At 44.2% G+C, this 209803-nt stretch overlaps 3 protein-coding genes and 1 long non-coding RNA gene across 8 annotated transcripts; 2 read left to right on the top strand and 2 right to left on the bottom strand.

Moving 5' to 3' along the window:
- The first annotated feature begins 465 nt into the window (after positions 1–465).
- On the top strand, positions 466–80509 carry CHSY1 (chondroitin sulfate synthase 1). Its single transcript, XM_074917202.1, has 3 exons — positions 466–775; positions 9639–10134; positions 75675–80509. Exons 1-3 carry the CDS (start codon positions 510–512, stop codon positions 77265–77267), a joined length of 2355 nt encoding a protein of 784 aa, XP_074773303.1. The 5' UTR covers positions 466–509; the 3' UTR covers positions 77268–80509.
- A 7402-nt stretch (positions 80510–87911) lies between these two features.
- Positions 87912–169387, bottom strand: LRRK1 (leucine rich repeat kinase 1). Of its 3 annotated transcripts, XM_074917384.1 has the most exons (34): positions 169303–169387; positions 165745–165960; positions 146750–146913; positions 145698–145869; positions 143251–143430; positions 142483–142631; positions 134107–134333; positions 133454–133581; positions 133057–133220; positions 132216–132353; positions 128369–128481; positions 127195–127271; positions 123732–123861; positions 123085–123197; positions 122007–122221; positions 119824–119988; positions 117582–117754; positions 115505–115625; positions 115094–115253; positions 114170–114446; positions 110980–111151; positions 109375–109538; positions 107995–108134; positions 106206–106455; positions 104595–104761; positions 103314–103511; positions 102363–102640; positions 101996–102190; positions 101024–101175; positions 99313–99430; positions 97851–97967; positions 91944–92782; positions 91252–91353; positions 87912–89393 (listed from the first exon to the last, which is right to left on the bottom strand). In XM_074917384.1, the coding sequence occupies exons 2-34, from the start codon at positions 165809–165811 to the stop codon at positions 89216–89218; spliced, it is 6003 nt and encodes a 2000-aa protein (XP_074773485.1). In that variant the 5' UTR covers positions 165812–165960; positions 169303–169387; the 3' UTR covers positions 87912–89215. The 3 variants fall into 3 exon arrangements, with proteins under 3 accessions (XP_074773485.1, XP_074773488.1, XP_074773486.1); XM_074917387.1 differs by lacking the exons at positions 165745–165960; positions 169303–169387 and adding an exon at positions 151833–151970; XM_074917385.1 differs by lacking the exons at positions 165745–165960; positions 169303–169387 and adding an exon at positions 148842–148937.
- On the top strand, positions 103799–108271 carry LOC141965595 (uncharacterized). The gene is made up of 2 exons (XR_012634483.1): positions 103799–103968; positions 108114–108271. It is a non-coding gene; the product is annotated as an uncharacterized LOC141965595 (long non-coding RNA).
- Positions 169388–172002: 2615 nt separating the features above from the next.
- ALDH1A3 (aldehyde dehydrogenase 1 family member A3) lies at positions 172003–209575 on the bottom strand. Of its 3 annotated transcripts, XM_074916973.1 has the most exons (13): positions 209454–209575; positions 205785–205889; positions 199741–199881; positions 197371–197500; positions 195647–195708; positions 192854–192982; positions 190320–190433; positions 187162–187264; positions 185326–185510; positions 179745–179909; positions 177435–177592; positions 176185–176259; positions 172003–174742 (listed from the first exon to the last, which is right to left on the bottom strand). In XM_074916973.1, exons 1-13 carry the CDS (start codon positions 209553–209555, stop codon positions 174670–174672), a joined length of 1542 nt encoding a protein of 513 aa, XP_074773074.1. In that variant the 5' UTR covers positions 209556–209575; the 3' UTR covers positions 172003–174669. The 3 variants fall into 3 exon arrangements, with proteins under 3 accessions (XP_074773074.1, XP_074773076.1, XP_074773077.1); XM_074916975.1 differs by lacking the exon at positions 190320–190433; XM_074916976.1 differs by lacking the exons at positions 192854–192982; positions 195647–195708; positions 197371–197500.
- Positions 209576–209803: the final 228 nt, after the last annotated feature.

Here is a 209803-nt window from a genome sequence, read left to right as displayed (position 1 = left end):
GCACCCCGCTCCCTTGGGCTCCTGTCCCCGATCTGGGCTCCCGCCCCAGCCTCTTGCCCTGGGCAGCCGGGCCGAGGTCCTGGGGTCCCCGGGCGGGATGCTGCTGCCGCTCCCTGCCCCTGGCGGCCCTGCTCTGGGGTGCTCGCTCACGGAGCCGGTCCCTGGCCCGTGCTCCCGCCCCAGGGTGCTGCTCTGGGAGCCCGTCCCGGGGCCGCGGCCCGGCTCTCGGGCCCCCTCCTCACCCCCGGGGCGGGGCGGCGGTCCCGTCACCCCCGTTACAGCCGGGCGGGGCCCTCGGCGGCGGGGCCGCACACGGCGCCTGTGCCGAGGGGCCGGGCCGGGGAGGCGGTCGCCCCCTTCCCCTCCCTCCCCTCCGCTTCCCGGCCCTGCCCCTTCCCCCATGGCGGCGCTGGGCGACGCGGCGCGGCTGGCGGCGGCGGCGCAGCGCGGGGCGGCGGCGGCGCTGTGAGGAGCCGCGCGGGGCCTGCGCGGCCCGGCGCCGGGCGGGCATGGCGGGCCGCGGCCGCCGCGCCTGGCTCAGCGTCCTGCTGGGGCTGGTGCTGGGCTTCGTGCTCGCCTCCCGCCTCGTCCTGCCCCGCGCCTCCGAGCTGGCGGCGGCGGCGCGGCCCCGCCGAGCCCGCCCGCAGGGCTGCCGCCCGCCGCCCGCCGCCGCCGCCCCGCCGCGCCGCCCCGGCCCGCCGGCCCAGAGCTTCCTCTTCGTGGGGGTCATGACGGCGCAGAAGTACCTGCGGAGCCGCGCCGTGGCCGCCCACCGGTGAGCGGGCGCGGGGGGGCGGCTCGGCTCGGGCGGACTCGGCTCCGTTAGGCTGGGCTCGGGGGGTTCGGCCATGTTCGGGTGGGCTCGGCTCGGTTAGGCTGCGCTCGGCTCTCGGCACCGCCGTTTCCCCTGAGGAGCGGCTGAGGTACGAGCCCCCGGGCGGGAGAGTCTCCCCGATGCCCCCCCCCGTCATTCGCCGCTGGCCCGGGGACCGCTCGCCCTTCCCCGGGGCAGGTGTGAACGAGCCGAAGGCGGCCCCTCACCCGGCTCTGCCCGCACCAGCCCGGGCTCCGCTTGGGCTCTCTCCGGGCGGCCGGGCCGGGCTGTGGGGTGAGGGGACAGAGGTGCCCCGAGCTCTCCCCCGCTGCCCGGACAGCTCGGTGGAGACGTGCGGGGTCGAGGTGAGTCGCGTTGACGCTCTCGCACGGTCCGGTTCAGCCGGTACCTGGCAAATGGACAGGGGTGGGGGAGTCTTGCCTGAGGGTCAGGCAGCTCCTCCATAGCGAGGGGGCACCTGCCGCCGCTCACGGGGGGAGATGCGGTCGTCAAAGTGCTTCCCTCAGCCTTCCACCTTGGGCATGGCCGTGTCACGCTGGTGCAGCCCTTGGCCGCTGCTTCTGAGGAGAGCCGGCAGCCTGATAATCATCATAATAATCATAAAGTTTGGAGACCGCTGTAACCCTCTGGATAGGGAAGAAAAAGGCCACTGCGCCAAGCCGAGAGCATGTGCTTAGGAATGAGACTCAAAATATGCCTCTGGGAACAAAGAATAAAATCAACCTCCGCTTGCCACAGCTTGAATGGGGAAAGTCACTTTGGACAAATCGGTCCGAGCTTCGGGCTGGCGAAGCGAGTTCAGGAGCCAGAGTCCCAGAGCCGTGTGTTCCTTACCTGAGCACACCTATTTTTGGAGCAGGGGCAATCTGTGTGCTTTGCACCGCGTGCCGCTCGCCGTAGCCTGCGGCGTGGTTTCCAGCTGTAGCTGGGTATTGCTGCGAGCGCCGCGTGCTAACGGGACTTCTGTCCAAAGCCTTGGCAGCATCCGAATAATCATCTCTTCTGTGAGAGACGTGTCTGTGGCTTTGGAGAAACTCTCTGCTCTGCTGAAATATGCTTATTGCTCTGGCGTTTGCACTGGCAGGCAGTGCTGGGAGGCTGTGCGAGAAGCCTGCTTGGGAAATCTGAAAGAGTTAAGAGCTAAAATGTCAGCTCGGGTATACCCCGGCTCCGATTGAGCGCTGCACAGCCAGTGCCGTCAGAGGAGCAGCCAGGAGCTCTGGGGCGGATCTTTCTCTAACAAAACATCCCCTTTAGTCTTGTACTAGAACAAACCCTTGCCCATCTCCTGCCTGCTCAGGCTGAAAAGTACTTGGCCCTATTGGCCAGTAAGTACAGGATGGCAAAACGTGTATGATGGAGCATCTCCTCCTCCCCATGCTCAGCTCTGGTTTCAGGAAAGAGTACCTCTCTTTGTATCAGCATCAAATGCAGTAAAATTGCTTAATTTGGGCAATCTGAAGCATATTGTCCACCAGCAATGGTTTTAATGGAAACTTAATTCCTTCTTTCAGCAATAGATCTGTAATTAAGTTGCAGGGAGTGTGTGATTGATGCTTTGAAATGGGTGAAAGAATCTGTTTCTCCAGGGTTACATATTCTTCTTCACCGTGTGGGATGGAGCATTTTGGATTGCAAATCTCATGAGCCGTGTAATTTACATTTACATACAGAAAGGCTGGAGTCATGTTGGGACATCACGTAACAGGTTTTATGGCAGAATAGTTTGTCTAGCATCCATCGGATTTTGTGTCAGGAGTTCAAGAAAGGGAAATTTATCACAGTATTGTCCAGAGGTGGGTGTTAGTTGTGGAGCATTTCACTTTGCTGGTGTGGGAAGGATTCTTGTCCCTGGCTTTGCCCGTGCTTGCTGAACAGTCCCGTGCTGTGGGAGAGCTGGGTTTACAGAACCAGATCTGCAACATCTGCTCACACAAAAAAATGCCTAAAGATGCAACTTCACAAATCCAGCTAATGGAATCGGGCTCCTTCAGCCCTCAGGAGATCTGAGTATTCCTTTTTACCATACCGCTATTTTGGTTTAACCTCTAGAGATGATGTCTGCTCTGGGAGGGGACAAATAAAGCAGCCTCTTAACGTTGTGGTAGGGCTAAATGCATTTTTCTCACCTCTGTTGGTGAGCTGGTGACCGGAAGACATCTTTAGGGAGGGGAGAAGAGGAAGACAAACCTGAAATCTTAAATGGCTTTTGATTGCCATGAAGTACTCATGCAGACAATTGCTGGGATTACTACATTGACAAAGCATCCTGGTGAGCTGAATCGCTGGCACAGCCAGTGAAATGGGAAGCTGCTAGCAAGGCATTCCCTGGGTGGCAGCGTGTGCAGAGCCTTGATACCAAGCTAGCCAGAGAGCTGAAAGGAATTAGGGATTCAGAGGCTGAATACCTCCAAATTGCTGTGGCTCAAAGGCTATTTACAGACACAGCTAAAAGGGACCAGAGCGGAAAGCATTTGCTGATCCTTGCTGCTGTGAATCCAGATAGGGTCTAACAAGAGGGGAAGCAATCCACTTCCTGAACATCAATCATGAGCAAAATGACCACTGCAAGGCAAAACGGGCCTGCTGGATTTTCAGGAGACGGCGGCTCTTTGAAACAGTCATGCTTTTGTAGTCTGCGAGGCAGAGAATAAGCTTTAGATCCACAGGTTTTCGGAGGGTGGATTTGTAGCTTCAGCAGTTACTGCATCTGACAGCCAGGTTAGCAGAGCTTCCTTTCCAGGAGGCCAGTGAAATGCAGCAGCAGAAACTGCGGTGTCACATCAAAGGACGAGAAGTAGTCAGGAAAAGAGCCGTGCAGGAAGGAGTTAAGGTATGGCAGGGGTTCAGGGAAAGTGCAACAATATGTGCTAATGGTTTTGCAGTTGAGGGGAGTTGTCCTAGAAGAGCTTCAGGAAGGACAGGATGGGAATAAGCACTCTAAGCAGTCTCCCAGAAGATTTAAGTCTGCTGTCGCAGGAACAGAAATATCAGGCAGTTGAGCTTTTTTTTTTTTGCATAGCAACTACATTTCCTGGGAAACGTGGCAAGAGACTAGAGTGAATGCAGTTAATGGCAAGATGTCAGAGGTTGGCCTTCGGCAGTATCTCTGAGGGAATACAGCCACAGTTCTTCTCAGTTTTGGGACAGTTCCCACGGCACCTTGAAGTGCCACGAGGCCACACGCACGAGGACCCTGCAAGGTGCTGTTTTGCATTCCTAGGCTCATGCTAAGCCGTCCTGCTCCCGCAGCTGAAGGGTGCCCTTCGGCAGGCTGTTTCAAACGTGCTGCCACAACTGTTTGTGGTTGCTTATAGGAAACAGACTGCACTGGAATCTAAATACCTGAGTGCTTGGAAAACCTTAAGTGAAAGGCAGCCAGAAGGATTTGGGGTCTAAAGGAGTTTGTATTATCTGTCTAAGCCTGCACTAGCTGCTGCATAAGTGTAATACAAAACACATTTTTGTGCTTCTTTAAATTCAGAGCCTAGGTTGAGGCTGTTGGGTGGTATTTGGGTTTGGTCCTTTCTGGTTGCTAGTGAGGGAATACAATGGACTGTGGAGTATGCACTCTTGCTTCTTAGGAGGAGGTTGTGCGAAGTGACTTTGAGCATCATGGCAGCTGATACACGCTTTTCTTAACGTATTGATCATACCTCAGTATTGCAATAGTGAGAACTTGGTGTGTCCTGGTCTTGTGTCCTCTAGCAGGAGTATGATGTACTTGGGCTTTCCGAGCAGTAAGCTGTTACCTAAAATTTGCAAGGATGATTATGGAACACTATAAAACAAATACAGTGAGAGCAAGTGACTTTGCATGGGGGATAAGGAGAAGTGAAATCACCTACATACCCCAAAATAACCACATGTCCCAAACCTCTGGGGCAATTGGCCCTTCATCTTAGTCTGACCCCCTGAGTATTTGTGCCTATGGATCCATTTCTGTCCCTCTTTCCACAAGGAATGTGGATGGATATCCATGGACAGAAAACTGTCATCACTTTAAATTGGAGGAGTTTAATTCAAAGGACTGTAAGGAGCTGGGGAAGCTGCTTGGCTTCTCCGTTAAAGCTAGATACCAAGCTGTCCTACAAAAATTTGAAAGGAGTTCTCCCCCAAAATCTGATTTCTATAATGCACATCTTAACTGACAAGTTCTTTTAAACCTATCTGGAAATTTTTAAAAAAAGCTAGTTTTTCTGTCCTTCCGAGATGGTCGTCTGCAGTACCATGGCAGGAGCAGTGTGCTGCTTTCCGTGCTCAGTTCTCCTGGTTAAGCTGTGGTTCGTTGCTTCCCCTGTATCAAGCACTGCTGGAAAAATGGGACCTTGAAGAACAGTTATGCAAAACTAGCCCTAATTCAACATGAAATTTAGCTGAACGATGTATTCAGGAAATCAGTCTTCTAGGCCCATTGCAGAGTTCTTTGCAAATTATGATTTTCTTCAGCATAATTATATGAGATGACTATTTCTGAAAACTTTAAATGGTTTCTCTGATCTCCTCTAAGGGAGTTTCCCAAGCTGCAGACAAAAACCAAATACGTTTTTTGTAATCGTCTCCAGTTTGGGTCTCTACAAAAGGAGCCCTGTCTGCGTAACCCCACTGACTATGCTTCTGCTGAGTCTGCAGAGCTGATAACAAAGCAAGGTAATACAAATAAATAATAAACACTGAAAACTGGAGAGAAAACATTCTAGATCTGTGCTTCTGCTCCAAGCTATGCTTTTTTACACTTCTTTTTAAAGGAAGAAATGACTTTATGACAACAGTAGGTGACTATAGCAGTGGTCACATTTTAGAAGATACTGGGGTTTTTTAATGCTTGCTTTGTGCACACAATTTTCTATATTGCATGAATACTTGCATCAGCTGTGACAAAATCTTTGCACCCAGTTTGCTTGTGACTTGCTCAGAGTATGCTACACCTAAGATATCCAGTGTGCAAAACCTTTTAAGGGATGCAAAAATTGACTTGGTAGCCACCAAATACTAGAGCAGTCCTAATGTCCTCTACAAAGAGGCTTCTACTAAGAAAGCATTACCGAATTTTTCTATGTTTGTGTTTGTTTAAATTGCACTTTGATTACCTTGTCAATGCCAGCTTCGAGTTTGTTGGAGTTATGTGCCCTATGAATTGAGAGAAACCAGGTCACACACCGTTGTGCATGTTTTCAGTGCTGCTCCTTGGGGAAGGTAATAGAGAGCCTTGCTGTCCTGATTCATGCACATCCTCCTGTTTAACCGAGCAGATTCAGATTACATGGAGGAGATAAGGCTGGGATCTGTCAGAGCAGTTCAGTTACTGGGTTTTTAAATGACCAGTTCAGTACACGTATCAGTTGCACTCAGAACCCGATATTTCTCTCTGGACAGAGTGGAAGTGGCCTGAAGCTGGCTGAGGCCGCCAGTGATCACTGCAGTGGAGGTGGGCTCTGCAGGTGTCGATACAGGAGTCTGGTGGCAGAAATGTGACCGCATTTCCTTTAAACAGTTGAGGGTGACGAGGAGCCCTTGTGGGGGCAAGGAGGGCATCGTTTCACTAAAAATATTTTCACTTGTTTTTATTATCAAACATACAGTTCATTTTCAGATGCACTCTTGACCAGGGAAGCAATGTCAGCCAGTGGGAGTGGGTGCTGGTGATGCCACAGAACTAGGAAGGTGTTGAGACAAGAGCTCTATGCCTAAGGAGCAGAAGGGATCAGGTGTCTGCTCTCAGGTTATGGGCAGCAATGGTAAACTGGACCGGAGGTGGGAGGACGGCTGAGAAACATAGCTGTTAACGCACTAATCTGCAGAATCGCTTGTGACTGAGCCAGGTCTGATTCTTTTCAATGTCAGATAAAAAGTTAAAAGTAGCTTTGATCGGAATTCATCCCTGCATTTACCAGTCCTTAGTTCTGCTGATAGCTGGGGTCAGAAAAATGTACTTACAGTTCATCTTACAATCTGTCGTTTGGCGTTTTTGGCTGAGTGCAACGATGTGTTTCCTGAGCAAACTTTTCTTTCTGTATTCTCTCCCCAAAGAAGGGCTGCAGCGATCTGTGGCTTAGACATAAGGAGCAGCCCATGGTGACTCCCATTGTTTCAGCCACTGCCGAGCAGCGCTTGCGTTGATACAGACACTCAGGCAATTTTTCGATGTGGGAGCATATTTTGTCTGTCTGAGTTCGCAAAGCCACAGGCACAAATAACATGGCGAGTTGTCTCATCCTAGAAAATGTGTTGCTGCAGGAAATGAACAAAGGCTTAGTCAAGCTGTGCTGGGGCATGGTTGATGTGAGATCCCAAGGCTGAAGTAACATTGTGGTGTCGACCAGAGTCGCACACAGATCTTTGGGGTGTGGTTAGTGTTAGGGCATGGTCCTTCTGTCTGTGTTGTGCGCCCCATGTATGCAGGAATCTGTCTCTGATTTAAGTTTCATACAAAAACAGAGGTAAATATGGCACATCCATGTAAAGATGGTGTCAAACTGGCTTTGAATAAAGGGGTTTAATGCAGTACGAGAACTGGGAACCAAAGTGCCAGAGTTTATGGATGTACATGCATTGTTTCCTCTCCATTGAATGGGAATTCTTCTCTTGACAATATTTAGGAGGGTCCTGAGGTGAATGCACCTGGTTGGAGAACAAGGAGTAAATTTAAACCAGAAGGGGTGGTGGTGTAAAGCAGAAATTGCCGTAAGACCTTAGCTTATAACTTCACCTGGTGATTGTCTGTAAAGTGTCCTGCTGCACCTGAAGCTGCATTGGGAACTGGTCACAGTGGATGAGATGAGCTGCATTTCTCAGTAGCTTCTTCTGCCTTTTCTTTCTATGAGATTAAAATTTGAATGCATCAAGTACCTTTCATGAAGAAGTCTTTTAAACTTAGGTTGGGAGTTGATAGGGGAAGAGCAATGGACAGTTGTAGTCTTTTCATTCAAGACCAGATGATTTGATTGTGGACCATGTGTGTCAGAAAGTAAACATTGGAACTTCCTTAATAGTTAGTGGAAGTTCAAGATATGAGCACATCTTACTTAAAAAACAGGCAGTTTTCAATGCTTTAACAGGATGTGACTTTCTAACCGGTAGTACTGTGCATTATTAATTGCATCACTGATGATTAAAGGGCTCATCACCTCTGTTGTGAAGTCAACAGGAACATTTCCATTGGCTTTACTCTGTGCTCTTCTAGGAAGCTGGGATCTAAACTTCTTCTATGAAACACTACCCATGGTAGTGAGAAATCCAGAAGACAGAGCTTTTAAAGTAATTGGGCGATATTCATTACACAAAGCTGAATTAGTGTGTAACTGTTAAGGTGTTGATGTTTAGTACTAATTAAATACTTTTGCATTTCCCAGTGGAACTTAAGGAATCGTTTTTCTGAGATATTTTTACATTTCAGACTTTGTATGGTAGCTAATTCTGGAGATTTCAAGTTTTAGATGGTCTGTACTGCCCCAAATCTGCTCTGCTTTTGGCAAGAAACCAGTGTTGAGAGGCATTGTGAGTGTGGCATTGAGGGAACACTGTGTCCTTAACTTTGAGTGTGTTTTCACATTCAACTTTGAATATAGGTTATATTTTGAGCATAGTCACCAAATATAATAAGGAAATATTCTCCCCCTATATAAAAAGCGGCAAAACCTGTTGGTTTATCAATGAAAATAGTTTTCTGTGAGTCTGTGAAGGATACATGAACTCTGCTTTTTCCCAAGTAGAATTTGAGAAAATGGTACTGTAACCTTAAAATTCATAATTTTTAAGGCAAGGCTGTAACAGCTACATGATTGAAAATTCTCCATGGAGGAGGCTAAGTGTTCTGCAGTCTGCCTTGAGGAATCATCCTGCATATCATCCTGCAATGTAAGTGACCCAGTTTGCCCACACAGATAGGTTGGATTTGGCAGAGAGATAGGAGCATGGAAGGTGTGGAGCAGATGCCTGCTGCTTTGCATGGAAAAGGCTCCTCTTTTGTGATGTTCCTCTCTTACTAAAATCTGGTCTGAGGTGTGCAGAAAGCTGCTGGAGGTGTGGGTGTTGGTTGCCCCAGGTCGACTGTTGGCATTACGTTTTGCTGGCATCTTTTAGGACTATTTTTCACTAGTCTTTTGCTGGTATGGGCAGAGCCGCTTGAGGTTACTGTTGCTACCATACTCTGTGCTTCTTCGGCTGTCGCAAACAGGCAGAAGCATTTTTCTTCTGTCAAACCCCTACATGCTTCTTCTCTACATAGCATCTGGAGGAGTTGCTGTTTGGTTGGTTTCCCACAGGACACTGATTCCTCACAAGTTCATGTGAAATTTGCACCCGTTTACTCTCTGGAAGTCAGTACTTCTGAACGAACATTTGAGCTTTTGAGGGGCTTAAAGGGAATGGAAGGTGAATATGGTGCTGAATAACTTGCAGGGAAGCTTTGGAGACATTAAATCCAGTAGTACGTGAATTGTTTGTCCATCTTGGCTCTGTCTGTCTTCACACTCTATCTTGTGACCAATAGCTGTTAGACCAATATTGAGTGTGCTTAAGAAATCCTGCCTGCCACTAGTGAACTAATATTATTGAATTATTTTTCTATCAGAGAGATAAAATACTATTCAGATGCTTATCAGAATTTTTTGTGTGTTGTACCAGTTGCTCAGTGTGCCATGTGAATATCCTAATTTGTGTGGAAAAAAAGTAATGCTTTGAGGCATTTAAAGAGAAAATTTGTAAAGCAGATGAGGTGTAGTCCCTTTGAGTGGTGTCTGGTAGTGTTCTGCCTGCCTTGGCTTGCATACTTAATTGGTCTTTATTGTCTCTTTCAATCTAGAACTTGGTCCAAAACCATTCCTGGCAAGGTTGAATTCTTCTCCAGCGAGGGTTCGGACACCTCTATTCCCATCCCCATTGTGCCGCTTCCAGGTGTAGATGACTCTTATCCACCCCAGAAGAAATCTTTCATGATGCTCAAATACATGCATGACCACTACTTGGACAAATACGAATGGTTTATGAGAGCTGATGATGACGTTTACATCAAAGGGGACAAACTGGAGAACTTCCTCAGGAGTTTGAACAGCAGCGAGCCCCTCTTTCTTGGGCAGACTGGCCTCGGCACCACGGAGGAGATGGGGAAGCTGGCGCTGGAACCGGGCGAGAACTTCTGCATGGGGGGACCAGGAGTGATCATGAGCCGGGAAGTCCTGCGGAGAATGGTGCCCCACATTGGCGAGTGCCTGCGAGAGATGTACACCACCCACGAGGATGTGGAAGTGGGAAGATGTGTACGGAGGTTTGCGGGAGTGCAGTGTGTGTGGTCCTACGAGGTAAGGACGAGGGTGTGGAGAATGAGGTGTGTGATTTGGGGGAGGTAGAGGAGAGGGTGGGAGAGGCTAGCAGCAGGGGATTGCTGTTGTACGGCCATGCAGCCGTTCCTCCAGAGCTTTCTTCCCTTTGCAACTTGACCATCCAGCTGTAGTGACCACATTCTTTGCTTCCTACAAGTGTCACCCTGGGAAAGACTTCTGCAAGTATGGAAAAGCAACAGTAAGGAGGGAAGTGGAGCCTGACGTTAGGCACATTGGTGTGGGGGGAGGAACGTTCATCATTCATAACAGATATATTTAAACAGAAGGGGAATGAGCTTAAATTAAAATGGCCATGGGTCTCTGCAGTCTTGACTGCCCAAACCTCTTTTATCTTCTTCAGCTGGTATGTCATGGTGTTGGTGTGGAAGATAGATGATACAATTACCATGTTTCTTACTGCAGTTGAAACGTGCAAGGTTGATACATATTTGCCCTGACAGTGACAGTTTTTTGCCAAACTACAGCCATGGCAGAGATGTCTCATGGTGGCTGGCACTGTTACCCTGGGTGCTGAGCTGCCTCCCAGCCTGCCCGCAGCCCAAGTCTGCTGCTGCTCAGGGGATTTGCTGGCAGCCCCATCCTGCAGACAGCGCCTGCTCAGCAGCTCCTTGACGTCAGCAGACACAAGCCACCACTCTTACACCGAAACTCAGGGTCTGCCCACAGTGATGTGGCTGTGAATGTGGGGGAAAAAAAACGAGTGAGTCCCCAGCCTGCTTGTGGCGGAGTTTCCTGCTGCTGTTCCTGCTGGATGCTGGGGGCTGGTGGCTCCTCCCAGGGGTGAGGGGGGCTTCTCCACCCCGGGCTGCTGGGCTCTTTGAAGTGAGTCCTGGGTGTTTACAGACTGTCTGATTGAAAACACCTGCTGGGCTTGAGCTGCAGTTTCTCCTCTCTAGTACCAGGGAAAATGCTGGTGGGTCTGTCTTAGAAATGAGGGAGAAGTTGAGGAAGAAGAGAGGGTGAAGAGTTTATCTTTTACGCAAACATTTATGACTTGTATGCAACTGTTGTTTTGTCCTTTTATGAGATGTGGTAAAGAGAAGGGGGGTTCTGCCCGAGTGACGGAGTAGCTGTGGTCACAGATACTGCAGCTGACCTGCTCTTTCACTGGCAAAGATTTGTGTTAAACTTTTGACACTGAGTGTCTGCCCCGAAAAGCTGTTGTTTCATTTCATTTCACAGTTCAGTGACAGGAAAGCCTATGAGGAAGGGGAAGGAGTTTCCAGCTGCAGTAATTCATTCATACCTTGTATGCATAAAAACTGTCTGGACTAACAGTGGCTCTCCATGTTCCCTGCTTACAGACCTGGAACTAGTTTATGTATTGTCAGCATCATGGTTAGCTGTTCATAAGGAGTCAGTAACTTTCCACAGCTTTTAGCAGCATAAAATTTTTACTCTAGACATTGAGTTGAAATAACTTCTGGTGTGAATGTCTGTACCGTGTGCATTTGATAGCTTACTGAAGGTCAGTGTTTTGGTCCTACTGAAACTGGCAGAGACCTCCTAAATTCAGTATGATCAAATTTTGGCTTGAAATAACTAACAATAACACACAGCTGCATTAGAAATGCTATCTGACATAATTAGATGGGGCTTTTCTCAAAATTAGTTTTATTTGATCAGCTTCTGTCAAATTATCTGTAGTGCTGGATTCTCCAAAGTGCCATGAATTACTTAAAATTCGTTTGTGTGAAGTGTATAAACTGTAAGATGTTCAGAAGTAACCTGTGAGTGTGAGATGTTAAGGCTCAGCTGTTTTAGAGAGAGGGAAGAGTTTCAGTGACATAGGCATGCTCCTTCTGCAAGGAACAGGTCTGCTCTCATTTACTTGAGACTTTGCAGTTTAAAAACCTGTAATCTTTTCCTTATTTTGATCTGGTCCTCTCATTGCCCAGACAACTAGATTAAGTGTGCCTGGTATTTTATTTAAGATAAAGCAATAGCTGTGTGAAATAACACAGCTGTCATAACAGCTGTGGTAGGAAAGTTTGGTGTAAAACTGACATTTTCCATGTCTTGTATGTTCATGAACATCAAGTAACAGGCCACTGTAAGTGGATTGCAAAGCATTGTATTTCAGTGAGCTTCTGATGAAGCAAAAAGCTTATCTGTGCCTGCTCTGCTGGGACACAGCTACCACATTCTTCACAATTCCCGTTAAGAGGGAAACAGCAATAGCACGAGGCTCAGCAAACAAAACGACGTTTGGATCTCAGAGAACCCAAACCTCAAACTTCTTCACTTCCTGCACTTCCTATTCTCAGGAGTCTCAAGTAGCAACACAAACGAAAAGCTCAGGCCTTTGCAGTCACCCTCCAGCTCTTTGGTTTTCCTTCTTAGCATCTCAGACATGGAATGCCCTGCCGGACCTCAGCGCGGGTGGTTTTTTTTCTCTGCACTGTTCTCACGGTGGGCTCTATGCCCAGAGTCGTTTTACTCATCTCCATGACTGTCACTGACCCCTTTCTCTGATTTTTAGGATCCCACAATGTCTTTACTGTGCTGCTCATCTTTCTTGTCTTTGGCTCTGGTGGTGTGCCCAAATGTGTCTCCAGGCCCAGCTCTGTGGGTGTTTTTCTGCTCGCGGCAGTCTGTTTCAAAACCCTTTTTTTTCCCCCCTTCCTGTGTTTCTGTCACTTTGTTGCTCTCTGTGGTGCCTCTTAGACCACTTCATTAGTGGCTCGGGTTATTGCCCGTTTCAAGACTTGTAAAGATTTGTTCGCGCTTTTCCTGCCGTCAGGAGCTTTTCAGCAAATACAGTAAAAGAATTGACACCATGATTCTTTGGACTTCCTGTTTCGTCTTATCCCAAAAAAGAGGCAGTAACAGTATGTGCGAGCTTGAGGAGAACTGAAGCTCAGTGGGCTCTGGGGAGCTTCGTCTGACACACCCAGGCTGCTGCTTCAGGAGAAGTTTGTAGCCCGTGATGGATTTTAGGCTCCTGTGACCGGGCTTGTAGCTGTTGCCTTACTTGACACGGGTCGAGTGAGTCACAAATGAGACATGCCTCCTAAAATGTAAGGTTTAAGGCAAGGATTATCATCATTGTAAAAACAAAAGCAAGACGGTTACTGCTATTTGACAAATAGGTGAAGCAGCCAAAGCAGTAAACTAGAAGAAAAAAATAATGAAAAGAATGGAGCAGTGAAATCTCTGAAGATTACAGATAGGAGCTTGACAGTTTATAGAGCGCAGTCCTTCCTCTTGAAGAGGACAGAAGTCTTGTTCTGATCTTGCTAGGAAGTGATTCTGCATTTCTAGTGAACGTTGGTATTTTGGACTTCTGGCACACTTCTGGGTGTTTTTCTCAGAAAAAGCTTACATATTTAAGTCTCCTTCCTTCTCTCATTTTTTTCCCACCTGTAGTTGTTCTAGTTCGCTTTGTGTGGGTCACAGAGACATGCTAGTTTTGTTTTCTCGTGCACTGCCGTGTGGTGCCATGCATGGTCTTGGCTGTTCAGCCTGAGAACAGGTTTCAGTTTTGATGACAAGCCATCTCATTTGTGATTTAAACAATCCCAGTGTATTGTTGATGTCAGTTTTCATTTTGAGTCTAATGTTTCCTTTAAATGCATCTGAATTACGAAGCCACTGCTCTGCAGCTTAGTGTTGTTTCAGCCTTGATTTGTAGCTGCAGCTGAGTATTGTTCTAATTTGTGTTTAATATCCTCACCTTAAGAGTGCTGGTAACTTTATTAAAGCTCTTTGTAACTGCTAGAAATTAAGGCAATGCTGATTTATATCTCTTTAATTTCTTCAGTAATAAAACCCTTTTGACCCACACTGCTTTCAGGTGATACTAACTGCTTTGTTTCCTACAATGCAATAGAAACAGCTGGATCCAACAGAACAGATTATGCTACTTAACTACTGGTGCAAATGCCCAGATGTTTTGTCAGTTTTTTGTTTGTGCATTCTGTCTGTCTGTTCTAATTGAGGTTGTGGGAGAAACTAGCTAAGAAGCATCAAGTGTGTCTGAGGAGGGGGCACTGCTTTCCTCCAAATTAGCAACAAGTATTCTTAAATGTCCTGAAGTGAGACAAGAGTTTTTGTTAATATACATGGAAAAGAAGCTATGACAAAGGGAGCAATCACATCAGGAAACATGTGCATCAAGGAAGACTATGTCCAACCTTTTGGGCATCAGTGAGGGAAAAGTAGGGCAGTGGTGACTAGGGATAGTGGGGGGTTTCTGGGAGAAGGGAGATTTGAATTAACGTTTTGTGTGGTCTTTCATCTGCAGTAATTGAAGATAATTGCTACTCTGAAATTTGCTGAAGTTAGGAAAGTCCTTAAAGTGCACATTATATTTGCCAAGTACATTGGCAGTGCCAGAACATACCATTTCTGGAATGGACTCTCTCATGGACAAAACTGAAGTTTATGGTTTTCTGTAAGATAGACAGAAGTCAAAAAAAGATAAAAGTCCTGCAGCAGTTGCTAAGAACTGGGGACAGATGCAACTGTTAACTGCTAACCTTCAGTTCCCTTGCTTGATCCTCTGAGAAAGAACTTTCCTTCCTCAATGAAAAAGGAGATCCATCCTGTTTGTAGTTGGCTAACGTATTGTGCGCAGTGACTTCAGCATCAGGAGCTGTACATCTCGGAGCAGGGCAGGATGGGGTCTGGAAGGGGCTGCTTTGGGCAGGGTGTTCTGAAGCACTCGGTTCACTGTGGTCTGTGCAGGGCAGTGAGGCTGGACTGTGATGTTTGGATACATGTATGTTGTCCTGGCTTCAGAGCTTGTACTTTTTTTGACATCAGAGTGTAGGAACATGGACAACAACAGAAACCTTACCTCACTGTGTGTGTAGCCCCTTGCTACTCTTCATTCAAGAAATGTACAATACAAATTGTGTGTGTGTGTGCGTGAGAGAGGATACAAGCATGTCCAGTGTTTTAGGGTGGATGTTTATAAATGAACTTTTCTTAAGCAGTAGATTTTATCTTTGAAACACTTCAGAAATGTTTTTTGGCTTCAGAGTAAGTTGGTAGTCATCCGTTCTGGGGACAGATGGGATCAGGCATCATGAAGGTAATGAAAAATTTTTTCAGAAGACAGACAGGTAAGACTAGAGAAGAGCATTAACTGGGCAGGGAAGGTGATGTGTGGGGCTCAGTGTGAGACTAAAATACATGTCTGATGTGAGAGGGAGTCTGAGACAACAGTGAGGGAGGCAGTGTGGTATGACCACCGTGGTCTAATTTTAGTAGCAATGTTTGCTGAGGAGGAGGGCAGAGAGGTCAAAGGAGAGAGTAAAGGCTGCAGTTTGGGTTTGTGAAACCAAGGTCCGACCATTAACCTAACACTGACAGTGTAGGTGGGAACTGTCAGTGTTAGGTTAATGGTTGGACTGAATGATCTTCAGGGTCTTTTCCAGCCTAGACAATTCTGTGAAGATGTGGGTTAGGAGGGTTTGGAATAGGAGACAGATCTCAGATCTGCACCCAAGTCTTGACCTAGGTCTTTCACTTCAGAAAATAATTAAATATTTCAAGAGGGAAAACTGGACATCACTAAGTCATTTCTTAGTGACTTCTGAACTCAGGTTGGTAACGGTTTCTTGTTTGTTGTAAAAGTCAACAACTACTTTGTATATAGCATTGTGTTATACCAAAGTTACTTGAGTTTGGATCTTACTGACTTTCTGCTGGCCATCATTTAAAAGAGGAAGGCTGTGTGATTTGTGCTAACACAGGCATGCCTTTCAAGACCATAGAGACTGTTTGAAACTGACCTAGTTTTTGTGAGCATACGGTTAATCTGTCCTTAGTTAGCTGGATGATTTGATCTAATGCCTAAGCTGAGGGTTGCTGAAATGGGGACTTTGATGGCATTGTGCAGACTCTAAGGAAGCTTCAGCCGTGAATCCAGCAAACAGAAGTATTGCTTTTTTCCCCATTATTGTCGTCTTGAAGTGCGGTGGTTCAGTTAGAAATTAGGATCTGTGCAGCCTGTTGAGTTTAGGGAGCCATCAGGATTAGTTGTTATCTTGGGGACAAGTCAGGAAAGGCTAATCCTTCATTGCATGACAGGACAAAGAACTCTAATAAAATAGCTCATCATCCCAGTTTCTTAGTTAAGGCACACAGAAGATACTTGATTTGAGTTTGTTCTCTTGAGCAGCAGTGGGGATAGGCAGAGGGAGGTAAGTCTGAGACCAGAAGCTTTCTAATGTGTTTTTCTCTTCTGAACTGATGGGAAAGCCATCTCTTTCTTGCAGAGTAGATTCCTGCTTTACGGCTTGCTGGAACTCAGTACTTGGAGGAAATTTTTTTGTTGTTGTTGCTGTGATTAGATCTTCATGCTACGCTGCCTCTTGGAAGTGAATCCCACCTGACTGGAGCCCTTGGAAGGACACAGTTAAATTGCAAACCTAATCAATATAAAATGCAGTAATACCTGTGTAGTCAGTTATCTCCTGTGGGTCAGTTATGTCTGACCAAACTTTTGAGTTGCCAAGTTTCCTTTTCTATTTTATTTAGTGCTTATCTCTGTATATTAAAGATGAGGGTGGAAGAATAAACCACTTGATGGCTACCTCTGTATAAACAGAATCTCTGCAAAATGTTCCATGTGACTAGACAGTAAAAAAACCACCCCTTAAAAATTGTCCTCAGCTGAAGTGGACATGAAGTGTCTTCAGCTGGGGCTCTCATTATGAAAGCTTTTAGCTGATCTATATGTAGAGGGTAACTGTGACCTGGATGTTTGGAGCGGGGAGTTAATTGTGTAAATTTGGAGAGAATATTTGCTGTGCTCCCTTCAGTCCATTAGAGCCAAGTTCTGTGCACAGCTTAAAGCAACAACAACATGGAGGTGTCAAAGCCTGTAAGCACAGGAGAGAAAAGCCAAACTTGTTTGGTGATGGGAAATAGAAATGAAGTGCTGATGTGGGGAAGGGGCTTAATATAAACTAGCTGAGGTCACTGAAGGGGTGGTAGAAACACTTCAGCTCAAATGCTTTCAGTGCTAGCTGTATTATACTTGGAGTATGTTTTGAGAAATACTTGGATTTTTTAAAAATCAATTGAGTTATTACAAAGAAACAAAACGTGACTCTTAGATGGATATGATGGGGTTTGATGCAATATCTATATTACTTTTATAAAAGTAGTTTAGTATAAAACATTCTTTTCTTTGAGCTTTGAGTGCATGAGCACAGATAATTATCCAGACTTGCTCTAGACAGTGGTTATAGCCAGCCACATAAGCGTGTAGCACTAAGCTGCTATGAAGGCTTTTCTTAATGCTTTTGGAGAAAATACTATGTAACAGGCTAACTCTGCTTTGACGCAGCACTGAGCGGCTGCTCTGTGAGCATTGCCTCAACTCTCTGGGCTGACGCTGCACGGGGCGGGCCAGGAGGATGCATTTGTGATGTATACAGTTGTTATTCTGCCAGTTCATCATGTTTGCAGTCACTGGTCTGCTGCTGGTGCTTGGGAGATTTATTGAAAAAAAAGCTGTTAACACCAGGTGACTCCTCACCTCAGTGCAGGAACTACCAATTCCTCTTTTGCTTCCCAGTTGCCTACTCCTAAAGTCAGCTGTCCTCAGTGGACTTTGTGGTCCCCCAGTGCTGACAAGACGAAAGATGGCGTTCAGTGTGCTGCCGTGTTTCTTTTTTTGTAGCTAGCAGCTGCAATTGCTAATGAAAACGGTGTATCTTGAGCCTTCCCCTGCATTATATCCAAGTGGACGTAACACATGTCAGTAAGGAGCTTGGCTTTTTGGGCTGTGGTGGGAGAACCATTGATTCATGGATGAACAGGCAAAATGCTAGATGACAACCTGCAATGCCCAGTCCTCGCAGCAGGCACGCAGGTAGCAGTTTAACTCGGTGCTCTGTGCTGTCATCTTATGGCTCTGCGGGTGGCATGAGTGTGTAATCTGACTGCACAGAGGATTAATTGTCAGGGATTTGTCTAACCTCATTTCCTGTAGACACCTCCAGGCTGAAGAGCTGCTGCTGCTGTTTTGTGTTCTAAAACCATCTGATTTGGAGCAGAGAACTTAATTCTACTTTACTGGACTGTTGCACCATCTTTAATTGATCCTTAAAATGCTCAAAACATTTTAACACTAATTTCCTGTGTTAAAAGCTTATCTGGATTCCTGGTGATGTGAATTTCCATGGTTATCAGCTGGAGACCTCTTAAAATCTTGCCAGAAATCCTGATTGCCTGAAGGGTGGGGATTATCTTCCCACATGCCTAAACCAAAATGACCTTTATGTGTCACAAAGAAGTTGGGAACATAATTGGAAGTGTTTGGGGAACTAACTGTTTTTGTTTTCTTTAATACTGAAGTTTCAGGTGAAAGTGTATTTGGGGGTCCTCGAAGAACTGAAAATTGAGTTCTGGTTATTTCTGGTTAGTTTCTTACATAAAAGTGAATTCCTGCTGGTGTCCGCAGTGAAAGCAAGTTCAGTGGTTCTTTCAGATGTATTTTGAGCAAGTTAAAAGTACTGCTACAACAATGAAGCAAAAGTAAAAGTTGTGACTGATTTTTATTAGGGGGATTCTTGAGAATAATTTGAACTTCATACCAGTTACTTGCAGCTTGGGTGTTAATGGTGACTTCAGTAAAAGAGTCAAAGCCTGCATGTAATTTAAATTGCTATTAGGGACCCAAAGTGTTTTTGAAGACCCTTTGAATAGGAAACGTCCTTTTATTCCTTTGTACCTTGTCCACACTGCAGCGTTATACCCTGATATGAAGTATTGCTGCTGAGAGGAAAGCAGCTCCAGCGAGCTCTCTTTTCCAAGTGAGCACCCCAGCAGTTTTTCTGCTTCCTGGTGACCTTTGCAGTCCACATAATGCGGTTTTACCTGTGCTGCTGGCAGGGACTTGCTCCCCGGGCTACGGTTTGGATGAAGCTCCAGTGATCAGCTTCTGTGCATGGTGGTCTGATCATAGAATCATAGAATACCAGGTTGGAAGGGACCTCAAGGATCATCTGGTTCAATCTTTCTGGCAAAATCACGGTCTAGACAAAGTGGCCGAACACCCTGTCCAGCTGAATCTTAAAAGTGTCCAATGTTGGGGAATCAAGCACTCCTGGGGAGATTATTCCGGTGGGTGATTGTTCTCACTGTGAAAAATTTTTCTTCTTGTGTCCAGTCGGAATCTCCCCAGGATTAACTTGTACGCACTACCCCTCGTCTTTTCCATGTGACTCCTTGTAAAAAGGGAATCTCAGTCTGCTTTGTAGCCACCCTTTAAATACAGAAACATGGTGATAAGGTCTCCTCTAAGCTTTCTCAAGGCTGAACAAACCCAGTTCACTGAGACTTTCCTCACATGGCAGGCTTTGCAGTCCCTTGATCACCTTTGTGGCCCTTCTCTGGACTCTCTCCAGCCTGGCACATCTTTTTTTTGTATAGCTGGGACCAAAACTGAATGCAGTGTTCCAGGTGTGGCCTGACAAGCACGGTGTGGAGTGGGATAATGACTTCTTTCTCTCTGCTGGCGATGCCCTTGTTGATGCAGCCCAGCATCCCATTGGCTTTCTTTGCTGCTGCAACACACTTATCACTTGTACTGAGCCTGTTATCCACCAGAAACCCCAGGTCCCTTTCCACAGAGCTGTTCTCCAACCAGTAGATCCCAGTCTGTTCTGCACTGCTGGATATTTCCCCAGTAGCAAGACCTTCCACTTGTCCTTGTTGAACTTGATAGTTCTTGATAGCCCACTTTTCCAGCCTGTCTCAGTGTCTTCCTGTCCACTTCTCTGATGTCCTGGGAACATTGCTAGGGTAGAGCAAACTGCTTCATCTAGCATCTGTTCTGGTTTGTAGCCGAGAGCACAAGTTGGTACAAGATAGAAGCCCTAAAGGTTTATGCAGAGCTGTGAGGTGAGGCTCCTACAGCCAGTGCTTTAGAGTCATTAGCTTAGAAAGAGGTTTAAGAAGAGGCACAACAAGCTCTTGTGTAATGAAGAGAGCACAGGTAGGGTTATGCCCACTGGGTCTAAGCTCCATCCAAGTCTCTGGTTTTAATCCTTCTTACTGAATGGCTTTAGGGAGCTCCAGCTGAGTGCTGTAATTTTGTTTTTGGAAGCAGTCTTCAGAAGCATCCGGTAGTGTTTGTGGATTAAGCACAGGTTCTTAGACAGAGGCTCAGATTAACAATGAAATAAATGGGAACCCATATTTTGGACTCAGCCAGCAGTTCATTAGAAAGCAGAAAAAGGTAGTAGAAAGCTGCTTGCAGTTCCAGAAGTGCTCCGGTCACCTTCTTCCTGCTGCAATAGAGAAGCACCTTATCAGAAAATCACCTACCTTTGGCTTGCCCCAGCCTCTCTGAGTATACAGCTGGTGTTGGGTTGCTGCTTCCTTGTTCACTGTCTTCTTGGCCATGCTCAGACCTTGTATCAGTGTGCTTTCTGAAAGGCAAGCACAGGTTTGTTCATGAAAACTTGTTGCCTGCTCTTGTTCATGGTTGCCACTTCAGATTGGTGCAGCTGGTTAGAAAAGTGCTCTGAGAATAGCAGCAGAGTATTAAAGAAGGTTCCTCTGCTCATAGGCCTTCAATGGGTGTAATTACTTGGCAGTAACTTCTTTAAACCTTATTTGAATTAAAGCTACATGTTTTGGCTGGTTATGTCACCACTGTATTAGTGAGGAATGCAGGAGAGAGTGCTAGTTTTCATTAACTGAGCTGCCTTAATCCTCTGTAACCATACTTTTTAATATGTCTTACTTGTCTTACAGAGAGAAAACATTTGCCCAAGGGACAGCAGAGTTCACTCCTCAGCATCTCTGTAGAAGGGCAATATTCTTTGTCCTCAATATAAGGACTTAGAAAATTCTTAGTAAATGGGTGTTGAGAAGTAATATCATGTGTAATTCTCCATAAATACTTGGTGGGGAACTGTCTGTATCTTAGGTTTGAGCTTTTTATAAATTTTTTCCCTACAGTTCCCCTCAATGTATGGGTGCAGAGTGGGTTAAATGCCTGATCCAAATTTTCAATGGTTTCATACAGCCTTCAGACCAGATGCTTCACTAAAAACAGTTGTCTGACTAGAGTGACTCCAGAACATACACCTCTTGTGTTCGTTGTCCAGGTCAGCAAAAATATTGTTGCCTTGCATGTGTATTTTTAAAGTCCTGACAAAAGAGAAGTTTGCTTAACCTTATCACAGATGATTTGTCAAGAAACCTTACCCTTACCTTGTCTTACCTTGTTTGTTTAACCATATTACAGATTACTTAACTGACGTACTTGGTTTTATATCCTTCTCCTACTGAAGACACTTCCTAACATCTTTCGCCAAGGGGAACTTTATTTAAAAAACCAAAACAACCAACCAACAACTGAAAGACAGTAGCAGATTTAATCTTCATAAAGCACCAGGGCTTTTGCTTCCCTGGGAATGTTTGTGAATTGTGGCTTTTCCAGGTTTTGGACAGAGCAATTTTTCTTTGACTTTTTCAAATAATCTTTTCTCCCCTGTCCAACTCCTTACAATTGGAGTGTGCTCTGTAGTTACTGCAAGAGCCTTTTGCAGTTGCACTTTCTCTTCCTGCATTCTACTGGCCCTGACTAGAAGCCACCTCTGATCCTATGGAATAATGTGTTTGGCAGAATCCTGAAGTTTGCCAGTTGGTAATCATCACTGCTGTGTGGACTTGTGCTGGGGAGAAACCATTCATGTAGTTTCTTATCTTTTGTAGGCCAAAAATAACACCACAGCGCCTGCAATGTTAGAGAATTTGCCTAATTTCAGAACTGGAAAATCAGGTGAAGATGGAAAGGATATTTCAAAATATATAATAGGAGCTGAGTGCCTAAGTATTCGGATGAAAAGCCTTTGTCTGGAGCTCTGGATGGTGAATCAGAAGTATTTGTCACGATCTTTTGCATGGATTGTACTGCAGGAGCAAGTCTCTGCTGTGTTGCAGGTCTGCTCGACTTTAAATCAAGTGGTGCAGCTCTGATACAGGAACTGCAAGCAAGGAAGATGGAAGGTGAGGGCAGTGTCATCTTTCTTCAGGTTGTAATTTGGCTGCTCCACATCCCTGGCGTGGCTCAGAAGAAGCAAATGGGTCATTTCTTCAGCCCACGGCGTCTGCTTTGTGCCATCTGCCCTCGCGGTTCCTGGTGCAGAGGAAGTGTGAAATGTGTAACCCCGTTTATTCTGCTAGGTGGTCAAGGCCCTCTCCCTTACAGAAAATGCCTTGTTTCTGTTCAGCCAGCACAAAGGCTCTTTTATAGCTGCTTGGCTATACATCTGTTGAGGTGCCTCAGACTGTTAGCACTGGTTACTGTTTGAGGTATGCAGGCTCTGAGGCTGTGATGTACAGTGATACGTTGTTTATATGTTGCCTCCCTTTCCTTTTGAGGATAGGGAGCTGTGCTGTGTCCTGCCCTGAACAAAGCTGGTGTTAGTTCTGTGATGGAGCGGTAGCCTGGAGATTTTCCCTTTAAAAGCAGGACTGGAATCCTTCTGTTTCACACTTTGAATTAAATGTCTGAATTTGGCAATGTGACTGCAGGACAATAGGACTTTCTCTGGGGAGAAGTGTGTAGAATTTCTGCTCCAGAGACACACCTGACTTGAAAGCCAGTGTGTGCACCAGCGTGAAGGGACCCCCATCTTTCACAGGGCACTTAACTGGAAAAAAACCCTGACTTCCTAGAGTTTTTGAACTTTATTGCAGCCTCTGGTTTAATTTCTTCATCTTCTTCCCTCCCTGCCCCCACCAATATTTTTTTTTTCTCCTGCACATGTCCTCTTGCGCATTTCATGAAGAGACTTTGCTGAAACCAGTCCTGCCCAGAAATGCACACTCATCTCTTCAAATGTAGGGGAGGGAGTGAGAGGAGGCTCTGTAAGCGGGCAAAGTCCTGGTGAGTTCTGAATCTCAAATGTTTGTCTCCTTCAGCTTTCAGACATCTTAAGGTTTGCCATCTCTTGGCTCCTGTGTTTGGTTTTCTATATTGGGTTTTTTTAACCTCACCAAGCTATCTGACAGCTCTTCAGTTCCGTTCCCAAATAGCATTCTGATGCTGTCACTGCTGGATTCTTGACTCAAAGTAGAGCCTTGGGTGGAAAAATTCATAAAATTACCATGAGATAGGTCTCACGGGATAAAGGAAGAACACAAGAGGGATGTGCTCTGTTCATGTTAAGCTCTTTTGCTTTGACATTGATGTTCTCTTCTGCTCCATTAGCATGGATAAATATTGAAATCTGGTAGCTGATGGTGGCAAAAGGTGACTTGGGGCAAGTCCATGGTATGTTCCACCACCAAGTTCCTGTCCCTTGAGAGCAGCAGCTCTCTCTGCTCTGCCCAGGCCCTGGCGTCAGCACCCGACTCGGTCTTGTGAACATGTGCCTGTACTTGCTCTCCTCTCTGGGGAGTATTTCTTGTTGAAGATCTGTTTAGGCTTTGCAAATGCATTTAGGCTTTTTGTGGCCTCTTTCACAAGAGGGTGAGAAGTTACTTTTCAACTTAATTTTAGACTGGCTGTCATTCTTGAGCAAGCTTGAAGAAGTGTAGTTTTGACCTTGCTTGTGGGGAAACTTGAAGGAACCTGATTTCCCAGTACATTGAGGGAACTGTTGCCTCAGGTCTAGAATTTTGTGCTTCAGCATCAAAGTGCTTTGCAAACCTCTCCCATGCTCCTTCCACCCTATCTATAGAAGGACAGCTCTCCCTGCATGGCACAGGGTTATCCCCAGGGCACAGGAGGAGGTATCATCAGGGCAAGGTGTAGAGTGTAAGAGGTCCTGACTGTTTCCTGCAGCCAAGCCACACCTTTCCTCCCCTCTTTCACCAGTCACTTCAATTAAAATTCCACCGTTAGGGCTGAAATGAGGTGAGGCAGGAGCAGACTTGTTTTCAGGAGGGAAAACTGAATTTTCTGCTGGAATGGGCCTTTTCCCAGGGTGGGTTCAGGAAATGTCCCCTCCTCACCAGTTAGGTGGAGAAAAGTCACAGGTAGAAATTGCAAAAATAATTGTCATTGTCTGCTTCAGTTCCCAGAGGGCATCACAGAGTGAGCACATTGAGCTGGAAACAGCCCTGCAGAGGCAAACCTGTGGTTCTCCATCAGCCTTTCTGAACGATGGCCTAGAGCACTCATTGAAGATGGTTTCTTAATAAAGCTGGGGGGAGCTGAGGTAACAGGGGTGCAGATGAGAGTCTTTGCTGGCACTGGTGAGCAAAGTGGAGGAATAGGCAAGAACCTCCTGAAGGTGAAAGGTGACAAGAGGAAGAGAGCCAGAGTGAAACCCGGGGGGGTCTTATTACTGTGGTGGAGTCCAAGTAATTTCAAATATTTTAAACAGAGGTCCCATGAGTAGAGATACAAGGGAACCAAATTCCTTTGGCATTTGCAATATCAGGCTGGCTAAAATAACTGCTCTTGTGCAATGCTCTGCTGAGCAGTTATGGAGCAGATGTTGCTCCTTTTGTAACTGCTGCTCAAAGTGAACCAGTTTCTCTCCACGAGGGAGAGTCCGGCTGGCTGTGTAAATCAGGGAGCTGTTTTACAGGTGCTCGCCTTTGCAGAGGGTCAACAGAGTGATAAAAGTTGAGGCCAGAAGTGCTTAGAGTGGAGGAGATGCAGTCACTTGGAGTTGCTGAAGAAACTGTCCCTGAGGAGTGTGAGGACAATGTGAACCTTAAACATGCTTAACCTTAGTTGCCCGCAGTTTATCTAATGAGAGTATGGGAGCTGGGTGTGTGGTGGGGGTAGGCAGAGAAGGACTGAGATACGCTTCGGAAAGGAAATCGGTCTAAAATAAGCACAAGTAAACAGTAAAATCTTACAAGGTGCAACCTAAGGAACAACCTGCCGTTCTTGCTGTGACACAGCTCTAATCCTTAAAGCCGGAAATCATATCTGATGGGCTACAATGATCTTATTTTTTCTAGACGTAGAACTCCCCTATGTCTGTCTCCCCTAGGCAAGGAGGAATAGCTGCCAAGAAAGCAGTGCACTCTGAGACTCAGCTGCTTTGGCGTGCCAGCAAAACCATCCTGTGCTAAAGTGACAAGTGTGATGCTGATGGGACGTGTTCTGGCGTGGTGTCCAAGTTAAATCTAAGTGGGAGCCTCATGCACCTGACTGATGGCCAACATAGAAAAAACACTGAGCACCCTGCATTGTAGCTGGTATAATTTCATGCCTAGTTACCATGCAAAATAGTCAACTCTATCCAAAACTGAGGTTTGAAAGTGACTTCTTAGTGTATGTTCTCTTTCTGTCCAAGCAGAGAGTGTGCAATGAAGAACAGTGGCTTGGATTTTGTTTTCTTTGGTAGCCAATATAACGTCACTGGTTGTCTTTGTGTCTGCCTGTCTTTGTGTGGTGGGACAAAAACGCTGTGTCCAGTTTGGAGTTGGTGCCAGTTTTATCAATATGATGATTATATGCAGAAGAAAGGAGCTGCAGTGGTTCTCGTGGTGCCTCGATGGTAAATAATAGTAAAATATGGCTATCTCTTAATATTCTGGTTAGACTCCCCTGATTGCCACGCACTGGAAAGCAGCCCTTTTCATGTAACTGTGCATGAACATGCACTCTGTGGTTAGCTAAATGTTCACATCCTAGTGTGTGCTGGAATATAATCACTAAAATACTGCAGACTCTGTTCCCGAGCATTGTTACTTGGATGATGCTATCACAGGTTAGGTTTTATTTTAATTTTTAAATCCTCAGGTGTTTTGCAGAGTTGCTTCAGTCCTTCCTACATCAGCCTTTGGGACTAAAACCATAGCTATAACTTTGAAACTTGGAAATATCTGTACAGACTCAGTCCTGCATCTCACACCAGACAATGAGCACTGAAAGCTAAACTGAGCCCATTGATATGTTGATGATCAGTACTTTTTTCCTTCTGATTAACATTCAACCTGTGTCTTCTATAACGTTTCAAACAAACCATGGGATTGTCCATTCTTCTTAGATCCAGTTGCCCAGTGGATTTGAGCCTGTCCTGCCAGAGAAGTTGCTGGTGCTGTATCCTGTTAGGGCAGCATCCACATTGGCCCGTGGTGCTCTGGTTATATGTATGATCCAATTTGGGTTGGTTTTCATTCCCTGAGAGCGGTCCTGGGCTGAAGGTGACAGATTGACAACATGGAGAGTGTTACTTCTGTGTTTGATCTGCTGTGACATGGAGTCTGTAATCCCGTAAGGGTTGCTGCTTCCCTGCTGGGAGTCTGCATGTTGTACGGAGGGCTGCATGCTGCAGGCTTTGCCTTGGAAAGCTCATGTGCCAAGAGATTTAAGAGGGGTGCAGTAAATGGCAGGACACCACACAGCACCATGGGGAGAATTAAGTAAGCAAGAATAGATGCAGATATTTTTAATGATGTTATAAGTTAAACTGAATTCAGTTTAGACAAACAACTTGGTAAAGAGAGAACTTCTTTTCTGTGCTTCAGGAGAGCTTCCTGGCAGGCCTCTTGGTCAAGCTGGCTGCTTTGGGCCCCCCTTAGCTCTCACCTGCCCCATTTGCCTCGCTGCCTTCCACGTGTGCTGCTCTGGAGTGGCCACCTTGGTTCTCCCATGGGATCAAGAGTGGGTTCTCTGCAGGAGTTCAGCTGGGGGTGAGCCCAGGCTCACTGGAAAGCCCAGCCACAAAAGGAGGGAGGCCAGTGGGCCATCAGGCTCACAGAGGTTGGGGATAAGCTATCCTGTGGGTCTTGGACAGAAGAAGGTGTTTGATGGTTGGACTAGATGTTCTTTAAGGTCTTTTCCAACCTACACAATTCTGTGATTCTGTGAACAAGGCATGTAGCATTGGGAGGGCTGGCACCTTCTGTCCCATGCTTTTGCTGTAAGTTGCCAGCTTTTATCAATTATCATTTAGTCTTTGAGTGTGGGGACTCAAATGTACTGGTTAACCAGGCTGTGATTGCAAACATTCCGTTGTAAATGTCACACTGGTCTCCCAAAAGGGCGAGAGGAAGGATCTGATTTGGGTGGCCAAACACCCCTTCTGCCCCCTGGCACTTCAGTTAAAGGTCAAGGCTGGTAGGTATGCTTTTCATGCCAGGATAGCCTGGGAAACTCATTGCCATGTCATGTCAGCGGAAGTAGGAAATTCATAAGATCTGAATGGGGATTAAAATGTAAAAGGGCATACAGAGAGTGCCGGGGCATGCTGTGGATTGTACATTTCAAAACAGAGCTGCCACTGCACAGGGCTTAATCTGGCAAGTAAATCCCTGCTTGACCAAACCACAGCAAATTTGACAAAATAGTTTGGAGAGATGATAGATCACTCTATTTGTTTCTCTGTCTTCCATTTGTGGAGAGATGCTGGAACAATTAGGGATTTGCGCATGTGCGTATGTGATACAGGGATGGATGGATGGACCCACCCCTGCTTCCTGAAGGGGGAAGCTGCACTGCAGTCAGTGATGGGGAGATGATCTCCAAGCAGTTCTACGTTTTCTTTCTGGGAGCTCTCGGGAACTGGAGCTGTTGGGAGGAGCAGGGAAGTGAGGAGGGCAAGGGGCAAAATAGCATGTAAAACTCATCCAGGCTTTGTTTCTTACTCTGAAATAACGATGACCTTGCTGCCTTGATTGATTTAGGTTTACTGCAAAACTCATCCACTCAGCAAACTGCTGGAGGAAACTGCTGGCAGTGTGTCCAGGTAACAGTAATAAAACCCCAACTGATTATATTATGTAATTTATAACTGAATGAAGTACAGAGGGGATGGCTGCAGCAGAGCATTTCTGTGAAAGGGCATGCAGGCAGCTCTCTGCTTTGTGGGGAAGAGTGAAGCAAAGGAGACCGGGGAGTGGCTCAGGCTTCCCAGTGCACTCCATAGATACAGCTCAGGATGTGAGCTTTTTTCTTTAAAAAAAAAAAATAAATTTCTAGGAAATGCAAGATGAAGTGGTCTTTGTTTTAATTTGGCTGCACAATCCCCTCACGAGCACTTTATCATGCCAGTTAGGCTGAGATGGGTGATGTATTACAGTAGCAGGCTTGTTACTCAGTGTAACTGCTGCTGCCTTTATAGCCAGAGAAAACCAGGTGGTGAGCTTGCTTGAAGCAGTTTAGTGCTAAATTTGCTGTTAAAACCCTTTCAGGGGAAAGCCTTGTGGCAGAAGGGCTTCACATTTATTAATTGTTCTAATTTCTCTATCTAGTGAAAGATGTCTTGTATCATTCCAAAAGTAAAGAATCAGGTCCAGGTTAATTTATATTTAATGAGATAACGTTATAAGAAAAGAGAAGGCTGTAGCTATACAGAGGTGTTTTAGAAATGCATTTTTCAGTCGTCAAATGGAGTGAAGATTTTTTCTTTAATTTTTCATTCCTCCCCCCTCCCCCCCCATCTGGGTGGTGAATGTCCTTTTGTTGAGATGAACACACAATCTCGGAGGTAAAACTTGCACTGTAAGGTGTTTGCACTCGGAGCTCTTTTATACCTGACATTTCCTGCATTATAGCAACTAGCTTTAAAAACAATTGTTTAAGGAAGACATAACTTCACATAAGCAAGTCTTTACTTTACTTAGCTTGAGCTTCCTTTTTAAAATGTCAGTGTCACTTAACAAAGCCCTTAACTCCTTCCTCATTGTATCTGTGAGCTCGGTGGGTGCAACACGCAATTCTTGCTGTTGAATCTGGAGACTGCCTATCCTGCCTGTTGATGAAGGTGTATCTGTATGTGCTCCCCAAGCTGTGCATTGAACCCCTCTGCTACAAAAAAGGCCTCCAGTTTGTAACTCATTGAAGAAGACTCTCAGTTGAGAACTTCATCTGAGTAGAAACTCAAGACAACACTTTTCTCAGCACATCTTCCCAGGAGGAGCCTATGCGTATTGGTTTTAAAAAATAATTCCTTTTATCCATTCAGGAGTATCACCCTTAGGACTTTACCTGCAATGCATGGACTAGACAGAGCACAGTGGTGCTCCCTTTGCTTAGTGTGAGCAGCTGTGTGTCCACTTACTGGCTCAAGTCATTCCTCTCTATTCATGTAGGGGTTTTTTTCTCCTTTTTTCCTCTCTTTTTTTTTTTTCTTTTACAGATAGATTTTCGCTACTGCTTTTAAAATTGTTTAAATTTCCATCTTAACTAGATGAGGCTAACCACTGAAGCTGTCTTGCTTTTAATGCTCTTCAGGATGTGTCTTTTTTTTTTAATCTTTTTTTTTTCTTTCCTTCTTCAGCCAAGTCTACAAAGAATACTCTGTTTTATGTGCTTTATATGTATGATTTCTTCTTAAAGGACGACTCATTTCCTCTACTTTAGAGGTATTTTCTTAAATCTGTCACTTCCTGTCTCTCTCTTGGCTGGATGTCTGATTTGCCAGTTTTTACATTTTTTGTAACTGTTCTGCTCATTAACTTCCCAAATCATTTGGGAATTTCATTTTGCCCAGGCGAGGTGAAACTGTTTTTATTCTCTGGCAAGAAATATTTGACGATTAATTTAATTGCTAAATTGGCTTCTAAAGCAGAAGCAGGCTTGGAAAACTGAAGGGGAATTAATCATGCCCGCCTAACAGAAGGGACTTGAAAACGTGGAGGCTGCGCTAAAGACGTCAGTGAAAACCGAGATGCACAGTAGCTAACAAGCTTTTAGTATTTTATCATACTCTTTTTGATTTCTTGCTGGCTTTCAATGCTTTTTGCCTGCTTGAAGAACAGACTGTTCCTTCCCAAGAAGAGAGCAAAGTCTTCTCATCTCTGGAGAGCACTCTCTGTCTCTAAGAGTGAGGCCTCTGGGCTTTTGAGTGAACACCTTGAAAATTCACGTACCAGCACAAAATAAAAACATGGGGACATCTGTGGACAGAGGCATGCGGGTCCTTGTGGTGCATTTCAGAAACTAAAAATACGGTCCACAACCTCTCTATAGGTTTGGAGAGTTAAGACTTATTCCATGAGCTGGTACATGAACAAGCAGGAGGAAAAGTTCTGATCCATTTCTTGTAGCCTTGGTGCTCATGGGCTGTACGGAGGCCTTTGTCCTTCACTTGTCCTGCAGCAAAAGGTCTGATTTTGCATTCTGGTTCCTTGTGCAAAAACAGCTTCATACTTACAAATATTTCTCTTGAACTTTCTACAGACATCCATTTGGATTGAAGTGTCTTTAATGTGTATACACAATGGAAAATGAATTCTGGTATAATAAAGAGCTCTGTTCAAAACAGCAAGCGCTGTATCAGATAAGATTTAACAATTTTTTAAAAAAATTATTTATACTGAAAGTGAAATACAGATGAGTTACAAGAGCTACTTATAAATAAGACCTGGTGTAAGGTTGAATTTTCCTCTGATGTAAATGAGTGTAACTTGATCAGGTAGTAAGGTTATGCTCATTTACATCAGCTAAAGATTAGGCTTAGAAATCTTGTATGTGACAACATACAAGTACTACAAGAAAGTAGCAAGGTCTGAAGGATGGTTTTGTTCAGTTTTTTATTAAAACAAATTGAATCATTTTTCAAAGCTTCTGCCTACAAGACGACATGTCTTAGAGTGAGCTCAACTTCATGGGACTCCAAAGGCATTATTATAACTTCTGTAATTACCCAAAATAGCTGTTCTATACATAAGATTGGCATGACATTAAAGCTCAGTGTTGTCCTCAGCTTTTGAAGGACTGGGCTGCAGTAATGACCCTTCCCATTATCTAGCTGGGAATCTCCCTTTGAAATGCATAAAGCTCTTTATAAAGAAGGGAGGTGGGCTATCAAGCTGTGAAATGTCTGACTTTTATTAACCATGTAAGATCTGCTGTTAGGAGTTGTCAATAAGGTCTTGCATGTACTGGGACTTGGGTACTTAGGGAGCAAATTTGGTGTTTGGAGAGGTAGAAGAAGCAATTTTATCACGGGTTGTTACCTGTTTTGCCTACTGTCTCCATTGGTAGCGAGAGAGATTAGCACTGTCATGGCAGAATTGGGATATTGGATTTGATGTTTAGAGGCTAAATTAAGTGGAGGAAAGAAATGAGAAATTATGGATGTGAAAAATGTTCTTACATAGGTAAAACCTCTGAAGTTATTTTATACATTAATAAATGTCATTTCTTATAAAATACACATTAACATTAAAGCCTCCAAGATGACTGTAACTTGAAGAAAATACTTTCCTGTAACCCCTAGATAAAGACATTGAGTCTTTCTGCATCACTTGCCATGTGTTAATTCAGACATGCAAATAATGATTGAAGAACCTTATTTCCGTAGTGCAGGAAGTATTTTTCTGAAGAACAAGCAATGCTTGTTCATTGTATTGAACATGGACCTATCCTTTGCAAATCCTTTTTTCAAGGATTTGAAAAATCCTCGTTAAACTGGGTCCAACTTCAAATCTTCTAGTTCTACTAAATTTTAATCATTTTTGCATTTATTTCTCAGTAAATGTTAATAGTCTGAGAACTTGATCATTTTTCCATTATTTATATAGCAATTGAGAAAAGCCAATATAAATCTTAATTAGTTTTGAGCGTTATCGGTTTTTAAGTGTATGGGATGCTATAAAGCAGGTGTAAATGAAAACACAGCTGTGGTTTATGTGGTGGTTCTATACAACTGACTGGTTTGGTACTTTATCAACTGAAGAAATTAACAGTTATTTCGTGCACTTTGTCATGTAAATTGACATCAAAACCGACCAAGTTGCAAGTACACATTAATCCTATGCACAAATTTCTGTGATACCACCCTGCTGAAGTGTTGGTAAAGCATTGGGTGTCTGGTGTACGCTCTGACTTAGAGATAGGAAAAGTAACAGGAAAAAATAATTATGCGGTAAAATTGACATTTCCTAAATGAATGGGCCAGGGTGTTTTTGTAATAGAAAAGAGTAATGGGACTTGAGATGTCTGTAAACTTTACTCTTCCTTGAAATCTCAAGGAGAATCCAACATTTACTCTTTGCTAGTCCTGTAAGTGTCATGTTCTAGACATTTCTGTGCATCTCAACCACTTTTTCAGTGACTTTTTCATTAATCACTTGGGAGATCTGTTTTTTTCCTTTAAGTTATAACCAAATAGTATCTTGTCTTAGGATCAGAAAATAATACCTTATTTACACTGTTAACATGTCGTTTCACATCTAGATTATTGCTTTACAAATATTTGTAAAGATGTTAGTAGATCGTACCTTGGCTCCTTTCAAACTAATGACGTTACTATTGTTCATCTGTCCGCTGTCTACATTGGGTTTTCCCTAACTCTTTCAGTTTTGCAGCCAGCTTTCTGGCAGGAACATCTTCAGAAGGTGCAGTATTGGAGCAAATGTGTGATTTTAGCTCCCCAGCCCTGAACGTGGGAATACTATTAATATAACCCAAAGCAATAGCCTTTTTGCTACCGTGGTAATTAAATTGCATCACACTGTACGATAAAAACACTATGGCTCTCTTTTTTTGGTAAGGTCTGTCAGGGGCTATTAAACATAATGAACCAAATGCAGTCTCCGGCTCAGGAAGCTCTTCAACTGCTGTCTGCTGCAAGCCGGAAGGCAGTACAAGGGCAAGGACCGTCCTGTATCTGCGCTGTCGCTTGGATGCTTCCCGGAGGAATTCACAACTGCCCACTGTCAGACAAGATGTTAGCCAGGTGGGCCTTTAATCCGGCGCAGCGTGGCTGCTATATGTTTAGATTCTTAAGTTCCTTCTGGTGCTGCCTCTGTCTTACTGAGTTGTCCAAATTGTTCGCCAGCTGGCTTGTAAATTCTGGATGCGTGTCATCTGGTTTCACTGCGTCAACGGGATGAAACGAGATGAAATACATTAACTGTTCCTCTGACCCTTTTTTTCCAGCACTCTGAGCTTCTCTGTTTCATGAGAAATGTGAGTGAAGTCTTTCACTGGCTCGGTGTCACGTTTTGGTTTCTTCCTTTGTGTTTAAGCGATGGGCCCCTCTCTAGAGCTTTCCCTCCCCTGGATGGGTTTGTGTCACTGCTGCCGTTTAAACTGTATGTGATGTACTGCTGCTCTGCATCCTGGGGTTATCTTCTCCCGTGTACCCATATCTCTACAGGTTTTAATTTCTGGTGTTTTTCAATCTCTTCCTGCAACCAAATGACTTGTGTAAAATTTTCTTTTCTTGGTTGTAGTGGATTTGCACTGCTTCACCTCTGTGCTTTGCAGTGAGAAGTGGCATTCAGATTACTTCAACCCATTTTCTTCCTCTTATTGGCACCTGGAGGATCTTGTGAGCTCATTTAAGAACTTTCAACCTCTACTCTCTACCTGTTAATATTTTTCTTCGGATTCCTACCATCCTCTGGAGCATTGCCTCTTACTGATTGAGAGCTAATGCTAAGTAGGGCAAACATTGTAAAGGGCAGGTTTTCCATGAAGAGCCTCTTTAATTGCTGGTGGGAGAGGGTTATATCTGTAGTGTTTCCTTTCCCTTTGGTTAATGCAGCTTCAAGTATTGCCCTTCCTGCTGGCAGGTGAAAGCACTTTAGTAAAGGTTAGTGCTTTGTATTTGAAGGTAGTGGTTAATGAAGCTTCGTGGTACAGGATTATTTTTGGTTTTAGGAAAAGAAATGGGCTCCTGAATGTGTGTATTCCAGCAATATCAGTCTTAAGCTTATGCAAGCAATTCTGAGATGTTGGCAATTATGTCTTTCATTTGCTTTGAGAGAAAAGATTACTTGGAGACAATAGACCAAAGGGACCGTCCTATACTAGGAAATACTAAGAAATACTGAGTCAGTGGCTTCAATTCTTACCTGCTCACTGGACTTTGGCAGATTTTGCAAACAGTATTCTGCATGATTGCCAAAACCTGGTACCAAGTTGTTTGAGTGGGTGCTATCTCCTGATTTTCACCAACAGATCTTACGCTTTCCTCCTCCTCCTCGTCCTCTTCTCTGTTCTGGGAATGTGAAGTGTTCAGTGGAAAACTTCCTTGACCAGACTGCGGTGCTATATCTTGTCAAATTTCAATTTATAGATGGGGCTGGGTTGGTTTTAATTAGAATGCCTTGTCTTGTTTCTCTTCTCTTCCCTCTCTGAATCTGCCCTGTCCTTCACAGCACACTAAAGGGCACTGCGACAGAAAGGGAACACCTGAACAGTGCAGTGTGAAGCCAAGAGCTTTTTTAATTTGAGTTAATATCCTTTCTTAAAGAAATTTTGCCTGGGGCTAGATGTGTGCAGGTGGGGAAGATGGAAAGACACGTCTGCTTTTTCTACTGATGTCTAATGGTTTAAGAACAGTGCCTACGTTGTTCGTTTTTCTGGTGATCAATAGTAGTGATGAATTGGGGTTTCTGGCTCTTCTTGTCAAATTTGTGTTTCTTCTCCCTCCTGTAGAAAACCTTTCCATGTTCTGAGGAGTCATGCAGCTGGTTAAACTACCTAACCTGCTGTGCTGGTTTTTGACCTTTGCATTTAGTCGGAAAACCCCAGCTGGTGTCAGCACAGGCAAGGTGGGTGCAGGAGGACAGCACTTCCCACTTGCTGCCCTGGCCCTGCCAGGGGAAGAGCCACCTTCTTCTTCCCATCACACCTTGGAAACTCTCTTGCATACAAACTGGCCTCCCTTTTGTGTAAGGGTGATGTTAGGCAGCAGATTAAGGCACTTCTGAAATATCAGACACATGCAAGGAGTGCAACTTGAAATGGTGGCTGATTAAAAACTAGATGCCCCTTAAGTGCTGGAGTGACCAGGAAAGTAGGGCACTTTCACCCTGGCTCCCTGAACATTTCATTTGGTTATAAAGTGGTTTCTTTGGTATGAGTTTTATCCGTATTTAGTTTTAAACCAACAGTTTAAATTTAATTAGGTGTTTGACAGAGACAAAGGCTTTTGTGATCTGAGCACTCCTGTAGTAGTTAATTAATTTTCCAAGAATTTTGTAGACACTTGGATGTCACATTTCAGGAGGTAAGGTATATGTCTTTGTGGAATCCTTTCTAGCTGTGATATCATTCAAATCATCTTATCTTGGCTTTAAAGCTATAGTAATCTCTGAGGAAGTTAGACTGGTGTTTGTTTCAATTGTGCACTGCTTGTTCTGTTTGTGTTGTGGGTTTTTTCTGTTTCTCATGTGGAATAAAGGGAGGATTTAGTAATCCAGTCGTATCTGTTAAACTGGTGTCATGGGAGTGAGTATTTAAATTGAAACCTTTTTTGGGTGAAAAACAGTTTTGAAAAGTGAACAGTTTAGGAGATGTCCTAAAAATTTGTTGTAAGTAACAATTTATGTAGTTGGAACATTAGATTTTTATAATATTGACTTGATAATGTCACTTTCCTTTGCCTGCAACCTTTAAAATAAAGAGTATTATATTACTTTGCCTTATGAAAAGGTAAATAGCAAAAAAAATCCCCAAATTTTGCTAATATGTTCAATCCCATAGACTTTTCAAAATGCTGGAGTTTTAAGAACAGAATGAAGTTATTCCTTATTCTTAATCCTTTTTTCTATTTGGGATTACATCTCCTACAACAGAATCAGACATGAAAAAGGGATTTTTGCAGCAGTGCTTTGCCTTTTCTGTATTTTAAACACAAAGATAAGCATGTTTATGCTTGAACATGACGACACTGTGGAAAGTAATTGTTGATCTGATTAGCTCTATAGAGATGGAGTTTGCCTTCCTGTGCTTTATGGGTGTTCATCTGCCTGGGGCAGCGAAGGCTGGGCTACTAAAGCTTCTGCCTCATTTCTATTCAGCAGCTTCGCAGAGGATCGAACAAGTTTGGACAGCAGACAAAAGGCAGGCCTGCAATAGTCCCTTCTGCATGTCAGACTTTGACAAGTTTGTGTGTTTGAGGAAGCTGGAAGTAATAAAGGCTGAGCAGAAGAGACTCCTCAATATCTTTAGGAAGACCCGTGTGCTTTTTTAAATGTTGCTTGATTATTTTGTTGTTGTCTTGGCTGATCTTTTTTTTCATGAAAAAATGGGTTTTTATTTTCACCTCTTTTTCTTTTAATCCAGGCATTCAGGAAACCTGAAATTGAAATTGGCTTGTATTGATGGCTAGATAGAGCTGAGAAGCAGACAACTGGAATTTCTCTCTCAGAAAGCAAGTATTCAGTTAAATCAGTAAATCCCCCTATGACAGTTTAATCCTAAACTGGAGCACAAAGTCTTATGCAATGAAACAAATGTCCACAATGTTAGGGAGGACTCTCAGAAGCCTCATTTAACTGCTGGAAATAAAGACATGCTAACATGCTGCTCATTCCATAAATATTTCCCAGTTGTAAGCCATAATGGGCAAATACATTACCTCTCACCACAGTTGTGATTAAAAATGGTAGGATTGCTAAACCGGCAGCATACAAAACTCTCTAGGAATGTGCACCCACGTGAGGTGGTGCCTTTCCTCTGTCCTTAATTTTTGCCACAGCTGAAACACAAAGCTTGGGGCAGTAATGTGTAATAATCTGTCTCTGTTAGGGTCCAAGTTTAGGAAAAATCACTTACTTGTTACCTGGATTCCGTGTTTGTGAATAGGGTGTGTGCTTAACGTATTCAGTCTGCAAGACTACCACATTAAAGGATAAAGTATGATGTGAGGATCTGTATTTCCTTGATTAGATTTAATCTGTTTATTATCAGTCTGTAGCCCCACTTACTCTGTTAGTCCTTTCCAGATGTATGTGTGTGGTTTATTGACACCACTGCCCTGTGATGCTGAGGTATTACCTCACCTTTTGCCTTGTGCTCTCCACTCTGCCTGTACTTGCTTGTTGTGTGCCACCTTACTTTTGCTTTGTTGAGTTTGGAGGTCAGAGAGAGGTTGGTGTTTTTGTTGCGGGGGTTTTTTTTTGTGTGTGTGTGTTTGTGTTTTCTTGGGGGTTTTTTATTTTCATGTTGTTACCAAGCCCGATGGGTTCTCCTCTGGGCTAAGAGAGAGCCAGTGGCCATTCTAAGACTATAAACAGAATTGTTTTTAATTTGCAGATTTTGAGCAAATCTTTCTTGGAGTAGCACTGGAGGTGGTGATTAGAGCTGAGGTTGGTTGTCTGATGAGTTGTGAAGTTCTTGCAGCTGTCTGGCAGAGCTGTCTGCTTCCTGCAAATCCTTGTTGTACAGTTGGCTCAGAATGCATGGTAATAAAGTATCTTTTGACAAGTTCTTTTTCTTTTTTTGTTTCCTTTTAAATTTTTTTTTGTTTCACCCTTCTCTGACTCCAGCACATGATCTCAGATCCTGCCTACATGACAGTAAAACAGGCCCTTTTCTTTCTGACAGTGGGCATTTGACTGCTCCCCAAATCTCCTTTCCCACAGGCAGGGAGAGCATGCCTTAGAGATGGCTCTGCCCAATCTGTAATACCATTTAGACAGTCTTTCATCTGGTTTATTAGATGCATAAGAGAGCAGTTTATTATACTTGTCCAATTTCCATTATATCTAACGGACATTTCCCAAAAGTCATACAGGAATTTTACAGCAAAACCTTGCCTAGACAATGGACCCTACCTTTTAGTTTTCTTCTTGGTAAGGAATTGTGCATAAAATGCTGGAGATGCTCATTTAAATTCATCCTAGAAGTTTTGCATGCTGCAGAAATTTCAGATTATTCCAGACAGTTATCAGGAAAAAACTTGGGAAATAGAAATGTGCGTAATTGGATACATGCACAGAGATCCCTGCAGGGTGTGTGTTTCAAAGACTCTTGTCTCTGCTCTTAATAACAGCCCAGAAGACCTCAGGCGTCTATTTAAGGCTTTTTTACTAAGGGGTGCAGCAAAAAAAAAAATCATTTCATACAATATTAAAGCACTAGTCAGATGCAAAATTGACCTCTCTTATTTAAGGTACTACATTAGTCTCTATGTTGTCATATTTGGTCTTGGGTTTGGTTCATATTTAAGGGAGGAGTAGGGGAAGCTCATGTTTAAAATGCCTCAATTTCTTTTATTCATGGTTGTCTTCCAGGCATTTAACAGTGGTAAGTCTTACTGCAGATTGTCTTTACCTAGCACAGATTTCCAGCGTTGCTAGCTCTCACTCTTCAGGCCCTTGTGAAGGGTGTGTGTGAATATGCTGGTAAGGACCCTCAGAGGTGGTTCTTAGAGTTACGTCTGCTGCAGCCTTGTCTTTTTGCAAGGACAGGAGTGCTGTGGTCCTCCTTGCTGGCTTTGTGTGGCACACAGTCAGGCTGAGTGCCTAACTGGCCGCGTAACGCTGGGCAGCCTCTCTGTGTCCAGGCTTGGAAGCAGAAGCGGCTGCTTGGCAGGGAGATCAAACGCTCTTCTGAGAACTGCATGGGTGTGAGACCAGACACAAGGATGGACACAGTTCTGGGTTTCCTTCTCTATCCCTCAGACGTAGCTTGGTGTGGTCTCTGCTTCTTCATCTGAGGAACTGCAGAAGCCAGTTGTCACAGTGCTGATGTTGTTTTCTCTTCTTCTTGCTTCTTGAGCTATCCAACCACGCCTAACTGTGGGAGAGGATTGCCCGATGATACCATAATTTGCTTTCCTTGGGTAAAGTGACCAAATTCTAGGAGTAATTGGCTAGGAGGATGTATCTGTATTCCTGTCAGTAGAGCATGTAGGTGATGGTGGTGATGGCTGTAATGTGAAACCCTCCCAGAACATATCAAACCATTAAAAGTGATCTTTGATGAAGATCCTGGTGAGCTTCTCGTATCTAGCAATATCCTTAGTGCAGCCCATGAAACAGCCACTAGCTGTCTTTGGTGGTGATTAGATCACAGCAATTCAAATTACTCCAGCAACTAGACAACTATCTCCTTTAAGAGGCTGTGCAACGTGTACAGAATGGCTCCTTCAGAAAGCCATGTGGCCAGCTGCTGCTTTGAACACGCCTCATGGTCCTGCAGCATTTGCAACACGAAGGGCACATGGCTGGTGTCTGCTCCTGCACGCTGCAGTCTCCAGGTGCAGCAAAGAAATTCCAGGCTCGGAGTATGTTACACTGAGGTGTTTCTCCCAACGCAACTCCAAAATGACTTTTTGTGCATTCCCTCTTTGATCTTCTTCAGGGATAGAGGCATGTCCCAGTATGTCATGCATGTGGTGACAAGCTTTGAGCACTGCTTCCCCCCAACCCAACCTAGCTACAAGGCAACAAAAAAAGGGCTCTTTCTCTGAAGTTTTCAAAGAGCAAATCTGGAGGAATGTGCATGTTCTTGGTGTTCAGTGGCTACTTAACTGAGCAGTGGATGGCAGTCCTGTACATTAACAGCTTAAGGCTTGGAATACATCTAGTCGAGTATGTGCTGGTGAAGGACATTAGGGCATCTGATACAATGTGGGACAGGGAAACAAAGCTTGGTGAGAGATGACATTGTACACTTTCCATACGTGGATTTAAGTTTTCTCATTGTATAAAGAAAGGATTTGCAAACCTTTTGTTGTATTCAAATACAGTGTCCAAAGGTGTATTCATCATCTAGCAAAGTAATGTTAAAGCCTTGACAGTTTAAGGATACAAATAAAGTGAGGTTTAGAGGAGGAGCCAAGTTTTCTAATTTTTTTTTTTTTTTTAAACATTATTTAGTCTGAGCAGAAAGGTTTTCAGGCCAACGGCCCTTTTTCAGACTGGAAAAGAAGACTTAGATGCCGAAAGCTTGTCAGTCTCTTTGACCTCCCAGCCCCCGGCCTCCTTGTTTGTATCTGTTGGTCTAATAAAAGGTATTACATCTCCTGAAAAATGTTTCCTCACTAAACATTTGAACACACTGGTTTGGATTTGTCAAAACTGTCTAGGCGAATTAGGCAGGTTTCCATAACACTCCTGAACAGCCTTTAAATCATGAAGATGGATTTGGAAATGCTATCCAACTTTTTTTAAGTGGGTGGTAAAGTAGTATGGACAATACAGGGGCCTTTAATGTTTTAGTTACTGAAAACTTCTCTCATTTTGGAGTCTAGGTATTGTCTAAACACTAGTCCTGCAGGAGATGCTTGCTTTGCTTTTGTCCCCTTTAATGCAGCTGGGCTTTTCAGTTACTGGGGCTTTTGCTGCATCATCATCTAGTGTTACCTGCAACTCTTGTTATGCATTTCTGCAGAAATCTTTGCTTTGTTTAGTGATATTATCCTCCAAACTCCCCAAAGTCTTTATTTCTCACTTGATAGCTGCACGTTCCTGTCTTTTGGAAGCTCTGAATCATAGACTTAGCCAGCAGCTCCTAATGTAATGTAGCACCAGTTACTTGCCTGCTTTATGAGGTGTTGTGCCCTGATTAGCATTTGCTGCCAGCAGACTTGATAATCCCTCCATAACAGACACATCAATAAAATAGCTCCCAAAATACTGTGGACATGTTGCAAGGGATGTGAGTCCAGCCTGCGCTGAGCCTGCGGCTGCTCTGGCTCTTCCACTGGTGGGGAGCCGGGCTGTGCCGAGGTGTTGTGCTGGGGAGGGGGTCCCCTCCTTCCAAACACACTGATACTGTGAAATGTTCAGGTTCTTGGCTATTGGGTTTTTAGGATTAGCTGAGAAATCATATTCTTGACCACTGTTTCTCAAATACTTTCTGCAGGTGATCCTAGAAGTGCTACTTTAAGGATTGTAAAGCCGTTAACATTCTCATGACAAATTCTGACCTTTAAAACAACAGGTATTCGATCATATTTATAAAGTGCAGAGATGGAAGAATGTGGAAAGGTTGGAGCATCTCTGGATTTCTTCCCTTCCATAAACGTGCTGCAGGAGAATTAGACATCCTACAAGGAGCTGGTTTTTGCTTTTGCTGCTCTGTTTTTTTAACAAGCAATTAGAAAGCGGCAGTGTTCTAGAGACTGTGGTCTATGAGACAGCTCAACTGATCTTTTTTTTTTAAATTACCTTTTTTTAATCTGCTGAGTGAAGGCATGTATTAGCTGAATCTGTCTACCTGGTATTTGTAAAGATCTCTCTTTCAAGGATGCAGTGGTCTGCTTTTCAGTAGCATTACTGTCTTTGAAAATTATGTTGATATCTTGGCAGCCCATTGACAGATCTGATTTCACACACATACACCACCCCCCCCAAATGTGGGTAGTTACAGGCTCACAGATAATGGCTCCTGTGGGTGCATCTGTAGTGCAGGCTGTAGGCTGGTGTAAAAATAGGGGCCTGAGTAGGAAGGTACAAGAAACAAATGGGCTGTGGCCATTGCATGCATTTGCAGTAAGCTTTCTTCCCTGAGCTAAGGCATTTCAAGTCATTCTGGGTGTTGCTGTGCTAGGCTGTAAATAGCCTTACTTGTTCTGCGTGGCTTAAGCTTGTATCCCACCATCAGGGAAAAACACAACACCACTGCAGCAAGTTGGAATATAAAAGGACTTGTATTTGCAGAAGCTGGAGGCATCTGATTTTTCTCATGCTGCTTGTACAGGCCTCTTTTGAGTGCTGCTGTTTTCCAGCAGTAGGTTTGGCCTCGGAAAGGCATTTGCTAGAATTGGGTTTAATTGTACTTCTCCTGTACTTAGTTGTTTTGTTCAGTCTCCAAACCCTGAAGAAGCACACTTAAAACTATCACAAGCACTTCTGTTGGTTGGCTTCTGTGTGCCATTGACTTCAAGTTCCACACAAGCTTGCACGTTAAATATAAAGGGTTTTGTAAACCTTATCCAATGTCTCTGAGAAAAATGGAAATCTAATAGATGGAATTTAGTGTTGCTGAATATCTGTTTGAAGATATAAAATAACAGATTTCCAAGAAGGTGCTCCTTCCTCTTAGGCATCCAGACAGAGTAGGGAGATTTTTTTCATGCGAATTTGAGAGCAGGGTCCTTTGAACTGTGAGGTCTTTCCTGTGAAATCATCTTGTATTTTTTTTGGTGAGGACAGAGGGCTTAGTATTCAGTTTGTGAACCTCTTGACCCATAGGAATTTGTCCTCTTCCACTGCCTGCAGTGGCCAGTCATGATTCCCATCAGTCTTGGAAGACTCCACAGGAGATGGGTAAGACCATCACTGCTTGTTCCTCTGCTGCAGAGGCAGTTTCTCTTTCTCCTAGGATGGCTTTTTTTTATTTTTTGAGTCCCTGAACTTCTCAGGAAGAAGTGTCTGTAGGAGTTCAGTGGAAATGGCAAATTTAATAGTTTCTAAAACAAGCAAGCAGGCATCTTATTTCTTCACATCCTACCCTCTGTGGAGGTTTCCTGCTGGTACTGTTGATGACATTTATAGCTGTTGCTAACAGGGAAAGGGCAAAAAAAGAGACTTGTTATTTTTGCTGTCATAGCAGTACTCAGGATATCAGCTTTAGGAAATTAGAAGTGGAGAGCTCTCTTATTAGCTATTAGTCTTCCTGTCCTTTCTATGCATGCTCCCCCAAAATTCTTCGCAGTATTCTGTAATACAAGGTTTTGAAGCATTTGATTATTCACATTAACTACAGTAACTGATTTAAATGCACGTACCTCCGTAAGAGCTAAAAATCTTACTTTTTTCCTTAAGCAAGCTGCTTTTGCATCTCAAAGCCACCATACAAACTCCAGTATTCAGATTCTTTCAAAGATGCCAGGGAAAACAAAACATTCACCTTCTCTTGTGAGTTGGAGGGAATAAGGTGTTCTGCTCCCTGGCCTGTTCTTTAATATCCAAATGGCTGCTTAAAGGTTATTTCCACTTCTGAGCTGCCTGTGAAAGGATCAGGAGCTCTGTCCTCTTCCCTCACATGGGAGGTATTCCAAATGCTTAAAATGGTTTGAGAATGAATCTACTAAAAGCCTTATAACAGACTGGTAGAGCAGGGAATAAATGTGCAATGTTTAGAAATGCAGCATTTGGTGTACGGTTTTCTTCTAAAAAAAACAGCACAAAAGACTGAGGAAAATTGGCAGGGAAAAGGAGAGTGAAGATCACAGTTCCTGCATGGAGTGGTGTTGAAATCTGCAAGCTCTCTTGAAATAATGGGCTTTAAAGGGAGACTCACTCTAGACCCCCACCTTTCTGACGGTTGTGCATCTTGCATGACCCGTGTTTTTAGTACATTTGCCATGTCACTGCACTTATGTAGGATTTTGTTCTACTGAAAGCAGTCAGGTTCACATAACATCGCTACTAGCAAAATCTCTTGCTTGCTTTTGCCTGCCTCTTGGTTTAAAAAAGAGCTAAGAAATAGAGAGCTGACTAAAACTATGTGCACACAGCCTTCTGCAGAAGTGGTACAGCTCTTTCTGCACGCACGCTTGGCTGTGTTTCGTCATCCTTGCTGCAGAAGGAACAGTGTCCCTTTAAGGTCTGGCTTCTGTGGCTGTTTGAGGTTTACCCAACTTCATTTTTGAAGGGGCTGTTCAGACTTGCTATGAAGCAATGATCTGAAGGGTATGTCTGATATTTCTAATCTTTTTAAGATACAGTTTAAAATTTGGTCTGACATGACAATTCCTGCTTTTTTAGGACTTGATACAGTGCCAAACTTTGTTTTTATTCAGAACAACCCTGTAGAATTTGGAAGGGAACTCTTTTCTTCACATCTCATTGCCTCATAATTTATATGGTTTGCTTAAGAGTGCTCTGTGTTGTTGGCATGTATTTCCAAAAAGCTGTATAGAAGGGAGTATAGTTCTGGAGACTTGTTAAAAATCTAGGTAGGCTTTGCTACTCACTTAAGATGATGTCTAGGGGAAGAAAGTGGTTCTGGTTTTGAGCTCACCCGGTCATCCAGACAACACAATTTCCTTAGGGAAATTTCCTTAGTCTCAATCTTTTTTTTTTTCTCTTTCCTTTTCAAAGTTACAGTTAGTACACTGCTAGCACTTTTTCCCCCATCGTTTCTTCCAGAGTCCTTGCTTTGTTCATGCTTTAAATATTAATATAAGGATTAATTCCTATGGTAACATCATGAAAATCTTTCTTGGTAATCATTAAAGGTACCACTTCTAGTTTTCTCACTGTGCTGCTCCTGAACCTCTCCCTAATTTCCTTTGAAACTGAAAGTTGCTACCGAGACCCTATCAGGATGAAAAGGTGCGGGGAATAAGTGACCCAGCTTTAAAATTTGGTTCTTGCCGGTTTTCAGCCCAAATCCTTCCAGCACAACAAAGGAAGAACAATCTCTTTTGCTATGTGGTCACAGAAGAATAAAATTATGTATTTGAACTTTAGATGGATTTGATGACATGCACTTATAAGATGTTAAGGCTTTGACAGAGGGAGCTTTTATTGAAAAGGAGAGATGTGGTAGGTGGTTTGCCTTCCCTTCCAATTAGGTTTTGGTAAAATTAACCTGATTGCCCCCCTCCCCTTTTAATTTTGTTACACCTGCAGCTAGAAATCAAATAATGGGCACATGCAATTCCATTTCACCTCTGGGAGAGCTGCTAGATTTCATATATTGGTCAGTGTGGTGCTCTGCACTCTGGTTGAAGGAGCAGAGCATCCATAATTTGTAGCAGCTTATAACTTTAACTCTTTTGTGTCCAGAAGCTGAGATATCTCAGGGAAGAAATGCTGCTGTGCTGTTCTCTGGATCTCCCGCACCTTTGTAGCAGGGGCCAGCACAGTTATACCACATGGGTCCTAGTTACTGGTGCAACGGAAGGACCTGAATTTTTAATCACAATAATATAATTTGTCTTGCTTGCAAAGATCAGAAGGTTGTAATCATCTTCTCAGGGAGAGAGAATGCAAATTTGAAGTGAGACAATTTTAAGGTTGTTTGAAGGGTTTTTTTTTTAATGTACTGTCTCAAGCTTTGATTTGACTGGTCCGCTCTTTGTTACCTTGCTGTTTCCTTTTAAGTCTGAAAACAGTAATTGCTGTGCTAACACTGTCATTACATGTTGTTTTACAGTGTTACTTCCTCATGTGCTTTTCTTTCAATGGTTCAAAGCCCATTTAATTACACTGATTACAACATTAGGCTGATTTTCTGATCTGTATCTGATCTGAGCTTTGTACTTTCCTCATACCAAGAAAAGGACCTTTCAGGTGTCTGTGTGGTGGTCTTTTCTAACAACTCAATGCAATGAGTGAGGCTCTGGGCGGACTTGGGGTTTTGCCACATGTGTTTGAGTCAACTGTTTATTTGGATTTTCTGGCTATGCGAGCACAAATAAGGACTGGCTGGGGGGACTGATCTGAAAGAAGTCTAGTTACTTACAGAGTTTATACAGGTAATAGTTTGGGGATTGACTGGCTGACAAGCAGCGTTACAGACAAGAGACATGGGCTTCCAGTGGGCAATGAGTTGCATGTGAGACATCAGTATGTTCTTGCAGCAAAGATGGCCAACAGCATCCTGGGTTGGGCAGAGCATTGCCAGCAGATCTGAGGGAGGTGGTCCTTCCCCTCTGCTCTGCCCTGGTGAGGCACATCTGAGTGCTGACTCCAGGTCTAGACTCCCCAGTACAAGTGAGACATAGACATACTGGAGTGAGTCCAGTGACAGGCCTCAAGGACTGGAGCATCTGGTGTATGGGGAGAGGCAGAGAGAGCTGGGGCTGTTCAGCCTGGAGAAAGGAGGCTCAGGGGGCATCTCATCAACATGTATGAATACCTGCTGGGGTGTTAAGAAAGATGGAGCCAGCTGCTTCTCAGTGGTGCTCCGTGACTGGCAGTGGGTCCAAACCAACAACATTTAAACACAAGATAAAACTTTGTTGCTGTGAGAGTGGTCAGACACAGGAACTGGGTGCCCAGAGAGGCTGTGGAGTCTCCATCCTTTGAGACAATCAACACCCAGCTGGGCAGGGTCCTGAGCAACCTGCTTAAGCTGCCTTCCTTGGAGCAGAACGGTGGGACTAGGCAATTTCCATTGGTCCCTCCCTGCCTCACTTTGTTACAGTTACTGAAGCTTCTTAAATGGTCTTTGGAATGGAGTTTGCCATTTGGTAAATCACCAGAAAATGCAGTCCCTTTGCAGTTGGCAGTTGCCTGTTGGATATGTGAATGCAACTCCAATTGAAATTGTTTACATGTATCTAAGAGAAGGAGTCCAAGTTGTTTGCTCATAAAACATTTGAGACTTGGGGCTGTCGGCTGCAAATTGGGCAATGCATTCAAATTTGGGTTGCATGCGGTAAACCTCTATCTGTGTAATACAAGGGCAGGGAACCTTTTCATTGCTAATGGCCCAGTAAATGTTTTCAACACATTTGACGGGTCACATCTTGACACACACTTGTTACTGTGCGTATTGTGCTATGCATAATAAACTAAAACAAATAATATGGCTGTGAGCCATATGTTCCCTGTCATTGGCTTACTGTGGCAGAGATTTTCAGAAGAGATTGAAACCTTCAGCTTCCTTGTACGTGTTGTCTTGCTCAGTCATCCCTGTTTGTGCCAAGTAAAATTGCACTTGTTCTTGGGACTTGTGGTCTTGAGATAGAGGCTGAGGCGTTAAAAGTTACAGGTCTGTCACACTTTTAGCACCATTACACACACAATTTTTCTCCAAGCTGGGTATCTGCACGTTCTGCACCGACAAGTGTCATCTGAGTCTGTTAAAACTGATTGTCAGCATATGGACATTGAATGTTTGCAGGGGAGACCCAAAACCCAGCTTCATTAATTTTAAATGTTGCCTCAAAAGCATTCATAAGCAACTAGAGCAGTACCCAAGGAGTTTGTCCTGCCATCCAGGCAAAATTACAGCCTGCAGTAAATAGGACTGATTGTGGGAACTGACTTTTCTGTAAAGACACATCAGGATAACAAGCAGCTTGATGGGTGACTTTCCTTCTTGGTCTCCTGCAGTGCTTTGAAAGCCTGGGTGGTCACTTGCAGTGTCAGCATCTTCCTTTTTTTTTTTTTTTTTTTTTAAAAAAAAAAAGAAAAGGGGGAGGGGGGAAGAACTTTTAAACAGCTGTCAGTCCAAGAGGCCATAAACGAGAACAAAGCACTCGCAGTGAGACGTGGCAGTTAGTGCCTGAACCCAGTGTATGGGAGCCCTCAGAGGTGACGTCATGAGGGCACTGGGGTGAGCTTTGAGTCAAAACACGTCCCTCTGGAGCGTGTGTCCAGCACCACGTGTACTGTACTGCTCGGGGAGGTGCATCTGTGCTGGGGTGGGTACTGCAGAGTTGACAAGGGGATTTTGCCTTCTGTGGCTTGAGCCTCCCCAGCCCGATGTCCCCTCCCTGGAAGGCAAGATGTGTGCTGGGGCAACAGGGCTACAGAACTCAGGGGCCTGCAGCTCCCAGCCTGCAGCTCCCGGCCCAGTCTGTACGACTCAGAAATGAGCCTGCTTTGAAGAGAGTGGGAGAAGCTGCAGAGAAAAACATACAGACATATCTGCACAGTGGAGGAGGGAAAAAGATGTGTTCTCCCCACCTCCATCCCTTCTTTAATCTTTCCTCTTCAACTGCGGGCTCTCCTGGTTTTGGGGGACCTGATCATCACGTATATACCTGGGTTCTGCTCCTCTCCTTGATAGCCCTTTGTAGGACATCAACTGCAGGATGTGGCATATGGTTACAGCTGTGTGGTGTGGTGCAGAGGCAGCTCACAACCCTCCCTGTTGTAGTTTTGGGGGTTTACCCCTCCTTTCTCAGCAGATGAAGTAACCCATGAGAGCAAAGGGACCGAGGTGTTACCTGTGTCCTGGCTGTGCCCCCCAGCAACTCTACAAAAGAGGGGGTGATGTGGAACAGTGGCTCTTTACATCCCCCTTAAGGTGAACAACTGTTCTCAAAACAAGTCCAGTGCTTCTTTCTTTCTTTCTTTTCCTTAAAGTAATGAAGAATGTAAGGAAGACCAGGGCTTTGCTTGCCAAATCTGATAATTTAAATGTTTTTCCAGGATGCCGTGTTTTGTCTTCTGTTGATTAAAGCCTATTTACAGGGGAGAAAAACATGGGTTAAACTGCCCTGTTTTTTCTCTGATTACATAAAGGCTGATTTGTATATAGTCTAAAAGTAAAAATGTTCTAAATTGAGCTGTTTATAACCCTTATGCCAAAACCAGCACAATGCTTTAAATATATTTAATACCTTTACGGTCTTAAGCAGGAAACAACACCGACTCAGGGGAAGGCACACATGTTAGTATTATGTTACTTTTGCATCTTTAATGGCTGCCTACCAATAATTTTAATATTACCCACACCTTCAAGGCAGGGAAGTGCTGTGTTACCCAGATTTTTATGCATATATCAGTCTGTGAGTATTTATCTCTTTTTAAATGAGGAAAATGAATGACACAAGAGAAACGTGTCAATCTGGTGTCATATGATATTGCTGGGGGATTTAGTGTGTGTGGAGCGATCCTTCCAGGCCAAGGACGGGTAGAGGAGGGATCATACAAAGAGCATATTTTGAAGCAAACTCTTCTCATTTTCTTTAGAGGGTGTGTAGGGACTTCAGTCAGCTCGAGGCTGGGCTGACAGAAATGTTGTGGGGTTTAGCAGGAAAAAATGTAGAGTTCTGCACATGAAGTGGAATGATGCCTGTGATGATGATTCAGTACTGACTGAAAAGGATTTAGGGGATCGTGGTGAGCACTAGGTTGAGTACAAGCCCAGAGTGCAATTATCACAAGTAAAGCAAAATCTTTATTATCTACATTAGAAGCCTGGCAATTAGGATGAGGGAAGTTCTTACCCCCTCTCGTGAGTGTTTGGTGACACTGGTGAGATAAATCTAAAATATACCCTCACCTCAAAGGGTCATGGAGAAACTGCAGAGGATTTAGCAGACACCACCAAGTATGGCCAGAGACCCATGAGTCACAGGTGTCCTCCAAGGAGGAGCTGAGGGAGCTGGACTTGTTTCCTCTGGTGAAGAAGCTAAGCAGGCATCTAACAGCCACCTACAACTATTTGAAGAGCAGATGTGAAGATGATGGAAACAAACTCTTTGATAGTGCCAGGAGTACTTTGTACTTTGGTAGTACAAGGAGCAGTGGCCATATAATGAAGCTCATGGGGTTCAAAGCTGTGCCAGTAGCCTGCTTCGGGCAGGAGGTTGGACTACAGTCCTTCAGCAGTCCTTCATAATCAAAGCTTCTGTAATCTTGTGAAGAGCTCACTCTGACTTTAGGGTAAAATGTGCAACAGCTGTCTACCACTGTGGTCTTGAAGCAAACAAAACCTGATCTGGCGAGCCTGAATGTGTCTTTGTTCTGATGTCTTCTGAGTGACTAATGCCATGAGGAGGTGGGAGGGGGGCACGGACAGGGAACATCTGGGTTGTCACTGCATGGCCAGATTGCCTACAACTCCAAACGTTCTGTCTGGCTGCTTGCATCTATTTAATGAGACTCTGGTTGTGATGGGTTTAATGTTGCATTTCATTAAAATCTAAATTGTGGAGAGTCTTCTGGAGGTAGCTGGGAGGATTTTTTTAAATCCTGTTCTGAAAGACTGTCAGCCAGGAATGGATGCGTGAGGGATTGAAGCTAGACGTGTTCTCTGGGCTTGCCTGCAATGGAGGCAGCTTTAGGATGTTGTTATCTGGGTTGAATTTTTAGGCAGGAGGTGACGAGGAAGTGAAACAGATCTTGTTTTCACATGTGACATAGATACTCCATTGCAGTCCTGGAAAAAATTCCTTCCTCATGAGTGATACTTAATTTGACCCTCTGTACTACTACTAGACAGAAGCTCATGTGTGTCAGGTTAACACCTAGCAGGTTTTTAGGGTAAGACTCATGCATGTTTCTCAGCATGCCAGCAATGCATGTCATAAAGAAAATGTCTGCTGAACATGTGTTTTTGCCTTGTCAGAATATTGCTTGGGGCAAAACAGTTTAATTTAGGGGTTTACCAGCTGATGTTGGGATATATGGGGTCTGGCTTCTTTCCTGGGTCAGCTGCACCTTGTCAGGGCAGACTGACAGCTACATCGCCCCATTTGGCTTGTGGGGTAAATTCTTCCCTCACAGGATATGACAAATTTTCATTGACTTAAGCGTGAGTTTGTCATACCCCATGGGAAGAAGCGGGCCCAGAATAGATACTGCTTCTCTTGAGATTTTCCAGCAAGCATGTGTAAATCTATTTTGTAGCATTTCCACTGTTTGCTGTGGCCTTAGCCATGATGTTGCATGGCTGAAAAGCCTGATTCACTTATCTAGGAAGTCTGAGCTCAGCTGCATCTTGGACTCTTGGCTGTGTCTTGAGTTTTCAATATGAAACCGATAAGCTGACCTTCAGGCTGAGTATTTTTGTGGAGGGAAGAGGATGCAGAAATTATTGTGCAGCTGGTACATCTTGCATTAATTAAAGGTGAAGCTGTGCTTGAAAATACACTATTAAAAGGCACTAAGGAGAAAATGGCTGTGGGAAGGCAAAGCTTGGAGGTTCGCCTTGCTGCTTCACAGAGCGATGTTGGTGAATGTCCACATGCTGTCTGGTTTGGTACTGATGGCTTAATTTAAGACTATAAATGCTTGTTAGACCTTCCTGAATGTGAAATGACACAGTGGAGCAACGTTGGCAGTGCTCTTTTGCTTTGGCTTTATTTTTGACTGGTTGGCTTAAAGTGTTCTATCTACTGTCGTGGCTTTTTGTGATTCATTTTTAGAAAGTGCAAACATGAAAAGCTGTCTGTCTGGCTTACTTTACAGATTATGTCCAAGATTTTCAGTAGCCTAGATATGACCATGGTCTTACTTCCTTCTGTCTGAAGGATGGCCGCCAGATTGAGAAGTAGCATGCATCATACCACTGACGCACATCGAGGGAAATCCGGGAGCTGTCTGCTGGAACAGCTGCTTGCCCTTTTTTTTGAAGGAAACCAGAAAAAAAACAAAACCAGGACAAAATTGAGCAACAGTGTGTGATACTTGAGCCACCAGTGCATAGACTGATTGTCTCCACCACCTTCTTAACCAGACATTTGATAAGCAAGTTAGAGCAGCACTTGGGAATTTTGAATATAGCTGAGGTGTCCTAGTTTGTGAGGAGTTTGAGGGCTGTGCCTGTGGGCGAATTATTCAGAATAATGATTATTCAGAATCTGAAACTCCCAAATCAGGGAGGAAGGAAAGGAAATGTACTCAGGAGCTGAATTTTTAAATTACTTTTAAGTGGAAAAATTCCAGTCAGCATACTTTTAATTGCAAGTGATGCATTTTAATATGTTTCCTTCAGCTCGTGTTGCTAAAGAGAATTATGTCCGATACAGGTAATCCTCGTTATCTCATTGCTTTGTCCAGAAGAAAGGGTGAGTGGCTGATCTAGTTTATGTTAAAAATCCCTTCACTCTCTTTCTGGGAAGCAAGCAGAAGGCACAAAACGATGAGAGAGCAGCAGCAAGATTCCTTGCAGTGCCGAGGCGAGGGATGCTCAGTGCTGCAGGAAAGCGAGTACGTGAAATGAGTAATGAAGTCCAGCCGCTGTCAGCCCCTCTGACAGCCTGTCCAGCACTGTGTTGTAGTACAAGTCATTTATGTCGAGGCAGCAAAACAGAGTGTCCCTGTTGCACTGTGAGTCGACATAAGGAGAGGTGTTGAAGCAGATCCTCTTACGTAGTACAGGCTAAACCAAGCTAATGAAATGTGCCCTCAGCATTGCTTCTCGGCATTAAAGCCAAGGGAGACAACAAAGAATGATTTCTGCGGCATTTCTTCTCCCCTGCCACATGTTTTTGCTAGGCAGTCATGACAATATCAGCTCATGAGTGTGAATGCTGGCACAGGACTTGTTTGAAATGACAAAAAAAAAAATTAGTCTTTTCTGAGTAGCATCTTACTTCTGTCTTCTGCATCATCGCTGCCTAATTATTGCTAATGATTATTAGGGAGGTTAAAGGAGAAGCATTCATAGAGCCTGTAATGAAATCTGCAGTTGGACAAGAGAGGAATAAAATCTCTAATTATCCAGGTTGTAAATTTAGCTGCGATAGTATGGCTATGTATTCAGCAGTCATTAGATGCAAGATTACATGTCCTTCTGGACAGATCTTCAGTGTAACTGACTCTGTGGGAGGCATCTGGGATCAAGCTAGAATCCCATAGTATGTTGTAATTCACGCTAGGAATTGCACATGCAACTTCCAACTATTTTAAAGGGGCGTTTTCTAAAGCATTTTCTGGATGGCAGTGTTTGAATTGATGGTCAGCAAAGAAATAGCATAACAGGGAATTTCACTAGGTTTGATGCTACAGACACACTTATATAAAATATTGTAAGTGCATAAAATATAGATTGTATGTATATTCTAGCATGTGTGCTTTGAAAAGCTTATGGTCCTGGAAGCTGCATCTCAGATTCTTGAGAGTATAAATTTTCAGCACTGCTTCTTCCAGTAAAAAAATCAGGTGAGTAGTCTAGACAGAGGTGACGGAGGATTTCCCTCCGAACCGGAACCCAGTAGAAGCTAGAAACTGGAGTGACTCTAATAGGAGAGGACAGGGCTTGGGCCTCTTCTTTTCTTATTTCTTTCTTTGTTTTTATACTGTAGTTAGCTGGCAGTCCATCCAAAAACAGTTGGCTGTATTAATTCTTCCTAAGTGAAAGCTTTACATGGGTGTAACTCTTTCTTTTCTTTGGCAGCCAAAACATTTTTATTTCCAAAGGCAGAAAAGTCTGTTTTTTTTTTTTCTTTTGGTGCCATTTCTAGGTAATGGAGCTTCAGCTAACCTAGCACTTAGAAACATTTTAAATGAAATTTTAAAAAAGAAAAAATGGGGGAAAAGGGACACAAATGCAAACTGGGAAAGTGGGACAAGGGCAGCAGCTGCAGCTGGCTGCTTGGCTAGACAGCACAAAAAGGGCACGATGGGAGGTGTCATCATAATGTTTGAGAAGAAACATGTTTTAAAACTTCCGAGGGAATGCTTTTTATGTAGCACCCATTAACCCCTGAATCTTGTTGCGGCAACATGCTGATCTGCCAGAGTCCTCCATGGGGTTAGGAAGGATTATGGCCAGATATCAATATTAGCCTTGGCAGCCATGCTACAACAGAAAAAATGTGCATCCGTAGTGAGCTTTCCTGTGCCAGAGAATAAGTTAATGAGTAAGTGGGCTTAAGAGTTACTCTTTCAGCAGAGGGATGATGCTGAATGGAAGTGGCCATTCTTGGGAAACACAGATCCAAGGAGATCTGGACCTGACTGCTGCTCAATGCTCCAGGTGGGACTTGAGGAGGCGCAAGCAAAGGAAATGCTGCTGATCCGGTGTCTGTCGAGAGCTGGAAAACACATTAAGTACGTGAGGGAATAAGGGGCATCATAGGAGTTGCTGGTTCACTGAGAACTCAAGATCAACACAGAAACCCCACAGAAAGAAGCTCTGTTCCCCACCCAGCTCAGCCATGTAATGAGCAGGTACACGTGTCCCGTCACTGCCTGCATGGCAGCAGCGCACTATGGAAATCATTCGCATGGGCTCCTCCTGTCTCTTCTCCCCCCATGATTTTTCTCCAAGAGCTCTCCTGAGGCAGAAGAGGCTTTGTTATTAAGTCATCTCTTCAAATCTTGGTTTTTTTCCTTGCCAAGGTGGCTGGCAAGGGATTTTGTCTTCTTTTGGTCATGCTGCTAAGGCTCCTGCACGGAATCTTTCCTGGCACCTTCCTCACAGTGTAGCTGGGGACATTGCTCAGGTTTATGGATCTCACTCAGATTTCCAGAAACTGTCAGTCTCCTTCTCAGCTGTGAGATACAAAAGCCTGGAGTCCCAAGGCAGTGCCCAAACAGCAGGTCTCTTCTTAAAAGCCTTCTGTGTCCCAGGGGGGACAGGTTGGTTTGGTGTGTTAAAAATAAGGTTGTGCCAACTCTCTGGGGAGTGAAATGTCTGGGTGTGCAAGCTCTCACATGGAACAGCTCATATAAAATGTGCTTTTTAAGCTGTACTGTCGTGTGTTTCTCCTCTGTCGCCCAATCTAAAAATATCCTATGGGCTCAGCAGGATGCTTCCTTGTAAAAGAGGACTGAGCATTTGAATAAGGCTTCACAGTTACGAGGAGAGAAGTGCTGTGGATTTTGTGTGTTCAGTGTGGAAATCCTGTGATTTTTTTTTTTTTTCTTAAAAAGTACCTAGAGATTTTCTTAATGTAGGTACCATTTTCCCCTCCTTGACGTCCTCATGAGCTGTGGTGCTTTTCTGCAAGGGCCCAGCCTATCCACTGGCTCTGCAGGGTTTCGGTGCTCTTTCTGCAAGGGTTATTGTGTGGTTGGCACATCTGAGATGTGAGAGCTGAAGGAAGTAAAATGTGTTTGCGAGTTGAAATACTTGAGGAGAAATAATTGACCATAATCTGACAGCAGATCTAGCTATGCAGAGGACAGCTCATCACCAACGGAAATGGAGCTGATGGATGTTTTCTAATTACTCCCTTGTGTGGCAAATGTTAGAGAGCCAGCTTGAAATGTCTGCCCAGAATTCAGAGCCTTAATTTGTTTGACCTTTCCACTGCTGCAGACACAAGGCTGTATGAATTGCAGTCATCTTCGTTAATTTCTCTATTGTTCTGAGGATGTAAATGAGCATGGTGTTCTGCAAATATTGTATAGAAGATGGTATGATACAGTTCGGTGTTAAGCAATACTTCACAGTATGTTTAAGGGGGATGCTGAGCCATGGCTTAGTGCAGGGTCACCTTCCAGGCAGGTTGAGGGACATCCTGGTTGACGAGCTGGAGTGTTGCTTAAATACACTAATACTGGAGGGGTTTCTCTCCCTTTCCATGCCTTTCTTAGGAATAACCAGATATTCTGGCAGATATATTTCTCATAGAAGTGCCTTGATTTTTGCCTTTGGACAGATCCATTTTGACAAAGAATGGTGCATTTCAGATAACATATCTCAAGGGTGTATAATGTATCATCCTTTTGCCTTGAAAATATTATTCCAACTAATCAGCCTAAATCCCCTTTGAAAGTGCATGTGTGTTTTCCACTAGTTTATCAGGAAGACTTTTTAGGCTGGCTTGCTTTCATGTTTTAATGAAGGAAAGATATAGCTGCCAGGCATCTGCTAGTTCAGATGGATGTCCCGGTACCAAACATGTGTGCATGTGTGTTGCTCTCAGTCTGTGAATCGCCAGTGGGTGCAGCAGTAATTTTTGGTAACTAGGAGGCAGACGAAATTGCTGGTTATGATTTGATGTCTTGCCCACAGCAGAGCAAGCAAAAGGGATGAATTAGAGACAGGAATAGTAGCACAGCCTTTTTTTCTTTTTATGTGCAGGAAACCTCAAAGCATATAATAAACTATTGCCATTTCGATTACCAAAAAAAAAAAAAAAACCCAACCAAAAACCCACCCCAAAAAACTGAATGCAAAGATAAAATAAGAAAACCTCAAGCTTAATGGTTTTGCCAGTAATAAAAATACATCACAGAACAAAAGGCTGCAGAGGTTGTTTTTTTTATATCTTGTATTCAATACGCTGGATTGAAAAGAAATTGGCAAAAGTATATTTTTAAAGTCCCCACCTCGTTTGTAGCTTCTTATTTTTGCTCGGGAGGAGTGCCTTCATGGTTGCACAAGTCAGCAGCCAGCAAGAATGGTGGTGAGTACGGGAAAAGACATAATTAGGATAGCATTAATTGTTCTTATCAGAAGATGTACTTTAAAACAGCCTTTTAATTCAAGCTGCCCCACCACAGTATAGTGCACTCTCCAGTGATGTCTGGTTTAGTCCTGGAAGCTGCACAGGGCCTGGCTGGGGACTCGCTGAAGCCCACCGCTGCTTTTTGACTTCAGTGAACAAAGAGCCATTAAATTACACGAACACAAAGCTCCTTTGGGCTGTTCTGCACCGGTGGGACTTGTTTGCATCCTTATAAATACATTGAACTGACGTTGGCACTTTAAGTAAAGCCTTTCATCTCCTTTCTATATAATGAGTATATCCTTGGCCGCAGCCAGTAATCTGCTTCCTTCTCCCATCCCTTCCCTTCCCCCCTGTTCTGAACCTGCTGCTTCTCATTTATTGAGGCTCGTCCCGCTGTCTGCCGAGCTTCCCCACATTGCAGTGCAGCTGAGGCATCATGCGCTGCTGGCAGGTCTTGTGAGAGGGGAAAAAAATTGTAGAGAATGCTGTTTTTCTCTGGACTCAAATCAGACTGCATTTTAATGACAGTTTGCTGAGTTTTGGTGCATTACACTGATAGATTCTCACAAAGTGTCTTATTGGAAGAGCCCAAATAATTATTTGTTCCTTATCCTCTTGCTTTGGCTGTGGGAACACAGCACGTTTCTAGCACTACTGGGATGTGGTGGGGCATGGGAGGGAAAAGCTAAAATCCTGAGTCAGCATTCCCTATCCACTGCTCTTTTAAAATCAAACCAGGATTTTTTTTCGTCTCCAGCACTGACAAAACTCAGAGGATACAGCTGTACAGCTCAGCAAAGTGCCTTTCAGGGATATCTGGACCAGCTGCTGTGCTCCACCCAGGGTAGTAGTCTAAGCAAAGCAAAATGCTACTTAATCCCAAGTCACTTTTTGTGCCCACAGCTTAACTTGGAGTTCCTGCTCTCAAATACTTATCCTTCGGGGCTGAGTCTTGGATTGCTTCACACCAGTGTCATTACCAAAGCGGCATAAAATGTACAACTGGATTTGCCGGTGTCTGGAGGAATATTGTGTCCTTGCAGGTTCCTGGGAGTTGCCCGTCCACGTTGATGGGGAGACTGCAACTGCTTTCAGCTGATTCTTGGCAGCGTTTAGCTAACTGGCTTTGCACAGTGTTTGACAATGGTTTTTCCACGAGTTGCGGCATACGGCAGTGCCCAGAGCTGGCTGCTGTTGTGCCGTTACTCGTTATGAAATTGGATGCTTGCGGTTGGCACCGCCGTGCCGTGCTCCCCGCGGTGGGGAGGGAGGCAGAGCAATGCTGCGGCTGGTACAGATCCACCACGCTGCAGCCTTGGAGCCACAGCTCTAAATCCGCTTTTTCTGCACGGACCATAAGCAATTGTAAAAGCAGGCAGTGCTTGCACTTAGAGTCATAGCTTGTAGCACTCAGTCATGTCCCCTCCTGGACTTTGCTCATTTGATCTTGCATGCATCACAGGCTAAGTTTCACCCAAGTATCTCTATTAACTCAAGAATTTCAGCCTAATCCAATTTTGCTGGGGAGAGACAAAAGAGAAGTTAATTCCTGATGTCCACAGGCAAATGATTGATTAGGTGAGCAGTACTTAAGTGGCCGTAAGACAGAGGCATATCCCACCTTGCAGTAGGAGAGCACTCTGGGGGAAGGATTTATTCTCCCATCTGTCCTGGGATAGGAGTTATTCCTGACACCAGCTCTGTGACCAGTGGTGACCTTCAGCATGGTTAACTAGCCACCCCTCTTAGGAAGAAAAAAAAAAAAAAGAACTGTATCTTACATCAGACTTGATCTGGTATGAGATTCTCAGCAACTTTTCAGAGCAAAGCACCCGTGCTCCTCTGAACTCTTTCACTGATATCTTTTGCAACCACAAATACATTTAACAACAACAAATCTTCCCTGGTTCTGGCAGACCGCTGCTTCAGCTCCAGAATACCAGATCTAGTAATAAAAGTTTATTGACACAGGGCTGTGAGTGTTAGGAACAAGCTGAGCAAGTTAAAGGTAATTGCATAAAGTAAATGAGCTATACGGAGAATTTGTGTGTTCTGGTTCAGATGAGATGGTCACATCTAAGCAGCTGGGATGCTCTATGCACAGAGGCTGTGCAACAGCTCTCAGAAACTTTATTTGAAGTATATATTTTTTTAAAAAAAATTTTTAATCTAATTTTGAAGTCTGAGTAGTTGGGCAGTAGTGGTTTTTCTTGCCTACTTTATCCATTTTGGTGAAGCAGTACAAAAGTTTAACCACTATCACAGTGTGGTGCCTCTGTTTTCAGCTCTTGGATCTGGTTACACCTTTAAATCAATAATGAACCCCGATTTCCATATTGTCAGAGTAACTACCCACATCTAGTGTTCAAATTGTGGCTTGGCCTTTGTAAATGCCTTTTCTTCTTAACCTAATGCTCATTCAATTAAAGAAAATGAAGCAGATCCCAGCAGTCTTGATTGCAACTCTCTCTCTCTTGTTCCTGTGCTTTTTAAGAACATCCTGCCCCATTACTCCTGCTTCATCATAAACCACCCTACAATGGGCAGGACACATGGTGACAATTCTTTTGTGTGCCAGGCGCTGAAGTAACCTTGGTCTGTCAAAACATGCCTTTTGATTTTGCTGTGCACAGGAGAAGTAGGTGTCAACAGCTTCTATTTCAATTTCTCCTTGTTAAGAATTTTGTATTGACTAGTTTGTCTTCTCCTGTCCTGGTCCCGTGGGTAGTGGAGGCTAATTCTGCCCTCCAGGCCTGTTTTGAGGTGGAAAAAGTGGCATGTTCCTAATGCTGATTCAACAAAACAGTGACACACAGCAGCACTACTCTACTTTATTGTCCAAAGAGCATCTGAAACAGAATAAATCTCGCAATCCTGGTAAAACCATGCCAAAACACTTTTCAGACTGGGTAAATATTAATAGCAGGCTGACATAACTTTTTTGCAGGCTGTCATCCACCTTGGGCAGGAGGACCTGTGGGGGTATATGGCCAAAATCTGAGGCTCTTTCTCTCCTTAGGGGAAAAAGGAACTGAAGGTAACATCTCCAAGATTATGTTTAATATGGTCCCTGTTTAAGCCACTGATCCAGGAGTGAAAGGTCTGTGTTCCCAGATCTTTTAGAAGAGTCACTCTTACAGGATGAGGTTGCCAACTCTTCGAAGACTTTAATTATCATGCTGTAATTCCATCTGCGGCCTTAATAAAGATGATGTCTAGAGGGGTGATCTGCTTTCGTTCTCCTTTTGCATACTGTGGGCTGATGCACAAATGTTTGCATTTTTGGCATTCTTGATTTTTAGGTTTTTCTCTTAAAACGAGAAGAGAGACTGTATGAAAGTCAAAGGCAGCACAGTCAATCGTCAATGCATTCAGGGTAAAATTTGTACAGCTGCCAAAATGAGGTTCAGATATTTTATTGGGTGATACAAAATAAATGTTTAATTCATAGTGCATAACACTTTAAATAAATATCACTTGGCCACCCTCTAATGAGGATACGCTTGACCATTGACACCTCGTATTCTGGATGTAGTTTCTCTGGCTAGTTTTTCTGGCAGACTGTACATTTTTAGAAAAGTAACATTCAAAATACAATTCATTCAATCTTGTCTAAAATGAGACTTCAGTTTGTAATATCACATTTGAAACCCTGCGTTTAAATTGCTGCTTGAAGCCAGCCTTCAGGATTAAAACTTGCTTTTACAGAGCAATAAACTGCAATGTCACATACTAGATGGTAGCAACATATAGTTACTGTGTACTTTTAACTAAAGACCTTGATGTTTCTCCTCCATTTTCCTTTCTTGAGAAATGTTTGCTTATTTTCTGCATCCCATCCATGCTGGATCCACCTGCATGCTGGTTCCCTAAAGGTTTACCCTGTGCTTAAGGAAGAGAGCAGTTATTTAATTTTTGAGCCTGACTGCACAAAGGAAACATAAGTTTGTTTAGTGATTATTCTTTCCCTTCACAAACAGAGACTAATACCTATCTCCCTGCTTTTTGTCTGATAACTGGATCCATTTCTTGGACTAACCAGCCAGAGAGCGAAGAGGAAGGGAAAGTAGCTGTGAATAATGGAGTGGCTGCAGGAAGGCTCCTGCCGCTTCTTGTAAGGTGGGAGGGCAAAGAGAGCAGAAGGAAAATGTAACCTCAGCCATTGCAAATACAAATTTCCTAGGTAAACAGAGATCTGTGCAGTGCAAATCTCATGCACTGAAGTGTATTATTTGTTTCAGGTGTAGGGAGTCCCTTCTGTTATATCCACAGCTGCTGTTTCTGGTTGTGCTTTTTACCTTTTCCTAAGAGTTACACCTCTTTAATCTTGTGCAACCTGAGGCTTGCCTTCATATTTAAGCATGGTGACTTACTAAGACATTATCACATACTGTGCCCTCTCTTTCTGGGAAGAGAAGGGAAGAAATTAGAATTAAAGGAAGGAAGATAAGGGGGGAGGCAGTTCTTGACCATCAGCATGTGTGCTCAGTGGGGCTGTTGGCTCCTGCAGTGCATCTGACAGCTTTTCGTATTGGCTCCCCCCAGTTTTGTGTCTGCAGCAGGACCTACACGATGCCGATAACTGGCTATTTCAGTTTTCCTAAAGAGGGCTTGGCAAGTGATCACACACCTCTCCCAGCCATCTTCCTGGACTTCATTTACAAAGGGGCTGTAGCTCTTCCACGTAGTTCTTGGATGGAAAGTGTTGCCCATTCTGCCGAGGAAACCTCTCCAGAAGCTCGCTAGCACCACTCCCCCATCTTCAGGCACAGTTGTTTCTTCTGCTTGTGTCAATGCCAGGACTTAAACATCAGGGAAACCAGAATGTTTGCACTGTGAGCTAATCTACTCTTTAAAGATGTTAGATAATGTAATAAAATAGCTCAGCGGTGCATTGCAATTACCTTTCACATTTCGTCATGCTTCTAAAATTTTTGTCTTCTGAAACTAGAACTATATTTTTAGTACAGTGCAATCAAAAATGTCTGGCCAAGAACCTGATATAGTACCTAGGAAAATTAAAATATTCCTTTAAATGTCTTCCAGAGCTGTGGTTTCCTCTGAGTATTAAACTCCATTTGTTATGCCCTGATTACATACTTTGGTCTGGGTTATATATGGCTTAGATTTATAATTCCATATAATATGGACAGTTTGATCTCCTCCTTGTATTTTTAATAACATACAGCACAGCCTAGACTTTTATTTTAGCATGATGTAAGCATAATTATTTAGTGGGCAAGAGGATGAAGATTACATTCTTTTGTTTGCCACTGAGGCTTACAGATTTTATTTATTTTTTATTTCTTCATGGTTATGACCAAAAGATTCATGCTATTTAAACCCTAACTATTATGTCAGGGTAATGGTTTCCGTAACTTGCAAGTGAAGAAAGAAACCTAATATAGAGTCAGCTAATGCACCAGGGGAGCAGATTTGACATCATTCAGCAATCACTCAGAATTGGTGCATCACTTACAAACCTGCATCTTGGTGAGTTCACATAGTTCACTCTTTCTGGCATTTTGCAGCACTCAGGGCACAAATTATTAGCAGTAGTCCCAACTACTCTCATAAACTATAACCCCTTACTATCTTCTGTCTTTTCAAGTCTTCAGTATGTCTCTCTTCCTGTAAAGGAAATTTCCAGGCTGGCATTTATCACGCATCTTCCTGTCTAACATGGTATGTGTGTAGAACTGCTGTATGATCCCCCACAGCTCATAAAGCTCCAACTGTCACCTTGAGCAGGTCATCGGCTGTTGGTACCCATGCCTGCCTAGTTGCTCTCCAAAGGAATAAAAAGCAAAACCAGAGCAGAGCAGCTCAGGTAAATGTCCTTTCAAGAGAGCTTCCAGTCTCAGCACCGAGTGGGAGTTCTCTGGAGGATGAGGATGAGAAGGGTGTTTTGGACAGGGTTGGGTTTTGATGTGTGCTTTTTGATGTTGTGGGCTTGTTTTACTTTCCCAACACATTTTAGCCCTTTGACAAAATGGAGAAGCTGACAGTTAATGAGTTGTAGGTGGTTTCTTTCCCATTCAAAATGGCAGGAGGGCTACACCAAGAAAAAAAACAACCTATGAGTTGCCCAGGAAGCTGGGCTTTCAGTGCCAGGAAGACTTGCTTTGACCTGCTTCTTGACTCACTGCAAATAACATGTTACATCTGCTAAGATGATGCTGTTACTCTGCTAGTGGGTCACAAAACCTGAACACTTATCCTTGCTGCCAAAGAGGACAGTGTTTTGCTTAATGGGAAGGCAGCAACAGGCAGGCACCAAGTGTGATAGGTCTTAAGGGTTTGGGCCACATCAGTTCCAGCTGTAAAACCTTTTTGTTAAAAATCCCCCAAGTGTGAAATCCCAGACCTCAAGAACAGGCAGTACTTTTGTTGAAAATCAATGTAAAGCAATGAGCAGTACATGTTGTGTAATTCACATGTGTCTGTCTCCTCACCCATCGTGAGTAAGGCAGCAAAGAAGTATCCTTTCTGAGTTGATGGATTTAGTGGAGTTTGTATGTGATTTCTTTTAACGTGCTTCAAATTAGTCATGGTGCTTTATTTTGTAGGCTTCATTAAGCTTGTGGTCTGACCATATTGTGATAGTCACTCCTAGCAGTTTACTGAATACTAGTTTTAATATCCGGATGTAGATTTCTTCAATATCCTGCAATGCATTTTTCAGTGCTTTTCTGGATAATGCTAATACTAAACAGTCTGTGATGCACCAGGCCCCCAAGCTACATTTTAAGGTTAGCATAATGATTTCCATCTTTCATCTTTGCGCAACACAGACTGCTATGTTTTGGGGTTTTTTTAGGACATAAAGTACCCAAAAGGAACATCTTGCTTAAAAAGTACTATAAGATGACATAGTGGTGCTGCAAGCTTGCCTCCTCTGGTCTGCTGTTGTGTCTTCTTCTTTCTACTCTCTTCCTCTCTCTTTGCCCATCCTTTGCTCCTCTCTTTCTTTAATCTGTGGGAAATATCATAACAGTGCACTGTTTCCATGGAGAACAAAACGCTCAGGAGATCATCTCTGTATTATGCTGGCTTAAAGACCTGTAGAAACAAATGTCATTCCAGAGGGGAAAATAGAAGTTCTCTTTTGACAGTTTGCTGAATAAAAAGATAGAACACAATAGATTGGGCTCAATTTGTCACCTGTGTTCCTGTGGCACTACTGAATTAGTTGTTAAAATTTCCGTGAAGGTAGAAAACAACTGTTTTGCAAGTCAAGAGGTCAAACTTCCCTCAGAGACAGAGGGTTGTTATTCACTGATGTGTATTGAAGCAGTTCTGGACCAGGTGTAGATTTGCCTTCTCCAAACAGAAAAAAGCCTTTGAACATATTACCGTTGCCTTTAAAATAAAAAAGAAAAACTATCTCCTCGGGCATTTGACAGGAGGCCAGACCTCAGAGGACAGCTGAAGCGAGACAGACAGGTTTCTAACATCTGTTTCGGGTGGGTGGATTGTATTTGACTTTGGCGTTCACATCAAGGCAAGGCAAAGGCAGCAGAGGCACAGCTTGATAAAAATCACGGTCTGGCACCCTGCATGCTGCCCCACTGGCTTTTGATTTCAAAAAACCCAAATAGTGATGGGCAAAACAGCCATGAAATGAGGGGTTAGAATCCTGGGGTACACACATAGATCTTTCTGCAAGCTTTAGAGAAAAATGCTGGTAATGCTGGATTTGGCATCCCAGATCCGGTCGTTGCTATAGAGTATGTCCTTGACAGATGCCCTTGAGCGAAGTGAGTGCCTTCCTCCCACCCTGAGCTCTCTGGGTGCCTTCAGGCCCTGCCAGATGAGCTGTGTTGAACAGTACTGCTATTTTAAGATACAAATAGTGTGTCAGTGCCCACCTTGCTTTCTGACACAAAGTGCTGCCCCCAGGGCTGAGTCAGCAATGCTGCCAGCTGAGCCTGTTTGCAAAAACTTGCTCTCAGTAGCGGTTTTAAAGCTGGTTGTCGGCTGTGAGTTGGGAGTGCACCTATTTGCTCATTGGGTTCATGTCAGAGCCCTTATTAGCTCCAGCCTAAAACCGCACTGAACTTGGGAACAACCTGCAGTTCAGATGATACAAGTATATCTCAGAAGAGTACTAAGGAAAATGCAGCAGAAAGTAGTCCTGTGTGTCCCTCTGAAAGCCCCATTGAAGGGCTCTGGCTCCCTCGTGGATGTGCCTTGGTGGGACAGCAGAAGAACACAGTGCCCATCCATGCACCCTGCCCTCCTGGGCCGGTGGCCGCCTGCGTCTGAACCGCGGCAATTTATAACGCCCCAAGGAAACGAGTACCCATTTCAATGCAGCTTTAAGCTGTCAGGCTGTAAATTGTCTTGGTTCAGGAGCTACTTCAAAGCAGCCCTGCCTTCCTGCAGCAAGGAGAGGGCTTTTTGGCAAACCCAGCATAAGTCATTTGCTATTCATGAGTCGAATCCCTGAAATGTCCTCGATCAACAACTAAAAATGGGTCATAAGAAGACAAGGCATCGCTGTCCGGTGAACGAAGCTGCTAACTCCACCAGCCTTCTCCATCTGTTGGCTAAAGCTGCTTCTGCTTTCTCAGCAGTGCCTTTTCCTCCCTCCCTGCCCTTCTAAGTTGTGCGCAGCAGCGTCGAGCACCCACAAGGTTTCCTGAAGCAATGGGACTTTGATCCAGAAGATCTCCATGTTTCCCTGCTCCATTCCCATTGCTTCTCTCTCCCAGATGAGTGAAAAGGGTTGATGGGGTAAGGGAAAGTCACTAATGAAAATGTTAACATTCCTCCAAGCTACCTAGTCTCCAAATCTAGAAGGACTGCAGTGTTCAAGGAAGAGGGAAACACCAGTTGGGTTCAGCAGAGACTTTCTGGCTGCCAGGAGGACGGCGGGACCACGCCGTGCAGGGAACAGGCACAAATTTTGGAGCCGGGTCTGCTCTCCCACAACTGCACCTGGGGCAGTTTGGTTGCAACCAGCAGAACAAAGTGTCCTCCAGGTTGGAAGCAGAGTAACAAAGAAAACCCTGCAAAGGGACCAAAACACTCTTCAAGTATGTGGGGCTAATGTTCAAAAGAGAGTTCTGTGTTTTGTGAATAGCAAATCCTTCACCAAGACTGGGAATATTTGTGGTAGTGCCAAATCTATTTTTTGCCTTTACATTTTTGACGGTGGCTGTTGCATTTACATTCAGCATAACTGCATTTATTGGTATCCACAGTTCCTGCTTTAATTTAGGGCATTACAAAAGCAGCAGTTGAATATTCTTCTTGTCAAAGCCAAATGATGGATCGTGTACATCAGCGAAGCTTAAACACACCCGCTCAGAGTTGAGCCCCTTGGTTTGACAGACCATGTGTAATGCAAGAGGCACTTGGTTTCTGAGTGCTGCAGAGTAACACTGCTTGTTACTTTTCCAAACTGTGCCAGACAGCAAACTTCCAGAAAACCTCAGACCATATACAGTTAGCCAGCAACACTATGTGAAATCTTTAACCATATTTGAACGAACGGGCTAACTTGGACACCGCAAGGAGGGAAATGCCAGTCTGCCTGACAGCTCGTTTTAATAATGAGAAAGTTGTTCCACTGACAGAAGGACAATAAAAGCTGTGGCTGCGTAGAAAGATGTTGCCTTTCTTCTAGTTCAGAGCATACATGAAACAGCAGGAGAATGGGCTGATCCCAAACCTGTGCATGTGCAGCTGTGCTTTTCCCTTCTTTCACTGCTTTTCCCTTCTTTCACTGCTTTTCCCTTCTTTCGCCGCTTTTTTCTTCTTTCACCACTTTTCTTTCCGGGGTGTTGAATCTACACCCACCTTGCAAAACCCTCTCCAAATGAGGCTCCATTTTGCATTAGTAAATAGCTACTTTAGCTACACTAAAAAGTGCCGTATTTTAAATATGTTACCCTTGTGCTTTAGCAAAGCAAGTAATGAAAATAGGTGACCTTTGTAGTTAGAGCTATTAGTGCACAATACAGGGCATAAAAGTCAAATTCTTGAGAGTTCATCAGCCAATGAATGGGCAGACTTCCTCTGTTGATCCCCCTGTTAATCAAGGAGCTGTATCTTTTATAACCAAACTACTGTGGATTGCATATGTTTTAGATGGCAGAACTCTCTGAGGCAGAGACCTTGTCGTATGGTTTTGGCAGTGCCACGTCTGTGCTGGACGGTGTACGTATGGTTTCCAGCGGTGAGACAAAGGGCAGTTTTTGCTTTTAAACTCAACACAGAATAGTGGGCAGACATTAAGTCCTGCGTGGTAATGATATGAGTGCAAGAAAACCACTTTCGCAATCATGGCATCTTGCTGTGGAAATTCTGTGTGCAGCAGCAGCATTACAGCACGATGCTCTTTACCATCGCAGCCTTCTAAAGCTGCGTTATCCCAGGGCTGGGGCTCAGCTGTAGGATCCTCATGGGCTGACTGAAACATGTGGCTTCTCCACATAAAACAAGGGTTTGTGGCTTTATTTCCCTCCCCTCCTCTGAGCAATTATTAAACAATTCTTTTGGCAAAAAAAGAATGTGCACGCGTTTAAAACGCACACTTCAGAACAATACTGTGCAGCTTTAGTGAACCCTGGAAGCTGTCATCCTGCGCTGCTCCCCGTGTGAAACCAGCTGGTGATTGAGCCCAGGCCCTTGTAGATGGTCTTGAAACCAGCTCCAGAAATGGTGGCTCTGGCTGAAAAAACAGATTGAAGATGAAGAACTGATCTGAGCTCACAGGCTGGTGAAAGAGGAGCAGTGAAACCATCCGTCTGTGTCACAAATGTTACATTGCCTGTATTGGGCACCAGTTCTGTGGGAGTTTGTAAGGAACTCCATAGCTTGTTCTTATTTTCCACCAACAGGAATAAAAGGAGATGATCTTTTAAATCCATCTTAATTTTAGGAGAAGCAGCCAGATGGTCGTGGACTGAGTTCCCACTCTGTTGCTGAATGCCTTGGAGGGGCATCCTGCTGACACCGGTCCCGGGCAGGAAAGCCAGCACTGCCTCGTGCTGCCGGCTCCCCTCCCGTTTGGAGCAGGCCAGCCTTCAGCAGCTGCCAACAAAGGCAGGCAGCCTTGCTGCAGAAACAGAGGGAGATCATGCTCCTCACTGAGAGGCTTTCTGCTTTTAATCGCAGGTCCTGGTGCCTGGTGCTTAGCCACAGTGGTTCTTCCTAAGCTTGATGAGGTGAAGGGGTAGTGGGGACACCTGGGATGGACAGTAGCCTTCAAACTGTGCTGAACTATTAACAGGGCTGGCTGGCAGACTGGGGGGACTTCTCATCTGAAAGAAGTCAGCTGAATTCCCATGAAGGCCCTCATCACCTGCAAGCTCAGAGCTGCTGCATGCCCTTTTTGCTAAAGGGCTGTGGGTATTAAATCACTTTATGTATTGGGTATCCTCATTGTGACCCTGCAAAAAGCAGTTAGTGGGCACCATGTTGGAGCACTCATTAAAATCCAAGCCTGGAGGAGAGATGGCTGTGCCATCTGGTTAACACAACAGCGATTCAGCCATCACCTCTGTGCTGTTGCAAACCAAGGCAACACTGGTGAGACGGGAGCAGAGCCGAGCATCGTGCAGCATGTCCACATGGATGCTGCAAGGCCACATGGATGGAATGGTCCCACTCTGGGACATCCATTAAATGTTGGTTTGCTCTGTGTTTCAGACATCCCTGCCAGCATAAGTTGGTGTGCAGCTGCCATCTCCTAGGGACAGGTCACCACCAGTTTGGAAAGGGCTAAGGTTTCAATAGTGTGTCCTGAACAATGTCCCTTGTTCCAGCTGCTTGCCTGGCAGAGGTGCAGCGCAGCAACACCCAGGAGAAACGGCTGTTGTGGCAGCTGGGGGGAGGGCTCGCTAGCAGATCAGAAATCTAATATATTCCCAGCTTTCTGTCAATTTTCATTAGCCAATACGGATGCTGCTGGCAGAGAAGTGGTTTTACCATCGGTTATTAGGAAAGCATAAAGCAAACGGGTTTCTAAATACAGTTATGAAAGATGCTCTGTCACGTTGAGGCTGTTACTGGCACTGCAGGTTCGAAGGGCTGCAGCTCTGACACAAGCAGTTCAGCAGTTGGCCTTGTCTTGGGGATTTTATTCAACATTTCCAGCTCCCCTCTCACCCCTTTCTAAAAGATCTATTCCTGCCATGAGGGATCAGAAACAGCAAGCGTGGCCTGTTGCCATAAAGAAGGGAGCTATGTCCCTCCTCATCTGAAACAGTGCTCCTGAAGTTGGAAGTGCCAGAAGTCTTGAAAATGAATCTGTTTTTTAAAATAGACCCCCACCTTTTTACACCCAGGGAAGAACTGCAGCAGTAGCTATTGTGAGGCCAAATCTTTGCCTAATTAAATTCACAGTAATCTCCTGTGAAGGCTCAGAGAGATTTAGAGCTTTGTGCTGATGTGACTGCTTCAGTACTGTCCTTCAGCCCAGAGCTGTGTCTGTGACATTGTCTCCATATAGAGCACCGACTACCTACTTAGGGGTGGGGTTTCCTGAAACACCTTGCATCAAAAGAAAGCTGTGCTGGTGATGTGGGCAAGGCTGATGAGGCTGGAGATCCACTGGGGCCCATCCTTCCCCCAGGGTTCATGCAGAATCCCGTGTTGGCAGAGAGCTGGTCTGGTGTGTGTTAGAAGATTGCTGCTGTCCCCAGCCAGTCTGGCAGAGAGGCTGCACTACTTCATCTTTATTTCTGGTGTTGGACTGATGTTGAGATGATTCGTGGATGCCTAGGCTGCAGCTAAAGTTTCTCCAAGCAGAGGGTTTCTTGTCCACCCCCCTGTAAGCAGCAGCTTGTGGTGGTAGCTTTGCCAAGTGTTTTGGGACCAAAAAGACCAAAACCATCCATCATGGCTCACAGCTCCTACAAAGCCACTGGATATGGAAAGTAGCTCCCCAGTAGGAATCTTTGAATTCCATGGACAGAAGTATTTCTAAATGATTACATTACTGCCTCTTGAAAACACATGGTGGAAAATCATGCAGCAGCCCAGAAGAGGTCTTGTCTTCTGTAGTCTCTGCTCAGAGGAGACTGCATCCCTCTAACTCCGTTTTCAGCATCCAGAAAACTTTTTTCCAGGGTGTCAGAAACTTTCTGCTCATCATCTCTAAGAAACTACCCTCCAAGGGTCATGTGCTGCTTCTCCGAAATCTTAACACTTTGCATGAGAAAGAGCAGACACAGACTTCCAAGGCTGTAGCTCTTTTTTTCATGGGCCTGTTGAAATTTGTAATGAAAACCAAGTTTTTTTTGTACTCTGCCTGTACTGCAGAGTCTAAAAGTGTGGAGTTGACAACAAGGAAAAGAAATCCCAAGACGCAGTATGTTCGGTGGGCAAGTAATTTGGCATCATCCCTGTGTCTGGCCTTTAAATGAGCAAATCAGCAGCGAGTTACTGTATTCCTGGGTTTGTTTGGATCTATGACAGCAGCAGTCCCTCTCTGCTGGAGAGGGAGAGCTGAATCATTTGCTCCATGGGTCAGAGCCTTAGCTTGAGCAAGGGAGAGCCATGTGCAGAACAGCACTTCGCACTAAAACTCGTAATTTGGAAATTTTGCTAGATACAAATTTTGAGCACACATTCTCAAGCAATAGCAAAAATAATTAGTCATTAGCACCTATGATGTTCTGCTTCTTTAATAGCCATAGTGTAGAACATTTGTTAATATTTAGTGGTGTTTTATTTGGTTTTGTTTCTGTTAGATCAGAACCTTTGGAAGAAACCCCTGCAATTGCATCCAGCTCTCCTAAGGTTTGCACAGTTAAATTGAAATATCCTAAAATGGCACATTCTGTTTTATCTGGTTACTCCTAAGGTACAAAATGCTTTCAGGTTATATTCTGGTTTATGCTTTAAAAATATAAATCTGTGTCTCTAGAGAAGCAGTTTCAGGCTTTATGGAGTGCACAGGGGCACCTGTGTAGTTTATGTGTCAGATATACCCAAGGGTGAAGGATGTTTTACTAAATGGGCAATTATCTTCCTTTGAGAGTGTTATGTGACTGCACTAGTTTTTCTTTTTTTTTACACACCAGATCTGATTCAACTTGTCCCCCTTATCCAAAATAGGGGAGACCTGAAGAAGGAATCCTTGCTTCATGACTAAGAGGAGCCCAGGATCCTGTATCCTCATTTAGACCAGGAGGGTAAAGCTCCATTTAATGCAGGGCCAGGAGGGGGGATGTTCTCCTCTGCTTCGTAGCTAGAAGATCTCCATTCCCAAGTGATGTGGATTGCTCCCACATGCAGGTTTTGGGTAATGAGATAGTCAAGCTCAAGGTCAGAGGTGAAGTACAACCATGCCAGTTTTGAAGAGACATTCATTTTTGTGGGTTTTCTTCTTCCTATTGCCAAGCTGGGAATACTTTAAAGGCTACTTGGTTTGAGAAACTGTAAATGAATAAGTAATTTTTAAGCTCTTCTACTTGCTTAAACAAGAAAGGATTGGGGAGAAGGACAGTTATTTAATTAAACAGCTACTTGGTATTGTTAATAAAAGATTGAACTCCAACAGTAACTCTCCTAATTCAGATTCCTTGGGAATTCAGTGACCTTGAGTTTGCTGTGCTTGAAACTTGCCTTAGATACTTGGCTTGCTTTCTCGAATACTTTGGAGAGGAGAGCGGTGCAGAAGACGCTGCGAGGCTCTTGAGTGAGACAGACGCTGTTTCGCTTAGTATCATATAAGAAGAGGCAATTGTGTTGTACAAAATAAACATCTTGCTCCAGAGCATGCCTGGAGTTATTGCACTCAGAGGTCGCAGTGTATCACAGCTGGATCTGCCTCTGCTTCTCTAGCAATCTACTATGGAAATTTTGAGTACTGAGTTGAGAATGTCCAGCTGATTTTCTTGCCCCTCTTTAATTTTTGAAACAAAGCAAATGCGAATCAGTGGTACATGATGAAATTTGTGTGAGAAGTAACTCGTCTGAGGAATCACATCATTTAATCATGCCCCAGAGCTCAGGGTTTCACTTGCCAGCTGAGAGGGAAGTCTGATCTCCCAGTGCCGAGTGGTGTTTCCTGCATCCTTTCCTGTAGTGGCAGCTGGGGAGGTTACAGGGATGAACAAGTGGCCAAGTTCACTGGAAATGAGTGTTTATGCATGACTTCCCAGTGTTTGTCTCTACCATAATAACTCTGCCCAGGAGTGACTTCAGTCATGTCAGTGGTTAGCTGTGGGATCTCACATAAAGCATCGGGATTTAAAACAGAAAGATCATCGTTAATAAGAACCCTGAACACACGGAGTTGTATCCAGGGAGGTCACTGCAGTCTCTCTTTCCACCATAGGCCAGTCAGCAGTAAACGAAGACCCACTGCTCCTTTCCATTGGGTCTACGTGCAAAATATTTTATCAATTTAGCTATATTGGCTATTTTAAAAACCAGAAAACTAGTGATCTGTTTTGGTTAATCAATCCAAAGTGGCAAAGCTGTGTTAGTGCAGCTACAATTATTTCATGCAGTTACTTGGGATATGGGTGCAAAACATCTTTGATTTCACTTCAGCCAACCAAGAGGAACTTGCCCCTTGCACCACTGCGGCTGCACCTCTGGAAGGAGGAGCAAGGGGGAGATGGGGACGAGCATCCTGTGTAGTTTTGGCAGCAGAGCTGTGGAGCAGGGCAAGGGCTGTCCCGGCACCCGCGTTACTCCTGAAGGAGAACAGCTCTGTACCAGCTGCGGAGAGACCTGCATGCTCATCTCCCCCCAGCTGAGGTGCTCATATGCTAGGTGACATTAGCCATCTTTAGAGCTTTTAATTAGTTTGGCTTTGTATTTAAAGCACATCTTGGGCATTCTGAGACCTGCCACACAACATGTCCTGTCCATGCTTGCATTTCATGAGACTTGTGGGGCTGCGCTTTCTCGGCTATGGTAGTACAATCTGGAGCTGTGAGAGAAAGCCCTTAGGGGCTAATCTGTGGCTGCGGGCCAGTTTCTGCATAAACTGGTCTTATTTTTAAAGTCCATTTTCTCCAGTACACTTTTTTTGGCCTGCAAAAGACTTCTTCATTTAAAATGAAGAACATAACACTCTCTCCTTTCAGTTGGTCTTTTGGACATGAGCCAGTAGTGCCCACAACAGCTGTACCACAGTTTAAACATTCAGTCTCTAATGGTTTGGGGAACATTAGGGTTTTTAAGGCTTCAACAGGTCTAGAGTAAATAGTGGTCAATAAAGAGTAGCTCTTCTTTGTATCCCTACGCTCTCAGTGCTCTGCACTAGAATAAAGCATGCTTAGAATATAATCAGTGCAGAATTAATATCCATGAAAGGTTCTTTTTTTGAAAAGAATCATAGAGAAACCTGTTTCACTAAAAGAAGAGTTTGCAAGAGTTCAACTCACAACAGTCTGGTAACAAGCCTGGGGAAGTTTGCACGTAATGTCTGTTAGAGACGTGCACGTTCTAGGCTTGTGTCACTCCCCACGCGTGTGTTTAATGGCTGCTACATGAGAGGAACAAATAAATTATGGGCATTACTTTCTGTGTCGTCTTCTCCCACCCACCTATTAATGGTGTACACAAGAGGTAATTACGATTTTTTGTCTTCCTTATGGCTTTCCGGTATTGCGTGGAGTCAAAAACCTGTGTGTGCTAATAGGTAATATTGAGCATAATGTTTTGGACTCTGGTGAGGTAGAAACTACGTTAGCAGTGATGGGCGAGTCAGGCATTGGCCTTGTTTGAGATTGAACCCAGTGCAGAGGACTAGCACTGCCTTAATGATTTAAGCAAATTAATGTTGGTGGAGCTGTCAAACTGTTTGGAGGGAACTGCTCATCTCTTTCAAATTTCGTAGATGGGGATGAGAAAATGCAATCCACATGGGGCTCCTTATTGTGAAGGGAAGCCCACGAGCATCACAGCACTTCTGCAGCATTGGGTCAGTGTCTGCAGGTGCCTTGGCCCAGGAAGGGTTAAATTGCTCTTTTGGCTGCTGGCCACTTGGACTTTATTTGCAGCACTTCATGCCATTGTGCAAAAACAGTTTGTAAGTCAATATACTCTCTGTAAGGAATTGTTTAACACCTTCCCGTACCCTTGGGTGTGTTTCTTACCGGTGTGGGTGTACCTAGGTCCAGGCTGGGGTTCGGGGCTGCAGGATGCTGACACATCCCATGCCTGCTGCCTCTTGCTGAGTGCGAGGAGACAAGAGGGACGCTGGAGTAGGAGAGGGGGAGACTTTATAGGAAAAACAATGACAGTGCCAGCCTTGCAAGGCATTCTTCTGAAAAAATAGGGTTATATAAAAGCCTGGCTACTGTGGTGCTTCTCATTAGTTGCACTGCAGGGTTGGCTGGAGTGCAGGGTTTGTTACAGTTGTCACCTTTTTGGCTGGAGCAAGGTGGCCATTAATACATGTTTCAGTTGTAAATTGCTTTGCTTTGAAGCACCAGTAAAGTCTTGCTGAGGTATGTTTTATTTTCAGTTTAGTTTTTGAAGATAGCTAGTTTGTGGAAGAGGCAAACAGTAGTACTAAAAGTTCAGTAGCTAACCAGCCTAGCTAAGAGGTTACCCTGGCATGGCAAGCCAGAGCTTTAAAATACACTTGTTAATTTTATTTGGGGCCATTAGCTAGGAGTTCATATCTTTACTTCCACTGGGAAGTTTCATAACATTTTCCTACCCATCGGTATTCTATTAAAACTTTGTTGTGTAATCTAAAAGCTTTTCTGCTTCTCATGGTTTCCTCCTGCAGCTAATTCAGAATGCCCTAGATGGCAATTTTGGAATAAATGCATTCAGGCTGTATGGTCTTGATTTTGTTTTCTTACAAATTCAAAATGAGATTTGAAGTTAAATCCTATTGTCAATTTTCCTTTAAATAATAGTTGCTGAATGACATGATTTAAGAATTTTTACCTAATGTCACAATACTCCTGGGAAAGCCTGTGCCTATAGTTGTACTGTAGCTAAAATGCCGGTGAACTCTGCTACCATACACATTTAATACTTCTTATCCTAGAGAGAGAGAGAGAGTTGGAGAGGATAAACCAGTGGAGTCAGTAAAAATATATGTGTGGGTCCTGCAGTGTTGAGCTGGTCTTGTTCTTGCTGTGTGAGCTCTCAACTGTAATAAATTGTGCTTACAGGACTGACCATAAGTGCGTAGGATTTGAGGTCTCCTGGAGCCCTTAACAGAAGCATCGAGGTTCAAAGTGGACAAAAAATAAAGTGTTATTAGTAGAGGAAACAAAATAGGGGTACAAATGAAGAACAGGCTTCGGGTGAGTGGAAAAACATGCTTCTCAGGCAAACATGAAATTCATTCAGTCTGGATAACTCTGAGCTGAACATAGGATTAGACCAACTAACCTCTGCCTGTAGCACTCTTTTAAATCTTGCATGACTTCTAAAGGGATATACATCTTGACAGGCAGTTCGTCTGTGGCTTGCCAAGAGGCCATCGCCAAGATGTTCTCCTTTGGCTGCGTTGCTGTACGGGATCTATCTAATAAGAGGCAGGCTCTGGCCTGAATTGCTCACAGACGGCATGAAAGCAGCAGGAGTCACTTGGGGGGGAGTGGGCAAGAAAGTGAACTTGAGCAGGAAAGGAGAAGGGGTGGCGGATTGAAAAAACCCCATTGAACCCATGAAAAAAATTGCCTTTCTTTCTCAGTCCAGCTGAAATTCCTCCCTCTCTCCTTTGAAATGAATTACGTTTGTTCAGATTAAAATCCATATGAGCCGCTTCAGATAAACGCAGCTTGCTCCTGTGCTGACCACAGTGACACGCTGAATTTCAGGTTTCAGTGTGTGCACATCTGGTTTGTTAAGATAGCGGCAATTAAATCCAGGTGTAAGTTTATCCCTTAGATTCAGTGTCTGTCCACAGTAATGGGAAAAATGCAACTGCAGGCCTAATAAAACAAGACTTCGGCTGGGTCTGAGCAGCTGGTAGAAGCATCACTTGCACTGTCTGTTAAAGGGAGGCTTTCTGTGCCTGTGGTTTTCCTTTTAGTGCTCTGTATAATTGCCATCATATTTGAGTCATTCTCAGTTCTGTTCATCTTTTGGATTTTAGCTCTGTGCTAATCTTTATGGCCCTTTTTACGTGTGCTTTATTGACTGTATTACCTATAGCAAATTCTGCTGCCAATAACATAGATTGGATCCTGTTTGGAATGAAGCTGTCGTGTCAGCTCCTCTGGCAGGTTGATGACATCTGTGTTGTGACACAGAAAGAGCCCGTGATCTTTTTAGGTGTCCGTTGTCTAGGCTGGTATATAACTTTAGCCTTGAGGGGTTTTTTTTTCTCTCGGGTTAGTTTTTTTTCAGTTTATTTTCCATGTATCATCCTGGTTTGCACATGCCTTGCATTATATCAGCTCCTGTCTGAGCTACTGGAAACTGTAAAGCTGGTTTGTCTGCTTTTCTTAGGCTGTGGCTTTCCATCAGGCTCGTGAATCTAATCTCAGCTCGCTATCTTCTTGTTTTGAAATGCCATTTTCACTTTAAGGATGCTTTTATTCTAGTGTACATATGCATCCTGCATTACCTGCTTTCTGCAACCACTGCTAGGAATCTCAGGCGCATTTTACTTTCTTTTGACATTTTAAAAGGACGGGGGAACCGTAGCTTTGCATTGCAGCACTTGAATAATGTATTTGGCAACTTGACTAAAACATTCAGCAAGCTGGATTTTTAATGCCTAAACAGCATTTGGGTGTAACGGAAAAGGTGTCGTCACACTTGCTTACTATGTACATGGCATCCTTTTTTATTGTTCTTTTATTATTCTTGTTAAAGCCCCTGGGAAGCAGATGAATAGTAAGAGTTTTGTAGTGAACATTTCATTATTTTTTTTTTTTTTTTCCTGGTGATGCTATGTTGTTGTGAAAAAATGAGCTTACAGTCTACTTACTGCTCAGTTGTTTGGCCGACGGTGATATCTAAAATGGGTTGTAGTAATCCCAAATCCACGGTCGATGTTTCTTTCACCAGTTTACAATGAATAATCCTCTTAATTTCCTTGAATAGCAGCTGGTATTGCTACAACCTGTGCCTAAAACCAAGAACAGTTTATTCGGAAAGCTGCCTGGCCCTGCGAGCGAGGAGTTTTCTCCCTGCGGGAGGTTGCGTGGGCTAACTTTCACAAGGACAGCACTGCCAAGACGCTAACTTCTCCTTTCTCTCTTCTAGATGCAGCAGCTGTTTTATGAAAATTATGAACAGAACAAAAAGGGTTATATCCGAGACCTGAGGAACAGCAAAATACACAGAGCCATAACACTGCACCCCAATAAGAACCCCCCGTACCAGTACAGACTTCACAGCTACATGTTGAGCCGCAAGATAGCAGAGCTGCGCCACCGGACTGTACAGCTGCACCGGGAAATCGTCCTGATGAGCAAATACAGCAATACAGAAATCCACAAAGATGACCTGCAGCTGGGGATGCCACCCTCCTTCATGCGATTCCAGCCCCGCCACCGGGAGGAAATCTTGGAGTGGGAGTTTCTTACAGGAAAGTATTTGTATTCGGGTGCTGACGGGCAGCCCCCTCGGAGAGGAATGGACTCTTCTCAGCGTGAAGCGTTGGATGACATTGTTATGCAGGTCATGGAAATGATCAACGCCAACGCTAAGACCCGGGGGAGGATCATTGATTTCAAGGAAATACAGTACGGCTATCGCAGAGTAAATCCCATGTACGGAGCAGAGTATGTTCTTGACTTGTTGCTTCTCTACAAAAAGCATAAGGGGAAGAAGATGACCGTCCCCGTCAGGAGGCACGCGTACTTGCAGCAGACGTTCAGCAAGATCCAGTTCATGGAGCACGAAGAGATGGACGCCAAAGAGCTGGCCAGCAAAATCAATCAGGATTCTGGATCCTTGTCTTTCCTCTCCAACTCGCTGAAGATGTTTGTTCCCTTCCAGCTCAGCCGATCAAAAGTTGAGAGGAAAGAACTCAAAGACAAGAAGATCAACATCCTGATTCCTCTCTCTGGACGTTTTGACATGTTTGCAAGGTTCATGGGGAATTTTGAAAAGACATGCCTCATTCCAAACCAGAACGTCAAGCTGGTTGTCCTGCTTTTCAATTCCAACTCCAACCCTGACAAAGCGAAGCAGATTGAGTTGATGAGAGATTACCGCTCCAAATACCCCAAGGCTGACATGCAGGTTTTACCAGTGTCGGGGGAGTTCTCGAGGGCACTGGCTCTGGAAGTCGGATCTTCTCAGTTCCAGAACGAGTCTTTACTTTTCTTCTGTGATGTTGACTTAGTGTTTACCACAGAATTCCTCCAGCGGTGTAGAGCCAATACAGTTTTGGGTCAACAAGTATACTTTCCCATCATTTTTAGCCAGTATGATCCAAAGATTGTTTACAGTGGAAAAGTTCCTAGTGACAATCATTTTGCCTTCACCCAGAAAACAGGTTTCTGGAGGAACTATGGCTTTGGTATTACCTGTATTTACAAAGGTGATCTTCTTCGTGCAGGTGGCTTTGATGTCTCCATCCAAGGTTGGGGCCTAGAAGACGTAGACCTGTTTAACAAAGTCATTCAAGCTGGCTTAAAAACTTTCCGAAGCCAAGAAATTGGAGTAGTTCATGTGCATCACCCTGTTTTTTGTGACCCTAATCTTGATCCAAAACAATATAAAATGTGCTTGGGGTCCAAAGCATCAACTTATGGGTCCACGCAACAGCTGGCTGAAATATGGTTTGAAAAAAATGACCCAAATTTTGGGAAAAGCAGCAATACTAATGGCTCAGTGAGGACAGCCTAATGTCCAGCTATGCTGGAAAAGACTTTTTTTTTAATTATCTAATTTATTTTTGGGAAAATGTTTTTTGATAATTCACTTTTAAAAGACCACACAGGATATATTTTAGAAATCATCGTTGTTTTCTTACAAAGCACTCGTTTTGAGAAGAACAAGGCCGTTGGTTTTTTTTTGTTGTTGTGTTTTTGGTTTTGAACAAAACTGTGATCAATATTTGCCTTCAAACAAAAAAATTGTTTAAGAGTTATCTGACCGATCAGCGGAAATCTGACTTGAATTAGAATTTCCTTATGAACAAAAGATTGTTTTCTACCTTTTCCGTTGCTGTCTTCGTTGCTGGGATTCTGTAAATTGGGACCTGAGCGTGCAAGCCAAGTGACAAAACGGTGTATCTAAATGTTTTGTTGTGACGGCTACAGTGCAAAGATTCCGCTTCTTTTGTTAAGGATAGCCATTATTTTTTAAATTGCGTTAGAACAAAACAAATCAGTGTGACGATGATAAGGGTATTAATCACAGATTTTTTTTTCCAAATGGCTGATTATTTCAGTTTAAAAATACACTTCCACTTATTATGGCCAGACGACTTCAAGGGAGGGAAGAAAGTAAGCACAACCTGCTATCCCATTAGTCCTTGTAGAAATTTTTGTCTTATATATTTGGTCCATATATGGACGTAATGTTTTAAGAATCCGTGGTGGGTTCTGTGTATTATCCTCAACCGCTGTCCTGTCTAGAGCTGAGACGATGTGATCAAGAAATGCTGAAGCATGAGGGAGGGGAAGAGGATGGGAATGCGAATCTCTTGCAGCAAAGCGACAGTACATAGCGAACAATTAGAGATCCCTAACGAGAACTTTTAAAAATCTTCTATACTGAGTGTACTGCACCTGATTGCATTGATATTGTTCAGTCGGTTATGTGATGTTAATGGGAACAATTATTACATTTGATTACTAGTTTTGTTTTGGGATTATTTTTTTCTGTATCTGATAGACTGTTAATTTATTTAATATCCATTGTTTTAGGTTCTTGACCTTTCCTTGAATATCTGTTAGTCATTTTAATATTTTATATATATATATATGTGTGTGTAAATATATATATATATATTAGGAATGTATTGCATCTTCTCACTGATAAGGTAGTGTACATCATACTTGCAGTAAATGATCTCCAAAGATTACTTTCTAAAATATTTTTTCATGAATCTTTTTTCCCAAATTTCTTTTGACGTTTTTGGAATGACATCAGTAAGCTTAGGAATTTTTTTGGTATTGTAAGAGGAACTGGGGATGGGGAGGCCGAATACAAGGAAAGTGTGATCCCTGTGAATTAACACCTAGCAAGGTAAGAGAAAAATACACAAAATAAAGTGCCTTAAAGCCAGAAAGGGAGCCCTTTACACTGAGACTTAGACAGTGAATGGACATTGTCATTGGAGCAGATGATCTATTGGGACCTACCTACCTGTAAATATCTTGCTCAGCAGAAACAAAAAATAAAAACCAGCGAACAATATATTTTTCTATTGTATCCTCCAGCACCATTTCTTCTCATTGCTCTCAGTTCCACTTTGCCTACTCTTTGGGAGGTGGAGACTAGTGAAGGAACAGAAAAAATTGATGCATAGGTTGTTGCCATGTTTGAAGGGATCTTATGGAGTAATTGCTATTCCAGTAGAAGAAATAACCATTGTTTACATGTGTATGGAATATGAACTGCAACTAGTGTAGAGTCGATGTCTTATAATGTTCATCGTTTTTTGGTGACAGTCCCAAGGATGTAGGTACTTGGATGGATTCAGTGCATGGAAAATCTTTTTTTTTTTTTTTTTTTTTTTTTTTTTAAGACTTGCTTCTAAGATGCAATAAAGATTTTTTATTTGCAATCGGATCTTCTCATGTCGTCTGCCTCAGTCCGTATCTTTTCAAACAGCGTAAGCACAGCCGCGAAGGTAAAGCGGTTTTGGGAAGTCCAGGTGAAAGGATCTCCCTCTTACAAAGGGTTTTGACCTCTATTTTGTGTTTTGGCCTGGAATAAACTTAATGCCACATACCTTGGCTCCAGGGAAAGGGAAAACAAACCCGTTCATCAGACTCTGGTGCACTCTCCTGCCGCTGCCCGCACTGATGAGCTGTGTGATTCCCTGGGGCAGCTGGTTGTCTCTAACAGGTTTTTAAGTTTTTCCTCGTGAAAAGATTAAAAGTGGTTTTGCTGTCTGAAAGCATCCATAACTATACATTTTAAATGCATATGATGACAAGGCTGAATAATTTCGTAATGTTTTGTGTATTCAAAACCACAGTAAAAATAATTCTTGTGTTGAGCGCTTATTTTTAATAGCTCTGCCAGTCTTATCACGGTCGATTAATATTGGTGTGAGGCTTTTTTATGTAAAAATTAAGTCTCAAAGAATCTTAGGGATTACTGAATTATTTCTTCACACAAGGAAAAGAAAAAAAGTAACAGCAACTAGTATTTGTGGCTGCAGAAAAGAGCTTGAAGAATATGAACCCTAGAGAACTGTACCAAAAGACAGGGGGAAAAAGCCCTGTACTTATACTGTATTATTAACATTTATGATTATGTAGGACTTTTTTTAGCCCATAACAGCCGGTAAAAGCAGAATGCATGTAAATGGAAAAATCCGTTTAATGAAAAGCACCCATCTGGTATTGGGTTTTTTTGTCTCTGTTGCCGCAGTTCTGATTCAGTTACCAAATCTGTCCAACAGCATTAAAAGAAGGTTTTACACCAGGCTTGCAGGCAACTCCTGAGGCCCCACATCTTAATTGACCACATATTTTATGGACTCACAGCTTAAAAGTAATCCATTTTAAAGTTAAATTTCAAAATATAACTGTCTATGATAAATTCTAACCTTATAAAACCCATTTTATACTAAAATAAGTGGTATGTGCTGCCCAGGTTGTAAGGAGCTTGACCAGGTGGAAGTCATTGGCTGACAAGTGCTAGCGCAGCCTCTGACAAAAATCCCTTTTGGGGCTGGAACGTTTCATTTGCAGTTTACTCTGGTTGTTTGGTTCGAAGAGAAGTTTGCTTCATGCCGAGAAGCCAGTTGGTGTTGGAGAACCCAGGAGGGTTTTCCTCCAGTCCATTAAGAAGAAACAAGGTATGAGAAAACGAGATGGTGTCAACCTGAAATTGAAGAACATGGTGACCAAGAGGCATTTGCTGAGGTTTGCTTTATATTGAGATGCTTCTCTTCTGCATTAAAACAATTTAAAATGTGAGACATTTCTTTTCCCTCATTCTTCCAGTGTATGCAGTCTGTGTCAGATGCCGTGCTGTGGGCACGCTCACAGCAATGCAACTCCCACCCAAGCAGAGCTTTGCAGCCCTTCAACACCTTTTCTGGACACCCATGGGTGCCATTTCCATCTTCCTGGGGCTCACGGTAAAAGACGTGGGGTTCTCGCCCACGTTGGCTGCACTCGCCCTGGCCTGTGGCTCGCAGTTGGCAGGTTGGTGGCTCTGGAGGGCTTTGGGGGCCCGTTGTGGCAGCTGAGCTGCGGCAGGGGCCATGTCCCACTAGTGGCTGCTGAGGGACCATGTTCTGAAGCACAGATGGGGTGACCCATCGCCATCCTCACTCACCCTTCAGGTATCATTGCTCCCTGGCTCTGCGTTGCTTGTCGGGGGCTTGGTGTCCCCACACCAGAGCTCCCTGGGGTCTGACAGCAGCTCAGCTTTGGGTGGGTGATCACCCGCAGATGGTGGAGCTGGTGGCCAGGAAGGGCTGAGGTGAACATCATGGGGGACCTGCAAAGGCGCCTAAAGCCAACCTTGGGCCTTCCTCCTGGTAGGGACGTTTGTGGGGTGGATTGGAGAGCCTGGCTGTCCCGTGGGCTGTCGGAGAAACAGTCAGAATTCACTGTGAGCCTCAAGCTGGGGTGTCGAGACCACGCTTGGCTCTTCGTTCATGAACATTCATCAGTTGCTGGAGTTAAACGGCATGTGAAACTTCAGGGGGGGGCACCGAGGGGCAGCGGGATTTATTACCACTGTTTTCTAAAAGCACTTCCCTCCCAGCAGCTCATTTCTTTGCTCAAGGGTCAGTGATGGCAAAAAGAAGCAACAGAGACAGAAAGCGCGGGTCCAGGAAAGGCAGCGCTGTACTTTCAGTGACAGTTGTGCTTGATGCGGCTATTTACAGGTTAAATATTTATATGTAACTTTGCAGAGTCACAGTCCATGGAAGGATTTCAAGTTTTGGTCCTTTAGGCACAGTGGGGTTTTATTGCCCTGAAAAATCAGTGACCAGCTCCAGCCTCCGCGCAGCTTCCCTGGACCTGGCTGTACGGTTCCTTTCAGCAAAATCAGCAAGAAAGTCCCGCTGACCCCAAATCTGCTTAGTCTGAGTTTTTGTTGAAGCTCTAACTTTACATTGCAAATTATTAGCCTAAGTTGTTTCGCATGAATACTTGCTAAAAATACTCTGCTTCCACTGCCAGCCTCACTCAAGAGCTTTTTGGAAAGAAAATCTTTCAGAGGAATTAAAAATGGAGCAGGTTAGCGCCTTGCCTGGGGCAGATGCTTCCAGGTTCCCCCGGGTTGTTCCTCCTCTGCTCTGAGATGTGGTGATGTCTGGGCTGGTGGGACGCTGCCCACCTTAGGACCTATTTTAAACAAATGCTTTTGTACCCAGGTCTGCATGCTCTCAGTGTGAGTTACTGCGCTGACTGGAGCAGATTCAGGGTTTTTTTGGTCCCAGTTGGAGCTCTATGGGGCATGGGCAGCCTTGGAGACATCCTAGACTCCCCAGCCAAGGCCTGTTGAGCTGCAGTGCAGCCGCATCCCAGGAGGTTTCCTTCCCCCACTCTTTTACTGGATTTCACCTGGCTGCGGTTGCCAGAAGCGCTTTTATTCCTCACGTCCAAACTGCTGCTGACGCTTTCCCAGGTGCAAGAAACCCGTCTGCATCCTTTCCAAGCTCCAAAACCCATCTCCCGGCTCTCCTCCAGCCCAGGAATCTCTACCACCTTTTAAATCACATTTATGAGCAAGGTGAAAAAAATTGAATTAACATCAAAAAAATAACAGACTGAATACTGGGCTGGCTGTATTTACTTTCACACTTTAATTCAATAAAAACCTCAACTTTAATTGACCTGAATCAGCTCCAACATTTCCAGTGTGCTGGGCTTGAGTGTCTTAGAAATTGGGGGTCCCCACTGTGCAGCTGAGGGTGTTGGGAGGACTTTGTCATGGTCCTGCTACACCCCTCGCCCGCTGTTTTAGAAAAAAAAAAAGACAAAAAAACCCAAACAATACCTTTGTGCTCTATTGACTTTTTAATAAAGGGATCATACTAAGGGCACAGTTTAAAGTAATTCCACGATAAAACAAACTTCCAGAGCAAACACGCTGCGATATGGGGCAGATAAAGGCTGTTTGCTTCCCTGGTGTTGGCTCTGCGGCCAGCGGTTCAGGCTGTTCAGAAATGAAAGATGATGGAGCCGGGGTGGCTCGGGGTAGAACTTTGATGGCGCTGGGGAAAGCCGAATTGCCAAATTGCCACAGACGTGCAGCCTCGAGGGGCGGGTGTGTGTCCTGGCTGGCTGCCCACTGCCAAAACCCACTCTTTTGTGGTTCCCCTGATGCTGAGCACCTGCCGCAGGTGATCTCATCCCCATCCCCAACCCCATCCCTGGCATCATCCTCATCTTCATCCCAATCCCCACCCTTATCCCCACCCTCCCCAGATCTCATCCAGGCTGCATCCTCCCCCCCCTCCCCACGCAGCAAAGGTAATTAATGTCCAAATGCAGATGGTGGTTGGAACTGTGAGTCTCAGTGGGAATGACTTTTTTTTTTAAAAAAAATTCAATATTTTTTAATTGCTTTTTCTCCGAGCAGCTGTGAGCTGTGTCAGGCGCCTGTGCAGGAGCTGCCTCAGCCCTTGGTGCAGTGGGACCTTTGGGGTTAGGGGGTTCTCCCTGCGTTTGTTTTGGGAGGCAGGAGGGTAGCAGGGGTGGATACGTGCTGCCCTTGGACGTGGCAGCAGCAGTGCTTGAGCACCTCCCAGGACTGGCCCTGCTGCCTGCCACAGCTCCCCTGGGGAATTTCTCTGCTCCTGGGTTCATGTGAAGCTCTCAGAGCAGTTTCTGGGCAAAGCTGAGCTGCTTTTCACACCGCTATTGTTTTCCACCGCCTTGTGGGCTGTGGCAGAGCTGACTAATGTCTGCTGCTGCCTCCTCCATCAGAAACCAAGTAGAAAAGAGGAGCTGGGCCGTATTTACATAAGAAGACCAGGCAGGTTTATGTATTTGGGAAAATTTGGCACAATTTTAAAAGTCCTGTTCTCGCATGGGGCCCTGCTTGCTACAGCCATAAGGGGCAGGCCATCAGTGTGGTGGCAATCAAAGGGAAACCCCCTTTCCCAGAGGTCAGCCCAACAAGTCCCCAGAGGAAGGTTTATTTGGTCTGGAAGACCACGCTGAAGTGTTTAATAGGGCGGAAACCAGCCCAAATTGCTGTTGATGCAATAACCAGACTCTGGGGTGACGGTGTGCAGGGTTGGGACACCCATCCTGCACGTGGCGTGGGGGCTCAGCCCCAGCATCACAGCCCCACAGACAGCACCCGCAGCCAGACCCCGCAGCACCCACCGGCAGCTGGTGGGGGGCTTTGTGCCCAGCCAAACGCCTTCCTCGGCTGTGATGTGTAGAAGACCCTATTGTCAAAAGACAGGGGAAAAAATAAAAAAAACAAACCAGGATGAAATCGTATAGAGGAGCTTCCAATGGCTAATATTTTTCACAGGGAGTGTGGCCCCATGGCAGGATGCAGCTGCCTTAATGCTCCTTTCAGTCAGCACATCCCCATAAAGTGCCGGTGTAGGGCCCTGGGGCTGACCAGGGACCCGCAGCCGCACGGGGAGGGCCGGGGACAGCAGGTCTGGCTGGGAATGGTGGCAGTGCTGGGGTCCCCCATCGGTCTTCTGTCCCCTCAAACCTCCAAGCCCCCATCCCTCCATCCAGCGCCGAGCGCTCACAGGGTGGAGGAAGACTCGCCCAGTTCACGTGGGCACCGCAAGCGCCTAAGGGAGGCTCAGCCCCAGGGCCAGGCCGTTGTTAGCGGAGCTGCTCTGGGCAGGGAGCAGCGGAGGGGCAGCGCCTCGGTCACGGCACGCTGCCGGGCTCTGGGTCACCCGGACGGTGGCACCGAGCGAGCTGGTGCTGTGCCAGGGCTCCGCCCGTACTGGCAGGGGAAGGAACAGGAGGGTCACAGCTTGGCATGAAGGAGCAATTAGCAGAACCTGACGGTCAGAGGAACTTGAGGTGCTGCCGTAAACACAAAAGCACAAAAAGATGAGAAATAAAAAAAGAGGGACGAGCTCAGCAGAGAAGCATTCTGCCAGGGATGGGGGGGGAGGGACCCAGCTGTGCAAACCTGGCTGGAAATCCTCTCCTCCGGGAATGGGTCTTTCCTAGGGGATTTGCTGTTTGTTTGTTGGTTTTTTTTGTTTTAATTTTGGTGTCATTTTGTTAGGTGTTGGTGATGAAAAGTAGCCACCTGCCCTGGCAGCGCAGCAGCTTTCTCCTGGTAAGACAAAGCCAGGGCCAGGGTGCTGGTTAAGCCACCGAAGCCTGACGGTGCTGCCCATCCCACCGCCATGGTCCTGGGGTAAGCTGAGGACAGGCCGGCAGCCCAAAATAGTCACAATATTTCCTGTCCTTTAAAGTTTGCTTAAAGAAAACTAATTTCCTCTGTCCTTTCAGTCGCAGAATACAAAGCAGCAAGCATGGCCCCTTTCCCCACAGCCCTTAAAAAAAAAAAAAAAGTATCACCTTATTTTTTCCTTAGGCTGAAGCCAAGAGCCCTCGGTGCAGTGTGGGACAGGAGGGAGCATCCAGCTGGTGTGTAAAGGTCCACCTGCCCCCATGCTTGTCACCAGGGAACGAGAAGGGGGTTTTGCTCTAATATATTACTTTTTTTTTTTTCCCCCTGCATGTTGAAGGTAACAGAGAAAGGAAAAAAAAAAAACCACAACAAAAAACCCCCAAAACCTAAAACCAAACACTTGCATCATCCAGTGCTCAGAAAAATGTAACTGAAAATGGAGTTTTTAAGGCTGAAAAGCACAGAGCTGCCCGCGCCATTGGGCAGGGGCGATCACAGGGTGTTTTCATGCTTGTGCTGGTTTTTGGCAGCAGCACGAAAGGGACTGGGGCAGCACTGTGCAGGGCACCTATTTTATGTCAAGGTTATTTCACCCGGCCAGGACTGGAGAAACTTTTAATACTATTAAATCGCCCTTTCTGTGGCTTTCTTCACAGGAACACCTGGATTAACTGCAGGGATGTGCCGATGACACCACAAGGTGTAATCCCATCAGCTGGGTCCTCGAGGACTGGGGTGCTGGGCTGCTCTGGGAGCTGTCACAGGTGTTTGGGCCCAATCCTGCACCCCACTGCCCAGGGCAGTGTGAGCAATGGGGCAAAGAACCGGCCCTTCTTTCATTTTTCTAGCAGAATTAGCTTTAATGTTGTCCCATTTTCCTGCACACAGAGGAGTCGGTTGGTTTCAGGCAGCCTCAGGCTGGTGGGGTTGGTGCACCCGCAGCGCTGGGGGATTGTGTTGAGTCCCTAAAATGCACCAAGATGTGGGCCTTGGAGATGGCGCCACATCACGCTGCACCCCCCCAAAATGTCCAGGCTGTGCCCTGAGCCCCACCAGGACCTGGGTATGGAGCATGACAGCCGTTCTCCATCGCAGAGCCTGACCCTGCATCCCGCTCACCGCCCCGATAACAGCCAAGAGACAGCCAGAACCGCTGTCCAGACATAGCAATTATTTTTTTTTTAAAGCAGGTAAAGGAACCTGAGCACGTCAGGGAAGAACCCCGGGGCGCAGCGTGTGGCTCCCTGCTCGCGGGAGGCAGCTGGGCGCGGGGTCGAAGCCGGGGGCTTTGGGCAGCCGTGGCTGAGCGGGGGCTCCGGCGCTGACGGCTCAATCCCGGTGGTGGCGGGTGTCTCTGCTTCCTCGGCGAGTTATTAACAGCCGCGGCACCCGCCGTCCTCCTGCTGCCGGTGCGGGGGGTTAATCTCATCTGAGAGCATCCGTTTCCCTCCCAGTGCCGAGCCCTTTCCGTGTGCTCCCGCTGCTCCCAGAGGAGCTGGGGGGGACCTGATATTGACAAAATAGAACTCAGCTGGTTTCTCGTCTCTCCTGCAGCAGCTGAAGGAATAACCCTCCCTCCAGGCCCCTGCTCGGGCTTATTGTTAGAAGCTGAAATAAAATACAGGACTGTGCTCTAGGCAGCGAGGGACGAGTAACAGGGACTTACCACCAGTGACAGGGGTGAGGCAGCCCCTTGGTCCTGGGTTTTCGGGGCTTTTCCTGCCTTTGGCCTTGACCCCGTCCCTCTCCCCAGGGATGGAGGCTGCCCCTCACCCAGCCCTGCCGTCAGCACAGCTGGAACGAGCATTGAAATCTCACTTAAAGGGTTTGAGCTGGTGGTTTTGTTTTGTTTTGAATTTTAATTCTTGTTTATTTTTACCTCTGGGGATTTGTTCCCGCAGCATGTGCGTTGCTCACTTAATGGAGCCTTGTGCTAACGAGGTTTCAGGTTTGCTGAAAGCAGGGGGGGGATTTTGTCCTGATTCCAGGGTAGCAGCATTCAGGCTCTCCGTCTCTTTCAGGAACCGACCCGCCGTGTCCCCAGGGGGTTTCGGAACACCCTCGCTCCCATCCCTGTGGCAGGGACCTCCCATGCCTCCCATGCAGCTTCTCTCCCACCATCCCGACCCGGCTGGGGAAGGTGGCCGCAGGTTTTCGGCGCAGGGAGGTTTCGGTGTGCCGGGGGAGGAGGGTGTGCGCGACGGCTGCGTGCGTGCGAGAACAGCCCCGGAGCGCGCGGCGGCGAGCAGAACAAAGCCCCTTTTGTGGCAGGGCCTCAGCCGGTGCCCACCGGGTTTGGGAGAGGCTCCAGCCGGCCCCGTGGGTGCTGGGCAGCCCGTGGGGGGCACGGCCCCACGCCGGCGTTGGAGGCACTTTGGGGCTGCTGGCAAGGGAGGGTAAGTGTGTGCGGCGGCTCTCACAGATACCGTTTTCTCACAGAAGACCTGCGAGGCTGAAGGAAAGTACAAAGCGTTTTATAGCCCGTTGGGGCTTCAAGCATCACGGAGCCGTACGTGCGTGTTTACACGTGGGTCTGGCACCTGGAAAACGTGACCGTGAGGTGGTTAAAGCCCAGCTCAGGTGAGGGGTGTGCGTAGCTGGCACAGGCCTGGGAGGTCAGTGACACAGTTTCAGGGAAAACGCAGTTAATTAGTCCTGACCCAGCCACAGCTAAACTGGGGTCAGGATGAGCTCTCAGGCAGCTCTGACAATACCTGTCAAAGCGCAGTGGCAGCGACGGGCTGAGCCATCTCCTCCCCATCTGCGAGACAGCAGGTGGGAGAGCTTGTCCTGGCGAGGGAGAGCAAAGCTGCTGCCACAGGAGGACAGAGACAGGTAAGGGGCAGGAGACAGACTGTACTTGTACACCAGACTCAGGCTGTGCTCATCAGGACACACCTTTCAGACAGGCGCTGCAAACCCCGAACACGCCGCAGCTGACGCAGGCATGGGCTGCCAATAAAAAGTGCCACCAACGCAGCGTCGTTGTGGGAAGAAATCGGTTTATTTTAAGACACGCTCTGTTTCTGAAGAAGGATGTTTTAGCAGCCTGCAACAGAAATGTGAACCAGAGGGTTAACCTGCCCATTCGGCCTTGGCCAGCCTTGCCGATGCTCACACAAGTTTCTTGGGATAGAAAAAAAAAAAAAAAAAAAAAAAAAAGGTCCAAAATTCAAACTGTACACGTTTTTACAGGGTGCTTAGCTGGGCTCACTTTTTACACTGCTGTACATGCTTGGGATAACTAAGTGCAAATGTATTCAGAGCCAGTACATCATCCCAGGCCACTAATGAAGATAAAATAAATGCTGTGGTGAGTGGAAGCTGCACAGATACACAGGCAAATTAAGCTTATTGTGTTCCCGATACTCCAGAGTGCATTTACCAAGAGAAAGAGGAGTGGAGAAAAGACAGTTTATAAACCTTCCCAGTCACAGGGCTCCCTTCTTACACCAGGAAGTATCTGTCAAACCGAATGGCTTTTCTTTGTATCATCAGCTCTACTTACAATTGACTTTGCAACGGTGCAATTAAATAGCTCGCTCGCTTACCAAGATTGTGCAGTGTTCTTGGCAGATTATTTTAGCTCTCTCACAGTAACACTGTACCACAATAGCTTTTAGGAACCAGAAACGCAGTGGCCAGCCAAAGCTTATCACTGGTTCTTACACCCGGATGTCGCTCCAACAGGAGCTACACCTGAAGTAGCCTCTAACAGCCCTGCAGGGATGTGGGTGACAGCCCCAGGGCTTTGGGCAGATGCGTTTCCCCGGAGCAGGGTGCAGGAGCCCGCAGGCAGCCGCACCGCCGGCCAGCAGGCAGCGGGGACTGGAATGTGCTGAGGCTCCCAGGACAGAGCCCGCCGAGGGTAACGGAGCTCTCCTGGCTGACAAAACACACTATAAAAGCAGCAGCAGCAGCCAGGGCATGCTGAAGATGAGGAAGGAATTCAAAATATGGAAGAATAAACTGGAAATAAGAGGCATGAGAACTGCAGCCACCTCCACCTTCTGCTCTCGACTAGTGCAGGGAGCGTGTGACGCAGCGGGAGTGCGGGGAGATGGCCCCGGCCCGCGGGCTCGTCCCTGCCCTGCTCACACCGGGCTCTTCAATCCCCGAAAGCCCTGCGGGGGCTCCAGCCACGGGAACCCCGCAGCGCTCCTTAGCAGCAAACCAGACGCACGCTCCCCCCACGCACCCCCCGTCCCCTCCCTCTCCGGGGCCGTGTCTCGGAGCCCAGGCGCGCTCGGAGCAGGATGCTTCTGTCTCTCGCCGAGCCTCGGGTTCCAGCACCACAAGCACTACCTTCTTTTTCGCATGCAGGTTTCAAGCCTTCCCAGCTCTTCGTAGGCCTGGTAGAAAACGTCAAAGTCTCTGGCGCTCCAGCCCCTCCAGACAGCCAGGCACCACTCCATGTTTTCGTTCTCAAAGCAGCACACAACCGTGTCCTTTGCTATGAGAGCAGCGTCCACCAGCACCCTGGGAAAGGCAGGACAGAGCAGAGAAGGGCGTTAGAGCGGAGCAGCCCTGCTAGCGCCGCGCACCGCCGTGCAGCTGGGAGGCACTGACTCACAAGCTTTCCTTTCCAGCTACCGAATCTCTTTTTATAAGCTGCAAATCCTTGAGAAAGGAGAATGTAACAAAGAGAGGGATCAGAAACGATGTCACGGCAAAAGTAAGTGGCTCAAATGGGAAAAGATTTTTAAAGGGATTCAGGGGCCTAAACATGAAGGTGGGTGTTTAAGTCTGCCGCAACATTTTGAAGTTGCTGTTAATCTCCCAATTTGCTAAAGCACAGACTCTTTTGCCTGCTGCCAGCCGAGCATTTTCAAAACAACTCCATCGTGCCACTGCTAACAGGCTGCCGAGAGCTTCCACCGCCTGAAGTACGGTGTGGAAGTGGGATGGAGCCCAGCTCTGCCAGCTCAGGGCACGAGCCCCTCGTCCAGAGCAGCAGGCAGGGCTATGGCAACAGCCCAGGTTCCTGCAGGAGCCATCCTGTGTGACAGCATCTCGGTGCCTGTGCTTCCCTTTGGGGTCTCCAAGCATGTTATCTGATCAAAGAACAGTGGCTGAAGCCAGCCCTGCAGATATGGCAGAGGGAGGTGGCCAGGCAGAAGGTGACACTTTTGTCCTTGCAGGGTTCAAGGGAGAGAGTCCACTCTGATAGCAGATGGGGGAAGGCTGGCCCCAAACCACTTCCCCAGAAAGGCCCTGAGACAGGGAGCACAGGCAGCAAGTGCTGTCCTTGGCAGCTGTTTTTTATCACAAACTGCCCCTAAGAAGCCACTTCCCTCCTCTGCTCTGCACTTGGAGGAGTCAGGCACTATCAGTTGGTTTTTATCCTGCTGGTAAAACAGGGCGAGTCAACACCCACTGTGCCTGAGGCGGCCAAGGCTGACAGACAGCAAAGCCGGACAAGTCAGGGATGGATCTGTCACCTCACCTTAACTCCACAAGTAATCTGGGTAAAGACAAATCAGCCTAAGAGTACCTATGAACAATGAAGAGAATACTCCACCCCCAACTAACTGATAAAGACACTTAGTTAGCAAGTGGAGGGAATGGCAAGAGCACTTTGATCTCTTGTTGTGTTTGCTCAGTGGTAATAAATGATCATTTATAATCCTTAGCACTCCTTAACCTCCATTTCTTTGGACATAAATAGTACAATCCCAGACTGGTATTTAAGTGATCAGCAGGAACACCCCCATCTCTCTAGCAGCTCTTTATTTACTTGGACTCTCGTTTGCTGTATGAAACGTTTTAAATTAATGTATATAACTGCTCTCCCCTGTGCTCCAGGAGCCTTGCCCCGGCCCGTCACTGCCGACAGCACAAAGGTGCTCATTTAGAGCCAGAACGTCAACCTGACCCACGTGAATGCAGCCACAGACAAGCACTGCGCTCTGCATAAATACACCTCTTGTTCTTAACGCAGGGCCTGAGTCTGCCAAGCTCCAGCGAGCTTCTGCCAGGTGCCCCCAGAGCACCGGGAGTCAGCACCAGGCAGAATCAGACCAACGTTTATCGCATTGTGCGAGACGGTGCTGCCTGTCTCATTATGGGGGTAGTTGGTCTCTGTGGCTTCTGGAGACTGTGGTGGCGGTGCCTTCCCCTCCCTGTCTGTCATGCTCTAAGACCACGCACATGCTGTGATGGGCAACCAGCAGCCACATCTCCTCCAGCTGGGACTTTCTCAGTCGCTCCTGGAAGCCAAGAGGAAGCTTCTGGAACCCAAGAGGAAGATCCCCAAAGCCCCCGCAGCCTGCAGAACCACCCAGTCCCCTTCTACCCGCAGAAACTGGTGTGATGGTCACTGCCCAGTCAGCCTCACCCGTAGGGAGCCAGTTCCCCAGCCTTCAGCACAGCAATCACTCTGCCCCGCTGGGTGCCAGATTCCTTCTCCAGTCCAATAACGATGATGTCCCCTCCTCTCCTAGAAGAGTAACAAGGGAGATGTCACATGTACTCAGCAATGGGGACTGCTGACAGCTGAGGAGGATCCATGCTGGATATCCGTCCCTTTTGTTGCAATCCCTCCTGCAGTTACACCACCCTTTGCAGGGAATGGGGCACTGCGATGCCACCGAGTGGCATCTTGAAGCCACCACAGTGAGAGCCCCCGTGGCAGGCAAAATCAGATTCCTGGTGGTTTCCACCAGCTCAACAGGAGGCAACAGGACTTGCTAGGGTTGCGTCTGAGCAAGGAAGCTGCCTGCTGTTCTTTGTTTCCTCAGTAGCTGGGGAAACAGGGCTTCGAGTCTTACCACCCACCTTCTCTTTCTGGTGAAATCAGTCTGGCAAGATCTTAGATGTAGCCATTCTGCTCAACACCAGATATCTTTAAAAAGGGGTAGAACATTGATGTACCATTGTACTGGGAGCAAAATTTCTTAATGGTAATTTGACTTTCTGGCTAGGTCAATCATAATGGGAATGCAAAAGCTCCTCAATTAGCCTGAGCTAATCTCATGTTCAGCCTAGGAGGGATTCTAATGAAGTTGCTTTGATAAATGACCCACTTACCTGGGGATCCATATGAGGTCTTTTACTGGAAGAATCTTGACAGCTTGGAGATGATGCGTGTTGTCACCCACAGGCACAGCATCATGATCCAGGGAAGGCTTCAGCTCATTAAATTTGTCAGACTCCTCAAAATCTGCAGAGAGTGGTGCACTAGAAGAGCTCATGGGCGAGCTGGGTAGGCTGGAGGGGCACCGGGTTACCCTGTTAGGAGGTGAGGAGGAGTAGGAAGACACAGAGCAATAATCTGTGAGCGAGTCCTGGTGGTTTAGTATCTGGGTGCCAACCTCTGGGCTGTAGATAATGCTCATGTCCGCCAGTGGGTTACTCTCCATCACCGCTTTGTGGTTTAGAGGTGCTGTAGCTGGGATGGCTGCTGAAGGCTGCTGGATTGTAAACATGTCTCTGAGGGGGCTGCAGTCTCCGCAGAAGTAGCGCGCGCAGAGCTGGTAGGTGGTAACGTGATACATCACCAGGAAGTTGCTTTTATCGTCCAGACACCACACCACCTCCTCCCCGTGACACTCGGAGTTGCAGGCGATGGATGTGATCACCGATGGCGGGCTGAAGGGCTCCAGCCTCCTGCTGATCTCCATCGTGGTGCAGTCTATGATGAGGATGCCGGGGCCGTTGCTGTACCAGACCTCTGCTCCACTGTTGGTGATCTCCATGGCCTTCACGGGGTACGGGTTCTGCCGGGGGTCGTCATCAGAAATGTTGAATTTGGACCTGTTTGCTGTGTGGGAGCACAGGTAGGAGCAGCTGTCTCCTGGGATACCCTGGGACACTGAAAACACTGCTACAAGTCCATCCGACAAGCCGGCCAGCACCACATATGAGTTCTGCAAGAAAGACAGCAGATTTGCTATCCAGGTTCTTTACTTCTCTGCAATACAAAAGATTTCAATCCCAGAGGCTCTGGCTGCCTTTTACGATCCTGCGAGTACACTAGTAACTTACCCCAAATCACTCAGCGATAACAGCAACATAAAAATAAGTCATTACATAGAAGCTGCTGCAGAGGCATACTCCTCTCACCCAGTATTACCTCTCTCTTTATTGGCAAGGGAGGACAGACAGACCTGGCAGCCTGCCCCAAAGGTTAACAAATTCAATCTGGAGTATGTTCAGAGACAGCCATCATGATCCTAGGAATCCAGCTGTAGAAACCCGGCTCATTTCCAAAAAGGAGTAAAGCTATTGCTATCAGTATAGGTAGGAGAGGAATGGAAGAAATTAAGTAAAAACGGAAAGAGGGAGACAATCTTCTCACCAGCAAGAGCATACAGTGATCATTCTGCATCTGATGTCTGCTCCTTTGACAGAACCGCTCCTCACAATGACGTGCTCTGGGTCTGCGATCCCTGGCAGCTCACAGACATCCCAGTGAAGGGCACAGAAGCAGCAGCAGTTCAGCAAAGTGGCTGCCAAGTGCCATGAAGAGTTCTGCAGGTAGTTAAAAATCTGCCCCTAAATGTATAGATGTGTTGTCGGCTGCGGGAGCCGCAGCCAGCGTTGAGCTCTGCGGCACTGCTGCGATGGATACTGTCACGGCCCGTGGACAGGAGCTGGTGTGAAAGCCATGGCTCGCCAGGTCTCTGACCCCTTCAGCTCATCACAGAGGTACAAAATGCTGTTAAACAGACTGGGGAATGGATCTCTCGGGAATAAAACTCCCCATGACCTTGGGTCTGTACCAGAAACTCCCCCATCTGTGAAGCAGATAAAACAATACCTACCTCAAAGGCCTATTTCCTCCCTGTGGAGCAATAAATTCTAAAATAAGACCCTTTGCCCAGGGCTTTCTTGCTGTTGTTACAATCTGGCCGAACTAAGCAAAGCAAAACGAACAGAACCAGACAGAGCACCGCCAGCTGAACTGACACAACCTCATCTCTCCGCAGCCCGGGTGCGGCGGAAAGCCCTGCCTCCCGGCCTGCCCGGGACGCCAGCAACGCTGCCCGCCTCCGTGAGATGGGATGGGGATGCAGGGTCACCCCTTGCTGCTCATAAATTAAGGGAAAGCCTGTGCTCTTCCAGGGATCTTGTCTGTGCCAGGCCTGGAAGACAGCTCCCAGGCTGCTTAAGTCCGTAGAGGCCCAAGTCAGTATCTTGAATAGCTCTGAGATATGAAGGGGCGGATAGCGTAGGGGTAAGCATTAGTTTAATCGATAGCACTGTTTGCAAGGCTCATTAAAAGTCTTGGACAAAAAGACACTATCTGCATACAAAGTATGAGTAAAACCCATGAGTGTGCTGAGCCCATATGACTAATCCAAATCACGGCAGAATTTTACTGTAATGGGAAAAACTAGGGAAGCAAGTGGAAAGTTGTGAAATGGGACTTGGACTTTAACTCAGTCCAGGCCCAATTCTCTAACCACTAATTAAAGAAACCCAAATGGTCTGAACTGTTCAGTGCCATGTCCCTGCTTCCATGTGGATCTGGTGCAAAGGCTCCTGGATACGGGTTTGCCAGGGAGTTGCATCAGTAGGTTAGAAGATGGCACAATGCTTTGCACAAGCTGGGTTTTGGGTTACTCCTTCCTCGGAAAGGAGTTCAATTATTTAAAACAGAACAAAACAAAGCAGAACAGCCCACATTGCTCTGGTGAAAATGGTCCAATTTCTTCAGTCCAAAGGACTCTGCACAATAGGTATTTCTTACTAAAAATGGAAAATCTGAAACTAACTGTAATGTGGGTATGTCAACCTGAACTGCTCCTAGTGTGACACAGGACACTACTAAAGTCTTCAGAGATCTCTATAATTTTGTCTCATTTGATTTGAAAATGCTGAATTATCCAAGCACACAAAAGAAATTTCATAAAAAAATACTTCGATTTCTTTGATTAGTGTAATTTACTGCAGAACAGAATCCAGATTCCCTTTTGGGTTCCATAGGCCAAATTTCCCCAGCACTGAGCAATCGGCACCATAACCAGGCAGCGCTGCGTCAGTGATCCCCACCCAGCTTTACTGGTAATACTGACTCTGCCAAACTCTAGCCTGTCTGGAGTAGCACAATGGTGGAAGCAAATCTGGAAGATATTTTATGCTTTGGGGCACTTATTACTCACTACCTTGGCTATTGGGACCTGTTTCTATCCAGCCAGTTGTTACCTGTTTAAGAAATAAGGAGTAGGAACTTACATGCTGAGAAATGCCCTCAACCTGCCATTCTTCGCCTGACCGAGATGAGGGAGTGACCCATTTCACAGAAGAGCACAGCAAAGGCCACCCACCCACGGGTGCCACCGACTCACCAGACTTTATTAGGTGTGGTGCAGCCAGGCAAAACTCTCCAAATCAGGGTATTACAACAGTGACCAAAGGCAGGCAGGGCAGCAGCCTCCAGAAACCTTAAGTAACTTTCTCAGAATTCATTTTCAACATTTGGGCTCCACAAAGAGCCAACAAAAACACACAGCAACAAAACTGCATTTGAAGTCTCCGTCCTGCCAAAAGTCCTGCTGTGCCAGGGAGGAAGGCCTCTGAGCTGGGCTGTGACGGTATGTGATGTGCAGGAGATGAGCTGGCTCCAGACGTCCTGTCCTCGCAGCTAAGGACAGCGCGAGGCTCGGAGCCGCCAGGATGGCTGCTGTGAGCAGGTTAAAAAAAAATAAAAATAAAAAAAAAATACAGCCCCCGACACCACAGCCTCGGTCACCTCCTCCTCTCTTCCCCGCAGGGTCTGGCACTGCTGGCACCGAACGCCACGGCAGGCTGCAGCCTTTAAATGCAGCTTTTGTTTTCGTGTGTTCCAGGTTTTTGCAAGAGGCCAGAGGCTTGCACCCACTCAGATTTCTCTCTCTCTCAACATCTCTTTGTAAGAATGCTGCAAACCAATTCAGAAAGCATCTTGTTTTGATCTTTTTAACCTGTTTGTTTGCTTATTTGGGTTTTTTTCTGAAGGAAAATTTACTGAAAATTGTATTGTTTGCCAAAAACAATGATACTGGTGACAGAAAGCATGCAACAAAAAAGCTTAAATTGTACAAGACTTTTCCTTGGCGGGTGAGTTTTGGATTCTGGGCCCCTCTCTGCTGCTTTTAAATTTCCATGATGCTTCCTTTGGATGAGAAACCAAGTTTTGGAAACTATTTCTTTTGGATCAGTCTTCCCAAGGCAGTCGTAAAGAATTCCCCTTCCCAGCAACATCCCTCGGCAATTTGCTGACTGCAAGTTACCTCACATCTCATCAGTTAAAGGCTTTCTTCCCAGGGAAATGCGAGCAATTCTCTTCTCCACTGGACAATAATGACTGTGTGATAACTCTGATACAGCTCCCTGTGCCGTACAGGGAGTCTGACAAGTGCAAGCTTTCCATTTAGCTCTGTTGGAAGAATTGGCTGTTTCAAAAAATAGTTTAGCTTCTTGCCAGCTTGGTCTGCACATCCCTATGGCTGCTGCTCTGGCTATTTCACTGCCAAACTCATTCATAGAAAGGAGAGAGGAAAAAGTAAGTCCAATAAACTAAGAAGGAGTGCGCCGAAGGGATGTGGATTTCTGGAAGGTTGGGTAGGGTCGGGGGAGGAAGGGAGGTGTCTAGACTCAATATTACTATTGTAGGGCCTGGCATTATTTATGACATTTTCTAGGCAAGCCACAAACTGAAAATAGAAACCAGGAGACATAAAGCCACTCGTAACCCCTGAGGAATGGCTTTGCAAGCTGTATGACAGTGGAAAAGCTGAAAGTGAAAGACTCGTTCGACTGTCCTGGACAAAACCTCAAGCAGCATGAAAAAGAAATTTGCCCTACACATCAGAAATGAAACTCCAGGAGAAACGCTGCAGGTCTGGGAGCCAAAGCAAGCCGACAGATGCAGCCTCCCGGCGGGTGAATTTTACTCCTGTGCCAACTTTAGCTCTATGCCCTACTTCAGTCCTACTTACACCATGTTTAGAAGTGCAGCAGTACACCTTACACTAACCATCTGCTTCGGATTCAGTTTGCAGCGATGCAACAGTCTGAGCAAACGAGCCAGAAATGGACAATAACGCAGAACGGGCACGTGGTATAAAACAGCTCCACTGTCGCTCAGAGAGCTGCTCCATATTGAGCTTTTAGACACATACCAGTCTGCTGGCATTTGCAAAAACTACACAGCTACCCATAATGTTGGAACATAATTACATGTTTTTACTTGAGGTGGCTGTATGCAAACCGGAGGTAATTTAGCCCCAAACCAGTTTTTATACATCTCCCAAGACTTGCCCGCAATAGGCATTCATGGTCAGATTTCTCTTGCCAGTAACTGGATGATAGCAATTCCAGAACTAGACAGATAGTATATAACTTTTGTTATTACCCGTAAGAGTAATTAACCATATGACCCATAAGAGTGTTACCCATAAGAGCTGTATCACCTCTAAGAGCTGTATTATCTAAGTGTTCTCATTCAACACGAAAAAAGAAGTGTGGCTGAGCCTAGATAATATTAAAGATGATTGTGCACAAATGCCAGCATGCACACACACCAGGAAAAGGGTGGGTGCAAGAGCTAGGATATACCCAAGCCCCACATTAGCAGTTAACAAATCTCTATTCTAGTTATTGTTTCATGTCCTCTTTCTTTTGCTTCATCAGCCTAAACCTTGTCTTCCAGTGATGTGGAAACACAGCTGCAAAACTTCCTTGCAGAGGAATTTGATCTATTTTGACTATTTTCCCAGCAGGCCTGGAAGTGCCAGCTTTGGCCCCCTGACTCAGGTTCTTACCCAAACCTCTGTCTTCTGACACAGGCACAAAGACTTGGAAACCTTCTCCTCACACTGCCAAAATGTTCCTGGGCATTGCAAAGTCCTTCAACACTAGGTAGTGACAAGCCACACAAATTGGCAGCTTGGCCTGGCAGCAGATGGCTTGGTCTCACTAAAGCCCCTTTTCCTTTAGGTTCCTCCTTACCTTTTTGACAACAGGGATTACTAGAAAGCAGCTCACTGTAGCAGGAGTGTCTAAACCCTTCTGTGGAGTCTTTAGAGGACACATGCCCTGCAACCCGTACACAGAAATCTTCTGGTCCTGTGAAAGAGCACATCAAATTCTATAAATTTCAATCATCTTCCATGCTTTTCCTATTTTGACACCTGAAGAAGATCAAATTGGTTCCAAAACCAATTTTTACTTGTATTTTTCAATATCCAAAGCCTAGATTTCTCTTTGTTTTCCCAGAAGAGCATTTGCCCTGTCTCCCTGTAGGGGTACAGCCTTCTCCAGAATGAGCTGTGAGCAACATATGCACTATCCAAAAGCTACCAAAATCACCACTATAGGTGTTTTAATCATTACTGCAGGTGTTTTATCACCATATATAAAAGTAGCATTGGACAACCTTGACTGCACAAATCCCAAATGTGCCAGGACAACTGAAACATGTTTTATGTTATTTTGCATGAATCTGTCAATTCAAGGAAAGCTAGTATTACATTGTATGTGGAGTTATCCCTGCTTTACACCTCATAAATCTACTAACCTGACATAGAGCACCCAGTTCCAGGAATAGCAATACATTTCATTTCAATCAAAAATGCTTTCAGGTTTTTTAATTTTAATTTTTCTATACTCCTTGTTATGAAAAAAATGCGAGCATTTGAACTTTACCTCTATTCTGGAACAGAAAAAGTCAAATATCTACTTTTCTTATGGGGAGAAAAAGAACTATATTCTCACTCAGTTACAGTGTCCATACTAGGGTGGGCTGAATTAACCAACACAAATTATTTATTTAGCAAGTGGAGCCTTTTTTCCTCACTCTGAAACACTGAAATTCAGGAACATTTCAATTTGTTTCAGCCGCTTTTTGTTTGTTTTGTGTCTAATGATTGCCTCAGAACTGGCTGCCAGTTAACACAGCCCTTTCTGATGGGAGGACAGGGGCTCTGAGGGAGAAATCAACCATGCTCTCTCACTCTTATTTTTTTAGCTACAGTTTTCCACAGCGAACACAAATCTTGGGTACCCATTTCCCACCAACTTTCAAATCCCTTGGGTCTCTTTCAAAACCCCACCCTTAAACGCATGGTTTCTTTCACTGCTTCCCTTTATCGCTTACAGATAAGGATACTTCCCAGATGAAACTCTGGGTACAGATAGGCTACAGCCTGGAAAGTTTTGACTCGGAAAGCCGAGGTTCCCACGATCGCTTTGAACACCAGGAGGCATGATTTTGATCTAGGTATCAGCTAAGTAACAGGCAGAAACAATACACCCAGAGACAGCAGATGCAAAGTCACGCTGCTCATCTGACACGTCCATTGTCTCAAACACTCTTAGCTTTACTAATTTAATAGGCTCTTTCTCTTCATTTGTGTCTCTTCTAACGAGGCCCCCCCTTGAGCAGGGTGCTGAAAGTGCAGGCAACGCTCACCTCTGTGGCAGCCCAGAGGGCATTCTGAAATTTTAGTTGGCAGCATAGCTTCATCCCTGGGCAGCTCATCCTCTCCACTTCTATGACTCCTTTCTCTGGATTCACCACCGTGTAGTTTCTGAAAGGAGCAAATAAAATTTTTCTCTAGCTAACATTCAGCCTGCACACTGCTACAGGATGGCACTCAGCACTTTTGGCCAAGCCATAACGCAACTGTCCAGATGTGGACGATGCTGCGAGGCTCTCCACCCCTCCAAATGGTCTTCATAAAGGAAGAGAAATGCAGATGTGCCACAGTTCTTCCTCAGAGGGCATATACACAATTGCTTCTGTGAAGATTTAAACTCAGCTATCTGACTTTGTGTGGAAACGGATCAGGAGAATTTACATGGTCTGTTACTATAATTCAGCTGTGAGACAAATAGCTCCAGCTGAATAGCAGTAATTAATAGCTGGGAGGTCTTAGCCCATCCTGCCCATCAGGTTCTCAAGAGAATATGTGCTCATTCTCCAAGTTCACTGTCTCAGTATTATCTGGCTTCATTACTTATTCTAGTACATAAACAGAAGAGCATGACTCTTCCAAATAAAAGCAAAGATCTGTAACCTGATAAAATAATTTATAAATATGACTAATTAATATTTCTGTAACTAAAAGGATTTTGTTTGTTTGGGGTTTGAAAAGTTGATTGGGTTTGCATGTTTGAACAACAACTGGATATTCACAACCACATCTGCGAGCCCCAGATGTTTTACCAACTGTGGCACAAGCAATTACACATCCTGAAATCTGTCACATATAAGTAATTTGTTACTCAGCAGTCCAGCAAGTGGATTGTCCAGTCAGGAAGCAGATTCACTGAGACATATTGCTGTGAATATTTGGACAACGTCCATGTATTCAAAATACATCTGCGAGTCCCATGTGTTTCACCAGTTTTAGCAGGAACAGCTATACTGTCTGCACTGAACGACTGACCAGGCACCACAAATAGCAAAGCAAACTGCTCATGAACAAATTACATATCTTTCCCATTAGGTTAATGGTTACAAATAATGAACACATTAATATAAAATTCATATCACTTTGTGGATGTTTCCAAATAAGACTAGGGCTATAAAAGTCAATAACATACATAAAAATAAACCTAACTACCCATGGGTCACATGTGGCTGAGCAAAATACCATCATCTCAGTCACAATTTAATAACATTTAAAGCACATGCCTATTCAGTATAGCACACATTTTACTGGCAGTATACACTTGGATGCACACACAGCTTCAGGCATGTGGTTAACTCTCAGTGATTTCAATAGGATTTAAGCATGTGCTTAATTGCTTTGCAGAACCGAGATGGAACTGCAGTCTCAATTAGGAAAGGTTTAGTGTTAAATGGCCTCATTAGGAAAGGCAGAACACGTCTGTTCTCATGTGCAAATGCTTCATCCTGTGTGTATGAATCATTACACTGCCCTAATCTTCTCCTCATATTAACTGAAGCAGAGTTAAGCTCATTAAATATCCTTTATAAAGCAACCACTGTTCCCAATTAAAAGAGTTTGGGAAAACAGAGTTCACCATATCCTTGGCATCCACCCAAATTCACTTTCACCTTCTCTACCTCCCTCCCAGAGGCATAAGTGAAGACACTGAAGGATTTTTATGTAAAAAGAAAAAAATAAAGAAATTACTAATATGAGCCATCTCACCTGGTGTCTTCCTTCCCATCCCAGAACACCACAGTGTACTCCTGTCCTTGGGAGCAGAAGAAGGAAGACTGCTTCCCACAGGACAGCAGGTACATAAATGTTGCAAAGGTAGGATCCTTCATCTGTCCTACCACAGAAATGGCCAGTGGACGCTGTGGGGAAAGAAAAAGAGAAAGACATATGTCACATAAGACAGCTGGATGTCAAGATGAAATAAAAGAATCATAATAATCATTTATTAAAGCTAGAGAGCCAAGAATTAAGCCTTCTTTAATAAATGCTTCCGCTGCTTTCTCAAATCTTCACCAAATTCTCCTTATAAATCCCACCTTGTTGGCTCTTAACATCCTCTGTATCGAAGACACTGAAGCCAAACCTCTTCTGTACTTCCATGGTTTGGTCTGTGATTTTCATATACATTTTTTTGATTAATTTCTTCAGGTTTATGAATTTTGAAGCTGACCCACTGTCATGACAGTGTCTAGCTGTTAGTGAGTCAAGCTGACCTTTGTTTGAAGGATTGAAGCTCTGAAACACCAACTTGTAATTGATGAAAAACTTAACGCAGCATAATCCTTTTCTTATTCTTTGAACACTTTTCTTCCTCTGCCTTCTATAATCTCAGAGTTTTTGAAGTCTTTGTAGTTACACTCTCAGCATGCTACTGTAGCTGTTTCTAGAAATTATGGGTAACGTCTTGCCCTGGTGAAATCAATAGCTTAACTGCCATTGACGTCAAGTGACCTTCATGTCACTGCAGATGTCTAAGGCCAGCAATCTGCCATCATTTCATTCATAAAACTCTCGTTTAAGTCAACAGAAGTTCTGGGCAATCGCAGCGGGAGGGGTAAACGGGCAACTGAGCTGTTCTGCTGTACTGAGAGCAAGCTCAGCTCTCCAGCATGAAGAGGGCTGCCAGATCCCCTGTAGCTACAAGGTCAGAAAACATTAGTCACGAGGGTTGTCTTGTACCTTTTCTGGCTTAGTGTCCCAACACTCCATCATGAGTGCCTGCATCCTATATAGCTGCACCTCTTCTGGCTGCCCAAGAACAGGACGGATCCCTTTAGACAGCTTCTTCGCAATCTGGAGCTGGTGTTGTCCTAGCACAGGCCGCTGACCAGACAGCAGCTCATACAGGACCATCCCATATGAGAACATGTCGACCTAGAGCCAGAAACAGAAAAAAACAGGGCAAACCTCCCTTGGTGGGTGGAGAAAAGAGCAAGGAAGGCCACAGCGGGAAAGCTAGTGCTGCACACCGTGCATGCGTAAGGGAATTCAGCCCCATGCATGAAGCCAGCCACCCACTCCTGTCACACAGGGATACACCAGTTACCTTCTCATCGTAGACTATTCGAGGCCTGATCTCTGGAGCCTGGTAGCCCGGCGTGCCTTCCACGCCGAGTGCGCCTTCGTGGAACGACTGCCGGGAGATTCCATAGTCAGAGAGTTTGATATTGATGTGCTCTTTGACGTCCAGGGACCACACCAAAATATTGTCTGACTTCAGGTCGCAGAAGATGATGTTCTTCTTATGCAGGTAGGCAAGGCCTGTTACAATCTGATACGCTATTTTGTGTGTCAGCATGTGTCCCAGTGGCACAAAGGAAGACCCTGGCACAAAGGAACAGCCTGTCTTCAGTTCTTCTAATTCCAGTAACAACTTTTTTTGGGTCCCTTTCTCTTTCTCTTTTAAACTCCAGAGCAATAACTAACAACCTTTTAAAACATCACCCAATACCACAATTTGAAATGACGCTGTTTGTGTTACTACACATGTCTGACAGTTCTATTAATATTCTTTTTTTAAACCCTTTCACTTCTAGACCCCTAAATCTTCTGGTGAAAATTAGTGTTTGACTGAAAGTTGACACAAAGCCAAGGTGCCAAGAGGGTCAGATGGCCTCAACCTATCTAGGAATTAGTGTCATTCATTTGACAGTGACAGAAATACAGATAATTATGAGATAATTTAGAGTGCCAGACACCCTTCTACAGGGGGAAGAACACAGCGTTACCCATGCAGCACTGAAGAGAGATGCACTGCTTATTAATTTGCAGAGAAATTGAAAATCCAGGCCTCCAAAGTAGTTTTTAAAATCCTGAGCATCAATTTTTACTAGGCTCCCAAAGGCACAGTTTAAGAGCAATTCCATCGTTCCCACCATCCCTAGTCTGGAAAAAAATCTCCTTCAATAAATGAAGCAGTGATTTAAATGTTGTTGACCATTTGTCACTACCATGACTCGGAGTATGAGTTCTCCCAGGAGGGTGACTCTGTTTTTACCTTTGGAGTTTTCAGACAATACAGTGGTGAGGCTGCCCAGAGGGGCCAGCTCTAGGGCAAAGCAGAGAGGATGGATGCTGATGCCAATGAGGGAGACGATGCAGGGGTGTTGCAGTGAGTGGAGCATGCTGGCCTCCTGGCGAAACTCGGAGAAGTTCTTCATGGCATCCATGGCTCTCAGGTGTTTCAGCATGGTATCTGGCAAGACACACAAACCCCTTCTCACTCCCCAGCTGAGAAACCAAGGCAGAAACTCTTTGGAAGGTGCTAATCACCGAGCAAATGCTGCAGGAGGAAGGCAAGTTGTGGGGTTATGTCAACATCAAGGCTTTAAGTTGCATCCTCATATTAATGCATGACCCACTAACAGACACTGGCTTTAAGTGGGATATATATGGCTGCCTCAGGAAGAAAAGTGCTCCCTCAGTCCTTCAATACCAACCCTGAGTGTGTCTGGCACACACTGTTCTCATATATCACTTGGATGACTTTGGAAAATTCATGCTGTGCTTTTTAAAGCAGGGACTCTCTGGGCATGGATCTCACATTGCAGACCCTTTGGTGGAAGGAGTCTTCCCTACTCTTTCCTGGCTGCCCTGCCAGAAGAAAGACCCTTCACAAGACTTTCTGCCACTGGACACCACAGGCTGCTCAGGTAGGTCTGGTCTTTCCAGAGGTTATTTGTCATTGGGACAGCAGCTAGTCTCCTCCACAGCTCTGCATCCTTCCCTGACAAAAATGAGGAAAGTGAGGCACTTCCCCCCTTTCCTTTGCCTATGGACTGAGGCTCTGCTGGAAACCTGGGCTTGACAGACAACATGGGCAGTAGGAGAACCTGTCCCTGCTTGGAGGAGCTGGCAGGCTGAGAATAATTTCCAGTTTGCTTTCTGTAGCTGCTGGCACAGATGGAGTAAAAGACTTATTCGAAGGTGGAGACCCCCAAGTCCTTAGTGCAAACCCATGCAAATCCACACTTCTCATTGCTAAATAGCCTGGGAACTGGAGATGAAATCTTGCCTCCCACCTCAATGAGTCCACCCGCTGACCTGCAGAAGAGAAGCTTCCTGCAGTGCCAATGATCTTCACTGCTATAAGCGCTTTCATGAAGGACACTTTAAGATGTATCCTCCTTCTCCACAGAAACACATCAATTTTGCTATATATTTCAAAGCTGTATTTAAACAGGTGCTGCCAGCACTTCGGAGAGCGAAGGTTCTTTGGTCTTAGCTTGGGATCACAGACTGCAAGAGCCGATTCCTACACCGATGCTGTGTACTGTACCTGCAGCTGAAGTGGGAGAACCTTTGCATTTTTTAATCTGAAATCTCTTCACAGCCACTGGTTTTCCTTGGTATCGTGCCCGATATATAACGGTCCCACTTCCACCCTGGCCAAGAACGTTGTTTTCATTTTCACTGCATTCCAGTTTGCTATTTTCCAGGAATAGTCTGCCAAAAAGAAATTGGGGCTTTCTAATTAAAAGTTTCAAAGAACGGTAAATTCACATTTTTAATGTGATTTACATTTTCACAAATCACTAGTAGGTTCTTGTCTTATCTATTGAGAGGACAGGATCACTTAAACTACCTTGGTCATCTCAATGTACTCTGTGCTGGCTCGTGTTGTACAACGGATTTCTCCCAGGAAAAAGTAACTTGGGCAAATAAGCAAAAAGGGCTTTTTACTGCAGCAATTTATCCTGCAAGAATCAAATAGATCTGGAAATCACATAAGCTCCTTTTCCAAATAGATGACATAGATACAGATATTTGTACCATTTATCTATATTAATGATTTTGTTGCTTCATTTACCTCCTGTTCCACTTCTCTCCACTGAGGCAGGACAGGATGTTTATGAACAGCCCCACACTCTGAAACCTGATTATTCAAATCAGCTTACTGTTCCCAGGCTGCAATTCATCATTTCCCCCCTCTTCCAGAGACTACTTTTACAGCTGTTCACACTTCAAACATCTCCACTCGCCTCACACCCGTCAAATAAATCTCTAGGAGATAGCACTGCGAGGAGGGCTGTCACGATGTGCCAATGGGGTGTTTGCCCAGTAAAATGACCCCAAGAAAGGAACGGGGGCCAGTGGGAGCACAGAAAGCTCCAACAGCAGCCAGCAGGACACGGCTTGGTGTAGAGGTCTCACAGCTCTGCATCGGGCACAGAAAGGTCTGAGAGAGTGTGAACCAAAAGAGACATTGGTCTCCTGTCCTGCCTGCTGTCAGGAGGCCTCTTGCTCTGCACAGTAAGTAATAAGGGGTGTAGGACTGAACCCATCTGGGAAATCAGTTAAGCAGCTTAAAGGTTTGGGAGTGCTGCTATGGGTAGGGAAGAGCTGTTTCAGCTGTTCGGGACTGCCACACTACTCCAACACATCCAACAGCACTCAGCCAAGCAGGAGCCTCAACAAAATGTGAATTCTCTAGTGGTGTCTATATAAATTCACTTACCTACAGGGTCTTCAAAACTAAAGGTGATTTCAGTGCCAATCCTGTGACGCAGCAGCACTTCCTTTTGGTTTTGCCATATTAAAATCTCTTTTCTGGGATCCCAGAAAGACTCTAACTATAGAAAGTTCTGGCCAGAGTACTGGGCAATGCAGGACAGCTGCAGCTTTAAAAAGGGACTTTCACACTGCACCACAGTGATCTCAAAGGACCCCCGAAGTGATGACTTGGGTCAGCACACAGCAGTTGTCTAAGCAAGTGTGGCTGATCACCAAGAGTGCAGTTTAGGATGAACTGCCAGAGCAGGGATTGAGAGCAGATGAAATTGTTTCCTGTGGTCAGTATGTTCCTCTAGCAGAGATGACTTAGGGAAAAAATCCAACTGAATTACATAGGTACACTGAAACTTAACCAAAGACTATCAAATAACATTACCTGGCAGGGAAATCAGTCATGAAAAGCTCTGGGACCAGCTCTTGGAGAGAAACAGGGATGTCAGGGTGGTTAGGACATGTGATGTAGTCCAGCTCAATGGCAGTCAGGACACAGTCCTCCATGTTAAAGTACTGCGCGTCCTCTGCCTTCTCGCTACACTCATTGTCCTCTGGTTTGGAAGCTGCACAGATGTGGCAGGGCACATACTGCTCCATCAGCAACGTGCCATCACTCTCAGTGGCTGTGAGTGCTTCAAAGCAAGCACACAAAGAGAGAACACACAAACTGAGAAGGAACAACAGCTCCTAGTGCATTCAAATGTCTACAGTCACTACCTGCCTCCACTGGCTGAAAATAGTTACACTCATGAGAGCAGCAGTTTATTGCAGCGTATTAACTGGAACAAGAAAATAGCTTTTTCTAAAGTATACCTAGCTAGCAGGGACAGTACTGAGGAGGCAGGACTGTTGACATAACAGCTACTCTGCTTTGGTCACAGGTTAACGCACAGGCTTGAGAAGAAAATATATTCAGGACCAGTAGAAATTAGAGGTGTGTGAATAAAGCATCAGAGAGAACCTCCAACTTGCTGGGTGTCTCTGTGTGAACTGCGTACAGGGATCACTGCGTATCCTGAAGAGCATGACTGTGCAGCAGAAGGATGGCAGCTGTGAGGCTCCCCAGGAACCCCAGCCACGTCTGCTTTGCACACTGCGAGCTGCCAGGTGGCTTCAGGCAGAGAGCAGGCATGGGAATGGGAGCGGACTGAGAGGCACGGCACGCTGCGTGCTTCATGTGCAGGCCAGGAGTAAGCACTCTCTTGCAGCACCCAAGATAGAATCTCTATCTTGGGTCACTGTGCTCCCTCACAGACAAGGTTTTCAGCCTCTCTGGGGGAAATGTGGATTCTACCAAGCCTAAACCTTTGGGAGGTTCACACTTCTGCTGCTGACTACAGAGGGATTTTGTGGTGACAGGCTCCATTAAATGCCTACAATCAGGCAGAGTGAAATACAGGCTTAGCCTTTGAAGTTATGACTCTTCTCAAGCTTCAGTTATTAACGTTATCATTATTTTAATCCAAAGGCAAATAAAATCTTCTTTTATATTCATAACATGCAGAACATGAATATGTGAGAGTGCACAACTGTTTCCTCCAGAGAGCCTCCAATTAAGAGATTTTGGCACTGCTTTCTAGACCAGTGTGGGATGACAACACTTCAGATTTTGTTTTGGTTTTAAACAAAGTGTACTGGGGTTGCAAACAGCCCGCTGGGTAACAGCAGGATCTGTGCTGATCAGAGGAAAAACAACTGCTGGAATCAAGGAAGTTACCTTGGCACAGAGTCCTTGGTATCATATTCACTCATGCCTCTCACATCACAATTTTATAAATTATAGGGTGTTAGAAATGGTGGGCAAATGCTGATCCCAGCTGATGTCAAAACAAGTTCTGCCATCAAGGGACAGTGCCAAGTAGTTCGGGCCAAATCCTGTCCCTTCTATGAGCACTGGAAGACTCTCCTGAACGCCTACAGAAGCAGGTCCTGTTCGAACTGTAATGTTTCACCTGTGCCTGCTGTGCCTGACAGACTGAAACACACGCCGTCTGGACCAAGGTGTGCTGTCAAATAGTCTTGATCTGTCTGCAGGTTATCAGCTTTTCTCAAGATTGTCAGAGGCTGAGGGGTCTTCAATTAACACACAATATTGCCTGGAGAGCTCTGTCAAAGAACCTTCTGTTAAAAAGACATTAATACTGCACAGAAAATGACAGTAGCTCTCTTACCAGGAAACCACTGGTCTATCAAAGAGTTGACGTGATCTGTGATGAATGCCATTGCTGAAAAGTCTCTCACTTCTGACTGGCAAATGATTTTAATTCCACCACTTTTTTTCTTTTTCCAGTTCACATCAGAAGACTCAACACTGTAAGAAAGTCAAAAGACAGCCACATGAAACTTTTGTGAAGTATCAGTGTCAACAACTCCTTTCTTGCAGGAAAGCTGAATTACATAATAACAGTAGTTCATAACTAATCAAAATAAAAAGCAATCTAGCTTTGAGGATGATTTTCAATTGTCTGTTCTGCAAATGTCTTTCAGGAGAGAATTTCTGCACAGAAATGCTGGTTGCTCACTATGGGTAAATGCTACAGAAAGTCAGGCCCAGAGAAAACTCTGGTCTATCTGAACTGAGTATGATAGAGAGTTTTGACAGAAATGCCCCACACAGTGTGATGGAGGGCTCGGAGTTTTAAAAATTGGTAAAAAAAAATCCAGTGGCCTATTTTAAAAAGCTGTGGAAAAGTTTAAGGACGTAGTAATTTTTGTGCAATTCCTACAAAAAAAAAAAAAAAAGTTTAATACAAAGAGTTAAGTTTTGTAACTCCCTGAAGTACATGGGGAGATAAGAGTATGACCACCACCAAGGTCCGGAATTAAAGATTCCAGCCTGTGATTTGCAATTTCTGACTCCAAGACTCTACTCAGCCGCAGACTGCCTAGGTGAACTCAGGACAGTCACTGTCTCCAACCATGCAGCAGCACCAGTGGTTCCTCCCTATCTTGCCAGGGACTGGAACAGCAAATGCATCTGCAGATACTATGAAGATGAAAGTATTTGAGGCTTTGAGAGCTATCTGCTCTCTGCATTTCTGAAAGAATAACAGACAGCAGGTTTTCTCCACACTTGTAGCGAGCAGACACTCTGCCTTGGCCAGCTTAAACCAGTTGTCTCTAGACCTTGTTGCACACAGTCTGATAGTGCAGAAGCACCTCCACTGATCTGGATTACTGCCACACAGCGGTGAAGTTTTAGGATTCAGTGAAACTCGCTGACCTAAAGAAATCTTTGCATGGGACAATGCATGATTTTATGCTGGCAAAGAGTTTTGCTCTGAATATTGCTTTCTGTTTTCAGGCCTCTTTAAATTTGTGGCTGCAATAACACAGAAGGGTGGTATATTCAAAACTGCCAAACAATCAGTTGTTCATCATTTTTGTGACCAGTTGTTACCAGATGAATTATGTCTATTAGAAGAGCCTCCTCTTCTACTGATGAGCGAGCATATAGCATGAGTCAGGCCCATTCATCTCCATTCAGATGATGCCTTTCATACACTCTATTAGTCCCCTGTCACGCATGCTGCATTATGAACACAAATTACCTAAGATAGCCTCCATCAAAGGTAACGAACAGACCTTCCTGCCAGTAAACAGTGTGAGTCCTTTTGACTCGGAACGTGCTGCAGCGGTTCCTTTGGGTGCCTGTGAAGCTGTAGATGGTCACCTTTTTGTTTCTCGTCTTGGTGTTTTTCTTGTTTTCAAAAAGCTGAAACAAGCAGAAGAGCACGAAAATCATTAAATTATGGAAATTTCTCATAAGGCTGTTATTTTAATCGAGCAGTAAGGTGACTTCTTTTTTTGGCTTTCACAGGTGCTGTCATACCTTTTCCATTAAAGAGTGACTTGTGCTCATAAAAAAAAATTGCGATGGAATGAAAATACAGGGGTAAAAGTTGAGTTTGCAGCAATGGAAATATTTTTCATGCCACTCAAAAAGGAACAATTTCACATCAATGAACAAAGTTAATTCTATAACTGTGACATTTGTTATAGGAATTCTGCATTTGAAAAAGTTTTATAAACCTGAAGAAAAGCTTAAAGTTCTAGTGAATGATTAAGTTTGCCCTCAATGTAGAGAGTTAACTTTTCCACCTGTTTCAGTGGGAGGAAGATGGCTTTTCTCCAAGACACTTCAAACCAGCACTTACAGCAAAATGTATTTCTGTTTTAAAACCAGAGACTTAATCTGAAGAACTCCACTATACTCATTGCTCAAGCGCTTGTATGTCTGCAGTCGCGTCTGACACCTGGGATCCTTTCCACTCACTTCAGTGAGGATTGGATGAGGTCCCTTGCAAAGGTGCTCTAGGGTTATGTAGTGCCCATGAGAATGTAAGCAAGGGGTTGCCAAGACAGCCCGTTACAACAGGTAGAGTTATTACACAATTTGAGAAGCCTGGAACACAGAGGACCTTCCAAAACAGGTATCATATTTTCCATGTTCTGTACATCAGTGACAGAACAGAGTTTAAATGCATGGCTGTTAAGAAGATACCACAATAGTACTAAAAATATTTTGCAGGCATTTATTACGGTTTACAGCAGGGCTATGTTTTCAGATATAAGCTGCTGCAAAAATATGTCTGTAACAACATCAAAATTCACTTAGCTTTCAGAACCTTACAAACACTACTTTAATGATTTGCATACCACTTGCACTAATAGGGTGCCTGCTTGCACTCATTATCCCATTAAGGCAACAGTCCTGTGATTTTCTTCTCATTTAAACCCATATAGATTCAGATAGCTGACTTTGGTGGAGCTGTTCCAAATCTCCACTGGCAAATGACGTGAGCAGAGTCTGGCCCAGTGGAATGGTCATGGACAAGAGCCGCAGGCAGAACTCCAATTACTTGTAATTGGAAGACGCTGGAGGTACTGAGACCTTCCAGGGGATCGTGTTATAAAGAGGCTGTGGAGAACGCAGGCTTTCTTCCCAAGTGCCAATTAGTTGTTCTAAATGACACCTACTGTGAAAACAGAATCAGATTTTGATTGCAGAGTCTCATCTCTCCCTATTTACTCGAATAATGTTATTGAAGTCTGTGACTGGAGCAAGCTGGATATGAAGAGACACCCACTTACACTTACATTGAACAACAACTTTAGCTGTCTTCTTTTGCTTGCAGAGAGATCCAGTAACCTACCTGGAGGTCCATCTCTGCCAGGCTGATTAACATTCGGGCTATGAATCTTTGCCAAAAGCCAACTGGGACAAAACTCATCTTGAAGACCCTTTGGACTGTGTTTGTGGTCTGGTGGCAGAGCCCGTGGATATCTAGTGCTGGCTTGGTAGGAAGCAGATGAGGGAGGAGGTAGCTGAAACACATCAAATTCAACAGCTCAAATTTTAGCTACAGCTTGTAACAGTGAGTACATTGTTGCTGGATAATAAGGCAATTCAGTCTCCAAAGAGATTTTTAATGGCACAGCCTACTGCGTATAAAAAAGCTTTTAGACTAAAGGCACTGCACCAATACATGGAGAAATTAATTTACACTATGGAAGCAAGCAGAGGCAAAATAGACATTACATAATTCAGCCAGGGCTATTGCACAGGGCTAAAATTGATGTAATGAGCAGGACATTTGTATAATCACAAATTAAACGCATTAAAATATAAGAGTCGTTAGAACAGCTGTGATGTTGGGACTAATTCTTTGGTATCTTTACTACTCTGCCCTGGTAGTAAGCAGAGAATTACAGCTGTGCTTCTATGTGGAACAGGAGATAAATGCAGAAACAATCTACAGCAGCTCAGCTTCGGTAAGCCCAGAGGTGGGAAGAGAAGGTTTCATGGGAGGTGACAATGAGGCAGTTACAGGCTGCAGGGACTGAACTGCGCTGGATCTTAACCCAGTCCCAGAATGAGAACATCCTATGGTCAACATGGCAGGGCTTCCTGCTGCACCATACTGCATCTGATGGACCCCTCCCACATCCCTGACAAACTCCCAGGGCAAGAGCTCACTTTGCCAGACTGATGCCAGCAGAGATATCACTCATCTTGCTCCGACTCCTCCTGCAATCAGGTTTTTTTTATTAGGTTTTTGCCCAAGTGTGGAGGAGACTCACAGTGCTACCTGAGTCTGACCAGTCAGAACTACCAGAGCTACACTGGTGTAGAGGACCACAAAGTTTTCAAATTATTTTCAGATCTCCCAGTAAGCACAGAATATTCATTTGTCCTGATCTTTAGTATTTGGGAATTTAAAGCCTTTTGGAAGACTAGAACTGTTTTGAAAACTATGAGTTTAGGGCTTTCAATACCTGCCCATAAATCTCTTGACAGTGATACTTTTCTGTACCAAATACATTCCCAGATGCCTATACAATCAAAAATCTCATTTGCTTATAAGCAGAAACACTGCTGTTTTATCAGCACTGAGCCTGAGAAAATGTGTCAGCATCTGGGGCTCATCATTGACAGGCATAATGACAGCAAGGAGGCAAATGGCCAAGGGACTTGACCAAAATAACAGTGGCAGGGACTAGACACACAACTAGAACTAATGTTGAGTCCAAATCCAATGCTTTAAGCCTGTCACGTTTTCTCTCTAGCAGCTGCAGTATTCTGTAAAACTTGACATATCAGCTCAGAAAAAACAGCCATCACTAGACAACAGGTCTCTCCATGTGTCACAGTCCATAACATCCGATGACATTTTACATGATCAAATTATCCATTCCATGAAACCTCTTTGGAATGTAAAACTGATAAAAATTTCTCTTCACTTATAAATTACAGAATAATGGTCATACTTTCAACCCTATTTTAACATGCAGAACAAAGCTAAATTACATGCACCTTTGGCAGAAAAGTGGAGTGCATTAAACTAGAAGTTCTTGCTCTATAAAGGTACTGGATTCATCGTATGACAGCCACTAAATTTTCCTCAGCACATCCAAGAAAGGGTCTAGGAGTATAAGGCGGCCAGTGAGGCCCTTCTGTACCACAACTATATAGTGGATTATAATACAGATGGTGATTCAATGCTCTTGAACAACTGCCAATGCAAATTTTGAAAATATGTGAAACATGCCCCCATCCACCCTTTCAGAACAGAAACTGGCAGCTGCTTTCTCTACTGACTGCACAGAAACTCTATCTGGCAATCTAGACAATAATTGCAGAAGCGCAGTAACAAATAACTGCTCTGTGTCTGGCTAGTACATTAAATTAATCCAACCTGCTATAGCTACAGTCCATCAGTGGGAAGAATATTCTGCTAATGTGGCTTGGATTGCTCTAAAAAAGATTGGGCAGGCCATGAAAAAGCAGTTTCCTTGTTCCCGAGGCACAGACAATGTAATTGCCTTGGAGAAAAATGGCAGATAGTGACAAGGAGTCCAAAAGGCATTTTGGACTAAGCAGAAACATTGCTGCTTTATCTGTGTTAAGCCTGAGAAAATTTGTTGGCATCCGGGACTGGATAAGTGACAGGCATAATGACAGCACAGAGAATGCTGCACTTGTGCTGGCATTCAGAGCTCCCGAGAGGCTCAGGGCGACGCAGCCATGCTGTCCTGGAAGAGCAAGGAAGTGAAATGCAAATGCCACATAAAAAGTGCAATACAACTATGGTTTCACCGTTAACGCAACAACAGGCTGTCGCCAAGCAGATGGCAGAGAGAAAAATAGCAGGGAACTCTGCCTAGAGGAAAAGAGATCGGGGGGCAGAGGGGAGGAGGACTCATTAACATTTAAAGAGAATGAGGTTTCCTAGACCGTTTCTAGGAAAACTATTGATCAACACCTATTGAGGCTAAAAAGTAAGAAAATCACATTGCTACTGACACTACACTTCCCCGATTTCACTAGAAATAAACCACTACTACTTTCAGGACTGATGTAATTATTGATTACCCAAAGTTTTCTGCCATACTCTGGAGCGAGGATCTCTCACTGGAAACAGATGATTCCAGCCCATCTATATTTCAGGCCCGGCAGCCACGAGCCTCACATCCTCTCTCAGCTGCAGCTGCGCTGGCTGAGCGCTTACAGCTTCCACCTGCTCAGCACCACATCCCTGGCGGTGTCACTGCCCCTCCGTGCTGGTGGCTGAGCCTGTCACCAGCCTTAATGCACCAAGTGGACAAAGACCTGCTTTGGAAAGTTTTCAGACTCAGCTTGTTTGGACCAAAGGATGCTCATGCCAGGAAATACAGCGCAAATGGATGGGTGCCTTCCATTACGCTGTTTAACGCACTCAACTATTTTCTTACAGCAAGATCCTTGTCAAGACAACTGTTTATACTGAAAAAGCCTCTTAATATCCACTGATTAAATGGCCATTTTTCTCCAGCCTGGCTAAGCCTCTCCAATTATCAACATACCTGTTATTGGCCACAGGTAGTGCAATTTCAAACTTGGCCAAGAACTGGAAGTACTGCTCTTCGGTTTGTTCAGTGAAGCCTGTACCAACCAGCAGCATCCTGAGATCCTCTGCTCTGATAACCCCATTCTTAGCTACAGACTTGGAGCTCTTGATGTTGAAAATCCTCTGTAGACACTCTGAGAGCCAGACTGGGTCAAGGAAGTAGAGGTTTCTCAGGCCATGGCTAGTGTCTGGGAAGTGGAGTAGTGTACCTGTTTCTATGAGAAAATTAATCGCTGCAAAAAATAAAGAATCGTAGATTAGCAATAGACCAACATTAGGAAACCACAGTGCAGATAAACAAGATTATGAGGCAGTCTGTGCAGTATTATACATACCAGATATAGCCAGGACGTAGCCAAGCCAAGAGAATAACATTTATCTGAGGAGTGCTGCTATCTGCACTCCACTTGTAAAACCCACATCTCACTGCTTTACATTAGTATTTCTGTCCCCATCACACCTCCCCTTTACCCTCCTCCTGCCAGCCTCACAGGGAAGGGCTCACCCTGGCTCCTGCAGAGCAAGGCCTCTGTGGAGATCATAGGACTGAGGCCCTACAGAGAAGACAGCCTTGAAACTATGGCAACCCTCGCTCTTCACAGAGCAGAAATAAAATCAGACAAAGCTTGTTTAAAAAAAAAAAAAAAAGCCTCCGACCATCCTAGAAACTTCCAAGCCTTCTCCCCAAAGCCCCGTTATTAATTTTACATCTTACCCATTTCCAAAGTGACCTCTACACAGGTGTAGAACACTCTGTAACTGGGGTTTTTTTTGCACAGCAATTATCTGGTGGGATTCCCCCCCCCCCCCCCCCCCCATTTTTTTATTCATGAATATTTCAACTGGTCACACAAGAAGCTACTGGTCTGCTCTGACCTACCAGTCTGCAAGTCTTCATAGTCTTTGATATCATTTCCAGGCGTTTGCTCAATGATCAATTCTATCTGTCTGTCTGTTAAATATTGTACATCATCATTCTGACTTCTTCTATGCTGTTCTGCAAGGACAGCTTCTTGAAGACTAAGGTAACTTCTTGGTATCTGCAAGTCACATGAGAAAAATAGCACGATCAATATCAGACAGCAATGACTCTGCTGGAGATGAACTGCTAAGTCATCTCCCCTTTACAGGGATCTTTTAGTGCTGTCTTTTCCCAAAGCCAGATAGTCATCTTACATGCTTCACATGCCTTCTACATCAACAGTAACTCCTAAAGTTTACCTCCCAGTCCAAACCCAAGCCCCAAAAAATCCCCCCTTTGGTAAGGATCACTAGGAAGTGCAGTTCTCACCAATCTCCCTGCAAGTTTCTGTGAGCAAATTGAGCTGCCGACATCCTTCATGTTGCAAGTGACATGAAAAATCAGCTGTCGGAGTCCATCGAGGCCTTCCAGAGTCTTACAAGAGAGCTCACTGCAAAAGTCAGGCAAGGATGAAGATTATCAAACCTTATCAGCACACTGGCTTCCTTTCCAGACTCACTTTCTCTAATCAGTGACTTTAAATTTCCTGTGTCAGATGAATGGGAAGAAGGCTGTCAGTGAGCATTTTCAGCTTTGGAGAAAAATACGAAGAAGTCTGGAAAAGATATATTAGGCTAAGTTCTGCTCTGCCTGCTTCATTCACTGTGTGCCGCTCTTCTGTCCTCTCTGCACTGTGATCTCTGGGGACTTCCTTGGCACATTGACCAAAATTAGCACCCTTTTTCCCTCCAGTGCTGCACACATCCTGGAAGGGACTGAAGGAAGGAGGAAAACGCTGCACTCTGGCAGTCACTGGGGATGAGTCCAGTTCTTCTCGGTTCAGATCAAAGAGGCACGATGATGACTACCAGACACCTTTTCCCACCCTCATTCTGGCCCTTGCTCAGCCAGATCCTGTGATCTGGGAATTGATTCTTAGATCCTAAAAGCTGGCCTTCATCATCTCTTTAACAGCTAAAAACCTGCTCTCTCCAGCTCCTACTATTTTTGGCCTTTTTGTGGGCTGAATAAAACTGGTTCTCTTCCACTTTCCCCAACAAAGGGTCTTTCTAACTGATCCTATACATGTTCCTGTGGCAGACAGAAAATCCTTTTCTAAAGCAATATGCTTTATCTTAAACCTCAGCCATCAGTGGCACCAGGAAGCATGCACACACTGGGATGGAGGACCAGCAAGATAAAAGCACTCTCCCACACGAGCTTTTCACAACATACACTCCTCACACTCCTCCAGCTGTCCGGAGCACTGCTCAGAGGAGCCCCATCCAGGAGGATGATGGGGTGTGAAGGAGAAGCACAGGAGAGAGGAAGTACAAAATCAGGCACAACTCCAACTGGGAGGAAATGTAGGGGAAAAGGAAGGTGAAGAAAGGGGAACATGCAGGATGTGTGGCAGAGTGAAAGAAGTCCCCTTGAGAAAGAATGATTGCAGTAATGTTAGGATGCTGTGTCGTGATGGGGAAAGAGGTTTGAGACTGAACCACAAGGCTTTCTCTTTCTGTGAGTCTCTGTGCCTCGCACTGGCTCCCTGATACTCCTCCTAACAGGGAAGAGCCAGCTGAGATCCTGACACAGCACTTGTGTCTGAAGAACAGAGTGTGGGGGGGTGTCCTGATGACTCTACCAGGCAGCAGATGCAAAGCGCTAGGGGCACTGCAGCACCCTTCTTTAGTTGCCAGCTGCCACCTGCTCTTGCCCCAGGCACTGGCAATTTCACAGTCTGGTGCCAGCCTGCTGCATCCACACTCCCCACCATGCTGTGCACTCCCTCGGCTGACAGACCTGCTTCTTTCCCAGGCAGAGAAGCCTCCTCTTTCCCAAGGGCATCCATGGCCTGACACTGATCTTCCGGACAGCACCACCCCTCCGTTATCACACCCGGAGAACTCCGATGGCAGAGGTTGGGACTGCCAGGGGCTCAGGGGGCTGACCCACTCCTCGCCCTGCCAACACCGCCATGTGAGCTGCGTCCTCATGTCAGGTAGCAAGAGGTTCCCACACAGCCTCCCCTTTACAAACCCCGCAGCACCCACTCTCTAACAGTCATGCTCTCAAGCTTTGCAGCATTAATTACCCAATATATACCTGCTCTCATCGTGACTAATAAACTGTATCACCGTTTAATGGTGAGACACCTGAGTGGAGCACTGAAACAGGCTGGCCAAGGTCATGATTTTGGAGCTGCCAGCTCTCAGACCCATGATCAGACCCCTGAGCAACAGTGAACTTCTCTCTGATTATACTACATTATCTCAGTCAAAAATAGATTAAATGCAACACTGACAAGTCTTTAAAACAGTTCTGTTGCCAAGGAGATCAAGTATTACAAAATGGCTTAAAGTGACATAAAATAGTGACAGAGCTTCATAAAGGCACAAGTACTTACTGCAGGTGCTTGAATGTGATATCTGGGAAGCCAGTTGCTCTGGATCCAGAAGGAGACCGACAGAGAGCCAAGACGTACGCCCTCAGAGTTGCTATCCTCTCAACGCGGAATTTAGTTTCAATTAAATCAAGGTGTGTTCCTACCACTAACACCACTGAATTTGGAGCTTTGGCCTGTAAGAGAAAACACTGACAATGATCTCACCCAGATTATGTTGTGGTAAATTCAGTGAGGGCATGTGTAAAGTAAAATATTTAAGAGGCGGTAGTAAATACATTAATAAAATGGAATATATATATAAAATGGATGCAACCTGTCATGGCAGCTTGACAACAGCAATAAGTGATGTGGATATTACAGAAGTACTCCTGCAGAATAGGGCTTAATCATATGCTACTACTGCAGAGCAAGAAACTGTCAGTTTGGGTTTATTACATCAGGGCTTAACATAAAGAGAGTTGCCATGTGGTATTAAGTTGCTACAGGACAGCTAAATGATGGGAACTATTTCTGCCAAGACAAAAGAAGAGAAATTAGCTTAACCTGTTAGCCAGATCTAACTCTGACATCCTGAAAAAGGCTAGAATCTGGAATGGATACCTTGAGAAGTTTTACAAATATTTTCACTGGAGGTACATGGAGAGGTGACATAAACTGCTAGAAAAGTCTAAATCTACTTAATCCTGAATCAGTGCAAAGGAATGGTTTAGATGATCTCGTGGTTTCTTCCAACCCCTCCATGATTGTATTACAGCACTGGAAAGTATCCAGACTTCGGAGAACTTGCTGCCAAATACAATGGGATTGCACAGGCTTAAGCAGGGATCAGCCTGCCAATCCAAATGACTTTGACCACAGAAGAATATTCAGATGCAGAAATATATGCTTATTTGCACTCAATCGTTTCTCTCTTATGATGCCCACTGAAATCTCCTAACCTGAATGACACCAAACTTGAACCCTGTGCAGACACAGGAGTGATGGACGTACCAAGTCAGACCCAAGGTTCCACCTGGCCCAATGTCCTGCCTGGAGGCTAATGAAGAGTATAGGCACAGCATAAGCATGTAGAGATTTTCCCTGGTGTGCTCTCCCAGCATTCAGAAGCCTGCAGCTCACCAGCTTCCTGAGTATGAGACAGTACCTCTGAATTCCTAGCACTTGATGGCTTTTTTTTCCATCAGTCAGTTTTTTCAACTTCTGACACTCAGAGCACATTGTAGTTCAAATAAATTCCACAGGTTAGCTATCTGTCATGTTTAGGATACCTCCTACTGTTTGTTTCAAAGCTACTGTCTCATTATTTCATTTGATCCCTCTAATTCTTCTATTGTAAAAGACCATGAACAAAGACTCCCTTCTGGTTTTGTCCTTACCCCAGTAAGCCTACGTGCAGCCCTCCTCACTTGCCTCTTTTCCAAGTTGAAAAGGCCTAATCTATTTAATCACTGTGCACCCAGAAACTTTTCCATTCTTTTAACCATCATTGTTCATCTTTGTCTGTATCTCTTCTGATGCTACTGTGCGCTTGCTGGGGTGTATTAAGGACACAGGCACATCATACATTTTTGAAATATCATAATTATGCTTTTGGTTTTGTTACCTAGTTCGGGGTTTTGATTGCTGCTGACCATTAAGTTAGTATTTTTGTAATGTCAAGATGTTTCTTTTTTGAAAGACACTAGCTTAGAGTCCATTTTTGTGTATGTAATGTTAGGACAGATATCCAATAATAAACATTTACAAAAAATTATGAACACGGTATTATAAAAATCAGTCAACAGCAACGAATTCACTGCAGCTCTGAGTCTCATCTGAGAGTTGTCTGGGAGATACTCTCTAGCTTACCTGAATCTAAAGTGCTAAAAATATAAGCTCAAGACTAATGTGTGTCTAACCCACACAAGAAAGAAAAAACTTCAAACCCTCCTCAGAGCACAGTGTGGTCAAACACTAATTACAAAATAAGTATGTTCAGCCTTACTTAGCAAGGGCTTATAAATCAGCTTTTGTCTCATTCTCTGATGTGTGTGAGGCAGAACAAAGCAAATTATAAATTTAAACCGTTAAATATAGCGATTCGCCTACAGCCTAATGGAAAATTAATTCTGAAAGCTATGCAAAATTCATAGCTTGCGGAGTTTTTAAAAGCAGACCAAAAAGAATCTGTAATATCACATATCTGTGTGCTGAGCTACTACTTGATAAATAGATACCCCAGAGTCCACCAGTGACTTCTTACCTCAATGTTCAGCAACCAGAACTGTAAGTTTGCCACAGCTTCTTCCCCCAGTGCCAAGTTCCATACCACTATGTACAATGCTTTGTCTGTGAAGAAACACTGATTGACTGTAGACATGCTTGCTGGGCCTCCAATATCCCAGACATTGAACTCCACTGAATCAACCTACTTAGACAAAGAGAAGTGTTCAAATCAAACGGTTGCAGTAAATCACAGGGAGATAATAGCTGAAGTATAAACCTACGCCTGCATAATGTATGACACAAGAAGGGTTTCAATGTCCTAATTGTGCCTCCAGGAAAGAAAAATCAACAAGCAATTGTTAAGCATGGCTACCACTTCCCCACAGGAAATCAAGACTAATTACTTGCTGCTAAAACGATAGAGGTGCCCTTGATGCTGGTAAATCTCCAGTTAATGCTGTGGATTCTCCAGTACAAACAAGGGTCTCATTCTGAGCCCTGTATTTCACTGCATCTGGAATAGAAACTGTTTCATCCTTGACAGTGCCACGCTCGACGGGATGGTTGAAGCTACTTATCTGCCACTGCTATGGGGAACAGGAAACCCCCTGCTGAAATCACTTCCACTGAGCTCAGTCCTAACTGAGCCAAACAGAATATAGATGTTCAGGAGATGGGAAACTTCTCAAGCCTTTCATGAATACCTCCTGCACGTTGCTCAGAGGCTTTTGATGTGTGTGTCGCACCAGAGATGGGCCAGAATTACAGCTACTGTAGATGAGACTCACTGATTTTTGGGGGAACGTGAAAACTGAGGCCTCACTAGCTCTGGCTCTCTTCCAAGTATCTCAGCATCTTCTTCCATGCAGCCTTGCAACAGCGCTAAGAGGGAGCACAGCTCTCTGCTTAAACTGTATTCAGGCTCCCAGCCGCAGCAGGAAGCACCTACATACCTTGGAAACTCTGTCCCTAAATCACTTGGCCCTGGGGAGGCAAGAAGCCTGTGACTGAGCAGAAAACCAAACCCTGCTCCAACCACCATCCTCAGAACATGATGTAACACCAAGTGGGCTCCTTTTACTGGTCCAGGTCCAAGTACGGACTGATCCCACATGACAAGTTACCCTATGAGATTTCAGAAAGCAGCTAAGTATCTCAGTAGGGCTCTGATTTCCTAGCATAGTCCCAGCTTGAAATGTTCCAGAAACAGCTGGAAGAACTTCCATATTGTTAAGCCCTAACTAGCACCAGGACTGCTTTGTTCATCCAAAAGACCTTCAGCTCTGGGTACTTGTATGGAGAGACCGAGAGGTCAGCATCGTGATTCCACTTCAGGTCTCTGATGCTGTCTAGGTTTTTATTTTATTCAATTGCTCTTCAACACAAAATGCACAAATCCCTTCTCCCACCAAAGTCTTCTCTTTATAGAGCCAGGCTGTGCTTGCTCTTTTTCCTTCTGTCTCTGGCCTGGCACTCTTCGCTGTAGAATAGCTGAACTCAGCAGGCTCCTCCAGCCCTTCCAAAACAGTCTGGTGGTCACAGCTCTCATCCGGGAAGGGAGAGCCATGCATTTGCACACCCTCAGCTCTGACAAGACCTCAGGACCAATTCTGCATGCTCTAATCCCTGTGTTACTATGCAGGTGGTGGACCAGGCCACCTACAAATGTTTGAATGAATTCAGTGTTGTTCAAATGAGTTCAGTATGGGTTGACACACTCCCTGAATGAGCCACCTGAGATTTGGGTGTTTAAGGTGTGCCTTAGACATCCCTGGATCACACCAGAGGTTGAGCATCCTACCTTCCACCCACCTTCCCCACCTAGGACAGTTCTGATGTCAAGGGAGTTCAGCTTTAGGTACTGATGTCCCATTTTCTGGCCCCAAATGAAAGGAGAATCTGCTTTATAGAAGTTGATTTAAAACATTCTGTCAGAATCAGTGTCCAAAAACAACCCGAGCTGGAAGAGCCAGTATTCAGGCAGTCTATACATGGCTCTCTGTCTTTAGGATACAAAGTTGAATGCTTAAGAAAACACAACTGTCCTCTACTATCAACTGGAAATGAAACAGAGGAATTGTGATGGGTCTGAAAACATGTCACCTGGCTCACAGGTAATGGAAACTGTTCTTTATAAAAGGGAAAATAATTTCAGCCCAAAAGGGACACTGCGGGGCTCAAACATCCCACTGGGGCTAAGGATCTTCGATTGGTTTTCACCTTTGCCTTGTGTCCCACCGGCTTGGGGAGCTCCCATTTTGTTGTACGTATAGTGGCATCACTGTGCATCATCTGAGGGACTTTTCCTGTCTGTAGGATCTCAATCAGCGTTGACTTTCCCTGTCGTGGAGGACCAATGATGATCATCTTCATTAGCTTACACTTTTCTGCTTTGCGCAGCTGTGCTCGTAAATACGCCAGCACTGTTTTAGGGCCTATAGGGGAAATTGAACAGGCTTTATCTGTGGTTAGCAGTTACAAATGTACATATGTACAGCAGGACTGCACAAAACCTACTGCTGCAGACGCATCAGTTGAATTAATATTTTCCCTGCAGTTTCACTGTGGGCTGAGACAATCCGGAGAATAAACAAAGAAACCTCTAGTGGACAAACCTGAGACAGAGACCCCAGACAAAAGGTCACTGCTCTGAGACTCTACAATGGAGCACTGTAAGAAGAAACAAATGCTGTGGCTCGTATGCTTCAGAAGCTCAAAGGAAACATAAAATACTAATTTAGTATTGGAAAATACTCATTTTTTCCTTCTACTTTTATGTTTCCAGTTAAAATTAGATTTAGGCTTCAACAGCATGCTGGAGAAGGAATAATTCCTAATAACTTTGTTCCCACAGGATTTTCTTATTAAAACACACAAAAAAGAAGACAGTATTGTAATAGATCCAAAAACCTAACAGTTTACAATAAAGTCACTTCAATGTGACTGACTGCTGATCCTAAACACTTCAGCCTTTAAAAAGACTGCCTAAATACCCGAAAACATACATATTCAGGAAGCAAGCCATGGAATTTATCTGCCATGCATTCTGCAAATGAAATATTGCATTTATAAGTAATTGTTTTAACATGTGATCTATCTTAAATTGATCATATAGCCAGAGCTTAGCACCGATTATCAAATTTGCAAATATGCATAGGAGGCTTCCCTATGCAATTCCAGTTAACCACAACACGGGTTTGGGCACACACTGTCTGTTCCTGTTCAGGACCATTAAAAGGAAGTGATTTTCGTTATAAGTTCAGTCAATTTATTAAAGAACACACAGGATCAGCCTTACCCTCTTTTCTGATCTCTGCAGGAACGTTACTGATATTTAGTTCCTCGATATCCAGCTGCCAGAGATTAGCCAGCTGTCCAAGTTCTGGAGGAAGCTCTCGGATACCAGGGTTACTGTACAAAAACAAATAAATCTACCAACAACCAGGCTTTGTGTGTAAGTAGCTGCTCTCACGGACTCTCAGATTACACTATTCTCTCCTTGCAGAAATCTTCCATTAACATTTTAATAAGACTACTCAGCACTTTAATAGTAATTTCCATCCTAAAAATGATGTATAACCTCAATTTATCCTCTGAGGCAGACAAATGTAATCATCTTTACTGGATAGTTGAGGAAATAAAGGCAAAAATGATGAGTTATTGACTCTAATGCTATAGAAGCTGACAGCAAGAAGCCAGAATGAACTAGAGGCACATTAGATTCCCAGGCTTGTGTTCAAAGCATTAGATCATCTTCCCTAATTCAAAAGGCCAGCCTTCTGCTTATCTAAAGCAAATGATGGACACAGTTCTAGTAAGGGGCTGACTAGTTCAAGTTTTTTGACTTCAAAAGCACTGGATATCTGGGGTGGGGCTCCACGAAAGACTGGTCACTAAAACAACATGGAAATAATACTGCATAGCTTTTCCAGGACATGGACTTACTTTCCTAAATAAAGTTCTGTTAAACCTTTCAGAAGGCAAACGGACTGTGGGACAGAGTCCAGCTGATTGTCATTCAGATAAAGGACTTCCAGAGAATCACTCAGAAATGATGGAAACTCCAAAAAAGGACCTGGAACAAGACAGGAAATAAATTGCACCTTTAAAACATAACAGACACCAAGGCTCTCAACCAAGAACCTTCACCTTAACTTTGCAGGCAGGACATGAGGTCATGTTCCTTGGCAGGAAACACCATGAAGCAACAGCAGAAAAGCAAATGGCCTGCAATGGTGATCAAACATCAATGTTCACATCTCAATTTTTTAAAATCGTGATGATGCATGTGTTTGAGGACAACATTATCCACGACTTCTGGGGTGCTGAAGGAGGAACTCTAGGTCTTCCAAGACAACTACACATCAGAGGATGAGTGGCATTTTATTTCTTGTTGTTGAATAGCTGGTAATACCTTGCAAACTGCCCCTATTCCAGCCTAACAAGCTGGCAGTGAAAGGGCATACTAAGGGTGGTTCTCAACATGTTTTTTCCATGTTGCCTGAGAAAAGCCAGAAGTTGGGCAGAACTTACATTCAGGCCCCCATGTTGTATCCTGGAGCAACTTATGGTGGATCAAAGTCAGTAACAACAGAGAAGAAAACCCAAATTGCAGCTGACAGACTGCAAATCAATGCTGCCTCTAAAACACCGCTTGCATTTGCCCCTCTGTTCTGTTTTAGACTGCAAGGTCTCAGAGCACTTCAGACTTCCTACATGTCTGAGCAGCAACTAGCGTATGTGGGGAACAACCCAATCAATAATAGCAACAACTGCATGGCTGAGTTGCTGCTGCTGGAGAGGTTCAAACAAAGGGAAATTCAGCTGGTTCCAAAGAGCATCATTTTGCTCCACAAATTACTCCAGGGATAGCGGCATGAAAAGCTGCCATGAATTGTGCTGCTGTCTTAAGAGTGTCACATGTATCTACCAAGAAGCATCCTGAAGTCAAGGAAAACTAGGCCACACAGGGACAAGAAGATTCTGAGTCTCTGATTATGAAAGTACAACCAGCACCATCTGCTGCCTCCACAGTCAATAAAAGCAACTCCCTGAGATGCGAGACACACCCTTCCTCAAGGATAGGACAGTTGCACTTCCACCAAGATCTGCTTCCTTTACAGAGAAGCCTTGAGGAATTGTAACTAGACTTAGCTGAAAAAGAGGAAAAAAAAAGAAAATGGAAGAGGTCTTCTCAGGAGAAAATTCCCCAGTCCTAATATTAATAGCATTTCTAGCCGAGCTGTGATCAGAAAAAGAGTAAGATAGAGTCCTACTGTCTGCAGGGGTGTTTTATATACGTGACAGGACTGTCTGGTGTGGGCAGGCTGTCACAGTCCACCTTTGAGTTTTCAAATAAAAAAAATCATCGTTAGGATTATTTTAGGAGAACAGCAGGCTTATTCATGGACTCAATTCACTTCCTTTCTGGCTCATCGCTGAACTTACTTTTCATTGTTCCTCTTCAGCATGTACCTAGGCACAGACAGATTTAGTCCCTCTTGGACACGTAGAAGCAAACAGCTAAAATAGCAGTAATACTCTGAATTCACCAAAGAGTCCCAGGTGGAAAGGAGTGTACTATATTGGAAGCAAGCTCGAGGTGTTTATGAATTGTAATTATTTATTCATGAGTTATTTATGATTTCTCTGGCTTGAGCTCAAATTTTCTTTTAAAGAACTGTAGAAAACTTAAAACAAATCCCATCTTGAAAATATATTTTTGGATGAGTAAATGCTACCAGCACCACATATGTGTGCAAGAAGTTATTCTGAGATTTATTAATCAAGTATATGAGCATCCATAAATTATTCTCTTTATATAATCTAGACTTAAGTAAATAGCTTTGTTGGTAAAATTATATGAAAACCTGCCCCCCACCTCGTGAGGAGACTTCTGTGAGCAGCTGATGTACTCCAGCTTCTGTTTTCTCTCAATGTTCTTTAAATTCTTGGCCACATCCTCTAGTCTCACCAAGCTATACTTGGCAGAGGAACAGAGAGAAAAAGATGAGCTGGCTTTGCTCTGTCTCTGTGGCTATTCAACTGTGGCACCAGCCAGGTAGGCTACTCCATGCCCTCCTGCAACCTGAGGCAACCTCAGGCAGTTTAAAGTGGCACCAGGGTTTTATGTGCCAAGGCTTTTCAAATGGTACTAATGCAGAGTCCACTCCCTCCTTTATGTAGGGGGGTTATGCTGGGTTTACAGCATGTAGAAATTTCCATTAGGACAGCAATTCCCTTTTATAGCTGGTTTTAGCTGCTTTTGCCCGCTGCTCCTGCCCTTCTCTCCCCATTGGGAAATGCGGCTGTAGCACTTCACAGAGTAGTTCTGAGGATATGTCAAGACTCCACAGATTCACAAGATTTAGACTCCTTTTCCAATTCTTCCGTGCTCAGGATTTCACCAGTGTCAGAGCACTTCTATTTCCATTTCCCATTTGCAAAACAATGCAGACAGATCCTTTCTCCTCTTTAGGGTGCACGTATAGGACTTGCTAGAAAGCAGCCTCTACTTCCACAGACAGAAAAATGAGGTAGGATTAGCCTTCCCTGGAGGTCCAGGTAGAGCCTCTGCCCCCCAGATGAGCAGACTGGAGCAGACTACAGCTATGGCTGTATTGGGTGCATTTAACAATTTTACCTATTCATACTGACCTGAGATCATGCACCATTTCCAGGGGAACTGAGGAAAGCATTTGCTGCAGGAGGGCCTCCCCCTCTTGCGAGCAGCTGAGGGCTGCTTGGATGTGCGTCATGAAGACGCCAGCTCTATTCCAGTCTGCGATTTGCAAAGAATGCTTTAGAGCAAGCTATTCTTCAGGCAGCCGAGAACAAGAAAGCTCTCCAAGGGCTTTAAAATAAAACAAACAAACAAAAAGAAATGCTGATGAATCCCACAGAGAGCAGGAAGCAGGGCAAATATCTTCACATATTCCTTTGTTCTCTCTGGGATTTCACGTGCACTAATCCACAACGTCTCCTCTGCTCTGCCCCAAACTGTGGGTGCAAATCACAAAGACGAGGGAAAACACGCAATTTTCAAATTCAGCAACAGAAACAATCCTAGGAGTAATAAGACTAATTATGGTTAATTTCCCTTCAACATACCAGTTAGTATTCTGTCCAAATAGAATAACCTTCATGAAAAGAATAAAAGCTCAGTGAAAGAAACAGGTTTCATTCATTCTTCATCTTTCTATATTGATGGTACCAACCAGCTACACCATTTCTTTAGAAACATTTTATCTAAACATATTTCCTGTTAATTTAATGCTGTTGCACTTTAAATTGCGGATGAATTTACACTGATTTCCCTCCAGCCAAACCCCACAGATTCCTGCTGCTTCACAGCTCACCTGGCATCTCAGCACTCGCTTCCCCATGTTTGTGCTGCTGTGTATCTTACCTGCCTCTGGGCCACAGCGCACCCTGCTCTTCGTGGTGAAAAAGGGAATCCGCTTTGTTTTAAATCCCTCGTCACTCCTGTGAGCCAAACAAAATGGTGACATGTGGAGAAAAAAAGATCTCGGATGCAGCAGTTGAGAACTGTGGTGCAGAGTCTGGCCCCACTCTAGGCTGTGGGATTCACAGCACAGCTTTTATGGGTTCCTGTCTGCTTTTGAGAGATGGGATTGAAATCTGCTGTGCAATCACAGAGTTAGACTCCACCAACACTCGTCCAGGCCCAATGGTTTTCTTCTGGCAAATTAACAGAGCTCTGCAATGCAATGCTTTCAGCTCCCAGGGTGAGAGCACTTGACCCCCGGCTTTACGGGTGTCAAGGTTAAGTAGGCTGTCAAACAGCAAATTGAACAACCTTCATGAGAAGCGGTGGAGAACCAACCTGCTGCCATTCTCTGCTCTTACCACAGAGTCTCTGACAACATGACCCAATAACATGACTCTGGAAATGCAGAGACATTCAAAAAACCAGTAATTTTTCTTTTGCAACTGACACAGCAACTCATAAGGACCATCCAGAAGATTTGCTGGAGAGGCACCCAAATGAGAAGATATGACACATTCAGTGCAGTTCTGGAGAAGATAAGGGACCTTTAACTCTCTATTGTAAACACCTCTATTGTAATTTCTAAATAGAAGAACATCACTCTTTTATGGGATGACCTTATTAACGTCAGTCTTCTCTATGAACTTGCAGCTGGTTACACTTCCATTGAAAAATCAAAGATTTTTCATTTTTTCCAAAACAATACTCCCACGCTAACTACAAACTGCAGTCCAGCCAGATGGTTTATGGTTAAGATATGCTCCCCACAAACTAGTATTTGTAGTGATGAACCACACACTGGGTTAAAGAAATTTCTACTTGCTCTGAAATTAAACTGCCATTATCAGTAATCCATCCACTTAATAAATGATATAGCGTGCTAATCAGTAAAGGATAATTCATCACTGTCACAGACACACAATATACTTAGAGACATGGTATGTGGATATCAATGCCTTCTATGCAGGTAATTAATTCACTACTGACACCCTTTGTATTACAGGAGGGATTGGGTTTGCTGTTATTTCTTCAGCTTTTGTTTTGTCAGACAAAATTTGAAAGAAACACTTACTTTCCAAGTTGGTTTTTTGAAAGATCCAGTGATTTAAGTTGTTTGCAGTTCCACTTATCTTGTGAAGGCAATGTAACTAACTGATTTCCCAGCAGCTTCAGGGACACCAAAGCCTAAAAGAGGAATAGCCTAGAGTTAAAAGACAGAGTTCATCAAGCACACTGAAAGAAGTTTTTTAGCATGGCTATTAAATAACAGAAACATGAAGAAAGTACATCTTATTCATCAGAACATCCTGTCCGTGCTGCCTAGCATGCAAACATTTCCTTCTTGTCTCCAGCAAGTATATTTTCTGCACGAAGCACCACCACTATTAGTTCTGGGAGATTATTAGTCTACTTGCTGACAGATGCAATTGGAAACAACCCATACAAGAGGACATTTTACTTTCAGTGAGGAAACCTTTCCAAATGGAAAAGAACAGTATGATTTACTTACACAGTATGCCACATATGGATGAGAAGTCTTATATGTGTGTGAAAACTAGTGTCAGAGTGGGCTTACACCTGTTGTGCATGCATAAAATCAATGTGCAAAATGTGAACTATTTCACATGAGGAAAGTTTTTAATTGCTTTGTTATTATATGTCTATTAAAATGGACAAGATTTATATTAACTTTTGGAGATTTATACAAGTTATCTATCTACTTTTTTTTCCCTCACACCAGAGCCAGAAATTTTAAAAACAAGAAGTGAAGCTGATTAACACCATGCAGTTAACACCATACAGATAGGACTCAGCTGTGAATACCATGAATAAGGTTAAACATGAGCTCTCCTTTAAATTTAACTGAAATATAAAAGAAACAATGCAGTTCCCATTCAGATTTGTAAGGTTTATGCTCTTCCATCTGCTCTTAAAAATAACGTCAAGGCTCAAATGATCATTTTAATTTGTTTGAAAATTCAGTTTTCCACTGAAAAACAGTCTTCTGTGTAGTTTCCAACCAGGTTTATTCTGCAAGTCCCCCCATGAAAACTGAGATAAGGAGAATTCCAGCTGAATTATCTCATCCCACAAGTGCAGCAGTATTAATGAATTATACCTCATGGAAATCATGTTTTACCAGCAGAGACTTCAGCTTCAAGTGCGTTAAATATTTTATGTGCTCCACATAATGTAAAAGGTTTATGCCCCTTTTCATCAATCAAGATTAACAATGTCTCACAAAGCCAGGCTGTTGGCCTTCCTCCCCTTTTCTCAGATTGGAAAAATATGAGGTATCCATGTGACATAAACGATGCACAACCAGCAGTTGTTGGAATGGCAATTATCACGCAAAACGCTCCCTCTAGTGATAAAAGAGGGGCAGCACTGGGCCTCGGTGAGACTTGGGGAAGGTGAAGTAAATATACAACTGCAGATACGTGGAGTGAACCACTGGAGGAAAGGGTTGAAAACCCATGCAAACTATAAAATCCTCCCCGCCATAGCTTGACAGCCAATGCTTTTATCATCATTAGCCTTCCACTGGCTCGAACCTCCTGTTGGAAGGAAGACCCAGTCCTCCCTTGGCGCTTGGTGTCGAGCTCTCTCCAAGGATCAGCATGGGGGCTGTTCAATGACAATGCTTCAGACTTCTCCCCCGAAATATCCCTGGGCAGCAGGCAGGAGGAAAGGGAAGCTACACGTTCCAGAATTAGCACAAACTTTGTTCTGTGTGGTCTAGCTGGGGTGCTTAATTTTCAGTCAACTGTATCCACGTTACATATCCCCCACAAATGCTGACAAAGGCCACTCTCCAGGAGATCTGAAAGCCTGGTGAGATTATATGCAATGCTTATGTGCCTGCTCCACAGGGGGAAAATTAGTGACTTTCAACTGGCTGTGGATCTTCATGACTCTAATTCTGGAGATCACTAGTCCTTGTTTTGCAACTGTCTCTTCTCTCTCATCTCTAACTTCTCCATTTCTGCTCCCTTTCAGGAAGAGAATGGGTGCCTCCAGAAGTGAGACAATGGCAGCAGCAGCCATTTTCCTTCAAACCTACTGCCAAAAGCATGCAAAAAGGGCTCTGGTGTGGTAGATTATCCAGAAGGAAGTAACTGCAGTATCCAGATTAGGCTGCCTCGGTCAGCTCATGATGTGGAAAAACTGACCATAGTCTTACCTAAATACTACCACCCAGAGAGGGTCAGAGCTCTCCAAGAGTCCAGAGACTAGTCTAGAGAACTAAGACATTGCTTAGAGAATGTACGGTTGGTTCTTTTAGAAGGCAACAGACAGGAAAGCTGAGAAGATCTCTGCTTCTCTTAACACCACATTTCTAGTATATACATCATATTAGTGACTGTGAGCTGGTCCTAGTCTTAAAACCCCCCCACAAACCAAGCAAAGGCCAGTGATAATCTAGATGTCCTACCAGCCTAGGTCAGAGACATGCTTTCAAGTCACAGACCTCCTCTGCTTTCAGCTTTTCCCAGGGAGAAGACAGTTCACTGTTGTTCCTACATAACAATGTAGAACATACACTGTATGTTATATGTAGCAACACGTTACTGCCCATTTCTTCCCCTTCCCACATCTACTTCAGGACAGGTAGAAGTGTGAGTGCAGCCCTATTCACTGACACAAACTCTACAACCAAGAAGAAGCTCAAGCCAGGGCTGATCTAGTCATGGCCTTTCACATTCTATTTGCTCACCACACTCTAGTCCTTGGGCGACTGAAAATACCTGCTGTTAATTTCTTTTATGAAGGTAAGGCTGAAGTGATATGGATAAGAACTGGCACTATTTAAGGCAGTCAAAGCTTGCTAACTTTGAAGACAGACTATCAGCAGCGATTGCACTGAAGTCTTCTCTGATGCCCTGTACTGGTGCTTTCACATCCCTCTGCAGCCTCTGAGCAGCGGCGTCCAAAGAAATATGCCCTAGAAGCACCATCTAGTGTTTAATATCTGTCATGGTAACTCCCACCCACTGGGCTTATTTTTAATGCATTCAGAATAAACGAGTTTTAGAGACAATAGTCCATAGGATTCGTTCTAATTCAGGAGAAACGCCAATTGAAAACAAATGGTTACCAGAAAGCAAAGCCAAATCTGCAGAGATCATTGAAAACAACTGAGGGAGCAAACAACCCTCAGAATTCTTCTTCCAGGAAGGTGCAAGAGGCACCTTTGCAGCAGACTTCTGAGATCCACTGGACATGGATATGAACCATCACTTCTGCATCCTTCCTGTAGAGGCCAGCAGTGAAAATCATGAAACATCTGCACAAAGATTTACCTCTGTTTCCATGGCCCTGAGTTTCACAATCTGGAAGGGAAGCTTGGAAGAAACCCCCAAGTTCTGCTTGGTTTTATGTCGAAACCATGTGAAGCCACAAATTCTGAAGAATTTCGAAGTAAAACTATGGATCTCTGATGTCCACTGGCAAGAATTATTTAATCTACAAGCTTAAAGATGAGAGAGGCTGACTAGCATTATTTAGGGCATGCTATTTTCAGCACAGAAAGACTAATCCTTAATTACACAACACTGGTGTGCCAGACTCAGAAAAAACACAACTATTTGTGAGCACATTTGAGTACATCTATATTTCAATGGTTGGATCTTGCAGTTACAATGCAGTGGTTGTCTTCCAAACTGCACTCCCAAAATCGAAAACCACAGACATCCAAACAGTTCTCAGAAGACTTGTGTCAAAAGCCAGATACCATATCACAGTGGACGAGAGCCTGAATGTCTATCAGGGGGTTACAGGCTGCTCAGAGGCTCTGAGCAATTGCTGTGTTCATCAGCTCAAAACAGCAAGTAGTCTTCTATCTTAACTTGGCAGCCACTGCTGTGACTTCGAGGTAATAAGAGAAGTAATGTGAAGTAGGAAAAAAAGACACTTACTTCAAGCTGGAAGAGTCCTGGTGGAACTTCTTTTAGTGAGTTCTCAGAAAAGTCCACTTCTCTGAGGTGATTTTTCCAGAAAATAGTCAACGCGTCAGGTAGGAATTCCAGTGAGTTTCTAGATGCTTTACAACATTTCTGGAACACATAAAAGCAAAACCACCCATAGAGTAGTAATCATCTCTTTAAATAATGAGGTAGGTCAGCTGTCACACGTTTAAGGCATTAATAAATTGATTCTAGGTGATGACTAGATAATTTGATCTAGATAAACTATTGTGCATTCAGGCACATAGGATTTGCTGAGGAGATGCACTCACTTAACTGACGGGCAAATTCTTTGGTGGGCAAGAAGTATTTTGAAAGTTCTTTTGAAAATTATCCCCATTTGCTTTTCAACCATAACCAAACACTTCACAAAAGTATACAGTTCCGCTATCCCTGTAATAACGAGGAATTAAATCACAGTGATGGGTAGGTATAGATGCCCTATATAGCCATGGGTTTGGGCAAAGTTAACTTTGAATGAAGGATGAGTGTTCTGTAAAATGATCCTAACAATACTTCTGCTCATATGAACTACAGAGAAAACAAATACATCCATATAAGACATGTTTCTAGAAGTCTTCCACCAATGCCATCAACACGGTGAGAACAGGGTAAAACCTCAGAAAGACTTGATCTGAGACCCATAAACTGAATCAGGCAGGGGCACTTCTACAGAAACAGAACAGCCTTTTAGCCTAAGATGTCTGACAGCTTTTTAAGCATCACAATATAATTTTTGCATTGTTTCAACAGCTTTTTCAGCCTCTGACTCTGTCAGAGCAGTTTGACTTACCAAGGGGCAGGCCCAGGGATCTGGAAACACTTTCAGCTGATTTCTGGAAACATTCAGTATGTTTAGGGACTTGAAGCAGTATAGAAAAACCGTTGGAAGTTCCACCAACCTGTTGTCAGAGACGTCAAACTCCTGCAGCTTCCTTAAACCAATCCAATTAGTTGCTAGAAAACACGAAACATTGTGGACTTGGTGTAAACATACTTGCTAGATAAGAGTCAAAGGACTTCTTGAGTGCTAAAAACCAACCAGGGCTTTTCAAGTAGTTTAGACAAAGGATTGAGAGACATAAAGCATCTCTAGCTAATCTTGTCTTGAAGTCATTATTGTAACAGTTTGGGGTTCTCCCTTACAGATCAGGCCTTGAAATGTAAACATAACACTGGACTGTACGTACTGTTTTCCTCGTCAAATAATTTCTCCATATAGTTTTTGGAAGCGATGAGTTTCTTAAGGTTTTTAAGATGTAGGAATCCAGAAGGGAGAGTAGAAAGCCTGTTGCTGGATACATCAACCTCAAGTAACCTGTGAGTAGAGAAGATAGTCAGGCATCAATAAAATGCTAGCAAAGACCTCTGTTGCCACAGATTTTTATTTTACCAGGACAGCTTTAGATGTGAATGAAAGCAGCTCTCACAAGGAAAAGCAAAAACCCCATTTAGAAAATTAACCCTTCCAGGGAGCAACAAGTGGTCTGGATAGACAGCAGATCAGATAATTGATACCAGTCAGCAAATGTCAATCTTGAGTGAGCTCAGACTTAGACTTAGAGGAGTGGGGCTCAACAGAACTGGGGAAAAGCAGAAGCAACATGACACAGGACAGGAATAAAAGTCCCTACAATTGTCCTGACAACTGACTTGGAAACACTGAGAATGCAAAAGGTCAAAAGTTAAACCCTGCAGCAGACAGAAAATAACCAAGAAGCTCTTGCATATGATCTTCACTTATGCATCTTCACACAAGCACAACGGACTCATTCGCACCTGCTCTCTGTACAGGGTCAGTTTGCTGTAGGCATCTAGCACACCTGTACACATAGGTACACACCTTGTACATATAATTTCATCGGATGACTGTATGCTGGGTAACTCTGTCAGCTGATTGTCAGCCAGGCTGAGCTTCCTGAGGTTTATCAGGCCCCATGGGATCACGGATGGAAGGGAGACCAGGCAGTTGGCAGAGAGATCAAGCTCAGTTATCTGACAGGAGATATCAATCAGCCAGTCCAGATCCACCCAGGGCAGTTTGAGGTTTGACCAGTTCACACATAAAGCCTGTATATGCCAAAGAAAGAAGAGACAAACACATTAGTAAAATCCCAATTGCTCTCAGCCTGTGTTATACCACTGGGAATCTGGCAGATCAGAGCACAGATCATCAACATTTTGCTCACTTTCCAGTCTGCTTCTAGGAATTAAACTGACTCAGAGATGAAATCATGCCTGGATATCAGCGACCTTCACCATATAACTGCTCCATGATCTCACTCCAAAGACCATGAGCAAGCGCAAGCAGGGGACCTGGACTTCTTCACCAATTCATAGACCAGCTCCAGTGTGTCCCACGAAGGGTGAGCACCCTCATCTGAGAGCTGGGCAGACTCTAATGGTTTGTTCATCCAGCAACGTGCAGTGAGTTTCCACGGGGCTGGGCTCCCCGCCCCACAAGATGCATTCACACCCTACATTAGCAACATGATATGGACAGATCATGGAAACCATCTTAAATCCAGACTCCACAGCCCGAACCCTACTCTGCATCTTGGACATGGTCTGCATTGCTGCTTAGATCTCCAGGGCACTCTGAACACCAACAGAGGCCAGGCAGGTCCAGAGGAACCCCTGGGGAGGAAGCAGCCCCTGAAACACTTATGGGTCATTGCTTGTGCACCTGCAGAGAGGACAAGGGACAGATCACCTGACTGTGGTAATGACTTCTCAGGCGGAGGACAGTTGCTGGAATAATTACTATATGCCCAGGTACTGCTCTTCCATCTTAAACCTTCCAAGAGTAAGCAGCCAAACTGTTTGAAGAAGGTTTAGGTTTTGCAAAGGAATATCTGGGAAAGGCAAGGAAAGGCAAACACCCTCTTGTAAACCATTTCTACACACTAGAAATTTGCTCAACATCATTTAGGAAGGCATTTTAGTTTCTGAGAGTTGTAATTTTGACAGTTGCCTCCTTTCTAGATAATATTCTACTGTTTTTGACAGTAAGACAAGAAGTTTTTATCCTCTTTTGGGAAAAAAACCCAAGTTGTTAAAGTAGTAACTACTTATTTCAGGCTCCAGCTTGGACAGAAGAAAGCATGAACACATATGGACATCAATACAAGTAAACAAGCCAAGGCTTCATTTTCAAGATCACCTCATTGCTTTCCAATGAGATCTATGTTCCAAAATACACCTGTTAAAAATGTTAGTCCTGAACCATTTTCGTAAGCTCAGTTTTTGATGTAACTCATCCCAAAGACAGCCTCAATAAAGTGATCATTAATTCTCCACCAGGAGGCAGCAAGGACCTGACAGCAAATTTAATTTGCTTTCCAATTCCCAGTATTTAGCACTTAAGATTTTTAACCTCAAATTTAGTATTAAAAGAAATAAATTTCGGGAAGGCAGAGAAAGAAAAGAGAAACAAAGGTCTAGTTCAAATGCTTGTTTGAGACTCAGAACTCCAAGTAATGAAGATCACACAGTTCAAATGTTTAGGAGAATGGAATAAAGGGTAAGCACAAACAGTCGCACTTTCTAGAAGCTGACAGTAGTAGTACTTAGTGTAGACATAGTTCTTTTCAAATGGTCACTAGTGAAGCCTCAGGACAGCCCTGCAAATAAGAATGGAAATATTATGCTCACTGCATCACTGAGGAAACCAAGGCAGAGAGCCCAAGCTGTCTGTCTAAAGCTACATTCACCGCCATGCCACAAGACATCCATATAAAACACAGCAAACCAGTAGCAACAAGAAATCAAATTTAGCAGAGTACTCACTGCTACTGAAAAATATCCAGTACCTAATGGGAGTTACACTGCAAAGCTTTCACACTGGCACTAAACATATTCTGCTTTACTGTTAGATTTTCCAAATCTGTATATTTAACAGCTTCCTGCTAACAAACTTACATTTTAAATTCTGTATGTAGCTCCCTGTAATTTTCTTTTCACCTGTAACAGCCCAAGACTGAGCTTGTTTACATCACGGGGCAGCACTCAGTTGTGATTTACAGTAACAGAGCGTATAAACACACAAGTGAGATTCCTTTTTCCATCCCTAGCCACCCCACACTTCAGGAGAGATGTAGGGATGTGGTACTGATGCTAGGGGACTGGAAGATCTTCCCAGCAAGAGGAAACCTCACTGGGGAAGAGCACGTATGTGTTGAGACACTTGACTATTTTTTTCTGGTTCGTTGAATTGTCCCAAGAGCTCATAACAGGAGCCAGATCCCTAAATCCAGGTAACGCACAAAACCAGCTCTACACTAGAAACAAAATCCTCAAGTAGTATTGATATCTGTCTGGCTACTTACACACACATTCAGGGCACTACCCTGGCTTATAATATTATTACTCTTTACTTTAGAGAGAGAATTTTCAGCTGGTTTAGCTTCCAGACAAGGTCACCAAAAACTGACTCACAATGGTACTGATGCAAGAGGAGGGAGGAGTGCACGGCTGAGGACAGGAGGAGGGCAGCATCACTGTAGCTCCATCCTAGATCTGCTAAATTTGTCTCTGATAGAAATACAGATTAATCAGCAGCGAAATTCTCTTGCTGATGTTGTTTGTACCACATTGTGGATTATAGTGATGGCAACAAAACCTTTTTATGCCAGGACAATTAAATATACACCAAGACTTCTGCTCATATAGAAAAAAACCCCATCACTCTCCTACTTAGTCGTGCTGAAAAAATCACATGCTCCGCATTAGCAAAATCACATACCACAAACCCCCTGGTTTAGGAAAGAGTTAAGAAAAGGCTCAATTCCCAAATAGCCATCCTTCATGTAGATTTTTAATAGGAATGGCCTCTTCAGGCTAGAAGAGAAAGGTATAATGAAGATCCAGCTGCTGAAAGTAGAATACAAGCCATCTGCCTAGGTATGTGAGAAATGTTTTAACAGGGAATTAGCCATTTTAACATCTAACCTTGGCCGGCAATGGATACTCCATCCTTCTCCCTTCTTTCCAGGAATGACCAATTTTTTCAAAAGCTATGCTGAGACTCAGCCAAAATGGGGTCAGAAGGGTTAAACCAGTACAAATAGGGGAAAATACAAGCTTTTAGACAGCAGTTCTAGTATCTATGGTCTTAAAAATTAACTGCTAGTAAGGAAGGGTATTCCTGTTTATATCATCGTCAAGACATGGGGTACGGAATTGCTAACACAGCACTGAGAGTTACAGAAAGGTGGATTCATCTGGATTCATCAGGACTGTCTATTAGACACATCAGTTATCTCCTGTACCCATCACAAAGACCTTGCTCAGAGGGAGTCTAAACCTCAAAAATGAACCCACGGAGATTAGCCATGCTCTTTCCTCTATTTCCCTTTACAGCTTGCTACCTATCAACAGAGGGGAACAGCAACACCCTTCACAGAGATCTCAGGCAGTGGCTGAAGCTGCCTTTTACTGACCCCACCCTGCTGGAGCAAGGTGGTAGCTCAATCTGTGATGAAGATCTGGCTGTGAGACTAAAGCTACTTTTCACTCTGCAACAAGGAAAACAGTGAAATTACATTCAAAGGTGGGCTCAGCACTGATACTGCAAGCTGTTAACTGTTATCCCCGTGTACATTATCATCACCAAAGACTGAAAGACTAGCACTGCGTTGGGCAGGACACATAACAAAGATGCTGTCCAGAGGAGATTTACCCTGGAAGTTCAAGACAACTTTCAACAGTACACTGAGATGGAAGTGGTGGCTCCTGGCACTTCCTCCTTTGGCAACGGTATTGCCACATTGGCTGTGGATGCATAGGATCCACACCATGGCCCAAAAAGAAAACAGGGAAGGAAAATTTTCCTGTTTTTTTCTAAACTTCTTTTAGCATCTAATCTAAAGTAGGATGCACTGTAGCACCTTTCCTAAGCTAAGCATCCATGACCAGAGTATCTAAACCCTTGATCTATTCACATGTTTTACCTAAACAAAGAGAAGCAAGAAACTTGAGAATTACAACCAAAAATCTGGGCAAATATTCCATGCAAAAGGTCCTTCAGGCAACGAGAGGATGCATATAACCAAAGAGGGCTTTGCAATTCTGGCAGTGATGGGAACAAAGGCCTGGAGAGCTGGCTTGTTCGTTCGGTTTTCTCCCTACAGAAGAAAGCAGGCTCTTGTGGTCGAGGTTCCGAATTCAGATTCCAGAGCTTCAGATTTCTTGTGTCACCAGCCACCATCTCAGGCTAATCAGACTCTATTTGCCAGTCCATATAATGGGACAATAACATTTCCTCTTCTCTCAGGGGATCCAGAACTAAAAATGCACTACAGACTCCAACTCCCTCTTTTTTCTTCCTGCTTAATTAAACTGCCCCCAACAAAACTGCAACTAAAAAAAAAAAAAATCAGAGAAAAGAACTGATGGTGCTTATCCCCTCTTTCAGTTCTTGCTGTGCTTCAAGATGATGCTCTTTAGAGTGGGCTCAGGCTCTTATTCCTGTACAAAAAAGTACTTGTCCTTGAGTACACTGACCAATGCAGTAAGATCTACAGGCTGCTTTTAGTGGGTGCAAACAGAACCATGCATTTCTGCTGCTTCTCATTTCAGACTGATACTCATCTCTAGTTTGCATTTAGATTGCTGTGTATCATTTACCTCAAAAATGCAGAGCCATGGCCTCAGGGTATTTAATATGATAGAAAGATTCCTGCAGAATTCAGAGACTTGTAAAACCACAGACCAGATTGTGAAATCCAAAACCTGCTATGAATGCTGTGGAGTAGGTGTCCCCATCTGCTAGGCAGCTTTTTGAATCTCCTCGCACTCAGTCCTCCTCATCCAGAGCCTGGGACTGACAGTGTCTTTTCTACCTAAGTGCTGCAAAGCGGAGGATCAGCCAAGCCCCTTCACCTGCCTTAGGGACAGTGGATCAAATTCATCTTGGTGCTAGTAACCTGATGTCAGTGGAGTTACCTTAGGGATTTACTTGGATCAGCAGTCTGCGGTGAAAATGTAATTAAGTGAAAGAAAGCCCAACAGCAATACCACGAAGAGAGGGAATTTCCTCCCCATCTCATACTTAATAATCTCCACTATCTTCCCAGAAAGGCCCATTTCTTTGATGCCAAAGGTCTATGATGCTGAACTTGCAGAGCCAGTGATCAGTTCAGATCTTCTCAATTTGGCCTTTCTCAATTTGGTGAGCTCTGTGCTCAAATGGGAGGGATGCTGTTCTGAGGTTGTTAGCTCCTGGGCACAGCCTGACTCTGGGCAGCTTACTGCTTTTCAGAAGGGCAAGGAAAACCTCTGTAGATTCCCCTCTCCTGCCAAGGAAAGAATTTCTTAATATGAGTCCTGAAAACTAAATGGAAATCTCCTACTGCAGTGATGTCAGGGCATGCACTGAGGAAGGCAAGGGACTGGAAATTGTGCAGAAACAAGAAACCCCACTGCTCTTGGGCAAATGATGATCTATAAATACAAAAAATATTCACTTAGATTTGGGACCATTTGGTAAAGTGCTTAAAAAACCTGTTGTTCATTTCTCCTAAATGACGTGACATGCCCCAGCAGAACCTTGCTTTTGCCGTAGACAGGATATTCTGAGGACGGTGATCTAATTCCTCCATCAATAATGCTGCTGTGAATCTTGAGTGGAACTGCTACAGATTTCTTTACCGGTGGTGATGTAACTGAGATTAGCCAGGCAGTGGATAAAGACATTGGAGGAGGATCACGCACATACACGTACATTTGCATGCTTGTGCATAAAATACTTGGCAAAATATTTCCAAGGGAAAACACAGACATTTAAGCTCTTTTCTGGTCTGTAATGGGAAAAATAAATCTATCTCACACTGCACATACTGGAAAGTTACATGTATCTCCATGATGACTACACCTACCGAAGTCTGGAATCTGCCCCAGTTACTGCAGGGGGCCTTTTGGCATTTGTTACCTGTTCCTGTAAAAATGGAGCACTTCCTCTCTTTAGCAAGACAGTGGTTTGCTGCGGGGATAAATTTATGCCGGAAAAAAAAAATAAAGGAGAAACAGATATTAGAAACATGAGATGTAACTCCTCTTGTCTCAGAAAGGGCAGCACTGCACAGTGCAACGGCTGCCTGGAAGGTGTGGCAGCTAAATCGAGCTCTCCAACCACATTTTATGCATAGCTGGTAGCATTCTCCACTGTGAAATCAATTGGAGATCAACTGTGCTGTGTTTTTACTCAGAGACAGCACAGACAGAACAAACCCTTTGGAAGTTCTTGGGCTCATTCTGAAATGATGGGTTCTCAATCTGCCCTGTCCAAGAGGAGAGACTTTTTGACATACAGCTGGCTGCCATACACATTGCAGTCTCCACAGAATCCTTTTTTTTTTTTGCTTCCTCCCAGTGCAAAATGCATCACAGCACTTACACAAGAAGATTTACATTCAAGAACCTTAGGAGAGATGAAGAAAGCACTGAGGCAGCTTGTTTGCAGATGCCATGAAACTGTGTTTTAAAAAATGATCAGGGTGTGTGACTATCACTTCCCAGAGACCTGAGCTCTGCAGACAAACTAGGAAAAATCTTCTGAATTTGGCTCAGTCTGCCAAAATTAATTCAAAGAGAAAGCATTAAATAAGCGAACATATTAAAAATAAACAGCTACTAGAAGATCAACGTCAAGTTTCTGGGTCTGCTTTTTTTTCTTTTCTTTTTTTTTCTTTTTTTTAAATCAGGCCCTTCTGGCAACTAGCTGATGTTTTAAGACTGCTCTCTTCTTTGCTCAGGGTGTGACAACAGCAAAGCTGAGTCATTTTTACAGCAGCTAAGTTGAATATTGCCAGCAAGTTCACATGGAAAACAGACCTCTTCCCTGTGATTCAAACATTTATTCCAAGTTTATTCAAGCTGAATTATCCAGTTAGTTGGACTTTTTTCTTCCAAAAGGCATGTAGTTTTACCAACTCTTATCCAGAAGTATCTAGGATTTATTTTCCTTTTGTCTACCTGTCAATGAAACTAAGAATCCCACAAGGAGGGCTCTAAATCCACTAATTGAACCTAATGAAGTCAAGCTCATGTATGTGGACTGTAGTCCCTAACATTCAAAGTATCATTGGGATAATGGAAAATCCTACATGCTTCCCTACAAAGCAGTAACAGTGTGTGCTGTGAGACTTTTTCAGCTCTGAATAAAAGAGACTTGGATAATAGAGATTAAGAGAATGAAGAATATAGCATAGTTATACAAAGATACGTGATAATCATGAAATGTAATATGCTATATGAAAACAATGCCACTCATCTGTAGATCTCAAAGCATCATCATCGTGTATTCAGCCTCCCAACAGCTGTGATATGTGAAGTTTAAATCTCCCCATTTTACAGTGAAAGAAACAGACGTGCAAATGAATTGCCAAAATTGTCAAAAGTTTGCAAGTGGCTAAGTAGCAAACAAAGGTCTTGCCAACCTAAAAAGGCTTCAACTTCTTTTTATTGGCCTCTGTGTCCCATCAAAAACCATTTCTGTGGGACAAGTGCAACTCGACTAATATGATCTGATCACACATGACACTCTCCATGCTGGTCCAGAAAGCTAGACCCGTCCTGAACAAGTGACAGTAAAGGCTACCAGCCATCCCTCACTAATGAGGATCTAAAGCAGGGATGGTATTTTGAGCAGATGTGAGCTTGCTCTACTCCATGTTAACAAAAAGACACATGAGCCTATTTGTATGTACTGCATCTGGGAGATCAGACTCAGGGAAAGAGAAGGGTTTGCATGCTCAGCTCTGCACCATGCTGACATCCCAGGACAGCATGGCACTTGTGGCACCACCTTGCAACCAGAATGCACAATAGAAGCCTAAAGGAAGTGATTATCCTGGGGTCACAGGGGAAGCCTGTAGCAGCTTATTTCTCTGGAAGACTTTGAGCCCAAAGTCAATGTTTCCTTTCCACAGCATATGCCTGGTTCACACGCTGATCATAGAATTGCCACGTGGAAGTTGCTGCACACAGCGTCTTGCACAGTGATGCCATTTAAAGGCCTAATGTTTTACACCTTGCAATTCAGCACTGGCATGAAAGTGTCATGTCAACTGTCACAGCTCGTTCTCTAAATGGGTAGCAAACCAAAAGGCTCTTAGCTGAGAAGAATCACCAGCCACATGGTACACAAAGACAAATATCAGTTATTAACATGGTGCTCCTTTAAGAGAACATCTCTTCAGACAGACAAATGGCTACTTACTGTTTTTGCTGGAGCACTACCTGGTAGTGGGCTCGTCTCAATGAAATACTTCCGCAGAAGGTGTTTGCTGGATTCAGGACTGTCCATCAGGATGTAGGAACAAAAGAAAGCTCCATTCCGTAATAAAAACACAGCTACATCTTCATTCCCTTTAGAGAAAAGCAGATTGTCTGTTCTCTGCTTCTCATGTAAATGAACCAACAAGGAGCTGAACAGAAATCCTGGGAAATAACCACTTCTGAAAAAAACCATGGGGGTGTGCAAAAAGAAAACTGAACTGTGTAAAGACCGTTTCCTCCAGTGGTAGGATTTAGTTTAGTCAAACTGAGACAACAAAGACACTATGTAAAAGCACTGGCCCAGGCTCTTTTTTCTCCCTTTTCCCTGTTGTATTAAACTACACACACAGCTGTGTTTTGAAGTGTAAATTATTCAGCCTAAATCAAGTATGCATGCCAGAGTGTCCATAACAATAATGCTTCTACTTGCAAGGTTTCTATTTTTGAAGGGTCTTTTCCCTAGGAGTTTATAGAGGAAAGTTCAGCCTCTCAGTATTTACAGTAATCTAACTTAAGAAGGCTCTGACTTAAATTTGGCTAAGTCAAAAGATTCAGAGCCAATCTTTTATTAATTTATCCCACCAGAAATCCAGGACAATTCCAGGCAAACCAGTCCACACTGATACCTTCCTCAATGCGAACAACTCTGCCCATTCTTTACAAGATATTGCAGAACAGGGGTAACATTGTGAAGCATGCAAATACATACCTGCCTTTATAGCAGCATACAGGGGCAACCGTATAAGAACTGGAAACTCATTCCTCCTGACTGCACAGCTCTCTGGGTCAGCACTGTAGGCACGAATTAGGAGTTTTACTATGTCCAAATGTCCCTGCTGGCAGGCTATGGCCAGCATCCAGTTCAGGAGTTGCTGGCAAGTACTAGGACCTACCAAAAAGATACAGCATTTGACTTAGTTGATGCCACCGGGCTGTGATGTGCAAGAGTCATCCACAAATAATGGCTGTGCAAAGGGATAGGGCAAAGCTCCTGAGCACAAAGGAGCAGACTGCAGTGCAAGAGTGTGTTACAGAAGAGCCCTAAACTGGTCAGGCACAAAGTTTTCAGCTTTGCTTAACTGTTCTTCATTACCTACCTAGCTAATGGGCAAACTTTTTTGACTCTCCCTGATCTAAGCATGCATAAGCTAGCAACAGCGAAAGGTTCTGAGGATGCCTGCTAGGCTACCAGCAGAAAAATGAAACATCTAACCCCAAACAGGTAGCAAGGGATGACCAGGAGTCTTTGCATCCAGAGACAACAAGCCTGATGCAACAGCCATTAGATTCAAACGTCCAAGATAGGCCACTTCTTCCAAGTTTATGAGAGAGGATACAAAGAATAGGGAAAAACAGAAGACTTTTCATGCTACTGGATGAATAAAGAAAAAAAAATTGTTTCAGGCAACATGAAATAATTGGTTTAGTTTGCTTTCACTGCAACCCAAAGTCTCCCACAAAAAAAAAAAAAAAAAAAAAATTAGTTTCACCTTGAAATACTCCATTTCGGGTGAACTCTTTACTATCAATTCATAGCAAAATTAGACAAATGACATTTAAGGCTCAAAACTAAAATAACATGTTCTGATTTCTGCATTAATTTGCTAATGTTTTAGTCATCCCAAAACTGCTTTTTTTGTGGGATTAATGTTTTGTCTGTAGAATGCTGCTATCCTTTAGGTGTGCATAATTCTGTGTATGTACCCAAATGCCATGCCCATGACAGGATTATTTCTGCTAACACTAAGAGTTCTCAAATATTCCCCAATTCACAGTATCACCTCCATTTACTTTACAAATTCACATCCCCTTTGAAATACTTACAGAAATGTCCACAAGCTCAAGTTTACATGCCAACTTCTTCCTGCAGTTTCTCCATGTGGAAATTACACCACTCTTTGCATTCTTAACGACTTGACTAAATCACTCACCCTCATGCTGCAAAAAATGGGCTCCACTTCAGCTCTAAGCCCCAAGAAGTTCACACTGAGCCAGAGAGAATCACTGCATTGCATAAGCCAAACTGCAAATTCATGCAATTTATTCCTAAGCCCAGTGATTGGTTTCTGTGTAACTTCCCAGGGAAATAAATGGAAAATCCTGCATAAAAACTTCTGAAAGCTGCTGATTATATGAAGCACCATCCCTGACTGCACTGAAGCAAGGGTTTAAGGGAATTTGGTCGATTCTAAACTGAGCTAAGTTTCCAGAAACTACTTGTCACTTTTCATTACTGCATTATATTAAAGTTATTTAATTTTTGCTACTAGCTTACAAAACCAGCATTGTCAGCCTCCTTTCTGTCTGAACGAAATATTATGTTTAATTGCATCCCCCAAAGTGGCACGTTTCTTTGGCTTATTAGTGCTCTAACAGTTTAAGAATATCAAATAAGCAGGTTTCCCAACAGGTTATTCCCGTTCTCATTAAGGTCACTGGCAAGTATACAGCTCCAGTGAGAAGCCAGAGCTGTATTCAGGGTCCTGGTGTGAAGCAGCTGCCGTGCCCACAGTACACTGAGAGAGCAACAGGGGACCCAGACACAGTTCCTGGCCCTGTCTCAGAGTAATGCTCTTCCCCTCGCCCCCACAGCTGTCTTAAGAATTGTGTCTAGGTCTAAAAGTATCTCTGTTCTGCTATAAAATATTTTTTAAAATAAAACATAACTAAAATATAATGATGATTCTAATGAAGGAATTCCCCTGAAAATGAAAACAAGAGAGCATAGAGCATGTTGCCAGCTGTGCACCCAAACTACGGCTCGACAGACAGTCAGGCTGCACTCTCACTCCCAGCACCACTGTGTCTGCTGGATCAGCAGAGTGGGATGATGCTGTTTCCTGAAAATTCCCTAATTTCTCTGTAGGGTCTGGGACAGTACCCAGCTGTGAGGGCTGATGGGAATGAATTATCTAAATGGCATCTTCCTCCACTTCCAATTCGCAAACATGGAATATTTTTATGCATGTGTTTTTCCCCCCATGGGGGAAGTTTTCTTCAAACACAGCAGAGATTAGATCCCTCCACACACTTTCCCATGACTAAGTCCCTCCCCTTTCAAGGAATGTGAAAAAAATAAATAAATGCCTGCTTGAAGCTATAGCACACAGATACCAAAAATCTTGAGGAAAGGAAGAGGCAACCCAATAGTCTTACCATGCAAGGAATCCAGCAGCTCTTTCACAATGTCCTTATGTCCAAAATATGCAGCCACCACAGCTGCATTGTCATCATTAGGTTCTGTTGGTAATGTCACTAATGCTTCCTTCAGTAAATACCTTACTGCCTGCAGATCTCCATATGCTGCTGCAATACCTAAAAGCTGACACTGGTGAAGAGAATACAGCAAAATAAACTCTCTGTGAAGGGGGAGAAGGCAGGGAACGAGAGCATTTCTAGAGCTATGTGTTAATTTGTGCCCATGCAAATGCATACCCACTGTCACTGTGGTGAACTGAGAATGTCATAAAGTCTAGTAGCCATTATAGTCATCAGTGATGATATATTAATTATTTTAATTTGTTGGGGTTTTGCTTTAGTTTTTTGTATGGCTTTACCACAAAATTGCCCAAGGCACAGAATGTTGAGTGTAAATCCATTTTTCATGGACCATGAGAAAAAGCTTTTGCACTGCTCTGCTACGAGGTGTAGGATTTCCTGTTTTCCAGATGGCCAATATGCCTGGACCTGACATGCAGGTACTCTCCCCAAACACTAAGATAAACTCTATGCAAAGAGCAAGCTCAAAATGAGGGCTATGAATGCAGAGCAGTACAGAAGCTGGTACAGAGGATATAGTTCCAAACACAAGCAGCAGAATCTTCCCAGGGGGCCATTAACCATCTTTGTACTGATGGGGGAACATTTTTTGCTAAGTCTATAAACTGCTTCCTTTTTATGGGGAAAAATGTATTTCCCTCTTTTAGTGACCACAGCACCAGCACCCCTCCTCGTACAGCCTCCTGTTCCTACATATGTTGCTCTCTGTGGTCTGTCTCATCTTTCTGATCAGAGCTTTCAAGGGCAAATACTGTCCCTGAGCGTATGTTTCTGCAGTGCCCCACACAATCAGCCATGTCTAGGACCCTGCAGCACCAGCATAACATATATAACTGAACAGATTTTCTGCATGAGAAACGACAGAAGACAGCAGCTTGGTATTTCAGTTTCCCAATAAAACCTGAGAAAGCGTAATAACCTAAACCTACCTTTTCCACTTGCAGTGCAGTCTCCTCACATGACAACTTAATCAACTCTTGGGCCTTACTGGTGTCTCCAGCTTTGTAAGCATCCTGAATGCTTTCTGTCACAGGTGTCTGAATTATGGAGACCTCGCCGACTGTGGACTGTTTGCCACCCATGTCCACAGTTCCTACAGTAGAAATAGAAAAAGGGGTCAGGAAAAAGTACCTGTTCATTACTCATGCACAGCTGCAACATCGGTGCATCCGGGCAACAAAAAAAGGGGACGATTTTCAATGGAATATTTACTGCACGCAATTAAAAAAAAGGGGGGGAAACCTCAAGACTCAGTTGCCTAATAAAAGAAAATGATAATACGTTAAAGTACTTTCCAACAGGGACATGAAACTAAAAGTGAGTTCCCCAATTGGTCCCAGAGGTGGTTTCCAAAGGCCGGTGTGAAAGCTCACAGGCACAGACACGTATGCTCTGCAGCAGCCTGCCACACTCGACCTCCTGTTGCAGGAATCAGTGGAGAGAAGAGTTTAGATGAGACTGGCACCTGCCATACTTCTGATGAAGCAAGCAGTCTGCATGACCTGCAAAACAATTCTGGTATTATTAGCCTTGCCTCCGTCACACTTCATTCAGTTGCTGACAACAGCCTAATAAAACCCCACTCTACTTCTCCAGCATTTTCAACCAGAGCTTAATACATCTTAATCAGCGTTAAAGAAATTGGGAATATTTTTACTGGGGGAAAAACAGAGTAAAAGGAGATTATGCAAGATGCCCAGTGTCACCCTGATCAATTCTGAAGAACCTCATAGGCTAGTCTTTTTCTTTTTTTAAATGTCATTAGGAGCCAGAAGAGCTTATACATGTCAAAGATTAAAAGCTGCAGGCCTTTAGGGAAGATGTTTGCGGTGGGTGGCCAACAAAGAGGCAGCCATGAAGTCTCACACTCACCTACCCCCCCACTACCAGGTCAGGGAAATCTGCAGGAAAGTCACTGGATTACAAGTAAGATGTTCAGGTCCACTCATGAACAACGTGCAAGACAGAGAAAAGCAGCACTTTTCACTTGAAAAGAGACTGTTTCATAGTCACTTTTTCCTGCTAAAACATTACTAATTATTATTGCTTATTTGCAACTGGTTAAGCTCTTAAACCCACAGATTTTCACATACATCAACAAAGATTTTTTTAAAAAATAGACACATATGTCATGCAGGGCCTAGTTTAATGCAGCCTAGAAAAAGAAGTAAATTTGGAACAATCTATAACTGTCAGTAAATATCTTTGAATAATGCAGTCTGAATCACCAATAGATTCTGACTAACACTTCTCATCAATTATTTAAATGAAGCTCAAATCACTCAGACATCGGAGATGGCTCCAGAGATTCGTGCCATTAAAAATTTGCCCACATCAATAACCTTTCTCAGATGATGCAGAACGTGTGAAGGACAAGCAGCAAAAATCAGGGCAGATGAATGCGGTGTTAAATTACAGCATAATAAACAGCATCTCAGAGTTCATGTTAATAGGTGCAGTGCCTTCATAATTCTGTAGTTCTAGGGGGTACATGGGAAAAGAAATTAATTCAGCATTTGGTCCAGTTTTTTAGAGCAGACCACACAACCATAAGGGATCTCTAAGAATATTGCATATGATCTAATTCTTGTTTTAATGGACACCAAAGGTAGGAAATGCAAATGATTCTTAGGCAAGTAAATGTTTAAAGGGTGATAGAAGAGAGAACTTTAAAGCAAAACAGTTCTCTAGTCTAAACAACTCAGGACTGGACTAAGTAAAACCAAGAAGTACAGATCCAAGCAAACACTGCAGTTACTAGAACATGCAGCCTCCCTGTGCTCAGTGCCCTGTGATGAAATCCTGAACCTAGAGAGGAGCACTGGAATTCCCCTTGAAGGAAAAAATGCCTCATATTGCAGATACAAAACAGCTGGAAAGCTGAGCAGGAAGCCCTGTAAATCAGGGCTGGCAGAGCACAGCAACTTTAATCTGGTTCCTAAAAAAATACTAAAAGGAGGGACAAATTTTACTTCCTTCCAGCCTCATTCCTGATTTTGGAGACTATCACTCAAGACCCACCTCTGCAGCCATTCCACATGTAAAGGCACATCCTTTCTGCCAAAGAGTTGAGCAGGGCCATCTTTCTTTTTAAATCATGGCCAGGGAAGGTGAAGGTATGAGTATCTCATGGTCAGAGATTCATTCACGATCTGGGAGATGCCAGTGTCACTTCCACAACTATTAGAGAGGTCTCCAGTCAAACTCTCACACATCCTGCACACAAAGCTCTTACAGGAGCATTTTCCACCTCTCTTATTGGAACTGCCCCACTGTGCAGGAAGGACTACCAAATCAGCTGGCCAGGGAGCACAAGAAGGACCACAATCTCATAACAGAGGGAAGGAGGAACTCCGCAAGCTAGACCCTAATCCCAAGACCACTTCTGTGTTTTACCAAATGACTACTTCACAAAACTACTTGGCTAATGTGTCATGCTTCCTCTTACATTTTTGTCCCCCTCAAAACTTCCTAAGCCCTTTGTAGTGCAATGGCTTAGTTACAACCATTGCTGCCATCATGGCTGTTGGGAGAACATGGGCTGGCCATCAACCATCGTAGTCTGCTCATGTGCATGAGGTGTAGACTTCTGGGCTCTCCAGGAACACGGAGGTCTCAAACAGCTGGCTTCAAGAGTTTACATGCTCCCAGAGTTAGCTGGCAGTTTAGTCAGAGTCTTTGGGATATTAATTTTAGTCCTTAAATTCAATTTTTGTCTTGTCTTAGGGAAATTTTTATTGATCTAACCAAAAGTGTCCAGTTTTGAACATCTGAACATCCATCAAGTAGAAGTCAATAAAAGCTTCATTGCATGTAAGAAATCTGGGCAATTCTACTGTTTGAAACCAATATATTTATATTTAAATATTCTTGGCAGAAAGATAATACTACTCATTATTCAAGTTTCTTATGAAACTGCCATAAAAACTTCTGTAACTGCATTCTGCAGAGTAAATTGATCTCCTGCCTAAGACCTGAGGAAAAAAGCTGCCAAAGGACTTCAGCAAAAAAAAGACCTTGTAATTCAACTATTTACAAGCCTGAAAAGAGCAAAACTGGTGAGATACAGTGTCATAAAAAAGCTTGTCCTCAACCAACTGCTGTACTCCATGATTCTGTAAGAATTAACTTGAGCTTTCAAGTGTTAAATGAGAGAAGGTGGGCCATCCATTCCTAAGTTCCCAAAAACCACAGAAGCCATCCATTGCAAAGCTAAGCATCTCACCAACCAAATTCCCCAATTAATAGAAGACTTCCTGGTGACTTAAGAAATAATATATTGACTTCTGACATACAAACAGAAAACAAGAAGCAGCATGTTTTATAAGCTTAATTTATACTCACCAGTAGAGAAAAAAAGGAAAATTACATTCTACCGACTAAAGACTGTTTTATTTCTACAAGATGCATGACTGAATTATCATCAGTACTGGCATTCATGTAGGCTCAGAATAAAGTTTTGCCAATATATGCATCAGCCATTTTTAGCAGAAATCTGGGATGAAATCCAAAGAAATTCTGCCTATGGTTTTAACCCTACAAATCTCATGCTCTTTACTCGAGCTCTTTGTGGCTTTCAAAATAGGGTCACCTCCCTTGCATATAGCCTTGAACAACATAGGAGAGCAATACTAAAGCTGAATAATATTGAACCTATAATTTTGGACTTGATCGTGCAACATGCTGAGCATTTAAGCCTGAATGTAACAAAGTGCTTTCAGTTCTTAGATTGCATGGATTTAGGAACTGGCTTCTGCACTTTGCACAATAAGGTCTACATTAATGTTTCACAATGCATATGGCTATATGCAGTACAGTGCAGCAACTTATGACATTCTATCAGTATTTCTTGGGATATTCTTGTAATAAAAGGCTACTAGAAACTCCAGAAGCTCTTACATGCCCATTATAATTTCCTTTAGTTTTTGCTTTATTGCACACAGATCTGGGACAGAGTTCTTGAAAAGCACTGTCCCAGATCAGCAGCCCTCTTCTGAGCTTGCAGCAGGAAACAAGACAGATGAAGCCTATTTGAACCGAGGTGGTATCATGTGGGTTCATTCCTCCAACATGTTTGAATGTCAGTGAAAATAAAGCCATGGGGTTTACTTGCTATCATTCAGTCCCCTATCTCTGCATCATATTTGTTTAACTTCATAGATCCATGTCTTCTTTTCTTTGCTTGATTTCTAGTGACTGTAAGTAAACCAAGCACTGCTTGTAAGGGTAAAACAGGAGGCATTTGCCGACGTTAAAAACGCATCCTTCATCTATTCCTCACACACCCTAACAGCCTATATCAAAGCAACTAACTGGAACTATTTCCAACTCTTGATTTCAATGTTTTATACTTTGCAAGTAGCCTTTAAGCTTGGCTTTGCAGTAACAGCCTTTTACAAAAGCTAAGGGTAAGACTAATTTTCTTTCCAAAAAAATCCCAATGGAAACAGCGGTTATCAATTAAAAACCAGGGTTATTTTATTGCCATTCAAAGGTTACTAAAGTATAAATTTTAAAGTGCAAGAGACTGTTGTCCCAGTTCAGAGAAACAGAACAAAAATAAGTCTCATTAATAATAAAGGCTACCATAAGAATTTCAGAGATATATGTTGCTACACCCTGTCTCAGGCCTTGTTATTAGAGCAGGTGAAAAAAAAATATCTAAAACTTCTAAATTGACAGTATGATATTATTAGCAAAAAGCTGAGGGTTTGCAGATCAATGCTGTGAATCAGCAAATGGCTGCATAACAAAAGAGCACAATGTATAGATGATTATTACTTTTATGTTCCAAATCACTGCATTCCTGTCTCTGACACATACCTCAAAGTTTGTATGTGCTACATTAGTCCCTTTGATAAGGCAGGAGTTCTTTGGCAACTAACTAGGATATTTTTATTTAGCAGAGAAAGATATAAATGAGATGCTTAACACAGGATAAAATAGGGCAGAAAGCTAACTTATTCCAAAACAAAATTACAATAATAATAAAACGTTAAAACTGCTACTGACCTTGTCATAATGTGTGCAGGTATTTCCAGAGATGGGAACAAATCAAGATGATGACTTTAACACAGCATCCCGTTCAGCGATGCTCAATTAAGCTATTAATTCCTAGGACCATTAGCCACCCACCTCTGCTTCAGCACATGCAGCTCTTACAGCAGCCACTGGATGTAATAATGTCTTTTGGCTTGCTGGCTGCTTCTTTGCCTGAATTAACTACTACATTTTAGCCTTGACAGTTATTTTCATCTCCATGTCCCATTACAGCGAAATCCAAGCCTCTGGTTCAGAGAGGATCTGGGGATGGGGGTGGGCAGGAAGGCCGCCTCTCCAGGCTGAGCTCAGACATAAATTCCTCAACAGCACCAGATGGCTACAGCTAACCTTTACCAGCTCAATATTTTGCCATTTTGACTTCTGAGTGCTGCCACAGAGCAAACAAAAAATGGGACAGAGAAGAGGTTTAAAATATGCTAAATATTTAAAGGCAATCAATCCCCCCCCAACTGCTCACAAGCATTGCTGAACATTTTTCAATACTACTCTATGGAAGCTTTGGCAGGCTAGTTTGCAAAGTTAACAGAAAGCCATGTTATTTCTGAGTCTCTGTATCAGACTCATGGATCTTCTGTTGCTTTGAAAAACTTCAGATTAATAAATCGAACAACAGCCAACAGGAAGCCTCTAGTGATTTCAAAGGATGATGGATCTGTCCTACATTGTGCTTTCCACTTGAATGGGTAAGAAAAAATTTTCAATCCTACAGAAATCTTTGAGATACTGAAAAATAATTCCCATCTCAAATCAGGAAGAAAAAAACCAACCCTGGGTTCTTTAATTTAAAAAAAATATCAATTTTTTGATCAGCCCAAGTCAGTCAAAATGCTTCATGAAACAAAGATACCTTTTGTGTTCCTTCTCTAATAACCTGAGACTTCAAAACAAGATTTAATTTGTTCTTTAAAAAAGGTTAAAAGATTTTGTTCATTCATTTAATTCCTTCATTTGTTAAAAGATACAGTCATGGACCAAGGTCTGTTCCCAGGAGGGAAGTTGTTCCCCCTGCCTGCCCACATGTCCTCAGTCCACTGGGACCCATAGCCAGGACCTGGCCCAGAACTGTTCAAATGATGGTCCTGCAGCAAGAAGCCAATGATCTATTTCACCCTGTTCTCACATTTAGACAAAATACATATGGCTCAACCAATTCTGCTATAAAATATCCCCAGCAGGGTTCAAAAATGGTCAGAACCACCTATAAACCCCTCTGTGAGAAGACAAGGAGAGAAGGGTATGGGTAAATCCAACCGAGAGATAACAGGATGGTTTATCTGGGAAATTCTGCATCCCCCACTGGAGAGCCCACACCAGAATTGGGCCGTGTCCCCCTGGCCCTGATTAATACCTCTCTTCACAACGAGAGAGACGTGCCAGCTTCTCAGACAGTGGGAACCCTTCACACGCTTTTTCTGCCTAGTCTTTGTGGTTCCATTTCACCCAAACACCCATTATTTCAGCTTATTAAAGGAGTGGCTCTACACTAAGATTTGCCTGCCAAGGCAGTGGAAAAGATGATGTATTAAGTACAAAAGACACTGACACCAACATAGCTTATAATCAATGCTCACTGTCCCAAAAGGAAACTTATAACCTTACAAAAGACCAGATCTGAAACACAGAAGAATGCTTCAAAAAGAAAAATCCAGTACTGAAGGGATCTTTTTCACTATTATTGCATAATCTGGAATTATTTTTAAATTGTTTACATGCCAGTACCATGCACACAAAGCACTGATCTGCATTAAACATTTTCCAGCAAGCATCCAGGATCTTGTAAAGGGCATGCTGACAACTTTAGGTACAGCCACGCAAAGTGACCAATTATCACCAGAGCCATTGGAAATTTTCTATTTAGAAACACTCTTAACCTGCAAGGAAAAAAAACATTTGCTAATGCAAACCTGAAAGGAAAATATTAAGTCCCGAGTGGAAAACTGCTCTGGATTCTTGCCTTTTTAAGGGGCTCCAGAACTAAATTACAAAAAACAGACGCCTCAGAAGGCTTTAGCTCTGCACTTACACAATTGTTTCTCCATCATTCAGGATAATGGGGGAAGAGGGGACAGAAAAGCCTCAAGTACTAGTAACACTGAAACTCAGCAGTCTTTAGCAGGCAGGTTCACAGGTGCCTGAATGGCTGTGTGAAGCTGTCTGTCTGTCTGTCACAGCCAGCACTGAGCCAGGGCTGAAAAGCTCTACCAGATCTGAGCAAGCTCCTGCATTTGTGCATGTGCCTCCCAGATCCCTGTGACTCTGGAAATATTTTGCATTGTCCAAGAAGTGAAACCGAGCTGGTTATTCCTATTTTGCTGAAGTACAAAAGAGGCTACACAAAGGCATTACAAGACAATGAGGTTAGAGAGAGCATAAAGAAATACACACTGGAATAAGACTGTCAGAGCAACCCCATCATGTCAGCATGGAAATCACACTGGAAAGCACAAGACAGCTGATAGCTTTGGGGTCACTAATGAATGATACCTGCAGCTATGCAGGGAAAAGGAACAAGGGCTACTACATGTGATGGCCTGGAACATGACTCTTGTGCTCTGCAAGAGCACAGCTCTACCTTAGACATAATGCTCCCCACTGGTTGGTTTTTAAGTGTACACACCATGTCCACTGCCTTGAGCTACACCTGATGGAAGAGGGGCAGCAAGACTGTGATCCTCACCGCAGGGTCAGAGCAGAGTCACCTCATCAGCATGGTGACTAGGCACCCCCCTTCCTCCCATCCAGGCTCTGGGGGCTGCACCAAGCCTCTTATGTACTGATAAACTCCACACAAACCCCCATCTGGCCATTCATACCAGCACAGAAGGCTCCCATTGCTCCACACCCCACCTTTAGTTTCAACCCCTCTGCTTATAAAGCTGCCTTAGCTGCAGTAGGCAACACCAAGACAACCTCCACATCCCAAACAAATGGCAGCAGCTGACAGCAAACACAGGGCTGCCGCCTCCTCCTCCCTCTTCTCCTTCTGACTTTCCACCAAGCAGCTGGGTACCAAACACAAGTAGGCAGCCCTTCTCTAACCTTGCCATCCCCAGCTTACCAGCACGACAAACTGGGCCACTGTTGATCACAATGATGGGTTTACTCTCTCCCCTAGTACAGGTGTCAGGCCTAAGCAGCTTCACGTGCACATGTTCATCCCTTTCGATCTGTAGAAGCACTCAGATGCCACAACACATTTCTTAGGGGTCAGACTGTCTCATGAAGGCACCATCATCCCTGGTAGACACACTCCTAGACTTTGGGCAGGGAAGGAACAGGACAGGGAAGACCTCCAGCCAGCACAGGGCAGAGGCTGGCTCTGGCAGTGAAGTGGGATGCCCTGCATCCCTCCCGTTCAGCGTTCTTTGGGGTATAAAGGTTCAGCAAAGACCACAGAGGACACGGATGGTGCTAATTTCCACCCCCAAGGGAAAGAGACTGAGGGAACTAAGAAAGCTCCAAATGGCCAGAGAGCCAACTGCTGTATTGAAAATATAAATGACTCAGCTCTAAGTGAAAGTCTCTATTTTTGTCTTTTGGCCTCAGTGATTTGGTTCTAATCCTACAGCTTGAATCATTCAGAAGTATGCTTTTGCATGCAAGGCCAGCTATGCCACTCTTGCTTTCCAAATTTTAAATTGGAAGATATACATTAAGCTTGCAGAAGTATGACTACGCTTTTGGATTTTCTTCATGTTCGTTTCCAGGCATGGCTGGAAAGAGAGGATTATTAAATGATGAAAAGTGTCTCTAGTGAGACCAGTTCTGTCCAACTGAATCACATATTATAGCCATGAAACCAAATCAAGACTGGATTTCACTTGCAACTTTGTAAAAGAAAATTTTATGGCTGACCTTGATTTCTTTTGAAACTTTTCCTTTTACCTAATGTTCAAGCTTTCATAAGAAGGGAGAAAATGTATTAATGTTTTCTCTCTTTCAAAGAAATAATTTGCTCAACACCCTTCTAAAAAAAAAAAAAAGTCATTAATTATTCACATTGGGGAAGCACCAAGTCATGGCCAGGCCCCTTCTGCTATGTCCTCCTTAGACATATATTTAAAGACAGCTTTAGAAAGAAGCAAATGCTTTTAGACCCAGCTGTGAGAGGCTACATCTGAAAGAGTTCAGGGAGGGACTCCCTGTGTGCGTGTGAGGGGAGGACAGGCCCAAGATCTCTGCTCAGGTCTCTTCTGAATCCAAGTCCTCTTCTGGCTCCACCAAAGACACAGTCAGCAATTCCACAGCTTGTCTGAGTTCAGAAAAGCAGCTCCTAAGCCTATGTTTCACTATAATAACACATGTAAATGTAAACACTCTCCTAAATGGAAAAGCCATTTATGACACCCCAATGCAACTGCTGGTCAAAAATAATAGCACAGAAGCAGCCAGCATCTCTCTTTTCAGCCCCAAGAAACTCCACAGATGCTACCGGGAAAGACAAGCCCCACTGGGGCTTTCAGAGAAAGCTGATGGAAGTGGTAGGATGAAGCTCATAGCTGCTCCATCAGGTCCCCTTGGGCCACAGCAGCAAGTCCAGTTCTCTATCCCTCTATCACATGGCAGGGGTGCTGGATATCTGCTGTCACATGCACAGCCACCAGTGTCCCTTCTCCCTTCCCCCGAGGAGCACAGCAGGGCTCTTACAGAACCTGGACATAGGAAGATTTTGGAAAGGCTGGCTGGAGAGGAAGAAAAAGGGAAAGCAACATTAAAAAGTAAAAATACCTTGCACGACTCCAGTTTATCATGTTCAGGGAAGATTAAGACAACCTGGAAGAGGTGAAGATGCTGAAGAAATGGACAGTCTAATTATAAGACTACACATGAAAAGAGCTTGGATTGTTGAGCCTGGGAAAATGAAGGCTGAAAGCAGATAGAAATACTGTCTATAAATACATCCAAAGGGAGACACCAGGGAAGGAGAGCTATTTATGTAGAGGGTATGAATACATTCTGGCTGCCAATTAGAAGAAAGTTTAAAATGCTGGAGAAATGAGGCTTTGGAACAGTCTTCTAGAAAAAGCAGAGGCAACGGATTAGTTAAGTCACTTAAAACAGGCCTTGCATAAGGTTTAGGAGTGTGGCACCAGGACACTGACCCATATACTCTTCCCAGTCCTACAGGCTGTGTTCCCACATTACACACATGCAGAACCCAGCTACCAAGCACTAAGAGTTGTAACACAAGACAGCAACAGCTTCACAGGCTACTTTGAGGGAATTTTATAGAAAGAGAGGATATCCTTTATTAAACAAATTGATAGATTGATAGACACAGCTCAATGTGCTTCTTTAACCATGTCTGCTAGCCTAATAAAATACCTTACTCTTTGCTGTCTTCACTTCTCATTTCTCATCAAGACAACAACTCTAGATTAGTTTAGGTGAAAGTGTTGCATGCAGAGGAAAAGAAAATGCAGTCAAGATAGTGATTATGGTTGACATCAACAGAGTTGAATGGGCAGTTTGGCAACAGCAGAGCTAAGGGAAGTGCAGATCTGAGAAAAGCATCAGAGGAAAGAGATGAATATGGTAGTCTGGAAAAGAAAAAAAAAACAAACAACAAAACAGCGGAGAAAGCAAGGCTCCACTCCAGCTCCTACTGAACTCAATGTGAGCACTTCCACCAGCTTCCATGCGAATAGGAGCGGATCCTCCGAGATGCCGGTTTCCGGGACAGAATATCTCAGATGGAAGATTACCTTAACAGCTGTGTCTGAGCAGAAGAAGAAAGCCTGATGAAAAGACCTCTGCTGTTGGCCAAGACATTGGTCCTGAATCAGGCTGCATAGCAATATGTTGCCAAAGCTTTAATGGGGGCTACCAAAAAAATTAAAACTTCCCCTCACTTGTGACAAAACCTACAAGTGGCAGAAGTGTGGGCATTTGCAGAGAGGGGGAATGGGGAGATATTTCCCTTTTGTCTTCTTGATGTCTAGGCATACCAGCATTCATTTCAGTGGAGGGAGGACAAGGGAAGGATGACTGGGAGGATGCTATGTTTGAACACAGGTACATGCTGTGAATGCACTGCAGGCCACAGCATTTTTAAATGGGCACTCCAAGGTAAAGATGACAAAATTAGGCAAAGCATGTTTCAGCATGGGTTGGTGGGAAGGGGATGAACTTTGATCCACTGTGTCTGAGAACCTGGTCCAAACCAAATGACTTTGATTTGACAGTTTTTATGCCCCCCTGCCCCCCACCCCCTCCCCAATCATGAAAAAGGTCCAAGGTGCAAAACATCTGAGAGTTGCGACCATGATTACAAGCCCACTTAAGGAGCTAGACTTTTTTGGTTTTCAAGCTACATTTGAGATCTGAAAAGGGATCTTGTCCATTAGTGTTACAAAAAAAAAAAAAAAAGTTCCTGCTTGATGCAAAAATAAAAGCATTTTCAAAGGCTCTTTGATGTGCAAGACGGAAAGACATGCAGGCAGATTCTGGAGGAGGTCTTGTCTTCAGCAATTACCAGCACTCTTTCTGAATTTTACTCCCTAGATAGACTTTTTATGTGAAGTAGATAATCACACTGCTGAGTATATCAGTTCTAAACCTTGTGGCTTTTCAATTAAGCAGCAATAACCTCTAGTCAAAATACTCCTTAACCAAGATGGGAATAAAACAAACAACCCCAAAACTAACTAACTGCAGGTGAAGCAATTCCAAAGACATTTACGCAGTTAAAAGATTTCATTTTGAGCTCTTTTCGGGTAGCCATGCCAGTTTTCCAAGCGATATTCTGATCATTAAAACAAGCAGTGATGTAATTTCCACAGCGACCACAAACATACCAAGAATATTTGAGCTAAATTTATCCAGACTTCTTGTTTGAGTCACTGCTTTGGTTCATTATTTTTCCATGACTTTCAACGATGCACAGAAAAGGAGTTGTGGACAGCCTGGGACTGAGCTTTCCCCAGCAGTATCCAAAATGTCAACCTTTATGCTTGGGAGCCACATATTAGAAAAGATCAAAAAAGAAATGAAGTTGCTCCTCCAGCTCCCAACTCTAGGTTGCTGCTGCTTTCACCCTTTGCCTTCCTCCCGCCCTTCCTGTAGCAGACTGACCATTTCCCTCACCCTTGGGTGACACAACATGGGGCTTGTCTTTGCGGCTGAGAAGTTCCTGAAGCTCACCACAGATCTGCTACCTTCCCCAGTCCGAGAGGGTGAGTTAAAAAAGAGGGGACTTGCATCAGATTTCCCACTGCTCTGTGCTGCTCTGTGGCAGACCCCAAGTCCTGCCTGCCTGTCCAGAGCAACATGTCCCACCACCACAGGTACCCCTGCCAGGAGAGCTCAGGCTAGGGAAGGCTGTCTTGGCACCTTCACCAGCAGGTACGCATGACCTTGCAAAAAATACATAAAAATCTACGAAGATATCACTGGGTTTCATGCTCTCTTCCAACACGCATAGTGTGGCTAATTATCATACTGGGAGGGATTGTGTATTTGCAAAAACTGCAGCATAACCCCCAAGATTTTACTCCATCAACTTAGCTGCTATTCAACAGCAATCTTTTTCTTCTGCATTATTTTAACATGGTCTGAACGTGTCCTTGCTGACTCCATTTCAGATCCATGATCAGACTCACCGAGTTTGCCTGCATGTAGCTGTACCTGTTTTAAAAAAAAAACAGAAACTGCTGAGCCCCAGAGCCCAGTCTGACTGCAGGGGGGCTTTTTGAAGGCTGAGGTCCTTCCCTAATACTTAAAGACTTCTTTTATAAGTTCTTTCTCCAAGGCACAAATTCAAAGCATGGACACACTTCTGTTGTGAAACTATCAGTAGTTTACATAAAAGGGCTGCTGCTGTGGTGATACGTAATCATGTAAATAAGCAATTGCTGACCCACTAATGAGCACACAGACTTGGATTAAGGAAAATAATTAAGTATCAGCCTCACTTAATGTAAAGTCTGAAACAGAACCAATTAAGAGAGATACTTTACCTATACAGCAGACTGGAAGGGAAATGGTATAAAATCCATCCCCCGCACCCTCATCTGCAATGCAAACATTTCCTCCCAGCTAGCTGCCTTCTGCCAAGCAGAGCCCTGGCAGCCCCTTTATCGATCAGAGAAATGAAAAACAAGCAAACCGCAGACTTAATGCTGTAAGGATCCTTGAAGATCTGATCCCAAGCCTGTTATGTCAGTGCAAAGACTTTAATGGGTTTTGGATAAGGCCCCCATAGGCTTTGGAGATGATAAAAAAAAAATTCCTAGCACTTTCTTTAATGCAAGTATAAAAACACTACAACATTACTGACAAAACAATAAATCAATTATAGGCCTGGTAAAGACTGAGCTGGTGTGAACACTGTCAATTGCTTTTTTTCACTGAAATGGAGAACAGTGGTCCTACCACCACAGTGTCAACCCTCACCTGAGAGCTACCTTATAATCACACATTAGTAACGTCGATACAGAGTCCCTGTGTACAGGTTCTAAGGGCAAAGGATGTTCTTTACTACCTTATCACCTTATCTTTGTTTTTTTCTAGGCTTCTTTGATAGAGTTGTCACAAGTTACATTTTAATGTAATACACCACATCTTAACTGAAAGGTGGAAAAATAAAGCTGTATAACAGCAGATAATGACAGATACAGTTCAGATAAAGATCCATTTTTTACTATTGTTTGTAAATCAAACTTGCTCTCAGGTTGGATTCTCCGCTCATTTAGTTTCCCAAGATCTGCACTGCACCACTGCCACTCCCAGCAGCCCTGCCCTCCTTGCTACAGCCTTCAAGTTCAAAAGCAGGCTGGCTTTGATGGTGTTTATCAGGAAAAAGCTGGTCCTGCCACTACTAAGGCCTAAGTGCTCCTTTATATATCCCTGATTCCAGAGGGACGAAGCACCCACAAGCCAAACTCCCACTTTCCACATGGACAGGAATATGCTTTCAAAGGCAAATCGTTCTTCTTGGATGCCTCTGTTTCAAAATACAAGGGACATCTTCTAAGGGTATGTCTGAAGAATAGTATCCAGACTCTGAAAATCAGTTCAGAGTGTCTTAAATTTAGGCACCTAATTGTAAATGCCCCAGCATTTATTGCGCTTTTTGGAAATCGAGGCTCAGTTTGGCGAGATGGTGCAATAAGTGGCTCTGCTAGTCCGCACGGGAGAGCAGGCTTAACCACATGTATTTTCTGCTGCAGAGCAGCCTTCCGTATTAGCTTTTGGCCCCATGTGAGACTGCACCACTTCTGTACAAAGTGTGTATTTAAATACGTTTAAAAATACAAGCCTATTACTGCTTTACTAATGTACTTCCTATTCCTGCCTAGCATTTCCCACTTCTCCTTCTGCAGGGCATTGTGCATTAAGACTAACTCACGTAAGATAACTGTTTTATTTTTTGCCTTTTTTTTCTTTTAGGAATACTTTCAATTTGCTGTTTGGACTCAAATTAACTCATAGTTTAAGGAGCAGGAAAAAACACAGAAAACCTTCAAGTTTCATTCAGTCTGATTATACAGAACTTCAAGCCATGACACACTCTGCAGGTCTCTAGTGCTCTGTGCACTCAGATCACCTCCCAGATGCTCAGCTTGTCCTTCTCATGGCCACGCTGTCGCAGCACACTCAAGGTAATGTTACTACAGGGTAACGTGTGGATGGAAAAAGCAGGACAGAAGGTGCAAGTACTTTTTCCCTGTTATACAGCACAATGTGCCACAGATGGGGCTAAGTCAATGTGCCCCAAGACGAGTTGGCTGGCTCTAGCTCCATGTGCGCAGCCAATGTAAAGATTTTAAGGTTTACATGGTAATTTCAGGAGGAATAAAGTGATATCAGTGGTGCTGTCAACACTGGTTTTCCCTTCTTCCTCTATTCAGCAGGAAATAAAAGCAAAGATATTCACACTACCAAATTCAAGATCCTACCTTTCACATTTAAGGCAACAAAATCAACTGTGCAGAACTATGAGAAAACAACAGCAAAGATTTCATCTGGAGGCCATGTACATGCACACCCAGGAGCAGATGAGCTGTCTGCTTTTATTACTATGAAGAAGTCAGGTTCTTCCTGCAGACTTTTATTTTTTAACTGGGTTTCACATTGACAGACTGACAGAGCCTGGAAGGCTCAGGTTATCCAGTAAATACAAAACAGAAAGGGCCGAGTCTGCAAAAGTTTCCATCCCTCCACCTATAGTCCTGTGACCTCCTCAAACTGCCACCCTACGACAAAGGCCTCGGCCACATTTGTAAATGTCCTACCATCATGCAAACAGGGGAGTGATGCTGGATGCACAAGGCGATGTCCCAGGAGAATAAGCTGTCTCATATAGCTATTAGCTCACCCCAAGATGTCACCATTCAATCCATTGTGAAACTCTCCATATAAAATGGCACTAGCTCCTGTGTTGACCATCTTGTTAAAATGACTCTTTAACAATTCCAGTTAAGCTGTTCTTACTTGCACTGGAGACTTTTCTATGATTCAGGAAGCAGCGGTGCAGGCAGCAGCTTTCCCTCTGAGTCAGTACTGAGCTGAGCCATGGCCCAGATGGGGTTGCAAAGGTCACCACCATCGTGGGTAGGTTCTTTCTGATAAAAAACAAAGCCCTGTGAGCTGCAGGGTCACCACAGCACTTCTGAAGCACAGTTTTAAGAGCCTCTGGCTAACTCCAAATACCAACTCAGGTATTTATGATCTGGTTATTTGTTTGCTTCCTCCTTTTAATATTTAGGTTTCTTTTCCAGGCATACTGCACATGTCGATCTGTGCTTCCCTGGACAGTTGAAAGTCACCAGTTTACAATAGATTTGCTTCAAAAGAAGTTGTGAAGGATCATATAATTAATATCTGTAAAGATACTGTAAAATTTCAAACAACTGTCATTGGCATCGTTGTCCCTAATTATGTAATATTATATACATTAGGACATAACACCCCATTTGAATGCCTATTTCTAGATTTAGCAGGAGAGAAGAGACACCCTCTGGCGTGTTTGAAAGATAATCCCATTCCACCTCCAAGACACACACAAGTGATATGTGAATGCTCTGTGACTGAAAAAAGTCTCAATAAGAGAGCAATAAGCTCTGTAACAAAAGTACCCTTACATTTCAGAACACAATGACTGCTTTTCTACATCTTTGCTGAACTGTCTCCTAGAAACTCATATGAGAATTAAATCCTAGCTGTAAAATTTCATAAGATTCAAAGAAACCAACCAGCCTGCAGAAAGGAGATTAATCTCTATTCTAGGCATTCACACAGTAATATCTTAGGGCTTTTATTGTATTTCCTACAATATTCATATTATGTCACCTCCATTATATTCTGCAGAGCTCTTTAACCAAGTTCAAAAAAACCCAAAACCTGTGCTTCATGAGAGCCTGCAGCCACCCCCGTATCTCTGCTTGCTTTCTTTCTTTTAAGTAGGACAAGATGAACAAATCTAAGAGAGGGAAAGCAGGGTTTGAGGAGGCAAGGGAGATGCTGACTGCACCCGAAACAGAGCATTATACTGCACTCCAGTGACAAATCTCTATGGACCAGCAGGTGCTCACCAGAACCACTGAGTCAAGGCCAGCACCACCCCCGGAGGGTGTACAGAGTCCAGTTTGAAACACAGCTCACCTGCTCTCAGGGAAAGCAGGCATCCTGCTGGGATACAGGCAACATCCCTGCCGCAGCCAAGAGGAATAGCACAGGAGACACGAGCAGTAAGGTGAGCCCTTGCATCCTATGTTATGTTTGCTAACTAGAGTCAATGATGCTGTGAAGCTGACCTCCACATGAAGACCTGGCCAAATGTATAGCTCTCAGAAGAAAAAGCCCTAAAAATCTTAAGGCTTTCAAATGATCAAGGCACCAGGTGCACATGGTACCTGTTGGAAGGTGCCTCGAGCACTGTGCCAGCTGTAACACCGTGCTGATCCAGCTGACCTCTCAGAGAGCCACAAGCACCACCGTGCTGTTTATTAAACCCCTCACATCCACAGGGCTGTCCTTTCTGCCGCCCCAAAAAACCCTCCAAGCTTTGCGAGCACTAATGAGGTTGTCACCTTAAAGAAAATATCTGTGATCTCACTCCACTTAACAGTGGTTGTCACTGAATGGAAGCAGGAGGCTGCATCGAGATTGTTAATAAATGCACGTAAACAATAGGTTCAAATCTGGAGGCTGAATGAGTCACTGAGTTCCTGCATTCAAGCTGTGTAATAGGATCCAAATGCAGAACAAGGACCAGCTAACTTAGGGAGTGGACCAGCTAGCTAATGACAGTTATTCTTGGCAGGAGTCAAACAATCCCAGAATAAAAATTAGTTTAAACATGTACAGTATGCTTATAAAGAGCAAATCCACCAGGGCAGTACTGGATCTTAAGCTTTCCCTAGGATCCCTTTGCTGGTCTTCCAACACTGTTTATCAAATAAAATAACCCAGATATGTAAGTATAGAACAGTTATACTGGTAAGATTTGTATGCTTCCAGTTAACCAGCTTAACTGAATATGTTTAAATAACAGAAACACATAATAAAGTTCTCAGAAGAAAAACTGAACTCACAATGTAAAAATATACCTTTTCCACTTTTCACTTCATTATTCACTCATAAACTAATTTATTTACTGTATCTTTAAACAGTGAGAAAAACTTGTCAAATCACTTTTGCAGAACAAAAATATAACAGTTCTTAACAGTTGCGAATCATTAGCACAGATTAAAATTCTTCTCATGGTTTATAGCTTAGTATTCAAGCGGAGATAATTCCTTCCAGAGAGAAACTCAGAAGATAGGGCTTAAGAATTTTAAGAATATTCAGTAACCAAATGTTTCTGATTATTATAGAAAGATACAATGCTAATTAACAAAAGCAAAACCAGCAAAATCAGTATCACACAATAAGCAGAATACATACGGAGAAAGGAAAGAGTTCCCAGACCTCCCTGAGATGCTGGTGAGAAACGTCTTCAAACAAGATAATGTGGCCTTTGAATAAACTACCGGGTTTTGCTTCATAGTTGCTGATAAAATCCAAAATAAGGCTGCAAAAACATTCGCTTCTACTGAAGCCTGCTTACTCACTACAAAACGTCAAACACACCTTCATCCCACACTTAAAACGCAGATGCTGCCTCCTAATGAACTGCTTGTTGCAAGGGGGGAATACCGTTATACAATAACCAGAAGTCTGCTTCTCGAAGCAGAAACATAACTGGGTTTTGATTCAGAGAAAAGCAGCAGTGTCTAGGAGCTGAGGGTTTCAGTGATAAAAATAATCCAAAAATAATTTGGCTGTTCAGAAAAAAAAATTAACAGGAAGCAACCTGAAGCATATGTCCCTTCTGAAAAGAGAAATTTCCACCTATGGATTTATTCCCATTACATAAATGCAGACCTTCTAATCTAGCCCAACAATAAATCACTGCAAGCCACTGAATCAAAGCTGACAGTAAAAGTGGAGCAGGTTAATATCTGTTCAGCCTGAGAAATGATGCTCTGATTTTAGCAGCTTTCATACCCTGAATACACACTGCATCAGTGGCTGGGAACATATTTGCATTCACACGCTGAAAAAGCACAGATCTTGTAAAACATATTTAGGAACTGGTGAGACGTGATACATATATTGACTAATTTTGTAGGCCTTTGGAGAAAATTGGTCTTCAGAGGAATGCTATTCTTATCGCCTGAGTAGTTCAACATCACTCTCCTTGGAAGTAAAATTCCTTGTTCTATACTGTAAAACTTCAAAGATTAGGGCCCAAATCACTCCAAGATCTTTCATATATTTAAATTTCACAGAAACTCAGTGGCATCTGGCTACTGAGTTCTCTTAAAACCTTTAGCTCCCTATCTGAACAGCAAAGAAAATAAATCATCCTATTTACCATTTTGTGGATCCATGTCGCTCTCTTTGCAAATAGCGGATTCCTCAGTTCCCACACACCAGTACATTCTGGGTTGCAGTTGTGAAGATCCAACAGACAAACTTTCTGCAGCACTTAAACCTGAATATAGTTGTCAAAGCTGAGTGATCTCCATCAAGTAAATGCAGGAGCAGAGTGACTGCTAGTAAGCACCATCCCGAAGAAACATCACTGACTCTGTTTAAAAACAAACAGCAAAAAAAATTTAATCATTCTTGTATAAAAATTGCAAGATGCTTATTCCTCTGCACTCCATAATGCAGTTGTCTAAATACCACTTCGCAGAAATGCACTTATCATCCCTACAATTATTTTCATAATGTCTTTGTTAAGCATATACCGTGAATTAACAGAGGAGACTAACAAAGTCTCCCCTACAGAAAGATAATGTTCCCAATTTTTCTCTGCCAAAGGCGCTCAGTCTTTGGACAGTGGGTGTGGGGGGTGGGCAGGGGTCACAGCTGCAGCTTCAGATTCTCTACAAGCTAGTGTAAAGGCAGAGCACTGAAACCATGCAGTACAGCTGGAAAAATCCTAAATGCAACCACAAAACCTTTCCAATCCACAAAGAAGACTGTGGCTCTTGTAAGACTCCACTGTGAGAAACTGAAATATACTGACGTGGTCACTGAGATGATCCTCTGTAAAAAAGAAAAGAGGGCTAAGAGAAACACAACAGCTCCTTTCCCCTTTGCCAAGTCCTTTTAGAGAACTCTACCACCCTAGGAGTGTCAGGTTTCTTCAAACATGTTCAGGGAAGCAAATCAGGCCCTTAAGACCTCTTAAAGGTTGGCTTCTTCTGAACTGTTTTGCAGAAAATTGCACAGCTCAGTCTCCAAGGCATTTCCAACTCCCTACCTCTTCAAAGCTGCACACCTGTAATTTTCTCTCTTTTAATGCATTTTCCACAGAGGTTAAAACTATGGGTGAATTTGCAGTGTGTGCCCAACCAGCATCAGTGCTCCTTCATTTACTGCTTTCAGTTTCAGCCAGTAAACACCTCTCAGATGTAACACGATGCCCCCCACCTTTGACTTTTACTAGTTTTTCTCATGTCTGGTGCATGAAGTTTTGATTGGAGGCTCTAATTCAGCAAAGCATGTAACCCACCTCCCACTTCAGCCAGCAAGATTCAAGAACATCCCTGACTGTCCTCGAGCAGAGTTGGCTTCCTGACTTGAGATCAAAGGCCAAGGGGAATATAAAAATACACTGATTCAGGAAGATTTCTGCTCATATAGGGTTTTATGACCTATGTTTTTTTAACCACCAGCCAACAATGTTAAAAATCACTGCAAGCTGCATCAGTTGTTTCTAAGCAAACAGCTGAATTTTAGGTGCACTTACAGCAAAACCCAGCTTCTGATGACCTCTACTTTGTGGTGCCTGGCAGCAGGAACCAAAACTCACACTCTAAGCGCTGTGCACACCCCTGCACCCTTCAATCCAGGCGCTGGGTGCTACCACAGACTGTGGTTTGGTTCTTTGGTGTTTTTCAGACATGGGAAAAATAATTTGGGTGCCATACAGCAAATAATGCTATAGACTGAGAGACCTGGGCTACATGCAAGCACTTTCACATGCACGTGCCACAGTTAAACACCTCCCTTGCAGCAGGATGGCTACAACTTCAGATGGATACAGGTCCTTGAGCTGCTGAGGCACCCATCCCTCCATCCACATCACAGACTGCAGCGGCAGCTCATCTCCCAGGTCAGGCCCTGGCAGCTCTCACACACCAATGCAGCAGCAGTTCAGCACTTTGTAAGAGGCTGAATTTAGCAGCTTTCACCCACAGAAGGAGGGGAAGCTGTGGGTTGCTGCAGGAGACTGAGGTGAACGTGGTTCCTAACAAACGGACTCATGAACTGGTGAACTGAGTTCCCACCAGAGTCAGGTCGGCTTCTGGGCCGAGCTTCCCTCGGCCATGCTGGCAGGCATGGCTGCTGCGTTGAGACCCCAGATCTCTGCCCTGTTGTGGGTGCAAAACCCCAGGCAGAGGTGTCAGGGAGGCTCTCACGTTTCCCAAAAGCTGTCTAGGTTGTTAACTCTGAAAACAGAGGCGTTGTGATGCTTCCAAAAGGCACCTCCCCTGCACTCTCGCTATAAAAGCGCTAGGCAGCTACAGTAAGAATAAATACTTCTCCATGCAAAGACCAACAGACTAGCTCTTTTTAGCAGATGCTGGTTTCTGAGGCATTTCCTTGCTGTATGACAAGGGCACACCATGTGCACTCACAGCAACTATACAAAAAACACTGAATGGGGGTCAGTGTGAACCACAGAGGCTTGAAAACTATCCCACTCCCGATTTTTAGCTTTCTAGTCAGCTTATTCCCCAGGCTGGAACTTTCCTCATATATCCTGAAAGGAAAAAACTTCCAGAAGTAATGTGTGGTTTTGATCATCAGTTCCCTTTAACTGCAAACAGGACACTAAATGTTGTGGCCATGTGTATTACTGCCACACAGCATCCATGTAAGCAGCATTTCCATATTTCAGGGCCTTTGTGTATGTGATAAAGAAAAACCCTATAGTGCTTTTACCTTAAACAAGATACACAACTGTAACACATAAAAATACTGTTTTAATTTGATTTAGAAAGAAGGATCCAATGGGCTCTCCAGAATCTCATTCAGAAGGAGGAAGCCCATGCAGAACACACCTGAATGCTGATTTATGTCCCATACCACCCAGTTTCTCTCCAGAGACCCGCTACTGCCAGCTGTCAGAGAGTATCCCAGCACATCCGACCCTGCCTGCACCATCTTTTGGCAGCCCGTCCCATCTCACCCCGTGCATCGTGCCTAAACACGGCAAGGCACCCAGAAACCCCACGGTTTGCCCGAGATCGCTTCCCAATTCACAAGAAACCGGCCAAAACTTCAGTTCTTTGCTCAAACTACCTGCTGTTTCTGAGAAGCCCATGTGGGGCCGGGCACTGCGAGGGGTATCACCACAGATCTAGAGAGGCCCAAGGACACTATGGGGATGGAAACGGGCTGCGGGCTCCTCCGCTCATCACACAAGGTGGGGTGAAGCCAGAGCTGGGTCAGAAGTGGCAAACCAGCCCCCTTCTCCCCACCCCACAGCCGCCGGCTGAGGAGAAATAAGGCGTTACACCCCGCTTCGGGGTGTCCCGTGAACTGGGACTAGAAAATCACTTTTCCGTGGCCGCTGGTCTGTCAGCTCAGCCAAGGGGCTGAGGGCCGTGCTCGGGCCTCGGCCAGGGCCGGGGCACGCACCCCCCAGCCAGGGTCGGGACGCGGGAGGAACCGCTCCCATCCCAGCCCGCGGCCCCGCTTACATAAAACCGAGTTTTTCCTTAGGGCGAGTCTCAAGTATTTCCTCTCCGCGCCGGGCCGGAGCAGCCGCTCTCCTGCCTGCCTGCGCCGGGGAGCGCAGCGCCCGCCGCCGCCCTGCGCCCGCCGCCGCACAAACTTCCCTTCGAACTTTTATTCTTTTAAAATAAAACCATCTTTCCCCCCCGCCTTCTCCACACGAAAAGCCCCGGCGTACCCCAGCAGCCCCCACCCGGCCGCCTCCCCTCATGGCGGGGCAGGTGCCCACGGGGCGGCCAGGCCGAAGCGGCAGCAAAGCCACGGTACCTCCTGCGTCCGGGGCTGGCGGGGTCCCTGCGGCCGCGCCGCCGCCTCCTCCTCCGGCGCCGGCCGGCCGCCCGCCTCGCTCTGTGGCGCGGGAGGCGGAGGGAGGGGGGAGGAAGGAAAAGGAGCGGGGCAGCGGCGCGGCGCCTCCTCCGCCACCGGGCCCGCCGGCCCGCTGAGGGCCCGCCCGGCTCCTCCCGGGGCCCCGGCCGGCCCTGGCCACGGTGAGGGGCTGCGTCTTGCCGGGGGCGGCTGAGGGTGACAGGCCCGCGGGCCGCAGGCCTCGCACGGGCTCTCGCCTTCCTCCCGAGGGCAAGCGCGGAGCCCGCCCGGCTGATGGGGGACGTGGAGGGCGAGCGTGAGGAGAGGCACAGGGCAGCCCTGGGCTCCCTCCCCAGCCCGGACCCACTCCTCCATCAGCGACTCGTGGCCGCCTGCTCCCCAAACAGCCCCTCCGCGGGCTTACGCTCTCTGGCTTTGTTTGTTTTTAAGGAAAAAAGGTGACAGTGGGAGTTGCGCTGGCTGAAGCAGCACCCTCTCAGCTACAGAGGGCTGTCTGGACGGGCTGGCCCTCACAGCCGGCTGCCGTGTAGCTCCCCGGGGTGGGCACCAGGCTGGCACGGATGGAGGTAGCACCGCTACCCCTCTCTCAGCATCACTCCTCGACAGAGGCCTGACCTTACCGGTAACAAGAGTTGATCCGAGATTCCTTGCTGTGAGTTGCTCCGTCCCCAGATCGCGGCTTGAGTTTGCTCGTCTTTGGAAAGGCAATGCGAGATTGCCCCCTTTCTTCCGAAGGTGCTGGACGAGCTGCTCTCCAGCTGGCATACTGGTGTTGAGCACGTCTTTCCCCCACTGCAGACTCGTTCATCTCCCGGTACCAGGAACCTCTCACAAACCTGGTATTGCTTAATTTTCCCCATCCGTTGGACCTACTAACAAAAGATCATTTCTGCGTGCTTTTTGCTTTGTTATTCCTTATGATTCTGTAAATTATATACAGAGGGGTTTTTTGCTTCCCTTGTCTGTACCAAGAAATGGGTCTGTGATGATTGCTTGAGGATGGAAGAAGCCATATCCATTCATTCACTGCTGCAGTCTGAGATTTGGCTAGGGTGTTTCTTTGATGTGATTATGGAGACATAGAGAGGATGGGTCTTCACTGGTGCTTTTACCTATGTTCATGTCCCAATTAATCTGCTTTTAGCTACAGCCACAGTAGTGTTACCTGGTTTTAACACTCTTTCCACCTCTTACCCAGCCTGCTGTCTTTTATGCCTCACAGCCAGGCTCCTACCCAGCCCTACCTTACAGGTTTTTTAGCACAATTGTTTGAAAACCCAGTAAAATAACTTTTCCCCCTTTATTTCAATAGAGACTCTAACTTCCCCTAGCAAGAATTTATCCACATTCAAGCCAATTCCCCCCACCCCCAATCTCATCCCACTCTTCCTCACTTACATCTCCATTGATTATCTCACTCACAATAATTCCTTTGTATCTCCAGCCTTCCCCCTTCTAAAGTCTCTAACAGCATCACTCAAACTTTGAAAGTGGAAAATTCAAGGAGTTTGACTGGGCCTGTGTGGGGAGATGACAGGTATTTCTCACATGTATTGGATGGGAAGAGAGTTAAAAGACTGGTATGTTCTTGCTCTCTATCTACATTGCAGACAAGGCAAGTAGGGAACAGGAACACATTTACCAGAGTCATACTAGTGATGGAAGTGTCTCAAAGGAGTTAGGAAGCAGCCAGACGAAGGCAGGAAGCCCCATCTGGCAGTGTGGTCTATGGTCCCTTCAAATTCTGCATTTTGAGGCTCACATCAGAAGGCAAAAAGGAACCATCCTACTTTGAACTGGAAGAAGCTGTTCTTGCCCCTGCCAGCTGCAGCTCTGCTCTCCTTCCCTCTCTGCTTACTGTAAATGACACAATTTAGAAAAATGACTGCTTAAAGGATAAGCTATCATCAGACACATTCTCCAGCTTTTATATGTAGAGCACTGACCACACTTCAGCACTCTACTTTTTTAAAATAGGCTAATTCTTCACAAATTGCAGAAATAAATCCAAGTTCAGATTCCCTCACAGTCCCCCTGCGAGCTACTGACTCCCCAGATACATGCAGCAGACATGCACTCTGCGTTCAGCTCTGCCACGTGGAAAAGGTACCTTGAAATTACCTTGTCTCTTGTGAGCCCACTGCACGTTTTCACTTGCAGACTTACTGCTGGGTCACTGAATGAAGGGGAATGGACACAACACTGTTAGAGGAAGAGCCCCCTGTACCTACAGCAATACAGGGCCATTTTGTTTCAGAAGCATGAAACTGTAACCCTTTCTAGTGTTTACTTTCATTGACACAATGGGCCAAATTCAGAGTGAAATAAAAAAAGTGACAGGATTGAGTTGAGTGGAAGTTGCTTGCTGATGGAAGGGGTCTTAACACATGTGCATTAGAGGGATTGGAATTATCTAAAAGCACTCATCATGTACATAAAAAAGCATTCAAGTTACTCCTCTGTTAAAATGAGTAAAGTTAATACAAGTTTCCTACTCCCCCACCTTTCTTTCTGAGCAGTATCAATATATAACATCTAGAAACCATTTCACAAAGTTAAAACATTTATTAGGAACAAGAACTATTACAAAAAGATACCCACAGTCTAAATATATACATGAGGTTTAAACATAGCATTTTCATGTACCTTTAGCTATAAAAATACATTAGATTAACTGTATCCTAATTTATAAATATAAGGTGGTTTTTTTTTTAAAAAAAGTAGTATTTCATATGAAAGCCTTACTGTGCAATGAAAGAATATATACCCTCTAAGGGGTTACTTTAAAGTTAGTGTCTAGTGTTATATAACTTAGAAAATTCAGTGTGTAGAGTCAGACCCTGATTTATACAATAAGAGATACATTGACCTTTTAAAAACTTGCTAAGGGAAAAAAAAAAAAAAAAGAGGTGAAATATATATCATACATATAAAGCCAGAATACTAGAATTTTAAGAATTTCAGATTATTTCTGTTTCAACCACTGTTTATAAAAAATTAATACAGAGATACATCAAGATAACCAGCCTTTTACTGTTTGCCTTAGCTCCCTACTGTCTGACTGCAGCCCTAGAAAACCATCTAGTAGGCAAAAGTAAAATGTTTGTCTGAGAAGATGTTTGCACTCTAAGTGTTTTACAAAAATAGAAACTTATTTACAATGTTCCCATTTGGCCTTTCATGGGGAAGGGAGGACATTTTCTTCACTGGATGGGGAGATGTACCTGTCTCACATACCCATGGAGGACAGGCACCTAGTTACACACAACAGTTGGAGGTATGTCATTTAAGAAGTTAAGCAGTGTTGAAGTGCAATTTCAATGTTCACTAACTAATAAGGAAGTTTAGGCTCATGCAAACTTTTTCCTTACTTATCGCCACCCACCTTCCTTCCTCCTCCAAAAAAAGGTCCACTCATGCAACAGAACTTGTTACTGACTGGGTGTATCTGAGCAAAGGAAGATACTGGTTAAATCCTTGCTTGCATCAGAGAATAGAGGTTAGATCTGCATTTCTTCTTCAAGCCCTGACAACTGGAAAACTCCAGGCAGCAATCTTTACCAGTGCTCCGTGGAGATCTGCTGGTATGCCATAAGGAACCTCTGAGTTTGCTCTCAGAGGACAATCCCAGAAAGATCAAATAAGCTCCCCAACAAGCTGACACCACTAACTCCTGCATACTTACAGCTCCTGCGGACATGGAACTTCCCGTACATTTCCCAGTGGTTCTCCAGTACAGAATCAGCAGGAGGAGGAGGAGGGAAAGTAGTGAACCCAGGAACTGAAGCCAGCATGTGGCTTGTCATTAATCTCATAGTCATGGCTGGGCATGCAAAGAAGTTACTGCAGGACATACTAAGGCATGAACTCAGTGTGACAGCTGCTCCATGACGCTATTCCTGCACATGCGTGCTTATACAACTGGAGGCAAGAGACAATTCACAGCAGTTTATTCCTCAGTGAAGAATCAGCTACTCTGTGCTTGCCACAAGATGACAGCACTCACGAGGACAATTACTGCAAAGCTGCTGACACATTTATGTCCAGCCATAGCTTATTCCATGGTAACTGGTTTTTACACCCACAGCTTTAGCACTCAGCGTGTGCTTGGGAGCACCTGCCTTTTCATACTGTACTTCCAGAAATTTATTTTAAGCTACATTCATACGGGATAAAGAAGCAGTGAGAAGAGCTTACATGTTTTACTCTCATAATAATAGCTCTGGCTCGAAAAATGAAGAGATGTTCACAAAGCCTGAAAGTTATAGAGAAAGAGCAGGACAGCTTTTTGCAGCTCTTCTGCTCCCTCCCCCAGATCAGAAGGACTGGCGTGGGATGTTTTCTGTGGGGTATCTACCATGCTACATGCTCAAGCATTCAACTCGGTGTCATCACGGTAAGTACAGTGCAAAATCCTCTTTGCAAAAAGTGCTACAGTGAAGGTTGGAGATACAATTGTGACTCATTCGGAGCCCAGAGGGTTAGCAAGTCAGTAACTTGCATTTGCAGCATGTGTAATGTTGTGCACACTGAAACATCAGGTTCCAAGGACACTTTAAAGTCTAGCTCTGTTGGGTGAAATACTGGCCCCAAAGGAGTCCTCTAGGAAACTCCCACAAATCTCATTCAGGGCTAGAATATCACCAATAGGGAGAATGCATGGATCTTTAGAGAGACCAAGAGAGCTCTTTCAAAGAGAATTTCTTTACAGAGCCTTCCATAAAACCTTGCACTCCCATTCCAAACTCCAGCTGCAATCTTCACACAAACTCTGCCCACTTCAGTCAAGTTGTATTAACCCTACCACCCAAGTCCATTTATGCCAAGTGAAACCCATATCCTCTGAAGGTGTTTAACAGTCCGTTCTAATGGTACGAGAAGTCTCTCTAACATGCCACTGATGTCCACGTCCTTCATGGGTACAGTTTGAAAGCAGATGTCCTGCAAACACTGACTGACCAGCATTTTAGGCACAGGTAGCAGACAGATGTACAGCCAGGGACTTGTACAGTACAAGTGTGTGCTATGCTGCCAGCAGGGTCACCGAAATCAGTTTTCGAAGAGCCACTTGACAAAATGGAGTCCAGTAGATTCAGTGTTTCTAGAGAAATAAAAGTTAGGTGTTTCCATTTTCCTTCCTCCCCCTCCCCTCCCCCTTACTCTGAACACATCCCCCACGTGTCACATTCGGAGTGTCAGCGTTTTAGGCCTTCTGTTTTCATGGACTCTTCTGGGAGAGTTTAATGGTGACCGTTTTCACTTCAGTATATTCTGCCAAAGCATATTCACCGCTGGAAAAGAAGAGAGAGGATGGAAAGGGACAAACAATTGCAGCATGTTAAGGTGCACTTCCCTAAGATAAGAGTGCATTTTAGCCTCTGATCAACAGCTGCTGCAGATGACATCAGGCTGTTAAAACCAGCTAGTGTAAGCTAGTTCAGAACTATCAGTTTGGTCCACCACTTCTCATAATTGCTAAGTACATACACAGAAGTACACACAAGTACACCCTGTTGTGAAAGAAACATGAAATGCTTCTGGTCACAGTAACCCACAAGATGACACCCTGTGACTCTTGCCTAGGGAAAACTGAGTACTGTTGTGAGAACCCATAGAAGAAACATCCACATAAGCATAGTTATCAGTGCTTAGACTGCAATTCAAGTTACTTTTTCACTGAAAATAAGCTTCTATCTACAAGATACCATATAACAGAGGGGGCACAGCTGCTCCAGAAACACATACTGATGACAGACCCCACCACTGCATTATGCCTTGGTTGGTGGAAACTGGCTCTATTTCCACACCTTGCCCAGGGGATAAACCCCTGACATCCTTTAATTAGCCAGGCAGTCACGCAAAGTAAACCATAAGGTCTCAATATCTATGTCCCATTTGAGGATTCATTCATCTGCTGTGCTTAACCAGTGAGGCATCTGAATGTCTCAGAGCAGCAGATGCACCAGAACCAACTACTGAAAACTGTTCCTGGAAATAAGTCTGGCTTATGAAAGAAAAGGTGCATTAGATTCCTCTGGAGTCTTCTGAATGGTCTAATAAAACCTGCCTCTCTCCTATACAAGAAAATTAAGATTTGAGTCAATTTCTCAGCTCTAGCTCTAACTTATAGGTTGACCTCCATTTAAAAGTTTCTGGGTTAGTAACTAATAAGAGCTGGAATGCCTGGTAGCCATACTGCAACAGGTCAGGCTGGGGAAGAGGGAGACAGGGTCCTTCTGTAATTTAGTAGCAAGCTTGGAAGGTGGGAGGTGGAATGATTTTGGAGATCATTCCTTGTTGTTCTGGCTCCAACATTAGAAAGTCAGAGGTACAAACAGGTCCAAGTAGGAGCAATGAAACAGCCATCAAGGGAGGCTCAGATACTACCATATAAAGACAGAGGAGATTTGGGGTGGATACCACTGTTCCCAGCCAAAGTGCCACACTTATCCCTTGATCTAAAAATCTAACTAGTCAAGAAAAACGCTTGCAAGTGGAACGGACTGAACTGGAATTATTAAGAGCTTATGAAGCAGATGAAAATGCTCCTGAAGGCACTTCTCACATTCTCACATCTTGTGCTTTACATCCACACTGTACTGGCTTAGCACCTCCCTGTGCAGCATACTGCAAGCCTGACAGTTTAAAAGCAAATTCAACAATATTTTCACTGAGTCACAATTGTTACTGCATTCACCATCCACATATAAACAAGATATTGAGCAAAACTCACAGTTCTCTGCCGTTGCCTGACATTTTAAAGCCACCAAAAGGAGCCTGTGCATAGAGTGCATTGTAACAGTTGATCCTACAATAAAAACATCAGTTGTAAACAGACAATTCAGTATCAAGGAGAGGCAAGATGATGACAACAACAACAACAATACAAAAAAGGCTGAAATGTGTCAGTTTTCACTTTATACAGTTCATTCACTTGAGAAATCAGATTTTAGCAATAAAATTTTGCTACAGAAACAGAAAACATGTAAGTGGTACTGAGTCTGACCTACATCTCACTTCATAGTCTCTAATGGCTACGACATTCATGCTTGAGCTGGAATTTATGTTGTATTCAGAGACATGCTTGATATAAATAGTTCAACCTATTCCCTAGTTTAAGGAAGCATATTCTGAAGCAAACATGTTTACTCAGAAAGCTGTCTAAACACTCACAAACAGGCCCTGCCACCCACTTCCAGGTATACAAAATGTTGGACTGTATTAGACAATTGTGTCACAGTAAAATGAAAGCACTAACCCCATCTCTATAGAGACTAGGTAGAAAAAGCTAATGCAGATACTTTCTCAGCATCTCAATAAGGTCAAATAACTGAAGAGACAGGAATGCTTTGGTGCTTGTATGTCCAGCACATGTATCCTTCAAAGCCCAGCATCCCATTTTTATATAAATATTACTCAGAGGCAGGTCCTTCTGCCACCAACTCTTGAAATCAATCCTCTGTATGCATCAAAATCAGACATCAGATCAAGTTCCTATCCTGAGTAGGAAAAATTATGATTCCATCTTTAAAATTATTCTAATAGAAAACAAGAAATTTTGTATGCAAAAATAGCTGCTTCTTTTTGACAGTGGTGTGATGCCATCTACTGTCCATACTGATTTGTGCATCTAAGACCCCATCTGATGCTACCTAAAGGTTGTAAGAACTGCTTTTTTTCTACATATAGGATTTTGAAAGGCATCACATCTGGTGGAACTTACTACAACCTCTACATTTTCAGAGTTTTCCAGACAAAGAACTACATCGACTGAATGAACAAACAGTCTATTTCTCACCAGAGTGTCTGATCCTCACCACCTTATTTTGATAAATGGATGTTGCTTCCAAGCAGAATATCAAGAATTTAGCAGACTACTAATATATCTTACCTCCAGCACTTATACATGATTCCAAATCATACATCCCTCTCCCCTCCCAGGAAACTAAATCGCAGCCCACGCTCAGTCCCCACACTGCTTACCAGACAGTTCCTGATTGCAGTGCAGAAGCAAGCGTTAACGCTCTGTCCAGATTCTTTGTGAACACTGCAGCTGTCAGCCCGTACTCGGTACTGTTGGCTCTTCTTATGACCTCTTCTATACTCTTGAACTTCATAATTGGCTGAACTGGCCCAAAAATCTGCACATATCAAGTAAACATTAGTACCATGATTAACAAAGGCTTTCCTGTAATTTTGAAGTAATCAGAATCAGATGCTTTGTTTGGATACTATATTTAAAATGTTATATCCTGGCCTTCTAGAAGTCACTGATAGAGTCTCATTAAACTGACTTCAAAGGAAGTACAGTGATGTGCTATAGCAGTTAACATGTGCTAAGATCCAACAACTAATGGATCATCTAAAACAAAATAAGTAGAGTTAGATCTGGACTAGTTTCAAATGATCCATCCTTACTCCATTTACAACTCTCCTTTTGAACTCAGAAGTTGAGTATACTCAAGAAGTAATTAGTGTATTTCAAGGATTGCAAGTTTTCTTCTGTGGTTTCAACTTGGATTTTGTCACTGTACGCAGTTTATTTGCATGCAGTGCATTTACCACTTATGTGTTTGACCACAAACTTGGTTTCCCAGGTTGCCAGTATAAAGACAACCAGCATACACAGTACTCCCCAACTTCTGGGGTGGAGTCTCTCAGCACGTACAGTATCAAAGGTGAGGCCCTTTTCTGCCCTGCATGGTCTTGTGGTACAATAAACAGTCACTTGTGCCACCGTGAGGGCCAGGCTAACCAGTTTGCCTGGCCTTTAGGTTCATACAGGTGTTTCAATTTCTTCATTTTGGGAGATCCAGGTACTTAACTGGAGCCTGGATGCTAGCCTAAGGATGAAACGTGCGTTTGCAACAAAATCACAAATGAATGAAACTGGATAAGCTTCATGAATCATGACGGGTTTGAAGTCAGTTCATTAAAAAAAGGCCTGTCATGGGATTTTCAGATCTTATTCCCTCTATTTTTAGAATGTAACTCATGCCCAGACTGACTGATATCTTTCCCAGGTTCCTTAGAGATTCTGTGGCAGATCTGAGACATCTAAACATTTTGCCAGGAGTGAACAGTAAGCAGCCCCATAAAAAGTGCTAGGCTAAACTATAAAATACAAGTGCCAGTTGGACTTTGGCAACTACTTATTTTCCATTGGGGAACATGATGAAAAGTAGATTAACTTGTATTTCAAAGGAATATCACAGGATCTAATCACATGCAGCTTGTTCAATTTTTCTGCATATGAATAATGAAAGCCAGAGTATTAGATCTGCACTTTGCTGGCTTCAGCTATGTTTTCATATAGGAAAAAAATGGTCAGCCTCAGGGGATTTCGCCATGAGAACGGAATCTGGGATTATTTCAAACTCTAAGGCTACTTGAGAAAAGTTCTTCAGTGGCAGTATAGCAGAGCCATTCCTTCCCTCCTCACCAGCTTCAGATTCCAGAGTTCTTGTCCCACCTTTCTGCAATAAAGCAACTCCTTTTTCACAAAGTAGTGAAGCAAGAACACACATTATACAGTATTCTGTCACTGAATCAGCATCTACCACTGTTGAGCAATTTCAAGTCGACTCAGTAGGAGGTGTGCAAGAGCACGACATGCACAACCCTTGTCAGTGTAGAGTGGGAGAGCTTCACTCTGTCTTCAGAAGACCTTCAACTTCAGGGCAAAGAATACGTAAAATTGTTCCAGTCTGCCACAGTTTTAGTTATTTTTATTCAGTTATTTATATTTAGAATCAAGGATTCGAAGAGAAACCCTTCCATCACCACTCTTTCTTACTCAGAAGCAGTGTTTATAGCAGCTGTATTTAGGTAAGGCATGTGCTTGTATTTTGCGTGATATCAAGTTCTCCTGAAATGAGACCCAAAAGCTTTAGGGTGCTATTATCTACTATGTTTTTATCTGGGTTTGTTATTGTTCAATGAGTACACTCACAGGGCTACTTCCCTTTTGGAAAACCAAACAAAATGGGGGAAAGCAGCAAGGCATTAGAAAGGGCTGGCAAACAGACACCTATGTATTGCACAAAAATCACTGCTAAAACGTTTTGACAGGTTTTTTGCCTGTTCTGCTCCCCCCCACCCCCCCCCAAAATTGAAGCTCACCTTGCAGATACTTCATTAGTAAAATGGATTTCAACATTAGGGAGTTGTTAGGTCATTGAAATAAGTGAAATTTCTATTCTCCTCTCAGGTTTTCAGTTTGAGGCACGACTATACCTCTTTCCCATTTGCAGTAGTAAATGCATACACAGGTTCAGGTGACTTGTACTGTACCTCCTCTTTGGCGATACGCATGTTGTCGGTGACCTCTGAAAACACAGTGGGTTTTATAAACAGGCCTCTGTCTTCAATGGCAAGACCCCCACACTCCAGCTTAGCTCCTTCTTTCTTCCCACTTTCTATCAGCTCCAGGATTTTATCAAACTGTTTTTGGTCAATCTGTCAGACACAAAAGGAAAAGAAACAGCAGCAGTGCCTTTATTATCACTGTTCCAGAGACCAGAGTCATGGTATGTGGCCCAGGGGCACATTTGCAGGGCATTGTCAAACCAGGTAAGTTTACATCTCATTCCATGATATGGCAGTCAGGCAACAAGCAGGATGAAAGACAGGACGTGTGCATAGCCCTGAGCCACAGAAAACAGAAGGTGAAGTTACACATGATAGTTTAATCTGATTAATAGTTTGCTGCCACATGGAGGGGTCTCCCCACTTTCCCTTCCCCTGCATCCTGGATGTGCACTCCCACACCCACCTCGCTCCAGCTCTGGGACCTGCTGACCTTCCCCATGCACAGATTCAGTTCAGGAGCACCATGAGAACAGCCCGAGACGGGCTTTGCTGGGAAGCAACCTCAGCCAGCTCAGCAAGGGATGTGACCAGCAACAGGATCAGCTCAGGGAGGGAGAATCAGGGTATATAAACTATGAAGTCGACTTTGCTGTAATGTGCAGCTTCACCCAGAGGTATCTGTCACCAGCTGGAGGAACCCCACAAGCTCTGCCTCCATGTCTATACACACACACACACTGAACAGCCTCAAAGATAAGCCCCGTTAGTGGGGTGACTTCAGAACAACTACCATGCTGAAGCCATACTTGTAAAATCAGAATCACCCTTCAAGATCTGAGACTAGTACCATGCCAGCATTTTTTAACTACCAACCTTGTCTAACTCCTCCCCACCCACATCTAAATATGCAACAATCTCAAACAGCGAGTACGATTGTGTTACTAGCCCTTAAACTAGGGGTTTCCATAGAGCTGGGGAAAGGCCAGTCCAGTTACAGGACACTGAAGTGTCACAGCTGTGCAGCCATGCACCAGGACTTGGAGGAGACACCACGTCCTCCAGAAGCACCACGGATGATGTGCTGGGAAGAGGTCCAAAAGCCCACACAACTTCTGATCAGTAGCGATCCATCTTTTGTGCTCCGCACGCAGCAGTGTACTGCAGGTACTGTCAGGTTTCAGATGTGGTTATTCACCTGATGCATTATTAAGTGATGAAACACTGCATCACAGCACACTGCAGATGGTAAAATGCTGATGGAGATGTTTTAAAAAAGTAAAAATAACAAAAACCTTGAAAAATTCATCAAGGTAATTAAATAAAAGACCCCACCCACTGGTTCAAGGTGCCCTGGCAGCCTGGGAGTTTATTCTGAATGCCAGGTATCTCCAGATGCTTGTACTGGTTCAGTACCCCTCCCTAGGCATCTGTTTTTATTTCAGTAGGGCCAGTTGCCAGTTGGGACTGTTTACATGGAGCGTTCCACACCAACTCCTCCAGATTACAGAGTATATCCTGTCCCTAGTTAATCCTGGCCACACGCAATCCAAGTTTTCATGTTTTTAGAGAAGTATCAAAGCTTCAGGAGGGTGTCCTTGGGGTACTTCTGGTACACAGCAAAAACAGAAAACAGCACATCTCCTGCCACACAGATGTGCGTATTGCGTACACGGTGGACAGCTTGTACTAAGTGCTCATGTTCTCTCGTGTGTTAAGATGCTACCCAAGAAAACACTCAATACATGCTACTGCACGAGGAAATGTGTGCCTTCGTGTAGGATATGGAGTGTTACATAGCAAGTTTGGCAGGTGTCATCCATATTGTCCATTTGTCTGGTTGCTTAGTTGCCAAATGTAAATAATTTGAAAATATCTGCAAGTGCTTTCCATCCTGGCATGTCTGTGATCCAGACCAATCCAGTTCATCCACTTCACATCACAGAAAACAAAACAAGGATATTTATACAGCTGTAACTTGTTGCAAGGCAAACTATAGTTAGATGAAAAGACACTGGGGAAAGAAAACATTTGTAAAAGTGACATGCAAGGGTGGAACTGTTTGTCATTGTAACTAGAGCTTGCAAGGCTTGTTTAAATTCTGTCCCCTACTCCACTATTATTTATGGTTCAAGCATTGACTTCTATTAAAAACACATGGTCTGGTAAAGCAAATTTTACTATTTGTCCATCTAATTCAACAGAGAAGAAGGCTTCTAAGGATCACTGCAGAGGTCAAGATCTGAGAACCCCAAAATCTTCATATCTTTCTTCATTTAACTCAAGACTGCAAGGAACAGTTTTTCCTTTTCCAAACCAACCATTTGTAACACTACAGAATAACCTCCAACAGTCTGTTCGATACAGACTCTTTCTACTTATTTTGCTTTCATGCTTTAATCCTAAAGTACACAAATGTCTACAGTCTAAGGAAAATATTCACCATCTTAAAAAAAAAAATCAAACAGTAGGTTTTGGGCTTAATAACTACTGGCTAGCAAGTGCCATGAGGCAGCCTTAGTGCTTCTTTTTTCCTCTAGACCAGGTTGTATACTCCATAAATCCCAGTATTTGGGGTTCTACAATACCAAAACTAGTCTAGTCTTATTCTAATCTAATCCCTATTCTAGTCCACCAGGACATTAGTCTCATCCAGTGCAGTCTGCTGTTCATAATTGCATAATGAACTCATTAACCAGTTTGCCATCTGTGCAGATTTACTTTATTACATCCTGTGATACAGCTCACAGGAATCCAAAGTTAAAAAATGCCCTTGGTCTGCATTTGAGGTTGGCACCCTACTCATACAGTCCTGACCACTCCTCAGGTTTCTTGTGGTGTCCTTTGAATTCCAGCCAGCCAACACAGTCAGACACATGTGAGTTTTGGAGAAGTCTCATCAGAAGCATGCCTCATTTCTGTTTAAATTGAATTCTGTTTAAATTTGACCTAATTTTGATCAGAGCAGTGCAGTTTATATCATTATAGCACCATACTGCAGCTGACACACTCTTTTCCCCACACCCATGCCACAAGCATCCATGCCAGTGCACAGTAATCCACATCAGGGAACCGACCTGAGTAAAACCTTTCTTCCTCACTACCAAAAAGGCTGGATTAGTCCTGACTCAGCCAGTCACCCAATCTAGTTCATAAGTGCAGTGAAATACAGGAACAAACAGCTGCACAGAGGACCACTTTTCCAGGACTAGCTTACGTCAACTTTAAGTTCTTGTGGAACAGTACTGTCTGTCACACCATGCTGTCCTGCACCAGGTTGTCTCTGCAGCTACTAGCACTAGTATTAGTGCTACTAGCTCTAGCACTATGCTCAGCCATGGTGTGGCTTGGTTTCACCGAGCACTAGCTCCAAGCCTGGACTACAGAGGCTCTCCTATTTCACACCTTCTGAACTCTCTGTAAGTTGCAGGTCCTGTTGTCTGGCTACAAGCACTTGGGATCTGATGTAGGACCAAAAAGATCACAGGCTACAACCACTGACAGTCTAAGGGTTGGCTCCAGCTTCTTCTCACTGTTGGCTTCTAAGACAGTGATCATCCCAGAATGGGGTCTGCACAGCAGCATGTGGCCTTTTTTGTAATGCTGCTGTGGATGTTCACACTGAAGAAGAATGAAAGCAACAACCTGGATCCAAGGCAACTGAGGCCTGATAGAGAGAGATGAAGGAGAAAAGCAAGACATTAATTTTCCTGGTGATACTTCCCTTATCCATCATTTCAAGATACCTCAGAGCAGAGCAGGTTACTTCAGGAACAGAGGAAGAATCTGATCTGGAAGCTTCATATTTGAACAGTAACTTGTGGGCAGGTGTGAATCTTTGCTACTTTTGGAGGTATTTTAAGCCCTTGTGACACTGCATCGTTTCTCTCTTCTGCTTGAATTTGTGTTGTACCTTAAAGCACAGGCTCCAGAGTGCGAGCCACCATAGCTGCAGAGGAAGCCGTTGTTCCTTTGCACTGGCAGCCACATGAAAGCTTTGGGATTAACAGTTTCCTCCCACTCTCTCAACACCTTCCCATTTTAGGCTTGACAGCTGCATGCACAGAAGTTCAGGTGCATGTGTGGGTGTGCTGTCTCTCCTAGCTACAAGTATAACAGGTAAGATAGAATGGGGAAAGAGGGCAGATGGGCCACATTTAAAACCTGACCAGATGCTGCTGTTCCTACTGTTACCTTTAATTATAGCTTTGTATCCAAAGAGTCTCCCTTAAGCCACAGCAGTGATCCCAGTGTTCTGCCATAGTGCTCACTGAGAAGTGCTCAGACAGCCTGGCAAGAGCTAGGAGCATGGATGAACTGAAATAAGTAGCCTAGTTCTACATGTTCTGCTCACTGCTCACACAACTACTCCCTAGGATTTCCAGAGCTGTTCTCATGAAATCAATGGTCTCTGTCAGAGCAGCCAAGTGAACATAGTCCTGATGGGACTGACTATAAATGCAGCTCACTTTCTGCTACTTCTGGATAAGGTTTAGGATAATGTTATATTAAAAAAAACCCAAAACCAAACAACAAAAAACAATCAACAAACTTGAAAAGCTGACAGCCCTTAACAGAAGGTAAGAGCAGACCTTGAAAAGCTTGAGGGTCAGTTCATACTCTGCTAAAGGAAGTTCCAGCATGGGATTATTTTCCTAAAACTGCTGAGCAGTTTAAAAATCTCTTTCTAGGCAAGTTACAGGGATAGATGTAGTACCAGCATGAACAGGGGATGTACATCATCATATTCTCCATGCATGAGGACATGCAATGAGGTTTTGCCATGCATGAATCATGTGTAAATGGGCCTAGATCCAGGAAAGGGGAGGCAGCTGTCCTCACAGCCATCCCTTCTCTGAGGGGTCCTATATAGCATCAAGGAAGAAAAACTCAAGAGTGCAGTACTGAAAACAGGAGGCGTAGGCTATAGATTTCTGGGACTCCCCCTTTGTTTTTGGTAGCAAAAAGTGGCCCTGTTAGAAGATCTGACCCAAGGATCATCTTCCTCCAGAGCTCTCGACCACAGCTCAGATTGCTTCAGAAGGGAAAAATAAGAGGAAGATTCTGGAAGCATTGATGAGGGTGGTCATGACAGCAGCTTGGCATGGTTCTTCCTCCTAATTCAGCTGAAATTTCTCTAAAGGACCAGAAAGGGAGCAGAGGTAGAGAAGAAAAGTGAGGACTCAGGAGTCCCTGGGCTCTAATTGCTTGTCATCACCAACACAGCCAAGTAGCTGAATGGCCATTTCTGCAGCTGCACTCTTCTGTGCATTGCTATTGCTCACTGCAACATGCTTTGTATTACTGTACAAGGGACACAGCCCCTTCCATAAAGCTGGATAAGAAGTGAATTAAATACATTTGTGTTTAAAAAAATTACAACGTAACATTTCAACAGTTGTGATTAATTGATATTTAAAATAGAGAGAAAAATAAAGCCATGATACATTACTCACCCCTCTGCACTTCTGCTGGGACCACATTTGTAAGGATAATATTTACACAAGAAAAATTAAACAAAAACACAACCAAAACACAAACAACAACTCTTCTCAGGCACAGTTACCTGGGGCCCTTGTTCAGTTCTGGCATCAAAGGGGTCTCCAACGAGTCGCTTCTTGGCATACTCCACGCTGCGCTTGACAAACTCTGGATATATCTGCTCCTCCACAAACACTCGTGAGGCAGCCGTACAGCACTGCCCCTGATTGAAGAACACCCCTTGATGGGCACATTCCACTGCCAAGTCCACTGCAACATGGCCCAGGAGGGAAAAGTGTTACCACATGCACAGTTTCAGCCTTCCAATGTTTCCAGACATATTTTTTTTCTTTTCTCTTTTCAAAGCCTCCTTAAAAAATGCTGACAATGGTGCACACCCACTGAAGGCACTCAAGGCCTCACACTGCCCCCAAACCAGATCTCTTAATATTTCCACCCTCCTTCCTGCCTTTTGTCACAAGGTCTAGTTTGCCATAGCTCCCAATACTTTCTTCCACAAGGACTCTGTGAGGGCAGTAACCAGTTTTTCTTGGTGTGGGAATTCAGATATGGATTCCTAGATACTGTGCATTAGTTCCTGAAGACTAGTTTCAGTAGCAAGTGTTTAGAAACTCATGTTCAGTGCTGGCTGAACATGAGCCAGCAGTGCGTCCAGGTGGCCAAGAAGGCCAATGGCATCCTGGCTTGTGTCAGCAATAGTGTGGCCAGCAGGGACAGGGAAGGGATCTGACCCCTGCACTCAGCACTGGTGAGGCCGCCCCTCGATTCCTGTGTTCAGTTTTGGGCCCCTCACTACAAAAAGGACATTGAATGACTCAAGCGTGTCCAGAGAAGGGCAACGGAGCTGGGGCAGGGTCTGGAGCACAGGTCTGATGGGGAGCGGCTGAGGGAACTGGGGGGGTTTGGTCTGGAGAAGAGGAGGCTGAGGGGAGACCTCATCACCCTCTACAACTGCCTGAAAGGAGGGTGCAGAGAGGGGGGGATGAGTCTCTTGAACCAAGGAACAAGCAGTAGCACAAGAGGGAATGAACTCAAGTTGTGCCAAGGAAGGTTTAGGCTGGATATTAGGAAGTATTTCTTCCCAGAAGGGGCTGTTGGGCGTTGGAATGGGCTGCCCAGGGCAGGGGTGGAGTCCCCATCCCTGGAGGGGTTTAAGAGTCGGGTTGACCCAGTGCTGAGGGATCTGGTGGAGTTGAGAACGGTCAGTGTGAGGTTGATGGTTGTACTGGATGATCTTCAAGGTCTTTTCCAACCGAAATGATTCTGTGAAAGCAGCGTGCCCTTCTGCTGTACAGCCAGGTCAGACCAGGTCCTTGCAATGCTCACTATTAGCAAATGGCACAAACACATCTGGCTTTCAACCTCTGCAGGTGTGTGGACAGGATTTTCCAATCACTTTGGTGGTCACAGGTTACACATATACCCTAGCGCTACTCACTAATGCAACAAAGGCACAATGGAACATGCAAAATGAGTCCTGCAGACCAGTGGGACAGAGGAGAAGGCTGGATTAGATCAGGTCCTACAAAACTATGCCTGCAGAGGAGCTGGATTTTAGAAAGTTGTTTTCTCCACTGCTTGACTCAGGCTCTGCAGTACTGCCAACCAAAAAGGAAGCACCACAGCAGCAGAAATGCACAAACGCAAGATGACCTGCAACCACAGCCATCCCCAGGGAAGGGAACAGTATGCTTATTTGCCATGGGAACGGTCCCTGTGCTGGGCAAGAGCTCCAGAGAAGCAGAACTGCATCCTGCTCTTGGACAGAGGTTTCCTCCAGCCTTTGGGGTGGACACAGTGGCAAACACCAGCCCTGCTAGCTGCCAAAGGACAGCAGAGACACACAAAAAGCGCCACACTCAGTCTTTTACAGCAAATAAACCCAACAGCCAATACTTACAGTCTGCATCTGCACACACAATGCAGGGGTTTTTCCCTCCAAGCTCTAATGTCACCCTTTTCAGGTTGCTTTTAGAAGCAGCTTCCTTGATCAGTTTTCCAACCTGTAGCATTGAGACACAAAGAGGACATGAGCTGTTTCGCCTGAAAGTGTGTCAAGTGTGATGTTAACAAGGGTAGAAGAGTCTGGTGGGTGGCTGAAGCAGGTGGAAGTCTGGGATAGCACTCCTAAATAGTTTGTGTTTCCTGCTGCTGTGATGTGTTGGGTCAAAACCAGCCCCAGAATTAATGTTTGATTTAGGCAGATCTGAAAGGGCAGGCAACATGGGAGAGCTACAAGAACCGCATCCTGAATTTATCTGCTACCAGAGCTGCAGAACAAGGCATTTCCCACCCAGTGTAAGCTAGTGAGCAACACCAGCAATCAATGGGGCTCAAGGTTTACAAGTTTTACTTTTCTAAATTGGGAGTTCAACTTCTTAGAGTAGATCTTGCCAAGACAATGATAAGAACTCACTGTTTCTATCTGTTACTGCTCTCACACCAGAAAGCCATGTAGAGATTTTGACATTTAGGAGAAAACTACTTCTTTCTGGCAGTTTAGCCTGAGCTGCCCCACACACAAGAGTAGCGAGACATGTTCCTTCCAAGGCACTACCTGAGGATGTCAACAGACAAATTCTGGCTGTCCTTGCTGTGGCACTTTCTGCCCAGGAACCATCTGGTGGAATTTATCTGGCCACCCTCTTCTGAAGGGAACGACCTACTCTGCTTCCAGAATTTAATCAAAGTAATGTCAAACTAAGGGGTTGTGTCCTCCCCCCCCAATTGTTTCATAACAAATGTCTTCCCCAAATTCTGACTGACTATGCTATTTCTTTTTTATACTGGTAACACCAAACCAGTCATTTCTTTCAGTTTTAAAAAATGGAATTCCTCACAAGAGCATAAATCAAGCATCAAAATCATTTAGTAATCTAATTTTGTTAGAAACAATTAGTTAAAATTATTGGGGAGCTTCCATTGTTAAGGCAGGTTATTTGTTTAAATGTGACCTTATATTTGAATTTTCTCATTTTGTAACTGTTTTTTTTTTTTTTTTTAATTTTACCATTGCACATGGCAATTTTAACTTAATTTCTGCCTAAAAATACTGTTGCTCTGGAGTGGAGCTGTGAGCAAGAACAGCATGGGGCAGCTGGCTGGGAGTTATAGGTTTGCTTTTCTCATGATTTGCCTTTGTAACTCAAGCAAGACTCCTGAACCCAGCAGCAGAGATCACCTCTAGTCACTCAGCAGCCTAGAGCTAGAGACAGCAGAAATAAGTGATGTATCATGCTGCAGATACACATAGCTTCATAAGAGGCATTAATACAAGCTAGCTGGCCAAACAGGAGTAAGTTAAAAAAACTAAGGGAAGGGAAGAAATTTAGATGGGAAAATTATCGTGGAGTTTAAGATCAGTATTCCCAAGCTGGCACTGAGCCCAAACTGGGGCTTAAAAACTAAGTAAAAATGTATTTTGAATTAGCTTTGCTTCCTGGCTCGGAAACAGTAGCATTATGCTGCAAATACTGCAGAGATGCAGCTGAACTCACAGATGGGTGGAGGGGGAAGAAAACACTTCTAAATTACACATGCATTAGCAAAGAATCTGTCTCCCTCGGTGTTTCCTGCACACCCATGGATTAGGAAGACAAGCACAATGTCTACAGGAGTTTTTTGCCTACAGGCTCCAGCAGCTGAGATTTTCCTTCTGCCACTAATCCACTGGATACTCCTTTTTCATTAAAAACCCAAACAGATCCATGTGGGCTGGATGAGTCTATAAGCTCCATTGTTCTCACACAGCCAGCGTCTCATCTGGACTAAAGGTTTCTGATCTAGGATTTGGAGAGAAGCTTGTAACTCCTAGATTAGACCAACTATCAAGAGAGTAAAAGCTCATTGTGAACTTTTACTTTATTGCATTCATGTTTGTTCCCATAATCCCTGTACAAAACAGAGGCTTAACACACGTTCTCCTATGGGATAAGTGGAGCAGCTAGCATGTACACAAAGCCACTAGATGGTACTGTTGTTAAATGCAGCAGCTTTTCGGTGCTTAGTGTTACCTTTACCAAGAACACTATTCAAGCTAATTTGTCACCTTTATACATTTAGATTACATTCTACAATTAGAAGGATAGACAAGAATGGATGAATTCAGCAAATGCTCAACAACAATAATGTTACTCAGAGAAACAAAAGAGAAGAGACTATGTTTGCCTCAACTGCACCCATTGGTATCAGCATTCCCATTCTTTGGACACTGCCTCTCTTCAGGGGGTGCGTGTATATTGCAAGAAAAATCTAGACCAGCAAGTGGAAAAACATTCACATTTCTAAGCAAGCTCGTCTGAGAAATTTCAGCAGTGATTACTGGAGACAAACATGTTTGCATGTGACAGCTGTGCTCAATTCCATGGACTAGGCCAAGCCATGTGCTCCTTTCCCCCATGTAGGTACAGAAGAGGATGGCTGTAGGTGTCCTCATAGTGCACAGGTCTTGCTTCCACCCCTCCTGTAAGCAAGGCAGCCATAGCTATTAACAAGAAAAAACTGAATAGGAGGTGCTTTACTGTGCAGGTCTCAAAAAAAACTCAAATGTTAATCCTATCCACGTCAGCAGAGGAAGCCTCAGGCATGGGGCCATGTTTTTATTTAAGTCCTAGTTCCTCTGAGGTAACTAAAGCTGAGGAAGAATTGTTCAGGGCTCTGACTGACATGTTTTCCAGTTGCACACGCTCGCAGGGCAGGACTGGCAGGCAAACTTGCCCTGAAGCTCCATCAGGTCAATGACAGGATGTTACATCACTGCCAGCCTCTCCTGTAGACTGACTTACCTTATGTCAGAGCATCTATTACAGTTCTTAGAGAAATGTGGTGGCTTGGCAAAACCTGGCTTACAGAGATGTGACATTATCACAAGCACGAGGAGCTGATTTAGGCAAATCCCGAACACTTCCAAGAAATCCCATCACATGAAGTGTGATGAACAGTGGTGTTGGAGATGCAGAAATCATTGACATGTCATTGGTCCAGTCTTACACAGATGGCAGTTTTAGAAGGGAATGCAAAGAGGAACAGCAGGTGTTTTATGAGAAATCCATCACCCACCTTTGTTGATCCAGTAAAAGCAATTTTATCAATGCTGTGATGGGTAGAAATAGCAGCTCCAGCTGTGGGGCCGTAGCCTGGCACAATGTTCACCACACCTGGAGGGAAACCAACCTAAAACAGAGGTTAAATACAGCTCTGTAGAGAGTTTTTAAGCACTCTGGAGTTGATCTGCACTCCTGAGAGTGCAGGTCAGTTCTCAGGAAGCTTGAATTAGTTGCACTATATTCCTTGTAATTAAGAACTGCAAGTTGCCGACAAGGATCCCATACCAGATACCTCACTGTTTTCCAGACTTTCCAGTAACATGGCTGTGTGCTACCAGCTGGAGTAAACGTGGGTGAAAGTAACAACCATGCTTAGGAAATGCCAAGTTTCAGTAAGAATTCTTGGAGGAATCCCAGTTTCAAGTCAAAAGAGAGTGAGGCTTTTGGCCAAACTTGGCCCCCAGCTACTGCTGTGCAGCTGGAGCCAATGGGTAACTGAATGAAAGTTTGTTTTGAACAAAGGTTGACATTTGTGGTTCTTCAGGGGCCAGAGGGATTAAGAAGTCAGTAAAACCTCACTAGAAGATGGGGCTAGTAAAACAGAAACACAAGAGCAGATGGTAACAAACTTATGCCAGTTTCCACCACATTTACGACCTAGATTAGCCAACTAGTAATTTTGCCTGAAGAGACAAATGGCAAGACTTTAGGTGAAATTCTACTGCGAGGAGAATTGCAGGACTTGCTGATCTGTTTATTTCCCAAAACAAGAGTTTCAGGGATTATGCTCTTCTAGGCTAGCCCTCCCCTACTACTGATTTCATAAGGTTATTTTCCCTGCATTTTCTAACAATGGAATTGCAGGACATTAAACATTCACATAATTTCTTGTCACTTTTTAATATAAAATCTCAATAAATGCAGTTGCTCCTTCCTAACACAGGAAAAATGGAAGCAATTGCTCATGTACTATCTTGCAAAAAAATTATCTTCATAAGATTTTTTTTCCTATTTTTTCTTTTCGTAAATTGGAAGGGCAGTCAAATTTCTTCTATGGATGTAACAATGATAAAAGCAAGTTTAATAGAGTCTGCATCTTGGCTAATGAGTTTAAGAAAATACTGCACGTCAAACTGTGCAAGTAATGGTGTTTGGAGTCAGCAGCAAAGCCACAAGGAAGCACAAAAGTGGTTCAGATCACCCTGAGCCAAAAAGGTTTTTTTCGTTTTTCAGCAAAAATGAAAGCCAAAACATTTTGATTGGCCCAAAATTCTTTCATTGAACCTAACACACAGCTTTGCTTGTATGTTAACATCTTCAGCATCCTTTTAAAGATTTTTTTTAAAAAAAGAGTTTAACTTATTATTCTGAAAAACCACCAAAAAAAATTATCTAATTTTGGGTGGAGAAAGGATCATCTTCAAATAAAATTATTCTGCTCTATTCACACTTCTGCCTTGAAGGACAACTGTGAGAAGCAGGCAGGTTAGAATTTCAGCTCCAAAAAAATTAATTTCACAGAACTGAATTATTGAAGGGGGGGGGGGGGGGGGGGGGGAGGGGCATGCTATGCTTATGTTTGGGGAGCTGTATGTCAGAGTGAAGAAACCAGCAGTGTGGCAGGGCTAACTAGAAGTCATGGTAACTGCACCCTATGCTCATCCATCTTGTGTAATCTTATTAGGTCAGTTAGTTGCAGGAGATATTTAACTGGCAGTATTTTTGCACTACCTTTCCTGACAGAAAAGCCCTAACTGTCAATTATTAACGTATCCTTCTATTTTCTCCCAGGCTAAGCCAAGAACAGACAAACTCATCATTGCCATTAGACTGAGCCTAACAGATAGACTTTTCCAGCTGGGAGGCAAAAGTGTATCTACAACCCTTTTAGTTTTCCTCCCAATCAGTCACATACACAGATCTAGGAAGCTGATGTACTGACCAGTCCTGGAAAGTCCTGTGCAACTCCCACCACCTCTGTATGATCTGAGGGCATCTGAGATCCTACCTGACAAGCACTAAATCAATATTTGGAAATCCCATCCTATGATCTTTTCTTTATGTCAGTACTGAGTTGGTTTTAAAGGCCAGACACAGCTGTATTTTTCTACGAACCGCAGAAATTATGAAGAATTGTTTCCCGTGGCACTCTGTCTTGGTTGAATTATCCCACTTAAAAGTGGTACAAACACAACACTGCTGTCTAATCACTCTTTTTTGTCCCATTGTCTAATAAAACTGAGCTGTAGTCTTTCCCTCGTTTGGGAGAGAAGACAAGGCAGAGGAATAAAAGCACCATTTTTTCACTCTGCAGCTTCCTGAGAAAGGAGAAAAACCTACAGGCTTTGTGATCTTTGTAACCTCCCAGCCAGCCACCACCAGTCAAGAAGGTCCTTGTAAGAAAAGGCTGAAGACAGGTTGTTCTTGCTCTCCTCTGAGGCTTTAACATCTTTAAAACCCAAAACCTGACACAGCCAATTCAAAAATACAGCCTTGTTTGTGACCTTCAAAGAACAGTACCTAGATGGGAAGTTCAGATTTCCTTACCTCCTTGATCAGCGAGCCAATGTACAGCGACGTGAGAGGAGTTTGTTCAGCTGGCTTAATAACCAAAGTGTTTCCACAGCACAGCGCTGGTGCCATCTTCCAAACCAGCATTAGCAATGGGAAGTTCCACTGCAAGAACACAAGGTTGGTCAGATCAGCACAGCACAGTCACCTACTCACTTCCACACAGCATTTTCCCCACCTTCACAGAGCTCAGGGAGAAAGAAGCAACTGGGAGGACAGCCAAAAAGAGAAGCGTCTGCTTATAATACCGTGTTTGCTTGGACTACGGAGTATAACTTCCTTGATTTCCCCCTGAGATTCCAGATATTGTTGGCAGTCCTCAAGCTAATCCTGTAAATTGGACAAACCTCTGCATGATGTGATCTCATTCTTTACAGGAGTTTGATCACACTTTGTATAGGATTTTGGCTGTTCACAGAAACTGTGTTGGAGGCAGCATCCTGATGCTTTGCTTTGGTACAGCACCCTTCTACAGGGGAAATTACAGGATGCAACTGCTCATTGAAAAAGTCTCATTTTTCTGTGTTAGATATTGGCTGAGTAGTCAGGGAGTTTTACAATATCATGAAATTCCACATTTATAACTAGGAAACTGCAGTGGATTGTTCAGTCATAGAAATCCAGGGGAGATCTTATATTCCCTTCATATTGTAAATTGCTCCTTTCCAATTAGTTTTCTAATTTGGAATTAGGAACCAGTCCACATCACTTTCCTCTGTGCTAATCTCTTTCATGGTCATGTGTATTTGTAGATCTTGGAGCCTAAGCAAGAAGTGGAAAATCTAGCTCACACTGAATTTCAGAAAGGTCATTTGGCAGCAGAAAGGATTTCTTCATTAAAAATAATTAATGCTGTTTTAGGGATGATGGAAGCAGGCCAACAGCAAGGGGACTTCTTGTCAAGGCTCAAGCCAAGGGCCTTCAGCTATCAAAGAAGCCAAGTATGTTAGGAATCCACAAATTCACACTTACAAATAAATTAGCAGTGTAGCTTTTGAGACGAATTCTGTTTTAACCCAGCAGCCTTGAGACAAAGCAGAATTTAGTCTAACGTGCTATTCTTCAACTTGCTTCTCCCTCTTTCCCAGACCTGTTTCATTCCAGTGCTCTTCTCCAATAGCCACATCCCATGGTTTGCCCATTTGTCTTTTTCTCCTAAATCTTCTTGAAGGCCTGCACTACTTTTCTGTGCTTTCAGGGCATGACATAACTCCATTAGGAGCCTTCTGCTGCAGAATGGCTGATGAAAGTAACAGTAAAGGACTCCAGGGCTGCCTCGAGCCACCACCTTGGGATAAAGCTCCGTCATATGCTGCACTTTCTAAGAATCTACCTTGCTAAGAACATTGTTTTAAATATAGTTAAACCACAGGAAAAAGGGAAGATTGTTGATTGGCCTAAGAAGACATATGCAGAATAGTGACAGAATCTCTTTAAATCAAACAGGAATATGCAAGCCCACAGGCTGTTGGCATTAGACATCAAACTGGAAAAAAAATTGAAGGGGATTTATTCTAAGTAAACTGAAGACAGATATGGTTTTGTTGACCTCAGTCATCCCTTCTACACCTGAATCAAATCTAATTCTGCACTTTCTATTGTATTTATTGCTCATGTAGGGTCAACTTGAAATATTGGAAGTCCCGCTATGTCCCCTCCTAGTGACCCTCCAAAGCATCCTACAAGTAGGCTTTTAAAGGGATAGTTTCCAAAAGCACTGCTGAGTGCCAAAGGCAGCTGAAGCGTGACCAGGAGATACTTTTTAATTGGTGATGAATGTGAGGAACCTAATGTTTTGATCTTAAGTCACAAACTTGCGTTGCTCACAAGCAGTCATGTTGCTTGTTCAACCAGAAAAGTCATGCAGAAGTCATCAAGCCAAACATCTGATAACAACTATTGACCATCTCCACTTTGCCTCACCCTGATATTGCTAAATAGACCATACCATCTTATCATCAGGGATATAAGCTCACTTCTGCTGAAGGAAAAAGCAAAATTTCCCCAGACATCCTTGGGAACTGGTCCAAATCTGGTATTCCCAGGGTCCAGCCAGTCCAATACCTCACATGCATTTCTTTCAGTCTTTTCTATAACATTATACCGAAGGTCAAAATCTTCAATGGACTCTTACTGATCCAAGTATCCAAACAGAGAATCTTGGCACACCAGCATTTGCCTCATGGCCTGTAGGATACCATGTTCAAAGCATTTTACAACCCAACAGGAACAAGCTATGTTTCCTGTATAGCTGTAAAGTCTGCCTCATTGTCTGTTTAAACTGGAGATATTCCAAGAGCTAGCCACACTGTCCCCTCAGCAGAGAATGAGACCTCAAGGAAAAAAAAACTCAAGTTAAATTTAATCATGGAAAGCTCAGAGAACAGTCAGGGGTTATTAATAATGGACAGGATTTAAAACTATGCATCAGCACTAGGCAGCAAAAAGCTAGCACATGTAATAACAAGATGGTTGTTCGAGTAGTGCAAGAGTCAGAGAGCACTGACTGGTCTCTGGTGGCTGGTGTCAGCCTTAGAGAGGAACAGAGCATCTGATTAGGAGACCCACCCTTCCATTGCAAAGGACTTTGTGTTGCCAAGAGCAATTGACATGGGGGTAGAACAAGAAACTTCATGAGGCAACTGTGATGGGAGTTCCCTGCAGAGCAGCTGTACTTAACTAGAAAGCAAATGGCTGCAGTATAAGATGGGGGGTGCACATGTACTTCCAGTTCTAAGGGAGATACAGGGCACCATCACTGCTACTTACTGGAGTTATAGCTCCACAGACACCCATTGGTTCATGCCTGGTAAAACAGACAAAATTTTCATCTGCAAGACAAAAAAAAATAAAGGAAGACAAACCAGTAAAAATCCTTGATTCTATAGAGAGAATGTAAGATGACTTCACACTGACAGGTGCGGGACAGAACTAAAACGATATTAGACAAAGAACCCTGTATCTGTTCATCTTAACTCATGCCTCTGACACCCCAGGTGGATAAAGATCTATTTGAGAATAGGTCTTGTGTAAGCTCAAAAGCCAAACACTGCTCACAGTCACAGTGAAGCCTTTTAAAACCAGGGGTTCAAGCCCTTCTACAAAACTCCCTGTGTTGAGGTTAAGGGGAGGATAATGCCCTACCACACTGAAGAGCAAGCACAAATTTCATTCAGATTGTGTCTGAAAGAAACAAAGCACTTGTCTCCCAGAGGGGCAGAGTTTTTAAACCCATTTCATACAGGAATCATATTCAGTGTAAAAGGAATTGCACTTCTTGTAAGAAATCACAGAAAGGTGAAAGTCTGGGACTAAAGTAATACCATTCATCTTAAAATACTGCTGCTACTCTGTCAAAGAGAAAGCAGGATATTTTCCTTACAAATTTATTCTTGCTGAAAGCCTAATTTCATTGGGAAGATCTGACAGAAAACATGGGCATTTCTAATCACAGTTTTTGGAAGTGATCTCAATCAGGACAAACAAGCAGTGTCCAAGCAAGCAAAGCTTCCTGTTGCTCTGAATGAAGGCAACAAATCTCAGTTTATATGACTGACATTGCTCCCTTTGCTGCCTGCACAGACTGAACTAGTTCAGCCCTTCAGAACTTTAATTTTGGTCTGCAGTGCCCATCCTTCATACAATCTCAGTGATCACCCACATGCAGGGACAAAACAGGCTGATTTTGAAAAGACACTGTATTGCTTATCATGCCACATGGACATCCATTGTTTTAACTTGTTCTCCCCAAACCCATATTTGAACTTATATAGCTGAGACCAAGAATTCCCTCTGTCCCTGCCACAGCAGTGCAGTGTGACTGCTCTGGCTCTGCAACCTAGGAAACATTTTGAAAAACCCCTTTCAAGTGGCAGAAAACTTGACAGGGTCCCTCCAAGAGCTCAGTGCTTTGGCTCCTGAGTCAACATCTTAGACCTTCTCTTTAACAAAAGTTAAGAAAAAGCACTACATGGTCTCTCTAAACATCTGTGAGCCAAAACTGTCAGGGATGTGGGAACATCAGTGAGATGTGAGACACTGGTGGATTCCATATCAACCCTCTGCCACATCCCTGTGGCATTTAGGACAGCACAAGCTCTTGCTGCCTTCATACAATTCTCCCTAGAAACCTATCTTTACACTGTCTGGCATCTTAATTCATTTCAGTGATACCTAATGAATAAACTCCCCCATAATGTGTGGAGTTTTTTTCTTTAAGAATTAGTCTTAACTTAAAACCAAAAGAGTTTCTCTGTTAAAAAAAAACATGAGAGCCCATCTGTTATTTTCCAGAGATTTACCCAGGCATTCATATTGTTCTACCGTTAGTTTATATCCTGAAACACATCTACTTAAAAGGCATCCTGAGATAGAAAGGAAACACAGGGTCTATTTTTGCAGGTTTTCAGAAGCCAGCCTTTCCATGCATCTCCCTCCCACCCCCTCAAGTCTGATCCCATCCCAGCTCTGAAACTGGGTATGAAGGAACTTACCCACTGGGATAGTTCTACCCTGAATTTTATCAGCCCATCCAGCATAATATCGGAGTGTTTTTATGCAACCTTCCAGGTCAATGAAATAAGCCTGCAGAAAAGGTTTTCCTGTGTCCATTGTTTCCAGAGTCTGAAAAAACAAAATGCACACTGTCAGACAAGTCAATGTTTTTTTTTCTTTAAAAGTTTAGGGAAATTTTTTAGGGAAACTGCCTTGTGTTGCAGACACAGGGTTTCCTTCCCTCCCCTAACAAGGAACGAGGTTGTTAATACAAATAAGGTAGAAGAGACACTAGACCAAATAAAACCCTGTTGTATACAGAAGTTGCTTTATTCAGTGACTGCAATGAAAGTGCATCTTCCAAAAGCCCCCAGAAGGTGGCTGTGGGTGGAATATATGGCTGTGGTCTGGGGCACTGGTCAGAAACGATGTGAGTGTCATGATTTCACCATAACTGACCCTCCAACGCAGATGTTCTGGTTTCCAGATGGTGTCACTGAAATCAGTCAGACCCACTTTCCTTTTATTCGGAAATCTATTTTTTCTACTTCACAGCCCTAAGACCAACTTCTGAAAAGCCTCTTTTGTCCACAGGATGATAGAAAACATATTTTTTTTACAGAGTTCTGGTAGAGTAACCTTTGGGCTCAGATCTGTGCTGACACTAAGGCAAGGGAGAAGTTGCTTTGCCAAAGCTGCACTGATGCTGACCAGCTCTAAATGAAGTCCAGTCTCAGCCTGTGTCCTCACTGTTCTGGACATTAGCTCAGTGAATGCTTTGTTCTGTACTCAGGGCATTAAGTGGGATATGGGTGCAAATAGCCAGCACATCCATAAAGGAAGTACTATCCCTTGGTAGATTGAAACATCTTTGTTTACATATGAAGTCATACCCCATCATCTTCCACAGACATTAGGGTCCAAACAGCACTCGAACAGACATTCCCCTTGGAGTGACTAGGATTGTTATCCATTCTGAATGTCTGCTAAAACAACTGATTTTTATAAGTCATTACTTAGCATGCAGCCAAGGCAGCTACGGCTGGTTTTCTGCAGTGAAAATAACAATGCCAAACAAGCCCTCCCAGATCAGAAGGACAGCAGAAAGCTTGAAATGAGTGTCCTGATTTATGAAAGAAGGAGGATCCTCTGAAGTCACATAAAAAAAGTGAGCAGAAAATGAACAGACACACACACATATACATTCCCACCCCCCTTTTATTTGCTGGCCAGAACTGCCTTCAGACCTGGATTTTTTTGGTTTTATCTTGTTGAAACTGGAGGCTGTCATGTGGTTCAGAGACACTGTGTTAGAGAGAGACCTGGTTGAGAACAGTCCTGCAAGTAGACTCCTAAGCACATGCCATGTATGTTAAGTCCTACTGATCTCAGTGGGACATCAGCTCAGGAACTTAAAACATATCTAACAGCACTGAATGTCATAAATGCCACTCCCCTGAAGATAAGCAGAGCCAAAGTGCAGCATTGAAATAGTGAGTGCTCAGGTCCAAGATCTTTGATATGGACTGAGAGCAGCGATAAGCTGAGAGATGCTAGGATCTGTAGGCACAATTGGGAAAGATGTCCAAGGCCCAGAGAGTCTAAAGGCTTCTATCAACTGCAGCATATTTTCAACAAGCATCCCCTTGTTCTGCACCAGGACTCCTTCAGAACAGGATAGGGAGTCATTAGCAATAGTTGTTCAGTGCAGAATTCCAAGTTAACACAGCTTCATGGCTATAATGAGATCTTCCTGAGCCAGTACATTCAGTAGGGAAAGAAACAGTTCCCACTTACACACATTTTTAATTCTGGATGACATCCAGCAAAAGAAAGATTCTCTTTCCAGCCCCCCATTTCAGGGAAAACTATTTGCAAAGAAGTCAAACTGGCCTTACATTTTTGCAACAGTTACTGACTCAGTTGCAGTGGTTTGGGGGGTTTTTTGTTTGGTTTTTTTTTTTTTTTCTGTTGTTGTTTTGGGTTTGTCTGTTGGCTGTTTTGGGGTTTTGGTTTTTTTTTTTTTTTAAATAAGAACCTGGAGACTATACCATAAGAGCTATGAACACTGATGCCTGTTAAACTAAGAAAGAATGTTTATTGCTTTGAAGCATTAATATCTTCAATAACTAGCTAGTTTTGAGAAAGTCATCTATACAGAAGAACTAACAAACAGCCTTCTTCCAAGACCCCTAAAATCATCCTGCAGAATGAGGAAGATAAGCCATAACTCCTGCATGGAGTCTTCTGCCCTTCATAAAAGGAGAGAAAAGAAAAACATTAGGTAGCTATGGATGCAGCAGAAGCAGAGGGTTGAAGCCGAGTTACCAGCCAACTGTTGCTGGTTTACCACTGCTCATAGTACTTACTGCCAGGATGACTCTGTCTCGCTCCAGAAGATCAGCCAACTTGTGCAGGAGTCGCCCTCTGCTTAGGGCATCCATCTGTCTCCACGGAGAATCCCTCTGGAATGCTGCCTTTGCTGCTTCCACTGCATTATCCACATCAGGCTAGAGCAGCACATACACAAGCAAACCTTAGGTTACAAGAAAGGAGCTGGACAATGGCACAGAAACCCCCAACAGGCTGCTTCCTAGATGATACTGTGGTAGCTAAAACCAAGTTGTCTGACAAAACCACTTCCATTTTACTCCTGGATTTGGACCCAAGCCTGAAATAAGTTTTGGGTTTGGCCTGGGCTCAGAAATAACCTTGGGGTCAGAGTATCAACAGGGTCTTTCAAGGGTAATTTTACACAACTGGTTTGTTTATACAAGAATCCAGAATCATGTTCCTGTTGATAGAGGATGTAAGTATAAGGGGGAGGATGGAGAAACAAGATCCCAATTCTGTTCCCATTACAGCTTCTCTAAGCATGACAGGCCATTGGCCTGTATGAATCATCCTCCTCTGAACAAGTGTGGGAAGGAAAGTCCCACATGACAGAGACCATAGTTTTGTTCAGGGGAACAATCACAGCTCAGATCCCACTATTCAGTCCCCCTGGAACCCATGCTACTAACAGTTAACAAACTAAAAAAGCTGCCTTAGATCCTACTACACAGACTTAGCACAACTCTACCTTTATTTCCCAACTTCTTTACCACACTCTGGACCAAATCTAACCCTGTTTACCCAAGTTCCTACTCAGACAGGCAGCAAATTCCCTCTCTCCCACACCACCACTCCCTGAGAAGCTCCATGCATTTGCTCTGGCCACAGTATGACCTGGACTCCTCCCTTCTTTCCACACACATTGATTGAAAAAAGTGAAGCTAAGGGCAACCTCCCGATCCAGTGAAGTCAATGGGAACACTGCCATCAACATCCACAAGGCCAAGACTGTACCCCAAGCATACATAAAACATACTTCACCCTGGCTTTGGACAGAATCCTGCTCTACGTAATGTCTGGCACAGCCTGTGCCTCACTTCAGCTGATGGAGAACTTGCACCTCACTGCAATATGTGGCTCAAGGGGGTGGGAAAAGAGGGAGGGTTTCAGGCCTTGATCACTCCTCATAGCACTTCCCCAGTTGCTCTCATTTACGTCTTATCTCAAGTCCTGTCTGGATACAATTACAAAGTAAGTCTCTGCACTGATACAACAAGGTCTGGTCATTCTCCCCTCATAGGAGAATGTGTGGTGCTCAACCAAGAAAAATGTTATGGGAAGACATGTTGCCTTCTTACAGCAAAAGTTCATGAAGAAAACAGCAAGTCATCACCCACTGAAATGGCATCTTACACTAAATTTGGCTCCCGTTCTTTACAAGAAGATTACACAGCTTTAAAACAGTCTGACCTATACTGCCAGGAAAAGAACCCCACCCTTTTGGAAAGGCAGCGATGGGAAACCATTGGAGGAAACTTGTGCTGTTACAAGGGGTTAAGAATTGCTCTGATCAAGCAAGGGTGCTGGAGAGGCAGAGGTAGCAAGCAGCTGCTGTGCACAGGCAGGCATGGCCTGCCTGGGGCCCATCACCCACAGGCAGAAGGGGCCTTCAGAATGGCTGCTTCAGTTGAGTTGAACTGGATTCAAACTGGCACATCACAAAAGCCAGAAGGCACCAAAATCTGCTACACACTTATGTACTCCCCATCCTGCCTGCTGGAATGAAGACTCAAGCTGAAAGAAGGCAATATTTTATGTGACAAAGCAGACAAAGAAACACAAGAAGTGTGTCGTGTTTAAACAAGTCTTCCCTTAGCAGCAATTAATTAGCTTCTGTGGCCAGAACTCTGACGTGCAGAGCATTGGGTCTGCAGTGACACAGGCCACAACACAGCTGCCCTTGGTACTGAGGGACTTCCCACCAGCCTGGCACTCACAGGAACAGGGATGAGATGGCTGTGTGGGCAGAGGACTTCTCTTTACTCCCAGATCTTCTCCATCCTCTAAACAGGGGAGCACTGGAGCCCTGATGCAGCTCCTGCAAATAGTAGTTGTCTTCATTCTTGTCTCTTTTCTCGGAGATGTTGGGTACACATAGCGACTTGGAGACTGAAGTCACTACCACACAGGCAAACAGGCTTTGCCAAAACACCCTCAGGGGTAGCACCACCGAGTGAGATCTTCTGAGCCTGCACAGCCTCAACAGGCCTGAGAGACCAGCAAAAACAAGGAAATTCTTCAGGAAGGCTGAAATGCCATTCTTAATCCATCCTGTTATGACTAGGCATTAGGGGAGTCTGAATGGCATGTTCATTGCCGGCATGTTGCAATAGGTAGGCACAATGCATGACAAAGACTCATAACTGTCAAGGTGCCAGGGACACTGTGGTGTACAAAACCACAAAGAGGAGGAGGTCTGTGCATCCTGGTGCTGAGTTCTGATCTATACAAATTTACTGAGTATTACATAAAAAGCTCCTCTAAGAGAATATTAAGATTGCAAAGTCAAGCATTTCAGAGTTGGGAAATGCCTGAAAACCTTCATACCCACCTTGGATGTTTGCACTATGATACAACCACAAGTTACACAACCGCATACCGTTTCCCCCTGAACAAACTCACACAGTTCTTTGTTCTAAGCTACCTCCTCCACCTTCCTCTTCTACCTCAAGTCCCGCTCATCACGGCTCTATTTCTATCCTGCCCATTTTTCCTCTCTCCTGCCTCAGCAGCAGGCTGCAGAGCACACTGGACACCATCACCCCACTGGCTCTATGAGTAGGGAAAACACCTGCAGAAAAGCCTTGCTCTGCTTCAGGCTCAGCATGCACAACACTGCCTGTCTGGCCAGTAAGGAGACATGCCAGGGATAAAGCACACCCACTGGAGACCATCTTTCTTCAATCCAATTACTAAATTCTTTGAAAAACCTCTATTGTGCGCATCTTTGGAAAGGCACTTTTCTGACATAAGGTATGAGCATACCACAGTTTCTCAATTAGAAGAGGTTCCCTGACTTGTTCCCCTGCAAACAGTCTACACATTGCATTGCTCTAACTTCAGAACTCAAATTCAAACCAGCTACAAACATCATCTTAACAGCACAAAGTGTCCAAAACCACTGAGGACATTGCAAGTCTGCTATAGGGAACAACATTCCTGCAGCCTCTTACCTCAGCCTGCCACTGCAGTCTGCAGGGGACAGGATGACCATGAACCAAACCCTCTTACAACCCTCCAAAGATTCACATGGTAGAGTGAACTGCTTAGAAATGATCACGACAGACACTCCACAGCACTGAGTCCACTCAGCAGCCACAGCTGTGGACCTGCTGCCCACTCTGCGGCAGTCAGCTGAGCTGGGCACTCCTCTGAGGAAAGAGCACCTTTCCCCTGGCCCTCACTGGATCTTAGCAGGCTGCTAGAAGAAAAAAGCCTGCCTCCAAGGGTTATCAACAGCACCAAAGAAATTGTGTGGTTTTGCCTTCACATTGTAACAAAGACAGGGTAGAAGTTCTGGGGCTGCACTATTTGCTGGGGGCAGAAGTTTAATGAAAGTTATTCATTCTCCGTTATCAACCTGGCAAACACTTGGACACTAAGCTGTTATCTGGGAAGCAAAAAGCCACCAAGAATACAGTGGGAAGCATTTGCCATTTTATTTTCCAGTGCTTCTTTTTCCACATAAGACTTCCCTTTATCCCCCAACTATCCTACCAAGGGCAATTCTGTCTTAAATTCTGTAAGAACAAACAACAAAACCTTTGCTCCTAGCCTCATAAAGCATTGGTCAAGTTTCAGCATCAGACTAAATTGTCATCGCTAAGATACTGGCTGCCAAATTCCCAGCCCTCACATGCAGGCTAAGCAAAACACACTCTGCACAGCCAGAGATGGGCAGGTTTCTGTTCAGGGCAAGGGAAGTGGAGTCCTGCTCCCCACCTGCTAGGAAGGCAGAGCCAACCCTGGCACAGCACAGCTGAAGCCAGAGCCCATCCCAGGAAGTGTGACCCCCGAGACGGTACTGACCAGCACAACCAGGTGTGGTGGCACGTGGGCACGAGCCATTGGAAAGCACCAAACACAACTCACCACTTTCTGTAACAACACCGACAGACTGGAGGGGGATGTTCAAGCAGGGCAAAGGAGGTCTCGGGGGACTCTGTCTGCCAGAGGACAGTGGGACACAGTCAAGTGTCACCAGTAGCCAAACAGCTAGTTTGGGATGCTTCTCACCCATGACTCTGCTTTCTAACTAATCCAGATCTAGGTCTAGCCCCACTCAGTCCCTTTTAAAAAACATACTTAGAGAAAAATAATACTTTTTTCATTAAAAAGTGTTATGTAAAGGGATGAAAGAGGAGGCTTTCAGCACTCGAGGTGCAGCTAGCTTAAATTCTTGACTACAAATATCCTATGCACCAAGGAGTCAGCCACCTATGCTGAGTATGCACGGGCAGAGTGCTCCACTGACTGGCCTCAAGGAAAGGTTTATGGTGACTCTCCTGCAAACTAGAAGCTGGAAGTTATTCTTGAATTAAGGCAGGGACAAATCTCAAGGAGGCAAGCTGCAAAACTGGCCTTTTAGTTCTGCATAACTATTTTCTTTAACAAGTCATTGAGAAGCAGGCTTGAAATACTCATGTAATGCTCTGTAACTGCTTGAGGAGATACTTAGCTCAGGGAACAATAACAGTGTCATGGATTCTGCCTCACAAAATATAGTTACATTAGAGTTAGCTTCAACTCCATGTTTACGTGCCACTGCAATTAAACACAGTTGTGTCCTACCCAGTTAGTATAAAGAAATTATACATAATGTTTGGTTCTGACTCAGTCTGTAATTGCCCAGTGGCTGCACAAATTCCCCCATGGCAGTAAGTCTCAGAGACTGCTTTAGTGCCCTCCGAGAAGAACGGCAGCCTTGCACACTATTTGCACGCAGGCTGTGGACTTGTATTGCCAAGCAAGTCTGCTCCCATCTCCAGAAGGGTCAGGCTCTATACTCCAGCCAGTGTAACACCAGAAAAGACATTGCTCCTGCTCAGTTAGTAACACTCCTACTAGGAAAGGATCCCCAAGGCTGGAGACCAGGCCTCACAAGTGTTGGACAATCTTAAATATCAAGAAAAAGATACCACAGTAAAAGCAGAAATGCCCACACTGCCCATCACTTACTGCCCACAGCAATGAGCAGCCAAAGCCATGGTAGAGCAGAGAAGCTGCGAATCACCTTCCCAGGACATACTGCAGAAAGGCAACTCTTGGGCCACATACTTCGCCTAGATCAAGCCAGCTGGCCCATATGTGATGAGCTGGTTTGGACAAAAAGTGTCACATCTGATTGTTCTTCACCTCAAGACTGTTACTGAACCCAAGCAGTTACATCCCAACAGCACACCAGGGCCAGGGACTACTCAAGTGCTTGAGAGATACTGGTTGGTTTTAACTGAGAGTTGCCACATTTGTGCAGGAAGCCAGAACTCATTATATCAGTTAGAAAAGCAGCGCATTTCTAGCAGGAAGTGGACAATGTTTGCATGACTGATCTTAAATTCCCCCAAGCACCCAGGTTATTCCTTGACTGCATTTAAAAAAGCTGAGTTTCAGTTTAGTGTCTCCAACCAGCTGCCACACAGCTTGTGTATAAACCACTCCCGAAACAAGGCCCAGGTTCTGTCAGGGATATGCCTACACCATCATCACAACCATCATTGCTATTTTCTCCAAGTGGCTGCTTCCTTCCAGTCTATAACACAAGAAGGATGCTGAATCTCATTCCTCTGACAGTGTTTGGCAGACAGTTCCTACCAGGGAAAGTGACTCTGCTGAGTTGGAGAGGATTAATCCCACCCACCCTGTGTGATTCTTGAGCAGCACCTCTAGTAACCCAGACCTCCACTCATAGTCTGGCCAGATGTACGCTGTCGTTAAAAGCCAGCCTTTCCTCTGTGTGTTTTCCTACAAAAGGAGGTGCTTTGGAAACTGTCTTTAGGGCTGCCTTTCCAACAACACTTACCTTGTCTCCTTCCTCAATGTCACAAATTTTCTCCAGCGTTGAAGGGTTGTAGGTGGGGAACTTCTTTCCACTTGTAGACTCATGCCATTCATTGTTAATAAATATCTGAAGAGAGAGCAAGGGGAGTGGGATAGGAAGAAAAAAAAAATGTAGACAATGCAAAAAACCACAAGTACTCCTCAAAGGTCCCAAGGCTCTTCAATTTCCATTGATGGCAGTCAAGCATGTTCATTCTCTCTCCCAGGGAGACTGTTTGCGATACAGACAGCATTTATCCAAACTAGAACCTGAGCCAGAGAACAGATGAAAAAGCCTTCATGCACCCAGTTTGTTTTGAACAAGAGGAAGACAGAGGATGGGGCCCACACAGTATAACACCATAATTTGGCAATGAGAAACAGACAGTTTTTGAAATACATCTCCATGGGAACAGCAAGCAGACACCAAGAGAAACTCATATGGTTCAGGCAAAAGGAGCCCCTTGTTACATGTTACAAATGAAAGGTCAATGTACAATATTACTTGGTTGTTCCTATGCTGCCCTGGGCTACTTCCACCACTTGCCCCCCCCCCCCAGCACTGTCCAGAGGAGGGCGAGTACTGGCTCAGTTCTACCCCACCAAGCCCTGTCACAGGCTAGATCAAGCCTCCTACGTCACTTGGAGTCATCTGTGACAAGATTTAAGTGTTTCAAAATATTGCATTTCCAGAGCAAGAACAAACAGTCCCAGTGTTGCGCAACTCAAAATGCATTAAATACTGGAGTGTTGTTACGCACTGTAAACAGAACATGAATACCTATATACAATTAATTGATTCAACATGCATCTTATCCACGCTGTGATCTAACTTGGCAGTGCTGTATTTTATAAATATACTTTAAGATTAGATGAAGTAATCTTTATTAGTAGCCTGTTAGCGGCTGTAAGCTAGTACTTTTAGTTGGAAGTCATCCACATTCGCAATCTTGTTTATGAGTCTCTACACACCACCAGGAGATTAATGTTGCATCCCTTACACTCGGAATTCCCACTGCTTTGGGTCATAGTTTTCTTTCCTTCAGCAGCTTTTTTCCTGAAAGGATTTTCTCCCGACTATTTCTGCAAAAAGCACCTGAGATGTAACTGGCAGAGAAGCTGCACTTTTAGACCCACCTGTTTCAGACAGGTAGAGAAGAAAATTTCGGCAAAAAAGTTGTCAAGCGAAGTCACAAGAAAAGACACAATGTTAGAAATATTAACTAACTTGATACTAATGCTCCCAAACAATCTCTATTATCCAAGTGCTGCATTTTAACAATTACATATTTTAACTTTGGTTCTCCTTTGTTTCACTAACCAAGAAAGTCATATTATAAATATGGGACATATGACAGGAACTATAAAATTACAGCATCAGGTACATGCTCACAAACTAAGGATCGAGGAAGGATAAGTTTTTTTCCTCCTTATTCAACATTGCTTTCCCATCCCAACCCTTTCACATAGAATTAATGTTCCTATAATAAGCAGTATAACATTAGAGTGACAGGATCAGGCTGTTTTAAATGTAACATATATGCTAGCATCATTCTGGGAATCACACCATATAGCCTGAGTCTTTAGTGCCAGGACTTGGAATCAGACAAAATAGCGTATCAGCTCTTCATGCTTCACACCCAGGATTTGGGACATGGGACAGATCACTTCCATCACACATCCATGACAAGCATTAAACTGCTTTATAAGTAAGATCTTTGTTGAAAATCCACCCTCTCCCCCAGCCCTGTAACTGGTAGAACTGAAAACAAAAATCTCCGCTAAGCAAAGTGTGCCGTCAGCTGTAAACATCTGGTGAAACTCAGAGCTTGTAGAAAACCCCTTGCAGTTTTATGAAAACTGACTGTGGCTCATTATTCTCTCAGATGCACCGGGAGCATCAGATCAAATGTCAAATTCACACTTTTAATTAACATGGGTTTCCACTTTTAAGAGACTACCTTGATACATTTAGTGCACAGAGTCTCTGGCAAAACTCTGGAGAATAAAAACCGTGTGTTTTAAAACATACATGGCTGCAGGATCAGATCCCTAAGGAGTATTTAAAAGTGTTCACAACAATAAAAATAACAAAAAACAGAACATTTGGATGTTTAAGAAGAACTCTAATGGCCGTGTCCATTTTGGATGCAGGAAAGAGCTGTTTGTGCAGCATTACGCCATTCTGCAATCAGCAGCTGCAGATCCAATTTGCTGCTAAATGACAAGTTTATCTTACAAAGAAAAAGTAGATAAATTTCGGATGTTAAAAATTAATCTAGTCCAGTGATTACCACCAACTGTTAATCTGTTTCAGTACTTCAGATGCATAATTCAAATCAACACCTCACTGGATAAGCTATCGCTGTTTACTCCTTCTCACCGCAAGAGAATGAACAAGTTCTGCTTTTTTTTTTTTAAAATACAGAAACTTAACAGTTATTAATACACTCATTCAGCCTCTTCAGCTCTTTTAGTCCAGCCACATAGTTGAAATTATGGCAGTCAAAGCTGCCTAGCAGCGTAACAAGCCAGGGCATTTTCCCTACTGCGCAAGACAGCGGGTCAGGCCGCTGTGGAACAAAAAGCGACTCGGCTGTCGCAGAGCTACGGTTGCGTTGGTGAGCAGGGATTTCTGCAGCGGTGCTCAGCTCCACACCAACACCAGCCTCGCCCCTGAGGAAGAGTTATCACGCTCAGGAGCCTTCAGTTAATCCAAAAGGTCTGGATCAACTGTATATAAAGGTCATTTAAAGGGAAGCTCAATAGAGAGTGGAAAGGTGTGGGTTTGTGCGGGCTTGCTGCCTGACTCCTCATCCCAAGGGGAGGCCATAGAAGGGCTCTGTTGGGACAGAGAGCCACCAAGAAGGCATGCATGAGCACTGCTCCTCTTTGGGAGCCCCAGTCCCATCACAGAGCCCTTTTAGAAGGCCCAGTCCTGCAGGACACTGGCCCTCCTCCACACTCCCTGCATTCACCAGGACCCAAACTCACCCCCTGGCACTGAACCCCCTCCCAGCAGGGCCCCATCCCACACAGGGGAGCTTCACACCACGTCAAGGACAGCTGAACACAACCCAGGCAACCTTCCTCACAGATAAACCCCTTCTCCCCTCTGCTTGGGCTCACCCCATCCAAATCTGATTTCACCGGGTGCTAATGTGATGCTAAACACATTTACCATGTGGGTTTGTGAGAACTGCACAGGGCATTTGAGAAGATGGCCATCAGGGTGGCTGGGAGGGGACAGGCCGACATGGCACCACAGCCCTGCCACCGATCAGCACCAGGGCCTGACACACAGCCAGGGAGAGGTGCCCATGGGCACCTGAGGCAGCACCACAAGCTTGGTGCTTTTTTTTTACCTAAGAAAAAACGTTGGTTTCTTGGACTTTAGAGGTTGGGGCAACAGCAGGTCCCCTAGAAATACCAGAGTCATCTGCTTGCACTAGTCACTCAACCGCACTTACAACCCCATAAACCTACTGTCTAGGGCAGCAGGAGGATTAAAAAAAAAAAAAAATAAGAGAAATGACAGTGAGGAAAAAAACTTTATATTCAAAAAAAATAATACTTCACCACCAGCCTGACTCCACCAAGCACCAGGGACGTTACAGCGAAGCCTGCTGCCCACCTCCCCTCGCCAGCTCACCTTGGTGTACTTCACCTCCAGGCTCCGCAGGGGCCGTGGCAGCGGCGGCAGCACCTTCCTGTCAGGCTGCCCGTTCTCCACGGCGCCGTTGAGGGCGGCCATGGCCGCGCCGTCGAGCCCGCGCCGCCCTCTGCCGCTGACAGCCCGCGGCGCCGCCTTAAGAGCGGCGCGCGCCGGGCGCCGTCGCCCGCCCCCATTGGCCGCCGCCCCGCCCCGCCCCGCCCCTCGCCCCGCCCCGTCGCGCGGCCGCGGCCCTCAGGTAACGGGCGGCGCCGCCCCGCCGAGGCACCGCGGCTGCCGGAGGGTCGGGGGGCGCCAGCGGGCCGCGCCGGCCGCCTCGGGGCTGCCCG

Source organism: Athene noctua, chromosome 13 (assembly GCF_965140245.1).
Source record: "Athene noctua chromosome 13, bAthNoc1.hap1.1, whole genome shotgun sequence".
Classification (NCBI taxonomy): domain Eukaryota; kingdom Metazoa; phylum Chordata; class Aves; order Strigiformes; family Strigidae; genus Athene; species Athene noctua.
The sequence above is the reverse complement of the archived record's forward strand: the minus strand, read 5'-3'. Positions and strand labels throughout refer to the sequence as shown.

What these genes read in the sequence shown, in the direction of transcription:
- CHSY1 (XM_074917202.1), top strand. Translation starts at nt 510, where the DNA reads ATGGCGGGCCGCGGCCGCCGCGCCTGGCTCAGCGTCCTGCTGGGGCTG. An exon ending in CGCGCCGTGGCCGCCCACCG is followed by an intron (nt 776 to 9,638) that starts GTGAGCGGGCGC and finishes CTTTCAATCTAG; the next exon opens with AACTTGGTCCAAAACCATTC. An exon ending in AGTGTGTGTGGTCCTACGAG is followed by an intron (nt 10,135 to 75,674) that starts GTAAGGACGAGG and finishes TCTCTCTTCTAG; the next exon opens with ATGCAGCAGCTGTTTTATGA.
- LRRK1 (XM_074917384.1), bottom strand. Translation starts at nt 165,811, where the DNA reads ATGTACTGGTGTGTGGGAACTGAGGAATCCGCTATTTGCAAAGAGAGC. An exon ending in ATCCCTGGGCCTGCCCCTTG is followed by an intron (nt 132,354 to 133,056) that starts GTAAGTCAAACT and finishes TATGTGTTCCAG; the next exon opens with AAATGTTGTAAAGCATCTAG. An exon ending in GACCTCATATGGATCCCCAG is followed by an intron (nt 91,354 to 91,943) that starts GTAAGTGGGTCA and finishes TTACTCTTCTAG; the next exon opens with GAGAGGAGGGGACATCATCG.
- ALDH1A3 (XM_074916973.1), bottom strand. Translation starts at nt 209,555, where the DNA reads ATGGCCGCCCTCAACGGCGCCGTGGAGAACGGGCAGCCTGACAGGAAG. An exon ending in GAGACAGAGTCATCCTGGCA is followed by an intron (nt 197,501 to 199,740) that starts GTAAGTACTATG and finishes TTGTTTTTTCAG; the next exon opens with ACTCTGGAAACAATGGACAC. An exon ending in GGGTAGAACTATCCCAGTGG is followed by an intron (nt 195,709 to 197,370) that starts GTAAGTTCCTTC and finishes TTTGTCTTGCAG; the next exon opens with ATGAAAATTTTGTCTGTTTT.